The 288,358-nt window shown below is 42.8% G+C and overlaps 1 protein-coding gene and 2 pseudogenes across 3 annotated transcripts; 2 read left to right on the top strand and 1 right to left on the bottom strand.

The window, feature by feature from the left end:
• The first annotated feature begins 30,972 nt into the window (after positions 1-30,972).
• Positions 30,973-239,561, top strand: TGFBR3 (transforming growth factor beta receptor 3). 2 transcript variants are annotated; one of them, XM_033199805.1, is made up of 17 exons: positions 30,973-31,246; positions 57,006-57,176; positions 120,502-120,686; positions 160,483-160,620; positions 184,717-184,900; positions 189,679-189,847; positions 191,700-191,847; positions 198,247-198,436; positions 200,149-200,486; positions 200,909-201,061; positions 203,336-203,476; positions 203,647-203,805; positions 207,320-207,619; positions 211,142-211,262; positions 220,471-220,512; positions 223,515-223,622; positions 236,098-239,561. In XM_033199805.1, the coding sequence occupies exons 2-17, from the start codon at positions 57,089-57,091 to the stop codon at positions 236,214-236,216; spliced, it is 2,583 nt and encodes an 860-aa protein (XP_033055696.1). In that variant the 5' UTR covers positions 30,973-31,246; positions 57,006-57,088; the 3' UTR covers positions 236,217-239,561. The 2 variants fall into 2 exon arrangements, with proteins under 2 accessions (XP_033055696.1, XP_033055697.1); XM_033199806.1 differs by having other exon boundaries at positions 200,152-200,486.
• On the top strand, positions 158,423-158,572 carry LOC117076907 (annotated as a pseudogene).
• A 32,368-nt stretch (positions 239,562-271,929) lies between the features above and the next one.
• On the bottom strand, positions 271,930-273,400 carry LOC117075387 (annotated as a pseudogene). Its single transcript, XR_004433978.1, has one exon. The product of XR_004433978.1 is annotated as an endoplasmin-like (transcript).
• Positions 273,401-288,358: the final 14,958 nt, after the last annotated feature.

Raw genomic sequence — 288,358 nt, forward strand, 5'->3', positions numbered from 1 at the left:
AGCCACCATGCCTAGTCCCAAATACTTGTTTCCGTTTGTTGACTGATGCCTGGCCTTCTGTAATTAGAGATTCATTCCTTCAGATATTCAAACATAAACACTCTTTGGGAGAAGTCATTCCTATGCTTTTTCTTTATATGTTTGTTAGAATTTGTTTATCAGACACTTTCCTTAGAGCAGGTTATGATGCAGTGGGTGATAGAGTGTGAAAGAATAAAAGTTAGGCAGGCTGAATAGAAAAAGGCAATCAAGGCCGGGCGCGGTGGCTCAAGCCTGTAATCCCAGCACTTTGGGAGGCCGAGAGGGGCGGATCACGAGGTCAGGAGACCGAGACCATCCTGGCTAACACGGTGAAACCCCGTCTCTACTAAAAATACAAAAAACTAGCCGGGCGAGGTGGCGGGCCCCTGTAGTCCCAGCTACTCGGGAGGCTGAGGCAGGAGAATGGCGTGAACCCGGGAGGCGGAGCTTGCAGTGAGCTGAGATCCGGCCACTGCACTCCAGCCCGACAGAGCCAGACTCCGTCTCAACAAAAAAAAAAAAAAAAAAAGAAAAGAAAAAGGCAATCAAGAGAACTTGGAACCCCTAAAGCCTGACCGTCTTTGCTTTACAGCTTTGCATGGGAGGGAAGTGGCTGCCTAGAGAAAGATCCTCACCACTATGCCATTGCCTGAAAACTTTTTTTTTTTTTTTTTTTTGAGACAAGGTCTGGCTCTGTCACCCAGGTTGGAGTGCAGTGGCGCGATCTCAGCTCACTACAACCTCTGCCTCCCGGGTTCAAGTGACTCTCATGCCTCAGCCTCCTGAGTAGCTGGGATTACAGGCACACGCCACCACACCCGGTGAATTTTTGTATTTTTAGTAGAGATGGGTTTTCGCCGTGTTGCCCAAGCTCGTTTCAAATTCCTGGCCTCAAGCGATCCACACGTCTCGGCCTCCCAAAGTGCTGGGATTACAGGCGTGAGCCACCGCACCCAACCTGAAAACTCATTTATCCATTTTTTTTCGCATAGATGGAATCTGAGCCGACACACCCTTCTCCAGAATGAGAAGAACCGTGAAAGAAACACCCTGACACACAGTGGACGTCTTTACAGTATTAAGAGAGGAAATCTACTGCATGGACTTCACAGCATTTTGTCAAGGGCTGTTCTGCGGTTTCTGCATTCTCCAATGTGATGGTTACTTTTACTGGCCTGTCTATGTTATCTCCTCTTGTCTCCATGGCTGATACCATTAGCCTAGCACCAGCCTATTGTGACTCTCCGGAACTACTACAGCAGCCCCCTACATCTGGCCAGATCCCCGGCAACCCTCCACCTACCCCCAACCTTCCTGCTAGCTCTTCCAGAGAGGGAGCGTTTTCAAGACGCAAATATGCTTCCCATTCTTCAGTGCTCCTTGGACAAAAAAACTATAAAGCTTTGTTGATCTAACTATTGCCCTATATTTCCAGCTTTATCTCTCCCCTCCCTGGCCCATCCCAACACCCATGGGGACTTGGCTCTCTGAGATCCAGCTGCACTGACATTCATTCAGTCTTTCCAGCTCCACAAACCCTGGTTCAATCTGGAATGGATCCCCCACCTCTTCATTAGGAAAGCAGTCCTGACCTCTTTCCCTCCCCAGCTGCATCAAGTCCCCCTATTTTGAGCTTTCTGGCACCATGTACCTTTTCTGCCTGATTCTTATGAGAGTTGTAATTGTATGTATATATTTTTTAGTGGGATTATTTTATTAATGTCTCTTCTCTACCAGATTTTAATCTTCATGACAGCAGGTATCTTGTTCTTAGTGGCATCCCTCACATCCAGCCACCCTGGGCCAGTTACAGGATCTCATTGTATGTTGGCTGGATAGATGAAGTAAATGAACATATTTTGCCACTAATTATTAAGTTACTAGATGAATTGTAAGAGTTCCCAGGATAGCTCACTTCTATGTGGCTCTTTAGGGTTTAAAAGTGGTTCATAATAATATTGAGTCTGATTTTCTCCCTACTGGGGAGATTCCAACTCTGAGTAAAAGGAGATAAGTTCTTACAGGCCCCAGGAGAAATGGTATCTCTTTTGTGATAGCAACCAGCAGGAAGGGTTTCTCTTATGAATGAAGGGAAAACTGAATGAAGGACAATGTCCACCTTGACATAGAGAGCCACTCCCTCACCCCCACATACACACTTTTACAATGTGCTCTGGTTATTTGGAAATGTGTTTGGCCTCCCTGAAAGAAGAAGATAACTAAACTCAATCACTTTAAATAGAAAGGAAGACACAGGGGCGATGCTTGATAAAATTACCAAAAAACATTCATTTAAGAAAAAAGTCAGTAACATGCCTCACATGTAGTTCAAATTTTTTTTTTTTCAAATATTAAGTCTCCAAAACACGGCTCTAGTCTTCAGAGTGAGGAAAATATGGTGTACATCTGCACATTTGCTTTTTCATGGCTTGTGTTTAATTATCCACAAAGAAAAAAATTCACAAGATGTTTCATGTTCTTCTCTTTTAACTGCCAAAGCAGGAACTTCTGAGGCTTTGATAGAATTGGTTGCAATCCCTTTGAAAGTTTTTATTAACGTAGACAGAGTATGTTTTTAATCTTTTGTATTTTGAACACCCAAATTTATGTTCTGTGATTTGTTCATGCTTGATTCTATCATATTTCAAGTAAACAAGGAGGCAGCAGCTTTTACCCAGCAAAATATATTGGGATTTTAAAAAAATATAGTGCAATGATGATTAATGAACACACCAAGTATGAAATCAGAGGCTTCTTCATTGGGACAGAAAGGAAGTCTTGAGATCCTGTGAGAGATTGATATCTACATTGATTTTAATGTAAACATTAGAGACATTCCACTGTGAACACATTTCTTCCCAGATACTTTCTCTCTGGGAAGAGATGTGTTCTGGAAAGAGGGAGAAAAGCATAATTACAAAGAAAAGCACAATTTTCTAGGACGATGCATACCAATTTAACCATAAGGTAATCATTTATATGATAAACATTAAATGAGATTTCATACCTTTTGTGTTGTTGTTGAGACGGAGTCTCACTGTGTTGCCCAGGCTGGAGTGCGATGGTGCCATCTCAGCTCACTGCAACCTCTACTTCCTGGGTTCATGAGGTTCTCCTGCCTCAGCCTCCCAACTATCTGAGACTATAGGCACCTGGCTAAAGAGATTTCACACTCTCTGAAATCCAGAAAAATAATGCATGTGGTACAGTATTTCCTTCTAGGTGTTCTTGAATTCAATCTGTGATGACAATCTAGAGATTAATTTTTTTTTTTTTCTGAGACGGAGTCTCGCTTTGTCACCAGGCTGGAATGCAGTGCTACAATCTCAGCTCACTGCAACCTCTGCCTCCCAGGTTCAAGCCATGTCTCCTGCCTCCGCCTCCCGAGTAGCTGGGACTACAGGTGCGCACCACCATGCCCAGCTAATTTTTGTATTTTTAGTAGAGACGGGGTTTCACCATGTTGGCCAGGATGGTCTCGATCTCTTGACCTCGTGATCTACCCGCCTTGGCCTCCCAAAGTGTTGGGATTACAGGTGTGAGCCACCATGCCCAGCCTATTTTAATGTTTTAATGGCATGTGATCTACTTTTCAAATAAGAAAACATGTAGTGAAATGTTAATTAAGCATTTTACTTCTGTATTCCAGAATAGAAGCTCTCTGAGGCTGAGAATTTTTTTTTTTTTTGAGATAGGGTCTCAGTCTGTTACCCAGGCTGGAGTGCAGTGGCACGATCATGGTTCACTGCAGCCTCTGCCTCCTGTGCTCAAGTGATCCTTCCACCTTAGCCTCTCGAGTAGCTGTAGTTCCAGCTACTCAGGAGACTGAGGCAGGATGATTGCTTGAATCCAGGAGTTCGAGGCCACAGTGCCCTATGATCACATCTGTGAATAGCCACTGTACTCCAGCCTGGGCAACATACCTAGGTGTGATGCTTTATTCCTATAATCCCTGCACATTGGGAGGCCAAGGAAGGAGGATCACTTGAAGCCAGGAGTTCAAGAACAGGCTGGGAAATAAAGGGAGACTCCACTTTTACAAAGAAATAAAAAATTAGCCAGTCGTGGTGGCACACACCTGTAGTCCCAGCTACTCAGAAGGCTACAATGGGAGAATCGCTTGAGCCGGAGAAGAGGCTGCAGCGATCCATGATTGCACCACTGCACTCCAGCCTGGGTGACAGAGTGAGACCCTGTCTCAAAAATAAATAATGGCCGGGCACGGTGGCGCACGCCTGTAATCCCAGCACTTTGGGAGGTCGAGGCAGGTGGATCACGAGGTCAGGAGTTCCAGACCAGCCTGACCAACATGGTGAAACCCCGTCTCTACTAAAAACACAAAAATTAGCTGGGCATGGTGGCATGCACCTGTGATCCCAGCTCAGGAGGCTGAGGCAGGAGAATTGCTTGAATCCAGGAGGCGGAGGTTGCAGTGAGCCAAGATGGCACCATTGCACTCCAGCCTGGGCGACAAAGGGAGACTGTCTAAAAAAATAAATAAAATAAATAAATAAATAAATATCTTAATTATATTGACTGAATAAATTGCCCAGTCTGACTTTCATCTTTGGTTGTGTAGATATCATCCCTAAAAGGTACCTTATAAATGAGATGCAACATTTATACTCTAATTAGTTATATTGGGATGGCATAGGTAAAAAACATGATAGAACTTAGTAAATATTTTGAGAATATTAAAGGCTGGGCAAGGTGGCTCACGCCTGTAATCCCAGCACTTTGGGAGGCCGAGGCAGGCGGATCACGAGGTCAGGAGATTGAGACTATCCTGGCTAACACGGTGAAACTCTGTCTCTACTAAAAATACAAAAAATGAGCTGGGCGTGGTGGTGGGTGCCTGTAGTCCCAGCTACTCAGAGGCTGAGGCAGGAGAATGGCGTGAACCAGGGAGGCGGAGCTTGCAGTGAGCCGAGATCGCGCCACTGCTCTCCAGCCTGGGCGACTGAGCGAGACTTGGTCTCAAAAAAAAAAAAAAAGAATATTAGAGAAAAAACTGATTCTCATAAATTGATTCTACTTAATTACCACTTACAGTAGGTCACTCAAAGTCCATTCTCCTTGAAAAGGACTCTGGAAGTACACCAAAAGATGTTCAACCCACTAGTCCACTAGTTGCAAAAGCTTCCATCACTGCAATATATCATTTCCAGGGATGCTTTATTTTATATATATATATATTTTTTTTTCTCTCTCTCTTTTTCTTTCTTTTTTGAGATGGACTTTTGCTCTGTTGCCTAGGCTAGAGTGCAGTGGCGTGATCTGGGCTCACTGCAACCTCTGCCTCCCAGGTTCAAGATATTCTTGTGCTTCAGCCTCCCGAGTAGCTGGCATTACAGGTATGCACCACCATGCCCAACTAATTTTTTATTTTTAGTAGAGATGGGGTTTTGTCATGTGGCCAAGGCTGCTCTTGAACTCCTGGCCTCAAGTAATCCACTCACCTTGGTCTCCCAAAGTACTAGGATTACAGGCCTGAGACACCATACCCGGCCAGTTTATTATATATTAATTAGTTAACATTTGAATTTGATGCCTTCCAGATGAGATTTTTATGCAATATCTTAGTGATTTAGGAAGACACCCTAGCGTTATTAGTTATAAGGTTTCAAATTTTGGGTGTGTCCACTCTAGGGAAGATATCTTCATATGGCTCATCTCATTCTTTTTGGTGTTTTCATTGCAAAGGGTGACTTCTTTTTTCTCACTTCTTCACCATATTCTATGATTATGCCCTGTTTGGATTGTGTACTCCCATAGGGAATACACAAACACACACACACGTATGTATATGTATTATGTATACATCTTCTTTTCATCATGGATTTTTTTGTTTTGAGATGGAGTTTCACTCTTGTTGCCCAGGCTGGACTGCAATGGCTCGATCTTGACTCACCACAACCTCTGCCTCCCGGGTTCAAGCTATTCTCCTGCCTCAGCCTTCTGAGTAGCTGCATTACAGGCATGCGCCACCATGCCCAGCTAATTTTGTATATTTAGTAGAGACGGGGTTTCTCCATGTTGGTCAGGCTGGTCTTGAACTCCCAACTTCAGGTGATCTGCCTGCCTCGGCCTCCCAAAGTGCCGGGATTAGAGGCGTGAGCCACCACACCTGGCTTCACCACAGATTTCTACTGGAGTTTTATTTTATTTTATTTTTTTGAGACGGAGTCTCGCTCTGCCGCCCAGGCTAGAGTGCCGTGGCCGGATCTCGGCTCACTGCAAGCTCCGCCTCCCGGGTTTACGCCATTCTCCTGCCTCAGTCTCCCGAGTAGCTGGGACTACAGGTGCCCGCCACCTCGCCCGGCTAGTTTTTTGTATTTTTTTAGTAGAGACGGAGTTTCACCTTGTTAGCCAGGATGGTCTCGATCTCCTGACCTCGTGATCCGCCCATCTCGGCCTCCCAAAGTGCTGGGATTACAGGCTTGAGCCACCGTGCCCGGCCTCTATTGGAGTTTTAAAAAGTTGTATTGGGCTGGGCGCAGTGGCTCACACCTGTAATCCCAGCACTTTGGGAGTCCAAGGCAGGCGGATCACCTGAGGTTGGGAGTTCGAGACCAGCCTGACCAACAAGGAGAAACCCAGTCTCTACGAAAAATACAAAATTAGTCAAGTGTGGTGGCGCATCCCTGTAATCTCTGCTACTCAGGAGGCTGAGGCAGGAGAATCGTTTGAACCTGGGAGATGGAGGTTGCAGTGAGCCAAGATCGTGCCATTGCACTCTAGCCTGGGCAACGAGAATGAAACTGTCTCAAAAAAAAAAAAAAAAAAAAAAAAAAAAAAAAAAAAAAAAAAAAAAGAAAGTTGTGTATTACGGGGCTTTTGTAAATATTTCCTTTTTTTCTTCCCTGATCATATACTTGCCCTCACTCCTAGATTTGGAACATAACCAAGCTGAAAGATGAGATCATATTGGTGGAGTCCAGTGAAATCTCAGAATCTTCTAATTTGAGAGGCATCAGTATTCTACTCACTTATATGCTAAAATGTTGAAGAATAAAATCAGGAGTTAAAAAAGTCATTTTCAGCATTGGGATTAAACAAAGAACACTGAATTTTTCCTTTTCATATTTTTAAAATATTTATAATAACTTATTTTTTCTCGCAAGCATGATGCTGTTTCACTTAGAAAAATCGACTCAGCCAACAAGAGTGATTTGCAAATGCAAATAATGCCAATGTCTTCCTTTTTTTTTCCCTCAGTATTGTGGAAATTATTTCTATAATGTTAACTTTTGTTTTTATTTTGAAGTTGGAAAATTTTTATATTTATTTACTTATTTTCTGAGATAGGGTCTCGCTCTGTCACCCAGGCTGGAGTGCAGTGGCTCAATTTCAGCTCACTGCAACCTCTGCCTCCTAGGTTCAAGCGATTCAGCTGCCTCAGCCTCCCAAGGAGCTGGGATTACAGGCATCCACCACTGTGCCCAGTTAGTTTTGGTATTTTTAATAGAGACGAAGTTTCATCATATTGGCCAGGTTGGTCTCGAACTCCTGACCTCAAGTGATCTGCCCGCTTCTGCCTCTCAAAGTACGGGGATTATAGGCATAAGCCACCACGCTGGGCCAAAATTGGCAAAATTTTATGAAGAACTCTTAGACTACTATTTATTAATTTCCTGATTTGCTCCTTTAATATGAAGAAACATTTTTCCTTTGTTACTTTTTCATGTAATTGTATATGATTATTATTTATTAGTGGTCTGATTTGCTTTTTCTTTCTTTTTTTTTTTTTTTGGAGAGCGGAGTCTCGCTGTGTCGCCCAGGCTGGAGTGCAGTGGCGCGATCTTGGCTCACTGCAAGCTCCGCCTCCCGGGTTCCCGCCATTCTCCCGCCTCAGCCTCCGAGTAGCTGGGACTACAGGCGCCCGCCACCGCGCCCGGCTAGTTTTTTTTTGTATTTTTAGTAGAGACGGGGTTTCACCGTGTTAGCCAAGAGGGTCTCGATCTCCTGACCTCGTGATCCACCCGCCTCGGCCTCCCAAAGTGCTGGGATTACAGGCTTGAGCCACCGCGCCCGGCTGATTTGCTTTTTCAATATGGAAAGATAATTTTCCCTTTTTTCATGTTATTATGCACACCCTTTATTGCTTAGGATGCAGAACATATGAGGATAACTTTTTTTTTGGCAGATGTTTACCATATGTGGAGCTTAGTTAGCCTACAGAATACTCATGAGTCAAGAATGGCCACCCCAACGCCTCTTTGACACATTTGTATGTGGTTTCATGAAATAAATTTTTGTTTTTTGGAGAGGTAGTTTTGCTCTTATTGCCCAGGCTGGAGTGCAATGGTGCGATCTTGGCTCACCGCAACCTCCACCTCCCAGGTTGAAGAGATTCTCCTGCCTCAGCCTCCCAAGTAGCTGGGATTACAGGCATGTACCGCCATGCTCGACTAATTTTGTATTTTTAGTAGAGATGGGGGTTTCACCCTGTTGGCCAGGCTGGTCTCGAACTCCCAACCTCAGGTGATCCACCTGCCTCGGCCTCCCAAAGTGCTGGGATTACAGGTGTGAGCCACCGTGCCTGGCATAAATGCATATTTTAATAGATGTCAAGATGACCATGCTGAAGTCTTTGTTTTCGGGTCATCCAACCCAAACTATCTGCTGCAAGCATCTTTTTTTATTTTTATTTTTATTTTTTTTGAGACGGAGTCTCGCTCTGTCGCCCAGGCTGGAGTGCAATGGCGTGATCTAGGCTCACTGCAACCTCCACCTCCTGGGTTCAAGCGTTTCTCCAGCCTCACTCTCCTGAGTAGCTGGGACTACAGGCATGCGCCACCACACCAGGCTAATTTTGTATTTTTACTAGAGATGGGGTTTCACCATGTTGGTCACGCTGGTCTCAAACTCCCGTCCTCAGGTGATCTGCCGACCTCAGCCTTCCAAAGTGCTGGGATTGCAGGTGTGAACCACTATGCCCAGCCGGGCATCTTTTGTTTTTTCTGCTCACTCTACCATACCTGTTAAAAAATTTTAAAAAAATTTTATTGTTTGTGGGTACATAGTAGGTATATATATTTATGTGGTACATGAGATATTTTGATACAGGCATGTAGTGTGTAATTATCATGTCATGGTAAATGTATCCATTGCCTCAAGCATTTATCCTTTGTGTTACAAACAATCTAATTATACTCTGTCTTTTTTTAAAAAAATGTACAATGAAATTATTATTGACTTTAGTTACCCTGTTGTGCTATTAGATTTAGATATTATTTGTTCTAACTAGAATAATATATATTTTTAAATAGTAAAGAATGTGATATAAAAGTGAAAGAGAAAGGTACTGTACTCCTGGGTAAATATCTGCTTTACAGATCTCAAAGTCGGGAAGCGGAATACACGCTCCCTTTGCTTTCCCTGTTTCATTGACAGCCATGCACACTTACGTTTATATTCCTCATTATTTGATAATCTTCCCCATTAGAGAAATAGGAATAAGGCTCTAGAACACACGAACACAATTATACAGCCTTTGTGATATCCAAATTTATCCATTTTATGCCAAAAAAAAAAAAAGTACTTTAGTGCTTACCTATATCTTTCAAAAGGTACATCGCTCTGGGCGCACATAAAAATTAACACGATTCCCTATACAAAAGGGACTGCTCAGAGCTTATAACAGCTAAAGAAGAGAGGACACCAAATGCAGGCACAGGCACATCTCTCCAAACCCTCCCCTAAAACAAATGAAGGACAGAAGAAAACAGAAAACTGGTTAATTCAATTAGTACTCCGCGGAAACTTAGGGATGGTGCAAATAAAGCTCCGAAACTAAACTTTACTGAGTCCCGCCTCTTGGGCATCCCGTCCGCGACCCCCCAGAAACCTCAGGGCCACCCTCTTAGCCACCCCGCCCCGCCAACCTCACAGGGATGAACCTCCCTACCATTTCCTTGAACCCACCCACCATTCCTTTTCGTCAGGAATCAGCTCTTGATTTCCTTTTGGGGAATCGCCCCTCCCCTGGCCATGTGGTTCTCGCGAGATGACCACAGTGCCCCACCTACTCTGAACTAAGAATCTTCTGTTTTTTTGAGACGGAGCCTCGCTCTGTTGCCCAGGCTGGAGTGCAGTGTCGCGATCCCAACCTCCGCCTCCTGGGTTCAAGGGATTCTCCTGCCTCAGCCTCCTGAGTAGTTGGGCCTACAGGTGCACGCCACCACGCCAGGCTAATTTTTCTAATTTTATTATTATTATTATTTTTTAGTAGAGACGGGGTTTCACCATGTTGGCCAGGACAGTCTCGATCTCCTGACCTCGTGATCCACCCGCCTCGGCCCCCCAAAGTGTTGAGATTACAGGCGTGAACCACCACGCCTGGCCAGAATCATCTTTAAAATTTATTTATCTGAGATTTGTAGCTACTAAGAAAGAAAGGAGCTTTTTTTCCTTGGGCCTTCAAGCTGAAAGAACTGCATGAGCCTGAAGCTGCGCATGGTCCTAACATCAGGCTGTTCAGGAAGAAGCCATCTGCAGATGGATGCCAGCACACAGAAGGAAGCAGAGCTCTGGCAACGCTGAGGTCAATACATTCCTTTTTGCTTAAGCTAATATTAATTGAATGTCGATCATTTGCAACCAAAAGTGCTTTGATACTGCTTTTCATCTAGGAGTGAGAATGCTCAACTTGGTGCAAGCAAAAGTAACTGGTCGGCCAGGCAGGTGGCTCATGCCTGCAATCCCAGTACTTTGGGAGGCCGAGGAGGGTGGATCACTTGAGGTCAGGAAGAGTTTGAGACCATCCTGGCCAACCTGGCGAAACCCCGTCTCTACTAAAAATACAAAAAATTAGCTGGGCGTGCTGGTGGGTGCCTGTAATCCCAGCCACTTGGGAGGCTGAGGCAGGAGAATCGCTTGAACCTGGGAGGTGCACGTTGCAGTGAGCCGAGATGGTGCCACTGCACACCAGCCTGGGCAACAGAGTGAGACTCTATCTCAAAAAAAAAAAAAAAAAAGTAACTGGTCAATGGTTCTGAGTAATAGAAAACCTTGTCACAATCTCTTTTGGATAACTGGTAAGTTTTTATTGGTTTGGCATGCTAAATTTAGAAAGCTCAAATAACTATCATTTTAATGTACCCTAGAGACAAGTGTTAAATAAGCCAACTGATCCTAAGGATTATTAAAAGATGTAATTCCAGGTTATGTCAGAGTGTCAGTGTGGATTCAACTTAATCACCTACATTTCCAACATTAATAGGACTATTCTGTAGAAACTGATGCCAAGAGAAATGATCTTGAGTTCTGTACTAATAATAGCTACAACATATTGGCACATTCTTTGTGCCAAGAAGTGTGCTAAGCCTATCATTATTTATATTTAAGTCACCCAGAAATGCTAAAAGGTAGGTATGATTGTTCCTTTTTTTACACGTAAAGAATCTGGCCAGGCGCAGTGGTTCGTGCCTGTAATCCCAGCATTTTTGGAGGCCGAAGCAGGCAGATAACGAGGTTAGGAGTTCAAGACCAGCCTGGCCAACATGGTCAAATTCAATCTCTATTAAAAATACAAAAATTAGGCCGGGCGCGGTGGCTCACGCCTGTAGTCCCACCACTTTGGGAGGCCAAGGTGGGCAGATCACCTGAGGTCAGGAATTTGAGACCTGCCTGGCCAAAATGGCGAAATCCCGTCTCTACTAAAAAGTACAAATATTAGCCGGGCATGGCGGCGGGGGTCTGTAATCCCAGCTACTCAGGAGGCTGAGGCAGGAGAATTGCTTGAACTTGGGAGACGGAGGCTGACTCCATCTCAAAAAAAAAAAAAAAAAAAAAAAATTAGCTGCTCCTGGTGGCGCGCGTCTGTAATCCCAGCTACCTGGGAGGCTGAGGCAAGAGAATCGCTGGAACCTGGGAGGCGGAGGTTGCAGTGAGCTGAGATCGCGCCATTGCACACCAGCCTGGGTGACACAGCAAGAAAAAAAAAAAAAAGAATATCAGGATTAGCAATATGCTCAAGCATGGACTTTGAAATTAGAAAGACAACTGACAAGTAGTAGAACCCAAATTTAAGCCCTCAGGTTGATATTTCTTTCTTTTTTTTTTTTTTTTTGAGAGGGAGTCTCGCTCTGTCGCCCAGGCTGGCGTGCAGGGGCGCCATCTTGGCTCACTGCAAGCTCCGCCTTCCGGGTTCACGCCATTCTCCTGCCTCAGCCTCCGGAGTAGCTGGGACTGCAGGCGCCCGCCACCACGCCGGCTAATTTTTTGTATTTTTAGTAGAGACGGGGTTTCACTGTGTTAGCAAGGATGGTCTTGATCTCCTGACCTTGTCATCTGCCCGCCTCAGCCTCCCAAAGTGCTGGGATTACAGGCGTGAGCCACCGCTCCCGGCCTCATGTTGATATTTCCAAAAAAAAAAAAAAAAAGTCCAAGGCCTGATCTTTCTAATTTCAAACCCATACTTTTAACCACTGTGCTCTCCATAAATTTCCAAAGTAAGTTTTTGAGTTAGCAGGGGTTTTCTATAGTTTTTTGAGACAGTCTTGCTCTGTTGCCTAGGTTGGAGTGCAGTGGCACAATCTCGGCTCACTGCACCCTCTGCCTCCCGGGTTCAAGCCATTCTTGTGCCTCAGCTTCTCGAGTAGCTGGGATTACAGATTACAGGCACGCGCCACCATGCCTGGCTAATTTGTTTGTATTTTTAGTAGAGATGGGGTTTCACCATGTTGCCCAGGCTGGTCTCGAACTCCTGAACTCAGGCAATCTGCCTGCCTAGGCCTCCCAGAGTGCTAGGATTACAGGCGTGAACCACCATGCCCGGCCAGTTTTACTAAGTTTTAATGTTAGATGCCTTAGATTGATTCTTTAAATTTGCCAACCATATGTAACTAGCAGTTCATAAGTATTCATTCAAATATTATTTTTTCAACATATTTTGAATATATATGTAGCTTATTCCTGCTATCAGCCAGGAATAAGAATGTCTAATTGACATGGAGATCTTATTTCAAAACTCTTTTTTTTTTTCAGACAGGCTGACTGCAGCCTCGAACTCCTAAGCTCAAATGATCCTCTTACCTCAGCCTCCCAAGTACCTGCAGAGACTACCATGCCCGGCTAATTTTTAAATTTTTTTTAAAGAGAAGGGGGTCTCACTATGTTGCGTGGGCTGGTCTTGAACTTCTGGGCTCAAGCAGTCCTCCCACTTTGACTTCCCAAAGTTCTGAGACTATAGGTGTGAGCCAATGCACCTAGCCTGTCAAAATTCTTACAGATAATCAGAATTTGCCATCAACAATCATTATATGAATGATAAATTATTTCTCTTATGAGACAGAGGTCCAGATTGGCAATTTTTTTTTTTTTTCTGAGGCAGAGTCTCACTCTGTCACCCAGGCTGGAGTGCAGTGGTGTGATCTCGGTTCACTGCAACCTCTGCCTCCCAGGTTCAAACGATTCTCATGCCTCAGCCTCCTGAGTAGCTGGGACTACAGGCACGCACTACCACGCCTGGCTAATTTTTGTATTTTTAGTAGCGACAGGGTTTCGCCATGTTGGTCAGGCTGGTCTCAAACTCCTAACCTCAGGTGATCACCCCTGCCACCATCACCTCGACCTCCCAAACTGCTGAAATTACACGCTTGAGCCACTGTGCTGGGCTGCATTTTTTTTTTTTTTTTTAAGTGAGGTGCTAGAAGACTGTTAACAGCACTTGGGAGTCACTCCTTTTTCAAAAAATTCACAAAACCCAGTGGTTTTGGAAGATCTAGAGGGCATCTCTACCCATCTCATGAGATCCTCAGCATAGCAGGCTGGGAAAAGGGGTAGAGAGTCTGGCACTGCCTTTATCCACAGCTGTCTCCTTTCCTAAGCTAAGTCTCTGATGCGAACTCTACTCCTGACCTCCATCATCTCTGTGTGTGACAATGCCTTGTTTTCATGTTGACTTTTCAGTGCTGGGTGCTGAATTGGCATCCTGTGTTTGTTTTAGCTTTTTATACAGGGACCAAGTCTGGAATGTAATTAATTGAGCCCTTATTTGAAATAAATGTGTCCTGGGTGTTCAGAGACCTAAAAAGATGTGAGAAAAAAAAAAAAAAGAAACTACACTTGGTTGGGTGTGGTGGCTCATGCCTATAATCCCAGCACTTTGGTAGGCCGAGGCAGGAAGATCACTTGAGCCCAGAAGTTTGAGACCAGCCTGGGCAAGATGGCAAGACCCTGTCTCTACAAAAAGTAAAAAAAATTAGCCAGGTGTGTTGGCATGCGTCTGTCATCTCAGCTACTAGAGAGACTGAGGTGGGAGGATTGCTTGAGTCTGAGAGTTTGAGGCTGCAGTGAGCTATGATCATGCCACCATACTCCAGCCTGAGTGACAGAGTGAGACCCTGTCACGCACACACACACACACAAAAGAAAAGAAACCGCACTTCTTCAAAGAGAACTATGTTCTCTAATGGAGGAGTGAAAAGAAGTAGGGATTTGGAAAGAGATCACCTAACTTTGAATTTCAGCTAACCATTTATTAAATATATGTCTTTGGGCAGATGTTTGTACCTCAGTTTTTCAATAATATTTAACTTATAAGGATGTAGGGGCAATTAAATTCTGTGTATGCTAGTATTATGTAAGTTTTAAAACACAAAAATTACTATAAATTAATGGAGCCTACTGATTTTGATAGGAAAATCTATAAATTTCTTGAGTATCAGTGAACACACACCTTTTTTTTTCTTCTGGTGGGGTGGGGGAGGGGCAGGGCCTTGCTTTGTTGCTCTGTTGCCCAGGCTGGAGTGGTGCAATGGCGTGTTCATAGCTCACTGCAGCCTCAAACTCCTGGACTCAAGTGATCCTCCCACCTCAGCCTCTGGAGTAGCTGCGACTAGAGGTGTATGCTACCATGTCTGGCTAATTTTTACTTTTTTTTTTTTTTTTAGCCACCAGGTCTTGCCATGTTGCCCAGGCTGGTCTCTAACCCAGGCCTCAAGCTATCCTCCCACCTGTCTCCCAAAGTGCTGGGATTACAGGCATGAGCCTGGCTCACAACATTTATTCTAATGTTTATTTCCATAAAATTTCAAGAACAGTTGAAAAAGTTAGTTCAGTGTCTTTAAACATGTTATAATATATAATAGTATACAATAACATTTATGAGAATGTACAATGCTATTATTTAAACAAAAAGCTGAATAAAAACAGATATAACTCCTTGTCAGCTTAATCCCATAAATAATCAGCTTATTGCATATAGATTGCCTTGTTTCACTATAATCTTTGGATGTAGTTTCCATTAATTGCATATTTTCAGATATTAGTTCTGACCTTTTCTTCCATGCTGGAGAAGCTACTTACTTTTCTTTGGATATTATTTGTATGTGTTCCAACTAACCAAATATTTGGATTGATGAAGAGTTGTTATATATTTGTCAGAGAATGAGACCCAATAAAAATACACCTAATAAAAAGTATATATGATTATTTTTAAAACAAACAAACAAAACCCACAGAAAATAACAAGTGTTGGTGAGGACGAGGACATGGAGGCACACTGGAACTCTTGTAAAGTGTTAGTGGGAAGGTAAAATGGTGCAGCTGCCATGGAAAATGGCATACAGAGTTCTTAAAAAATTTAAAATAGAATTACCATATGAGAAGCCACATTCAGTGGTGCATGCCTGTAGTTCCAGCTATTCCAGAGGCTGAGGCAGAAGGATCATCTGAGCCCAGAAGTTTGAGGCCAGCCTGAGCAACATGACAAGACCCTATCTCAAATAAAACCAAACCAAACCCAATAACTTTCTTTCATGTTTCCTGAATTTGCTTTTTCAAGATAGGCACCACTGGGGAAATATCCAGAGAGTGCGGCAATCGCAGTTTTACTATTTGATACTTTGAGACACTGTAACGTGATATGATGATTCAGCTTTGCTCTCATCCCAACTATTTTCCAGAGAGCATTAATGTTGGACCACCTTTTGGATTATGCAAGAGTGTCAGTGTTGCCTTTGGCACTAACAGAAAAGAGTGAGTCAAGAATATATATTGCAAGGTAGAAATGGTCAAGATGTGGAGTTTCTTGTATGTGATACTTTTCTATTTTGTTTTGTAAGAAAAAACTAGCTATTTCATTGGGAAATTACAGTTTGCATATTTAGAATTTTCATTAATAGTGATTTTAAATGTTACTGTTGTTAGAATGGTGAGTTTGTTAGTTTACAAATGGTTCATCTAACAGCTAACAACTTAGATTTAAATAATTAAGTTTGGCTGGGCGTGGTGATTCACACCTGTAATCCCAGCACTTTGGGAGGTCGAGGGGAGCAGATCACCTGAGGTCTAGAGTTTGAGACCAGCCTGGCCAACACAGTGAAACCCTGTCTGGACTAAAAATACAAAAATTAGCCAGATGGGTGGTGCACACCTGTAGTCCCAGGTACTCGGGAGGCTGAGGTGGGAGAATCTCTAAACCTGGGAGGTGGAGGTTGCCATGAGCTGAGATTGCACCACTGCACTCCAACCTGGGCAACAGAGTGAGACTCCATCTCAAAATAAAATAAAATGATGTAAAATAAGTAAGTTTAATATGAATGGAAAGGGATATCTAGGAGTATATTTCAGAATCTCTTTTTTAACTACTCCAAATATCTATGCACAAAATTCAAGTCAACTGTGCAAGAAAAGTCAAAGAAGTTTCTTTTTGTTTTGTTTAGTTTTTAGAGACAGGTCTCACTATGTTGCCCAGGCTGGAGTGCAGTGGTTATTCACAGGTACCATCATAGCACTATATATATAGTCTTCAACTCCTGGGCTAAAGTGGTTCTCCTGCCTCAGCCTCCTGAGTAGCTGGGACTACAAGTGCCCACTGTGCCCAGCCAAAGCAGTTTCTTGATATTTCAAGAGTTCTTGCATACATGTTAATTTCCAGCCGAAAACTCAAAGTTGCTGCGACTGTACTCAATTAATGTTCTTTGTTTTATTTGTAGTCAAAGCAAGGACACAGCATCAGAGGGACGGCAGAGAATCCTTGTATGTAGATCTTTGGTGGTGAGTACCTGGGAAAAGTCACCTAAGTCAAGATGTCAGCATTAGAAGTATCTTATTTTGAGCCTGAAAAGTGGAATGAGCCATCTATCTAAGTGCTTACATGGGATAATGTGATTAGTAGAAAGGTTTTTTTGTGACTCCCTTACTCTGTTGCCCAGGCTGGAGTGCAGTGGTGCAATAACAGATCACAGCAGCCTCGACCTCCTGGGCTCAGGTGATCCTCCCACGTCAACCTCCTGAGTAGGTGGGACTACCAGTGCATGCCACCACACTTGGCTAATTTTTAAATTTTTTGTAGAGACAGGATCTCACTGTGTTGCCGAACTCCTGGGCTCAAGTGATCTTCCTGCCTAAGCTTTCCAAAGTGCAGGGGTTATAGGCATAAACCATGGCACCCAGCTGACATTTTGATAGATGTATACATTGTGGAATAATTAAATCAAGCTAATTAATGTATGTGTCACTTCACATACTTACTTTGGGGGTAAGAACATTTGAAATTTACTCTTGGCTGGGCACGGTGGCTCACGCCTGTAATCCCAGCACTTTGGGAGGCCAAGGATCACGAAGTCAGGAATTCGAGACCATCCTGGCTAACATGGTGAAACCCCGTCTCTACTAAAAATACAAAAAATTAGCTGGGCATGGTGGCGGGTGCCTGTAGTCCCAGCTACTTGGGAGGCTGAGGCAGGAGAATGGCGTGAACCCAGGAGGCGGAGCTTGCAGTGATCCGAGATCGTGCCACTGCCCTCCAGCCTGGGTGACAGAGAGAGACTCCGTCTCAAAAAAAAAAAAAAAAAAAGATCATACTATTGAATGAAAAGCAAGTTATAGATTATGTACTGCTTATGTAACATTTTTATTTATTTATTTTGTTTTTCTCCTCTGTGGGCACTGGAAGATGGAACATTTTTAAATGGACACATACATTCATACTAATAGCATCTTCATGTTCTCTCTTTTTAAATGCACACACACAGACACACACATACGTGGAAGAAAACACACTGGAAGGATATACTCTACATTCCTGAAAGTTGTTACCTCTGAAGAGACTGGGAGGGTAATTGATTTGGACTGGGATTGAGGGGAATGCAAGGGGGCTTCAATTGTATTTGTAATTTTTTTTTCTGTACCTTCTAAGAGTGACTAATGTAATGTTTTCTTTCTTTTTTTAATCGAAAACATTTTTTTTTTTTTTTTTTTGAGACGGAGTCTTGCTCTGTCGCCCAGGCTGGAGTACAGTGGCCGGATCTCAGCTCACTGCAAGCTCCGCCTCCCGGGTTCACGCCATTCTCCTGCCTCAGCCTCCCGAGTAGCTGGGACTACAGGCGCCAGCCACCTCGCCCAGCTAGTTTTTTTTGTATTTTTTTTTTAGTAGAGACGGGGTTTCACCATGTTAGCCAGGATGGTCTCGATCTCCTGACCTCGTGATCCGCCCGTCTCGGCCTCCCAAAGTGCTGGGATTACAGGCTTGAGCCACTGCGCCCGGCCCGAAAACATTTTTTAATAGAGACTGAGTTCTTGCTATATTGCCCAGGCTGGTCTTGAATTCCTGGGCTCAAGCAATCTTCCTGCCTCGGGCTCCCAAAGTCCTAGGATTACAAGCATGAGCCATGATGCTCGGCTGTATAATTTTATTTCTTATAGGAAAGGCAAAAAATTTGTCAAAATGTTAACAATGATCAGTTCTGGATGTTGACTCATGGGTGTGTGTTATATTTTTTGCATTTTTCTGTCTTTTGAAGATTTCTTATAAATAAGATTTGTTCTCTCCTGTGAAGATTAATCTTCTACTTTGTGCCTGGATTTGGTAACTTGTGCACATTTCGGCCCACACAGTAGTAATAAATGAGTCTTGGAACAAAACGTAAGCAATCCTCTGCAAGCCTGCAATACACATTCTAAGCCAGCCTAAAAATAACAGAAGAATAAAATTATTATTAGACAGAGGGACCCTCATTTGACCTTTCGGCCATTTGGATTGTCCATTCAGTTAATCTTGTCACAATCATGCAATTATGAGGTTGGTTTGAGCTTAATGAACCAATATATACAAGGAAAATATGCTGTCACCAGAATTGTGCCACATAAAGCCCTTGGGACATAATACTTTTCTAGTGTTTGTACATGAGATTTCCCAAAGATAACAAAACCTTTTACCAAATATGCTTTTCAGGCCTATTACCCTTTCCAACGAATATTCCACTTCCCCACATCAAGTTGGCATCCCCCAAAATATGTCAATGTTGCACCTCTGCCACATAAATACCCGAATGCTTCCTGATACCCCCGCAGGCTATACTTGACAGTACAATACCTGCAAAAAGGCAGCGGAGCTGCAGAGTGCTATTGAAATAACCTCCTCTGAAAGAGAGTCTCATAAGCTGAAATGCCAGTTAGTAAAACATATAGGAAAGAGAAAAACAACGAGGCAAGTATGTAAGTGTACTCAGCAGCACTCAAAATTCCAGCTGAGTTGAACTTGGAGGTATTTAAGAAAAGTTGAATGTCTGGAGAACTAGTTAGGGAACCTTAGTCTATCTTTTTTAATTAAAAAATAAATAAAAAAGATATATACACTTCACTTCCTAAAAAAGAAAAAAAGAAAAGAAAAAGTGAGTAGGAAGGAGGGGATGTGTACATTAATGAGGGCTCCCTTCCTTTCTCTCACTTGGGGAGTAGTCAAAGACCCTTTAAGACTCGTTTCCTTTTCCTTCTCTAGAAGGAGATAGCCAGCATGTTCCAGCAATGATAATAGCAGTATGGACATCATTTAAAAAAACTCCAGCAGTATACTAATATAAGACCAAAATAAGAGCAATATGGTAAAGCATTATACATTATTTCTACTCCTGTGTCTGACTCTTTCTCTTTCAGCTAGCTTTAGTCAGCAGGCTTATTTGCTCCAGCCTAGGGGGTTTGATTTATCTACTCTATGTGAACAGGTCTGACCATGGAAACCCCTTCCTCATGTCAGAACCTTTGGCTTCCAGGTGGAGATTCATTCATGCCGTTTATACCACATACTTGCTCCCTGCCTGTACTAATTGGTCCCAATTCCCTCAGGTCAGATGTATTCTGATGACTCCCAAGTCCTGAGCTGCATAACACTCAAAGCCTTTGCATCAGTCTCTGTTGAGCCCTAGAGGTGCATCTCTCTTTATGGTTGTTGCAAAACATCACTAATTGCCTCAACCTCTTAACTGTGGGTACCCATCTCTAGAATGAAACCATCCCTTAATTTAATGTTTATTGAATACCTGTTAGATGCTGCCATTCTGCTAGGAGCTATGAATATAGTGCTGATTAAGATAGCCACGGCCCCTGCCTTCATGGTGCTTATAGTGTACTATGGAGCATACACAGGGAGCCTGCTTTAAGGTGGGATCAGGTTTCTTCACTAATGAGACCTGTGCATAGCTGGTACTGAATGAGTGTGTGTGTTATGTGTTTGTTAGTGGGTGGGAAGCAAGACAGGAAGCAAGGAAACCAGAACTATCAACATTGTTTAGGTTAGAGATGATGGTATTTCGACCAGGGTTGTAGCAGCAATGGAAACAGTGAGAAGTGATCATTTGAGGGTAAACAGGACTGACTGGCAGACTGGTTGTGGGGTTAGAGAGACAGAGATAAATCAATGATGACTCACATGTGTTTGACCAGAGCCACTGGGTGAACAGTAGGGCTATTTACGGAGATGAAGACAGAGAATGGGTGTGCAAGAATCAGGAGTTTTTTTCATTGTTACATTTAATTTTCCAGTTGAAAAATCAGGTGGCGATATTGAGAAGTCACAAATACATGACTTTGAAGTTCAAGGTTAGAGATAAAATTTTGAGAATCATCAATGTGTAATCCATTTAAAGAAATGGGTCTTGTATTAGTCCATTCTGGACTGGCCAGGTGTGGTGGCTCATGCTTTAATCCCAGCACTTTGGGAGACTGGCCATGTGTGGTGGCTCACACTTTAATCTTAGCACTTTGGGAGGTCAAGATGGGAGGATTCACTCAAGGCCAGGAGTTTGAGACTAGCCTGGTCAATGTAATGAGACTCCATCTCTCTTAAAAAAAAAAAAAGAAATACCTGAGACTGGATAATTTATAAGAAAAGAAGTTTAATTGGCTCACGGTTCTGTAGGCTGTATAGGAAGCATAAAGCCGGCATCTACTTCTCAGGGAGGAAGCTGCCAATCATGGCAGAAGGTAAAGGAGAAGCAGGTGTTTCACATGGTGGAAGCAGGAGGAAGAGAGTGAGGGGAGAGATGCTGCACACTTTTAGATGATCAGATCTCGTAAGAACTATCTCGAGGACAATACCAAGGGTATGATACTAAACCATTCATGAGAAATTTGCCCTCATGATCCAATCACCTCCCACTAGGCTCCACTTCCAACACTGGGGATTACAATTGAACATGAGATTTGGATGAGGATGCAGATTCAAGCTAGATCAGTCTGGGTAATAACACCTTGAGAGAGAGTGTCTCAGCTGGGCATGGTGGCTCACGCCTGTAATCCCAGCACTTTGGGAGGCTAAGGTAGGCGGATCACAAGGTCAGGAGATCAAGACCATCCTGGCTAACACGGTGAAACCCCATCTCTACTTAAAAAACAAAAAATTAGCCAGGTGTGGTGGTATGCGCCTGTAGTCCCAGCTACTGAGGAGGCTGAGGCAGGAGAATCTCTTGAACCCAGGAGGCGGAGGTTGCAGTGAGCCGAGATTGCGCCACTGCACTCCAGCCTGGGTGACAGAACGAGACTCCATCTCAAAAAAAAAAAAAAAAAAAAAAGAGAGAGAGTCTCAATAGAGAAGAGGACCAAGGACACTGCCTTGGGACAAGCCAACATTCAGATCGTGGGAGCAGAAAGAAAAGCCAGCAGAGGTGACTTACAAGGAACAGCTAGTGCGATGGGAGGGAAACCATTAGTGCATCTTATCCCTGCAGCCAAATGCAATGTCTCAAAGAGGGTGAAGTAATCTCTTGCATAAACTAAGAGCAGTTAGGTAAGATGAAAACTGAGTATTAGTCACTGGTCTTGCCACAAGGTGACCTTGACAAGTGATCTGATTGGATCTGATTGAGGAGGAGCTGCGGGTAAAGGAGCATGGGTGACAAAGGAAGACATCTCTTTTGAGGAGTTTTACTGCAAGGGGAGTAGAAGAATAGGGGTTAGGTAGGTAGATGGGGTCAAGTAAGATTTTTAAAGACAAGACATATTCTAGTATGTTTGTAAGTTGATGAGAATGATCCAGGAAAGAGAGAAATCTGAGACTGCAATTGCAAGAGGCAATTACTACAGGACGAAAGTCCTTGAGTCATTGAAGGAATGACTCCAGGGCACACACGGAGGAAGCAAGGCCAGTTCATCCAGAGTAACGAGAAAGCAGATCAGAGAAGAGGCATAGATAAATCAGCAGATGTGGTGGGAAGAGAAAGATACTTTCTTCTGAGGGCTCTGATGTTCTCAGTAAAATAAGAAACAAGGTCATCTGCGGAGTTCAAAGAGGGAGAAGAAGGTATTGAAGACTTGAGAAGAGAAGAAATAAAATCAGCCTCTTGTAGAGCGGCAGAGTGAGCTAATAAGGAAATTTTAGCAGGATTGCTAAGCAGCACTGACGGCCCATTGAGGATTATGGTCATCAATTTAAAGTGTAGATGGTGAAAAAGTAGTAAGGTCAATGAATTGGAGATCCTAGTGGGTCAAATTACTCTTGGAACCAAGATATTAGAGGCAATGAGTTGGAAAGATCAAGATTGGTAGTGAGAGAGAAATGCTCGTGATGGAGATTGTGGAGGTGGAACAGTTATTACTGATGAACATGATCTGGACATGGTTGTGGTACTAGGAGGTGACAAGGTGGAGGCACTGAGAGGTCAGGGTTTTCCAAAGGTGGAAGATACAAGATATTTTACTGCTGTTTTGCCATAAATTCCAGAGGGCAAACTGGAACGATTTGGAAAGTTGAGGAGGGAAGATTCAATCAAGTTAGGTGATGATCAGTGGCATATGGTGATAAGAATCCAGGTGACTAATATGACTTGGAGGGCTTGGATTTCTATTTTATTTTATTTATTTTTTTGAGACCAAGTCTTGCTCTTTTGCCTAGGTTGGAGTGCAATGGTGTGGTCTCGGCTCACTGCAACCTCTGCCTCCCAGGTTCAAGTGATTCTCCTGCCTCAGCCTTCTGAGTAGCTGGGACTACAGGCATGTGCCACCACACCCAGCTAATTTTTGTCTTTTTAGTAGAGATGGGATTTCGCCATGTTGGCCAGGCTAGGCTGGTCTCAAACTCCTGACCTTGTGATCCGCCCGCCTCGGCCTCCCAAAGTGCTGGGATTACAGGTGTGAGTCATTGCGCCCAGCTGGAAGGCTTGAATTTCTTAGGGAGACTGACGTAAACAGGATTGTGATGGCCTTGTTATCTCATAGGGGGAGGTGAAGAATTCATTCTATTCTAGCTTCCTTCTTAGGACTAGTCTCTCAGGCACTCCTGCTGTAGAGACACAACATCCCTTGAAGGTTGTTCAGAATATTCTTTTCATTCTCTACATCCTCTGAATCCTAAGCACTTTTTACCTTGCTCTGATCCTTTCAAGCCCAGGCACATCTCAGTTCCTCTAGCATTTATAGTCTCATTCAACAGATGAGACTATTTAACAAATAATGCCTTCCTGTTCTTTAGATATCTTTTTAATTATAATCCTGTTACCCTCATATGCACTTTTTTTTTTTTTTTGCCCTGCACCCAGGCTGGAGTGCAGTTGCAGGATCTCGGCTCACTGCAATCTCTGCCTCCTAGGTTCAAGAAATTCTTCTGCCTCAGCCTCCTGAGTAGCTGGGATTACAGATGCCCGCCACCATGCTCAGCTAATTTTTTTTGTATTTTTTTTAGAGACGGGGTTTCACCATGTTGGCCAGGGTGGTCTCAAACTCCTGACCTCAAGTGATCCACCCACCTCAGCCTCCCAAAGTGCTGGGATTATAGGCATGAGCGACCATGCCCAGCCCTTATGTGTACTGTCACCTCTTAATATGGCTTAGCACATTTCAGTGAATATTAGTTTTTAGAACATGGAAGAAACTAACATCTTCCAGAAAGTAGCACAAATTATATGAGTAAACAGGAAATTTTAAAGGAAGTTTTTTTGTTTTTGTTTTTGGAGACAGTCTCGCTCTGCCACCTAGGCTGGAGTGCAGTGGTATAATCTTGGCTGACTGCAACCTCTGCCTCCCGGGTTCAACCATTCTCCTGTCTCAGCCTCCTGAGTAGCTGGGACTACAGGCATGCCACCACTCCAGCTAATTTTTGTATTTTTAGTAGAGACAGGGCTTCACCATGTTGGCCAGGCTGATTTCGAACTCTTGACTTCAGGTGATCCACCCACTTCAGCCTCCCAAAGTGCTGGGATTACAGGCGTGAGGCACTGCGCCTGGACAAAGGAAGTTTTAATTAAAAATTTTATATCATTTTTCTCAAATGTTAACACTGAATTGTAAACCAAAAATAAAATTTTAAATCCCCCAAGTGACTGAACCCTTTTTGAAGAGAAACATTCTTAGAAACCTTTGGGAAAACATTTCCTACTTTGAAAAACATGGACTATAAGCAAATAATGTCTTTTATTATGGGAAAGTCTTTTGGTTCTTAATTATCCTCGTCAGAAAAAAAAAAACAACACACAGGATAAAAGATTGCTTTTTAAGATTATCACTAAAATACAAAATAAAAACATATTTCTGTTTAACTCATTCCTGAATCTGAAAGAATGTATTACAAGTTGGGCCGGGCACAGTGGCTCACACCTGTAATCCCAGCACTTTGAGGCTGAGATGGGTAGATCACTTGAAGTCAGGAGTTCAAGACCAGCCTGGACAACATGGTGAAACCCTGCTCTACAGAAAATACAACAATTAACTGGGCATGGTGGTGTGTGCTGTAATCCCAGCTACTTCAGAGCTAAGGCACAAGAATTGCTTGAACCCGGGAGGTAGAGGTTGCAGTGAGCCAAGATCACACCACTACACTGTAGCCTGGCGACAGAGCAAGACTCTGTCTCAAAAAAAAAAAGTTACAAGTTAAGAAACTCTTCCTTCTCCTTAGACAACATGTTAAAAGAAACTCAAGAAATGTTACAGCAGGTAATTTTATGACAAATATGTGGATATGTCCATTTTCAAAATATGTTAGAAAATACATTTTATAAAGCCAAACTTACAACATGGCCTTCCACAGAGTAAGTGCTCAATAAAGGATAATAACAACAGAGAGCCAATAATAACAAAAATAGTTTTAAAATTTAGATATTTTTAGAGCTAGACTTTCAGCATTTCTTCTACTTGTTGTAATGAAGTCAATGAGGTTGTTTGCTTTAGTGTGTTAACTGAATATCAAGGGGCACTAGGAAGGAAATGATTGATCAATTGGCTTTAGGAATACAGCATTTTCCTGAAGCTACCTTGGTTAGTATTTGCAAGTATTGTGAACTTTTTGCATGAAATACCACACAGATGCAACTCAAAATGAATAGTAATGCACATATATAGTTCTTTCAGCTCTAAACTGGTATTACTTTCTTTTTTTTTTTTTTTTTTTTTTTTTTTTTTTTTTTTTTTTTTGTTGAGACGGAGTCTCGCTGTGTCGCCCAGGCTGGAGTGCAGTGGCCGATCTCAGCTCACTGCAAGCTCCGCCTCCCGGGTTTTACGCCATTCTCTCGCCTCAGCCTCCCGAGTAGCTGGGACTACAGGCGCCCGCCATCTCGCCCGGCTAATTTTTTGTATTTTTTTAGTAGAGACGGGGTTTCACCGTGTTAGCCAGGATGGTCTCGATCTCCTGACCTCGTGATCCGCCCGTCTCGGCCTCCCAAAGTGCTGGATTACAGGCTGAGCCACCGCGCCCGGCCTAAACTGGTATTACTTTCAAGTAAACTCTGAAATCACCGGAATAACCATCTCATGGCTCTTAGTAAAAATGATACATGTTCATTACGAAACAGTCAAGCACAGATAAGATGATGATCCAAGGATGAAGTGGTGCCCTCACTCATTTCTGTTCAATGCTCAAGATATAACCCTGAACAGAGAGGGTTCAGGGAGACCCTCAGTTGATTAAGGGACTCACAATGCAACTTCAGTTCAGTTTTAGAAAATAAGAAAGTTATGTTTCTGGCACACTTTAGTTTTGGGCTGAGATTCAAAACATTTACAGACATTAATATATGTCCCGGGTACGCCTTGTCTTTTTTTGTCCCCCTGAGCACAAAATAACGTTACATAATTCATGATTCCTTTTTTCTCTTCTCTAGATCAAAACCCAGTAAACAGAAAACAGATAAACAAAAGAGGTGGGGCTAGTTCTCTGTAGAGTGTTGTGGAGGTGGGGCTGAGGATGGACTTTTCCTTCTGGAATCCCAGCCTTGCTGCTGGGAGAGCAAGGTCCTGCCACATCCCCTATGGAGCTAAGACCACAGGGATCTCGGGGGGGGGGGTTTTGCTGTCACTTTGAAATGGTATGAGGTTTCCTGCTTCGTCAGAATCCCTGCTGGGGGGGAAATTGAAGGTGTATTGTGGAAACCTCCATTGGGGGCTCCTGCACAGTCTCAGGAAATGGTGAGTTTGCAGGAACTTGTGGTTACTGTGAGAAAATTAGCTTTGGATTTTTATGTCCAAAATCTCTGTGGAATTCCCCAGGTCTGAAGCCAGTGCCTGCTTTGGACTCTGCTCTGCATACAGGTTCATCTGATTGTATTTTTTTTCTCATTAATTGAAATTTGCCAGCTGCAATTTTATCAACGAAAACCAAATTCTAATCTTGTAGATAGATACAGAAAATGTGGCTTTAAATTATGGCCTTAGGTTAGGTTATGATGAAATAAAACACCAATGAGTATGAACTGGGTCTTTATGAGCGAATTTGAAAAATAAAGTAGTAAATCTGTCTATGATAATAGGTTAACAGAGCAGAAAATAAGGGCAGATGCTGTAGTTTGTAGATCAGCATCCTGTCACAACAATTTTGGAACATTTGGTTCATGTTCTGTCACACATTCTTAAGAGTAGTTGTGCAATTGCCTTCAAGCTGTTGGCTGTATTAGACAAACTTTAAATTAGTGAAAGGAATCTATTTTTATGTGGTGGTGGTGGGGTAGTAGTTCTTCTAAACAAACTTTCATTTTTATATTTTGAAAGTTTTAAAGAATCGAGTTTTTTTTTTTTTTTTTTCCTTTGAGACAGATCTTGGTTCTGTTGCCCAGGCTGGAGTACAGTGGCACGATCACGGCTCATTGCAGCTTCGACCTACTGGGCTGAAGTGATCCTCCCACCTCAGCCTCCCAAGTAGCTGGGACTACAGGCACATACTACCACACCTGCCTAATTTTTGTAGAGACTGGGTTTCACCACATTGCCTGGGCTGGTCTCGAACTCCTGGGCTCAAGTGATTCACCTCAGCCTCCCAAGTACTGGGATTACAGGCATGAGCCACTGTACTTGGCCTTGAAGTGAACTTAAAAAAAAAAAGAGACCAGGCTTAGTGACTCACACCTTGTAATCCCAGCACTTTGGGAGGCCGAGGCAGGCGGATCACAGAGCTCAAGACCAGCCTGGTCTCTTTTTTTTTGAGTTCACTTCAAAGGCCAAGTACGGTCTCTACAAAAATTAGCCAGGCGTGGTAGTATGTGCCTGTAGTCCCAGCTACTTGGGAGGCTGAGGTGGGAGGATCACTTGAGCCCTTTTATTTTGCCAGTCTATAAAGCTTCTGATGACAGGTAGAAGAACCTGGTGGTTAAGGACTTAGGTTTTGAGGTCAGTGGATGTGGGATCGAATCGTGGATAAGATCTTAGTTTGTATAGAGATGTGCATATAGGCCTCATTTATACATATTCTTAGAGGGCTGTAAGAAGTAAATGTGTTTATATGTATAGAACTTAGTACCCATGGCCAGGCGTGGTGGCTCACGCCTGTAATCTCAGCACTTTGGGAGGCCAAGGCGGGTGGATCACTTGAGGTCAGGAGTTGAGAGCAGCCTAGCCAACATGATATGAAACCCTGTTTCTACTAAAAATACAAAAGTTAGCCAGGCATGGTGGTGGGTGCCTGTCATCCCAGCTACTCGGGAGGCTGAGGCAGGAGAATCGCTTGAACCTGGGAGGCAGAGGTTGCAGTGAGCTGAGACCGCGCCACTGCACTCCAGCCTGGGCAGCAGGCTCTTTTTTGAGACTGTCTCAAAACAACAAACAAACAAACAAAAAAGAATTTAGTACCCAGGCTGGCTCAGATGTTGATGGCTACTGTTGTGAATCTGGCTCTACGAGGAACATTGCTTCATCACTCTTAAAAGACAAGACATTCCTAAATTACCTACCATGCCGTTTTATTTAGAAAGCCTCAACATGATTGATACATTTAATTTAATTTTTTTGAGACAGAGTGTTGCTCTTGTCCAGGCTGCAGCACAATGGCACCATCTTAGCTCACTGCAACCTCTGTCTCCTTGGTTCAAGCAATTCTTTTGCCTTAGCCTCCCAAGTAGCTGGGATTACAGGTGCCCACCACCATGCCCAGCTAATTTTTGTATTTTAGTTGAGATGGGGTTTCACCATGTTGGTCAGGCTGGTCTGGAACTCCTAACCTCAAGTGATCCACCTACCTCGGCTTCCCAAATTACTGAGATTATAGGCATGAGCCACCTCGCCTGGCCAATACATTTAAATGTGGGATTAAATATTCACATCTAGTTCAAGTGTTCACATCTGTACTTGAAACTAAAACTTGATAACAAGGCATAAATACTGTATTAGTCTGTTTTCATGCTGCTGATAAAGACATACCCGAGACTGGGCAATTTACGAAAGAAAGAGGTTTATTGGACTTACAGTTCCACATGGCTGGGGAGGCCTCACAATCATGGCAGAAGGTAAGGAGGAGCAAGTCACATATTACATGGATGGCAGCAGGCAAAGGGAGAGCTGGTACACGGAGATTCCTGTTTTTAAAGCCATCAGATCTCGTGAGACTTATTCAATATCATGAGAACAGCACAGGAAAAACTCATCCTCATGATTCAATTACCTCCCACTGGGTTCCTCCTGGGACACATGGGGATTGTGGGACTTAATTCAAGATGAGATTTGGGTGGGGACACAGCCAAACCATATCAAATACTGTTTAATTTGAGTCTAGGAGAAATCTTAAGGCCTTAAACTTAGAGAGACTTTATAAAAGCAGAGGCTAGCTCCATCTGGATTGTTTATTCCTTCAGAATATTATGCCTACTTGTATTCCCAATGCCTGACTCAGGGCTCTCCCACAGTCAGTGCTCAATGAATACTGGTAAGGAAAAAAATGGTTCATTGAGGAGATTTTTGCAGTAATTCAGGTGACTGATGACATTTGACCTTTGTGAATGAATCTCCAATTCTGCAATTGGGTGGATTCTCTACCTATAGGTAAAACAGGAAGAGGATGACAAATATTTCCTGTTCTCTCAATAACTTTCCAAATAACATGTCATAAGAAGCTTCCTCATTCTACTCTCCAACATATTAAAAGCCTAGGACTGAGCCAGGTGCAGCGGCTAACGCCTCTAATTCCAGCACTTTGGGAGGCCAAGGCAGGGCAATCTCTTGAGTTCAGGAGTTTGAGACCAGCCTGGGCAACAAAGTGAGACCTCCCCCCGCCCCCCTCCGCCCTGCCAACCCCCTCCATCTCTACAAAAAATACAAAAAATTAGCTGGATGTGGTGGCATTTGTCAGTAATCCCAGCTACTCAGCAGGCTGAGGTGGGAGAATCGCTTGAGCCTGGGAGGCAGTGGTTGCAGTGAGCTGAGATTGAGATTGTGCCACTGCACTCCAGCCTGGGCAATACCGTCTCAAAAAAATTAATTAATAAAAAAAAAAAAAGGCATAGGTCCATAGCCCTTTAGAACTGGGAGAACTAGGCCAAGCCCATCATTTGAACTGAGCCTTGACAAGTATTAGCCATTAGCCATTTGTGGAAAGTCGCACAGTACTCAAGACTGGAAGTCTGGTCTTTGAAACCTGTCAGTCCACGGTCATTTAACCTGCCTGTTTGTAAAACAATGTCCTGTTACTTAAGTATACTTTTTAATAGGAAAAACTGGGCGTAAGCAAGAGTATCAAAGTGGGGTTCTGATGCCTGCATTCAGCTTCTGCAGCGTGTACTTCACAGGCACAGGTGCTTAGGACGTTGCCCCGCCGAGACTGTAGTTCATATCCCGCCTACCACTGGGTAACGCCGGTAATGCTGACCTAGCTTCATTATTCGTATTCATTTATTTAGCTAGCGGGGGAACGACTGGGTAATACAGTCTTAGCTGCTAGAGAGGAAGAGGCAAGACTCCGCCGGCGCCCAGCATCAGAGCGTGACAACAAGCAGGACCGGAGGTTGGGAAAAAACACAGGCACAGAATGAATGTGTGCATGGGGGAGCTGTGCTGGGGAGAGGGCAAGAGGCTGCGATCAGATTATCTGAGGTTTCATAACTTTTATATAAAGACCAAGGAACCAAATGAAAACCCAACTCTTGCAGGAAGTCCTGGAAAGTTCGAAGGACCTCGTTTGAGGGAGCGAGTCCCCGCAGCTCGCGTCCGCGTGTCCCCCGCGGTTCCCCTAGGACAGGGGCCGCCCCAACCCGGGCGCGCTGAGCCCGGCCGCGCCCCTAGCCCCTTCTCTCTCTGCCTCCTCGGCCCGAAGGGAAACAGGCTCGAGCAGCACTCGGGGCTCATCCATCAGCCGCGGAGGCAAAGTGGGAGGAGAAAGGAGGCAGGAGGCGGGAGGAGGAGTTTCTGGGCGGCCGAGAGCCCCCGGTGGGGCCGGCGGAGGAGCGCCCTTCCCCCCGCGCGCTGATTGCTGTGGCGTCCTGCCCGTCCCCGCCCGCGTGTGTGCTAGGGAGGGCGAGTGCGCCGGGTCGGCCTGATGGGGGTAATCGAGGGTTTCGGGGACGCCGAGCGGCACTTTCCTCTTCCCAGTGAGTGAAGGAGGCCAGTCGGCGGCTCTCGCGCCCCAGCCACTTTCCCTGCGCGATTCCCGGAGCTCCCTGCAGGCGGTGAGAGTCCTCAGCGGGTCCGGATGGCGTAGTTGTGCCGCGGCGCAGCAGCTGCCCGAGCTCGCCGCCGCCGAGCGCTGGGCGGGGAAACTTTCCGCCGCTTGCCTCCAACTTGCCGCGGGTGGATCTCCGCTGGACACACCGCCTCCGAGGTACGTGCCAGCCCAGCCCCACGGCGCTGCAGCCCGCCCGGGCTGTGGGCTCTGCAGGCTGCGCGGTGCCCGTCCGCGCGGCGCGGGCTGCCAGTGCCTACTTTCCGGCCAGGGTCGCTCCAGCAGCTGGGACCTCCGCACTTGGGAGGGCGGCGCTGGTGGGGGAGTGTTTACGCTCCGGGGAGCGGGCACCGGTGGCCAGCGGTGCTTGGGGAGCGGCCGCACGGGCAGGCAGTGCCCCGGACGATGCGCAGTGCTGGGGAGGAATTCTCCACGCCCGCCCTCACTCTTCCTCTCCGCGGGTCCTTCTGACTCCTGCGGGGCGCGGCAGCCACTTCCCTCCGGACGCGTGACAGCGTCGGTGGGAATGGTTTGTTGTGGGTTCGCAGTTAATTGCCGTGGCCCAGGCTGTGGCTCTCGGACTAGTGCACGGACGCGGTTTGCGTTCGCCGCGGACCGCGCCCTCAGGGTGCCTTGCGGGCTGCGCCGCAAGCTGCAGCTCGGCCCCCCCACGCAGAGAACGCGCCCCGGTTTATTTTGAAGGCTCTCTTCTGTATTCATTTGGTTAGGACAAACTTGGAAATCTTGGACTGTCGCTAGAAGAATCTGCTTGCAGACTTGATCTTATTAGGGCATTTGCCCCGCTTTGCAGAATCGCATAGTGTCAGGAGTGGACGTGTCAAGCATGAATTACCTTGGCAAAGTAGAACTTAGTGGATTTGGTGTCCTCACAAAAAGCTGGAAGAAGAAAACCGTTCAATTTCCCTAGCTGTGAAGTGGGGATAGTAGTAGTACTTGCCCCGTAAAGTTGCTGTGAGCATCGAATGATTTAATGTGTGTAAGGTGCTACAACAGTGCCTGGCACAGAGTAAGCACCGCACGGAGGTTAGCGCTGCTTGCCGTTAGCCCTGCGGTGGCAGGATAGGAGCGGCGAGGGCAGAGGATAGTAGGAGTGACAGGCTGTGCTGGGGAACCGGGCGTATTCTGAGTTTTACGTCCTTCCCAAGAAGTGAGCGGTTTGGGAGAAGTCTCCACAGGTAGTAAAAACACGTCAAGACCATTTCTTCTTCCTGAATGGTACTCAGACTGCAAACAGTTATTTCAGTGTGAACTCAGTTGTTTCTTTTGGATGATAATGACAGCTAACGTTTACTAAGCCCATACTGTGTGCACTTAATCCTCACAGCATCTCTGTGGGAAAAGCACTATTAATAACCTTATTTTACAGATAAGACACTAGAGGTTAAGTTACTTGTGCAAGATCATACACAATTTTCTGTTAGTTCTGACTCCAAAACTAGCTTCCTCCCTCAGCGGAGAGCGGCAAGTGCAGGCCGATTTGTGTGTACCTAGATTTGTGTGCATAGCCCATGCATCTTCTCCCATCTTTCAGCTTTCTATTTGAGCTGAACGCATATTTATTGAAACACACATAAGGTATCTGCGATGAATTTAGGTGATTTTACATACTTATGAGGGTGCCGAATTAAAATTCCTCTAACACTGGCCCCAAATAATTATAAATAGAACTCTGGATTTTGTGTGTGTGTGTGTGACAGAGTCTCGCTCTGTCCCCAGGCTGCAGTGCAGTGGTGCGATCTCGGCTTACTGCAACCTCCACCTCCCGGGTTCAAGAGATTTTTCTGGCTCTGCCTCTCGAGTAGCTGGGACTGCAGGCGCGCACTACCACGTCGGCTAACTTTGGTATTTTTAGTAGAGATGGCGTCTCACCATGTTGGCCAGGATGGTCTCGATCTCTTGACCTCGTGATCCACCCACCTCGGCCTCCCAAAGTGCTGGGATTACAAGCGTCAGCCACCACGCCTGGCCAACATGGATTTTTATTCTTAATTTCTTTTATTAATTCTCCAGACATTGTTGATCACCATTACTTGGCTTCCTTAGGAAACAGCTTGGGGTTGGCACAGGAGGCAGGGAAATAATTCTTACCCCCTTAAGGGCTATTAACATGAAATTGATTTCATGCCATTGTGTCAGTTAAAGGATGTTGCTCTGTTTCTTGCTGTTCTTTGCTTTTGGCTTTATTTCTGCATTGTTTAGTGTTTCAAGGCTTGAGCATTTTTTTTTTGGCCCTTCGGTTTGTCATTTGTCAACTTTAATTTTTCCTGTTTTGATGGAATCTGACCGTTACATGGCAGCTTTGCCTAACAACTGTTGATTCAGCTCATGTTTTTAAATATAAAAATCACCAACATACTTTTGAACCCCAGCACTTCAAAGGAAACCCCTGGAGAGTTCATTGTTATTTTGAATATTAGTCAATAGGGGGAGCATAACACACTGTTGATATCTATAAGGCGCATAAACCCGTTTTTAGAGTATTAAACATATATTTTGAAAGGGGACAGCAAAATATCTAGCAAAATAACCAAGTTGCTTTTGGAGTTTATAATGGAGGACTAGATTTAATTTGAACTGATTAAGAATGACCTTGAGGACAGGGCATGTGTGTTGAATATATATCAAGAACTCCATGGTGGCTGGACAGATAATAAACACACATACAGTTTTTTTTTTTTTTTTTTTTTTTTTTTTTTTTTGAGACGGAGTCTGGCTCTGTCGCCCAGGCTGGAGTGCGGTGGCCGGATCTCAGCTCACTGCAAGCTCCGCCTCCCAGGTTCACGCCATTCTCCTGCCTCAGCCTCCCGAGTAGCTGGGACTACAGGCGCCCGCCTCGTCGCCCGGCTAGTTTTTTGTATTCTTTAGTAGAGACGGGGTTTCACCGTATTAGCCAGGATGGTCTCGATCTCCTGACCTTGTGATCCGCCCGTCTCGGCCTCCCAAAGTGCTGGGATTACAGGCTTGAGCCACCGCGCCCGGCCCAGTTTTTTTTTCAATTTGTTTCCGTAAGTGGTGTTTAGGCCAGGCACAGTGGCTCACAACCTGTAATTCCAACACTTCGGGAGGCTGAGGTAGGAGGATCACTTGAGCCAAGGAGTTCGAGACCAGCCTGGGCAATATAGTGAGACCCCATCTTTTTAAAAAGTGAAGTTTGAATGTAAACTAATTTTGTGTAGTTTGAATAATATTTCTTTTTTTTGAGACGGAGTCTCGCTCTGTCGCCCAGGCTGGAGTGCAGTGGCAGGATCTCAGCTCACTGCAAGCTCCGCCTCCCGGGTTTTTTACGCCATTCTCCTGCCTCAGCCTCCCGAGTAGCTGGGACTACAGGCGGCCACCACCTCGCCCGGCTAGTTTTTTGTATTTTTTAGTAGAGACGGGGTTTCACCATGTTAGCCAGGATGGTCTCGATCTCCTGACCTTGTGATCCGCCCGTCTTGGCCTCCCAAAGTGCTGGGATTACAGGCTTGAGCCACCTCGCCCGGCCGTATAATATTTCAGCTTATCTAGGAGAACCGGAAATCCAGAGGAATTTGTTGTGAATGCTTTGTAATGATCCTCATTTGTCTTTTGTAGAAAACTGAATATAATGAATTTGTTCTCAGGGAGGTTGGTGTGTTCACAATCCTGTCATCATCTTTCATTAACATCTTCTAAGTGCAAGACAATAGGGGATCAGTAATCCTAAATAACAGCAGTTCTATTGCTGTGCATTCCTCAGAGGCTTATGTTAATATTCAAGTATAGTAATAGTTCAGATGTATCATATTTGATACTAGTATAGGTGTGATGTGTCTATGAATACTTATACCTGTAAATATAAACAATAAGAATAAATATGCCTGGAAAATCAAACTTGACTTTTAAAAAAAGTTTTTTTTTTTTTTTTTTTTTTTTTGAGATGGAGTCTCGCTCTGTCACCCAGGCTGGAGTGCAGTGGCGCGATCTCCGCTCACTGCAAGCTCCGCCTCCCGGGTTTATGCCATTCTCCTGCCTCAGCCTCCCGAGTAGCTGGGACTACAGGCGCCCGCCATCTCGCCCGGCTAATTTTTTTGTATTTTTTTAGTAGAGACGGGGTTTCACCGTGTTAGCCAGGATGGTCTCGATCTCCTGACCTCGTGATCCACCCGTCTCGGCCTCCCAAAGTGCTGGGATTACAGGCTTGAGCCACCGCGCCCAGCCTAAAAAAAGTTTTTGGCTGAGTGCGGTGACTCATGCCTGTAATCCCAGCATGTTGGGAGGCCGAGGCAGGTGGATCACTTGAGGTCAGGAGTTTGAGACCAGCCTGGCCAACATGGCGAAACCCAGTATCTACAGAAAATACAAAATTTGCCGAGTGTGGTGGTGCACACCTGTAATCCCAGCTACTCCAGAGGCTGAGGTGGGAGAATCCCTTGAGCCCAGGAGGTGGAGGTTTCAGTGAGCTGAGATCATGCCACTGTATTCCAGCCTGGGAGACAGCGAGGCTCTGTCTCAAAAAAAAAAAAAGGTTTTTGATTTTTGTCTGTAGTTTTGTAGGCCAGTTTCCTTTCTTGTTTCTTGCGTATTATGTAGGTTTTTTTTTTTTTTTTTGAGACAAGAGTCTCACTCTGTCACCCAGGCTGGAGTGCAATGGAGCAATCTTGGCTCACTGCAACCTCTGCCCCCTGGGTTCACACCATTCTCCTGCCTCAGCCTCTCGAGTAGCTGGGACTACAGGCACCCACCACCACGCCCAGCTCATTTTTTGTATTTTTAGTAGAGATGGGGTTTCACCATGTTAGCCAGGATGGTCTTGATTTCCTGACCTCATGATCCACCCGCCCCAGCCTCCCAAAGTGCTGGGATTATAGGTGTGAGCCACTGTGCCAGGCCCCGTATTATGTAGTGTTGATTTACCTTTATTACATTTACCACGTTAGGGTCCCATGGATCCTAGTTTAAAATAACTTTCAAATTAGTCTAGTCCCTTCTTTTTTTTTGAGGCGGAGTCTCGCTCTGTCGCCCGGACTGGAGTGCAGTGGCCGGATCTCAGCTCACTGCAAGCTCCGCCTCCCGGGTTTACGCCATTCTCCTGCCTCAGCCTCCGGAGTAGCTGGGACTACAGGCGTCCGCCACCTCGCCCGGCTAGTTTTTGTATTTTTTTTTAGTAGAGACGGGGTTTCACCGTGTTAGCCAGGATGGTCTCGATCTCCTGACCTCGTGATCCGCCCGTCTCGGCCTCCCAAAGTGCTGGGATTACAGGCTTGAGCCACCGCGCCCGGCCTAGTCCCTTCTTTTTAAATCTAAGCATTGCACTTATGCTACAGAGTAGCATTTATTTAGGATCTCATTTAGTCTTCTATGCTTTGCTCTAGTTTACTCAAGTAATTCAACAAACACTTAAAACCTCCTACTCCCTACTAGGCTTATGGTTCCTGGTCTTGGAGCTTGGCAAATTAATTGTCCTTATTCAGTGCTCTGACAGCGGGGGGCCAAAATGCCTTCAGGTTGCTTAGGGGTTTCTTTCAGAAAGCCTTTCGTTTGCTTGAAGGAAAGTGTTGCTCCATTCTTTTTAAGACTCAGAGGAATTAATTTTTCTCTCTTGCATGCAAACTTGGTTGTGACTTGTAAAAGTCAGGTGAGTGCTTGTTTTTCTGAGGGCAGAATCGGAGCCTAAGAGCCCAGGGAACTGAACTGTCCTTTGAGTTTTAAGAAGGTGATCACTGCTGACTTCTTTAGTATATAAGTGATGACCAATTTCCTGGGTTCAAAAATCTGTGAAAGGACCTGACTTTACATTTTAAGTTTAACAGACAGAACAGTTAGAGCTTAGACAGTGGCTGTGTATGTAGTAACTTTGCTGTAATATTTTGCCTGGATCATTCTGCTCTGTGGTCATTTTGAATTACCCCGTTCTTGATAATTCATTTTGAAATGTATTTTTTGTGGTGCTTTCATTGCTGTTGGTTGAAAATTGTAACTGTCAGATTTATTTTTTATTTTTATTTATATACTTATTCATATAAAATATATATAAATATATGTAAAATCTTACATATATAAAATCTAATATATAATCTAAAAATATGTATAATATATTTTTTATATATATATTTTGAGACAGAGTCTCACTATGTTGCCCAGGCTGGTCTCGAACTCCTGGGCTCAAGTAATCCTCCTGCCTCATCTTCTCAAATTGTTGGGATTACAGGCATGAGCCACTGCTCCTGGCTATCAGATTTATTAGCTACTAAAGGACAGTCTTCTTTTTCAGTCTTAACAGTTATTTAAAAGTGATTTTATTGCCATTTCCATCAGTCTACTGGAGCATTTTTCTTATATTTTTAAACTTATTTAAAACAATTGTAAATTTTAAAAATGTTTACTTTTTTGAAATTTGCGTAACTTGAGTTAGATAAATGTTTTTAGGGACCTTTAAGGTAAAAGCAATCTTGTATTGCCACTAGAAATATAAACAATTTGGAATTTAATAGTGAATCTAGGTTATATGAAAAGCTAACCTTTAGGCCGGGCGCTGTGGCTCAAGCCTGTAATCCCAGCACTTTGGGAGGCCGAGACGGGCGGATCACGAGGTCAGGAGATCGAGACCATCCTGGCTAACACGGTGAAACCCCGTCTCTACTAAAAATACAAAAAACTAGCCAGGCGAGGTGGCGGGCACCTGTAGTCCCAGCTACTCGGGAGGCAGAGGCAGGAGAATGGCATGAACCCGGGAGGCGGAGCTTGCAGTGAGCTGAGATCCGGCCACCGCACTCCAGCCTGGGTGACAGAGCAAGACTCCTTCTCAAAAAAAAAAAGAAAAGCTAACCTTTAACACATAACAGTGAGCCTTCAGCAGATTGAGTGAGGGCATTTCTGTAGGAAGAAAATTAAGTGTACCAAGAGCCATAGCAGTAATTTCTGTGGTTCTACATCTTCAGAGTAACACTTGGAATGATAGCATTGTTTCTTTGCAGCATTTCATAAAACACAAGCTGTTGCTAATTTGTTCAGTTTCTAGTCAAGCTGAAATAAATCAACACAGCTTGGAAGGGCCTTACAAGAAGGATCTGGGTTCATTTCCTGGGCTCTGTCCATTTCTAGATTTCTTATTTTATATCTTTTGAAATAGTACATTTGTTTGTTAACTGACATTGAGCTTTTTCTCTGCTTGCAAAGTCCTTTCTTAAGAATCAGCACAAATTTCCAAGCATTCTTCCTCCCCTGTTGAATAATGATTTTGATTGCTTGCTCTCTCAACCAAAATGTGTTTTTGAAACAACATTAATATAAATTCTGCATGAGGCTACTCTCATTTGGAACTTATTCTTCATTTTTTATTCTTCAGTTTTTCAGGCCAAAGATGAAGACTTAATAGGCTGACAACTGCTTATGAGGGATAGAGACCATATTTAAAACAGAAGGTCTGGAACAAGAGCCCCAGAACCATGCCTTCAGGCCATCCTAATGTGCCCTGCTGAAGATAATTTTTTGGTGTGGAGGAGGGCAGGACAGGGAGCTTAATGTCTGGTTTTTGTGCTGGTGTTTCTGTTATGTTGAAATCATCTTCCAGCCTGGGAAGAGGATTTAGTTATATGCAGAGCCTGGCAAAGTTGATTTTTAGACTTAGATTTTAATGGTTTTTTGTTTTTTTTTTTTGACAGAGTCTTGCTCTGTCACTTAGGCTGGAGCGCAGTGGTGTGATCTTGGCTCACTGCAAGCTCTGCCTCCTGTGTTCAGGCGATTATTGTGCCTCAGCCTCCCAAGTAACTGGGATTACAGGCGGGGGCCACCCCTCTGGCTAATTTTTGTAGTTTTAGTAGAGACAGGGTTTTGCCATGTTGTCCAGGCTGGTCTCAAACTTCTGGCCTCAAGTGATCTGCCCTGCCTCAACCTCCCAAAGTGCAGAGTTTACAGGTGTGAGCCACCACGCCCACAAGCCGACTTTAATGTTAAACTGTTGCCAAGGTAATAATTTAGAATTAAGTCTGAAATGTTAGCTCTATCTTTACTTAAAAAAATGATTATAAAGAAGCGTATACTCTCTGGACATTGGACTCCTAGTGAAAGGGGCCTTTGGAGTTGGGTGCTATTTGCAGGAGGACGAAACACCTGCTTTTCTGTCCTTCCAGGCACATAATTCATTTCTCTGGTATATTGCCGAAGGTCAGTTTTTTTGTGTAAAATTGCTGATGGATCATTTGTAAAAACACATTTAAGTTGATTAGTCCTCGAAAAATGATCTTTAAAAAACAATCTTTACAGATACTAGTCCTTGAGCTTTCCTGTGGATCCGATTGCCTTGGGCGAAGGTCTGCAGTTTCACAGGCATGACTCACTACCTTTTATAGGTGAGAACATCACATGGGCCAGGTGGAGGGTCTAGTAGAACTCTGGATTTCTTTTTAAATTTGTATCATACTATTTTGCTAATGGAAACTTGATGAATACTTAAATCCATCTGGCAAGTGAAAAGGGTCCCTTCTGGGAGTATTCGTTTTGTTAGCATTTTTAGTGATTTATTGTTTTGACAGTGTGATATTGGTCCTTGGATGCAAAAATACTCTGGAGACTATTTGGAAATTTCATTTTATAATTAACTAACTGTGTGATAATTGCTGGAGCATAATGTGGCTTTTTTTTCCCCTTTTCATTCTTGGAAGGTTATTTGAGGTGAAAAACTTAGATTCTAATCACAAAGCCTCGTGTTCATGTGGTACCCTGAGTACTTTTGTAAGATACTCACTGTGTTGCTGTGAGTTATCTCTTTTATGGTTTTTTCTTTAAAACAAAACTCTTCTGACTCCCCATAAAGAATAAGTATCTCATTTTGTTATATTAGATTTTGTGCAGTTGGCTGGCAAATTAAATTTAACTTTGAGGGAAAGCACCGTTGACTCATTACATACATTTTGCATCATTGCAGTATAAGGTCTTCCCTATGTGTGTGGGAGAAGTTTCTGATCTAAATGGGCATGTTTCCTATTGCTGGTCTATCTTTTTGCCAAAGCCTTTCTGAATAGACATTCCTTTTTTTTTTTTTTTTTTTTTTGAGACGGAGTCTTGCTCTGCCGCCCAGGCTGGAGTGCAGTGGCCGGATCTCAGCTCACTGCAAGCTCTGCCTCCCGGTTCACGCCATTCTCCTGTCTCAGCCTCCCGAGTAGCTGGGACTACAGGCGCCCGCCTCGTCGCCCGGCTAGTTTTTTGTATTTTTTAGTAGAGACGGGGTTTCACCGTATTAGCCAGGATGGTCTCGATCTCCTGACCTCGTGATCCGCCCGTCTCGGCCTCCCAAAGTGCTGGGATTACAGGCTTGAGCCACCGCGCCCGGCCTCTGAATAGACATTCCTATTCATTTTCTTATTTTCGAGACTTTAGAGAGATTGTTACTTGTTATGTATTCGTGATAAATCATCTGAATCCTGAAAAAAATACTTAAGCCAACAACCCATTTTGTAAAGACACTTGTCTTTGAGCTTTTAAGCTGTCATACTCATTCTTCGTTACAATAGCTGTACAGCCATTGGATGTATCATGTTTTTGACACAGGAGCTAGGGGAAGGATGACCTACTAGTTGCATTTCACATTTTTCCATATTTATATCTTTTTTCAATTTGTGGCATCTTTATTTCATTGTTAGAGTGGTGGTTCTCTAAGATGTTCCAGGTTTTAATTTCATTCACTGTGTGGGCTAAATAAGGAGCTTTCCTGTAGAACCAATTCTACTAAATTCCTGAAAATGTCAATTAAAAATTAGCCAGGCGTGGTGGTGTGTGCTTGTAGCTTCTCAGAAGGCTGAGGCAGGAGGATTGCTTGAACCAGGAGGTCGAGGCTGCAGTGAGTCATGATCATACCACTGCACTCCAGCCTGGGTGACACAGTGAGACCTTGTCCCTGTCCCCACCAAAAAAAAAAAAAAAAAAAAAAGAAAATATGAAGAAAAAAGAAAATGCTTCCAAAAGGTATCCCATCTAGATACCATGCTGGTGAGGGCTTTTGGTCATGTTTAAATGGGAGATAGCTGAACACAGAGCAGGATTTCAATGGGTAGGGAGGCTAGGAAAAGGAGGGGAGTGTCTAATTTGTTGGGAGAAAATCCACTTTTGCATAATAATAGGGGATTTAAGTGTTTTCTTTGGAGTTAATATATATTTCAAGTAGGTAGATAGGTAAGATGTTTGCAAAAGAAATTTTGCTAAGGTTGAGGTTCTGTAGTTGGCAACTCTTGTAACCCTGAAGATCCTGTTCTCTAAAGCCAGGAAAAAGTAGTCTGTTTCCAATTATGTATCACAAAAAATAGTGAAATTAAGCCAAGAAAAATGATCATTTGGGAGTTGGATTGCTTTTTTTGCAGAGGGTAAAGGAGAAAGGACTGTAGACACACATTTTAAAGAATCTGCTAGTTTTTCTGGTGGCTTTCAGATTTTTCTCAAATGCTCTATATTGGAAATTAAGAATAATTTTAGGATTAAAGGCTTTTTCCTCCTTCGGCTTCTTTTTGTTTCTCATAGAGCAAACAGAAGAACATTTAGGCAGTTTTTGCTGACATGAAGGCGTTTGGGTCCAGTGTTTCGGGACCCAGCTTGTGTTTTTGGTAAAGCCTTTTCCTGCCTAAATGGTCCCAGGTTATGGGCCCACAGCATCAAACCTGGTAGTGGTGCTGTGGTTTTTGTTATGTGAATTTTTTTTACCATGCTTTGAACTGAAATGTAGTCCCTGCTGCCCAGCATTATTTTGCTGGAGGAGAAAATTAGGGATATTAGTGCGGGAAAGGTATGGAGGTGCGAAGCCTAGCATTTGGATGATGTGTGGGTGGATATATTGTCCTCAGCACTTGTCAGAAGCCAACTAGCCTTTCCGGATGCCTACTGCTAGTTTCAGGATTAGTGGTCCTGTGAGACCTAGGTGTTAACTAAGAAATCTCCTTTCCACCGCCAGAAGATCACCGCCGGCAGGTCTTAGTTCCTGTTTCTCATACCTTAAACCTCCACAGAGTGTTGAATAAGACTTTCCTGATGTTACATAATCTTTGATAACTCTTGTCACTGAGGCTTGTCACTGAGGCTAATGTGTTTTAGCTCTTGGTGCTTTTCTTCTCACCTCCCGTTTACTCTCCTGCCTGCTGCTGGCTTCCACGCCCACCACACCCCCATGAGGTGCTAGAAGAGGTGCGAAGTGCCGAGTGAAGTGCGGAGTGCAAAGTTGCATTTGCTGCTTTACTTTCCTTTTTCCCCCATTTTTTTTTCTTGGTTTCCCTGAAATGAGTTCTCCTGGTTTTCCTCTTATGTTCCAGATGTCTCTTCAGTCTTCCATTTCGTTCCTTTTCTTTCTTTTTTTTTTTTTTTTTGAGATGGAGTCTCACTCTGTTGCCCAGGCTGGAGTGCATTGGCACGACCTTGGCTCACTGCAATCTCTGCCTCATGGGTTCAAGCAATTCTCCTGCCTTAGCTGCATACTCCCATCCGCCGAGTAGCTGGGATTACAGGCGTGCACCACCACGCCCAGCTACTTTTTGTATTTTTAGTAGAGACAAGGTTTCGCCATGTTGGCCAGGCTGGTCTTGAACTCCTGACCTCAGGTGCTCTACCTGCCTCAGCCTCCCAAAATGCTGGGATTACAGACGTGAGCCACAGTGCCTGGCCCAGTCTTCCTTTTGAATGCTTGATCCCTATGGGTTGACATTTTCCTAGGTTCCATTTTCCTTTCCTCCCCTCTCCTTCCCTCCCTTCCTCTTTTCTTTTTCTTGTCTTTTCAGTCTACATCAAGTTGGCTCATATTTCCCTGCTTCAATATCAACGGCTCCCAGGTTTTTCACACCCATATTTCCAACAGCCTCTCAGACAGTGCCATCTGGTTTTTCTGTAGGTTTTTCTATTACAGTCCAAAATCCACCATATTACTTCTCTGTGGTCCATAGTCTCCACAGTGTCACCTTCTGTATTTCCCATGTCCCTTCTTCTCTGTGGGGGTTCTTGCTTACTCTTCCAGGCTCTCACTGCTGCCAGCTCCTCTGGTGGGGCTTTATGTGGCTCCTCCTGGCAGGTGCTTCTCTTGCTGACTCATGAGAATGTTTTTTCTTCCTTCGGCAGATTCCCCAGAGCAGGATCGAGTCTTACCATCTTGGTATCCTAGGTGTGTAGCATGGGCCTGGTTTATAGATATATTGAAAAATGGAATTCTTCATTTCAGCCCACTTCAATGATGACTTTGGGGAAAGATCAGGCTTACAGTTGATATAAATTATAGCGATAGAAAAGACATAGGAAATCAACTCAGAATCATAGAGTTTAGGGTTAGAGTGGGGTTTAGAATAATCTTCCTTAAGTTTCTCTAAAGATGAGAACAACCAGAGAACAGTGTTCCCCTCCTTGCCCTTCTGCAGCCTGGTTCCCACCCAATAGTCGGAATGTTTGTGATAAACCCTAAGTCAGATTCCTTCATTCCCTTGCTTAAAACCCTCTAGGCTGGGAGCAGTGGCGCACGCCTGTAATCCCAGCACTTTGGGAGGCTGAGGCAGGTGGATTACAAAGTCACGAGTTTGAGACCAGCCTGGCCAGCATGGTGAAACCCCATCTCTACTAAAAATACAAAAAATTAGCCTGGCATGGTGGCACGTGCCTGTAATCCCAGCTACTCAGGAGGCTGAGGCAGGAAAATCTCTTTTTTTTTTTTTTTTTTTTTTTTTGAGGTGGAGTCTCGCTCTGTCGCCCAGGCTGGAGTGCAGTGGCGCAATCTCGGCTCACTGCAAGCTCCGCCTCCCGGGTTCACGCCATTCTCCTGCCTCAGCCTCCCAAGTAGCTGGGACTACAGGCGCCCGCCACCTCGCCCGGCTAGTTTTTTGTATTTTTAGTAGAGACGGGGTTTCACCATGTTAGCCAGGATGGTCTCGATCTCCTGACCTCGTGATCCGCCCGTCTCGGCCTCCCAAAGTGCTGGGATTACAGGCTTGAGCCACCGCGCCCGGCCAGGAGAATCTCTTGAACCCAGAAGGTGGAGGTTGCAGAGAGCCGAGATTGCACCTGCACTCCAGCCTGGTGACAGAGCCAGACTCTGTCTCAAAACAAAACAAAACAAAAAACACTCTACTGTTTATTCTTGTTTTTCTCAGAATAAAAGCCAAAATTCTCACAGTGATCTGTAAAGCCCTGTACAACGAGCCCACCACACTCATGCTGGTGACCCAGTTGACTTCCCTCTTGTGCTCTCTAGGCTGCTTACTCTGCTCCAGCGGCCGCACCTGATTGTTGGCCCCTGAGCATGCCAGATAACGCTCTGTCTCAGGGCCTTTGCACATGCTGTTTCCTTTACTTGGAATGTTTTTCCCCAAATAAGTACAGAATTCGCTTTTGTTAGGTCCTTACTCAAAACAGACAAACCAAACCAAAACCTCACACACATACTTTGTCTCTCCCTTTTCTGCTTTGTTTTCTTAGCATTGGTCTCTATATAATATATAATTATGTATCTTGTTTATAGTCTGTCTCCTCTAGCTAGAATGAAAGCTCCATCAGGGCAGGGATTTTTATGTTTTGTTTTCTGTTGAATACTCACACCTGAAACAGTCCTGGCATGAAGCAGGCACTTGATAAACATTATTAAATTAATAAATGAACGAGAAGCATCATTTTATGACCTTTTTTTTTTTTTTGTGGCAGAGTCTAACTCTGTCACCCAGGCTGGAGTGCAGTGGCACAATCTTGGCTCATTACAACCTCTGCCTCTTGGGTTCAAGCCATTCTCCTGTCTCAGCCTCCCAAGTAGCTGGGATTACAGGCACATGCCACCATGCCCAGCTAAATTTTTTTTGTATTTTTGGTAGAGACGGAGTTTCACCATGTTGGCCAGGCTGGTCTTGAACTCCTGATCTCAAGTGATCCACCTGCCTTGGTCTCCCAAAGTGCTAGGATTACAGGCGCGAGCCACAGCACCCAGTCCATTTTATGGATTTCTTATAGCCCCAGTTATAGGTGCACTCAGGGCATTAAAAAGGGAAAATTGGGCCAGGCATGGTGGCTCAGGCCTGTAATCCCAACACTTTTGGAGACTGAGGACAGGAGTTCGAGACCAGCCTGGCCAACATGGTAAAACCCTGTCTTTACTAAAAAACCCCAAAAATTGGCTGGGCTTGGTGGCAGGCACCTGTAATCCCAGCTACTTGGGAGGCAGAGGCAGGATAACTGCTTGAACCTGGGAGGCAGAGGTTGCAGTGATCTGAGATAGCGCCACTGCACTACAGCCTGGGAAGCAGAGCGAGACTGTGTCTCAAAAATAAAAAAAAATAAAAAAAAGGAAGGGAAAATTGGCCAGGTGTGATGGCTTACCCCTATAATCCCAGTGCTTTAGGAGGCTGAGGCAGGAGGATTATATGAGGCTAAGAATTCATGATTAGCCTGGATAACATAGTGAGACCCCATCTCCATAAAAAAATCTTAAAAAGTCAGCCTGGTGTGGTGGGGCACACCTGTAGTCCCTGCTTACAGACTGTAGTTGAGGTGAGAGAATAGCTTGAGCCAAGGAGTTCGAGGCTGCAGTGAGCTATGATCATGCCACTGCACACCAGCCTGAGTGACAGAGTGAAACCCTATCCCCCTCTCCCACCACCCCCTCAAAAAAAGGGAAAACCATCAGATCTTGGGGAAGGAGAATCTGATTTTTAAAAAGCCTCATTTAAGACTCGTTGGACTAGAACACTGACCTCTTTTTCATTGTCTGACTTGAAGCAGCACCCGTGGGTCCCCCCATCCTTACAAGTGGTTTGGGAAGACTCCCAAACCACTTTTATGTCTAACAGGCATGGGCTTGCTGAGGTTTCTCTCTGCCTGTGGTTTGTCCTTTAACCTAGCAGGCTACAAAGATGAAAAGCAAACACAACATTAAAGAAAAGAGCTAGGGAAGAGGGCAGGGGGAAACAGGGCAGAATTTCCTTGCAGCCCTGACATCTTGCCTTGTTTCTGTGCCCATCCCCTTGTCTGGTCACACAGTCCCTTCCAGAGCTGCCTTGCTTGGGGGCTATGCTCAAGAGTCTTGAGACTTTTAGGCCAGATGACTCTTGAGGAGTTTTGCTTTGATGTTCTAATTTCTTTGAAAATAAATCTTAATTTTAGGCAAAAAGGACATTGGAGAATGGATTATTTAGAATTAAGTTACCATCTTTTGAAGTGAAGTTTTAACCCTTCTCAAGATAAGGGGTTGTCACTGAAATTTCTGCTTGCTTCTGCTGGTGGTGCTAGTGGGAAGTCAGGATTGGCAGGACCCCGTCTTGTGAAACCAATACCTTAAATCCACGGGGCAATAAATTCAGCTCTGAAGAAGTGTCAGACTCTTGTGGGTAGGGATTATGTGGAATGAAGTACATAATTTGTATTAGTGTAATAGTAAAGTTAGAGGAATTTGCCTCCTGCTCTTATTGAGATAACATCGTCATGGTTCCTACAGGGATAGGAAGCCCAGCCAAGAAAGTCAAAGGCTTAGGAGGAAGCTATTGGCCACGTACAAAGCCTGCAGTGTCATTCACCCTGGGATTCAAAGCTATCACATTGAAAATAAATTGTCTGGAATGGAGCTGAGTTATCAGTGAGTAGTTAAAAATAATCATAGCTACCATTTCCTGAATTCTAACAACATACTAGGGAGTAACTGCTTTATTTATTAATTTAATCATCATAACAACCCCATGAAGGAGATAGAATCATTTTCTCTACTTTACAGATCAGGCGTGGAACTTTAAGTAAGTTACCCAAAATTATATTGCTTAGAAAAGTCAGGTGGGGGATTTGAACTCAGGTAGGCTGTGGGGGCCCCACACTTTCCACTATGCTATACTGTAGTCTGCTTCTAGGACAAACCAAGCATGCTCTTACCTCAGGACCTTTGCATTCGCTATTCCCACTGCCTGGGAGGTTTTTCCTATAGATTTTGTTATAGCTTTGTCTCTTACCTCTGTGCTTAAATATTACCTTGTCTGGGAGGCCCTCTTTGACCACCCCTGTCTAAAATGGCATCCCTCCTGTCATCACTCTCTCTCCTTAACCTGCTTTATTTTCCTTTCCTAGGTCTTATCATGCCTTGACATATTATTTATTTGTTGTCTGTCTGTCCCCACCTTTAGAAGGTAAACTATGTGAAAACAGGGGTGTGTTTAATTTGCTGCTATGTGCCCACCTCCCTGAACAGTGCCCAAGACAGGGTGGGTGCTAATAAATGTTTGTTGAGTGAATGAATGAAATCAACTAAAACTGCTGATCAAGGCCTGCCACCCTGGTTTCAGAACAAAATAATTTGTCCCTTGTGTCAGATCTCGTCAGACTACCCACCACCAGAAAGTGAGAGTCCATGCAGGGCCTGGTTGATGTCTACAGTGGCTTGGTAATAGGCACAGTCCCTATCTTTTTTTTTAAGTCAGCTGTTTCTGGAGGATTCCCTGTTTGTAGCGGTTAAGAGCATGGGCGTGGAATTACACAGACCTGGACTTAAGTCCTGGTGCCAGGATTTATAAGCTGGTGACTTCGGGTTGCTTAGCATGTTTTTTTTTTTTTTTTTTTTTTGTGACAGAGCAGAGTCCCACTCTCTGTGTTGCCTAGGCTGGAGTGCAATGGTGCCATTGTAGCTCCCTTGTAGCCTTAAACTTCTGGGCTCAAGTGATCCCCCTGCCTCAGCCTTCCAGGTAGCTAGGGATATAAGCATGCGCCACCATGCCTGGCTAATATTTGTGATTGTATTTATTTGTATTTTTTTTTTTTTTTGAGAAACTCCTGATATTCAAATTATTTTTATTTTTTCTATGTTTCCCAGGCTGGTTGTGAACTCCTGGCTTCAAGTTAGCCTTTGGCCTCTGCCTCCCAAAGTGCTGGGATTATAGGTGTGAGCCCCTGTACCCAGCCTTGCTTAGCATCTTGAAGCCTCACTTTTCTCACTACAAAATGGAGTAAAGGGCATCTTTCTCCTTGGGTTGTTGACAGGATTAAATGAGAAATTGTGATATACATGATAGGTGTTCAATAGGTGATAGCTGAGACATTATATGGGTTCAGAAGAAAGCAGAGATGTCAGCTTCTGACAGGAAGGGGAATAAAGTATAGACACTTGATCAACCACAGAATAATTACAAAGCAGCATGTGGACAAGTCTTGGCTTTGCAACTAAGTAGCTGTGTAAAGCTGGGCCAGTCGTTGAGCCTTTCTAATTTTTGGTTTGCTAATCTGTTAAATTAAAGGGTCGGAGTAGATACTACCTATTTCTAGCATTCCAAGTTGGCTCTGACTAGAAGATAATGTGGAACGAATTATACACAAAATGTTAAGTGACAGAATGTTCACAGTAGGGTGGGATTAATCAGAAGTCCCTTTTAGAATGAGGTGAGGACCATCAGTAGAGTTCGTGGACTTTCAGAAATAGCATAAAAATGGCAGATTGTGATAAAATGGGCAGATCTGACAAAATTCAGGTTTTATGTGTGCTTACATTGTTGGGAAGATACTGCATTTAAATAATTTTTGTTTACATAAGTTATATATTAAAATAGCTAATGTAGTATTAATATTCTATTTATTCTTATGTTGTCAAGTTGAATATTTTTCTTGGTTAACACTTTCCTGTTTTGTGAAGTTACTCCTGCTAGCCTTTACATAATTATGCATTTCAGATTTCTACAAGTGTGTTTGAAGTCTCATTTTCTAGAAGGGATTCAGGATTATTAGTCCATGTAATGACAATTGTAGTATGATATAGAATAGAAGATTTTCTTGTTTAATTTCTTCATATTAGAGATGAAGGAAGTAGGACCTAGAAGGTCTGAGCTGGTAAAACATGCTGATGGGCCGCACTCCTGCCTCCTTTTCCTTTGAGGATGCCTGAGGTTCTTATATACAACTCTTATTTGTTATCGAGAAATGTTCTAATAACTTATCCTGCTGTACTATTTTTTCTGTTTTCTTTGTTTTTGAGACAGAGTCTCGCTCTGTTGCCCAGGCTGGAATGCAGTGGCGTGATCTCAGCTCACTGTAACCTCTACCTGCCGAGTTTAAGTGGTTCTCCTGCTTCAGCCTCCCAAGTAGCTGAGATTACAGGCATATGCCACTACACCTAGCTAATTTTTGCATTTCTTGTAGAGATGTGATTTCACCATGTTGGTCAGGTTGGTCTGGAACTCCTGACCTCAAGTTATCTGCCCACCTTGGCCTAGCCGAGTACTGGGATTGCAGGTGTGAGCTACAACTCCTGGCCTGTATTATTTTTATTGTAGTATGCACAGTAGTATTTTATACCTGTAGTCCACTGTGGTACCTTCATTAGATGCCCACTGTCAGCCAAGTGTAGGTAGACTGTGATCCGCCTTGCTGGAATTAAGACAGTGGGAAAGCATACCTGGAAGGAAATAACTACATAATAATTACAACCTGAAGGGTTGGAGGGTTGGATTGTACTGCGTTCTAGGTGTCCAAGTTTAACTTGGTCCAAGGGAATCAGAGGAGGCTTTCTTAAAGAAGTAAGGCTTATGCTGAGACCTGAAGATGTTAGAAAGTGACCATCCTAGGGACCATGGAGGGATGTTGAGTTCTGATATAGTGAACATCACTTTTGGAAGGTGAGGACTTGGCCGTTTTGTGGGACTGAATTGACGCTAGTGTGGCTGGAGTGTGCAGAAGATGAGCTTGGACTAACTAGACAATGGTTGGTGGCCATGTGAAATTTTGCTGTTTATCTCGACAGCAGTGGGCAACCATTGAAGAGTTTTAATTCTTAGTGTTTCACATGCCTGGGCCGTAAACCACCAGACCCGGCGCACTTTTAAATTTTTTGTAGAGACAGCGTTTCACTATGTTGTCCAGGCTATCGAAAGCTTTTTTCAGTGGCCACGTGTTTGCTGGGGCCTGAGGGAGGATGACTGTTGTCCTGAGAATATTCTGATATGCTGAATTTTGCTTGAATAATTACAGCTTTATGATTTAAACCTTTTTGAGGACAGCTGATTCCTCCCTCTAGGTAGCTTGGCTGGTTTGGTGGCAGTGCCAGATTGAGTTCCATAGCCCCCAGCCAAACCCCTGCGGCTAACTGGGAATCATCAGATAGAATCAAGAAGGACCCTGCAGCCTGATCCCTGTAACTTATACCGGAAATGTTGAGGCAATGGCTTCACCCCCATTTGAACAGTTTGCTACATTTTGAGTATCTTTAGAACCCGTACCTTGTAGGGAATTTGGAATCATTATTTTTTGGTGATGGAGGGAATTTCTGAAATTCTAGATGATAAAGTCTAATCTCCAAAATAATACAAAATTTGCTATAAACAACTTTCTGTTGCCTTGCTACTAGTAGTTTGCTTATTTTCTTTTTGAAAGTCTAGGTATATTTTAACCATAAAAATACCAATGACTATTATTTATTTAAAATAGACTGTGTGGGGCCAGGCGCAGTGGCTCACACCTGTAATCCTAGCACATTGGGAAGCTGAGGTAGGTGGGTCACCTGAGGTCGGGAGTTCGAGACCAGCCTGGCCAACTTGGTGAAACCCTGTCTCTACTAAAAATACAAAAATTAGCCAGGCATGGTGGTGCATGCCTGTAATCTCAGCTACTTGGGAGGCTGAGGCAAGAGAATTGCTTGAACCCAAAGGCAGAGGTTGCAGTGAGCTGAGATTGCGCCGTTGCACTCCAGCCTGGGCGACCGCATGAGACTCCATCTCAAAAAAAAAAAAATAATAATAATAAATAAAATAAAATAAAATAGACTGTGTGGGCCATGTATTGTTTTAGGTACCGTGCCTAATATTCTGTTCTATATATTATAATCAAAATATTGCTACCATTTTACAGATGAGGGAGTGGTAGGGGCTAAATGACTTGTCCAGTGTAACAGCTGGGTAAGCCAGGGTTTGAACCCCCAAATATAGTTCTTTATTAATTGTAGCTTAAAAGCAGACACCCTTATAAATGAAAAGCTACAGAAACCTTTGGATGCAAAAATCTTAAATGTGAAGAGGTGGTTCTTAGAGTGTTGCAAGGGTGGGTGAAAAAGCCATCCTGGTTTGTGAGTTTGAATAAAACATGGTCTTTTCCAATTCTGTGAAACGTATCAACACCCACCCTCCCTTTTTCCTGTATTTTGCTTGGGAGTGAGGTGTGTTGTGCTCGGGATAGATGGAAGGGCTTTTAAGGACGGACTGAAGTTCAGCCCCAAGGAAACCAAGGCTGCTGGGGCCAGATTTGTTGGTCATGCTCCCAGCCAGGAATGAGGGTGGGCCTGCTCTGGACGGACAGCCCACCTTGCCTCTGAAGGCAGCCGGCACAGAACAGGCAGAGTGGAGTCAGGCTTCTCTGCTTTCCTCGTACCCTCTGCGCCTACTGCCTCCCCTGTGCCTACCAGTACGGGTAGTTCCAGAGTAATCTTCCTCCTTTCTTTTCCTGCCACTGGCAGCCACAGAATGTTGGGACTTTAATCTGACACCTCAGGATAATAAATGTCTTTGGTAGAAACAGCTTGCTAATGATAAATGATAGTTTTAATACTGTACATGCACAATCTCATTTGATTCTTGCAACAACCCTGTGACGTAGGTAAATTTCGTCTGTTTCAATCTTTACGAAGGAGGAAACTAAGGCTCCATTCTGATCTAAACCTCCATCCTTTCTTGTCTGACATGCTGTGAGAATCTCAACTGATTGTCCAGGCACTCTGGCCTCACTTCAGTCTGTTCTCTGTACAGTGTGAGGGAAATCTTTAATAATCCCATCTGATCACGCCATTCCCTGTTTAAACCCCTCCTTGAACTTACTCCTCTTCTCTTTCCCTTTTTGCTCTGCAACTCTCCTCCCTCCTGTAATGCTTCCTCTGCCTGCAATATCATTCCTCACCTGACTTTTTAAATCTTTGCTTATCCTCAGGTTGCGGATACTTTTCCTTTAGAGCTCTGATTATATCGTGTAATTATATATTTGTGATTATTGTCTGTTTATCTCACCAGCTTTTAAGCCCACAAGGGCAAAAAACATGTCTCTTTGGCCGTTGCTTAGCAGAGTGAGCAGTAAAGATTTGTTGAAAGGAGAAACTCAGGAAATTAAATGTCTTGCGTGAAGTAGTAAATGATATTTTTACTAGGATATAAGCTCCCTGAGGGCAGGATTTTTGGTGTCTTTTTTCATTGGTATATCCCTGGCATCTTGAACAGTGCCTGGCATATAGTAGTAATATTTATTGAATATCGATTGTGCTTGGATATGATTCCAAAGATTTCTTATCCAAATCTAGGACTTTTTCTCTCTTTGTGCCAAATCTGTTTGAAGATGGGGATTAGTTTAGTTCCGATTCTGAATCATCTCATGGATGTAGCCAGGCCATGTTAGCCATCTAAGGGGAAGCTACTAATTTTTTTTTACTGGCTCTTAGCCTATTGCCAGACATCCATTTTGCCACAGTTTTTCTCTTAGATGCAGCAAGATTTCTCTCCTCACCTTCGGGAATATTGTACCCAACTAGATCCTTTTGAATATCGGTTTAGAACATGATGGTTTTTGTTTTTTTTTTTTTTTTTGAGACGGAGTCTCGCTCTGTCTCCCAGGCTGGAGTGCAGTGGCCGGATCTCAGCTCACTGTAAGCTCCGCCTCCCGGGTTCACTCCATTCTCCTGCCTCAGCCTCCCGAGTAGCTGGGACTACAGGCGCCCGCCACCTCGCCCGGCTAGTTTTTTGTATTTTTTAGTAGAGACGGGTTTTCACAGTGTTAGCCAGGATGGTCTCGATCTCCTGACCTCGTGATCCACCCGTCTCGGCCTCCCAAAGTGCTGGGATTACAGGCTTGAGCCACCGCGCCCGGCCAAGAACATGATGGTTTTAAGGATTCATTTGGATGGGATTTTTTCAGCAAATCCTGGTCTCTGCCTGTGCACTCTTTTGGGTCATGAGGGCATGTGGGGCAGTACGCTTAATGGACTCAGAAATAAACCCAGGGGATCTGTGAAATTAGCAGCGCATTTATTTGTTTTTTTAATTTATTTTTTATTTTCTTAAAAAAACCCATTAAGTCTCCGAATTTTCTTATGTTATTGGTGAATACTAAGTGTTCATCAATTCATCAAAGTTCATCTACCTTTTAAATGGAACATGTTGCTTTGAAATGTGGGCAAAATGACTATTATTCCAAATTGCTCTTTCACGATCTCAGAGTACCCTACTTTTTTTTTTTTTTAATACTTTAAGTTCAAGGGTACATGTACACAATGTGCAGGTTTGTTACATAGGTATACATGTGCCATGTTGGTTTGCTGAACCCATTAACTCATCGTTTACATTAGGTATTTCTACTTTTTTTTTTTTTAAGTGAAAGCAAGTTTATTAAGAATGTAAAGGAATAAAGGAATGGCTACTCCATAGACAGAATCTATATTTCTTTCTTTCTTTCTTTCTTTTTTTTTTAGATGGAGTCTCACTTTGTTGCCCAGGCTGTAGTGCAGTGGCATGATCTCGGCTCACTGCAACCTCCATCTCCTGGGTTCAAGTGATTCTCCTGCCTCAGCCTCCCAAGTAGCTGGGATTACAGGTACGCACCACCGTGCCTGGCTAACTTTTGTATTTTTAGTTGAGCCAGAGTTTTGCTAGGTTGGCCAGGCTGGTCTCGAACTCCTGACCTCAGGTGATCTGCCTAGCTTGGCCTCCCAAAGTGCTGGGATTACAGGCATGAGCCACTGCGCCCGGCCAGAACCCATATTTCTAAAGAAAGCATTTAGTTCATAAAGTCCAGAGATTCTTTGAGGTCAAAAAGTCAGGATTGGGAGTCCCTGGTATTTGCAGTCAGTGCGGTAGAACCTCACAGAAGAAAAGAGGAGTTTATATTTCCTTAGTTTTATCAAAGCTACAACTTTTCGGAAGCCTTCAGTCCATCCAGCATTCTAATTAGGGAACTGATTCCTAAGTCGGGTGTTAAGGCACTGAGGTGTACAAGTTGTGGCCAAAACTGGAGTTCAGCTGAATGAGAATGACACGCTTCCCTTTTGCTTCCCTTCTGCCTTGGGAGCCTTTCACCACACTGGGGAGATTAGACAAAAACCTTCTGCAGTTTATTTTCTTTTTGAACAAGTTACATTATGGAGAGAATTTTAAGCTAAAAGAAGAAAAGCTCCCTTTTTGTTACAAACAGCAGTGTGCAGTTTCAACTTGTCCAGGACTTCCTCAGAGATGTTTTAAGATCCGGTGTAAACTTGCTGTGGTTTGCCTTTGGGCATCAAACTGTTTAGCTTGGCTCTATTATATCCGTAATTGCTGCATTTTAATAATTGCCCAATATTCTTGTCAGCAATTTGCAGCCTATATTTTTAATGGAACCATTTGCCTTTCTTTTCCACAGGTTCGTTCAGACCTAGTTTAAGCCCCTGGATTAACGCAGCACAGACCCTCCGACCCACTGCAGCTGTGGGCAGGGTGACGCAAGCTCATTAAATATTCCCACAAGCCTCGTGCCGCTTACAGTTTATGTGCTTCGTAAAATCCTCTGGGAAGTCATCTTCTTCTGAGATCTCCTTACAGGGTTTTGCTTTATAAAAGTTGTCTTTAACATTTGCTGAAATAGCATATTATTCCAGAGAGGTTTTTCCTTATCAAAATTATTACATAGGCAGGAGGCACTATAGTTCTTGTAAACCAATTCACTAATTTAGAGAATCTAATATTTTGAAGGGAAAAAAATAGACACAGATACTCTTTGTGGTGGTTGAATTTTTAAGTTAACAGAGAAGATTTCCATGTGATCAGAGTTGATGTGGAATTATGGTGACAGAAATGTTGGACTTTGAGGGATAATTAAGTCAGTTTAATGGCTCTCAAATTATCTCTATAATTTAGTCAGCTTTTGAGACAAGCTGTGTCATTGATGACTTATGATTCAACTTGACTGGTAATTTTGTTCTTTTAGTGAGTCCACTCTTCAGCTTATCTCCTTTTGTCTGTTGTAATGTTTATTTTTCACTAAACAAAAGTTTGAACTGGATTTACAGTAGCTAAGACTTACATAAATAACTATACCTTAATTTCTCCACTTTATTGGTATAAATACCTCAAAGAGAATGGACTAGTAGTGATACAGTACAGTAATCGTAGCTAACATTTATTTGGTTGGTTTTTATGTGCTAGGGATTGTTCTAAGCATTGTGTATGTATATTAACTAACTGAACCCTCACAACAGCCTGCCATACATTTCCTACCACAGGGTATGTTCATTCATGAAGAGTAAGTTGCTTAACATTACCGTTGGGGCAGAGTGGATTCACACCCAGGCAGATTTTTTATCTTTATCATAATCCATATGCTATTCATACTAGGATTTTAATCACTATCATATATCAAGATTGAACCATAGTGTCTCCTGCCTATATAATAATTTAGTTTTAAGACATATCTAAGAAATTCTTTTTGAAATTGGAACTTTACTGTTACTATTTCTGGATAGGTAATACTTGCAGATGTTATTAATACAAAACCCAGAAGAGAATTCAGTGAAAAGGCTTCTGCTCCCTCCTACCCCTGTCCTGCAGTCACCCTATTCATAGGCAGTGTCACAGTGGCAAAGAGCCATTTTAAATATCTTTCTCTTTGACAATTGATGCAATAGACTAAGACCATTTAATTACAAACGCATTAAAAAATTTTTTTTTGTACTGTGTCTTCACGCACCCACATTGGCTTTGTGTGAAGGTAGCGGGCAGCTCCTATTGGGTGATATTTCCTGAGTGAGGATAACAAGGCCATAACCCCCAGGTGTGTGAGATGGCTCCTGGAAACTCCACCATTCTGCCTTTTCCAGGACCTGGATCAGGGAAAGTCTTTGCACTTTTACGCGTAACTTTTATTCTTGATGAGAAGGAACCATGCCTGGAGCATAGTAAATGCTCAGTAAATGTTTGTTAATTGAACTTCTGTGAGTTGTGCCAGGCTCAGGGATAGAGGGCTGGAAAAATATACTTGGAGTGTCTAAATCAGTAACCATTAGGGCCATGTGAGGAATATTCAAGTTAGGCAAACCACCACAAAACTCTCATTCAAGACTCTGGATAGGAAAAGATTAGAAAGAACCTTCTAGATCCTCGAGTCCAGTAACCAGATAGTCTCAGATGGGCTGAGAGACAGGGAAGACTTTTCTCCTGTTAAAATGTTGGTGAACAGTTGAAATAAGGACCTTGCCTTTTTACGTTTCTTTATTTTTTTCAGATTGCTTCTCAGTGCAACTTAATTTGATCCTTGTGATAACTCTGTTATTAAAACATTAGATTGAGTCTCTAATCAGAGCTGGTTTTGTTTTCTTGTTGGCACTAGGGTTGCATGTATCAAGTGTCATTGATAACTTTGGTACCACAACTTAACTGGTGATGTTGTATTTCAGGTGCACCTTGATTTTCTTCTGTAGTCCTGAAAATTCTCTATAAAACCAAAGATTTAAAATATCAAAACAGGGCCAGGCGCGGTGGGGCTCACGCCTGTAATCCCAGCAGTTTGGGAGGCCAAGGCGGGCGGATCACAACATCAGGAGTTCAAGACCAGCCTGGCCAACATGGTGAAACCCCATCTCTACTAAAAATACAAAAATTAACCGGGTGTAGCGGCTCATGTCTGTAATCCCAGCTACTTGGGAGGCTGAGGCAGGGAAATCGCTTGAACCCAGGAGACGGAGGTTGCGGTGAGCCAAGACCGTGCCACTGCACTCCAGCCTGGGCAACAGAGCAAGACTCCATCTCAAAAAGAAAACAAAAGTCAGAAACAAATACGTCATTTGCAAAACTATTTGCTATAAAAATCTTTATTAGGTAGTCACTACCCTCAGTCTAGTTTGCTTGAGTGCTATTTGGCATCTTTTAAGATAAATTTCTTATATTATGCTTTTCAGAAATTCTCCATTTAACTTTAGTGTCTGTTTGTGAAGTTTCTTCATTAAGTTTGCTTATTGAAATTTGTTTTACAGGCAGTTTGAAAATTGCAAGGAGGGACTTTTAAGACTACTTCTGATTTGCGGAGATTGTGCTCTGAGCAGGCTGAAGTGACTGGATGAGACACACTGTTGGAGAAATAAAAATGACTTCCCATTATGTGATCGCCGTCTTTGCCCTGATGAGTTCCTGTTTAGCCACTGCAGGTAAGTTGCATAATATAAATTGCATGTTTGTTATATTTTTGGATACATTTTGTTCCAGTCTCTTTAGTTGAGAAGAATTTAGCCCATGTGGTGTTCTTGCAGAACTTGAATATTTATGTTCTTTCGGGAAATAAAATATTTGACTACTATGTAGGTACATAATACATTGGTCTGTGCTATATTTTACTAGGTTGGTTTTGGCATTGTCATGTTAGTGATGCAGATACCTAGCTAACCTTGGTGGAGGAAGGAAGAGAACAAATACGCTGATGAATAATCCCACTTAATTTTGTTACATGCATAGATTGTTTATATGTATATATTTTGAGATGAAGTCTCACTCTGTTACCCAGGCTGGAGTGCAGAGGCATAATCATGGCTTACTGTAGGCTTGACCTCCTGGGCTTAAGCGATCCTCCCACCTCAGCCTCCTAACTAGTTGGGACTACAGGTGTGTGCCACCATGCCCAGCTAATGTTTTATTTTTGTCTCCCTATGTTGCTCAGGCTAGTTTCAAACTCCTGAGCTCAAGTGATCCTCTCTTCTTGACCTCCTAGCGTGCTGGCATTACAGATGTGTGCCTGACCTGTATTTACATTTTTGTCCCTGAATAAGGATTTCAAGAAAGCATTTTTGTCCTTTTCTTTATTAGCAAATGAATAGATCTTCTAGATTGAGGTGACACTCTTGACGTAGGCTGCTTGGGAGGTATTTAGTTTTGCCTATTTCACGTATTTCAATATGTAACTTTTTTTTTTTTTTTTTTTTGAGACAGAGTCTTGCTCTGTCGCCCAGGCTGGAGTGCAGTGGCCGGATCTCAGCTCACTGCAACCTCCTCCTCTTGGGTTCAAGCAGTTCTCGTGCCTCAGCCTCCCAAGTAGCTGGGACTGCAGATGCCCACCACCTCTGCCTCCGGGGTTCAAGCGATTCTCCTGCCTCAGCCTCCCGAGTAGCTGGGACTACAGGCGTGCGCCACCTCGCCTGGCTAATTTTTTGTATTTTTAGTAGAGACGAGGTTTCACCATGTTAGTCAGGCTGGTCTCAATCTCCTGACCTCATGATCTGCCTACCTCAGCCTCCCAAAGTGCTGAGATTACAGGTGTGAGCCACCTCCCCCGGCCATAAATATCTTGAAAGAAAGTTGCTAGGCCTTTTTTGTTGTCATTGTTTTTTGAATGCCAGTTTATGAATTTGAACTGCCCATTCTCTATATTTGTCTATCAGCAGTTTCATTTTGTCTCATTATTGAAGTGCTATTTGCCTTTTAGCCTTTGTATGACAATGGAATTGACTTAAAATCTCATTGAGAAGTAGTGGAAATGTCCCCCCGCCAAAAAAAAAAAAAAAAATGACAGAGAGAGAAAGAGGGAGAGAAGCAGCTTGATGGAAAATATGCTGTTTTGATGACAAGATACCTAGTCTCACCTTGTGGGTTTTAGGCTGGGCTTTCTGCCTTCATTGATGCCTGGGTTAGACTGAAAAACACAACTGAAGAAAGCACTTTATGGGAAAGGAGTGAGTTCAATGGCCCTCTCCAGCCTTAATGAATTTGATAGTGAATCAGTTTTGCTTCAGATCTTCCTTTCCTATTTCAAGCCTTTGGGAAAATATACACACAAGTATATATATATTTGAGTTGAATACACACTCAAAGCTTTGCCGAGGTGGAAGGGACAGTAGACTTACAGATTTTTTTTTTTTGGATACAGAGTCTCACTCTGTCTGTCACCCAGGCTGGAGTGCAGTGGTGACATCTAGACTCACTGCAACCTCTGCCTCCTTGTTTAAGAGATTCTCCTGCCTCAGCCTCCTGAGTAGCTGGGATTATAGGCGTGAGCCACCACCCCTGGCTGAATTAGAGATTTTATAATAGCATGAGGCAACTGATAAATAGTACAGAGGTACGGATGCCTTTTTGGTGTTGAAGTTTTTTGGTTGTTTCCCTTTTGCAAAATATAGTAGATCAAATGAATGAAGAAGAAGAAGGGAAATTTTGTTTTTTTTGAGACAGAGTCTCACTCTGTCACCCAGGCTACGGTGCAGTGGCACAATCTTGGCTCACTGCAACCTCCGTCTCCTGGGTTCAAGCAATTCTCCTGCCTCAACCTCCCGAGTAGCTGGGACTACAGGCGCATGCTGCCACGCCCAGCTAATTTTTTGTGTTTTAGTAGAGATGGGGTTTCATCGTGTTCCCCAGGCTGGTCGTGAACTCCTGAGCTCAGGCAATCTGCCCGCCTCGGCCTCCCAAAGTGCTGGGATTACAGGTGTGAGCCACTGCGCTTGGGCGAAAAAAAATTTTTTTATGTGCTATTATCTGATATTTTTCTCTGTAGGCCCAGCATACTTTATAAAATGATTTTTTGGGCATTCTGGATGAGCTGAATTTAGCTCATCTGGGTAGTTATAACAATGATGAATATTTCAAATAATTACCGTGTGTCAGGCCCCAAAGTTCTTTACATGTATTATCTTATTTCATCCTCATAAATACTGTAAGAAGTATAGATACTTTGATTATCCATAGTGTTTAAGTGAGGAAATGGAAGCACAGAGAGGTCAAATAACTTTCTTTTTTTTTTTTTTTTTTGAGACGGAGTCTCGCTCTGTCGCCCGGGCTGGAGTGCAGTGGCCAGTTCTCAGCTCACTGCAAGCTCCGCCTCCCGGATTTATGCCATTCTCCTGCCTCAGCCTCCGAGTAGCTGGGACTACAGGCGCCCGCCACTTCGCCCGGCTAGTTCTTTGTATTTTTTAGTAGAGACGGGGTTTCACCGTGTTAGCCAGGATGGTCTCGATCTCCTGACCTCGTGATCCGCCCGTCTCGGCCTCCCAAAGTGCTGGGATTACAGGCTTGAGCCACCGCGCCCGGCCGATAACTTTCTTAAGGTCACACAGCTAACAAATGGCAGGTGGAACTATAAACCTACTTATACCAGGTCTGGAGATTGAGCCTTTAGGCCTCTATACTGTGAGGAAGGATTGATTTGAAGGGCTTTTGTTTGGAAAGAATGGTAATAGGTTTGTTTTGAGCCATTTATGTCCTCCTGAAATATTAAGTAAATCATTTATTCACTGATCCCTGCTAAGTACAAAGCACAGTAATAGTCACTTAGGGATATGCATGCAAAGAAATGTAAGATTCATTCCCACCCCACTTTTTTTATTTTTGGAGAGATGGGGTCTTGCTCTGTTGTCCAGGTTGGCCTTGAACTCCTGACCTCAAGTGATCCTCCCACGTCGGCCTCTCAAAGCACTGGGATTAAAGGTGTGAGCCACCGTGCCCAGCCATATTAATCCCTTCTTTTGAGTTGCTCGTACTTTAGTTAGGCTTATAAAATATAACCATATGACCAAATAATGAATGTATGGTGAAAGCCAAGTAAAACCCAAAGACCTCAGAGGGGTCATGAGGGGAAGCGCTGTAGGTCAGAGCAGCCAGGGAGGGCTTTGTGGAAGCTCTAGATCTTGAGCTCTGTCTTGAAGACTGGGCAGAATATAGGAAGAAGAAGGCGCTGAGTTGACCAGATGGGAAAACCTGGCCTAGTACAGAATGTGGCATTTAGGTGCTTATTTTATTTTATTTTTTTAATGATGACATGGAGAGCTGGTATGGAAATGTAGCAGGAGGTCTATTTGGAAAGAAGGATGGAGTAGATTATGAAAGATCTTAAATATCATAATGAGGCTTGTGGATTTTATTCTGTGGTTTGGATGCTCTCTTCTTCCATCCCTCAGAGCCAAAGGCATGCACTATTTAATCTTGGAATTCAAACGGTGGCCTCAAACAGTGAGGCTGAGTATGTAGCCTCATTAGCTTCAGACCCAGCAGTGCTCGGCTCACAGGCTGTCATTTATCAAGGGCTTGATCTCTGCCAGCTAATTTATTTTGTCTTTAGAAGACAACTCTATGAGATAGGTATTCTTATTATCATCACCTCCATTTTACAAACAAGGAAATTGAGACTCAGTTTGGTTAACAATTTGTACAAAGTCCTAGAACTAATAAGTGGCAGAGTTAAGACTTGAACCTGACAGTTTGGCTATAGAATCCAGCCCATCAACCACTAGATCCTCCTCTAGGGAGGAGACCCTCTGTGTGGGATGAATAAACCTCTTCTTGATTGATTAAATACCAGGTGAGTAGCTACCAGTGTGACATCCTGGAATCAGATTCAGCCCCTTTGGCCTCAGAAGAGACAGACGTAGGTCGTCAGAGCAGAAGGATCCTCAAGTAGTGGGCCTTCTTTATTTGTATTCTCACTTAACCAAAGTGGCCTTAAAGCTGTAAATTGGTGGGAAGGTGTGGAGGTCTGGTAGCAGAGGGGTGAAGGTTGTCAAAGGCCTCCTTTTGGTTATATGGCCAGAAGAGGGGCAGAGCACAAGGGAGTACATAAATTGAGCCCAAGTTAGAATCATAGGAGCCTGCTTGTTCCAGCTCAATGGGTTTGTCTGAGCCTTCGGTGAAAACCTTTCTTTCCTTCTCTGCCTGTGGTAGAGAGTGAATGAAGGAGGTTGGGGCTGGGTAGGTGAGGGGAGCAAGCCATATCCCAGTGTTAGTGGTGTTTGTCAAAACTCATGCTTTTTGGCTGGGCGCGGTGGCTCACGCCTGTAATCCCAGCACTTTGGGAGGCCGAGGCAGGTGGATCATGAGGTCAGGAGATGGAGACCATCCTGGCTAACACGGTGAAACCCCATCTCTACTAAAAATACTAAAACAAAATTATCTGGGTGTGGTGGCGCATGCCTGTAGTCCCAGCTACTCGGGAGGCTGAGGCAGGAGAATGGTGTGAACCCAGGAGGAGGAGCTTGTAGCAAGCCGAGATAGCGCCACTGCACTCCAGCCTGGGTGACAGAGCGAGACTCCTCTCAAAAAAAAAAAAAAAAAAAAAAAAACCTCATGCTTTCCCTCCACTCCCTTGTTCCTTTGTTATCATATAGCACTGTTGAAGGTGGGGGGTGGACTGTGCTCTTGGTGAATATGAGCTGTGTAAGGACCATAATGCCTCCTGATTGGAAATTAGCTTAGGTGATTTACTTGGGTAAAAAAAAAAAAAAAGAGAGAGAAAATAAATACAAGAGATTTATTGGGGTTAAAAACAAAAAAGAAAAAGAAAAGAAATTATCTTAGGTTATTTATTGGCCTCTTATCTTAGATTCTGTAATCTACCTAATGTAAGAAAAGTGGGAAGTTTAAAAAATAAGTGCTTGATACTGTGGGCTTAGACAAAACTTAAAGTCTAAGTTTTGCTTTAAAAACTCTTTTATACTTGTGTTATAACATTAATATTATTGAAAATATCTGCTTTCCAGGCTGAAGTGATTCATTTATTATTCTAGTTCTGCTTTGCTTTCCTCCTTTGTAATTTGTGATAACTGCTTTTCTTTTTAATGCAAAAAAATGGATAAAAATAAAAACTTGAAAAGGCAAAAAAAAAAAACAAAACCTTCCAACTGTTCTACACATCTTTAAAAGATACTAACTGCTGCCTCTGAGGCTTGCCAGCATTAGGCAGGGCTATGTTTCCAGGAGTTTTAATAATGAGAAAAAGAGGCACGCACGGAGAATTCAGGGAAATCGGTTTGATTGGAAGGGCTGGACTTATCACTGGCCCCTTGTGCCAGGTCAGAGGGGTGCTGCTGAGGTGAGCTCTGGAGCAGTGCTGCTGGCGTTGATGCCAGTGGGCTACTGGTGGAACGGCTAACTTCTTCATTCCACTGTCTCAATTCAGCGCCCAGATGTATCCTTTTGGAAACTTGCCTGCAACCTGCACACAGATTTCTACTGAGAAACATTTCTTTCCCTCCCTACTGGATGCACCTGGAATTCCAGGTAGAGTGCACAGGAAAATCGAGATGCTTTTAGTCTGAGCTATTTTCCTGCTAAGAAAGCTCTGAACTCTTTGTGTCTATGGGAAGCAAGCTGAGATACCAGCTGGTTAATACTTGGTCTAGAATGGGACAAGCTGGCAGCCTTTGGTAGAGTCTAAACTAATAATATCATACTGTATTTGTAATCTTAAAAATGTTTTTATAACAAGTATTTCATTTGATCCTCACAGCACCCTCTGGGGGTAGGCAGGCACTATTTTCTTCACTTCCAGAATGAGAATAATAGGGCTTAGAGAATGTAAGTGATTTAGAAAGACAATTCAGGTGTTGGTTGGACCAGAACTTAAACATGCTTTTGCAGACAAACTGCACCAACAAATCTTACGGTCTTTTTGGTATAGTGCATCCTTAGCACCTCTTGACAAATAAAAATTGTACATATTTATGGTGTACACCATGATGTTTTTATACACATATACATTGTGGTGAGTAAATCAAGCTTTGTAACATATGCATAACCTCATATACTTAACATTTTTTGTGGTGAGAACACTTAAAATACACTCTCAACAATTTTCATGTGTAAAATGTATTATTTTTTTCACATTTTTATAGGGGGCTGTAGGGAGGGGGCCTCCTCACTGTCAAGTGAGGTGGTCACAGTTTCTTTGGCAGCTCCAAGCTGGACACTGGGGGTCCTGGAGGTGGCTCTGCATGTCGGCATGTTCCTACCGCCTTGGAGGGGCCCTAGATAGTTGCAGGGCATCGCCTGGTTGGTCATGATGTTGTCCTTGGTAGAGACTGAGTATTGGCCCCCATGGTGAAGGACATGACTGGCACCAGCTTCATAGCCCAGGCATTTTTGAGGAAGGCATGAGTCCTAGAGGGGTAGGTGAGGGGGCGGATCACCTCTGCAGGAGTCATGGTCATCTTGGGCTCAGTGGTGGCAGTGTCTACTATAATACCTTGTTATTAACTCTAGTCACCGTGATGTACAGTCAATCTCTTGAACTTATTCCTCCTGCATAATTGAGATTTTGTATATTTGACCAACATGTCCTCAGTCCTTCCACCCCAACTCCCCAATCTCTGGTAACCACCATTTTACTGTTTCTATGAGTTTGACTTTTTTTTTTTTGCCGGGGGGATGGAGTCTCACTCTGTCACCCAGGCTGGAGTGCCATGGCGTGATCTCAGCTCACTGCAACCTCTGCCTCCCAGGTTCAAGTGATTCTCCTGCCTTAGCCTTCCGAATGGGACTATAGGTGCGTGCTGCCACACCCAGCTAATTTTTGTATTTTTAGCAGAGATGGGGTTTCACCATCTTGGCCAGGCTGGTCTCGAACTCCTGACCTTGTGATCCACCTGCCTCGGCCCCCAAAAGTACTGGGATTACAGGCATGAGCCACCACGCCCGGCCATGAGTTTGGCTTTTTAAGATTCCGCATATAAGTTTGATCATATATGATATTTGTCGCTCTGTGCCTGGCTTATTTCTCTGAGCATAATGTCCTCCATGTTCATCCGTGTTATTGCAAATGACAGGATTTCCTTCTTTTTTAAGGCTGTATAGTATTCCACTGTGTATATATACATTTTCGTTATTCATTGTATTCATTTATCCTGTACTTGAAAGAGAAATCTTGAATTTGAGTTAATGGCCTGTGAACCTCAGAGGTGGTTCTGCCATAGTTATCTCCTGTCTGCCAATCAAGTGATTGAAGCCTGTAAACTCATAAGGGTGGGAAGGCTGGAGGGTGCCGGCAGGGGGCTGCCACCAGGGAATGTAAGGATAGAAGATGGATAGGCTCAAAGGTTCAAAGCAAACTGAAAAAAAGCGCCCCCGCCCCCTCGACTTTTTTCTTTTTTTTTTTTTTGTGCCAAACCTTAGGTCTTAGAACATAGCTAATTGATTTGGTCTGTGATTATTATTGTTTTTAGCTGATTATTTTATCTTATTTTTATTTTATTTTTTTTGAGACAGGATCTCACTCTGTTGCCTGGGCTGGAGTGCAGTGGCACGATCATGGCTCACTGCAGCCTTGATCTCCCAGGTTCAAGCCATTCTCCCTCCACAGCCCCCCAAGTAGCTGGGACTACCGATGCACGCCACCATGTCTGGCTAATTTTTGTGTTTTTTTCTGTAGAGATGGGGTTCCACCATGTTGCCCAGGCTGGTTTGGAACTCTTGAGCTCAAGTGGTCCACCTGTGTTGGCCTCCCAAAGTGCTAGGATTACAGGTGTGAGCCACCATGCCCGGCCTTTAGCTGGTTATTTTAACCAGTTTTGTGTTTAATTCTGCTTCTTGATGCACAAGGAAAGGACACATTGTCAAATGTGATCCCAGTTGTCACCAGAGTGCCAAACTTTATTTTAAAGAGCAAAGAACTGCTATTAAAAGACCTAGAGTGGCTTGGTGGTGACTGCCTGTAATCCCAGCAACTGGAGAGGCTGAGGCAGGAAAATCGCTTGAACCTGGGAGGCGGAGGTTGTGGTGAGCCGAGATGGCACCACTGCACTCCAGCCTGGGCAACAAGAGCAAAACTCCGTCTCAAAGATAAAAGACCCAGAGTGGATAGGGTAGCCTGCATTTTAGAGTGTATTCCCTTTGAGGATATTGTGCATAGCCAAGTGTGATGAAGCACCTCCCTGTCTACCTTCTCCATTAGATTTTTCTGCAGAAACTGCATGTGCATGCATGCGCGTGCACACACAACACACATGCGCACGTGTGCGCACACACACACACACACACGGGAGTTGAGGCAGTAGTTGAGAGAAAGGTGAGTTCATGTCTCAAAGATTCCCTTGCCCTGTATGGACCTGTGTGTGTGTGTGGAGGTGGGGTGGATAGCCTAATGCAAGGCCTTTTACTTTTTTTTTTTTCTGAGACAGGGTCTCACTGTTGCCCAGGCTGGAGTGCAGTGGCACAATATCTCAGCTCACTACAGCCTTGACCTCCCGGGCTCAAACGATTGTCCCACCTAAGCCTCTTGAGTAGCTGGAACTACAGGCATACGCCACCACACCTGGCTAAGTTTCATATTTTTAGTAGAGATGAGGTTTCGCCGTGTTTTCCAGGCTGGTCTCAAACTCCTGAGCTTAAGCAATCCACCCGCCTTGGCTTCCCGAAGTGCTGGGATTACAGGCTTGTAAGCCACCACGCCTGGCCCTTTCTATCATTTTTCAAGGAGAGTTTACTAATAGCTAGTTGGGCAACTGAATGTGCATACAGTGGAGGGGAGGATGTTTACCAAGAATGGATAAGATTATTCCTAGATTTGATGTTAGCCAAGTTAAGAGAATCCAGGTTTCTCTTTGCTTTGCATCTTTATCGTAGACTGTATAACTGCCACCCAGCTTTCTGGATTTCTGATTGATTTGGATTATTTTAGGACAGCAGTGATGGTGTGTTTTATAGTGATCAACACTTCCATCAAGACGCAGCCTTATCTATATGTGCCTACACAGCTGTTTAATTGCTAAAAGCTTATCCTTGCGTACGGTTGTGTATATAGGAAATTAGACTTTCTCAGCTTGTTTGCTTTGGTAATGAATCCAACTCTGGGGGTGTCTTTATCACCGCATGGAGCTCTGAGCTCTGAGCACGCTGATTTTGGAAGTGTAGGAGCAGGGAGTGTTCTGGGAAGTGTTCCGGGAAGTGTGCCAGCAAGAGGCCTTCCTTCAGGACTGACCCTGCTCGGCACCGAGGCGCATGATTGGCCCATCGCGCACCACATCCATGGGAGCCACTGACTTTCATTTTCTTTAAAACGATCTCTGCCAGAATGGCCTAAAAACCATCTATCCTGAACTTCAAAGTCATATTTTTGTTTTCTGAGAGGGCACTGTCAATCAGGTGGAATTCTAGGGGCTGAAAAATGCCCTAGCTCTTGGAATGTTCCTTCCAAGGAGTAGGCAGCAGGTGTTCTGGGGACTGAAGCCCAGCTATTCCCCTGCCCTCCCTTGCCAGCTCTTAAAAATCTTTAAAAAAAATCTACAGTGTAATGTGGAAAATTTTACTACCTTCAAAGGAAAATGTTGATTTAAAAAATTATTTTTAAGTTACTCTCCTCTTTGGCAATGAGGGGAACCATATATGGCAAAAGGAAACAGTCTTGATAAAATTGCTCTGTATTCTTTGTTTTGCTTCCTTTTGTCCTCATATGCCTGAGTAACTGCGTCCTAGTCCAGAATATTGACTAGGGCCATCTGAGTAACACCTCCCTTCCTTCCTACTCTCCTACCCACCCACAAGGATATAGGATACACAGGTAGCATAGGCCTCAAGGGAGGGCAGAGGTTCAGCCTCTGGAGTCAGCCCCTGCTCTGCTTTTTTTTTTTTTTTTTTTGAGACGGAGTCTTGCTCTGTCACCCAGGCTGGAGTGCAGTGGCGCGATCTCCACTCACTGCAAGCTCCACCTCCCAGGTTCACGCCATTCTCCTGCCTCAGCCTCCCGAGTAGCTGGGACTACAGACGCCCGCCACCGTGTCCGGCTAATTTTTGTATTTTTAGTAGAGACGGGGTTTTACCGTGTTAGCCAGGATGATCTCGATCTCCTGACCTCGTGATCCGCCTGTCTCGGCCTCCCAAAGTGCTGGGATTACAGGCGTGAGCCACCGCGCCCAGCCCTGCTTTTTAAATTAATTAATTAATTAATTAATTAATTTTTTAGACAGAGTCTTGCTTTGTCACCCAGGCTGAAGTGCAGTAGTACAGTCTTGGCTCACTGCAGCCTCAACCTCCTGGGTTCAAGAGATCTTCCTGCCTCAGCCTCCTATGTAGGTGGGACTACAGGCACGTGGCACCACACCTGGCTAATTTTGTGATCTTTTATAGAGATGACATCTCACTGTGTTGCCTAGGCTGGTCTCAAACTCCTGGCCTCCAGTGATCTGCCCACCTTAGCCTCCCAAAATGCCAGGATTACAGGCATGAGCCACCGTGCCTGGCCTCCCTGCTGTGTTGTTTTCATTATTGACCCCACTGGACTGCTACAGCATTTTCCTGTGACAAACTTTTCCAGTTGGATGCACCTGTGCATGACAATTATGTTGTTAAATTGCTGAAAGTTAAAGTTATAATACTACATGTTGAAGCAAAATGCTGTATAGCTCCTGCCCACCCTTATCTTTTCCTTTTGAGTTAGAGGACAGAACCACTTATCATTTTGCCTTTTCTTTAAACTTTGAAATAACTACTATGTTTTAGATGAAGACTTGTAGTCTGGTCAACTTTGAGTACCTCCTAAGATTCAGGTACTTTGCTAGCTTCTGAGGCACAGAAAGGGGAGAGATTTTGGAGTTAGTGCAAAGAATGAGTTTTTTTCATCTTTTTCTAATACGGTTAAGTTTCTCAAAGTGTTAACTGATTGATTGATTTAACAAGGATTTACTGAGTACCTATTGTATTTCAGACACTATTCCAAGTGTTGGAAAGATAGCAATAAACAAAACAGATAAAAATCCTTGTCCTCATGAAGCATGTCTCTAGTGGAGAGAGACCAGATACAAACAAACAGAATGCATATTTCAGCAGGTTCCATGAATAAAAAGCAAAGGGGTTAGGGATTGTTAGCAGGGATTGCAATTTGAAGTAAGGTGATTAGGAAGGGCCTCACTAGGAAAATGACATTTGAGCAAAGATTTGGAGGAGGTGAGCTAAGTGGATATCTGGGGAAAGAGCATTCCAGGCAGCAGGAAAAGCAAGTGCAGAGGCTCTGTGGTGGAAGTTTGCTTGAAGTGCTCAGGCGATAGCAGGTGGGCCACGTGGCTGCTGGAATGGGAAGTCAGAGAGTTAACTGAGGGGTGAGAGAGGGTGCGGGTGTGTATAGCCCAGGGCATTGTAGGCCATCATAAGGTTCTCACTCTGAATGACACTGAGCCATTGGAGAGTTTGAGCAGAGGAATGATATGATCCGAAGGATGTCTTAACAGGACCACTCTGGCTGCTGGGTTGAGAATAGACTGTTGGGCAAAGGTGGATTTGGAGATACTGGCAAGAGATAATGGTGACCAGAACTGCTTATTAGAAGGAAGGACCCTTGGGAGTCATATGCTTAAGAAATTCAGAATGATGCTTTTGTAATTTTTTCCCCAACCTATTCCTTTTGAGGAGGAAAGTGGATAAAGATGTATTTGTCATATCAGTGGAATACTGTGCTGTAACCTAATATTAAAGATAATTACATCTATAGAACTGCAAAAGCTGAATCTTAAAACACAAAACAATCCCCCAAACCATCTAAAGAAAATCTCTCTTTTTTTTTTTTTTGAGATGGAGTCTCGCTGTGTCGCCTGGGCTGGAGTGCAGTGGCCAGATCTCAGCTCACTGCAAGCTCCGCTGCCTCCCAGGTTCACACCATTCTCTCGCCTCAGCCTCCCAAGTAGCTGGGACTACAGGCGCCCGCCACCTCGCCCGGCTAGTTTTTTTTGTATTTTTTAGTAGAGACGGAGTTTCACCATGTTAGCCAGGATGGTCTCGATCTCCTGACCTTGTGATCCACCCGTCTCGGCCTCCCAAAGTGCTGGGATTACAGGCTTGAGCCACCACGCCCGGCCAGGAAAATCTTTGTGTTGTGAATGAATGTCCTCGAAAAATCGTCGTCTTCATAGCCTGAACCCTCTTTTCCTTGCTTGCTTACCCTCCTGATTTCCAAGTCTTGCTCTTTTCATTTCTCAAGGGGCCTGTTTTTCAGGATCATGAGTTTTGAGGGTCTCACCACCTTTTGCAGAAGTGCTTCTTACAGTGTCGTAAATTACAGTTTCAAAGAAATACAGTTGCATCCAGCTTTACATAGTAAATGTTTCTGAGTTGTGTGTCAACCTATTTTTATAAGTTAAACTACATATTAAATGTGAGCAAGAAGCATGATACAGCAGATTTTTTTCTATAAAGAAAATCACTTTAAAATACATTTTATAAGAAGGATATTCATAGGGGTTTTGTCAGAGGTGGAATATACCATCTTGTTTATGGAATAGGAAGTTTTGCTTTTGGAGTTTGAAGTTATAAACAAATATTAGGCTAGTGCTTTCTTAAACTTAATATGCATGAGAATCCAGACCCAGGGATCTTGTTAAATACAGGTTCTGTTTTAGTAGGCCTTGATGGGTCAAAGACTGTAGATTTTTAACAGGCTCATAAGATGCTGATGCCGCTAGTCTGAGGACCACAGTTGACAGCATAGATCATCTGTTTTCTCAGTGCACAAATTGTAACACAGAAACTGCAAACACCTAGGCAATTTCTTAGTGCCATGAAAGGGGGCTTGATTCTAGCATGCCTTTACAACAGCTACCTTGAACACCTTTGGTAAACTTGCTTGGGTCAGAGGTATCCATGTGCTGGAGAGGAAATTGGTTTGAGGCATTGAGTTCCACAGATGCCTTTAGCTCTCTGGCTGTAAGTGTGGTGCACCTGCAGAAACCAGGTGCATCTTCATTAACTGGGGCTACACATTGACATAATCCTAACAGTTGTTAAAGAAGAAATTCTCTCCCCCGCCCCCATTTCTTCCTTTTGTGTGCCTCTTTTGCCTTGTCACGTTTCTTGCCTTGTGACTTAGTAGACCAAGGTAGGAGATTCGTGTTGGGTCACTGAGGGTGGGGACATTGGTCCAGAAAGCCGTGGCCAAGGGACTCTTAGGTAATGAGAGTTAGCGACTGAAAGTTAAAAGTTGAATATACCTCATTTCAGTTAGAAGGGTTCTAATTTTCTAGTTCAGTTTTCCCCCATTGACTTCCTACTTTATTCTTTTTTTTTTTTTGAGATGGAGTTATGCTCTTGTTGCCCAAGCTGGAGTGCAATGGCACGATCTTGGCTCACTGCGACCTCTGCCTCCTGGGTTCAAGTGATTCTCCTGCCTCAGCCTCCCGAGTAGCTGGGATTACAGGCATGCATCACGACGCCTGGCTAATTTTGTATTTTTAGTAGGAATGGGGTTTCTCCATGTTGGTCAGGTTCGTCTTGAACTCCCAACCTCAGGTGATATGCCCGTCTCGGCCTCCCAAAGTGCTGGGATTACAGGCACAAGCCACTGCGCCCGGCCCTAATTTATTCTTATAATCAGACTCCAGGCTAGAGCTTTTAAAAAATTAACATTTTTTAGAAGGGAAAAATTTCTGTAAGTTGTAATCCATGTTTAGTAAGCACCCTGACACCGTATTTATTATAAGTGGGGTTAAGACTGAGAATATTTAAGCTCTGTGCCTGAAAAGTTGTGTTTTAAAATAACTTTTATTTATTTACATTGCCATTGAGTAGTTTATAAGGTTTTCTGATTTGCTTTCTCCGGCCTCATCACTGTTGTTGCAGGGCAGCGTACAATCTACATATAGCTCTGGAGCTTGCCGCAAGTCTCAGGTGGTGGTCATTCTGCTTTTGAAATAGAACCAGAAAAGTCCTGAGGAATGTAACAATGTTTTTTCTTTTTGCCCCCCTGCTAGCTTTTTTCTAGTCCTCCCAAAAATGTGTTTATCTTGCTGTCCATGCATGTGGAGCAGTCTGGAATTCTATGTGGCATTAGATAGTGAAAAAAATAGATTTCCCACATGACTGAAGTTATGGGAGTGAGAAATCTTGGATTATGCAAGGACTGTTTGATTGGAAGAAGGACAGTTTGAGATGAGGTTTATTTTAAGATATAGTAAAAAAAAAAACTAAGTATACAACTTTTTGTTTTTTTCTAAACAAGTCCTTTTTGGGGGTGACAGGATGGGGTGTGGACTAGAAGCAATACCAAACTTTTAAGTGTCACATCTTCATTGGAAGAAAAAAATGTCTTCAGGGTGAAAGAACAGCTTGAATGCGAAAAGCCTGCTAGTTACATAATTTGAGAGTAGGGTCTGGCATATTATAGAGGACCCCGAGAGCCTGATCCAAGCAGCCTGCCATTTTCATCACCTCAGGATTATCTGTAAGGACAACTTTACTGTCTGTCACCCGCCAGGTCTCAGCCTGGCCCTTGTGAGTGCCAGGAAGTTTGTGTCCTCTGTTTTGCCAAGCTTAATTAGCTGTAGAAATACCCTCTCAAAGGCTGTCTGGCAGTGTTCCATTAATGGTATGGGGTGAATTCAAAAGCACTAATTAATTGTTAGATTATTTGCAAAGCCCATACTGAAAAACCTAATGCCTGCAGGAGAAAGTTGGCAGAGAGACGGTATAGAGATTAGCCTGGACCTTACCCGGCTCAATTGCCTTTTTGGAGTTTGGCCAAGAGGGGAGTTGCTTTTCTTTTTGGAGAAGTGCTTGTGGCCATATTGTTTTCTAAATTGCCAGTGTACTGCCCTAGGCTGTCAGTGAGGGAGCTCATAGGGACCCTTGCAGACCTAGAGAGCCCAAAGAGCATCTTCAAGAGGTTTGTTTATTTTTGTTTTGTGAGAGAGACACAATTGTTTAACATTCATTAACTAAATAAATATTTCCCAGAGGCCTCTTCTTAAATAGAGGAAAAGGAGCTCTAGTTTGTTGTGAAACAATTCAGGTTTTAAGTGTTAAATGTTCAAAGGAGCCAGGATCAGGGCCTTAAATAGTTTTTTCTTCTTAAAATAAAACAAGTCAGGTTTCTCATTTCTTCTGTTTAGGTGGCCCAGGTCAGCAAAAAGTGAATTTAGCAGTTGGAAGATGCTATTTAAAAAAATCTCAATTTGAAGTCAGGGTATACTGACAATTTAAGGTCAGGGTATACTATATGCAGGAAGGGAAGAAGCAGGTAAACAGGTTTGCATTATTTTGCTACATTTGACATATAGAATGCTAACACCTAGAATTAGCTCAGCTTGACAAATTGTGGACAAATAATAGAAGTCCCTATCCCTTATAGATGAGAGAAATTTGAGGCTTTTGGAGCCAAGTGCCAGTTTCTGTTGACTCTGAGGGCAAGGGAGACAGCAGAAGATGAAAGTATGGAAGGATATTTCAGACTTATCTAAAAGCCAATTGAGTGTTATATAAGGGAGCTGTGTGTAGCTCTGTTTGAAAACATCCATCCACAAATCTTCCAGTTCCTGGGCCTGGCCCTGCCTCCTGTTGACAGGCCTCAGCGTCTTTTTCTTGTCCTTTTGTGCTTGAGCAACATGAGAGTAAGTACTTATGTACAAATCCCAGACCAAATCTTACTTTATTAACATGATTCAGAAGAAAAGAATTCTAATGAAAAATTTCAGAGGACTGTGCCGAAACATTTCGTGATATTGTCAGATCTCCCTGAACTCAGGAAAGGCCCCCAAAAATCTATTATTTCTGTTTATTACTCACTTGGAAAAAGCTTACAAGAATGCCTCAGGAGAGTATGCACTGGTTGAGGAATTTATTCCTGAGTGTACAGCATCCCCTACGTTTACTCTGTGTGAGGCTGGCTGTCCTGAAACCCTGGGCAACCTGCCTCCTCCTCAGCCAGCAGGCCTAGAGTAGCAGCTTAGTATTTTTAACCCTTTCTGTCAGATGATTCCCAGCCAACTTTGTGAGTTGATAGAAACACAGATCTAAGAGCTGTGAGGAATTATGAAAGCCTTTGAACTGACGGAAGACACAGATTTTTCTTTATTGCTTTATTATGTTTAAAAGGTCTCATTATGCTTTTATTTTGGAGAGGTAATTCTGTATAACAATGTCAAGACCTACTTGTATATCCCAGTTAGGTTGTGAGATACCATGAATAATGTTACAACTAATAGTTAAATTGAAGACTTTAAATGATTTTCCTCAAAAAGATAAAACAAAATTCTAGATTATTCTAAAATAACTATGGTTATTTGTGTTTAAAAATATTTCAAAGGGAGAAAGAGGGGTTAGGATTACAAGTGATAGAATGAAAAGTGCTCATAATTTGTTGCCTGTGGTATCTGTTCTGCTATTCATGAACATGGTACACCCATTCATTTATTTAGATTTTCCTTAATTTCTTTCAGCACTGCTTTTGTAGTTTTCACTAGTTTATTTTGAAGACTCTAGTGTGTCCAAATGTGAACAAGATTCATCATGTCTGTTTTATTAAATTGTGTTTGAGAACCTCTGTTTTAGAGCTGTAATTCTATCCTCTTCAATCTACTCTTCATTAATAATGATGAAAACTGATACTCCCTTTGACTTTCCTGGAGGGTGAGCTCAGGGATGTGTAACTAAGGCCACTTGCTAAAGTGAGTTACTGGCCTGGCTACCTTTGCTCTAAGTTGTAGGAACTGAAAGCTCAGTGTGTACTGTAAGAAATATGTTCTTTAAGGCTTAAGGCTAGTGTTGCTGAGCAAGAGATGTAGTAAAATGAATATCCTTGTTCCTTTGGACTAAATGTCAGAGTTAGAGGCAGTTTTGGAACCCAAAGATAGTATGTTGTACCTTTTCATCAGGCCCTTGGGCTTTCCCAGCAGAGTTTCACTAGAACAGAGTCACTCCAGTGAACTTTCATTTTGGACTTGTAACAAAAGGATTTTGTAGAGATTTTACTCTCTCAATGTGGGTAATACCTGAGGGCTTTGTGAAGATGAACAGTAACTTTGTTGGGTTTCTGCACTTTCATTTAGGGAAAGTAATTCTCCACTGCAATGTCAAGAGTGGTCTTGACAGAGACGCATGAAAAGTCAGATCGTGCAGTAGTTGTGACCTTGGGTTTTGGATTCAGGCACACAGGTTCAGGTCCAGATCATAAGCTGTGTGTCCACAGACTCAGTGTCCTCATTTGTAAAACTGAAGTATCAGTAGTTCCTATCTCAGTTGCGTTCTTGTGAGGATTATAGATGAGATAATGCATATAAACCAGAGTTCTCTGGAGTCTCTTTTAAGACACTCATACCATTCATGAGAGTGCTGTCCTTATGACCTAATTGCTCCACCTGTTAGCATGTCCCATCTCCTAATACTATCACACTGGGGTTAGGATTTTAACGTACAAATTTTAGGAGGATACACATTCAGTCGGTAACACATGGTGAACATATTTAATCAGTCTTTTAAGTTGCAGTTCTATTATTCAGGCATATTTTTGGTACAAAAATTAGATCTGATCCTGAAATATAATGTTGCTGTTAAACAGACTTTATTGATACCCAGTTTCTTTATTTTCCATATATTTTACTTAGAGCAGTATAGTAGGAATACCACAGTGGTACAATGGGAATGATGAAGTTAGGAGAGGGTGTGAATAAAAAGCACTCTTCCCCCCAACTTTTTTTTTTTTTTTTGGAGATTTGAGTCCCAGTTTTGTGGTTTGCAGAGCTTTTGTTGCCTTATCTATACAATACTGCGAATTATACCTATTCCTTTGATTTGATGAGGATAAAATACATGTAAAGCAGCCAGAAGATTATGGCACGTAGTAATAGGTCTTCAAAAAATTAATGTTTATTTAGAGAATCTATATATTTAGGAAAAGAGGGGGAGAGAGCTAGAACAACCTTATGATGGGCAGAATGCAATTGCTGTTTAGCTTTGTGCTCCCAGTGGAGAAAAGGCAGGTTGGGGAATTTCCTTGGGAGATGGCGGAGGAGCTGTTGGCTGAGCCAGGTGGATTTGAACTGGGCACCTGGATGGAAAAGACCTTGTTTTATTTTGAGATAGTGACTTGGTCTTTAACTGGAAGTTATGGGGTAAAGATGAATCCTCAAGAACGGTGGCAGTGCCGAGGATCAGGACCAGTTGGGGACAGGAGAACCTGTGCAGCGGATTGAGGCTGTGTATTGGTAGTTTTCCTCATCTGTATGGTACCTCTAGGCTCAGTCCCAGTCTAACCACCCTATTTAAAATTGTAATCCCTCTCTAACCACAGAAACTCCTATTCCTTCTTATCTTACTCTGTTTTTCCTCGTAGCACTTCTCACCTCGAAAGCTGTTTGTAATTTACTTATGTTTATTATTTATCTTCCTCCACTAAAATGTAAGCTCCGTGAGAGTCAAGTTAGTTTTGCTTTTGCTCTGGTGCAGCTTTTTCTTTTTTCTTTTCTTTTCTTTCTTCCTTCCTTTCCTCCCTTCCCTTCCCTTCCCTCCCCTCCCCTCCCCTTCCCGTTTTTTTTTTTTTTTTTTGACAGAGTCTTGCTCTGTCACCCAGGCGGGAGTGTAGGGGCACATTCTTGGCTCCCTGCAACCTTCGGCTCCCAGTCTCAAGTGACCTCTCACCTTAGCCTGTTGAGTAGCTGGGGCCACAGGGGCATGCCACCATGCTCAGCTAATTTTTTGTATTTTTTGATAGAGATGGGGTTTCGCTGTGTTGCCCAGGCTGATTTTGGACTCCTGAGCTCAAGCAATCCACCTGTCTCCCAAAGCATTGTGATTACAGGTGTGAGCCACCCCACCCGGCCTAAAACTAATTTATTTTTTTGTTTTTTGTTTTTTTTTGAGATGGAGTCTTGCTTCATAGCCCAGGCTGGAGTGCAGTGGTGTGATCTCAGCTCACAGCAACCTTCGCCTCCCAGGTTCAAGTGACTCTCCTGTCTCAACCTCCTGAGTACCTGGGATTATAGGCCCACACCACCATGCCTGGCTAATTTTTGTGTTTTTAGTAGAGATGGGGTTTCACCATGTTGATCAGGCTGGTCTCGAACTCCTGACCTCGTGATCTGCCCACCTCGGCCTCCCAAAGTGCTGGGATTACAGGTGTGAGCCACTGCACCTGGCCAATTGTTTTTATAATAATTCCAAGATTGAGTTAACACTGCTCTAATTGTATAAGGGTGATATTGGATAAAACTGCTGGTGACTTAGCAGGAATCAAGGCAGTACTTCACTGGCACACACTTGCAGTAAAATATCTGCCAGTTTCCTTTAAGATACGTGTCTTTTCCTTATTCTATATGGTAAAATGGGAGGTATGTATGTCGCATTTCTACATTCGAAAGTACGATGATTTTCTTGAGGAAAAGCACTGTGCAGTTGTTTGAGTTGTGAGCTGATCTGGTCTGTTTTTCATGAAACACCATTTTACGTGAAATAATGACTGACAGACAATTGATGGTTATCCGGACTTCAGTATTGGCAGACATTTTTGAAAATGAACAAAGTGAGCTGGGTGCGGGGCCTCACCCCTGTAATCCCAGCACTTTGGGAGGCCAAGGCGGGCAGATACCTGAGGTCAGGAGTTCAAGACTAGCCTGGCCAACATGGTGAAACCCCATCTCTACTAAAAATACAAAATTAGCTGGGTGTGGTGGTACATGCCTGTAGTCTCAGCTACTCGGGAGGCTGAGGCAGGAGAATTGCTTGAACCCAGGAGGTGGAGGTTGCAGTGAACTGAGATGGTGCCATGGCACTCTAGCCTGGGCAACAAGAGTGAAACTCCATCTCAAAAAAAAAAAAGAAAAAGAAAAAGGAAGTGAACAAAGTGAACCTGTTAGTTCAAGGAAAACAAGAGTATTTGTTGCCAATAATAAAATTTCATTTTTTACACAAGTTAAAATTTTGGAAAACTTATATCCGTCACCATGATTGTGATAGTTTCTCAAATACGTTTCTGATTAGATCAATGGAGATATTAACAAATGTGATTTTTAAAATATTACATAATGAAATATGTCTTATTTGGCAGTAAACCATTATTTTCCAGATGACCAATGCATGATGTTACAAAATCATGCATGATATTACAAAATCATGCATGATATTACAAAATCATGCATTGGTAAAATATTCCACATCTTGAGAATACAAGATAGAACAATTTTTTTTTTTTTTTTTTTGATGGAGTCTTTTTCTGTTGCCCAGGCTGGAATGCAGTGTCATGATCTTGGCTTACTGCAAACTCTGCCTCCTAGGCTCAAGTGATTCTCCTGCCTCAGGCTCCCAAGAAGCTGGGACTTCAGGTGCATGCCACCATACCCAGTTAATTTTTTTTTTTAAAGTAGAGATGGGGTTTCATCATGTTGGCCAGGCTGGTCTGGAATTCCTGACCTCAGGTGATCCACCTGCCTGAGCCTCCCAAAGTGCTGGGATTATAGGCGTGAGCCACTGTGCCTGGCCAGAGCAAGTGATTTTTAAAAACTTTTTATTTTGACATAATTTTTGACTGACAGAAAGGTTGCATAAGTAGTACAGAGTTTCTTTAGACTTATCACTCAGCCTTACCTTATGAGGACATCTTACATAACCAAAGTACAATTTTCAAAATGAGAAATTAATCTTGTTATAATATTATTAACTAAAGTATAATATTTATTAGGGTTTCACCAGTTTTTTTATAAATGTTCTTTTTCTGGTCCAGGATCCAACCCAGGATCTCACACTGCATTTAGTCACCTTGTCTTCTTAGCCTCCTCCAGGCTGACAGTTTCCTGGTCTTTCAGTGACCTTGACACTTTGGGAACTACTGGAGAATGTCCCTCAATTAATTTTTTTCCTGACATTCTCTCAGGATTACATGGAGGTTATGTGTCATTTGGAAAAATACCACAGAGGTGATGTCCTCTTTTCAGGGCATCAAATCGGGGATATAGTATGTTGATAGGAATTATTACTAGTGATGTTAACCTTGATCACTTGGCTAGAGTGGTGTCTGCCAGAATTCTGTGGTGTAAAGGTACTATTTTTCACTTTGAAATTACTCGGTATTTTGGGGAAAGCAATGGATTTTAACGTCACGGAGTATGAAAAATTTATTATGTAATTCAGATGCTACATTGCAGCTAAACTTAAGAAATGATTATTTGTTGAGTTTAGGTGTAATAGCAAAGAAGAAATAACCACAAATATGTAAAAAGACTTAAGATTTGGCCGGGCGTCATGGCTCACACCTGTAATTCCAGTACTTTCACAGGGTAAGGTGGGAAGATTGCTTGAACCCAGGAGTTTGAGACCAGGCTGGTCAACACAGTGAGACCGTGTCTCTACGAAAAATTCAAAAATTAGCCAGGCATGGTGGTGTATGCCTGTGGTCCCAGCTACTCAGGAGGCTGAGGCGGGAGGATCTCTTGGGCCCGGGAGGTTGGGACTGCAGTGAGCCATGTTCACACCACTGCACTCTAGCCTGGGTGACAGAGTGAGACCCTGTCTCAAAACAAAAAACAAAAACAAAACAAAACAAAAGAAAAAACAACTTAAGATTTGAAACTTCCAACTGAATATACTGTATCTGTGTGAGGCCAGATTTCTTCATATCCTTCAACCAGAACAATGTATTGCAAAAAATTGAATGCAAAAGTAGATGGGAAAACCCAGTGGTCTTGTATTAAGCCAGACATTAAAGAGATTTGCTGTGCATGCGTCTTGAAATTTAACAAGAAAAGAGATTTGCAAAAATATAAAACAATGCTGCTCATCTCACTTTACATTTTGTTTCAGAAAATAGTTACTTTTCGTGAAAGATACTGTTTATGTTACAGTTTATTATGGTTGGTTTTTAGTGAATTCATACATGTTTAAAAATTTTCTCAGTTTTAATTTCTATTGCAGAAAATGTTAATAGACTTATATTAACAAAATCTCTTTGGAGTCCTCAGTTATTTTAAAGCATAGAGGGATCCTAACACCAAAAAGTTTCAGAATTGCTTTTTTTTTGAATAATACAGAAGAGATACCTTAGTAGGGGAATCTTTTCTTCTGAATCAAATAAAGATTTAATGAAGAACTCCACCAACGACTCTTGGCTCTTGCAGGAAGTCACTCAATTATCAGTGTACTCAGCTGGCAGATGAGGGGGATTGCCTTGTACTATCTCCAAGTTTCTTTCAACCCCAAACTATATGATTTCAAATCACTATCGTTGTCAGCATGGGCATTATGCAGCAGTCTCCTAAGTATGCTATTTGCTAGGTTAAAGATGAAGGTTATATGTAAGGATATAATGCAGTAGTATTTGTGAAGCAGGGATTCTAGGGACTTTTCTTTTCGGGCCTGTAAAATTATTTCTTTCGCTGCTCCTTTAAAAGAATAGAAGTTTTCATGATTATTAGATTTTACTGTAATGAGCAAGGGAAAGATTTTTAATTATTGCTGAATATTTTTGTCAGTTTATGTATATCACAAATTTAAAAATGCATGATTTCTGAGAATTTTTCTTCTCTAATGTGTGTGTGTGAACTTATGTGAATATTTGTAAGTATTTACATAAATCATTTAAATTTGTTAATGGGTTCTAAATATACCACTGATGTCTCTGTTGAAGTTGACTCAGGTTGCATATCCATTATATCCTTACTTACTGGCCAGGCACGGTGGCTCATGCCTGTAATCCCAGCACTTTGGAAGGCTGAGGTGGATCATGAGGTCAGGAGTTTGAGACCAGCCTGGCCAACATGGTGAAACCCCGTCTCTACTAAAAATACAAAAATTAACCGGGAGTGGTGGTGCATGCCTATAATCCCAGCTACTTGGGAGGTTGAGGCAGGAGAATTGCTTGAACCCACGAGGTGGAGGCTGCAGTGAGCTGAGATCGCGCAACTACACTCCAGCCTGGGTGACAGAGCAAGACTCTGTCTTGGAAAATTGAATAAATAAATAAATAAAATCCTTACTTATAGTCTTCATGAAATTAATTAGTTATTTTGGTTCTTTGGTTTTAAACAAAATTATTACGTCTGTATTTACAAATATAGACTTAAAAATGTACCAGCTAGAATCTATTAAGAATCCCCAACTTTAGGCCGGGCGTGGTGGCTCACGCCTGTAATCCCAGCACTTTGGGAGGCCGAGGCGGGCGGATCACGAGGTCAGGAGATAGAGACCATCCTGGCGAACACGGTGAAACCCCGTCTCTACTAAAAATACAAAAAAATTAGCCGGGCGAGGTGGCTGGCACCTGTAGTCCCAGCTGCTCGGGAGGCTGAGGCAGGAGAATGGCGTGAGCCCGGGAGGCGGAGGTTGCAGTGAGCCAAGATCGCCCACTGCACTCCAGACTGGGCGACAGAGCGAGACTTTGTCTCAAAAAAAAAGAATCCCCAACTTTGGAACTAACATTTTTCTTTTTTAGTTTAAATGAAAGGAGATTTGATGGCTTAGTTTTTTAAAATGGGGAAACAAAAGGGAGGGGAAGCCAGTAGTATCTTGTCATGTTAAGTATCAGTCTAAATCAAATGTTAAACAGGATCCTGCATTCTTGTAAAGTGAATTTTGTAATGGAAACTGCCACAGTGGAGGGCCAGCTCTGTCATCATCACCAACTTGAGCATCTCTGATATTTAGCAGAAATATAAATATCTAATGCAGCGTGTGTGTTATACTGTCATAGCAAAATGTTGTAGCTGATTTTGAGCCAGATCCTTCCAGTGTTTTGAAGCTACTGCTTGGAAATAAGATTTGGAAGCTGAATTAACTTTGTGAGAGCTTCTACAATTTAGTAAACTATAGTAAAGTTAACTTAGCATGTATTATAAATACAATAGAAATATATAATTATATATAAAAAAGTTTCATCAAATTTCAAAGGTTTCTTTAAGTACTATTTTAGGATATTCATAGAACCCAATCTAAGAGGAAAATGCTCCTCACTGCCAGCAGGAGAGCTTAATGGAGCGCAGCGTTTTAGAGCATAGACATGACAGCCAGCTGCCTGGGTGCATATCCCACGGCTGCCACTGAGTAGCTATGTAACCTCTGTTTGCTTCAGTGTCCTCTGTAAAATGGAGATAATATCCATCTCCCTGGATTGTTTTGAAGATCTAATGAGATACTATGCTTCAAGTGCTCTGTTGTTCCATTACTGTTTAGTTAGCAATTGTTACGTTTTAGGGTATTTCTTCATGACATCTGAATTTTTTTTATTTTTTTTTTCCTTGAGACGGAGTTTCGCTCTTGTTGCCTGGGCTGGAGTGCAATGGTATGATCTCGGCTCGCTGCAACTTCCACCTCCTGGGTTCAAGCGATTCGCCTGCCTCAGCCTTCCGAGTAGCTAGGATTACAGGTGCCCGCCACCATGCCTGGATCATTTTTTGTATTTTTAGTAGAGACGGAGTTTCACTATGTTGGCCAGGCCGGTCTCAAACTCCTGACCTTGTGGTCCACCCGCCTTGGCCTCCCGAAGTGCTGGGATTACAGGCTACTGTGCCCGGCTTTTTTACTTTTTTTGAGACAGATTCTCGCTCTGTGGCCCAGGGTGGAGTGCAATGGTGTGATCTTGGCTCACTGCAACTTCCACCTCCAGGGTTCAAGTGATTCTCCTGCATCAGTCTCCTGAGTAGCTGGAATTATAGGCATGCACCACCACGCCTGGGTAATTTTTGTATTTTTAATAGAGACAGGGTTTCGCCATGTTGGCCAGGCTGGTGTTGAACTCCTGGTCTCATGTGATCCACCTGTCTCGGCCTCCCAGAGTGCTGGGATTACAGGTGTGAGCCACCATGCCTGACCTCGACTCAGAGTTTTCTCTGAGAAGAAACTCCCTTCGTTTTGGAACCCAGGAGGCTGGCCTGCCTTCTAATCTAGGTTCTACCTTTCCCCTGCTGTCTGGCTTGGCTTACTCACTTGATTCAATAACTTTATGACTTTGAGTGAGTTACTTAATATCACTCTACCTTAGTTCTTTCCTCTCTAAAGTGGGGCCAATAATAGTGTATCTCAAGGTTGTTGTGAGGAATAAACATGTTAATACATGTCAAATGCTTAGAAGAGACTCTTGCACAATAGTAAACACGCCATAGATAATAGTGTTATTGTTAGCCATATGTGGTTATTTTGAGGGTCATATAATGGGAAAATAGATAAAAGAACTTTGCAAATTTAAAATTCCTATACAAATTCAAAAGAATATTGATTGTCTCTGTATATCAAAGGTGACCTTAGTATTTGCCAAGTTCTCTCTCATTTAGGGCCACTAACTGTTCTTCCATTTACACTTCCCTATACAGGATATGGAGTTAATTTCTAGGAAATTAGTCATTAATTACCCACTAATGATGAACTAGGAATGCTCTCAGGAGAGCTGACTAGTTAGAACATGAAATAACTTTGAGTTATCTAAGCTTTACCTTTACTTGGAATTTTAACTTTGTTGAATTTTTAAGTAAAGGGATAAAAAAGCTACTCTGCTCTATTACTAGATTCACTGTGTTCATAAGGCAACATGGAAAAAAATAGATAATACAGAAAGAAAAATGACAATTTTAAGGAGAAAAGTTTTTAAAAATAATTTTCTGGCTGGGCGCGGTGGCTCAAGCCTGTAATCCCAGCACTTTGGGAGGCCGAGACGGGCGGATCACGAGGTCAGGAGATCAAGACCATCCTGGCTAACACGGTGAAACCCCGTCTCTACTAAAAATACAAAAACTAGCCGGGCGAGGTGGCGGCGCCTGTAGTCCCAGCTACTCGGGAGGCTGAGGCAGGAGAATGGCGGGAACCCGGGGGGCGGAGCTTGCAGTGAGCTGAGATCCGGCCACTGCACTCCAGTCCGGGCGACAGAGCGAGACTCCGCCTCAAAAAAAAAAAAAAAAAAAAAAAAATTTCTGTTAATTAAATTCCATGGATGTTTTCTTATTACTTTGTCTCTACAGAGAATGCAGCAGATTTTGAGCATGCTTTTTTCCCCTCTGCTTAAAATGTGTTGGCTATTATATTTCACAGGACTTAACTTCGTTTTCAAAAATAGAGGTAATTAATTGTTACGTGTTTTGATGTTCAGCAGGCAAAGGAAACACATTACTTTGTGTAAACAGAGGTTAATATGGAGTCTTTGAAGTCTAAATTACTGAACTATTTGCCTAAGGACAAACTTCTTAACTGTTTAGGTTTCCTTTGGCCTGTAATAAACTACAGTGGTGGGAATAACACAGAAAAGTCCTGTGTATAAAACATTTAGGTCCTGGTTGCAAGCATGTTTGACCCACATCTGCAGGTTTACCTTTGAGTTACACTGCGAATCAGGGACCTTGCGTTTCCATTTTCCTCTCCTTGTAGTGGTTTAGTTGGTTCGTGGTTGATAAAGACAGAAGCATATGTTTCTGGGAATGGTAAACCTTAATTTTGCTTAAGTTTTAAATGATCGCTTATTTCTGGAACTGGCACTGGGGCCGAAGAATGTTTATTATTCCATGTTAACATGGGAATGAGTCTAAAGACTAAGTGACGTTTATGCTCATTTCTATTTTACAGCTTCCTTGGGCTCTAGCCAAGGTGACTTGGTTTTGCAAGAGTGAGGAGGACCTGCCTTATAGTGCAGTTTTTTTTTTTTTTTAATTGTTTTTGTCTGAAATGATCTACCTTGAGGACAGAAGCTGCACTTTGCAGAGTAAAAGACAAACTATTTCTGGTTTTACCAAGTGAACAATCCAGGCAGATGGGCATGGTGCAGGTTGTGCCCCAGCTTGTGAGGTCTAACAGATCTTGTGGCCTTTGGACAAGCTTGCCTTGGGGAGGTGGAAACACAACAGTGATGATTTCTAACTTGAAGAGACCTTTGGGACTCCAGTCCAGAAATTTTTCCCTGTGTGTGCTGGGTGGGAGATGTGTTCAGCTTCCTGCTATGGGGGTGGTGAGAGCTGTTTCCCACCTAAGTGGGACAGGGAGAAGGCATCTGATTGGCACACAGGGTGCAGAAGCAGCACTGGCCCAACTCCACACTCACTTTTCCATAATCATTCCTTTTGCCCCAAGCTCTGACCGTGCGCCCTCTCACTGCTCTGGGGACTGTAGAAACCACAGGGAGGAAGTTGCTACTCCTTATGCCCTTCACTCTTCCTGTGCCCCAGACCGAAATCTGTCAGGGGTGGGGTCTTGGACCCCACCTGAAATCGCTTGTGTATCTGGCAGCTTTCTTGGGAGTTTCTCCTCAGGGGGCAGACTCCCATATAAAGTACTGGCTGGTATGGCTGCAGCTACTGTTGACCCACTCACTGTTCACAGAAGCCTAGGGACAGACTGTAGAACCCAGAGAAAGCTCTGGATGACCTCTGTTATTTAGCAGCTGCTCACAGAACCAGTCACTGTGGCAACTGGGCTTTGTTTATGAAAATGAATGAGGACCTCAAGCCTGGGGCAGCCATACCGTGGACAGAGCTCCCCCTGGAAATATACTGCGTGCCAGATTGCCAGGGCTAAACCAAAACAAAGACATACCAAACACAAGTAGCCAGGAAGTATTCTGCCCTTGGGGACGAGCACCAAGTCCCAATTGCCTGTATCCCTCCTCACCAAGCATACCCCTGCCAGAGTGAGCCGATCTCGGTTATGCCGGAGACAGACAGAGGCAAAGAACATGGTACTAGTATTGGCAGTTTTGGGAACACAGCCTTGCATTGCTCAGGTCTGGCCTCTGGTTCTGGTTTTAGATGGAAATAGTGTTTAGTACCAAAGATCTTGCTTTTTGAAAATTTTATTTCAGACCCTGCCTTTGTGTAAACTGTAATGATCATTTGGGTCTGTACTCAAGAGGCAGGAGAATCACTTGAGGCCAGGAGTTCTGGGCTGTTGTAGTGCCCTATGCCAATCAGGTGTCTGCACTAAGTTCAGCATCAGTGTGGTGACTTCCCGGGGGACTCCCAGGGGACTGCCAGATTGCCTAAGGAGAGATGAACTGGCCCAGGTCAGAAATGGAGCAAGTCAAAACTCCCATCCCGATCAGTAGTGGGATTGTGCCTATGAACAGACACTGTACTCCAGCCTGGGCAATATAGCAAGATCCTGTCTCAAAACAAAACAAAACCCTTGTCTGAAACAACTGAGTTTGGAGTTTGTTGTCCCCTTAGAGTCCTTGCTTTCATAGTGATTGTTTTCTTTGTGTCCAGGGCATCCTTGGTAGTTTTAACTCTCCATGGGAATTGGTGAGCCATGGACATCATCTTGGAGCACACTTTGAATCTCAGAGCTTCCTTTTAGGGGACTGCTGTGTTCTGGGTGCTTTTGGTATTCACAGGTTTTATGATTCTATGGCTGGACACTTGTAGCATATGTGCCCTTTGGTGTCACTTTGTCAGAACCACAGCCAGTGCATGGGTCTTTGATGCCATCCTGTGGCTTTCTTCCCCACACCATGCCTCCTCCTCCTCTTTTTTTTTTTTTTTTTTTAAAGACCTTTGAGTCTCGCTCTGTTGCCCAGGCTAGAGTGCAGTGGGGCAATCTCAGCTCACTTGCAACCTCTGCCTCCTGGGTTCAAGTGATTCTTGTGCCTCAGCCTTATGAATAGCTGGGATTACAGGTGCATGCCACCACACCCAGCTAATGTTTGTATTTTTAGTAGAGACAGGGTTTTACCATGCTGTCCAGGCTGGTCTTGAACTCCTGACCTCAAGTGATCTGCCCACCTCACCCTCCCACAGTGCTGGGCTTACAGGTGTGAGCCACTGTGCCCAGCCACACTGTGCCTTGTTACTACATGTCTGCTTGGGTCATGGCCCATGTGTCGTGGTAGAGGGGGCGGGGTTGGGAGGTAGAGAGTGCTGGCATTGGTGATTTGGCAGCAGGACACATGCCCAGGAAGATGGCCAGAAAAAGAGGGACTCCTTCACATACATATAAGTCAGCCTTAGCTTTAAAGCTTAAAACACCCACTCACTGCATTGAGGAATCCTTGAGGTCCCTCACCTGTTCTTCCTGGTCTGACTAGATGCCAGGGAATTAGGAGAGAGGGACCTGTGGTGGGAGGGTCCTAGAACTGCAGTGACAGTAATACGGGCTTAAACTAGAATTCCTTCCTGGGAGAATTTTGGTCTTCCTCTACCCCAGCAGCCTTTCAGTCCTTAACTTTAGTAGTGTGCCTTGGGGCTTGAGCAGCTGCTGCTCCTGTGGAGGTGACCATCCAGAGGGATCCTTTCATGGCTGAGTTCACTTGCACCTCCGCTTCTACTTAAGGCAACTACAGTTACGGGGATGGCTGCCCCTGTGTGCTCGGTAATTCCTTATGAACTCTCCTGTTGATAAGCTGAACTGGATCAGCTTTAGTTTCCCTTTAACTAAGGATTTGAGTTAAAGCATAACCACAAGTGTCCTGTTGGTTTTCCTTCATTTCAGTGCTGAACATTTATACACTGGGCCATGGATTTAATGTTTCCTTCCTGTCTTGGCTGAGGTACCTGTGTGAAATGTGAGTTTGCCATTTGGCAAACTCTTTTTTCCTTTGACTAGTTAATGAAGCCAAAATATTGACCGGGGTGTGGAGTTAGGGGAAGAGGAGGTGTGAATGGTTATATTTGAAAGTTCTTCATGGTGCGGGAGAATCCAGTACTTCACCCTGAGTAATTGTAATTAGGGTAGTAAGTAAACCCTTTCAGGTTTATTCTATAGCGATCATGATGAGTTATCTTGGGGAAGGGATAAAGAAGACTGTGAGAGGTTGTACTGTTCTGATGCTATCAGGCTTTGAGAAGCAGCCCTCGGCTTTGAGAAGCAGCCCTCAGTGTGATCTGAAGAGCCAGTACCCTGGAGTAGATGCTTAACCAAGATGATGTTCCAGACAGTCTGTAGCTGAACTGAACTGGTGTCTGCATCCATTCACAGTTACCCCGTGTGGTTAATAACAAGTCCGTTGGGAGTTATGCCCGAACTGGCCATAACTACCTTGTATTCTGGATGGGGGTCAGAGAAACTGAATGGATCGATTCATTCGCTGAGCAGTAAGTGACTGCAGCCTTACTGAAGCCAGCTCCTTTCCAGCTCTTTGATGACATGCACTATTATTGTTGTTAACAGGTTGGCTAAAAAAGTGAACCTGGGAGAGTCGAGGCTTTGTTCCTCTGTCCAGCACTCAGATATTTCCTGTAGTCGTTCAGTAAACATTTATCAAGTGCTTACTGTGTGCCAGGGACTTGTTATCATAACCAGTAACTTATTCTTCATTAATGAATTATCTCATGTGGCAAAAGAAGCTTCAAAGAAGCCTTAAGAAGGGGAGTTTATTGGGGGCCTTTCTGTCTCTGCCTGCTCATCCTTTGGTGCCGTCACATCATGGAAAGGAAGTAACAGTCAACTTAAATCAGTTTACTTTGGTAATAGCAGTTTTTGAAAAGGTTTGGAGCAGGAAATTGAAACTCCTGAGAAACAGGAGGTTTGGGGATTACTGCTAGATTTTTCTTATTCCTGCTATCCCAAGGACTTGATCCCAGTTACCACTGATAATGGGCCCCTTTTATGTTTAACTGTCTTGTCAGTAAGTCAGTGACACATGCTGAGAATAGAAACCAGTACCATTCCATGTCATAACTGCCAGCCCGTACATGCCCCGCTGGTTCTGTTGTTGTGATCGTTGCTACAGCGCTTAACATCAAATGCCAGCCTCATGCCTGGCACTTTACATCACACGTACGGCATCCCCACCCCAGGAGCTTACCTTCCCTAGAAGTCCAGGACATTTTCTATGTTGGCACCACAGGAATAGGTGGAGGGAAAGGGACAGAAAGTTTTCCTCAGTAAAATGTGGTCTTTGCTTGAATCAATAAAGGCAACTATGTTAATCTGTTTTAATAGGAAAGACCTGTAGGTACTTTTTTTCCTCCACTAAATTCTGCTTTTAAAAATGTTTAGGGTTGAGTATAACAAGAACAGGTTGATAACTGTCTGTTCATCGCTTTTTTGTTCTTGCAAAATATGTGACTTGCAGTGGTTGACTAAGCGGTAGCCTCTGAGGGGAGGAAATGAGAGCCGTGGAACTCCTGGTCACCTACCCTGTAGGTGCCTCCAGACCGGTGAGGGGAGACAGGCATCAGGCAGCATGGCCAGGCCTTTTTTTAGGTCATTTTGTCTATCTGCTTTACTGGCCATAGGGTCATCTTCAGCTGAAGAAGGAGTGCTGGCGCTTAGGAATGGCTGTCAGGAGCCATCGGCGTGCTCCTTCAAACAGGAAGGGCAGTGCTGGCTTCAGCTAAGAGCGAGAGAGCTTCTTTCCCCAGACACCCAGTATGTCTCTCTTTGCAATCACTGGCTGAATTGACTCAGCTTTTCCCCACCTCCCCACCCTTGAATCAGTCCCTGGTAGAGTAATGGAGTTACAGTGACTGGCTTAGGACAGTCAGCTGGAGACTCAGTCACACCGCTCACCACAGGGTCCTCCTACTAAATATAAATGTGGGCGGGACTTAAAATAGAAGAAATGCACATCTAATAGGACCATGACTTAGGGTTAAGGTACTGGACAAGGTAATGGAGAGGCAATCATGGCCCTTGTCTGTGTTTCCGCAGTTCCCTTGGCAGCCTTCTAGGGGACCCTCTAATGTGCTATCTCACTGTGTACCTGTCTCTGTCTCCCGACTCCGGGAGTATAGCTGCTTAAAGCCAAGGCACTCTGTCTTACTATTTGTGGCCACTGTAGCTGGCACATAGCAGGGACTTAATATGGGTTTCAGCAAATTGAACGAAAAGGGATACTTCATATCCTTTGTGTTTAACTTCTATCAAACATTGCTTGAAGCAAGTGTTTTTTTTTTTTTTTTTTTTTTTGAGGCAGGGTCTCATTCTCACCTAGGATAGAGTGCAGTGGCACTATCTGGGCTCACTGTAACCTCCACCTCTGGGTTCAAGCGATTATTCTGCCTCAGCCTCTTGAGTAGCTGGGACTACAAGCACCCGCCACCATGCCCTGCTAATTTTTATATTTCTAGTAGAGATGAGGTTTCACCATGTTGGCCAGGCTGGTTTTGAACTCCTGACCTCATGTGATCCACCCGCCTTGGCCTCCCAAAGTGCTGGGATTACAGGCGTGAGTCACTCAGCCCGACCACAAGTGGACTATTGATAGTGTCATTCATTGCACATTTTATAACAACTTTATTGAGCTATAATACATATACCATACAATTCACATCTTTAAAGTGTACAATTCAATCATTTTAAATATGTTATCAGAGTCATGCAGTTGCTACCACAGTCAATTTTAGAACATTTTAATCATCCTCCAAAAAACCTCTCTATCCATTGGCAATCTCTCCCTATTCTCCCCTTTCCTCAGGCCCCTACTAACTACTAATCTATTTTCTGTTTCCATAGATTTGCCTATTCTGGACATTCCATAGAAGTGGAATCATGCCATATGTGGCCTCCTGTGACCAATTTCTTTCACTTAACATGTTTTCAAGGTTCATCCATGTTGCAGCATGTATTTAGCATTTAATTCCTTTTTATGGACAAGTAATATTTTGTTGTACGTATATACTGCATTAAAAAAATTTGTCATCAGTTAATGAACATTTGCATTGTTTCCAGTCTGGGGATATTAGGAATAATGTTGTTAAGGGCATTCATATACATACAAGTTTTTGTGTGGGTTTATGTTTTTTTCCTTTTTTCTGGGAAGTATGGCTTTGGCCAAGGCCACAGAGTCAAGCACATTCTTATGTTTTTATTTCTCTTGGATTTATATGTATCTGAGAGTAGAATCAGTGGGTCATACAGTTACTCTGTATTTAAACCTTTGAGGAACTGCCAAACTCTTTTTCAAAGTGTTTGCATTATTATTGTTATTTTTTGAGACAGAGTCTTGCTCTGTTACCCAGGCAGGAGTGCAGTGGTGCGATCTTGGCTCACTGCAGACTCCACCTCCCAGGTTCAAGCGATTCTCCTACCTCAGCCTCCCAAGTAGCTGGGATTACAGGTGACTGCTACCGTGCTCGGCTAATATTTGTGGTTTTAGTAGAGACAGGGTCTCACCATCTTGGCCAGGCTGGTCTCGAACTCGTGACCTTGTGGTCCATCCACCTCGGCCTCTCAAAGTGCTGGGATTACAGGTGTGAGCCACCACGCCTGGCCTGTTGCATTATTTTATACTCCCAGCAACGATATATGAGGGTTCTAGTTTCTCCACATGCTTGCCAACCTTATTATCTGTCATTTTGACTTAGTCATCCTAGTGGGTATATAATAGTGTCTCAATGGATGTTCATCAATGAAAATAAACATTTGAATGGCCACCCACGGCATGTCAGATGCTCTTTCCTAGGTATGGGGGCATAGAGATTTGCAACCTTAGGCTCTCTCTGCCTCTCTGGCCTCATCTGTTTTCACATCTTTCCTCTTGATTTATGTTCCTCAAACACCAAACTGTTTGTAGTCCTCATGCTATTGTGTCATTTCTTACTTCTAGGGCTTTGCCTATAATATAAATATTAATGCAGTGTGAATATTAATGCTATTACTAGTTAACTCTTAAACAGCCAGTAAATTATAGAGCTGGCAGTCTGGCTCCAAAGTCTGTGTTCTGTATTACAGACTCTTTTTTTCTTTTACAATCAACTTTATATTGAAATATAACTTATATAGATTAAAATGTACACTTCATTTATTTATTTTTGAGACAGGGTGTTGCTCTGTTACCCAGGCTGCAGTGCAGTGGTACAGTCTTGGCTCACTGCACCCTCGACCTCTCAGGCTCAGGTGCTCCTCCTACCTCAGCCTCCTGAGTCACTGGTACTACAGGTGTGCACCACAATTAGTGCACCTGTGCACTAATTCTTGTATTTTTTGTAGAGACAGGGTCTTGCTATGTTGCTTAGGCTGGCCTCAAGCTCCTGGGTTTAAGCAGCCCTCCTACCTTGGCCTCCCAAAGTTTTGGGATTACAGGCGTGAGCCGCTGTGCCCAGCAAAATGCACACATTTAAAGGTACATTTTGATGAGTATTAATGAATACATATACCTGTGCAATCACCACTGCAATCAAGATGCAGGGAATTTTTCTATTATTCGTCTCCACCCCTTTCATTCTCTTCAGCCTCCCTCTAGTCCGTATCCCCAGTCCCTCTAGTCCGTATCCCCAGTCCCAGGCAATTACTAATCTGCTTTCTGTTGCTATAGATTAGTTTTGCCTGTTCTAGAATTTCATGTGCTCTTTTGTGTCTGACTCCTATTTGCTCGGCAAAATGTTTTTGAAAATCAATAGCCAGGTTTTGCATGTATTAACGATCTGTTCCTTTTTGATGCTGAATATTTTCTGCGGTATGGATATACCCCAGTTTGTTTATTCATTCACCTGTTGATGGATGTTTGGGTTGTTTCCTTTGAGTATTATGCAGTTAATTAGCTATGAACCTCTATAAACATGTCTTTTTGCCGACATATGTTCTCAGTTTTCTTGAGTAAATACCTAGGACTGTAATTGCTGGGTTGTATGTAACTTTATAAGAAACTGCCACCCAGTTCTTCAAAGTATGTGTACCTATGTTGGTTTTAATACAGATTTGTCATTTCCTATCCTTGTTGCTTGGGTAGATTATATTAATTCTTAAGAATCACCTCAGATATCACCTGCCCTAGGAAGCCTTTTTTTGACCCTTCTCATCTTCTCCTTCTTTGAGGTGAATTAGGGAGGCTTCCCCTCCATGCTCCCATAACACCTTGATGATTGAATGTTCACTGGCCTGTCTTTCCCATTAGACCATGAGCTCGTTGAAGAAGGAAAATGTGTTATTATTTCTGTATCCCCAGGACCTTATATGATATTTACCATCTAGATAGGTGCTCAATAAGTGCTTGTGAATGGGTGACTAAATAGGACATTATTCGTCTTTATTTTTATTTTATTTTATTTTTGAGACAGGGTCTATCTAGCTCTGTTGCCCAGACTGGAGTGCAGTGGTGTGATCTTGGCTCACTGCAACCTCCGGCTCCTGGGCTGAAGCAATCCTCCAACCTCAGCCTCCCAAGTAGCTGGGACTACAGGCACGTGCCACCACGCTGGCCAATTTTTGTATTTTTTTGTAGAGATGGGGTTTTGCCATGTTCCCAGACTGGTCTCGAACTCCTAGACTCAAGTGATTCTCTTGCTTTGGTCTCTCAAAGTGCTAAGATTACAGGCGTGTACCACCATCCCCGGCCCTTACTCAGCTTGATAAGGGAGTTTATGGCCCTGTAAGGGAGATAAAATAGACATGCAAATAACTAATGTAAAGCAGAAATTGATAGAGTTGAAGAACAAAGTCTGTGAGAAGTGAAAGAGAGTGATAGCTTTTAGTGAGGAGAATTTGGGAAGGCTAATAAAGGAGACAGGGTTTCAACTGAGTCCCCAAAATAGATTAGATGTGCAGAGATATTATTACCCATTGATTCTAAAGGGATTTGATCTTCTGTTCTAAAAGATTGGTGAGGCTAGAAAATGAAGTTTGTGTTTGGGAAGGTCACACTAAGATTCATATATATATATTTTTTAATGCTTTGCTCTTCTCAGCCTATAGCAGGCACTAGGAGATACTGGAATTGTTTTCTGTTTGGCAGTAGAAGAATATAAATGTGGCTATCATCTCTCCAGATTCTAAAGTCTTCTAGGTGGGATTGAAAAGACTTCTCGTATCCTCTTTGCCTCTTACCCCGTAATATGGTAACACGTCACATAAGTCACACTGTTGCCAAAGCTCTGCATAGCCATTTGTCTGGTCTCTTTGGTCTCAGCCACCTGGCTTCACTATTTAGCACATATTTGTCCATTGTCTTCTATAGCACATGTTCATAGACTATTGGAGCTGGGAACTTTTAAAATAATCAAATGATAGGCCCTCTTTTTACAGAGGAGAATTGATACTGAAATCTAGAGACTGGCCTGGTTAATAATAGTAATGATAAAAGCTGCCATTTATTGACCATTTAATATGTATCATATATTTGCATGCATTATGTATACATCTACACAAAGTGTAGATGTCTTCATTTTACAAATGAGAAAACTAAGGCAAAGTTTCAGATGGTATAGACACAACCAGGATTCAAAGCCAGGTCTTTTCTCTACAGCATCCTACTCAGCTCAGACAAGGCCCCAGGTCTGCAGAGTTGCTGACCACAGAGGAGGAAGAAGTTGGGCCACAGCTCTCAGGTCCATGAGAGGGCATTGTCACTGAAGTGGAGGAAACCAGGGTTCTCTGCTTCCTAGAGAGACACTGAGATTGTTCCTTTAAACCACATATGATTTTAAAAATAAGATATGTAGAGCAGAAGCCAATCAGCTAGCATTGGCTTTGATCAGAATTATTTTTATGATAAAGTAGAGCATATTTTTACATTTTTAATTAAGTAATATTCAAAAACAGATTTGCACAGTAAAAGCATTAAGAATGTATTAGGTTGGTGCAAAAGTAATTGTGTTTTTTGCCATTACTTTTTTTTTTTTTTTTTTGAGACAGTCTTACTTCTGTCACCCAGGCTGGAGTGCAGTGGCGTGATCTCAGCTCACTGTCTCCCAGGTTCAAGCGATTCTCATGCCTCAGCCTCCCGAGTAGCTGGGATTACAGGCGTGTGCCACCGTACCCGGCTAATTTTTGTATATTTAGTAGAGATGGGATTTCACCATGTTGGCCAGGTTGCTCTTGAACCCCTGACCTCGGGTGATCTGCCTGCCTTAGTCTCTCAAAGTGCTGGGATTACAGGCATGAGCCACCGTGCCTGGCCATTACTATTATTTTTAATGGCAAAAGCTGCAATTACTTTTGCATCAACCTCATAGAAGGATGGAGAGCAAAGTCAGAGTTCCTCTCATGTCTCCAGCCTGTCTCTAGCATCACTCCTACCTTAGGTAAGAACCATTTATAGTTAGAGTTATCCATTCAATCCTTTTTCTATGCATGTATGTGCATGCGTATGGACAAATACACATAGTTTTAGAAGGTTAATAAATTGTATCATTCTTTACATGTTCTTCTGCAATTAAAAAAGAACATGTTATTAAGATATTTCTGTCTGTACAAATAGCACTGTTTTAAATGCAGCATATATATTTCGTGGTATAAATATACCCTTTTTGATGAACATTTAGGTTATTATTATTTTAGATGGAGTCTCGCTGTATCTTCCAGACTGGAGTGCAGTGGTGCCATCTCGGCTCACTGCAAGTATCCGCCTCCTGGGTTCACGCCATTCTCCTGCCTCAGCCTGCCGAGTAGCTGGGACTACAGGCACCCGCCACCACGCTCAGCTAATTTATTTTGTATTTATTTGGTAGAGACGGAGTTTCACCGTGTTAGCCAGGATGGTCTCGATCTCCTGACCTTGTGATCCACCCACCTCAGCCTCCCAAAGTGCTGGGATTACAGGCATGAGCCACCGTGCCTGGCCGGTTTTTAAAAAAATATTTGTTTATTATAAATACCATGGCAGTTAACACCTATGCCTGTAATACTGTATAATACCATAACAGTGATGTTGTAAAGTTATGGTGTTGTACAGTTGGTGTATTTACACTGATATCAGTTACAGCCTGGTGTAATTACAGTTACGATGTAATGCCTTTAGAGAGAAGTTGGACAGTCCAGTTGCTGTCCAAACCTGGCTGAGAAGATTACAAAAGACTTAAAATATTTCTACTGGTCTTTATTATTGAATGACTACACCCTCTGAAAAGTATGAATTGAGCATTATGATTGCTCCTAGGTGAAAGGTTAGCAAGCATTTAATATGTGCTAGGTATTTTCTTGCGTATTCTCTCATTTGAGTCTTGTAATAATCTCCTGAAGAATGTGCTGCTCTTCACTGTTTATCTGGAACTAAGACTGAGAAAGATTGTGGCTTGCATAAAGTGACACAGCTTCTAAGAAGTCAGTTCAAGATTTGAACCCTCATCTTCTGTGATCAATTTGTTTTTTCTTTCCCCATTTTCTGAAGCTGGTCCATTCTCTTAAGAACTGTAAGGAGAAAAATGATAGAAGGCAGAAGATCTTTGAACTAATGAAATCATAGCGTAAGCAAAGTGGGCATCCTGTGGATTTAGGGGAGAGAGGGGGTGGTAAAGCCTCTGAACCTGTCACTGTGCTTGGAGGTGTGATTCATGACTTCAGGATAGTGGCTATGCTGAGAGACCTTGGTGTCTGACAGCAACGTCCTGCTATTGTAAGCTATGGATTTACTGTCATGCTAAGAAATAAATCATGACTAGGAAAGGCTGTATGTTTAGATGCTGCTGACGCCTGTAGGCCCTCTCCAAACAGGAGAATGGCTCTCAGTGGATGAATTGTCTCGACTTCCTCTGAGTTTTAATTTCTATGTGGGTCAAAGGGTTAGTTTTAGCCTGTGGGATCCCTAGTTCTTTGAGGAGTGGCCTCGCTTACAAGGTCAGTGGAGTGGGATGATGGTCAGGATTTTTTTTTTTTCCCTAGATGTAGTCTTGCTCTGTCACCCAGGCTGGAGTATAGTGGCGCGATCTTGGCTCACTGCAATCTCTGCCTCCCGGGTTCAAGCGATTCTCCTGCCTCAACCTCGTGAGTATCTGGGATTATAGACACATGCCACACCACGCCTGGGTAATTTTTGTATTCTTAGTAGAGACAGGGTTTCGCCATGTTGGCCAGGCTGGTCTTGAACTCTTAACCTCATGATCCGCCTGCCTTGGCCTCCCAAAGTGTTGGAATTACAGGCATGAGCCACTGCACCCGGCGATGGTCAGGATTTAAGGGCTGTTTCTCAGCTCTTCCTGGACCCTGTGTTTTAGGTCCTCCAAAGAGGGTGTGAACAGCCTTTTGGAATCTGTTTTACTCTGGCAAAATGATCTATGTCCATAGATTGTAGGAGGATGCTGTTGGTGGTATAATAATACTCTCACATTTAAAAATAAGTCATCAGGGCCGGATGCGGTGGCTCAAGCCTGTAATCCCAGCACTTTGGGAGGCCGAGGTGGGAGGATCACAAGGTCAGGAGATCGAGACCATCCTGGCCAACGTGGGGAAACCCCATCTCTACTAAAAATACAAAAAATAAGCTGGGCGTGGTGGTGGGCGCCTGTAGTCCCAGCTACTTGGGAGGCTGAGGCAGGAGAATGGCATGAATCCGGGAGGTGGAACTTGCTGTGAGCTGAGATCGCGCCACTGCACTCCAGCCTGGGTGACAGAGTGAGACTCTGTCTCAAAAAAAAAAAAAAAAAAAGTAGTCAAATGTATTTGAGGAAGAAAACTAAGAAAATCTGGAAAAAGGCCGGGCGCGGTGGCTCAAGCCTGTAATCCCAGCACTTTGGGAGGCCGAGACGGGCGGATCACGAGGTCAGGAGATCGAGACCATCCTGGCTAACACGGTGAAACCCCGTCTCTATTAAAAATACAAAAAACTAGCCGGGCGACGAGGCGGGCGCCTGTAGTCCCAGCTACTCCGGAGGCTGAGGCAGGAGAATGGCGTAAAACCCGGGAGGCGGAGCTTGCAGTGAGCTGAGATCCGGCCACTGCACTCCAGCCCGGGCGAAAGAGCAACTCCGTCTCAAAAAAAAAAAAAAAAAAAAAAAGAAAATCTGGAAAAAGCCCCACCGTCAACAAAAAACACACAAAACTCTAAAACTCATAATAGGATACATGATGTTCTTATAATGAATGTGTCAGCATTTTAACACGTGTGTACTCAAGTGTGTGGTGATACAGGATGTGTATAACAGAAAGCACAAACGTGGTCAGTATTTACATTAAATCTCCCACCTCCAAGACACACACAGAAAAGGTCCCACTTGAGTATGTGTAATTACATCTCTGAATACTCCCTTGATCCTATTTTTTTCCTTTTCCCTAAACACATATTTTGGTTACTTCTACAAAGACACAGGATATATATTAGCCTCACTCAGAACCACAGGGAACATACTCAATTGAATCACACCTCTCTGAGTAGTGTATAAAGTGTAACATTTTAAAACACCAGGGACCAGGGCTGGCAAGGTCCGTGGGGAATCCTGAAGGCTGGTTTCCAGCCACAACTGTGCTGGAATGAAAATACAAAACAATGAGGCATGTGCAGAGTCAGCTTTTCTTTGTGTCACAGCTCAGCAGTTTTCCTGCTGTCCTAAAGTTTCCTTAAAAAAAAAAAAAAAAAAAAAAGGCTGAGGCTAAGGGGAAATGATGCAGTTGCAGTTGAAATTTTTTTTAATAGTAAAGACTGAAAATATAAACTAGCAGCTGGTGCTGTGGGAACATGTGAAATGAAGTGTGAGTTAATGGTGAGAAATCTCACTGCTCTTTGCTTGGCTGTGAGGACACATGTGTGCACACGCAATCACAGAGCACACCTCACCACACACATAATACAGATGGAGCCCTGGATTTTCACTGTGGTGTGGTACAAGCTGTGCTGCTGTGGTCATCGCAAAGCATGGGCTTTATTTTTTGCTTCTGCTGCTCACTTACTGTGGAACCTTGGAAATATTACTTTATTCATTAATCAAATAATTTCACTTAACAAATATTTATTGAATGCTTAGCATGTGCAAAGCCAAGGTAGGTGCTATGGAGGATTAAGAAGAAAACACATTCCCTTAGATGCTAAGGGCATAGTTAAGACAGTGCTCAGCTTTGGCTGGGTGTGGTGGCTCACGCCTGTAATCCTAACACTTTGGGAGGCTGAGGTGGGAGGATCACTTGAGGTCAGGAGTTTGAAACCAGCCTGGCCAACATGGTGAAACCCCATCTCTACCAAAAATGTAAAAAAATTAGCCGGGCATGGTGGCAGGCACCTGTAATCCCAGCTACTTGGGAGGCTGAGACAGGAGAGTTGCTTGAACTGGGAAGGTGGAGGTTGCAGTGAGCCAAGATCACACCCTTGCACTCCAGCCTGGGCAACAGAGCGAGACTGTGTCTCAAAAAAAAAAAAGATAATGCTCAGCTTTGCAGCTATGTTGCTGTGAGAAGAACCAGCCTGCTGCCGGAATTCACAGGAAAGAGCAAGGCGGTGCTCACGGAGGTGGTGAAGACCACTGAGCATGGTAGAGAGGGGGAGTGAAGATTGGGAACCCACAGGTGGAGCTGGGGAAGCATGAGGCCTTTCTGGAGGCCTTTCTGGATGGCCTTTCTGGATGGCCTTTCTGGATGGCCAGGCTCCAGAAGGAGATGGGGGCCCCTGTAGTGGTAGTTGCTGACTGCCAAGCTAAACTGTCCCTTAATTTCTCTGGGCCTCGCTCTCCTCATCTGAAGAAAAGACAGTGAGATTTTTTTGTTTCAGTGTGCGAAAGAAAGAAAGAGAGTATTATGTTTGTAATATAGGCATACAGGTTGCCGCTAAGTGGTGCGCCTTAGTGCTTGAGAACAATTAGGTTTTTAGCCCTTTATGAAAAGTAGACGCCAAAAGCTTTCTCTTTTTTTCCTTTCTTATTTTTTATTTTTAAGCACCATTATCACTAGGAAACTGTTTGCTGTAGGAAGGACTTGTGGAAACTTGTTTTGTAAAATAGAAAAAAAAAGGAAAAGAAAAAGCTAAGTAACCGTCAAGCCTCTTTCAGGAGTGGGGAAAAAATCGAAATTTACATACTCTAAACTTAAAGCTTTATTAATGATCATTATTTTAAACGTCTGTAAATGCATCTGTAAAAAACTCCAGCCAAGACAGAGGGAGATGTGAATTATCATGTATATTGACATTTTTTTTTTTTTTTTCTGTTATCAGTAGCATCCTTTAGAAAGTTCTGATTAAAAAGGAAGGCCATTCCCAGTTCTTGGTTTATTTGCCTCATAGTGCACCAAGTCAAGGTTGAGCTGGGGCCTTGTTCCAGAAAGCACAGGCTTCCTTTCTGATTGGAAATAATATGTATTTTGTTTGACCTTCAGGATACTCATGGCTTTACTGGAATACATGGGCGAGCATTTGTCCTGGCAAGGCCAGGGCAGTTTAAGCTTGGTGTCCACAGGGATTGCTTTATAGAGCAATTAAAAGCAGTGGGAGGGAGGTGACTGTAGAAATTCAGACATTTGCATCCTTTCTGGCCTAAAAATCAAGTGAGTAGTTCCAAAAAGCAGTATTTGAAAACAAACAAACAAGCACTTCTAGAAGTTTCTGTCTGAACACTTAAGAATTTTGCCAAGGTCATAGTGTTCTTTATTTTTTCTTTTTCCTTACATGTTACTTTCTGAAATACGATCATAGTGTTCTTTTGCAACTGCTCTTGGTATGAAGAGGAGGTTACACAGTGCTAATATCTGTAATATTAACATTTTTTTGAAAGATTGTCAAATATGGACCGGGGAAAACAGTTTCCACGCCATCTGAACGTTATTTTCTTTATGATGCTTTGTTTGTAAAAATATTATTAGATAGCTAGGGATGTTTACTACTGCCAGCTGGAGTTAGGCCTCATGGTAACTTTTTAAAGTCAGGCTGGAGGTGAGTTCAAAACCTAACACAGAGTTTAAAGTTATTGTTATTATTTGAAGTAAATGCATAATTGGAGACTGTATTCTGATTTCTTGAATTCTTAGCTACGCCAGTAATTCTTGTTTCTTAGGGCCATAGTTTGGTTCTGTCAAATGTGTAGTTGTAGAGATGATAAATGATAAAGTACTCAGAGATTAGATGAATTCATATATGGTGACATTAAGATGTTTTCTTTAATAAGAATACCTATTATATGGGAGTAAGTGAAAATAATCATGTCTTAATGTAGTTGAAATCCTGTATTCATTTAGGGGGGAAAAAAGTAAGTACTTTGTATTCTGCTTATGTAAAGGGATATAAAGAATGTATATAATTAAATTTCTTAATGCTTCATTTTGCTTTTGATGTGCAAAATATAACTTTACTGCTAGGTAAAATTATACTTGAATATTAACTGTTACTGCATGAGTTTAGAATTTCAGTTGAGCCTAATATATGGGAACCACACAGTTTCTAGTGATTTTCAAAATATAGTCCCTTAAAGATGAAAGAGACTGCATAGCTGAAATAGGTGGTACACTTGATTGAAGTGAACATTTGCTAACCCAGGGAGAATCAGGAGCCATTCCAACACTGTAGCCGAGTACCAGCCCATTTTGCTGCCTGTTAGTTGCACGTATGTTTGATGCTCTCTCATAATTAGGAAAGTATCTAATTAAAAAAAAAGATAGATATAAAATAACATGTTCTCCAACTTAGTGTGTATTTGCTTACTGCAGTCAAGAATGCAGGAGTGGTCAGTGAAGTGTAGGGATTAGGGAAAATAATTGAGAAAAATGAGGAGAAAGAAGGAAAAATAGATGTTTTGATAATGTTTGTCAAATGTTTTCTCAGATTTAAAGTCTTATGCAGATGTAGTCTTTGGCCTCTGGTGGCTTTCTGATAGGAATTCAGCCTTGAGTTGAACTTTGAGATGGGTTGTTTTCTTTTCGTTTTTTTCTTTTTTAATTACTAAGTGACCAATCTGTTGTAGTTTGTTGATCTATTTTTTCCTCTTGCCATCCTTCTGTTGCTTTCTCCATGAGCTACTGTTTATTCTGGAATGTTGAGCATCCACATTTAGAATTAGGATTTGTGTGGCTCTATCTTAACCAGGAATGGAAAAAATCCAACCCAGTATTTCAATTCATGGGTTTAAGTGGATTCAGAGTGGTTCTGATCCACAGTGACAGGTTCAGAATTCCCATTTCTAAAGCCCCCGTTTCATTAGGTAATGAATGTACAAGCTGAGCCCTTCCAGGTTCACACTGTGGATGCTTCTCCACTCCTCTGTTTTGGTTGGCTTTCTTCCTTCAGGTGTTTGGGAAGAGTCTGATTACAACCAACTTCTTTCCTTGTCAGTCGATTTTATAACACAAACCATTAAAGTTCAAACTTTTTGTTCAGCAGGTCGATTTCATTTGTCTCTTCTATAGGGATCTCACTTTAGAGTTTATAGAATTCTTTTTTTTTTTTTTTTTTTATTATACTTTAAGTTCTAGGGTACATGTGCATGACGTTTATATCATGTATAACTCCCCAATGCAATCCCTCCCTCCTCCCCCCTCCCCATGATAGGCCCCAGTGTGTGATGTTCCCCTTCCCGAGTCCAAGTGATCTCATTGTTCAGTTCCCACCTATGAGTGAGAACATGCGGTGTTTGGTTTTCTCTTCTTGTGATAGTTTGCTAAGAATGATGGTTTCCAGCTGCATCCATGTCCCTACAAAGGATGCAAACTCATCCTTTTTTATGGCTGCATAGTATTCCATGGTGTATATGTGCCACATTTTCTTAATCCAGTCTGTCACAGATGGACATTTGGGTTGATTCCAAGTCTTTGCTATTGTGAATAGTGCCGCAGTAAACATACGTGTGCATGTGTCTTTGTAGTAGAATAATTTATAATCCTTTGGGTATATACCCAGTAGTGGGATGGCTGGGTCATATGGTACATCTAGTTCTAGATCCTTGAGGAATCGCCATACTGTTTTCCATAATGGTTGAACTAGTTTACAATCCCACCAACAGTGTAAAAGTGTTCCTATTTCTCCACATCCTCTCCAACACCTGTTGTTTCCTGACTTCTTAATGATTGCCATTCTAACTGGTGTGAGATGGTATCTCATTGTAGTTTTGATTTGCATTTCTCTGATGGCGAGTGATGATGAGCATTTTTTCATGTGTCTGTTGGCTGTATGGATGTCTTCTTTTGAGAAATGTCTGTTCATATCCTTTCCCCACTTTTTGATGGGGTTGTTTGTTTTTTTCTTGTATATTTGTTTGAGTTCTTTGTAGATTCTGGATATTAGCCCTTTGTCAGATGAGTAGGTTGCAAAAATTTTTTCCCATTCTGTAGGTTGCCTGTTCACTCTGATGGTAGTTTCTTTAGCTGTGCGTTTATAGAATTCTTTGCTATCCTTTACTTTAATTCATTTTGGCAAGGTATGTAGTATTAATTCCAGGTGAGGCAACCAAGAGAGGGGCCCTAAGTCAAGGAGCTTGTTAATGGCAGAGATGAGCCTGGAACCCAGGCTTTCTCGATTCAAATGTAGTGTTCTTTCCTCTGTGCTCCCAAGGTTCTCATTGTATGCTGTGGGCTTCTTTTTGTAAAGTAAAAGGGGGTAGTGAGGAGAAAGGAGGTTCTTTTCTATTGATTTTTCATATACTTATTGGTGTTATCTTTATATTTTTATAGAACTTCCTGATTTAATTAAAAACTTCTCAAATGCCATGATCTCATTTGTTTTCATGATGACCCTGAGGACAGGATTATCCCTATGTTATGTTATGTTATGTTATGTTATGTTATGTTATATTATGTTACTTTTAGATGGAGTCTCGCTCTGTCATCCAGGCTGGAGTGCTGTGGTGCGATCCCAGGTCACCACAACCTCCGCCTCCCAGGTTCAAGTAATTCTTCCGCCTCAGCCTCCCAAGTAGCTGGGATTACAGGCCCCCACCATCATGTTCAGCTCATTTTTGTATTTTTAGTAGAGTCGTGGTTTCATCACGTTGACCAGGCTGGTCTCAAACTCCTGGCCTCGAGTGATCCACTTGCCTTGGCCTCCCAAAGTGTTGGGATTACAGGCGTGAGCCACCGTGCCTGGCCTCAAAAATGCCTGCTTTTAAATTGCTCGTAGCGTAGTAGAGGCTTTTACAGTTTTGAGGGTGTTGGAGGTTAACTTTTTGAAGGAAATAATTTCTCTAATGTGGAGGAGGTGGTAATTTAGAAGACTATGTTGTAGAACTGCAGCTGGGTATATGTTTACTTTTGTGAGTGCCTGTTTTATTTGCCCGTTTATTCATACCTATGCATTTGGATAGAAAAATAAATGTAGTTCTGTTTTGGCTCCCTGAAATAGTTTTTATATTTTCTGGAATTTCCTCACTTATTGTCTTTAATATTGCAAAGTTTTATTATGACTCATTTTGGTCATACAATAATAGAAGAAGTAGGTGTCGGCCTTTTTGAAGGGGTTTATTAAGTAATTTGGAGAAGTATATTTTTGAAGCCTATAAATATTAATTTTTTCCTGGTGTCGAGATTTGTCTTGTGGTTATCAATTGTGCATATTCTTATATGTTTTGGATAGGGGAGGGTAAAAAGGGGTTGAGCATAGTTTATTTTTTTCTTTGGCTCAAATATGTAGTTTTACCATAAACCACTGAAAGTTTCCTGTTCTTGTTTGATTAAAAAAAAGTACACTTCCATTCATTGTTTCCATGTAACTTCCTATACTTTTTACTAAAAAAGGTTGAAATCTAGGATAAATTATGAGTTATCTCTCGGGCAAAGAAACAATTTCATTTCAGGAAGGAGCTTAGGAAGTGAACCTTCTTGAGTATGAGAAACAGTAATAGCCCTTGGCATGTATGTGTGCATGTGTATATGTACATACATATGCATATACGTATGCCTTTCCTTACATAATAATGGTTTGCAAAGAGTGAATTTGGACCCCGACTTCAAATTAACATGGAAAGGCAGGGAAGATTCCATGTCATGGTTGGATTTTAGAAAACTGCAAATGGTATTGTTGTACCATAGACCTGAGGTCCCCCAACCCCCAGGCCACGGACCTGTTAGGAACGGGGGACACACAGCAGGAGGTGAGCAGCCAGTGGGCGAGTGAGCATTACTGCCTAAGCTCCATCTCCTGTCAGATCAGCAGTGGCATTAGATTTTTATAGGAACGTGAACCCTATTGTGAACTACGCATACGAAGGGTCTAGGTTGCCTGCTCCTTATGAGAATCTCACGAATGCCCGATGACCTGAGGTGGAATAGTTTCATCCCAAAACCATCCCCTCCTCCCTGGTCTGTGGAAAAACTGTCTTCCATGAAACCAGTCTCTGGTGCCAAAAAGGTTGAGGACTGTTGCCATAGAGGGGCCTTTGAGTGGCCCTGTTAATGTGTTTTCTTTGTTAGGTGGTGCTTTCCAGCCTGCCCTGGACTCTGTGGTTCGTGGTAGATCATTTGTACTGACCTGGACCAGGGAGCACTGGTAGGAGTATCTGATTTCTATGAACAGTGCTTGCTGGCACTGACTCAAGAATGAAGATAGGAAGGAACGGTGAACACAACTTCCATTGAGAAATTAGAGTGGAAAAATGTGCAGATTATGCTAAAATTGTAATTAATCTGGACTGTACAGGTTAAATATCTCTTCATCCTGAAAGAAAAGGGGAGGTCACCATGAGAAAATGGGATTGAGGGACCATAAGAACTTTGTTATACCTAGTTATATATTTGTTTTTTTTCTCTTAGAACTTCTGAAATGCTTGAAGCCCCAGAAGTAATAGGAGAGTAGAGCTTTTAGTATGGTTTTGGTGTGCACTAAACTCCCAACAGTTCACCTTTAGTGCATAAGCTTCACTTTCTTTGATGGTTTGCCATTCAAACTAGATTACTATGGGCAGTGTCCCTAATATTGTCAGTAACATCAGTTTTACAGCAGGTTTGTGCATCATGAAGGAAGCCAGAACTTCCTTCATTTTAGTGAGTTACAAGTGTTTTAGTGAGTTACAAGGAAAATAGCCGTCAAAAGTCCATATAGGTTACTCTATGGATGGAATGGGGAGCCACCTTCTGGTCTTCATTCAGACTTGGTTGACTTAAAATTGAGTGTGTAAGAGTGTAAAAGATAGTAAGTGATAGGCTTAAGGCAGAGACACAGGCCTGCAGCCAGAACTGGGAAAGAAACCCCACAAGTATAAAAAGTGTAGGCAAAACTATAAAGCAGCCAGGTGTGGTAGCTCAAGCCTGTAATCCCAGCATTTTGGGAAGCAGAGATGAGCAAATCTCCTGAGGTCAGGAGTTCAAGAGCAGCCTGGTCAACACGGTGAAATCCCATGTCTACTAAAACTACAAAAATTAGCCGGGCGTGGTGGTGAGTACCTGTAATCTCAGCTACTCAGGAGGTTGAGGTAGGAAGAATTGCTTGGACCTGGGAAGCAGAGGTTGCAGTGAGCTAGTGCCATTGCACTCCAGCCTGGACAACAGAGCGAGACTCCATCTCAAAAACAAAAAAACTATAAAGCACAGCAATATGGGACTATTTGGTAGATATGGTAACTGAAATCATATCAAGCTTTAATAAACTAATTAGTATTCATAATGGCAGCCCTACATCTTCAAGAAAAAAATACAATAAGCGAGTTTCAGGATGCTCAAAACATTTAAGATGGCCAGGAAGAAATTGTGCATGTAGTACATTTTAGGCAGATTTCCCTTAAAAATGACTAAAGACACTTTCTTTTCTGAAACAAGAAAAGACTTAGTTATTTGGAAAATTTGGTTATGTGGAATATCTCATTGCCAGTCAATGTTGAATAAGTGAGGCATTGATTGTGTGGTGGAAAGATGGTTCTTTGGGCCAGTTGAAGTAAGGTGGGAAGAAAGGAGTATAGTACGAAATACTGAGAGAAGGAATTACTACTTTAAATAATAGATGTAGCTTTGGTATGTTTTTCTGTGCAAATCTCGAGACAAAGCCCTTTTTGTTGGAGGAAATGGTGTGCAAAGGATTTTATTTTCAGTTTGACCATTTGCAAGTATTAGAGCTGTCTCCGTGGGAGAAAAGGTGAGTTCCCTCTGGCAGTGTGGTTTACGAAGGTTCGCTTGGGAGGAAAAGAGAGGAGCTAGTTGATCCAGAGTGGAAAAACACCAAAGCAAAGTTTTCTCCAAAATAACACCACAGATTTCAGAAAAACAGAAGTTGCTTTCACTGAATGTGACAAACTTCAAAAAAAAAAAAAAATTCCATTTTGAAACATCATATGGCACATCTGTTTTGAAAGGTTGCCTTGTCAGATACAGATGTATGTTTTATGGTACGTTACAAGGTGAAGTTTCGTCGTGAGCATGCTCAATAGATGTTTTTCTGAACAGGTATCTCATTTATCCCAGTTTTAAATTTTTGGGGGAGAGTTTATTAAACAATAGTACAGTAATTTATCTTATTTTTAGGTTAAATATAATTTGATTGAATTATACCCTTCTCTCTTAGCCTTTTATTGAACTGATATCTCTGCTTAGATTTAATTGTTTCAGAAATTGCTTGTTGACCCAATACAGCGAAATCCAAACTGTATCATGCCAAGATCACAAACTCCCCCACATGCTTTTAGCAAATAAATGCCAGTTTGCTTCTTGCTTTCATACCTACATTAATGCAGACTATTGGTTTAAAAAGTTAAAAATCACCGATCTTTATTATAGGCCTCTTAAATTGAGACCTTGGAAAAGTATTTTCTTGCAAGAGCTGATGTTTCCCATTATTATTTATTCATTCATTTATTTATTTATTTTTCAAGACAAGGTCCCACTGTGTCACCTAGACTGGAGTGCACTGGCACTATCTTGGCTCATTGCAGTCTTAACCTCCCTGGGCTCAAGGGAGTCTCCCACCTCAGCCTCCTGAGTAGGTGGGACTACAGGTGTGCAGCACCATGGCCTGACTAATATTTAAATTTTTTTTGTAGAGATGAGGTCTCACTCTCTTGCCCAGGCTGGTCTCAGACTTACGGGCTCAAGCAATCCTCCCACCATGGCCTCCCAAAGCGCTGGGATTACAGGTGTGAGCCACTGCACCCACCTATGATTTGTTTGCTTTTTATGATATCTATGTGTGCATCGTATTTTCTCTTTATCCTGCCTGCTAGAAAGCGCAGAGCTAGGTTTGGCACTCAAATGATGTAGTTTCCTTTAGCTTAGTGTTTTGATAAAGTTTCTGTTTTGCGTTTTTTTTTTTCCAGAACACATCTCATAGTTGAAGAGCTGGTAATAATTATAGTAATACAATAATAAAAATGAGTTGATCCTAAGAACAGCCTTATGGGGCAGATCCTGTTAGTTATCCCCATTGTATAGATAAAGAAACAGAGGCAGGGAATGGCTAAATAACTGCCCCAGGTTAGAAGGCTAAAATGTGGCTGCGCTGGGATAAACCTAGGAGACTGGCTCCATAGTCCTTAGAGAATTAGCAGCTTGGGAGTTTGGTTGTTTGGCACATGAATTCATCACTCAACAAATGTTTATGAACACGTGCCGTATGCCAGGCACTGTGTCAAGCACTGGGAGAGAGGAAGTGAAAGAAGCATAGTTCTTGTCCTCATGGAATTTCTGATAAGTAGAGGACACACAAACATATGCCCAAATAAATGAAGCAATAGATTTAAGAAAGCTTCTATTTGCTATAAAGGGAAAGTATAATATTAAACAGGAGTAACAGTTTAAGGAACCTCTGAATTTTATCAGGTATAATACAAAAGTGTAGTTCTGGGCCAGGCTCGGTGGCTCATGCCTGTAATCTCAGCACTTTGGGAGGCCGAGGCAGGTGGATTGCTTGAGTTCATGAGTTTGAGACCAGCCTGGGCAACGTGACAAAACCCCGTCTCTACAAAAAATACAACACATAAACTGGTGTGGTGGCACCCACCTGTAGTCTCAGCTATTCGGGAGGCTGAGGTGGGAGGATGGCTTGAGCCCGGAAGGTAGAGGTTGCAGTGAGCCCAGATCGTACCATGGTACTCCAGCCTGGGCAACAAAGCCAGACCTTGTCCCCCTCCATCTATCCCCCAAAAAACTGTGGTCCTGAACCACAGCAACTGAGCTGAGCGCAATCCTTCTGTCTCTCTAAGACCCGGTCTACACTGAGTAGTTCTGTTGATGGCGCTGCTTGATGAGCCCGTAACTGCTACGAGCTCTGGAAAAACCAGGTCCACAGCTTCTCACAGGCTTTTAGTTTCACTGTGAAAGGAGCAAGAGCACACCAGTGACCAGGTGTTCATAGATTTCTCTGCAAACTGTCTGCTCTCAGTTTCCCTCCTAACAGAAGCACCTGAAGCAGCAGGCTAGCTAGCCTGAAGAGGAAGGAATAGAGTTTAGTCTTATAATTGGGACCTATATGTTAAGCCGAATAATTTGGCATTCAGTGTTAAGCATTTGACTCATTTCTGTAACCAATTGTGAGTGCCCTGATGATGTATAAACTCCTTAAAGTAAATGTGTTTTAGTTCATGGCGCAGTACGTACACATGGCTGTAATTAATAATATTTTGCACAGCCAAACCAAAAGTTTGCAGATTTTCCCTTTTTAATCTATGGTCTCCTATCTGCAATCAGGACCAGTGGTTACAGGCGATGATTCAACTCCCTAGCAGTTGTGGTTTCCCCCTTCTGCCCTTCCTGACCCTCTTCCAGTTTCTCATCTTGCTACTTCTCTCTGCTTCAGACACTGCACCCCAGACCCTGGCCACAGCCCTAACAGAACGCTCACCAGGCCCGGAGCATGCCACATGCAATGTGTGTTATTCCCCCATACTTTTGCACACATTCTTACCTCTCTTCCTCCCATCTTTTTCTTTCTTGCTAGACACCAGTTTGCCAAAGGTAAAGAGAAAATTAGTGATCATCTTAGGTACAGATCAAGGTCTGAGAGAGAAACAGATTTGGTAATGTCATCCCTCAGGGTTAATGAGGAGTAGCTTTGTAGCTCTGCGAGTCTTACTTTGCTATTAGATACTGCATTAGTAGGAATTAAGTTGTAATTTTTTTATGTGATAAAGTTCAGTGTAATATTTTGAATCTAAGTTGATAAAGAATTTGCATTTTAATAAAGAAGTGTACTATCCTTCAGTTATTTTGTATCTGCCAAATTCATAGGGTAGGAGAAAAAAGGTCCTATTTTCTCCCATCCTTCAAATCTTCAGATTTGTTCTTGGTCTCTGTGCTGAGCCAATTAGGCAGTAATATCCCATAAATTCTTACCCCTCAAAAATGAATGCTGTAGCCAGTGTCTCCTGTCTAAGCTTCCTTTTTGTCAGAAGAATAGGGACAGGTGCACTATATTATAGGTCAAAAGTAAATCAGGGCTTGGTGTGGTGCCTCACTTCCAGCACTCTGGGAGGCCGAGGCAGAGGCAGCTAAATCACCTGAGGCCAGGGGTTTGAGACCAGCCTGGCCAACATGGTGAAACCCTGTCTCTACTAAAAATACAAAAATTAGCTGGGTGTCGTGGTGCACGCCTGTAATTTCAGCTACTTGGGAGGCCAAGGGAGGAGAATCACTCGAACCCAGGAGGCGGCGTTTGCAGTGAGCTGAGATTGTGCCACTGCACTCCAGCCTGGGCGACAGAGTGAGACTGTCTACAAAAACAAAACAAAACAAAATACCCAACAAAGTAAATCAGAAGGACTGTTGGCCAAGATGGTGCCAAATGACTGTCTTTACGGATTGCTGGAGTTCCCTGGAGGCAGAAACATGGACTGTTCTTGCCTTTGGGAGTTGTACTTCCAGAATGTGCTAAGAGAACAGGAATTTTTACTCTAGTACTGTGCATAGTTTAATTTAATTAAAACATTTTTTAAAAAAGAAATGGGAATCTGGTTATTTTGCCCAGGCTGGTCTTGAACTCCTGGCTTCAAGCGATCCTCCTGCTTTGGCCTCCTGTAGTGCTGGGATTACAGGCATGATTACAGGGAGTACATGCCCAGCTGTAGTTTTACGTCTTTCCAGTGCAATTCATAGAAATAATTTCTGGAGAGTAATGCTAGGGAGTAGTATAAGAACATCTTATCTTAGATATTTTATTAATCATTCTAAAAGTTTTTTGATTGGAGAAAATGTTCTCGTTCATTTATTTCTCTTCCCCTCAAGGGACTTTATGTCTCTAATAGTGTTTGAAGTTTGTAAAGCATTTTCACGTGGAGTGCCTCATTTGATCTGTAAGTCAAGCCTGTCATAGAATAAGAGATCATGGAATGCTTAAAACCCAGCTCCCGTATCTCCTGGTTCACTATTTCTCAGTGCTCCTTGCTGTGTCCAGTGGTGACTTCTGAGATGCCCCTGCTTCACTTCAAGTCATAAAAACCATAAAGCATAACAGCACCACTTCCTCACAAGGCTGCAGAAATCCCCTTCTGTTGGCATGTCCAGGTTGTATAATGGTATCTTGCTTAGATGGAAGAGTACGTCTCTTTTATAGCTTGGCACTTCCCAACACTTTGAGAATTTGGATTCCTGAAGAACCTGTACCCTTTGTTTCCTTTTGAACTTTGAAAACACAATTGAACACAGGAAATTCTCCAACATGGTTGCGCCATGATTTCAACACAACAATACACAAATATGCACTGGCTTTTGGCCCAACAAGTTGGTGGTTGACTTCTTGGAAGAGGGTTAGTTTGTTAGGAGGAGGGTCTGGATGTAGATTTTGCTTGGAGGGTGAAAGAAACCAAGATAAGATATGCCTAAGAGTTGTGCTGTAGAAAATTCTAGTTTTTTTTACCCCTGAGAAATCCAAATTACAAGTTTTAGTACTTGTCTACCTTTTTCCTACTAGGGATAAGCTTCAGCCTGAAGCCAGGTTTTATTGTTGAAAACCCCAGGTGGGAGCTGTGGTAGAAGGGCCCACTTTGGAGTTTAATGGTGGTACATTCCACCGCTCCATCCCCAAGGGGCTGTAGTTTCAGTGAATTGTAATTTGAGATGGTACAAACATGAGCATATGTTATATACGCGCCAGGCGTGTTTGGGAGCTCAGGGCCTTCCAGGTGTTTTTTTCTTGGAGCTTTGTTTTTGCATCATATCCTGGTTTTGGTAACATTCCTTCTCATGAAGCTCGATTAAAGTGAGGCGGTGCTATTGGCTGAGAAATCATCCTGGGTGCCCTTTCTTACAGATTCTTGCATCCCATGAGGGTAGAAAGGATTTTTAGCCCAAGGGCAGAATAGATCCTGTAGTACCCAGTCCCACAGTCTGTGGGAGTTTGTCCCTCTTTGCAGCTGACAGCATTTCAGAATTCCCTGTGGGACAATAACAAAATCCTTATTAGCCAATGGTGTCGTTAGAATAAAATCTCTCCACTGCGATGTCTTGGTCCCAGGCTATAATGTTACCTCTTAATTCCCTCTGCATCTTTACCACTTTTATTACAGCTGAACACACGCTCCTCATTAGTACCCTGGGTGATATGGGGAATCAAGAGTGCTGAAAATTATGTGGAATAGGTACCAGATGTTTGTGTCAACTTGGTATGCATTGATATTTGGAATACTCGAGGATCACATTTATTAAATGTGAAAATTACTTACTGTGTCTTCTCCAAAACATTACCCCCCTCCGCCAGTATTTTTGTCCATGTTGCATGAGGTGTGATATTAGTAATTTCTTTTGGCACAGATTAAATTTAAAGTGTGTGCCTCAAATGCATCTGTTCCCAAATGCTTTGTCTGCATTCTGTCAAGTTTTGGAGCTGGCCTACCGCCAGCAGGGATGTGGGGGTTCTGTAACTGAGATTGGAATGCTGTGTTGCAGCTAAAGGACATAATGAAAGGGTGAGTCCATTTGATTTTTTTCTTTAAGTGGAACTGGGAATTTAGACATTGATGTTATAGCGAGATCTTAGGAACGTTTCCCATGTGTCCAGATAAGCAAGCATTAGTGAAAAGGACAGAGGAGGGCATTTGGTAAAATGAGAAAGGAGTTTCATTAAGTTTAGGAAGTCTTTTAAGTCCACCAAAGGTGATAAGTGTGAACCAAGCAGTTTATTTTATTTTAGTAGACATGAATGAATGTTTACATTTGGTCTATACTTCTGTTCACCCAGTACTGAGGAGAGGAACTGGAAAGTGCAAGGCAGAGGCAGGTGGCGCTCTGCCAGGGGAAGAGCCTGGAGCTGGAGTCTCAGAGACCCAGGTTCAAATCCCTCACTGCCACTTCCTGCTGATGTGTTTCTTAGCCTCTCTTGAGCTCCAGTTTCCCATGACTCTAAAATGACAACATTAACACTGTCTTCACAGTGGCATGGTGAGGATCAGAAACATGTACAAGATGTGTGGCCCCTAGTGGTGTGGTAACCATACATATGAAGAGTTAACCCCCAGCTTTTCATACCAGGCGGCGGCCCAGGGAGCTACCACGTGCTTCGCAGTGTGGCCTCAGGTGGCCCAGCTGCTGAGTAGCCGGCCGTGAGGGCCTGCTTTGTGAAGGAGGCTGGTTTGGCAGTGGCCTTGGCAGTGTGGCCGTGGTCTGGGCCACCTAGGAAGTTTCTCACTGCAGAGTTGATTTGAATTTGTGCTGTCTTCAGGTCAGTAAATGTTTTTGTCAGTAGAAGCAGCATCTTGTGGGTGAAGGGGGCTGTGCCTCTGTGCTGGTGGCCGAGGAGAGGGTACCAAACAGAAGAGCAGAGCCTGACTTCAGTTCAAACAAGACACAACACCCAGCAAGATTTGGAGGAGATCAGATTTCTTGAGTAAGCCAGCAGAGGAGGATTACATTCAGCTCACACTTGGAGTATGGGGAGAAGTTAGATTTCTTTGGGAGTTTCCCTTAAGGAGTCCTGGATTCGGCACATACCAGATGCCCACAATGAACTGAAATATCCAGATTAGGAGGCACCAGTGAGGATTGTCTCTGGAGGTGAATCCATATGTACATTACTGCCAGGAAGCACTTTTCTGAAATACACATCCTACCTCTGTGTGGCTAACAATAGTTTACTTATAGTGGGTTACAGAGTGTCTGTGAGGCTTCGGAGGAAGTATCTACAACATGCCTTTTCGTGATAGAGTATGGTGTGAAGTGAGCAGACGTGTGTGCTTATGAGCATTGTTGCTTTCAGGCATGTTCTTTCCTCGTCGTCCATGCCCTGGTTGATCCTTATGTGGTAACAGCTTTCGCTGTGCTGATAAGGAGCATCATCAGAACATGTTGCTCACTCGGCTCTTGACTGCAGGAAAGAGATTGCGTAGGGAAGACGGGATGTGGGTTTTCAGCCCTGGCCACAGGAGACACTCCCAGCCTTTTGAGGCTGCCGGTGAGGGCCGACAGTAGCAGCTCCAGAGCTCACAGGTCACCACAAAAGTGAGCAGATGAGTCAGATAGGGTTTCGGAGCATGTTTTCCTGGTTTCCAAGCCTTTGTGGCTGGGAGGTGCTGTATCGGGCCCCATGGTGGTCAAGTGAGAATCTGAGCCACCGTGTTAACTCAGGCACGTGTGCTGAGCCTGTGGGGTGGATCATGCTGTTCCCAGGTGGAAGCCTTCCTGAATGGAGCTGGCCCTGGCATTGTGCAGACAGATTGCGGAAGGAACCACTATGAGGCCAAGCGGGAAGGATGGGAGACAAGTTCAAGAGCTGGCTGTGGCAGAGGGAAAGGGACAGGAAGGCTAGGGCCTGACCCAGAAGTGGCAGGATGAGGCTGGGGGTGTGGTGTGCCAACAGAGAGATAGAGGATTGTTCTGCCACTTGGGGAGAGGGGCTTGGCCAGAAGAGTGTTCGGGAAGAGAAGACAAAAACAGATTTGTGTTTCCTGCGTTCTGTGACAGTTGAAGGTGGGGAAGCCCCAACTGGAACTTGATTCTTAGCAACCAGAATCTTAGCAACCAGAAATGCCACCTCCCTCATTTCATGGCTGGTGTTTTTTTTTCTCCCCCTTTTAGTATAAGAATGAGGCTTTGGCTCTCAGGTAAAGAGTGAAAGCAGGAAGTCTGAGACAGACAGTCTCTTATTGTCATGAAACCCATGCAGCATGCATCAACCCCATGGCTCTTTCCCATTTCTCAGCGATAATTGAGTGCCTACTGTGTGCCAGATACTGTGCCAGGGTGAGGCAGGCAGCAGCACATAGAATGGTTGGGTTCTGTTCTTTTGTGGTGTTTGCAGTCTTTGGGAGCATGTAGATGTGAAACCAATAATTGCACAAATAATTATGTACATCTAATCACAGGAGGTGCTGTGGAGAGAAACGGAGAGTACCACGAGAGTATGAAAAAATATAGATCTAACACAGCGAGGGAGGTTTGGGGAGCTTCCTTGAGAGATCAGTAGAATGAGCAGGAGTTTGTCATGCCATGGTGGCGGGAAGGAACAGACGCAGCGGGGAACGTGTTCCTGGAGGAAACCTTGCTATTCAGAGGCTCCTTTGGGACAAAGTTTGGCACTTGTGATGAAATAAAAGAAGGCAAGTACAGTAATTAGGGTAGGTTAAGCTACAAATGTCAGAAAACCCAAAATAACATTGGCTTAAATAAGAAAAAAGTTTACATTTATTTCCTATTTTTAAAAAAGCAGTTCAGAGCTGATCCCATGGCTCCATGTTCATCGAGTACCCAGGTGGCTTCTCAGTTGCTGTGCCCTCTTTAGCATGCTACTGCTGTCTCATGGCCACAAAGTCTTGCTCTAGTGCTGCCCATTACATCCATGTTCCAACCAGCAGTCAGAAGGAAATGGCAGAAGGACTGACCTCCTTCACTTCATACAGGAAGCTGCCAGCTGCTAGCGAGATTGGGAAACGTGGCCTTCGTTCTGGGTGGCTGTGTGACCAGCTGGCACTTGGAGAAGGGAGAACCATGGCTATAGGGAGACAACAAGCACTTCTGTGCTTCATCAGAATGGCCAGAACACGGGGAGCAAGTGCCTGGGGAATGAGAGATGGGGCCATAGTAGGAAGTAGGGCCAGATCTTGGAGGGCCTTGTAAGTCATGTTGAGGTTTTGGGGCGTCATCTGGACAGCAGAGATAGAGTGGTAAGTCTTTTAAAGCAGAGAGAAGCAGGATCAGACTTGAGTTTTTCAGATCAATTTGGCTGCTCTGTAGAAGACATTTTGGTGGAGATAAGAATTAAGAGCATCTTGCAGTAATCAGGGAACGAGAGATGATGGTGCCCATGGAGATGGAGGGGGTGTCGGAGTTGAGTGGCCAAGGAGAGAATCCACTGGGTGAGGAGAGGGAAGGGGTGATGTTGGGGCACTTCCCTCAGGTTGGTGCCAGGTGTACGTAGATGGAGGCTGGTACCATTTACTTAGGGAGGGAATGAAGGAGGAACAACAGGCACGAGGGGTAAAGATCCTGAGTTCTGCATGTTGAGATTGGGTGTCCATGAGACAAAAGTAGATGGTGAAGGAGCTGTTGAATATTCAGGCCTGGAGCTTAGAAAAAGAAGTATGGGCCGGGTGTGGTGGCTTACGCCTGTAATCCCTGCACTTCAGGAGGCCAAGACAGGTAGATCACATGAGGCTAGGAGTTCAAGACCAGCCTGGCCAATATGATGAAACCCCATCTCTACTAAAAATACAAAAATTAGCTGGGTGTGGTGGTGGGTGCCTGTAATCCTAGCTACCTGGGAGGCTGAGGCACGAGATTCACTTGAACCTGGGGAGTGGTGGTTGCAGTGAGCTGAGATCGTGCCGCTGCACTCCTGCCTGGACAACAAAGTGAGACTGTCTCAAAAAAAAAAAAAAGGAAAAAATAAGTAAGTCTCAGATGGCCTGGAGTTGTTTCTGTAAAGAGATGGGAGTTGAACCCATGGATGTGTTTGAGAAAATCTATGGAAAAAGGATAGTGCACTCCAGGAAGGCCTGGCAGGCATTTTACCTGGAAGGTGGGGATGGAACAGCTGGCAGCAGAAGGGCATCTCTCCAAGATATTCAAAGGAAAACTTCATACAATCACACTGCCTCTTTCCTTTCCTTTCTTGGCCGGAGAGGCTTTCTTTTTCCCCAAAGGAAACGCTCTCTCCTGACTCCTACACTGCGTCTGTTCTCTTAGGAGAGGACTATTCTATACCATACTTAAGAGTTTAACCTATATCCTCTAGCCTGGACATTTTCACAGGGACTTTTTGTCCCCGCCCTTAAGTCTTAATTTTTTTCAGTTGTACATTCTGTACCCTTTGCAAACTTATCCAGTTATGTCTTTCAGGATAAAATCCTAGCGGGAAGTTGCTGGGTCAAAGGATATGTACCTTTTGTGCGGCCTTGGATACCACTGAAAAATTATACCAATTTGCTCTCTCAGCAGCAGTATGATGCTGGCATACTTTTTGAGGAATCTTTCTTAAGGCATTTCTGGGCTTAATTTTTTTTATAAGCATTGCCTCTCTCTCCCAACTTTTCTTTAATGAAAATTTTCAGCATGTAGAGATGTTGAAACCATTGTACAGGGAACATTTAGATTCCACAATTAGCATTTTGCAATAGAAGCTTTATCAAATATCTCTCCATCTTATTTTTTGGGAGGTATTTCAAAGTAAGTTACAAAACAGTAGATCTCACCCCTAAATCTATGACCACTTTTTTATTTTCACAGAAAGTGTTGGCACAGTAGCCCAGGCCTTGGGCTGGATGTTCACTGTACAATGGGTGGTCACCCCTTCCCTCTCCTCACCTAGTGGATTCTCTTCTGGCCACTCAACTCTGTCCCCTTCTCTCCATCTCCACGGACACCATCATCTCTCTTGCCCTGATTACTGCAAGGCCAGGCACTTCAGGACCCTGCCTCCTGAGAGAGAGAGCCAAGGAGGGCCAAGTCTGAGGCTTTGGGTAACTGGGGAAACGTTGAAACCGTTACTTAAGCACATTGAGCTTACTTTGCTTTCTTTAAAATGGGGTTAGTGCCGCTTCCTTGCGATGTGTCAGAAGGATGTGCAGCACCTAGCATTGCGTAGTGGGCACTTAATAAATGGGAGCAGTCTCTCTCTTTCTCTCTCTCTTTTTTTTTTTTGGATACAGAGTTTAGCTCTTGTCACCCAGGCTGGAGTGCAATGGTGCAATCTTGGCTCACTGCAACCTCCACCTCCTGGGTTCAAGCGATTCTCCTGCCTCAGCCTCCTGAGTAGCTAGGATTATAGGCACACGCCACCAAGCCCAGCTAATTTTTGTATTTTTAGTAGACACGGGGTTTGCCATGTTGGCTAGGCTGGTCTTGAACTCCTGACCTTGGGTAATCCACCCTCTTCGGCCTCCCAAAGTGCTGGGGTTACCGACATGAGCCACCGCACAGGGCCGAGCAGTGTCTCTTATTACGTTGTATGCTGAACTGTTAAATATACCATTTCTTATATGCCCCTCGGGATTGTGGTAGATAATTCCTGATTTTTTTTTTTTTTTGGTCTTTTTTTTGGTGTAAGGATAGTTTGATCATATGTTGTAGCTTTTTTTCTTTTTCAATCTTGGAGGGAAAAAAATTCTATGAGGAACTTCGAAAACCAACTACTACTCTATTGTGTCAGATGGTCAGGAACACACTATTGAATATATTTAAACATCGAGCCAAGTAGGTCTCTGCATTTTTATTTTTATTTTCTGAGACAGGGTCTCCCTCTGTCACCCAGGCTGGAGTACAGTAGTGTGATCATGGCTCGGCTCACTGCAGCCTGGACTTCCCTGGGCTTAGGTGATTCTCCCACCTTAGCATCCTGAGTAGGTGGGACTACAGGTGTGCACCACCACAACTGCTAATATCTGTATCTATATCTATATCTGCATATTTGTATATATATGCGTGTGTGTGTGTGTGTATATATATATATATATATATTTTTTTTTTTTTTGTAGAGACGGGGTTTCATCATATTGCCCAGTTTGGTTTTGAACTCCTGGGCTCAAGCAATACGCCTGCCTTGGCCTTCCTAAGTGTTGGTGTTACAGGCGTGAGCCATTGCGCCTGGCCTCCTGTGGGTCTCTGTAAAGAGTTGCTGTCCTGGCATTTGATCAGGGTGTGCCCCATGCATTGCTTTCTCTTTTCTTTGACCTTGGACTGACTCATATAACCCATAGCTAGAGCTCCAGCCCTTAAAGAGGGTATTTGCCCTGTTCTGGACTGTGGCAAAACAGAGAGTGTAGACTCTAAGGCCAGTAGCGCTCATCCTCAGCACTGAAGGCTTCCCGGCACCGATTCCCTCTCTCTTTGGGAATACCTGATTATTTGATTTGTTTCCATTGAGTTTTCGCCCCTGCCCTAGTGTGGAGGTGAGCAGTGCGGTGATTTAAGGAGATCTTAATGGGTGATGGTGGCATCATGAGGAGGAGGGCAGATCAAATAGATTGCAGGCCTTTTTGCAGACGTGTTTTCAGCCTGTTCAGAGCTTTGCACACATACGAGAATGGAACTGAAAAGCATTTTATTTATGCTTAATTTGTGATAATTGTAAATTCGTGGCAGGAGGCTCTGCAACCAGTTCAGAAGGGTTTCCCAGTGTGGGTAGCTGTAGCCAGTGAGTGTCCCCAGAATTGAGTAGGAATAGGATAATTTCTTAAAACACTGGGTGTGAAGTGTACCAGACATCCCACTGCAGCTGGGAAAGCCAGAGGCCAGGAGGGCAGGATGAGGGCAGCAGGGGGAGTGCCTGCCCATACGGTTTCCCTGCACCCCGCCAGGGGTTCCAGGGAATGTACAGTCAGTACCTCCTGTTACTGCTCTTGGGACATCTTCCTTCACCACCTTATGGTTTCTCAGAAAGCGGCTGGCCACAGTCCAGCTATACAGAGAGTGGCAGTGACTATTTGAGAAGGCACATACTTCATTTCAGACCCGATAGCTATTATCAGCCTAGATAATTTCTGTGAGTCCTGAAATAGACTTGGCCCACCAGGCAGGGTGTCTGCTTCTGGGTGCAGACTGGCTGGTTCTGAACTATGTTTGCAACCCTGGAGAGTACCTTTATTATTTAGAAGTCAGGAGGAACAAACTGGAGTACATTCAGGCCTTTCACCTGGGTTCCATCTGGGACGTTGTGGTGTAGTGGGCACTGTATGTTTCAGCCCAGTTTCTTGGGTGATTGAATGGAGACAATAGCACCAAGCTCACAGAAGTGTGTGAGGAGTAAGCATCCAGTTCCTTCTTCCCCTGGATGTGTGTCTATCAATCCAGCCAATGTGAAAGGAGGCTGCAGTGATTTCAGGGCTGTAGCAGCCTATTTCCCATATTCCCTACAGCCAAATCCAAGTCCCTGGAATGGTGCCCTACTCACTGATCTGAGAAGGGGCATTTTTTTTTAAAGCTCAATGATTCATTTATTCATTTAACAAACATTTTTTGAGCATCTCATATATGCCAGGCACTGCAGATGAATGCTGAGGATACAAAGATGAGCACGCACAGCCCTCAGAGAGGTCACATTTGACCAGTACAGATGGATATGTACACCAGTGGCTATCATGTAAATGCAGTAGTGGAGACAGGCAGATAAATCGTGGGAGGGTAGAGAAAGAGAGCCTTCCTCAGCTTGGGACGTTTGTTGTGGGAGCAGAGTGAGAGTGGAAGAGGAATTTGGGTAAAGGAAGCAGGCTTGAATGAGGACATGGAGTTGGGAAACATCCTGGTGTGTCTGGAGACCTTTAAGTAAGTTGATGTGGACTGGGGAGGGATGAGACAGAGGAAGGGGCTAGATCAAGAAGGGCCTCCTGTGCTCTGTGATGGAGCTTAGGCTTTATTCAGTAGGGAAGCTGTTCTGAAGGGACAGGAACTGCCCACAGAGATGGCAGCAGCAGGCATTTGCTTTGGGAACACCCGTAACATTGAGTGCCTCTAGGTTAGGTGGACAGTGCCTGTGTGGAAGGTGGCATGCAGAGCTTGAGTCCTCAGACTCTGTTCAGGAAGGTTTGTAATTGTCTAGGGTCGGTAAAGAAGTAGAGATGGAGAGGAGTGAATGGATTTAGGATTTAAGGCTTGATTGATTAGAGGAAGAGGGAATGAAGAAGCAGGAACCAAATATGACCAGGGTTCTACTTTTTCTATCTGAGGCTCTGCTCAGATTCTACTTCTTTTGGGAGGATTTTTCTGACCTCTGGCCCAAATATTGCTGTACAACTCTGGCCCTGATCACCTCTACATGTTACATCTTGCTCTGTATTGTTCTTAAGTTTGTTTTGCTTTCCCTAATAAAGGGAAGCTCTGAAAAGATAGGATCTGTATCTTATACTTTTGTTAAGTGCAATTTTAGGTATTTAATATTATTTATGTATAGTATTATTGGGACTTTAAGCAATTTATTTTATTTATCTCTGATTTTCTACCAAGAGGGAAGAAGGAATTGCACACAAATGTTAAATGGAAAGTGTCCTCTACCCAGAGGAATGTATTCATGATTTGTGAGTCCAAAAGGGAATTTAAAAAATCAAATACACACCAAATTATCCAAAAGAAATGTAAGAGATTGGGATTTTAGAAGATAGGCTAGCTTTTTGGCCACTTAGTCTTGGAACAGTTTACCTGGAAAGGCATCTCTGGTGGGTTGGCAGTGGCTTGATCACCCTTGCCCGTTTGAGGCAGAATTAATTGCTGTTTCTGAGTGGCTTGTGTTTGTGATTCCCTTGGCAGGTCCAGAGCCTGGTGCACTGTGTGAATTGTCACCTGTCAGTGCCTCCCATCCTGTCCAGGCCTTGATGGAGAGCTTCACCGTTTTGTCAGGCTGTGCCAGCAGAGGCACGACTGGGCTGCCGCAGGAGGTGCATGTCCTGAATCTCCGCGCCGCGGACCAGGGGCCTGGCCAACTGCAGAGAGAGGTAGGTGCAGGTGTCAGCTGTCAGCCCACTGCCACTGAGTCTGCAGAGACGATTTTCTGGACAGAAGTCCTTTTCTCTTCTGGGGTTCAACAAAGAAGCTCGTGTATAAACATAAGAGAGCAGCTTTAAAATACCAACTGCTCTCTGGATTGGGCAACTTTAGGATTTCTCTGTCTAGAGATTGGTTGGCTCTCCCCCTTTCCTGGCCTTCCATATTGGAAAAAAACGTTCATAAGAATTTCAGCTTTTAGGCCAGGCATGGTGGTGGTGCACACCTGTAATCCCAGCACTTTGAGAGGCCAAGGTGGGAAGATCGCATGAGCTCAGGAGTTCAAGACCAGCCTGGAAAACATAGCAAGACCTTATCTCTACTAAAAATAAAATTAAAAAGAAAATTAGCAGGATGTGTTGGTGAGCACCTGTAATCCCAGCTACTTGGGAGGCTGAGGCAAGAGGATTGCTTGAGCCTGGGAGATGGAGGCTGGAGTGAGCCATGATTGCCACTGCACTCCAGCCTGGGAGATAGAGCAGGATCCTGTTTCAAAAAATAATAATAATTTCATCTTTTAAACATGATTGTGAGAAACCAAATAAGGTACCATTTCTCTGTTGTTGTGAAATGTCTTTCCCATTTCCTCCTGTGTCCTCTCTTTCTTCTTTCTTTACTTTGTCATATGAACTTATTACTTCTGCAGGATGAATGAGGGGAAATGGGAACACTCTGGAATAAAGATGGCAGTCCTTTGTACTTGCCTGAAAATCCCTGAGCATAGCTCCTTATCACTATCTAGGCAGCTTCCCAAAGGTGGCAGTGACATTAGCGGAGATGGTGATGATAAAGATATATGCTCATAGTTACTCAGCATTTACTCTGCCCAGCAGTGTTCGAAGCACTCATACACTAACTCCATGAATTCTACAATTATACTCATTTTACAGGTGACAAAACAGGTGCAGAAAACTTATTTGCGCAAGGTCATCATCTTCAGAGAGAAATGGCCTCCTCTTTCCTGTGGCTCAAAAGTGTCCTAGATTGTGGGTGAATGGTCATCATTTAAGAGGACAGATTTCCCAGTGAGATAGCACAGAGTGCTTTCCTTCTGTTTTTAAGCTTCTGTGTGTCAGAAATGTTATCACTCAGGTATTCTCTCTCCAGGGAGAAAGAAACCACAAAAAAAATCCGATCATAGTGAAGTATAGGAAAAGTAATGCAGAATGGAATTTATCTTTGAGCTTTCTTCTGGTCAAGCAAGTTAATTTCCAGAGCCACTTGTTTATGTGCCTCAGTCACCCCATCTTTTTGGGGTGGTAGGAAGAGGAGAAGCACGAGATGTTAAGAAGGAAAAGCAAGCTGATTTTAATCTTATGAAAGTGTGCAGAGTTGGCTCATTTCAAAGACAGATCATCTAACCTTTCCAGCAGCATTGGAAATTATTGTTAATACTCTTGGTTGCTTGCCATTGTTGCTGCAACTCGTATTTCAGGTCAGATTTCTTTATCCCAGTAATGTGTCTTTAATTCTGAACTGATGGGGGAGAGTTTGTGGTGAGAGGGAAAGGAGGAGAGGAGGAAATGCAGCTCCTATGAAGCATTGCTGACTCCAGCAATTCTTTAGCAGCGATAATTACTCATTTTATATATGCTTCTCTCAGAGGAACTCAGAGGGAAAAGAAAGTGCAAGCTGTTACAGAAGTAGCAACAGCAGAAAATTCTTGATGTTAAATTGTGCAGTACTGTTGTTGACTCTGAAAAAAAATTCGAATAAGACTACTGAAACAAAAGAAAAAAACCTCAAGGAGTGACAGCAGAGCCCTCCTGCACCTGGTTACTATGTTATTCAAAATGGGATTCATTTTAGGACCTGGCAGTACTGAGGATACATAACATTAGCTGGCCTCAGGGACGCAGTGTGTTCAGTAAGGAAGAAAAGAAAGAGGGCCTACAAAGAGTAGTCTCAAACTTGTTTAAAAACCTGAACATTATTCTCCTTCAATATTTGTATAGTGTCTGTATGATTTGGGGCCAGTGATTTGAAGATGTTTTTGAGACTAGACAACAGAGAGACCTTTAAGAATTAGATGGTTGTAGTTCAATACTGTTTGAACACAAGATCTCGGGATAACTGATTTTTGGAGATTCCATCTGGCTCTGCCTTGCTCACATATGGCAGACCTCAGAGTAGTTTGCATATACACAGTGAGCGTAGAGGATGACATCAGAATGAGGGTCAGTACGACGAAAGAATGAAAGACTGTGGATGGTAAGATGGGTGTGGATAAGGATTAAATATCGCTCACTCTCTCGACATATGACTGTGGAGAACATTACCACAGCTGTGCAAACAGTTTTTAAAAATCATTTGAACTACATGACCCAGCAATTCCACTCTTAGGTATATACCCGAGAGAAATGAAAACACATGTCCACACTAAGACTTGTCTGTGACTGTTCATGGCAGCATTAGTCCAAAAGTGGAAAAACCCAAATGTTCATTTTCTGATGAATGGGTAAATAAAATGTGGTATATCCATACAATGGAATGTTATCGAGCAATAAAAAGGATGGCATACTGATATGTGCTACAGCTTGGATGAACCTTGAAAATCTGCTAAATGAAAGAAGACAGACATAAAGACCACATATCATATGATTCCTTGTATGTGAAATTCAGAATACAGAAATTTATAGAGACAAAGTAAATTAGTCATTGCTTAGGGCTAGAGGGGAAAGAAGGAAATGGAGGTTGACTGCTAATGGGTACAGGTTTTTTTAAAATAGTGGAGGCTGGGCGAGGTGGCTCACGCCTGTAATCCCAACACTTTGGGAGGCTGAGGCAGGTGGATCACCTGAGGTCAGGAGTTTGAGACTAGCCTAGCCAACATGGTGAAACCCCTTCTCTACTAAAAATACAAAAATTAGCTGGCATGGTGGCGAGTGCCTGTAGTCCTAGCTACTTGGGAGTCTGAGGCAGGAATATGACTTGAACCCAGGAGGTGGAGGTTGCAGTGAGCCAAGATTGTGCCGCTGCACTCCAGCCTGGGCAACAAAGCAAGACTCCATCTCAATAAAAAAAGAACAAAAGTGGAGGAGATGACAAAAATGTTCTAAAATTTTAATGGTTGCACAATTCTGTGAATATACTAAAATCTGTTGAATTGTAATTTAAGTGGGTGAATTTTATGGTATGGGAATTGTATCTCAGTAAAACTATTTAAATAAACCATTTGACCTGCTGGCATGCTAATTAGTCTATAAAGTTTACCTTGGCTCAATTCACTTTATCAGGATTGCTTACTCCTTCAACTTAAACTCACCTAATGCTTTTTGTTATTTTCAATGGATAACTTGGTTTTTGTAGATACGCCATGATATAGTCTATGCTAAAAATAACAGCTGATCTGTTTTGAAGCTAATAGTAGGAGGGCCAGAGGCAGCCTTTGTGCAGTCTCTATCAAATTTTTTTTTTTTTTTTTTTGAGACAGAGTCTCGCTCTGTCACCCAGGCTGGAGTGCAGTTGTGTGATCTCGGCTCACTGCAACCTCCACGTCCTGGGTTCAAGCAATTCTCATGCCTCAGCCACCTGAGTAGCTGGGATTACAGGCATGTGCCACCGTGCCTGGTTAATTTTTTATATTTTTAGTAGAAATTAAATTTCATCGTGTTGGCCAGTCTGGTCTCAAACTCCTCAAGTGATCCGTCTGCCTCGGCCTCCCAAAGTGCTGGGATTACAGGTGTGAGCCACCACGCCTGGCCTCTACCAAATATTAAAGGCAAATATTTTTCAAAATGAAATGGTAAGTGCTGTTACTTACAAATTAGCAAAACAATGACCGTGCTGGCTCCAAGCCGTAATTGACTATGACTCTGAAGGCTGCAGTGGTTGGTTTTCATGATGTCATCCTTAAATGTGAGGGAATTACTAAATCAGCCCCGTTTCCCCTTGGCTTGTTATTGGTTCCGGATCAGTAGCAAGATCTATTATAAATCACCCTATCTCCCAGATTTTACTGTTAATAAATTCCTACCTCCCAGGTTCTTCAGCTGGGGAGAGATTTTTAATTTTCCTGTGTAGAGGCGGTGACAGAGCCTACACCTGAAAGTGGTGGCTGCAGCAGGTTGACAAGATTTAGGCAGACAGTTACGTTTAAGTTGGATGAACAGTTTTATAGGCCAGCAGAGAATTTGTATCAGAAACACACTTGTTACAACAGTACATAAAAAGCCCTCTGTACCAAAGCACTGTTTTGTCATTGGCCTCCCTGCTGGGTTCTTCTCGGGTCAGAGTAGACCTGTTGTATTTTTCATCTGAGAACACACCTCTCATTTGTAATCATTGGTTTCAGAAACAACAGCCTTGGAAGCGAACAGGAAACTGGAAAATGACTTTCTGGCAACAGAGGACAGCAGAAGAGCATAAACAATGCTGAGAGATCAGATTTATCTTTTAGAGCAAGTGAGGACCGGTGTCATGGTTTCCATCCCCATGAAAACCGGCTCCTAGTTTGAAGCCCTCAGACTTTGAAGTAAAATGCAGCCTCCCCCTTATGTCAGAATCCCAAGTTTAATTGCTCAGGGCGTTTCCTGATTCCTGAGAAGGGTTACAGCACCATCACAGGCTTGTTTACAGTAACATACTTTCATTAGTTGCTGGAATGGCAACAATTTTGTTTCCTATCATCTAATTTTTACTTGTGACTTGCTTTTATGTGGTGGTGTGTCTTTTCTATTTCCGACCTATCTAATTGCTTGCTTATTATGAAAAGCTGCTGAGGATAAGTCCCTAGTTAGCCATTACATATGTGTAGAAAAGATATGGACATTTAAATTTATGTATTTGTTTTGACATTAAAGGAGCAATGGGCGTGCCAGTGCCTGGCTGTAGGGGTGGAGTGGGGATCGGGAGGCTGCATTACCACGGGAAAGGGGCCAGGTTTAATAACTTCACCCGTCAAAAAGCTCAGAACCCTATGAGCTTCTCTGCCTCATTCCAAAAGAGGATTTGGGATGAGCTTCCAGCAACAGGCATACCAACAATGTAAGCAGAAATACAGAATGAGGACCAAGGGAAAGAGGAGAGTGCAGTTTGTGAGCCATATGGGTTAATGTGGTTGGTATGATTGTGTTTGAAATTTGGCTCCAGACTTTTTGGCAGGCAAGCCAAGTGGGATGTGTGGTTAATCACACATATGGCTCCAAATCACTTTTACTTTGTACCTTCTCTGAGGATTGGCATAAAGCTGTCCCGTTTTTGGTTCTTTTTGAGGGCAGGAAAGACCACAGTGGGGAGAAAGAGAAGGAAGTAAACACTGTCAAGTGCTAACTGCTCGACTTGCCTCTTAACAGCTCTCACATCCCCCAAATGACCCTACTAGCAGCCATAGTGGTGGAGACTGTGTGTCTCCTGCGGGCCAGCCACTTGCCAGGCACTTGTTTGGTTCTGCCAGTCTTCTTGTCAGCCTGAAACAGAGGCTTGGTGGTCACTGTTTTTGCAGAAGAGAATACTTGGGCTTAGGGAGGTTATTCAACCAGATGGTGAGTTGCGGAGCCAGCCCCCGAGTTGTGTCTGTTGGATTCTGCAGTGCAAGCTGCAAAGCTTTTCCCATACTCCAGACAGTCGTCCTTTTTCTATTAGCTCTTACTTGGTTCTGGGCTACAGAACCTGCTAGTCTGCTTTGTTAGACAGCCAGCAAGTAGGTCTGTTAGTGAGGGTTTGGGTTCTGTGCATAGGTTGGTAATAACTCTTTCCAGTGCTTGGAGTCCTTTTTGATTCCCTTCCTTGCAGTTTTGGGGCAGTATCAAGTTGGTCTGTGTGTGGCAGTGTCCCTTTTTTCCCTTTCATGGTTTAGGATTATCACACCACATGTCAGTAATTATAAAATGTAGGGCTGAGCTCAGGAGCCATTGTGCTCTATGTGGCTGCTAATCCCCATGCTAAATGGCACCACCAAGGGGCCTTTTATGTTCTTGTCTGTTTTCATAGTTAAACATTCCCGCCACCCCCAGGCCTTCAGCTGCCTTCACACAAGTAGCTCACCTGTCCTCTGCTTATAATTTACTACGTCTTATATCCAAACTTGTTTTAACTGTGTGGTGGGAGAGAACTAGCACATTAACTGACTCTTCTTGCTAAGAATGAAATGCAAGAGCTTCAGTATTCAGACTTTGCCATCTGCTTTGACATCTTTTTGCTTACATTGAGGAATTTGTCAATTCAAAGATTGACCATTTTGGAGATCTTTACCTACCTACCTATCTATATGTAATCCTTCCCCTTTTCCGTAATATTAATATATGAACACCTTTTCTCTTTTTCCCCCTCAATTATCAAGATTCAGATAAAACAGTTTTTGGGGAGGAATGGGTGTGCCTTGCCCAACACCACTAAAAGAACTGATATAAAATCTCAAGGCTGGGTTTTGGGAGAGTACAGATGTGAGAGCAAAAACTTTAAACTAGCTACATTCTTTTTTCTATGTGGGGCATTTTTTACCCTGCTGCTATTCATAAATGACTTCCTAATGCTAGTCCTGTGCATATGCAGAAAAAAACAAAAAACCCAGGGCTATTTATGTTTGAGATATCTTTTATGTGGTATGTACTAAGCAAGTGTCAAAGTAAACCCCTCACACACAGACATGGTATATCGGTGAAATTTGGTTTCTAAACAAATACATTCTGCATATAAGCACTGCCTGGTGTTTGTTTAAAAGGCGGCTGTTCTGGAAATCACCTCAGTCTGACAGGGAAGATTACCTCTGAAATGGTCATTTAGTTTCCCACCAGACCTATAACAGATAGTATCATGCATTGCTTCATGACAGAGACACGTTCAGAGAAATGTGTCGTTAGGGGATTGTGTTGTGCAAATGTCATAGTGTAGTTACACAAACCTAGATGGTATGTCCTACTATGCACTTAGGCCATATGGTATATATAGCCCATGGCTCCCAGGCTACAAATGTGCACAGCATGTTACTATGCTGAATGTTGTAGGCAATTGTAACACAATGGTAAGAATTTGTGTACCTAAACATACCTAAACATCGAAAGGGTACAGGAAAATTACAGTATTATAATCTTATGAGACCACTGTCGTATATGTGGTCCCTTGTTGGTTGAAGCATTGTTATGTGGCCCATGCCTGTATTATTTCTCTGTCTCTCTCTTTTTTTTCTGTCTCTCCCTGCCTGCCCACTGCCTCTCTCCTTTCTTCCCTTCCCCATTTATTTGAGTATTACTATAGAAATCATTTCATTACCTACAAAGGCAACTGAATCTGTCTGTTCACATAGGATTGGAGGGCCTGAATGAATAGGACACTCATATCGTTTAAAAAGAGTTACTCCTTTACTTGAAGACACTCAATGCAGTTTAAACAACAACACCCTGCTAGGCGTGTGAAGGTGCCAATCCAGGCCTGGAAAGGGGAGCAGGGTCAGGGACAGCAAGGCAATGCATCTGCTAGCTGTCACAACAGACAGTGCAAGCGAGAGTTGGCACTGGTCACACTGTCAAGGATGATGGCTAACACTTTGGGGCAAGATGTTCAATCTAAAATTCCAGCTAACTCTCAAATAGGAACTCTCCAAAAATGCAGTCTTGGACTTTTAGAAAAAGTAAAAGCAGAAATCAGAGAGGTAATAGTAAACACGAGGGTTTAGGAAACAAACCAGGACACAAGGCTAAGAAGTTAAAACATTCCTACCAAGATGCAGGCTGGTCATGTCACTTAAATCCTGTCATTCGTCATAGTGATATCCAGATGCTGTAACGTTGCCCCAGGAAAGCACAGCCCCTGCCCCAGCAGAGGGACTGAGCCTGGTTGGACTCCGCCTTTTTAGAATGAGGTAATGCTGATTTATATTCTATGCTGGCTGGACAGACTGTAAAAACCTCTCATTATTGCCTCTTCCCCAGATACAGAAGAGACTGCCTTGACACCCCCCCCCCTTTTTTTTTTGAGACGAGTCTCACTCTGTCGCCCAGGCTGGAGTACTGTGGCACGATCTCAGCTCACTGCAACCCCTGCCTCTTGGGTTCAAGAGATTCTCCTGCCACAGCCTCCTGAGTAGCTGGGACTACAGGTGTGCACCACCACACCCAGCTAATTTTTGTATTTTTAGTAGAGTTTTAGTAGAGACGGGGTTTCACCATGTCGGCCAGGATGGCCTCAATCTCTTGACCTTGTGATCCGTCAGCCTTGGCCTCCCAAAGTGCTGGGATTACAGGCATGAGCCACTGTGCCCGGCCGAACTCTTTTAAAATTTGTCCAGCAGCAGCGTTTTCCAACCAGTATGGTGTTTTGTCTTTATGGAGGTTAGGGTTAGAACCCTGACCCGTACTACTGTTGCCATGGTAACTGCCCTTGACTTAAAAAAATTATATAATTTCCTGAAAGTGTTGTTAGACAATGTTTTTACAAGAGCACGCTCTGATTTAAAAATGTGACATTTTGCTCTTAGAACTTTTGGGAGAGTATTAAAAAAAAAAGCAGTAGACCCAAGTCAGGAGCAGGTCTGCAAATCTGAGACGCAGATGTGCGGACTGGGCAAAGGCCCAGTGCATGCGTGTGCAGTGTCTCCAGTTTTCCAGCTTGAGCCTTCTCCTTGCCATTGCTTACCTGCTTCTTGACATGCTGTTGGAGAGTAAAAGGAAACTTAACTGCTAATAGCTGATTTAAATACTTAAATTCTGCAGAAGTGTTTATTGTATTGCCTTCAATCACTCCTTCCATGGTGTTTTCTAAATATTTCTGTGTAAATTTAGACACATGTTTAATTGTTCCACTTTTCTCTCCTCCACAATGAAGAGGCCATGTGTGACTTGGCCCCTCTGATGCCTCAGGTCAGCTTATTTCTCTTTTCCTTCCCCTGCTCCACTGGAACGAGGGATCATCTGTACGTCCTTCTTTCCCTTCTTCCCTCTCTGCAGCCTGAGCTCATCTCTGGGGAGACCCTGATGATGCCCCTTTGAACAACTCAAGGGCTGCTAGGACTAGAGGGTCCCTGGAGTCCACCTAGCCCTAACGCCTTAGGGGGATCAGGCCAGAGGGTGTAGTGGTGACATGTTCACTATTAACCAAGAACTTGGTGCCAGCACTGGACTAGCCCCTTGGGACACCAACTTCTGTTGCAGAGCTGCTTCTACACATCTCCCTGCCCCACGCTTTCTCCTCCCCAGCTGATGAAGCCTCCAGTGCTGTCAAGCACTCCCTTTCTGGCACTTCCCTCTTGGTTTCCTGGTTCTCATTCTACCATTCCATCTGCTTTTCTGTTTCTTTCTCAGCTGCTCACTCTTTCTTCTTAGGGTTGTTTTTTTTTTTTTCTTTTTTTCTTTTTTCCATGAGACAGGGTCTGGCTCTGTCTCCCAGGCTGGAGTGTAGTGGTGTGATCTCAGCTCACTGCAACCTCAAGCGATTCTCCCACCTCAACCTCTTGAGTAGCTGGGACTATAGGCGCACACCACCACGCCCGGCTAATTTTTATATTTTTTGTAGAGACGGGGTTTCACCGTGTTCCCCAGGCTGGTCTCAAACTCCTGAGCTCAAGTGATCTGCCCGCCTTGGACTCCCAAAGTGCTGAGCTTACAGGCATGAGCAAGTGTGCCTGACCTCGGGGGTTCTTGACTGAGGCACAGCCCTTGGCTTTCTGTTTCCCTCTGCCTCCTCTTCCTGAGGTGACTTGTCTGTTCTTAGGATTTTGCTTATCACTTCCTTGCTTACACCTCCGAAAACTGTGCCTGGGCTTCTCCAGTGGAGCTCCAGTCAGATGGCTGAAGCACCCGGGCTCTTGGGTCCCACCTTGAGCTGCCAGGTGCCTAAGATATGGACTGGAGGAGTGACTGTCACTGTGGTTCGCTCCCATGTTAGATACAGGGCTAGTCTCAGTTCTGCCACTCCCCATGTGTGACCTTGGGTGAGTTACTTAATTCCCTAAGCCCTGTTTCCTCATCTGTAAAATGGAGATGATAGTAGCACTCTCTTTTTTTTTTTTAATTATTACTTTTTTTGAGACGGAGTCTCGCTCTGTCACCAGGCTGGAGTGCCGTGGCATGATCTCAACTCACTGCAACCTCCGCCTCCTGGGTTCAAGCGATTCTCTTGTCTCAGCCTCCTGAGTAGCTGGGACTACAGGCATGTGCCACCACGCCCAGCTAATTTTTGTATTTTTAGTAGAGATGGAGTTTCACCATGTTGGCCAGGATGGTCTCAATCTCTTGACCTCATGATCTGCCTGTCTCAGCCTCCCAAAGTGCAGGGATTACAGATGTGAGCCACTGTGCCCAGCTAGTAGCACTTCTTTAGAGGGTTCACTGACCATTGAGAAATGTCTCTGTGGCACTTAGGGCCGGTGTAGGTACAGTCAACTGCTAGCTAACAGTCATTTTTGTTCTCTCTAAAATAGAATTTAAGAACCCTCCCAGGCCAGTTCTCCTGACCCTAGTGCTGGCTTTTCAGTCTGGCTTCCCTGTCCCATCAATGTCAATGTCACCAGTACCCTCCATCTTGGAACTTTTGAACCATCTTGTATTTACACATCCTCTGTTTTTTTTTTTGTTGTTTTTTTTTGAGACGGAGTCTTGCTCTGTCACCCAGGCTGGAGTGCACTGGCACGATCTTGGTTGACTGTAACCTCTACCTCCCAAGTTCAAGCAATTCTCCTGTCTCAGCCTCCCAAGTAGCTGGGATTACAGGTACCTGCCACTACACCCAGCTAATTTTTGTGTTTTTAGTAGAGATGGGGTTTCACCATGTTGGCCAGGCTGGTCTTGAACTCCTGGCCTCCAGTGATCCACCCGCCTCAGCCTCCCAAAGTGCTGGGATTACAGGTGAAAGCCACCGCACGTGGCCTGCCTGTTCTCTTTAAACCCTATATTTGGCCAATCACCACGTTTTATTGACATTTCCTCTGCAATTGCCCTTGAATTTCTGTTTTTCTCCACTTACCCTGCAGCCTCCTTAACTGGTCTCCTGTGACTGGCCTCTTCAGCTTTAGACCCTGATTCTTTCTGTCTAGCTTGTGAACTTCTTCATAAAACCAAACTTCTCTGAATAATGCTCTCATAATGAATTTGTTTATTCATTCACAGGCCTGTTCAATGAATCACTATTAAGAACTCACTGTGTGCTAGGTAGGTGCTCTGCCAGATTCTTACTCATTTTTATGTCTTTAGCACCTATTAGAGTTGAGAAAGAATGAATTTAATGAAACATGACAAATAATGTGACTAATATAATTTAAAAATTTGTAGAAGGCCAGCTGTGATGGCTCATGCCTATAATCTTAGCACTTTGGGAGGCTGAGGCGGGCAGATCGCTTGAGCTCAGGAGTTCAAGACCAGGCTGGACAATATGGCAAAACCCTGTTTCTATCAAAAATGCAAACAGCCAGGCATGGTAGTGTGCACCTGTGGTCCCAGCTACTTGGGAGGCTGAGGCAGGAGGATCGCCTGAACCCGGAAGGTTGAGGCTGCAGTGAACCATGATTGCGCCACTGCACTGCAGCCTGGGAGACAGAGCGAGATGCTATCTTAAAAAAATAAAAAAGTACAGAAGCCCAGCAAAGGGTGTGTTCATTCTATCTGGAGGTGAGGGAAGGATTCCCAGAAGAAAGAACATTTGATGGAGGGCTTAAAAGTCAAATCGACGCTGTTGGGCCAAGAGATGGGAGGACTCAATATACACAGAGGGAAGAGTGGACACCAGGCAAAGGTCTTCACCTACACGGTGTGGTTGGTGGACAGATCAGGGGTGCCAGGCAGGACTGAATTCTACCTGCTGCCTGTTTTTGTTTTTAAAATAGCTTTAATGGGATAATTTACGTACCATAAAGTTTACCTGTTTAAAGTATACAAGTCAGTGGTTTTTAGTATATTTATAGAAATGTGCAACCAGTGGCCCGTAATCTAATTTTACGACATTTCCATCACCCTAAGAAGAAACCTTGTATCTATTAACAGTCACTCTCCCATTCCCTGTGTGTACCCCCCACAACCCAGCACCAGCCCAAGATAGCCACTAATCTACTTTCTAGATTTATCTATTCTGCACATTCATGTGAATGGGATCATGCAATATGTGATCTTTTGTGTCTAGCTTCTTTCACTTAGCATTAAGCACTTGAGGTTCATCGATGTTGTAGCATGTATCAGTTGTTTCATTCCTTTTTATTCCTGGGTAGTTTTCATTGTGTGGCTATACCACGTTTTGTTTATGCATTTATCAGTCCGATGCCTGTTTTTAAAGTTTATTAGGACACCCATTTGATAATATGTTGTCTATGGCTGCCTTCTCACTACTGTGGCAAAGTTGAGTATTGTGTCAGAGACCTGCATGACCTGCAAATATTTAAATAGTTACTATTCGGCCCTTTACAAGAAGAGCTTGGCAGTTCCTGGATTAGAGGATGGAGACAATGAGGGGGGTGGGCTGGGACTGAGTGGAAGATGAGACTGGAAAGGCCATGTAAGGATTTGGACCTAATCTTGTGTATCAGTGCTTCTCAAAGTGTGTGTGGTATGTGAAGCCCCTGCATCAGATCCCTTGGTGTATAGATTCCTGAGGCTCACTCTGGGCTTACCAGCTAAAACCCTTGCCGCACACCTTTATTCTTAATTCCACCTGGACTTCTTTCTTCAGTCTCTCAATTCTTGCCACGTTGGAAGCCCATGTTTAGGTCTTAGCTCTTTACCAAACTCTTACCTGATTCCTTTACCCTCCTCCACTTCTTTCTTTTCTGAACATGGCTCTGAATCTTCTTCATCCCCCTACCACAACCTGTGCCTTCCCACAGTATGGAATTATATGTTTTATTGTATTACTTGCTGCTGAATCGTGTGTGTTAATTCTGCACACTCAGCTGGTGAGTGGACTGCTTTAGGGCAGGAAGTAGGTCTTGGGTCTTTTTTGCATTATGCAGATTGGGTTATTGCACGGCACCAAGGATGTTATTTAAAGTATAACTGAAAGTCTTCTTAAATGACTTGACTTTTGCACAGTGCATCTTTATTTGATTTGCATAGTGCATCTTTATTTGATTTGCTATTAGTGGACTCCGTGTTTGGTCCCCAAGCCCCTCAACACTGGAGCTAAGCAGGTGTCCTCCATTTTGTATGACCGCTTTGTTTTATTTTTTTAATTAAATCTCTTTTAATTAATCCTATTTTTTACTCTCAACTCTTCAGTCTTTCCCTAGCCCATTTCTAAATCTTTGTTACATTCTTCTTTACTCTGAGGGGTTTTAGTCATCTGCTAGTAAACTAGTTAGTCCTTTCCGTCAGCTGAGTAAAAAGCTATAAATGGTTTTCAATTCTGTGCAGCTCCCTTGGGTAGCTCATTTGATCTGAGCCAGGTTTGAAGTTGGGCCATTGAGAATGATCTGTCCTCCTGATGTAGGGGGTGACTCCAGCCAATTCTTAATATTGCTGGAATTAATTAACTTTGATTCCTCTAACTGAAAGAGGGCATTTTACTCTACCATGTATTATTAAATACCTTATAACTTGATTTCTTTGATTTTGTTTTCTTGCTCAGTGAGTACTTAAAATATCCCTGCCGATATAGTAATTTGTTCCCTGTTTAATATGGCTTTTTCCTTTGTTTACTCTGGACTCAAGTCTTTGTAGCTTGTTTTCTAAGTCAGCTCAAAAGTTGCTGGTCATTGGATTTGGCAGCCTTTTCAAGCTTTACCCACCAGAATCCTACAGGAAGTTGTGTGTCGGCCAGAAGAGTCTGTTTATTTAGAGCGTGGTGTCCAGCAGAAGCAATCCATTTATGAGGGTCTGCTCTTAAAGACACAGGCATCTGAGTCTGTATTTGGAAGACCTGCTGCTTTGGCTTCCATTGCAGCTGTGCTCTCTGTGCTTTCCTGTCTAGCCCGCCGGGGCACCTCCGTAGTACTGCTGGCTAATTGAAGGAGTCCTTGTCCCTGAGCTCCTTGGCCTTGTCTAAAAGGCTAAAATGTCCAGGCCTAGATATTAGACAGATAGGGTTCTAGTCCAAAGCACTCTACAATAATGCTTTGTATTTATGGCTTTTTTTCACCTGAACAACAGAGTCCTTCAGCTGAACCTGAAATGTGTACATCTCTTGGAGGAAGAGGGGCGAATTACAGGTATGACTTGGATACTTTTGAAGATAAGAGAGATAATGAGATGAGGTGTTACTGGTTCTCACTGTGAGGCAAGGACAGAGCCCAGCTTTAGGATCCAAGGTTGCCGCCATAGCCTAACTCTTGCCCGGAGCTGGAGCGTCCCCGTGTGCCCATTATAGCTTAACTATTTGTTGATACATATGTACACACATCTGATCCATTTTGAATTTGCTCCAGCAAGTCGGTGACGTGGCTGTTGGTTCTCTGTGCCTAACGCGGAGCTTGCCACAGGTTAGGGACTCCATGGCTGTGGACCCATGTACATGGAAGCGGTATCGATGCCTTCTTAAAAGGTGAGTGCCCCTCACAGTGAGGTGTGGCCTCACTACCAGTGATGTGAGCACATACTGAGGTGCCTTGGGGGAGAGGAGCAAAGAGGTATAGCAACTGCTGACAGGCCTGAGCAACAAAAGGTCGAAAGTGAGCTATCATACCTCTCAGCCCTCGCCATGCCCCTGGGGTCTTTTAATGACCTATGGTTGGATTTTATCGTGAGGTGGAAGTTGTATCGAAATTTCTGCCTCAGAATAGTTCCTGAAGAGCATTGACTTTCTGGGAGTCCTAGGTAAATTTAACACTTACTGAAGGTAAAAACAATCCTTTCCACATTCCTCTGCTCCTCCTCTCAACCTCAGGTCAGTTGATGTGTAAGCAGTGCTTTCCTTGGGAGGCAGCAGTTTCTGAAGGTAAAGGAGAAAGCCCTGGTCCTTTCTTCGGTCCAAGGGAGCCGAAGGTCCGTTGGAAAACTCATGATTCTGTGTTGGGCTTGTGGGCATGTAGGTGTCTCCTAGCCTTGCCAAGATGTCTTAAATTCAGATGTCTTCCAAAATCAAAGGCAACTGAAGAGCTTAATTTCCAATGATGATACATTTTGCCTCAGTCATCTGGCCCCAAAAGACTTCTGGGGGCCGATCACCCTCCCATCTATTCTGAACGTCCCCCTCCCCCAGATTGTCACTTGGTGCTTTTGGCCAGGGGGCTCTGCCTCTTCCTTGCTGGAGTTCTTCCTGCAGAGCCTAGCATCTCTGTGAGGGCTTTCACACAGACCCTTGATTGCTCTCAGTATGTTGTCAGCCCATGTGTTAGCTGTTTATTTTTGATTCCTGCTTTCATAAGGTTTGAAGATTCCACTTGTTTTTCCACTGGTTATTAAGATAGTGAGAATCTAAATGAAATGGTAATATTACCATTGTGAACAATTATTTTTCTAAAAGAATCTTTCTTGTTCATTTTTAATGCTGTTAAGATCTAATTCCCAGTATTTTAGTTGGAAGCTGTTCAAATTTCCCAAATCATAAAATCTTTCAAAGCCTACTCCAAGTTACTTTTTCTTGATTCAGCTCTCCTCCTATTTGCATTAAAAAAAAAAAAGGCCAGCCTATTTCCAAATATGGAAATGATCTGTGTTTATTCGAGATCAACAAAGTGATATGGGCCCTTGACTTGCTGTGAGCTTATTTTTTTTTAATATGTTTTGGAGCAATGTACAAGGGCAATTTTTCGTCCTGTTTTGTCATGTGTTCTTAAATACATTTCCTAAACACTTTCTCTGGCTCGGTGCTATTACCGTGTATACGTCCCACATATGTTTCCTATTTTTTATGACTCATACTTACGGTACTCATAAAGATTTATCCTTTATCTTGGCTCTGAGTAATGAGCCCACTTGCACATTTCCAGCAGAATTGTGGGTTAGGGATTTTGCATTTCATTCTGCTGGAGAGGCCTCTGGAAGGCACAGCACAGGCAGCGCAGCGTGTTCCTCGTAGGCAGTGCTCACGTCTCCCTGAGGGAACAGTTAGCTCAGTTTTTGTGAATTTACTCATTTTTGTTCTCTAGCTTTTCCTTTCCCTTTGCCCTTTTTAGCCATTTTACTGTTTAAGTGAGGCCACACAAGAGCATGAACAGAGAAACAAATGCTCTACTCCTTTTTGCTGCTGGTAACTGGTGGAGGAAGAAATGGAAGTAATGAACTGGAACGATATTATTACATGTGGCAGCAAACTCAGGCAAGGAGTCTTCTTGGGTCCAAATAAATACTCAGACCTATGAGACTATCATAGGCCATAGGTGGCTTCATTCTATTAAAAGGATATAGGACAAGGACCATAGCTTACGGCATGGCAGCAAGGCGTTCCTCCTTGTTATGTGCCTTGTGACTGTCCACACATCAGTTCATCAGTTCACGTAGCCATCCGGAGCTCTCCAGCTGATGGCTCAAATGCCAGGAGATGAGATCTGTGTGTATGTGTGTGTGTGTGTGTGTGTGTGTGTGTGTGTGTGTGTAGTTCTCTAGTTTAAAAGCCTTAGGCAGGCCGGGTGTGGTGGCTCACACCTGTAATCCCAGCACTTTGGGAGGCTGAGGCGGGTGGGTCACCTGAGGTTAGGAGTTTGAGAGCAGCCGAACCAACATGATGAAACCTGTCTCTACTAAAAATACAAAATTAGCCAGGTGTGGTGACGCATGCCTGTTATTCCCAGCTATTTGGGAGGCTGAGGCAGGAGAATCGCCTGAGCCCGGGAGGCGGAGGTTGCAGTGAGCCAAGATCATGCCATTGCTTTCCAGTCTGGGCAACAAGAGTGAACTTCTATGTCAAAAAAAAAAAAAAAAAAAAAGCCTTAGACCCTTATAGGAGCTAGTAGGCAACTATGTAGAAATAGTTTTCTTGGTACTTTCTCTCGTAAATATGCCCAGTTTACAAGAATCACTGCTCTCAGGGAAGCCCCCAGATGTCAGTTCTTATCAGATGTCTTAACATTTTCCAGTCCCAATAGCAAGTTGCCTTGTATTATAATTGACATATTGTCTTACCAGATTACCAGGGTTACAGAATTGAGAGAGTTAACAGAAGATCACATTCTCATGTAAAAGAGGGGAAAGCTTTGCTCACTGTTTTTCCACACCTGTATGTTTTATTGTTTTTATTCGTGGTATTCCTGACTGTGATAGCCCAAATAATAGGCCAAATAATGGTCCCCAAAGATATGCCCATGTTCTAACCCCCTAAACCTGGGAATGTTGCCTTATATAGAAAAAGCCTTAGGATATGTGATTAAATCAAGAATTGTGAGATGGAGGATTATCCTGGATTATCTGGTGGCCCCTAAATGCAGTCACATGTATCCTTATAAGACAGGGATTTGATGACACAGACAAAAGGGAAGACAGTGTGACCATGCAGGCAGAGATTGGTGGTCTGGAACCACAGGCCAAAGAATGCCAGCAGCCACAAGAACCTGAAAGAGGCTGGGAACAGGTTCTCTTCTGAAGCCTCTGGAGGGAGTGTGGCTCTGCTGACACCTTGGTTTTGGCCTAGCAATACTGATTTTGGACTTCTGGCCTCCAGAACTGTGAGAGAATAGCCGTCTGTTGTTCTAAACCACCCGGTTTATGGTAATTTGTTACAGCAGCATGGGAAATGAGCACACTCTCACATTAGTTTGAGTTCCATGCTGCCTCCTGTCTCCAGTTTGTTTACTCCTGTGTTCCCCAGCTCTGGAAAGGACACTGCCACACAGTTGCCAGGGCCACAGTCCTTGGCATTATTATCCATGACTTCCTGTGTTTGCTCAGATGTCATATCCAATCCTATTTGTTCTACCCTAAGACCATATTCTGAATCTGCCCACTTCTGACCGCCATCTTCGGTCTGAGCCACCACCACATTTTTACTTGAGATGCAGTGGGCCTCTGGCCCATCCTCTTAGGAGTGCAAGATCTGGGGTAGAGTGCCAGTGTTGGAAGCCTGGCTCCACTGCTTGTGAGCTGTGAGGCTTTGGGCAAGTCAGTTAACTTCTTTATGCCTCATTTTCCTCATGTGGGCATAATCATAGTATCTACTTCATAGAGGTGCTGTGACTATTAAATAATTAAAGAATGACTGGTGCTTAGAACAGTGCGTGGAATATCATCAGCACTCCATAAATGTCAGCTGCTATCTTGTTAGCCAATAAGATATATTCTCCAAGTGGCAGCCAGCATGATCTTTTGAAAGGCTTCAGTCCAGTCACAAAGTTCATTTCAGCTTCCTGCCATGGTTTCCCCTTACATTTAAACGAAAATCTCCAATCCCCACCAGAGCCCTGAATGATCTTTTCTCCCTACTCCCAGCACTCTCACCAATGCTCGCTGTGCTGCCGTGGGCCCTGACATCTTGCCTCCTGTCCTTTGCATGGGCTCTTTGTTTTGCCGGAAGCACTTCTCCCGGTTATTCATGTGGCTGCCTTCACCCAGTCCCTGCTTTGCCATTACCTCCAGAGAGATGCCTTCATTGGCCACCTCATTTAAAATAGTCATAGCACCCCCCTCCCACACACACACATACACACACGCTTTTACTGTTTTACTTTAAAAAATATATTACCACCTGATATTCACTTATTTTTAAATATGTTCACTGTCTATCTCTTCTGCTAGTATATCCATCAGGATAGATGTTTTATTTTGTTAGTTGGTATTGCCAGGAATTAGAACAGGGCCAACTACATAGTAAGCACTCAAGAAATATTTGTGAAATAAACATTTGCATGAACAAATGAGTATGTTGATGTAACAGTTTAGCTTTAGCAAATAGGTTAAGTCTAGAAATTCTGTATATGGAAGTTTCTCATTAATTATATTTTTTGAAGAGATCCAGTTATTGATGTTGGTATGTATGGCTTGGGCATAAAGTAATGTTTCTTAAACCAAGGCTTCAAGGTATAGAAGAGAGCACTGGATTGTGAGTCTTAATAAAAGACTTGGTCTTCCCTCTGTTGTGATCTTTTTTGTTTAAACCTGAGGGCAAGTGTGTAGACCCATTTGGATCTCAGTTTTTTTTCTTTTTTGTCAATATAAAGACATTGAGAAAATTAATATTTCAAAATGCCAATTGAAAATTAGAGTCAAAAGCATTTCTGGAGTTGTTAAACTACAAAATCCCCTTAAAGAAACCCTCAGCATCCAGTGAGTAAGAAACCACCTAAGAGCTGAAATGTCAACTAAGGGTGTCTCATGTCTTCTTATTTTATTTTATTTTATTTTTAACCTAGATTAAGTAGGATTTACAGATCTGGGGGCAGATCTGGCCTCTGAATACTTGGGAAAATGCTTTTGAGTTTCATTGCTTATGTCTTACTGCTTTGCACAGCAAAAATTTCATGATTTTCCAAAGAGCTCTACTGTTCGTCAGGACAGAGTACACGTGAATCTTTCTCCATCTTTCTTGTATTTATTGAAATACGAAAGATTAGAAAAACGAATTATTTCAGTTTGTTGAGCGGAGACCTCTCTCCACATAAATTAGAACCAGGCAGTTGGGCAGTCAGCTGCAGCTGCTTTTGTGAACTGGGCACCCGTGCAAAGCATTGCGGGAGTGAGGAAAAAGGCAGTCCTCGGAGCTCACGGTCACGCACTGTGCATCGAGGGACAAAGAGCAACACCTGTAGCAGAAAGTACGGAGACGTAGAAACATCTCATTGCCCTAAATACATGAGATAGAAACGTAACCAAATAGATTTAATCAGCTACAGCTGGGCTGAGATAAACACGTAAGTGCTAAGTAATCAGGCATGTTAGAGGGATGTGGGGCTGAGGCTAGGGCTGGGGCTGGGGGAAAGCGTTGCTGGAGTAATTGGAGCCAGGTGTGCTTGCCTGGCGCTGCTTTTTGGAGGTGAGAATTTGGAAAGGTTTGAAATAGGGATGTGGTTTGGCAGAGGGCTGAAAGGAGAATTTTCCAAGACTAGGGGAGAAGACTGGTAAATAAAATAGAGCCGAGTTGAGTATGAACTATGTTGAGGACAGCAAGTACCTTGGCAGCTGTGAAAGCTTCATCTGATGGTTTTGCCTGTTGGTATTGGTGCTGGGAGAATGGTCTTCAGCTGAGCACCACAGGTCTTCAAAGCCAGGTGAATTTTGACAGCCTGTGACACTTGAAGGGGCAGTGTAGACCGGCCTCTGAAGATAAATGTTTGTCCCCAGATTTCCCCACTACAGATTGGGAGAAACCTCTAGCTTGCCCTCACAGTCCGGTGATGTCAGCTGCCTTGGAAGCAGTTCCTTGCTTTGCCACTTCCTATGTTCCTAATTTTTTGGAGGGCACCTGCCAGCGAGGAAAGGCAGCGAGCACAGGTGATTGAGTTTTTGTTCAGAGATTTGGGGTAACCTCAGAGTAGACGTGGTGTTGGGGTCAGGTGTGGAATGAATGTGGTCTTCCCAGGACCTTTGTTTGTTAGGTTCAGAAGTCTCCAGAGCTTCCGTGAGATTTGGGGAGCAAGACCTGAGCTTGTCCAGGTTAGTGGTGCCTGAACAGGAACAACCAGCACAGATGAAGACGTCTGCGCTACTTTTCAGCCCTCGTCTTTAATGAGCTCCAGATCCCAAAGGTGAAGGAAAAGCAGACAAATGGCAGAATAACCCATTAGTTCCTCATGAGGAAGTCAAGTGTTTGGAGGGTCATGTATGCAGCTGTCACCAGTTGGTCACCCTGCTTGAAAATCCATGGACCTGTAGGCAGGAGGTAATGGCACTACGCTGATCAGAGCCTAAGTCAGACACTGGTAGGCTTCTTTCCAGATAATTATAAAACCTGGCATTTTATTTGTGTTTTTCAACACTCCTGGAAGGGAGATTCTGTTAGCTCTGTTTTACAGGTATGGAAGTTGAGGCTAAGACAGGTTAAGTATTCTACCCAAGGTCATGAACTGGGAAGTAATTGATAGAACCTAACCTTGAATTCACAACACACTTCCTATAGATGGAGTTGACATGCACTGTGAGTGGCTCTGGGCAAGGTGGGCTTTCCCAAGGCTTAGGCATTTATTCAATAATGAAATCATTATTTACTAAGCACCTGTTTGTAATGTGTCAGGCACAGTGCCAGGCGCTGGCAGTCCTGACCCCCTACCCTTGAGAATTTGCCAAAGGTAACAGAGATACAGTGGATAGTGAGTTTTCCCTTGCTCCTGCTCCCATTTAGATGATCTCAAGCTCTTCGCTTTGCTTAAATGTGGGCTTAGATGTTGCGCCCAGTGTTGCGTGTTGACTTAATCATATGCAGCTAAGTCTTTGAGCTGCAGTAGAACAGCCATCTGGTAAGAATTAAATGTGAATAGCTGGGCCGTCGTCTATAGGTGAAGAGCTTAGAAAGAGGGGCAGGTTGGGGTGCCCTGTTATTAACACCAGCTCTGTTCTGTACAAACAATTCTCTTAGTGGATTACCTGTGCCAAAATATTGCTGAATAGCTTGGAAACAGGTTAGTGTTTTGCCCTTTAGAAAAAAAAAAAAAAAACCATGGAGTTGAATTTGGAAAGGAATCTTGGAAAATGAATGTTTCAGTACAACAATATATCATTCACATGCCCAGAAATTCAGCACTGCAGGGCTTCTGCTGGCAGAATCAGGTGAACTCTGGGATGCATTCTGATTTGGTCTTGAATTCTTACATGTCTTGAGTAGGTTGAAAGTTGGTTATTTTTTTGTTGTTGGCAGTGACCTTTACTTAGAAGTGCCCAGGAGATATTCTTGGGATAGATGCCAACAGGTTTTCTGTCTTTTGCCTTCAATTTTATAAAAATGTAAATGAAAGGATTTCCCAGCACCGAGTTGTGGAGCTACCTGGGTATTCAAGTGACAGGAAGAGTTGGTTGTTAGGGTGGTTGGGAAGGACTTCTTAGAGGAAGTGTACTTGAACAGAGACCTGAGTGATGAAAAGGGGTGATCTGGGTGAAAAAGAGGCCAAATAAAGGATCTGCTGGTGTCCAGGCCCTCAGCTTGGAAGCAGCTTGTTGGAGATGAGAGAGGGGCCAGTGTGGCTGGAGTGGAGTTAGCAAGGGGGAGAGTGGTGGCAGGTGCGGTTGGTCCTTGTGGGGTTGGATCTTGTGGGGCCCTGCCGAGTGGGAAGTTATTTCTTGGCATTTCTTTACATTTCTCTGTTCTTATCCAGTGATTAAAAGAGCTGACCCTGAATTCTGAAGACTTGGGGAGTCCCTGTTTCCTAACAACAGAGAATTGGTTCTATAAGGAGAAATGTGAATCGTTCCACTGGCAAGAGAAGTAGAAACTAGATTACCAGAGTGGATATTTGGGCTCTAGTCCCAACCATGCCATAACCACCTGCAGAACTTGGGCAACCCGTGACCTCTTTGGGCTTCCATTTCCTTATCTATAACAAACATTTGGAGTAGAATGTCTCTAAAATCTCCTTTCTCACTAAAAGTCAGTTATTTTATTATATATAGATTTCGTTTTTGGTTTTATCCTTTTGTTTCTTTCAGACTTTTATCAGTGATCTTACACTAAACCAAGTCCACTCACTAGTTCTGATTTCATTCTTTTCTCTATTCCTTTGCTTCTGGAGTAGCCAGTGAAGTATTTGGAGAAAAATGTCAGGAGGAAAAGAGAGAATTTCGTAACTTTGCACAGTGTCCTCAACAGTGCCCGTTTAACACATTGCCTGTTGCCCTGAAAGAATTCCCAGTCACCACGTGAGTCGACTGTGATAACCGAGACTTGTTCTCAGGCTAGTGATGTACGGTTTAACGAAAAACTGCCATTGTCCTTACTGAGGAGGTTTTATCCCATCAAAACGGCGTTTGAGAACCGGACAGTGGGATACTGTTGTTTGCATTTACTCTTTTTTTTAAATCATATTTTGATTTATTGGAAGCTTATATTTCAATAAAAAAAACTGCCCATCTTCCTGAAATTCAGTATCAGTTATACAACTCTCTCATTGAAAAGTATATCTAGGCCGGGTGCGGTGGCTCACACCTGTAATTCCAGCACTTTGGGAGGCTGAGGTGGGTGAATCACTTGAGGCCAGGAGTTTGGGACCAGGTTGGCCAACATGGTGAAACCCCATCTCTACTAAAAATACAAAAATTAGCCTGGCTGGTGGCGCGTGTCTGTACTCCCAGCTATTTGGGAGGTTGAGGCGGGAGAATCTCTTGAATTTGGGAAGCAGAGGTTGCAGTAAGCCGAGATCGTGCCACTTAATTCCAGCTTGGGTGACAGAGTGAGACTCTCAAATAAAAGAAAAGTATGTCTAAAAGAAATTAGCAAGACCAAGTATATTAACTTGTTTTTAGACTATTACCATGTCAACACTTCCTATTTTAAAATGCACTGTAAATCATGATTTACCCTTAGGATTAGCTTTGAGTATTTCATTATTTGTTTTGCTTCTGCCAAATGTAAAAGACTAAGCGGGCACACACTTATCCAAAATTAAAGTTAAGGAAAGCAAATAAACTCTCTAAAACAAACATTATTTAATATTTCAAACCAGCATTTCAAGACATTTTCACTTGTTGAAAGAAGAAAGCACTTCTATTTTGTTCTCTAGTATTCACTCTGGCAGGCTAAACTAAACATTTAAAAATTACTCCTTTTAATTGAGTACACAAATCATTTTAGTGTGACATGGCATTTGTGAAATTGATAATTCAGTCACATCAATTCATTTATTGAGATACATTCATTTCTAGAGATCTTTTGTTTTTGAGACAGTCTTGCTCTGTTGCCCAGGCTGGAGTGCAGTGGCGCAATCTTGGCTCACCACAACCTCTGCCTCTTACATTCATGCAATTCTCCTGCCTCAGCCTCCCGAGTAGCTGGGATTACAGGCACCTGTCACCACGTCCAGCCAATTTTTGTATTTTTTAGTAGAGACAGGGTTTCACCATATTGGCCAGGCTGGTCTTGAACTCCTGACCTCAGGTGATCTGCCCACCTCGGCATCCCAAAGTGCTGGGATTACACACATGAGCCACCGTGCCTGGCCTAGAGATCTATCTTGAAGGGTTTTACTGACTCTATTAGTCACTGGAAGAGCCATTGGCTCTAGAGTTGTAGGTGGCCATAGAGATAGAGTCTAACCTTTTCATTTATGGGGAGACTGAAGCCCAAAGTAAGATACTTCAGCAAAAAAATCATTTATTTGTTTATTTTTATTATTTTTAGAGACAAAGTTTCACTGTGTTGGTCAGGCTGCTCTCAAACTCCTGTCCTCAAGTGATCTGCCCACCTCAACCTCCCAAAGTGCTGGGATTACAAGCCTAAGCCACTGTGCGTGACCCCCTTTTTAAAATGAATGATATGTCAGGATCTTACATTAGGAGCAAGGCAAATAGGGAGCACCAGGGTTTGTGGTTTATAGTGAAAGTTAATTTCCTCTGTTTCTCAGGCAAGGACAGTTAACTTTTTTTTTTCCTTGAGGACAAACAACAAATGATTATTTTGTAGAAATCAGACAATCCTGTTTTTCTTCTAAAATTTCATGCCAACAGTTTACTTACTTCTTTGAAAAGAATGAGAGAGATTCTGACCTAAAATGGTCTCAGATGTGTACTGAAGATGCTAATATTGTATTGGTATGTCATGCCAAGATTTAAGAGGGCATCTCAGGAAGACATTGTACACTACTCTATGATGGTGACTTGTTTTCACCTTAGGGATGATAAAGTAGAGGGATAGATAAGAGGCTTAATTCAGCTCATTTCTTACACAGTAGAGAATTATGGATAGGACTTACAGACTTTTGCATAAAATAATATAACCAGGACCAGAATTACCAGGCCCTGTAAGTTATTCCTTATAGAAATGCTCAAGGCTCCTAGCTCACTATTTGTTGATAGTTTATGGTTATACCCCAAACTCAACAAGTGCTTATTGAGGGACTACGACCTGGGAACAAACTCCTCAAGTCTAGGAGATTTAGGGTTGAGGGCTAAAGCTTGATTTTTCTCACCATGCAAGATATTCCTTGGTAATTCAGCAACAATCTAAAGGTACCCTGTAGAAGACTTGGAATGGGATCCTAAACAAAAATGGGATTTAAAATTGTTATTAGATTTATGAATGATATGTATTCTTTTGGGCAAGTAAGTCAGGTAACGGAAGTTCTTTTAGTGAATCAGTGCAGTAATGTGGTTAACTAAGTGACACTTACTAAGCCAGAAGTTAGTGTACTCATTATCTATCAGGAAGCAAATCATGGTCCATGTCTTCGAAAAGGAAATGGTCGCTTTCATTAACTGGTTAAGCTTGGCTTTCAAGGCTCATTGTGATCTGGCTCCAGTACCCTTTCAACGACATTTTTCTTTATTCTTTTTTATATTTCCTTAGCTCCATCTGAATTAAGTATTCCTCAGACCCACTCATGCTGCCTCCACTGCCCTCCTCCTTGCTTGGACCCCTTAGATCCACCTTTCCCCATTGACCCTCCGGCTCAGCTGAAGTGCCCCCTTACTGCTGCGCACAGATGTGTTTGTATCTGCCTGTCCCTCTGCCCCCATCACACTGTGAACTTCTTTTTTTTTTTTTTTTGAGACGGAGTCTCGCTCTGTCTCCCAGGCTGGAGTACATTGGCCAGATCTCAGCTCACTGCAAGCTCCGCCTCCCGGGTTTACGCCATTCTCCTGCCTCAGCCTCCCGAGTAGCTGGGACTACAGGCGCCGGCCACCTCGCCCGGCTAGTTTTTTTTTTTTTTTTTTGTATTTTTTCTTAGTAGAGACGGGGGTTTCACCGTGTTAGCCAGGATGGTCTCAAACTCCTGACCTCGTGATCCGCCCGTCTTGGCCTCCCAAAGTGCTGGGATTACAGGCTTGAGCCACCGCGCCCGGCCCACACTGTGAACTTCTTGAGGGCAGGTATTGTGTCTGACTCACATTTGGAGCCCTTTCATGACCTAGTGGTGCTTCCCAAATATAAGTTTATATGTGCTGTTAGTCGTCACAGTTTGTGTAGTATTCATATATTATTTGCATTATTTATCTAGTTTTTTTTTTTTTTGAGACAGAGTCTTGCTCTGTCGCCCAGGCTAGGGTGCAGTGGCGCGATCTCGGCTCACTGCAAGCTCCGCCTCTCGGGTTCACGCCATTCTCCTGCCTCAGCCTCCCTAGTAGCTGGGACTACAGGTGCCCACCACCACGCCCGGCTAACTTTTTTGTATTTTTTAGTAGAGACGGGGTTTCACCGTGTTATCCAAGATGGTCTCGACCTCCTGACCTCGTGATCCACCCGCCTTGGCCTCCCAAAATGCTGGGATTACAGGCATGAGCCACCGCGCCCGGCCCCTAATATTTTTCTTAAATCTACTCACTTAAAAAATGACTTTAGCCAGGCGCGGTGGCTCACGTCTGTAATCCCAGCACTTTGGGAGGCCGAGGTGGACGGATCACGAGGTCAGGAGATCGAGACCATCCTGGCTAACACAGTGAAACCCTATGTCTACTAAAAATACAAAAAAATTAGCCGGGCGTAGCGGCGGGCGCCTGTAGTCCCAGCTACTAGGGAGGCTGAGGCAGGAGAATGGCGTGAACCCGGGAGGCGGAGCTTGCAGCGAGCCGAGATTGCGCCACTGCACTCCAGCCTGGGGGCAGAGCGAGACTCCATCTCAAAAAAAAAAAAAAATGACTTTAGCTTTATCCTCAACTTCCTAAACATGAAATCATGTTTTTAATTCCTGTAAAAATATATACATAAAGTATATCTTAAAACATTCTTAGTATCTCCACACGATTGACTGAGTCAAGTGCTTTACACATTTATTAGCCATTCAGTTTCTGAGGAATGAATAGTACATGCGCAAAACGTAACATGAGAACCTCTTTTCCCTGTTTGCTTAGTAACTTCACGCTTATTAACCTAGAGATAAAATGAGGAGGGTGCGGCTAGAAAAGACTGAGCAAGCCTGTAAGCCAAGCCATTCATTCCTGTCTGTGAAGCATTTAGGTGTTAGATATTACTAATTACCTCTTATGCATTGCAAACTGCTGGGCTCGAGGGGCCTATGGAACAATAAATTCTGTTGATAGCAGAGTCCCTGCTGACTTACTGAGCATCTGCTGAAACTCCAGAAATTGTATAAGTGGGCCCCTTCCCCACAAAAGATTCAGAAAGCAGCACACTATACATGGGACACATCCTAGAGAAAACGGATGTGATAAGTATGTGTACATATCACATGGTTGTAGTTGTATTTTCTCAGTGTTCGTGTTTGGGGCAGTTTAAGTTACAGAATTCTCACTATCACTAAGTGTTTTCTAGGACTGCATTGTGTACTGCCAACATAACAGAGGTCTGAGGGATTTTTCTATAAATTTGCTAATTGGAACTATATATTTTTTAACCTAATTTTTGAGGATATTGTAAGACTACTCAGGTAGACCAATTTGAGTTTCTTTAAAAAGAACAAGTTCTATATATTCAAGCTGTAGTTAACATAGTTAATAATTAAATTAATCATACTAATAAATATTGAAGGCTTTTATAAATCCATGAAGAGATTTTTGTTTTAATTACTATACTCTATAGTTGCTGCTTGTATATAGTGTAGAAATAGTGTGCTGTAGTTTCTTATTTATTGTGTAAACTGTAGTATAGATTTAGGGTAGTAGATCAGAGACTACAACAGGTGATTCTTTTCATTTAGTGTTTAATAAAGTTTAGAGAATTTTTTTTCTTAAATCTGTAGGAATCAGTCTATGTAAGTTGAGCATGGGATAAAGTCTATTTAGGGTTTTGTGAGAAAAAATCACCTACTCTTTTTTTTTTTTTTTAGTCCAGGGTTGGGATCAACAGTTGTTCTAGCATGGGCAGAGTAACTTGATATAATGGCATACATTTTTACCCTGGTCTGCTCTTAGAGCAAATTTGAAATGGTTGTTTTGGAAAATGTGCTATGAATTTCTCTCCAGACCTTTGCACCAGGGCAGGCAGTCCAGCCTAGCAAATCCTTGGCACTTGATGCGCATCTTTCATAACAGAACTTTGATGCTGAGACTCAGTGTCTTGAAATCAGCACAACAAAATGGTGCCTGAGGAGCAGTGTTTACTTTGATCATTCTTCAACTTCTGTGCCCCAGCCTTTCACGGAGCACAAATTGCTTTACCAGAGTTATGGTGCTGAAGGCCACAACTGTTTTTGTAGTCTGGTTGCTGTGGTGATCCTTAGCCTTCCATGAAACTCCCACCTCTAGGGAAATAGAAACCTTTGCAGCTGTCTCAGCCTTTTGGTTTTGTATCTGGTGGAGGTCTTCACCGAGCTCGTTCAAGCCTGACAGTGATCAGTTTGGGTCAGAGTAAAATACACACATGGAAACAGGGCATCCCCTTCAGGATGTGTTGTATTAAAAAAAGAAAACAAACGAAAAAAAAAAAAACAGCTCCCTTATTCTTCTCTCCAATTGTATGGGGACTTTGAAGTATCTCCAAGTCTGACTAGAGTGAAGTGAGCCTTGGAGATGTTGTTGGTCATGATAGTGCTATGAGTAAACTTTGGGAGCGTGACTCAGGAAGTGGGGTTGCCAGGTGGGGAAGAAAGAGAGTGGGGGCAAAGGGGAAGCTTAATAGGGCCTGTGTGTGCCCAGAGAGAAGTTGGTTTAAGAGGATGTGAGTCGAACCCGAGGATGCCAGCAGCTTGATGTTTAGAGGACTATGAGGAAACCCATTTTGACTTGAAGCCTCAGTGGAGGATGGAATAGACAAGAGCTTCTTCCCATAGGAACCAAGGGAATGGAGAATAGCAGCTGTGGTTTTAGTGGGCAGAAGTAATAATAGCTAACACTTAGAGAGTGCTTCCCAGATGCCAGTCACTGTTCTAAGTGCTTTCGACAGATGACAGATTTAACATCTGATGAAATAAATACAATTATTATCCCCATGTTACAATTGATGAAACTGATGCGAGTAGAGTCTTAATATCCTCAGGGCCCTAGGGTGGGTAGGTGGAGAGCTGAGATTCCAAACTAATACCTGACTCTGAGTCACTGTTCTTAACCACCAGGTCAAACTGCCTGTAATTTAGAAAGGAAGGCAGAGTGACCCAAAGGATTGGGTTACCGGAGATGTGGCCAACTTAGAAGAAAATGTAGATCTTGGAAGACATTGAATTATGCTTTAAAATGTGTGTGTTAATTCATGTATTAGTCCATTCTCACATTGCCATAAAGAAATACCCAGACTGGGTAATTTATAAAGAAAAGAGGTTTAATTGACTCATGGTTCTGCAGGCAATACAGGAAACATAGCAGCTTCTGGGGAGGCCTCAGGAAATTTTCAGTCATGGCAGAGGTGAAGGGGAAGCAGGCACGTCTTACATGGATGGAGCAGGAGGAAGAGATAGTGAAGGGCAAGGTGCTAAACGTTTTTAAACAGCCAGATCTGGTGAGAACTCTGTCATAAGAAAGCACTAGGGGAATGGTGCTAAACCATTTGTGAGAAACCACCGCCATAATCCAGTCACCTCCCACCAGGCCCCACCTCCAACATTGGGGATTATAGTTTGACATGAGATTTGGATGGGGACACAGATCCAAAACATATTGGTTCCTTCCTTCATTCATTCATTCATCACCAAATATCACTGTAATTCCTGTAAGTGCCAGATATTGGAGTAGGTTGTAAGGTGATAAAAATACAAGTCCCACCCCATCCTCTGAGATAGTTTGTGTGTACAAAGTTAATACAAGGATCAGATTCTGGATGCTCTAAGAGATGGGTCAACAGGATATAGGTCAGTAACATCCTCTGGACACAAAGTCTGCCTTCCTTCCTCCCTTCCTCCCTTCCTCCCTCCCTCCCTCCCTCCCTCCCTCCCTCCCTCCCTTCCTTCCTTCCTTCCGTTTCGCTCTTGTTGCCCAGGCTGGAAATGCAATGGCACAATCTCAGCTCCACGCAACTTCTGCCTCCTGGGTTCAAGGGATTCTCCTGCCTCAGCCTCCCGAGTACCTGGGATTATAGGCATGTGCCACCACACTCAGCTCATTTTGCATTTTTAAGAGAGACAGGGTTTACTCCATGTTGGCCAGGCTAGTCTTGAACTCCTGACCTCAGGTGGTCCTCCTGCCTTGGCCTCCCAAAGTGTTGGGATTATAGGCGTGAGCCACTGTGCCCGACCAACACAAAGTCTTCTTTTTTTTTTTTTGAGACGGAGTCTCGCTCTGTCGCCCGGGCTGGAGTGCAGTGGCCAGATCTCAGCTCACTGCAAGCTCCACCTCCCGGGTTCACGCCATTCTCCTGCCTCAGCCTCCCGAGTAGCTGGGACTACAGGCGCCCGCCACCTCGCCCGGCTAGTTTTTTGTATTTTTTAGTAGAGACGGGGTTTCACCATATTAGCCAGGATGGTCTCGATCTCCTGACCTCGTGATCCACCCGTCTCGGCCTCCCAAAGTGCTGGGATTACAGGCTTGAGCCACCGCGCCCGGCCCAAAGTCTTCTTAAAAAGCATGGCATTTTTTTTTTTTTCTGTGATCCAATGTGAAAATACAAAACAGTAAATAATGCATTTCTCCCTGCTTCCAGAAAGAATTGAGAAGTTTACTTTGCTGAGTTTGTATATATTTTCCAGCAATAAAATAGTTCCTGCTCTTACTACTATAGAGCAGCTTCCCATTCTCCTCTATGCCCCAAGGCTGACACCCAAGATTAAAGATGGGGTTGGGTAGGTAGGGGGAGAGAGAGACAGACAGGTAGAGACATTCATTCTACTTCCAGCACTGTCATTTTCTAGCCTTCTGACTTTGGCAAGAACACCAATTTCTTTACCTTTAAGATAGGATTAATTAGATAACTATGCAGAGCACTTCATTTTGATGAGAGCAGCACATCTCAACAGGAGCCATGGATCTACCTGTTGTCTTTCCTTAGGAGATGATGATGATGATGATGATGATGATGGTGGTGGTTTTCACTACTGCTGCCACCACTGTTTTTAACAATAATCCAAGTGTGGTGTTTTTGAATGTTCATATCTTAGTAATTACTTCTCTCTAGATTTCTGATTTCTGCTAGCAAGGTAACACTGTACTCCTAAAGAATTCCTTACCAGCTTCAGGTTAATGTACTTTCTAAGATTGTACTTTAGCCCAGGGGAATCCAAATGCCATCCTTGGATGCTGAGAGCATCTTAAATCGCTACCTGAATCAACTGCATTTTGTGGGGTTTTTTGTTTGTTTTTGCTGTTACAAATTAACTAACTTTAAGATGCTGCTTAAACAGAAATCCTTATTGAGCTCTTACCACCATAATAGTCCATTGCCCAATGTGCGTGGCAAGTCAATACGCTGAGACACCAGATTGCAGCAGAGAAAGAGGTTTAATTGTACAGCTGCTGAACTGGGGGAAAACTCAAATCCATCTCCCACAGGAGTTTGGGGTTGGAGTTTTTAAGGGTTTTGGAGTGGGCTGAAGTATGGAGAATGTTGATGGGTCGAAGAGTGCAGGGTAAAGTCATGGGACAGGGAGATAAAGAAACGGTGTTCTCATGCTGATTTGGTGGTTCCTTTGTGGGGGTCTTTAAACTGGTTGGTGTCAGCTGTCCCGTTGGAATTCAGGATCTGCTCCCGCAGTTCTCTAACACAACCCTTAGGATTCTAACATCGGACATCCTACCTATCTATAGGAGCAATGGGGATGCAAATGGTGAGAATCTAGTGCACGTGACTTTTGGTTACAAGAAAGTAGGTCAAAGAGCATCATGTTAATGCTTAATTATAACTCTATTTTCTGTCCAGAATTCTTGTTAACCCAGTGAGGACAGCTTCATCTATGACTGCATGTAGCAGATGGAATGATTACTCCAGTACCCAGATTTTGTGGGAATTGAGTTCCTGCTATGCTTATTTTGTAAATCAGCTTCTAATGATCACTCCAGTGATTCTCTTTATTATGAAGTTTGATACACCACGGTACTGACACACAGGCCATTCTAACATTCGGGTGTTGGTAAAGACATATACATATCAGAATACTGGTTTACTAAACAGGTAAATAGCAAAGCTAATTTGAAGCCCATTATAAAAGGTAGAAATTAGGCCAGGTACTGTGTGGCTCACACCTGTAATCCCAGCATTTTGAGAGGCTGAGGTGGGAGGATTGCTTGGGACCAGGATTTGAGATCAGCTTGGGCAACATAGCAAGACCCTGTCTCTACCAAAAAGAAAAAAAAATTAGCCGGGCATGGTGGTTTATGCCTGTGGTTATAGCTACTTGGGAGGCCAAGACAGGAGATCGCTTGAGGAGTTGAAGGTTACGGTGAGCTCTAATTGTGCAACTGCACTCCAGCCTGGGTGACAGAGTGAGATCTTGTCTCCAAAAAGGAGAACTTGAGAGGAAATACATTTGTATAGTAAATGGTTATGTGGGGCTTTGGTTACATATTATTGTTAAAAACAAAAATAAAGTGATCTGAATGGATGTATTTATTAAATGTGATGGGGAATATATATATATAAATCAAACTTTCCCTCCATTTTAATCAATGTGCAAATATTGAGTTTCTTCAGTTTGCCTAGAATTTTAATTTCTAACCGTTCTAACACACTTAATTGCCTACATGAAAACCCATGTAAATTTCTGTGCCTCTAAAAGATAGTGGAACTTTTGCTCAGAATATTTTACCTTTGTTATCTATCCCTAAAGAAGAAAACATGCTCCAAAGGTTTTTTACATTTTACATGTTTTTATTTGCGTAACTGTTTAAGATAACAAATATTTTCTATTTTCTTTTCTTTGCCTTGTGTGGTTCCCATGGATGGCCCGAGTGCCATTATACGCTGTCTTACACACAGAGAGGATGACGATTAGGGTGGCTTGTCCCACAAAATCTGGGTGTGGCCTTGATGTCCTGTCCAGCATACCTTCCAGGAAGCATCCCCGTTGTTTGTTTCAGTAGCTGGAATCTGCTTTTCTTGACTATGTGTTAATGTTCTGTTTACTATGTATACCCCAACCCCCTTTTTCTGGTCAGAAAAACAGGACAATATGACTCTGTAATTATTATTCTAGTCACATTTCATTAATAACTTTTGTTTGTTCCTTATTTTATTCCTTCTTTCAGAGAACTTGTTGACTGCCTACTAAATGTCTGGCCCTGTGCTAGGCCTAAGGATACAGAAATGAGTGTGACTTAGTTTCTACCCCTGGAGAATGACCTGAGGAATTTACACAGTGACAGGGGAGACAAACATCCAAACCAGGGCGTCCGATCTTTCGGCTTCCCTGGGCCACATTGGAAGAATTGTCTCGGCCCACACATAAAGTACACGAACAGTAATGATAACTCATGAATGAAAAAGAAAAAAATCACAAAAGAAATCTCATAATGTTTTGAGAAAGTTTACAAATTTGTGTTGGGCCTCATTCAAAGCCATCCTGGGCAGCATGTGGCCATGGGTTGGATAAGCTTGATCTAAACAGATCATTATAGTGCCAGGCAGAGGTAGAAACACCAGTGCTGTCTGAGGGAGCTCCAGCTTTGTCTGAGGGAGGGGGAAAGATTTTACTGGAGATGGCTACAAGTCCATCTGGAGCACCGTGGTGCACTTTAGGCCAGAATCCTGCAAGGCTGCAGTGTGTTAGTGATGTATACAGTACACTGTTCACACAACCTATCTTAATGCCAAAGAATGATAGAAAAGTGCCTGTCTGTGTCCTCAGACTTGCATCAGTAGTGGCCTGCTGAGGGCACTAGCAGCGTTCCTCCACCGGAACCACCCACACATCAGGGTCTCTACTCTGCCTGCCTCTCTTCCCTGCAGCCGGGGGAGCTGTGGCTGCTCTGGGAAGGAAGGGCCTGGGTCTCTGGAATCTCCTTGCAACGGCTCCCAGGACCCCTTTAGAAGGTCATGACCTGTAGTTTCATAAATACTCCTCTGTTTATATGAGCTCTTGCCCCTCAACCCCCAACCCAAATTTAGTTCCCAGTATTTTTCCAGGGCATACAAAATATGGAGTGGAGCTTATTTCTGCATCCCACTTCAGACTTTCATTTTAGTTTTTTTTTTTTTTTTTTTTTTTTGGTCTCTTTTGTGGTTATATTAGATTATTTTCAGAGGCTCTCAGGGAATCCTGAATCATGTCCTTTTTGGGGGGAGGGGCGATGAATCCTGAAATGAACTGACAGTGTCCCTCTCAGCACATTAAGTGGTTTTAAGACAAAACCATTGGGAAAGAGCTTGATATCATTTGACCAAGGAGAATGGTCAGTTGAGTGCCCCAGGTCAGGATGGGGACCCTGGGTGTGTGTGTGGGGGAATGTGTGTATGTCAAGATTTCTTGAATTCAGCACCAACTGATTAATATTCCTCTAGAAATTCAGATAAATATAAAGAAAAAAAAAAGGAAACATTTAAAAGCTCCAAACCCAGTTCTCTAAAAATATTTTGAGGGAATCTTTTTATACCAATTCCCAAATGGTGAAGGACAAGCAATGGTGAATAAAATATCAGCTGTAGGGGTTCTGTAGACCAGAATATACTAAATACTGCAGCAGCAACTAAGTAAATACTGTTCCCACCCCTAGCAGTCAGTTGCACATTTTAGATCCATCTGGGGTCAGGTTTGAGTTCCTAAAAGTCATATTGCCCAAATGTCAGTGAAATTTGAGTTCAGTGGTAGGACCTAGTGTCCTGAAATAGGTTTATGCCTTTCCATTTGTGCGTGCAAAGTGTGGGTGCTGGGAGACCCAGATTCAGGATGTTTTCAGTTACTACTAACATTGTTGCCAAGTGGATATCTCCTTACCCCTGAAGAGGGGACAGATGATGGCTATATACAGACCAGCATGTGATTTTATGGGTCTTGGTTGTAGGCACGCTGTTGGGGTTCTTATCTTAGTGTAAACTGATTATTGAATCATCCATTTCAGAGAATTATTTGGTCTGGTTTTAGATAGTAAGAGTTTCCCTGGTAGTGTTTTGGATGACTTCATTGCTTCACAGATCCACAGGGGCTGTTCTAAGAATTAGAAATGTTGAAATGGACCTCACTGACACGTTAGCAAAATTGGACAGCTGTTAGCAAAATTGGACAGCAAGTTGCCTTGCTCACTTTGCTTTTTCGTTTGTTTTAATGAACCCCTGAAGTAGGGGGTCTAACAATACATATTCTGAAATCTCTATGGTAGAAATGCCTTGTGTCTGTATTATGAATCTTGGGAAATTCAAAACAATTTTCATAAGGAATCTTTCCATAAAGTAAGTAGGGTTTCCCCCTCTTCCTGTAATTAATTTTCATAAAGTAATTTACAGAGTTTGAGACAATAGATAGTTTTTGCTTATCAAAGATAATCTTTAGAGAACCGAGAATCCTTCACTATAACAAGGTCCAGAAAAGATTGTCCTTGTTATTTTCTGCTGATAATGTGAGCAAGGATGTGCTTCCCAAGTGGGAGATAGGGAGGTGGTCTTTCTACTACTCAAAGGCTTTGTGCTCCTTAGAGTTGTCCTTGACTTTGGTCAAAGTTGTGTTCAGATTCCCCAGAAAAACACCCAGAAGGTCTGCTTTGAATTTCTTTATAAAATTATATGTTCGTTGCATTGCACAGATAACCGCAGAGAACCTAGTATGAATAGATGTTGTAGAACAGGTTAGACCAATGAGCTCTTTTCCATTTAGAGGAAGAATCAACAATGTATGAGGGATGGTGTTACATAAGGGATGTGGCAGATCAGATTTGCTTGCATTTTCTCACACTATCAGGAATACCGAATATCCAGCACTGTTTGAGACCAGCATGGTTAGAACAGGAACTCTTGGATTAGGCTTCATGGACCAGTTGTGGTCAAAGTATGGGTTCCACCAGAAACTACATGTTAAAGGTTTTTTAGTTTTGAGTCTCCATCTATTAGTTCTTCTCCTGAAAGGATGACGTCTTAAGACCAGAGGTGTAATTTGTAGTTTAATTAGATGGAGCCATTTTGTTACCATTGTTGCTGTTAGAATTTTCTTACTCTTTTACAATGGGGTTCTTAACCTGGGTTGATGGGTGCTTAACCTGGAGTTCATGGGCCCTGCAATGAATGTAATTCCCTGACATTGTCTGCAAAAGTTTATGTGATGTGGATGTTTTTTGTTTGGTTTGGTTTGATAAAAAGAGGGTTCATACATGCATTAAGTTCTCAAATGCTCCATGACTCCCAAAGATTTACAAAGAAGCCAGTGGTTTCGAGACTGGTCATTGCTGCTTCCTTTGAGCTGCATCCCCTTTAGCTTACCAGCCTTCACAGCTCGCATGGTCCCAGTGTTCGATTCATTATTACTTATGAACCCATAGACAAAGCTGTTAACCTGTATTTTTATGTGTAAATTTGACTTAGGATTGATGGTCAACTCTTTAAACTACTGTTTGGATTTCCAAGCTGGAGATTGCTGGATACTCTTTGTATCATTTCTTCACGGGGATATTTATTTGCTGTAGTCTGTCTCAGCCGGGCCTTTAGACCATGAGCACTGGAGAGTGTAACCACAAAAGCTTCAGGATGTTCTTATATTTGTAACTGTAGTCTACCCTGAGCTATAATTGATCCGAAGGAGGATTTTTTCTTTTCTTTTCTTTTCTCCAACCTGGGAGAAATTGGACAACTTAGCCAGGAATTCTTTGAGATACTGCAATGTGTTCTCTCTGGAAGCTTTTATACGATTGTTCTTTTGTTAGTTGTTTTGATTGTCCTTTATCTTCCCTTCAGCAAGATTTACTCAAGCAGGGGAAGCCTAGAAAAGACAGGTTGCTGAGGGATTAGGTGAGCGGGTGCTTGCAGGACTCATTGTCCCTGCCAAATGATCTTTTAAAGGAACTATTGGGTATTTTTCTTTGAATTTCCCAATTGTAGTGTGAATTCTTCTTTGCCAAACGGCTTTTGGGGCTCTGCCTGGACCCCGTGTGCCAGAGTCAGAGATTCATCTTGGCCAGACACTGCCACATATTGAAGAGGGAGCTGTTTCCAGGAAAGCTGAGAGGGCTGTGGCTCCTAGAAATCTTTCCTTGATTGTATGAGCCAGGCCTCAGCACTTTTGACCATCTGGAAAATTTTGGACCTGAGCACCAATATCTGTCTCATAGATCTTTTTCTTCTCATTTCATGAGCTTTTATAAAAAATTCTTGTTCATTTGAGACACATACTTATTAGTATTTTGTAGTATATATTTGACCAAAACTTCTGCTTATCTATGAGCTCTAAGAATTGTATGCCTGAGTACTGCAAAGAAAATCTTCAGAAGAAGGGTTGATGCAGCCCCTGCAGATATACATTACTATTCTTTGTGCCATTATGGTACTCAGTAAATAGTCTTGGAATAAATAGAGAAACCTTTTACTGATGCATGCTATTAGTGAAAGTCAGAGTGTTGCTTTGCAGTTTTCAGGTACTCTGGAACAAACGATTTCATCCCTCCTTCATTCTCCATAATGTGTGTGTCTCTTTGTTCAGTACAGTTTGAATCTTTGCTTCTGCTGTTTCTATAGCATCTCTTCTTCTTCTCAGTGGCTATCAGTCTGTTTATTTCGAGATGCGGACAGCATCTCCAAAGTGTGCTGTGAGGTAGAGTCTTTACAACCAAGGAGCATATTACTTTGCTGTAGCTGTACTTGACGTGACTGTTCATCTAGTATTTTGATTTAGCACTGTGCTTATGCCAAATATAAAAATGATCCTAGCTGTGTGCAGAAGTAGCTCATGACAGTTGGAGTGTTGCTTATTTTTTAAATTTATTTTTATTTTTATTTTTGCAAATTATCCAGCTAAATTCCTTTGAACCTTTTTTCTCCTTTAGGTAACATATAAATACATGAATTTGCTGTGATAAATCAAATATTATTGCATATGCTTACTTCCCAGCCTTTTGGCTAAGATCAAGTGTATTATCGTGTATATGTTAAGCACAGTTTTTTGTTTTTGTTTTTGAAACAGAGTCTCACTCTGTAGCCCAGGCTGGAGTGCATTGACACGATCTGGGCTCACTGCAACCTCCACTTCCTGGGTTCAAGCGATTCTTGTGTCTCAGCCACCTGAGTATCAGGTGCCTACTACCACGCCCGGCTAATTTATTTTTGTATTTTTAGTAGAGATGGGTTTTTTTCCAGGCTGGCCAGGTTGGTCTCAAACTCCTGGCCTATAGTCCATTTTGGAAATTAAGACATGCATACTCAAGTTAGTGAACAAGATGATGCAAGTTATTCTTAGAATATTTTTGTGGCATTGAAAAGCGGAGAATTAAAATATTATTTTGACATTTACTGAGTGCCTACCATGTGCAAAAACCTGGGTTTTGAAAGATAATGAAAGGGCCGGGCGCGGTGGCTCAAGCCTGTAATCCCAGCACTTTGGGAGGCCGAGACGGGCGGATCACGAGGTCAGGAGATCGAGACCATCCTGGCGAACACAGTGAAACCCCGTCTCTACTAAAAATACAAAAAAACTAGCCGGGCGAGGTGGCGGGCGCCTGTAGTCCCAGCTACTCGGGAGGCTGAGGCAGGAGAATGGCGTAAACCCGGGAGGCGGAGCTTGCAGTGAGCTGAGATCCGGCCACTGCACTCCAGCCTGGGCGACAGAGCAAGACTCCGTCTCAACAAAAAAAAAAAAAAAAAAAAAAAAAAAAAAAAAAAAAAAAAAGAAAGATAATGAAAGTTTAGTGTCTTATTTATCAATGACCTGAGAGTATACTATGATAAGTGACATTGGTCATAAGTGGTCCCTACAAAAAAAGGTAGAAGTATGTTGAGATCACAGTGGGCTGACAGCCACTGGGAAAATGTGAAGTAGTCCAGCGTTTAGTACCTGATGGTTGTATAGACTCAGATTGTGGATCTAGACCATGTCATCCTCATGAAAATTCTGGCTGAGATGTACTATTATTCCCAGTGCATCACTCAGTCTGTGTCTTTCTAGCCTAAGTCCTTTTTTGGCCTGTCCCTCCCTTATTACTTTATGGTTATCTTTGATGAGTTCACTCTGTTTAAATATGTGATGCTTGGGTCTTGCCTCCCCGCTGTGTATGGAAAGCCAGTATGGACAGACTGTATGAAAGTATCTAGTCAATATTTCCTTATATATCCTTTTGTTCTCCTATGTTCATGTTGCCCTGGGCTCATGTGTGCCAAGAGGACTTTGTTGAGTCCATGGCTTGCAGCTCCATTCACAGGTGCTTTTTGGTGATGTTAATGACAACAGTGGTGACCTGCAGTAGTCCTTGATCTGCTGTCAAAATTGGCTACAGTTTTTGTATCCATCCCATGGTTTTCTTCCTTTTTTTTTGACAGTGGTTGTATACAATCACTCTTTATTCTGTGTGTCCTCTGTGCTTCATTTCTTTGGAAAAGCCCTTCAAGCTAAAAGCTGAGACAGCGAAAGCCCTGGCAGCCTCCCTTGGCAGCCCCTTTCTCTCAGCTTTTGGCACTTTTCTTTGGCAGAACCCATTTCACTTTATGGAGGTTGGAGCTTACCTGGAGGAGAAGAAAGTCATTTCTCTGGAGATCCAGAGGGATGACCCCACCCCCAGGGGATTTGTTTTCCAGTTTTCACCTTAGTCATTTGACCTACAGCTTAAAGCAGGCCTAAGGGAAGGTAACTTTTATTCCACCTTTGCTGACTTTTTGAAAGAAAAAAATGTGTTCTGTTTATTTGTTCTTTGACGGGGAGCTAATTCATGCTTTTGTTGAGATTAGTGTGGTTGACCCATATGAAGTAGCCATTTTGTAGTAAAAAATGGTCAAATATTGGCAATGTCATCTGGTTCAACTTAATGTATCTTATTCATAGGATCTGAGCTGGATTATAGCTTGTTTCTGTTGATAGTGAGTTGCAAAAAAGTATTCCAGAGGCTGCTCTGAGTGATTTTCATGGAAAGCCAGGGCTAAGATTTCTACCCTCTTTCTGTTGCTTCCTAGGTCACACTTCACCTGAATCCCATCTCCTCAGTCCACATCCACCACAAGCCTGTCGTGTTCCTGCTCAACTCCCCACACCCCCTGGTGTGGCATCTGAAGACAGAGAGACTTGCCACTGGGGTCTCCAGACTGTTTTTGGTAAGTGCTTAAACCTCCCCCAAACTGATCCTTAGCACAAGGGTATAATAATCCTTAAACTTTGCCAAACTTTTAATAATGGCTTACTTTCATTGAAATAATGCCAGAGTCCAAAGAGTGTTAAATTTGGAGGATGCGCTTAATGATATTTGGATGACATAGATAAGCATTCACAGAAAGCAGACACACCTGCCCATCTTCTGTGGGCAGAGCCAGGGGTCTAGTGCGCACATTAGAGCAGGACCTGTCGTCATACTCTATGTGGCCTGAGCTTTGGTTTCAGCTCTGAAACCCCGCTTGTGGCATCAGGAGCACTGTAAATATTGTAACTGGCTACCGGGTGTGTGGTCCCTGACCACAGAATAAATATGCATGAACCCATACTATTTGTATATAACACAGGCCTGATTCCTGATATGAGGATCTGTTTGTTGAGAAAGTGACACAGTGAGCTCCAAAATGAAGTCATTTGTATTTTATTAAAAAAACAAGCTGGAACCCAGCTCTTGTGGAAAGATCCAAATATTACCTACTATTTGTAAATCATGTCCCTTTGAGTTTGCCAGAACATTCAAGTTTGCTAGTTGTGGAGAAATAGATGGGTTGTTTGGATGGAATTTTTTTGGTATGATATCATGTCTGATGATGAGCAATACTGCAACTTGGTAGTGGTAACTCACATTTGTCTATTGCAAGAGCTGCAGGCTAATGTCCTAACTGCAGCGCCTGAGGCCTTAAACCTCTCTTGCCCACAAGCATCCAAAACAAGTGGAGTCCCCAGTTAATAGTTTTCCTCTTGCCTCATGAATAAACTTTGCCCAGTTAATGACTCCCAATCCAGATCTGTAGTTTCTTTCCCCTGTGTTTGAAGAGTACTTCTAAAAACTCAAAGGTTCTTGTTGGATAATGTAAGAATCCATAGTCAATACAATTATTATAATAAGTACATAAATGAGTAAAAGGGAGAAAAGAAAAAGCTCATCTTTGTAGTAAAATGCCAGCTAGTAAATATAGAAGGAGCAAAGGAGTTAGAAAATGATCATTTTGCAACCATCATAATAAAAGTTGACCAGGCAAGAATTATTAACAGATGCTAAATCTAGCAGAGATGGAGGGAATTCAGGAAATAGTATATTTAGATATTCTTAAAATATCTTTTGTACAAATTGCTTATTAATTACACATAAAAAATAGTGACTATATACATTGGGGATATCCCATGATACCTTAACCAAGTGATTAAAATTCATATCAGCAATGTGAGGCAAATGGACGTTGTGTGCCTATAAATGAGAGAGAACACAGCATCACTTTTGTAGTATTTTTGCCAGAAATGCATATAACCCGAATCTAATCATGAAGAAGTGCTGACAAAACCAAATTGAATAACATTCTTTAAGATAACTGGCCTGTAATCTCCAAAAGTGTCAGTCATGAAAGACAGAGAAAGGCTGGGGAGCCATTCCAGATTAAAGGAGACAAAAAGACAAGACACATGTGATCCTGAGCTAGATCCTGTTGGGTAGGGAGTGGGGCAGCTGCTATAAAAGACGTTAGGGGGACAGTGGGTGAAATTATAATTGAGCCTATAGATTAAAATATTGTATCAATGTTATAATCCTTGCTTTGATAATTGTTATTTTTCTGTAAGAGAATATCCTTAGGAAACATACTCAATACTCTTTAAGGTTAAGGGCTAAAAGGGTCAGATCATTCAGGAAAAAAACATGTTATATAGAGAAGAATAAAGCAAATGTGGCAAGGTTTTAAAAACAGATGAATCTAGTTAAAGGGTTTACTAGCGTCCTTTGTACTAGCAACTTTGCTGTAAATTTAAATTAATTTCAGAATAAAACATTTAAGCTCAAAAGGTACATTTACAAGGTGGGTATTACAATAACTTTATTGTAGCCTTTTCTGGGAATTGCAACTCTTATTACTTCTATATTAAAAAGGCCCAAAACCAGTAATTATTTAGTTGTTATTACTGGCACATTTATTGAGCACTTAGGATATTTCAGGTCACTAAATTCTCTAATACTTTATCTAATTCTGACAATAACCTTCTACAGTACGGTAGTATAGATCCCTTCTTATAGATGAAGAACTAAGATTTAGAGAGGTTAAGTAGTGGCCCAAACCACATGGCTAGTTACTTGCAGAGTTGGTACTCAAACCTAGATAGGACCTATTCTGCAAGCTGTTATGCTAAACTGTCTGCCTTCGTACTCATAATCACTGCCAGTCTCCTCTAATTAAAGTTACTTGTGATAGTAATACTAATGGCTCTGATCATAAAGTCATATGCACATTTAGCCCTCGTACTGTGCTTTCCTGTTCAATACTGTAGGAAATAGCTGTGCGTGGCTACTTAAATTACAGTTCTTCAGTCCTGCTTAGCCACATTTCAGGTGCTCCGTAGCTACGTGAGGCTAGTGGCTACCACGGTGGGCAGGTTATGGAGACATTATGAGCAAAGGCAGTGCATGTCCTGGTTTGGATCCAAGCAGCGACCTTGGGCAAATTAATTTCTCTAAGCTGGATTTTTCTCAGGCCCTCCATCATAGGGCTGTTATCTTGAGTAAGCGAGATCACATACACAATGTTTGTAGACATTACCTGCCGTTGCTGCTCTTATTTATTTCTAGCCACAGTGAAGAGCATGTGGGATGGGTGTTGAATTTGCATCTGTAATTATGAAATATCTAGCTTGGCTGGCCTCAGATCGAAAGGGATTCTATTTCTCTGGGCTATAGGTCCAGATGAAAATGTGGGCCATGTATGTCATAGTTGTACTTATCACTGCCTGGATTCTTTCTTCAGTCTGCCAGTCCATGGGTTTTGAGGGAAAAAGTCTTACTCTTAGTTATTAATTTGCTTTAATTTTGCTTAAAACCTGTAAAAACTGCTTCTTGGCCATCAGTGTGGACACTAACAATGAAAGAAGGCAGCAGCTTTAGTAAACAATTCATCAACCCCATTTGGATCAATCACATGTTAGGAGATTGCAGATCAAATAATGAGCCTAAAATTACCAACACGTGGGAGGCAGCGTCAGGCAAAGTCAAGGATTTAAATTCCAGGACACCTGAACTCTGCTTTGTTGTCCAGCAGGCTTCCTTTAGGGAAAATGTTTTTTTCCCCGTCTGTACATTTCTTCATGGCCTGGAAGAGACAATGGAACATCTGTTGTTCATTCACATTCTCACATCGGCAGACAACGAGTGATGCAAGTCCTTGCACAAGCTGGGCCACTCTCCGTGGGCAGACTTTTTCCCTTCCTCTCTGTGGCCTGAAATGAATTTTAGTGTCTGCTCATCTCTTTGACAGCCTTTGCCAAAGAGGGTCTGGTGATCAATAGAAATCCAGTAGTGTATTCTCTTTATCCATTTATATAGTTAAGAGTTAAAGTTTGGGGATAAGATAACTAAATTATGTTCCATAAAGTGTTCATCAAACACTTCAGAGGGCCCGTGGGATCTCTGGAAACTGAGGCTTGGCCATTTTCATCACTGTCTTCTCTGAGGTTATGCAGGGAGCTTAGAGGAGCTGTGGAAAGCGAATGGGTCTCCTGACTCTCAGTCCAAGACGCAGGTATCCTTGCCTGCTTCCTGATATGCTGCTGGAGGGTTTGCATTTCTGTCTCAGAGCTGTCTACTGTGTATGTAGAGTTACAATACTTTTAACTGTTATTTTTTTTTAATATGGTGATGAGAAAAGTTTCAAGTAACAGCATCTACTGATTTATCAGGGTGACCTTTTTATTTAAATGGACATGTCTGTGTTGTTATGACTGCCCAAATTAAAAAAGGAAAACTTTCATAATTAGTTAGGAGGGCCGTATGTTACCCAGAAATCGCAGCCACCCATGAGGGTGACTAAAAACATACTTTAATACTGGTAATAAAGGCATCTGTCTTTTTCTGTCAAATCATTTCAGTCCTTCTCACCCCCTCACAAGAAGGGAGGCAAGAAGGGAGCATGTCAGGCAGGGAGAAAGTGGGAATTTAGTTTTCTCTGCAGGTGCAGCTCCTTTATCTGGTTATTCTGGTTACCTAGGAAATATGAGTGGGATGAAGAGTGACGCTTTCGGGCTGAGTTTCAAGTAGCGAATCTTTGAGTGTGAGTCACACACATGCACACACATGATGAAGTTGTCATAATCTTGTAGTTTTCCTTTTGCAGGGTGTATGGGTGGCCGAGAGAACAATCAGAAATAAAAATCATCTTACCCTCTCAGTGTGCCATGTTGAAACTACAAATAATCTCTTAGAAGGATTACATAAGCCCGTTTTTATTTATGCATTCATTTCTACACTGAAAAAAAAGTAAGATAACTTAACTGGGTGATAATGCCTGAACCTTCAACCTGAGTTTGCTAAAAAAGATTGAGGAGAGCCACAATCTGAAAGTGTCTTTAAGGACATACTACAATTTAAATACACAGTTTCTAGAGAAAAGACACAAATGGCCACAAAACACATGAAAAGATGCTCAGTATCATGAGTCATTAGGGACATGCTAATGAAAACCAGTGAGATGCCACTTCACACTAGGGTGGCTATAATAAAAAAGGTGATAACAAGGGTTGTGAAAGCTGTAGGGAAATTGGAACACGCATACATTGCTGGTGGGAATGTAAAATGGTTCTGTGGAAAACAGTTGAACAAAACATATGTCCACAAGAACGTGTCCACAAATATCCAAAGCATCATTATTCACAGTCGCCAAAAAGTGGAAACAACCCAAATGTCCATCAACAGATGAATGGATGAAAAAAGTGCTATATCCATACAATGGAATATTATTTAGCCATAAAAAGGATTGAAGTTCTGATACATACCACAACATAGATGGGTCTTGAAAACATTATACTAAGTGAAAGAAGCCAGACACTAATGGTCACAAATTGTATGATTCCAATTTACATAAAATGTCCAGAATGGGCAAATCTATAGAAACAGAAAGTAGATTAGTAATTGCCAGGGGCTGATGAGAGGGGAAAATGGGGAATGATTGCTAATGATACGAGATTTCTTTTGGGAGGTGATAAAAATGTTCTGGAATTACATAGTGGTGAATATACCACACCTTGTGAATATACACAGAAACACTGAATTGTTTAAAAGGCTGAATATTATGGGATGTGAACTATATTTCGTAAAACTAGCAAGAAAACCTTGCTGCAGCACTTTTTTTGTTTTTGTTTTTGAGGACAAGGTCTCACTCCATCGCTCAGGCTGGAGTGCAGTAGTGCAAACATGCCTCACTGTAGCCTCAGCCTTCTGGGCTCAAGGGATCCTCCTGCCTCAGCCTCCTGAGTAACTGGGACTACAGGTGCGTGCCAGCATGACCAGCTGATTTCTTGGGGGTATTTTTTGTAGGGATAGGGTTTTGCCGTGTTGTCCAGGTGAATCTCCTGGTCTCAAGTGATGCACTCGCTTTGGCCTCGCAAGGTGCTGGGATTATAGGCATGACCCACAGTGCTGGGCATGAACTAGATTTTAAAGTGTATATCTTTTTACTTTATTCCATATACCTGATTTTTTTTTTTTTTTTTTTTTTCTTGAGACAGGATTTTTTTTTTTTTTCTGGCTCTGTAGCCCAAGCTAGAGTTCAGTGGCATGATCTCAGCTCACTGCAACCTCTGCTGCCTGGGCTCAAACTATCCTCCCACCTCAGCCTCCCGAGTAGCTGGGACTACAGGCATGCACCGCCACACCCAGCTAATTTTGACTTTTTTTTTTTTTTTTTTTTTATAGAGATGGGGTTTCACTTTTTTGCCCAGGCTGGTCTCAAACTCTTGGGCTGAAGTCGTCCACCTGCCTTGGCCTCCCAAAGTACTGGGATTACAGGTGTGAACCACTATGCCCGGCCTCTAATTTTTTTTTTAATCTTGCTTTATTTGTATTCCAAATTTGAGCATTCTCTCCTGCAAGGTCTGTAGACTTGCAGCCCTAGGACAAGCAGACGTTTTCAAGATGAGACCCTGGCTTTTAATAACCTAAAGTGCCTAGTCCAGAGGCCATGGCCAGCCTACTTATGTCAGGCTTATTCACTTTGCATGCTCATAAGGAAAAAAGGGTATCTAAGATTAGAAGTTTCAGGAAATAAGCAGCTTCTTCCAACCTCATTCACTCTCGATATTACTGTGCTGTGATCTATTTTTTTCTCTAACCATTTATCATTAAAATCAGAGAGCAAATGTATGTGAATGTGTGTATGTTTGAGTGGAGGACGGGGCATGGAAGGGGATTTTGGTCTTTGAGGTACCATTGCCGGAGCTGGCATATAAAAATAGAGGATGCCCAGTTAAAGTTGAATTTCAGATAAACAACAAATAATTTTGTCAGTGTGCCCATGCAGTATTTGGGACATAACATGTGCTAAAAAAGTATTCATTGTTTACCTGAAATTCAGCTTTAACTGGGTGTCCTATATTTTATTGGGCAGCTCTACTCGGAGGTAATTCAGGTTTTTGTTTCCAGTTAACACCCTGGTCTGGATGTTAGGACGCCTGAGTACTAGTCTTGGCTCTGCCACTAACTAGTTATACATTATTGAGAAAAAAAAATCACTTAACTACTCAGGCCTTGGTTTCCTCATTTTTTTTTTTTTTTTTTTTTGAGACGGAGTCTCGCTCTGTCGCCCAGGCTGGAGCGCAGTGGCCGGATCTCAGCTTACTGCAAGCTCCGCCTCCCGGGTTCACGCCATTCTCCTGCCTCAGCCTCCAGAGTAGCTGGGACTACAGGCGCCCGCCACCTCGCCCGGCTAGTTTTTGTATTTTTTTAGTAGAGACGGGGTTTCACTGTGTTAGCCAGGCTGGTCTCGATCTCCTGACCTCGTGATCCGCCCGTCTCGGCCTCCCAAAGTGCTGGGATTACAGGCTTGAGCCACCGCGCCCGGCCTTTTTTTTTTTTTTGAGACGGAGTCTTGCTCTGTCGCCCAGGCTGGAGTGCAGTGGCCGGATCTCAGCTCACTGCAAGCTCCGCCTCCCAGGTTTACGCCATTCTCCTGCCTCAGCCTCCGGAGTAGCTGGGACTACAGGCGTCCATCACCTCGCCCGGCTAGTTTTTTGCACTTTTTAGTAGAGACGGGGTTTCACCGTGTTAGCCAGGATGGTCTCGATCTCCTGACCTCGTGATCCGCCCGTCTCGGCCTCCCAAAGTGCTGGGATTACAGGCTTGAGCCACCGCGCCCGGCCGGTTTCCTCATTTCTAAAATGAGGGGATTGTACTCGCTCATGTCTAAAGTTCCTCCCAGCTTTTAAACTCTGTGGTTCTTTGATAGCACGACTGCTAGATATTATATCCCAATTTAATTTGGAACAGAAACTAGCAAATTGAGCATTGCCTCCTCAGCAAATCCAAGTAAATATCAAGGCAGGGCAGCTGAAATAAATGACAGAAACCAAACTCTATGCTATTAGCTTTGGATTAAAAACAAATCAAAACTTAATCCTAATGAAAAATGTAAATTAATACATTTAAAACCAGTTTTGTATTTTCAAGAAGCAGGGAGGGATGGGTGAAGAAGCTGGAGCTGCCAATATCTAGTTTATTCCTTTTACTTAAATTAGAGGCATTAAAAAAAAAAAGGTCCAAATATTTTGGACCTCTGCCACCAAACCACAGGCAGCACTGGAGTTTGGATGACTGACAAGACTCAGTGAAAAACAAGTGCTATTTGTTTTCCTGTGCCTAGTATTTAACTGGAAATCAAAAGGCTAAATTTCCAATCAATTGCTAAATAGCCCCAGATGTGTGCTCAGTGCGGCACTAGGAAGGGACATGCACAGCCCATACCACCGCGCATGTTCAGCTGTTACCTTTTCATGAAGCCAAGTGATGTGTAACTGAGGGTTGTAGTGTCTGTCCAAAAAACGCCCTAAGAATAACTCAGACATTCAAGATTGCTTGTGGAGAAGGGAACTTATTTTTAAAAAAATTCTGTATTCTATTGTGTTGCATTAAAAAAATCTGGAAATAATTTTTTTCTTTGCTAATTTCCTTCTTTCCCTTATTTGGCAGTTCTCCCACCCCCACGTTCAGAAAAAAACACAGAATTAGCATACCTGGTATGATGGTTTATGTATCTACTTGTTCATTCATCCAACACCCAGTTTTTAGTGCCTAACTGTGAACTGTGCTAGCTGTGGAGGATCTAGGGAAAACTGGGGTAAATTGCCTGTCCTTAGCTTCCCATTATGTGTGAGAGCCGGTTGAAAAATTAGGAATTGCATTTTAGTGTGCTAAGTACTTATACACTAAATAATAGTGAAAATTGGAGAAGATGAGAATAGTAGAAATTGGAGAAAATGAGAATTCTCTTCTTCCAAATGCAATCAAGGCAGCTTCCTGCATGAGGCTGGCTCTGGAGAACAGCATGTGGCAAACGGGTCAGGGCTGCAGACACAAACACAGCTCTTGGCTCAGCCAGAAACATTACCCCTGTATTCCAGGGACCTGGATATACCAGTTTGTGTTTTGCAGTGAGATCTTTCCCCAGATAAATTCTCTCTTGAAGGCAGATTAAATAACTAAATGTTTCAAGATTGGTGGTGGTTCTTCTTTTTTTAAATGTCTCTTGTAGAATGACTCATTGTGTCCTGTGGGATATTCCAAGTGGTTGTGTACCATGCATTTTTATTCCGGAGTCTGCTCATCTCTTGGTTTTGTGGCTTGTCCTTAAGAGCCTTAATTATATGGGTCTTGATCCTCTTATGAGCTAGGGTCAGTCAACTACCCTAGTTCAAACAACTCATTCCTGTTTCCTAAGGAATGAGTTTTTGGCCCTATTGTGGCCATTGAGCTCTTCCTAAATGTCACTATGGCAATTAGAACATTGGAAAGAGCCCAGTTTCAACTGGTAAAGCTGGTCCAGAAGGGGTTTCTGAAAGACTCCCTGGGATTGATTCTAACTTGCTGGGTTAAGGCTGGTGAATGTTGTGAGTGAATGGCCCGTGGCTCCTGGGAGATTCGCCTGGGTGTATTTTTCCTGAGGAAGACATCGTGTCCAGGAGGGTTCACGCAAGTGTAGACTTTTCCTGGCTCTGGCTGGACTTGTGTCATGTCTGTGTGCAGGCATGGGTCGCAGCCCTGTGAAGACTTTGCTTTCATTCAACAAATTGAGGTCAAATAAACTCACTTTCACTGAGGAGGCAAGGTTGGTGTTTCTTCATGTGGAGTCCCATGACGTCTTTTAAGGCTTTATTGCCTAAGGCTAATCTGGTAATCAGATGCATCTGCCCTTCCCAAGTGTTGGGCTTTGTATCAAATGTCACATCTCTGGTGCCCTTTGTTGACGTGGTGGCCAGCCTCCAGAGAGCTGTTTGGTAGAAAAAGTGACTGTTTTGTTAAAGGAGGTTACAGAATATTCTATTTCCATGTAATAGGAAGGGGAAAAAAACCCCAGCTGTCTACCAGGAGACTCTGGGAGGCTGACTTGAAGGCTGTGGCTATGCCTTGTTCCTCATAAATTATAGACAATGATGCCCTTGGTAAGGGTTCTCCACAGGTGGCCCACACTCCCCATCTCAGAAAGCAGCTCCAGGATGGTCCAACTCCTTCCTGGGCACAGGTTGTTGGGCTTATTTGAGGCAAATTGGTTCTTGCACCTCAAGTCCACATTATCTAACTCTAGCTTGGAAGCTACTTCTGATTTCTGCAGGGGAGGAAGGAGTCCTTTAGCCTTTCTGATATCTGTGTCTAGGATAGAATTTGTTTCTCAAGATCTGCTTTTGCCTTTGGTTCCTAACACTCTATCCTTAGATGGCCTGTGGTCTTTGTTGCAACTGTGGGTCCTTAATGCCGCTGTGCTAGGGAGTCATCATTGCTTTGCCTCTGCCTTGTCCCACTGAGGTGGTGAATGACACAGTATATACCTGGAAGTCAGGGGGTCATCCATCTACCTCCAGCAAAAGTCTCACAGTCCATCTGATCTCTGGCCTTTCCATCTTTATCATGGAGAGCCTGTTCTTGAGGTTCTGTTGGTTCTGGGTGATACAGATGGCAGGGTGATGTTCAGAGCTGCTGTTTGGAGCCACGCCCCAATCCATTAAAACAGGGTTTTTATATCCTTTTCTAGTAGTTTATATAAGAAAGCTATGGTCCTGCCATAGTGAGGAATGACTCGTGGCCTGTCAACCTCAGCATCTGTCAGACAAATCTCATGGCCTGATGTGAGGATACATACACACATGTGTATGTTTAACAAGCACTTCCAGTGTGTGCCATGTGTGAGGTACTCTTCTTAGTACTTACATGTATGACTTTAGTCTTCATAATAAGCCTGTGAAGTAGGTACTTTTGTTGTCTTTGTTTTAAGATGAGGAAACCGAGACGAAGAAGTTAACATGTACCTGGTCCCATAGCTAGTAAGTGGGGGCTCTAACCCATGGACCGTACTTAGTAAGTATTCAGTAAATGTTAGTAATAATAATAATAATAATAATAATAATAATACTTTCCAGAATGGTAAATGGGGACCTCATTGGGAATAGTCACACTGCTGACTCGAGGGCATGACTATGATTTTATCTGTAACTCTGGCCTCCAGTCTGGAGTCACTCATGACTGTCCCAAGAACAGGGCTTCAGAATTGAACCCGTAGAGCTAAATCAGGGCATCGCATCAGGTGAGTAAAGTTCTTGTTTCAGTGAAGTATGTTGTGCATGACTTATTTCAGTACTGGAATCTAGATCATATCAGTATTTCACTTGGATAAGGATTTTAAAACTGTTTCTTGATCCCTTTCCTAAGAGCACTTTCTCTCTGTGGTCCCAGTTGGAGCATTTCCGGATCAGCTCCACCCGGATGCCTTAATATCTGCATCTTTCGTTAACCCTTTGGGGACCGTTTGTTCATTGATGCTAAATATGTTCAGTTCAACCTTCTTGGCTTTGACCTAGGAGACCACCTTGATCGTCTTCAGAGACTTTTCAATGTAGACTGGAAAATGGGTGTGGCCTGCTTAAGAGGGCTTTGCCTTTGCTTCAGAGCTAATTTTAGGAAGCTCAAAGGAGGCTCCAGCCACAGTTGTTTTGGGCTAGAGGCCTCACCTCCATTCTTGCCCTCCAAGGAAATGCCCTTTAGAACTTTTTGTTCCCCAAACTGTTGTTAGGTCTGTGGTTCCTGGGCCAGAATATGCAGCTCTGTTTCTCCTGGGGCTTGCACCAGCCATTCCCAGGAGCTGTCAGTCAGCGTTTATCTAGAGAAACAGAACCAGTCAGGGATATATATGAAGAGATTTATTACAAAGAATTGGCTTATGCCATTGTGGGGACAGCAGGGCAATCAAAGTCCATAGGGAGGCCTTTCAGGAAGGGTAGCTCAGGCATGAGCAGAAGCTGCTGTCCACAGGTAGAATTTTTTTCTTCCTTAGGGAAGCCTTGGGTGTACTCTTAATGGCTTCCAATTAAGAGCCCACCCAGATTATCTGATATAATCTCCCTTCCTTAGTGCCAAACTGGGGAAGATGGCCTAGACACGTTGATGTATAAAACTGACCGTCACAGAAATTTTTAAGATCCTTGAGCAATTTGTTGTTGTTTACTCTAACTTTACTTCTAGCCAAGTAATTATTTCATTTCTTTAGCAGTCATTCCTTTTTCTGTCTGTCCCTTCCATTCCGTTCCCCTCCACTCTGACCAGCACAGCTCCTGAGATTGCTGGGGAAGTGGGGACAGAGGGGGAAACAACCTACCAGGAGAATCTCTGCAAGCGGTGGCGAAAGGTGGGAGTCCCCTGCTTTGCCCCACTGCTTTTCCTTTTCACTCTCCTCAAAGCCTGGAGAATGTTCATTTGTATTTGCCTACCCAGCTTTGGTAGAAAGCTTGCCCTAAGACACTCAGGTCTTTGCTGACCTGTGAGCCAGTCAGTTCCCTCACGAACGGGAAATGGCCTTTCCAGGTAGAGTGTCCACCTTCCCACAGTGGAAAGAGCATCATTTTTGGAGTCCAGCAGACAGTTTGAATCTGCACTCATTTCTTGCTAAAGGTGTGTAATCTGGCACTTTGTCTGATTGCTCAGAGCCCCAGTTTTTTCCACGGTCAGATATGAGGATTCAGAATCCATGTGACATGCACTTAGGAAGTGTGCAGCATGAGCTTTTGTGATTAATATCATATTTCCTAGTGTTTTATTAACATGAGGCTGAGGGAAATGCATGTCTACCCTACACTACTGATTTCTAAGCTTGGTGGCTGATTCTTCCACAGCGATGGAATAGAAAAAACTCTACAGTGAGAAACCAGGTCTTTAGTTCTATTGTCAACCCTATTGTCTGCCAGCTATGTGCCGTGGGTAGATCCTTTAGCTTCTGTGAGCCTTGATTTCCTTCTCTGTAAAATGGAATTGAGATTATCAGCCGTAATGAAGAAGAACTCTATAAAGAGAATTCTAGGAACGTATTTGGAGCCAGGCATTTGTAAAATTCAGTTTGTGCTCTTGAACTTGACTTGGCAGATTGCATGTAACTTAAAAAAAAAAGAGAAAGTCTTCCCTCCGGTGGGGTTCTTCAGGAGCACATTTGGAGGGCAAAATTAGAGGAATATGGCAAGTAATAATAATGATACCAACATTTTATTTTTTTCCCTGAAAAACATCATTTAGATTGAAATGCATTTTGAATTTGGGGGTAAGCTCTTCCCTCAGGCTAACATTGGCAGATGAAGAAGGGTAAAGTTAGGAGTCAAGAATTTTTTGTAAAGCTGGACAGGATTCCTATGTGGCCTGGAGCTCTGCTTTGGAAAACTATATTAGAAAGCAGCTTGTGCTTCATCAGTTTGGTAACTTGTAGGGACTTAGTTTGTTTTTTAGATGGAATGACATCTTTTGCTTCTCTTTGTATATATACACACTCACATGTACTGTTGTTCTGATAACGTTTCCGTGAGAGATGAGAGTATTGCTTTTGTACTGGCTCATGTTCAAGTTTGTGCATGTTTGTGTTTGGAGGGCAGCATCTCAGAGCTTTCCTCTTGGATGTGTGTAAACATGCAGGGTGTTAAGAACATGGAGCGGTTTCAATCCTTTAGGTTTTTTTTTATATTTCAGCAAAACTTAAGAACAGGATGATTATCATGAATGTTTTGAGAGAAAGTAATAGTCAAATACGTTTTAAGTCATTTTATTGGAAGAAAGTAATCTGGTTTGGGGTACTAAATGAAATCACCCAAGAATTTTTAAATGGCTGCATGGATTTGTGTTTCATGAATGCATGATTGACAGATACCGTTATCACATGGTTCATGAATATGTAGCTTTGCAAATTATGAACGTAGGTTCACAGGCATGGAAGTTACTATTTCTCTGAAATGAACCTTTTTTAAAAAGCATTGAGTCATGATATATGTTAATAGAAAACATGTTTCAGATTATATTTCACATCACATGGCTTCAGAGGAAATAGGCAAGTAGGGTCCTCCCAGGAATTGGGTAGGGAGAACGTGTGATTTTCCTCTTTTAGAATGCAGGGTTCCGTCTTCATTTGGAAGGTAAATATTTCAATACTGTTCCAATATGTTTGTTTTTGCTGGACTTTGTGTGTCCAAAATACATAAAAGCATAATCTTTGTAATGCCTTTCTGTGTGAGGGCTGTGATTAGTTCTAGGGCCAATCTGAAGATCCTACTTAAACCTAAACTGCGATTCTGGAGGAATAGCTCTTCTCCTTCACCATGTGTCTTTTCCCTCTGGAATTGAGCCAGCAAGTTCTTGGCATGGCAGGTGTTTCTGAAATATCAGTATGTTTTTCTTTGCTTTATTTGTTTTCCTTGTTTTGCTCTTTCTATTTTCCTAAGCAGGCAACTCCAAAAAGAGATTTGTTTATGCAAGAGTCAGGAAAAGGGAAGAGGAATACTGAAAGTTGGGAGTAGAGCAGGACAGAAGAGGGGAGGAGTCGATTTTCATTGTGTAAGGGTTGAACTTCCACCAATGCCAAAGTCACGGACATTGTGCGGTTGGATGTGTGAGTTAGAACAGCCCCAAGGGCCTGTCACCTGAACAGCAGGCACTCACCCAGCTGATCACTCAAGTTCCAAACGGACCACAGCTGAGTTGTAGGGGATGTGTTTGTGTGTGTGTGTGTGTACGCGTGTGCTTGAGATTCCTGGAACAGATTTCCTCTGAGATCTCAATAGGCTTTTTCATTATCATGGGGGAGCTATGGTTTCTCTTATTTCATAAGGCCCATTTCTTCCTTTTGAGATGTGCAAGGAGCTGACTCCATCCATGACTTGGCTTTCCGCTCTCCCTCTTGGCTTTTTATCATCAGTGCAGAGGAGAGATTCTTGCCTGTTCTTCAAACAATCTCATTAGAGCTTTATAAAGATTATTAGAGTTTAAATAATATTCATATCTATGGCCTAGAACAATGTTCCTCAAGTATGCATAAGAATCATGAGTGGTGGAGGGAGGATTATAATGTAGTTTCCTACTTTCCCACCTCCCACCACCCTGGAGTCTGCGTTTTAATGTACTTCTGTCTGAGGATCACACTTTGGGAAGCACTGGGCTTGAGATGTTTTCTTGACATTGATTTATGTTGAGACCAGACCAAGAAGCAGATGGATGGATGGACATGATCAGTTCATAAACATGTTCCTTTCTTAGGGTCATATTGGAGGAGGCTCTAGAGCAGCACTGTCCAATAGAAATATAATGCAAACAATATATGTAATTTTAAGTCTTCTATTGGTGCATTTAAAAAGTAAAAGAAGGCTGGGTGTGGTGCCTCATGCCTGTAATCCCAGCACTTTGGGAGGCCGAGGTGGGCAGATCACCTGAGGTCAGGAGTTCAAGACCAGCCTGCCCAATATGGTGATACCCCATCTCTACTAAAAATACAAAAAATTAGCCGGGCATGGTGGCAGGTGCCTGTAATCCCAGCTACTTGGGAGGCTGAGACAGGAGAATCGCTTGAACCCAGGCGGCAGAGGTTGCAGTGAGCTGAGATAGCGCCACTGCACTCCAGCCTGGGTGACAAGAGCAAAACTCTGTCTCAAAAAAAAAAAGTAAGTAAAATTAATATTAATGACACTTTGTTTAACCCAGTAGATCCAAAATAATATCACGTATAAACATGTAATCAGTCAATAAAAATTAATGAGATAGTTCACTTTTCTTCTTGTGCTAAGTAGTATGCATTTTATGTTTGTAACACGGATCAATTTAACGAGCAATATTTCAGGTGCTTGATGGTGCCATATGGCCAGTGGGCACTACATTGGATGACACAGCTGTAGAGCAATGATGCCTTCGCTAACCCCCTGGCAGACGCATGGTTGCTCATGGCACTTGTTCCCATTTCTCCGCTACTCCTGAATATAACCTCAGAATCCTTCTCGGCACAGAACCTTAGGCAGGCATTGCCAGTTAATTGGACATCAAGATTCATTTTATTTATCAAACAAATACTTAACAAGTATCTTTTTTATACCCAACTCTTGGGATATCCCCATGGACAATGCACACTAAGATCCTAGCCTCTGAAGGAACTTTCTAGTGGAAGGAGTTGGGCAATAAGCATATTATATGGCATTTTAGAAGGTGACAAGTACTCTAGAAATAAAATGTGAAGTGAGTTTGGGAGAATCAGAATTCCTAGAGTGGAGCTGGGCAGTGGGGTTGTAATTTAAATGGGCCCATTGAAAAGGTAGCATTTGAATAGACTTGAAGGAGGTTGAGGTGAAACTTAAGATGAGACTTAATATCCACTTTTGATCTAGGGTGGCCTGAAGTTTCCTCAAGACTTCATCTGGGAGCATTCTTTTTGGGGTAGGGGTCAAGGAGGTAGGAAGATGGGGACAGGGCAGTGTGGCACTATCCACAGCAAGCTCCTGTCCTCACCACTGAAGACTAAACCAATGTGGGGGAGGCCCAGAGAGAGGCTACGATGCAACCTGCCAGGCGGTGAGTCAGCTGATGTGCTCAGTGCTAAAGCAAAGCAGCTCAGTGCCAGGAAAATGGTGTCTGTGCCCATTAGCTGGGGCTTGTGCACTTTACTCAGGCTTGGAGATCAGCCCTGAGGCTTCCATGGGTCCGCTGAGGACTTGAAGAGTTAAAGCTTAAAGACAGGTGTGGAAACAAAGGGCTGGTTGCCTCTTTGACTTTTTTCATGTACTTTTGGATGAGGTTGTTGAACCTGATCCAGAAAAAATAATACACTTGGCTGTGGTTGCCTAGCCGTAAGTTCTTGTAATAAAACTCCCAGCAATTGGCAGATAGAGTAATGTTCTGCTCTTTAAAATAAAGTCTGGTAGCATAACCTGAATTTCAAATACAAATGTTGTGCATGGTTCAAGTAGAGAGAAGCATTCAGGAGAGTCCAGGGTGCATCTCAGCATCCCAGGATTTGTTAGACTGTAAAGTGCTTCACGGTTGCCCCTTCAACAGACCTTTACTAGGAATTGGGACCCTTGGAGCCCAGGACTCTGTTCATTCCCACAGGAAGACATTTGTCATGTCAGGGAATGTTAGAGGATTGAATTTTAATTAGCAAGCAGGAGGAAAGTTCATTGAGTTGTGGGGAGACATGGAATTACTAAATATGCTTTAATAATTGGTTTTTAGGTGGAGTTATTAGGTGAAAAATCAAATCATTAGCTTTAAAGCTTGGCCAAAAGCTCATTTCCTGGGCAGTAAGGGAAGCAATGAGTTTGGGTAATAGGAATGAATAAATTATGGTATATACTTTCCTATAGGTAACAACATTGAGCTTTCATTCGACAAGCAATTATTTGGTCCTTGCTTCGTGCCCAGCACTATGCCAGGCCCAAGGGATTCAGAATGAACAAGGCTTTTCCTTGGCCCTCGAGGTGTTGCTGTTTGTCAAGTGAGGGTGGTAGGTATGCTGATAAACAGTTGCAGTCCATGCGAGAGAGGGATGGACTAAAGGTCTGTAGAAGACACATGTGGGCAGCTCATTGTGAGGAGAGCAGGGAGCCTGGGAGGCTTCACATAGCAGGTGATACTCCTGGGAGGACATGGAATGGTTTGTCCTGGGAACAAGGTAGGATAAAGGGATTCAGGCAGGGTGCAGGGTGTAAAAAGACCCAGGAGTGTGTGGCAGCATGACGTGTTCTACAGCTGTGAGTAGTTCTTGGGTATGTGGGAGGGTGGCGTGAGATGAGGGTGGGCAGAGGCACTCTTTAGTCATGCGCCGTATTAAGATGTTTAGGTGCCGTTCTGCTTTATCATGTGTTTACTTTTTAGAAGGATTACCCAGGTGACAGTGTGGAGGAGGGGTAGAAGGAACAGGAATGGCGGCTGGGAAGGTAGGAAGTTACTGTAATAGTTTGGTTGAGCTTATAAGGACCCGAAATGGGACAGTATTGTGGCAAGCATCCAGGGATAAGGTGGAAGATGGGGCATGGAATAAATTGTCTCCTCCTCTGGCACATAGTTCCTCCAACCCTCATAATCTCTGAAGTGCTAAGTACCTTTTTGTATGCTAGTGAGATAACTGGTGGCTGGGGCTCCTGGATAGCCTGTGGATGGGGGGCTGGTTGCCAAGGGAACCAACCATGTGATTAGAGGTTGGAACTTTCAGTCCACCCCTGAAAGGAGGGGAGAAGGGCTGGAGATTGACTTAATCATCAATGGCCAATGGTTTTATCAGTCATGCCTATGGAATGAAGGCTCCCTAGAAATCCCTGATCTGCGGGGTAGGGTTTGGAGAGCTGCTGGTTGGTGAGCATGTGGAGGTGCCGGGGCTTTGGGGAGTGGCGCTTGCCTAGAGGGCACAGAAGCTCCTCACTCCTTCCCCATACCTTGGCCTATGCATCTCTTCTATCTGGCTACTGTTCCTGAGTTGTATCCTTTATCATAAATGAATAAACTTAAAGTGTTTCCTTGCGTTCTGTGAGCCATTCTAGAAAATAATTGAACCTCGGGGTCATGGGAACCTATGATTTATAGCTCCTCTATCAGAAGCATCTGAAGAGGGGCAGTCTCATGGGACTGAGCCTGAGCCCTTGATCTGTGTGGTCTGACCTATCTCCAGGTAGATGGTATCAGAACTACATCGAAATACACAGCATCAATTGGTGTCCTGAGTTGGAGAATTGGTTGGTGTGGGAAAAACACCCAGACATCCGATGTCAGAAGTAAACTATTGAGAGTGGTGTTAGCATAGAGAAAAATAGGTTGTTTTTCTCCTATACACTCTTGCAGTTATTTTCCTTGCAATGATGATTGCAACCCTTTCTCCTATTAGACAAAATTATTTTCCCTACATTTCTTATGTGTTTTGCTATTCTCTTTCTATCCTGCATTCTTCTACAAGCCAGACTCTGATAAGGGTACTACGCCATGAAAATTAATGCAGTGTCTGGAGCATGGACTGATAGACTAGAGGAATGACCTGGAAATATCTTGCCTTCATTTCAGCAAATGATATGATTTGGATCTATGTCCCTGCCCAACTCTCATGTTAAATAGTAATCCCACGGACGGGCACGGTGGCTCAGGCGTGTAATCCCAGCACTTTGGAAGGCTGAGGCAGGTGGATCACCTGAGGTCAGGAGTTCGAGACCAGCCTGGCCAACCTGGTGAAACCCTGTCTCTATTAAAAATACAAAAATTAGCTGGGCCTGGTGGTGGACACCTGTAATCTCAGCTACTCGGGAGGCTGAGGCAGAAGAATCACTTGAACCCTTGAGGAGGAGGTTGCAGTGAGCCAAGATCGTGCCATTGCACTCCAGGCTGGGCAACAGAACAAGACTTCTTCTAAAAAAAAAAAAAAAAAAAAATTGTAATCCCAGCGGGGTGTGGTGGCTCAGGCCTGTAATCCCAGCACTTTGGGAGGTCGTGGTAGGTGGATCACCTGAGGTCAGGAGTTTGAGACCACCCTTGCCAACATGGTGAAACCCTGTCTTTACTAATAATACAAAAATTTAGCTGGACATGGTGGCACATGCCTATAATTCCAGCTACTTGGGAGACTGAGGCAGGAGAATCTCTTGAACCTGAGAGGTGGAGGTTGCAGTGAGCCAAGATTGCACCGTTGCACTTCAGCCTAGGTGACAAGAGCAAGACTTCATCTCAAAAAAGAATAAATAAGATAAAACAAATTGTAATCCCCAGTGTTGGAGGTGGGGCCTGGCAGGAGGTGATTAGATCATGGGGGTGGGAGGATTTCCTCTTTTTTGCTGTTCTCGTGATAGTGAGTTATCACAAGATCTGGTTATTTAAAAGCATGTAGCACCTACCCACTCCCTCTCTTCCTCCTGCTCCTGCCATATAAGTCATGCCTGCTTCCTCGTCACCTTCCACCATGATTGTAAGTTTCCTGAGGCCTCCCCAGCCTGCTTCCTGTACAGCCTGTGGAATCATGAGCCAATTAAACCTCTTTTCTTTGTAAATTAACCAGTCCCAGGTATTTTTTTATAGCAGTGTGAGAATGGACTAATACAGCAGGGTTCTTGGCAGGTTGTAGCATGATGCCCTTACAAAGATGAGGAAGGTTCTGTGAGGTCCCTTCGTAGTTGGTTGAACAACCTGGAACCCCAGCAAGGACTGCTAATGTGCTTAGGTTAGTGTAGGGGTGTACCTGTGACTCACAAACCTCAGTCTTGGTCAACTTCTTGGAGAGTTAGATGAAAGTGCAGAAAGTGTGCTATAAAATTTAGTTATATATAGCTAATAAAATAAGGATTTTTACATGGTCTCTTCAGACTTGAAATATGGGTCTAAAGAATAATTGTAAGACTTTGCACTTATTTTGGGAGAATTATGGGTGTGAGGATAGGATAGAAAAGCCTTGTACTAGTGAAAAGACCTGGGGAGTTAGGTACCATCTTCTCTACGATCCTTCCTGGTGTGAGTGACCATTGTTCCTCACCTGGATTATTCTTGAAGTCTACTAATGATCTCCTGCTTTAGTCTCTCTTTAGACTCAACATAGCAGCCAGATCCATCCTGTTAAAACATTTGGTAGATGTTTCAAAAGTCCTTACAATGGTCTACAAGGTCCTGTTGAGCCTACTGGTCTTCTCTGGGACCTGTGCCCTACGAACCTCCCCTCAGCCCTGTGTCCAGCCACACTGACCTCCTTGGTCTTCCTTTACCGTGTCAGACATTACACCTGCTGTATCTCAACTGTGAACGCTCCTTGCCCTAATGGTTCGTGGTTCTTTCATCTCCTTTAGGTCTTTAACTTCTCTGTGACCTTATTTTGCTCCTCTGGCTGCCTTATTAGACTTTAATCTCCATAAGGGCAGGGGATTTTGTCTGTCATGTTCCCCTCTGTGTCTCCAGCATGGAGAACAATGGAGTAGGCAGGCACTCCATAAATCTTTGTTGGCTGTATGTTTAAAGCATAGTTTAGTGTATTAGGCTGTTCTTGCATTGCTAAAAAGAAATACTTGAGACTGGGCAATTTATAAGAAAAGAGGTTTAATTGGCTCATGGTTCTGCAGGCCGTACAGGAAGCATAGCACCAACATCTGCTTCTGGGGAGACTTCAGGATGCTCTTACTTAGGGAGGAAGATGAAGCAGGATCAGGCACTCACACATGGCAAAAGCAGGAGCAAGAGAAAGAACGTGTGTTAGGGGAGGTGCCACCCACTTTTAAACGAGCAGATCTCATGTGAATTCAAAACGAGAGTTCGCTTGTTACCAAGGGGATGACCCAAGCCATTCATGAGGGATCTGCCCCTGTGATCCAAACACCTCCCACCAGGACCCATGTGAAACGTTAGGGATTGCCATTCAGCATGAGATTTAGGTGGGGACAAATATGCAAACTATATCAATTAGTAAATATGGGATCATAGCAGGGTTCAGCTGATGCCAAAGCTAATGCAGATGCTTCATGCAGCGTTCACATAGATAGAGAAAGGGATTTATTATAGGAATTGGATCATGCAATTATGGAGGCTAACAAGTCCAAAATCTGCAGAGCCAATGCCCCAGTTCCAGTTCGAAGGCCTGCAGGCTGCCGTAGCACTGGGAAGAGCTGATGTTCCAGTTTGAAAGCCATCAGGTAGAATTCTTACTTGGGAGAGGGTCAGCTTTTTGTTCTATTCAGGCCTTCAACTGATTGGATGAGCCCACACACGTCAGGGAGAGAAATCTGCCCTACTCAGTGTACTAACATTTAAATCTCATCCAAATGCATCCTCACCAGAATACCCAGAATCATGTCTGGCCAAATATCTGGGCACCTGTGGCTCAGTCAAGTTGACACGTAAAATGAACCATCACAATATGCTTCTCAGACCACACCTGGAGACCTTGAATCTTGTCCCGACACCGTCTTTCGGAGACTATCCTGTTGATGCTCTGACAAGCAGGGTGTCTGGGGCAGAGTTGAAGAAGCTGGGGGTGTTGCCCTGAAAAAGCAAACATGTGATTGAGGTCAGGTGACACCTTTGAACACCTGAAGTCTTGTCTCATGGAAGAAAGACAAAGGAATTATTTGTTCTGGTAGGCATGGCTCAGACTAGTGTATAAAAAGTGAATCTAACAGAACAGAAATCTGCTGTCTTGGGATCTAGTGAGATCTTCTTTCTGGAAGGGTGCAAGCAGAGGCCAGCTGTGACCAGGAGTCAGAAGTCTTAGGTTCTGGTCTGGGCCTGGTGCTGACTCTCTGGCCTTGGGTAGGCCATTAGCCTCTCTGAGGTTTCCGCTTTTCTGCTGTAGAGGTCATGGTAGCCTGCCTCACAGTTCCGCACATCAGGTGGAAATAACATCTGAACAATACCTTCTAAAACAACACCTTCTAAAACTCAGCTCTAGCCTTGTCAGGGTCAGGAGAACTGGCAGTCAGGAGGAGAGTGCTGGCTCACTCCTTGCTGAAGCTGAAAATTTCCACTGACCTGCAGTCGGGGACACCTCACTGCAGCTTTGCTTTCTTCTTATTGGAATGTGCCTGAGGAGTGGCTGTTAACTCCAGTTCCAAATTCCTCAGCCCTGAGTGTGTGAAGCTTATTGCTGCTGGCCCGTGAGGAGGAGGATGCCTGGAGGGAGCAGAGGGACTTGTTCCTCCTCCACGAAGCAGCCCCATCACCAGCTTCATCATGGCATCACTCTTCAATTACTTCAGGACACAATTCGGAGTTGCCGTTGGTATCTTCTGTGTTTGTGCTGTTTTGCTTTCTTGCCTCTGGAACGCACCAGTGTGACATCCTGCTTTCCACTCTGAAAAAAATGTACTCTATGTATAACGTATTTAAAGCCCATTTGCTGTAGTTTACGGCCACAGCATGAATGAGAAACAAGAAGCAGAACATCCAGGGTTTCTCGTCTAAACATTCAGAACTGTGCTGGCAGTGGGACAAAGGCCTCTGGACTGTTGTGGGTTTTTGGTGACAGCCTTGATAAAAATGCCTTTTTACTACAAGTGAAAAGAAAATTTTACTACAGTGCAAAAGTCAAAAAATTAGATAAACATTGTTGGAAGTTCAGTGTTGATGAGTAGCTAAGCCTCTGAGAGTTACACTTAGGTGGGCTTGGTTATTTTTTGGCAGGAAAATGACGTAGGATTTTTTCCTTATTCAGGCGATGTCAAAACAAGGTCAGAGCTATATGTTCCACACTGGTTTTGTTTATAACTGGCATCAGGACATTCAGAAATGATCATGACTACACTTGACAGCACTGATACATACTAAGTGTGCAGTCAGTGGTAGCTGTTGTGAGTAGCTGTCGTTTACACCCAGTTTATTAGTAATTCATTCAGGGCTTCCACAGACCCTGTGTAATTCTACACAGCTACCACCGACTGCACACTTACTACCTATCAGTGCTGTCAAGTGTAGTCACAATCACTTCTGAATGTCCTGATGCCAGTTATAAACAAAACTAGTATGGAACATGTAGCTCTGTACTATCTGTGTGGCCTGGGCATCAGGATATCTAGAAACTCTTCGGGTGATTCTAGTTTTCAGCTTGCAACATTAGTAGGTCATGGAATCAATTAAGTGCAGTACTTTTTTTGCCAGCATTTTTAGAAGATACGTTTATATAATTGTATAGAAAATATTAATGCCTAGCACAGTAGCTGGGTAAATATAATTTTGTGTGTGTTAAAAACACTGCTGTGGTAGAACGACTAATAAAATCCCTGCCCGCGACTTGCTTCTTAGTCTTACTTCAGAAACTGCTTGCTTTTCGTTATGAATAAACGGTTCATGTGAAATTTAATACAAGACATTTATAGTTCTATGACTTGGGAATTTGTGAGCGTTCTTGCCCACATTTTTTCACTGTGACATTGAAAAAATCAGTTATTTTATAAATGCTAGCCAATAAAAATGGCATGCGTATTTCACCAGCAACTCAATTTGATTATAGCACAGCAACAAAATGATGATTTTCCTCCTTTGGATGTGTTAATTACACGTATACCTTGATATGCTAGGTCAGCAGTGGTCTAAATACATCCAGCAAGAATGAGGTACTTGCATAAATCATCCTGAAAGTTTTATTAGATCAGTTTAACAGCCTCTTGACTTCATTATCTGTGGGAGTTTGGGGGTCTTACAAAATAAACTGTTACAAACATTCATCTCACTGCTATGAAATAGAGCAATGTGATAGAAAGGCTGGCAACCTTTGGCCATTTTTGTCTCTGTGCTGAGGAGAACATAAACCAAGATGACTCTCGCTGTGTCCCTATTGTGATGACTCTGTCAGCAGATGCCGCAGCTGTGGAAGACCTGGAAGTTGCTAGCAGGACTTTGGGATCACTTGTCTTGATCCTGAGGCTTTTTAGAAGCCCATGAGAACAGTCATCAAGGCTTGCCACTTGACTTGAAATACATTCATTGTAAGATCGGTCTTCAATTTAGATTTCTTGGAAATAGCAGTGATAATTCTTATGATTACTCGATGTGCAGTGCAGTCCGTCATCACAAGGTTCTTTCAGAGTTCAGAGGGACATCCTGCACCGGTAGTTTTGCCATTGTCTGGGAGGACTAGGCTTGGGATTATTTCTTGAATCAGCTGCTTAAAAACGCTGATCTGCCTGTATAACAAAGGGAAGAGGTTCGATTTGCAAATACCCATTAGTTGTCTGAGAAGGGCTTTCTCTAATTATGATTCAGCTCCAGTGACTGCACCATGTTAAATATGCAATTCCGTTTCCTCTAGGTGTCTGAGGGTTCCGTGGTCCAGTTTTCATCAGGAAACTTCTCCTTGACAGCAGAAACAAAAGTAAAGAACTTCCCCCATGGAAATGAACATCTGTTAAACTGGGCCCGAAAGGAGTATGGAGCAGTTACTTCATTCACCGAACTCAAGATAGCAAGAAACATTTATATTAAAGTGGGGGAAGGTAAATTTTATGTGGCTTTGGTTAATGACTGATTTATGACAGGCAATTGTTTTCCTTTTCTGAAACCAGGTGGTTAGGGCAAGGAATCACAGAATTACAGAATGTTGGAACTGGCAGGGACCTGAGGGTTCATTTGGCCCCAGGCCTCTCTGCCGCCCCCCATATTCCCTCCCTTCTTTTTTCCTCTTGGGGAAGCAGGCCTGGTTATGGCCAAGTGAAAAATAGGGAGGAGCATGGGGAGAGAGGAGGAGGTTGTTGTGTGGGATTTAGAAGACACCCATGTACGGAAGTCAAGAAAAGTAAGTGGAGGCGAGAAGCTGAGGGTATGGGAAGGAGGTGATGACTGATGGAGTATAAGAGTTGGCAGAATGGGTCAGCAGGTGGCTTCCTCTTACCTGTCTTCGGCAAACATCTGAAGCCTGTGTCAGTTTGTTGTGCTGAGACATAGGTTACATTTTGGACAATAGCAGAGGAAAAGTATTTAAATGTATTTTTAGTACAAGTGACTATTACAAGAACAAATTATTGAAGAAAAGAAGTGTATTGTCTTGATAAGAGATTGCCTATGTAAATTTCCTTGCATTACAGAGGGATAGAAATATCCAGAAACCCAGTTTTGAAAGCCTTTAAAAAAAAAAAGAGAGAGAAACCTTCTCTTTCTTCCTCCGTCACTCCCTCCTTCCCTCCCTCTCTCCCTTCCTTCCTCAGGGTCTCGCTGTGTCGCCCAGGCTGGAGTGCAGTGGTGCAATCAGTGCTCACTGCAGCCTGAACCTCCAGGGCTCAAGTGATTCTCCTGCCTCAGTTTCCTGAGAAGCTGGGACTACAGGCATATGCCATCACACCTGGCTAATTTTTACATTTTTTTTGTAGACACAGGTCTTGCTGTGTTGCCCAGGCTGGTTTCGAACTGCTGGCTAAGAGATCCTCCTCCCTTGTTCTCTCAAAGTGCTGGGATTACAGGCTTGAGCCACTGCACCTGGCCAGACCTTTCTTTTTTAAATCAGTATTTTCAGTTAAGTATATTTGGAGCCCCCATAAGTTACTAGGAAATAGCAGCTCCTGTGAATGGGTCCTTGTTATAGCCAGCTGATTGCGTGAACACTGTGTTTCAGGTCTTCAGCATCCAGCATTCAGCATCCAGCTGCTTTCTGTTACATTCTGCAGCAACTGTCACCTCCTCACAGACAGGACAGGGAAGGGTGGGTTAGTGAACACTTGATCCCAGCTCTTGTTTGGATCTGGGCTGCTTTAAAGTGTGTGAGAGACAGAGGCAGGAACAGTGGACACAGACGTCAAAGAGGATGCTACATGCAGAAGCCATTTCAGGGGCCTTCACATGCACCCCACTTAACCCCACAGTAATCCCAGGAGGAAGACGTCATTTCCACCGTTTTACAGAGGGCTTAGTGAAGGGCTAAGTGAACCTGCTCACATCCAAGTTACTAACAAGTGGCAAAGCCAGAACCCAAACCCACACTTCCTGACTCTTGAGTTTAACGCTTGTTGCCTGAGCTGTACTTCAAGTCCTAGCCAAATAAGCATAACTCAAAAAGGAAAGTGGTCCACCTGGATGAACATCCTTGTTTAGTTGAGGCAGAGAGGAGGGGGTTTAGTTGAAGGTTAGGCTCAAAAAGTCTAAGTTTGTTTCTGTGCTCTCACGATAGGTAGCTAATAACAGAAGTCAAATCCCATTGAGACAAAATGAAAAATCTCTTTTAATAAAGACTCTCAGCCCTGGCCAGTGGGCCGCGTTTCTGAAGCAGAATTCTAATAGCATGAAAGAATGTTGATTACCCCTTGGAATTTGTTAGAATAAGAAAATTTGTTATAATAACATTTAGAATGTTGGACTGTGTTCTCTCGGCAGTGCATGAGCTTCTTTCTAAGCACAGCAGTCACTTGCCCTGAGAGCCACGGGTTGTCACTTAATTGGTTAAGCCTGTGCACACTAGGCAGGGGAAGCCAACTTAAAGGATCTGCTGTCGGTGCAGTAAAAACTGGTTAACTCCTTGGTAACACCTTCGGAACCCCTGAAACTTGACTCCAGCCACCAGTTGAGTATAAGTCACTGGGCCACGCCGTGGAGAGAGAAGCAGTAGGGAAAGGAGGTTCCTTGGTAAGGTCAGTGGACCATAAAGTGATCATGTTTATCACCACGGCTCAGACTCTACTGTGCAAGCCTTATCCCCCACTTCCCAGAATTCAACCTGGCTCTACCTTTCTTGTACCCAGGGATCGCAGGCCATGAGGCCTGGTTGCTGTAACCTGAGCAGTTCTCAGAGTGTGATTTCTGTCCCAGCAGCATCCACATCACTTGGGGACTTGATAGAAATGCCAGTTCTCAGGCCCAACCCAGACCAACTGAATCAGAAACTCTGGGGGTGGGACCTGGCAGTCAGTGTTTCATTCAGCCCTCCAGGAGATCTGATGCTTGCTGACATTTAGGAACTGCTCTCATCTGTATACCCAGAATGGAAGAATTGAAGAGTTTTGCTCTTATCCCAGTTGGTCTTGCTGCGAGGCTTCAAGCAACACTGACTTGCCACCAGAGCCTCAGTTTCCGCAGAGGAAAATGAGATGTTTGCATTACCCCCCAGGTTCATTCCTGCTCTCAGAGTATATCCTTCTGTGTCTCAAAGTCATCTGTCAATCTTTTCCTAAAATACAAATAAGCATGTGACTCCCCCCGCCCCCAAACTTGCCAGGCTTCTACCCGGGAATTCCCCTTTGTGGTTTCCTTTCTACTTGGCACTCGGTGTAAGTTTTGATGCCAGGCATTCGTAAAGTCATTGGGGAGCGGGGGAGAAACCACACACAACAAAAGTGGTCAGCTTATTCAACTTAGTGACAATGGCATCTGGGACTAGAGCCCTTAATAACATCAACTTTTGAACAATTAGACCTTTCCTAGTAGCTTCACATGAGTGAATATTTTGTTATTTGTCTCAAATCTCACATCATTGTTTGTTAATTCAGGAAACCTATACCATATGCCCGCTATGTGCCAGATACAAACCAGGCGCACCTATGAACTGGATATGCCGGCCACAATCCCAGGAGGGCCCTAGTCTCTTGAGTTCCAGACTGGCCTGTCCCTAGCCCATAGACACTCTTTCTTAATTAAATTTCAACCTTGCCATTCCAGTATCATTTTCCATCCTGTGATGTGGGGGAGGCATCCGCAGGGCTGCAGCTGCACGGTGTGCATACCTCATCTGCTCATCTGGCAAAACCCTCAGCAGATGTGGAAGGAGGCTGCTCTAACGGCAGTCAGTGGAGCCTTGAGCTTTTCTCTCTGAGGGGGAGGGGAATTAGAGGAGACTGCAGAGGGCAAACCCAATTCTCTCTTGCAATGAGCCCACAAGCAGAGGTTTTGGTCCCCTTTGTTCTGGGGTGGTGCTGGGGGTGCTGTGGTGACCAGAGCCATGATGCCCCAGTGTGTGCTGCAGACCTGAGCACAAGGGAGATTGCACAAGTTGGGAGGGGGAGGGACAGTATCAACCCAGTCTTGGGACCCCCTGGTTTGATTCCTTACTCCAAAGTGAGACTTCCATGTGGATTTGAACCCTGGCATCCTGTCCTCAAAATGGAAAAGGCAGAAGTCTGTTTTATAATAGTGCCAGGCCTCTGATTAATTATCCCTTCTGAAAAAAGCATGCTACACCTAGAACTTCCTTGACACTGGTCCCAGCTGTCACACTGCCAGCAGTTTCTTTCAAGTTCTGTTGAAACATTTAAGCCCGTGGATGGAAATCCCATCAGCCGCCGTGCTGTGTAAATGGCATGTGCCGTTGGGGGAGTGTCTTCGGATTCTGGTGCTTGCATCACTTTCCCGGGTAGAGGTGGTGAGCAACTCTCAGCACAGTGAGATAATGTTTGCGAAAGCACTTTGTAAACTGTAAAGTGCCATATAAACTTGAGTGGTCTGTGTTCAGATGGTGAGAAAGAGTGAAAGTCTGCCTTCTTTGTTTCCCCCAAACTCCTACCTTTCATCTTCAGAGTATAAAGTGCTGTGAGGAATATATATGAGGGAAAGATTAATTCTATATGGGGCGTCGGAGGATTAATTAGGTGGTTGCCTGTCCTGATAATTGATATAACAAATAATCCAAGGAGGAGTGTATTTGGGGATAGAATGGATTGAATGTTAAATATGCTGACCATGAAATACCTAAGTATTGGATTTTTAGGTAGGAGATGCTTGGTAGACAGATGACAGTATAAGTTGACTGCTCAGAAAAGGAGTCATGATCCAGGTACAGGTTGAAACCATGGGAGTGATTGAGATCACCTAGGAAAAGAATGAGATAGAAAGGGGATGGAGGAAGGAGCTGAGAAGTTCTTAGCCTTGGTTTATATTGGAATCAACTACAGAGCTTTTCAAAAAAGAAAGCTGCCTAGGCCCCCCGGGTGTTCTGAATCAGATTCTCTGGGATGGGGTCTAAACAGATTCTGAACAGAGGAGGAACCAGTGGAAGAGATGGGAAAGATAGGTCAGAGGAAATGGACAAGGACAGGAAGTATCACAGAGAACAAGCGAGGAGAGGATTTAGCCAAAAGAGGCCCCTAGTTGGGGGCTAGTCAATAGGAGGTCACTGGTGACCATAACAGGATGCATTTCAGGGCGGTGGTTGAGGAGTTCACAGACAAAGGCCCATCCTTTGAGCTCGTGGTTCCCTGTGTCCGCCATTTGCTCAGTTTTACTGTCACCCTCCTGCCTTTGAATCTGGTTACCAAGTAGCTCAGTGGTTTGACAGATTGTCCTGTGCCTCTTTCAGATCAAGTGTTCCCTCCGAAGTGCAACATAGGGAAGAATTTTCTCTCACTCAATTACCTTGCTGAGTACCTTCAGCCCAAAGCTGCAGAAGGGTGTGTGATGTCCAGCCAGCCCCAGAATGAGGAAGTACACATCATCGAGCTAATCACCCCCAACTCTAACCCCTACAGGTAAGCGAGTCTAAGTGCGTGAGTGTGAGAAGAGATGAAAGTCAAGATCTTCCTTGACTTGAGGCAGGGAGAGGTGCAGCCCATCCTACACAGGAGGGAAGGGAGCCATGGATGCTTCACGCAGGAGGGAAGGGAGCCATGGATGCTTCAGGTGTGTTTCGTCAGATGTGTTTCACAGAAGCTTTGAAGAAGAGAGTAAAAGCACCGGTGGTATATTTTATATTCTGCATCTGTCCCTAGATCCCAGATATTTCAGATGAATTCCTGAAACCTGTTCTGAACTTCTGGGTGTTAATTACAGGACACAGTCACTCTTGCTCCGTCTTTATCACCTCTGACTAAGGTTATCCCTGATAGAAAAATTATAAAATATACCCTGTTAATATAATTATCATCTTAGTAACCTTTGTTTTTAATAAAGCTCTGTTTATGGTGTCCTCAGAGCACTTAGGCACTCAGAGCTGTTTGCTTTAAATCTCTGTGTGTGTGTGTGCACACACGTGTGTGCTGGAGTGGCCCTCCATGGTGACATAGCAAAGAGCCATTCGATAGAGCTTGCCTCTCCCTTGTGTGCTTGGTGTGTGTGTGTGTGTGTGTGTGTGTGTGTGTGTGTGTGTGTGTGCTGGAGTGGCCCTTCATAGGGACATACCAAAGAGCCATTTGATAGAACCTGCCTCTCTTGTGCGCTTGTTCTCCCTCTCAGCTTCCTACCACTGGACTGGAGATTCGACCCTCCCTATCAAGAATAATTAGGGAATTTAAAAAAAAGAAAAAGGAGAAAAGTAGGTTCTTTTCCCACGTTAGCCTGCATTTCACCCTCCTTCCTTTGAATCTGGACTAGTGACTTAAAAATTTAAATGTATATTGTAGAGGGATTTCGAGGTTAAAATTCTAATCAGTGTTTGACTTTAAAAGTGTGTAAGCTACAGATCAGTTTTGGTAAGATTCCACTCTGTCCACTTGAAGAATTTTGTGGAAAGTGAAAAGGGAATGGGAGTAGGAGCAGTCTGGTGAATGTGCTTCAATGTCAGGCCTGAGGCTTCATTGGAGTATACTATCCTTTTTATGATTTACAAGTGTATAAAGCTGAGATGGAAAGAAAGACTGTTCCCTTAAATTCAGAACGACAGGGATGTTATTGTTTAGTAAAAAATTCTCTTTTATATGAATTCTTAGAAGTTTGGGTTGTGTTCATCAATTTTCCAGTAATCACTTGGTTGACCATCTGTTTTCTTTATTTTAATAACCTTATATCCAGAAGTTTGGGAAAGTAAATGCAGATATGATTCTGTAGCAATTGTTAATGACTTAAGCAACCCTTATATAAATCAAGAAATTCTTTAGCCTTTTGTCTTTTATTTTACTCTCAAGTTTCCTAATTTTTTTTTTTTACCACCATGCTTCCCTTCTACCCACACCACCCTCCCACAACTCACCAAACTGCCACCTACTTCGGTTTTGAAGGAATTTGAGCATATAGCCAAATGGGAATCCTGTACATCCAAGGTGTTAAAGGTTGAAAAAGCAACAATACTGCTTCAAAAGTAAACTCCTCTGGTTCGTTCAAGTCCATTTCAAACAGTGGCTGCATTAAGTAACCACCTCTTTTCCACCAAAGATGAGAAAAACTTTAGTGACTAATTATCAGCAAGCATATGTTTCTATTGTTATGTAAAATAATTTTGTTATGTGTGCAATAACAATCTGTTTTGCACATGTCATTGGCCTGGGATCAACTCCAGCTTTTTAATCAACTGGCCAGACACTAGAAACATGAAGACTTGGAAGAGGGGAGATAGTTGCAACTTTCTGGCTTGTAGGTCTTAACTTTGCCTTTGTTTTCCATTCACAGTGCTTTCCAGGTGGATATAACAATTGATATAAGACCTTCTCAAGAGGATCTTGAGGTGGTCAAAAATCTCATCCTGATCTTGAAGTGCAAAAAGTCTGTCAACTGGGTGATCAAATCTTTTGATGTTAAGGGAAGCCTGAAAATTATTGTAAGTTGGTTGAGTATGTCTTTTGTTTTGTTTAGATGAATGACAGCAATTTAAGCTGTGCTTATATGTGTTATTTTTAGAGTTTCTGCCTCTTTGGACTCTCTAAGCTTTGTCAATTATTTTTCACTTTGCAAAATAGGATGCTCCTATAAAATAGGTGTGGTCGTTAAAACATGGCCTCAGATTAAGACAGACCCAGGTCTGAGTCCAGGTAATCCCACTGTGACCTTTGGCAAGTCCCCTAACCTCTCTGAACCCCAGCTCCCTCATTTGTGAAATTCCTGAAAAACATTAGTATGCATTCCACTACTAGTAAGTGTTAGGTAATGAACACGATTAAGCCTTCGTAATGAGCATCCCACAAGGACCTCAGTGTCACAGTTCCGAATATCAGCTTTTATTATGGAGTTAGGTACTTAGAGAAAGTATGGAAAATTAGACTGACCCCAGCTCACATCGTTGACTTTTCTTTTTGAGTCAAATACAAAATATTGGCATGTCTTTTTGCTTGCTTCCAACTCCTAAGTGTGAAACACTGATAGAAGAATCACAGTAACTGCGAAGTCAGTGAAATCATGCTGGACAAGTCTACTCCAGCTAGTTCCCAAGGCCCTCTATTTAATAGAGATGTACGCACAAGGCTTAGCCCATCGGCATGATGGGCAAACAGCAGCTGGTTTCCTCAAAAGTTGAATGTTGAAACTTGGTAAAGTAAATCTTATCTCAAATATACTTAGGCAATAACTATTTGACTGAATTATTGAAAGTTAAAGAAAAATCCTCCTCCCTATTTTTTAGGAAGATAATTATCTCTAGTATCTCTTTTGTGGGCTCAAATTTTTATGCATCGTCTTTAAATTTTTTTGGCCAATTTCTCTTTTAGTACCTGCACTGAATAAGTTGAAGTGGGTTTTATGTTTTCAGTATTTTGGGAGAGGGATGCCCTTGGTTTTGGTATTATTCATTCATTCATGGCACCTTCCATGTGATACCACAGTAAGCAAAGCCAGCAGTTCCCTTGGCAACGTCATGTAAAAGCACTCACCAGAGGCAGCAGGCAAAACCACTAGCACACATATTTTAATTTTAAAGTAATCGTTTCTGGTTCTCGCGGGTTTTTTTTTTTTAAACTTTGCTAGGATCCCATTGAGCCATCATATGTAATGGTGATACATTAATTTGTTGTCAAGCCCAAAGCCTAGCCATGATCTGAAGTCAGAGATGTTTTGATTGCCTTCTCTGGCCTGGCATGAGAGGTGTTGGTGACCTGGGATGTCTGCTGCTTTTGCTGCCTGGCACACCGGCCAAATGTTTTTAATTTCAGAATAACAAAAACAGGAAAGGGAATCATGCTTTGAAAGGCAAAAACATACGGTACATTTTAATTCCCTGCTGGAGTTCTTGTGTAAATATTCTTTCAGCCTTGACCCTTCAATGGCTCTTTCTCTCCCTGAGTATGTGTGCGTGGCCCATGGCAGTCCTGAAGTTCACTCTGAATGTCCCCATCTCTCATATGAATCAGAAAGGCTAGAAATGAGATTGCTCATCCCAGTGCAAGATCTGTTTATGTTCCTCTCCTTGGCTGTACTCTTGTTCCAGGCCAATTTTGGACAATGCATGACAACATTACTAAACAATTAGGTAATGTTTCATGATGTTCTTTTTTATTCTCCCAACCAGTTGATGCTTTGTGATTTTCTAATTCTCTGTTTCAGATGTGAATTCTGACTGTGCTGTGAGGGAAAGGCAATCTCACTGTGACCTCCTACAAAAGTTTAAATTAGTGTTTAGAAAGGGGGCAGTGGTTTATAGAAACCTTGTTTCTAGTTGTTTCCTTTAGAGACAGCATAGTGGAATGGAAAGAATCTTGACTTCATGCCAGACAGGGCTAGATTTAAATCCCATCTCCAACGATTACTACTCCTAGTAGATATTGTGCAGTCTAACTGATGAACACTGAGTCTGTTTGGTCATCTGTGAAATGGGTATGATGATAGTACTCACCTTGAGTTTGTGGTTCATTAGCTGAGTTCGTTTGTTCATTTATTCGCCAAGTACTTGTTAAGGGCCTGTAGGGTATTTCAACTAAAGCACTGGACACAGGGCCTGCACATGTAAGTTCTCAGCTACATGTGTTGCTTCTGTGAGTCTTAGGTTCTCCTTCTCTAACAGGAATGGTAATGCCTGTCTCCTTATATTATGGAAGAGAAATAAAATAATACATGCCTAGCAGAGTGCCTGCCATAAAAAGGGGGTTCATCTTCCTTCCATAAATAACTCTTTCAGGTGTCTATAGGAACAATTAAGGTGCTTCTCTAAACGAGGTGAAAAGAAAGAAAAAAGTCTACTCAGGGAGTTGTAAGGAGCCTGATGGAGTAATTTAAAGAAGAGCACCATTAAACATGGATATCTTATGCCTGTGTGTGTTGAGGGTGGGGCATAGGCAGAATGTGCCCTCCAGATGACGAAATGGTCAAAAGAGGTGCAAAGAGCCAGGCAGTGGACAAGAATGGGAACACTGGAGGTGTCTACATTGCCTTGTCCAGCTCTGGCTCTTTTCTCAGGTCCCCTGTGGACTATGCATAACCACTTTTATGGTAGGAAGAACCTCTAAAACATAAAAGAATAGATGGAGGAAACGTGTTAGAGGTTTCCTCTTATGTTATTTCATGTGGCCTCAGGACTTCAGGGTTGATGATTGGCAGCTTGTTCTTAGAGAAGACATTTTTTAAAATCCCAGTGGGCATATGCACTACCCTCTCTGGCCATTCCCTTCCCTAGTCCTCCCTCCCTTATGCCATCAGTTCAGATGCAAACATGGGGGTGTGTGGAGGCACTTAGACTCAACTCCTCATCTTTCATGAAGATATGGCTGGAAAAGATGGTGGTGGTTTTTGGAGCCCCCCTTGTACACCTGCATTTGGAGTAGCTCCACTAAAGCTGGAAAAAGCCTAGGGACTTCCAGAGGTACAATGTGAGAATTTGCTCAAAGCTGGGAACCACCAGCTTGTCTGCCATTGTCCCAAGCCTTGCTGCTTTACAAATGTGTAGATAGATGTCGAGTCTTTTAAGTTCCCAGACGTAATCAAAATGACATGTATTGACAGCTCCTAGATTTAATGTGGAAAGGTACAAACAGCTCGTTCCACATTGGTGCAAAAGGACAGGTGGCAGTTACGATGATAGTGTTCTGGAAATATGATACTTTCTCAGTTGTCCAACAACATGAAAGACTAGGGCAGATGAGAGCAGGCAATATTGTTTAGGCCAATTGTGATTGCAGCCAATCACAATGACATGTAGTTCTGAAAGGCTGGAAGAAGCTGTACCTAAAAAACTACTGTTGACTAAATGAATAAAAACTTTAAGAATAAATTGGATCTTTCATTATCTTATTTTAGCCTCCTTGCTTCCCTCCCTCCCTCCCTCCCTCCCTCCCTCCCTCCCTCCCTCCCTCCCTCCCTCCCTCCCTCCCTTCCTTCCTTCCTTCCTTCCTTCCTTCCTTCCTTCCTTCCTTCCTTTTTTGTTTCTTTCCTCCCTAGCCCTTCTTTACCCTAAGGAGATTTTTTCTGAATTGGAGTAAGAGCTAAAATATTCTGAATCTATTAAACTGAATTTACAAATGACTGTAGAAGTTGGTTAAAGTTCTGTCTGATTCCTTTGCATGTAGTATTTGTGACTGGTGAGTCTGGCAGTATTCCCACACATAAGCACTTTAGGTAATAGAAAAATATACTGAATGAGATCCTTTAAGCTTTGAGTTGAAATATATGTGGCTTCAGCCAATATCCCACAACCACATAGGCCAAGAGAACTTAGAGCCTGTGAATCTTTTAGGGTTTTACAGTGGGAAAGGATTAATATTTAGTCATGTTAGGGGCAAACAGAATGGGAAACAAATGAGGAATTTAGGAAAAATGCTGCATGCATGCAGGAGAAAAATCACTGGGCATGGAAATTAAAGTGATTTTTATACAGCATGAAAATGGTGTAATCTGCATGCTAGAAGGGCTTTCCAGCCCTGTTGGTGCAGTTGTTGAAAATATGGTGCCTTTCCTTTGGGGTCCCCTCTGCAGCATTCAGCTCTCTCACCCTCTGATGAGAGCACTGCCACAGGAGTCAGCAGTTGATGTATAAATGTACCTTCCATGTCCTTGTTGAATAACCTGGTTGAGTAGAGTCCATTTATATCCTTTCCCAAAAATATTTCTATCATTTTTATTTTGTAATTGATTATCCAGTGAAAGCTAATCTTGTTTTTTTTTTTTTTTAAGGCAGGGTCTCACTGTGTCACCCAGGCTAGAGTGCAGTGGCATGACCATAGCTCACTGCAACCTGTTACTCATGGGCTCAGGTGATCCTCCCACCTCAGCCTCCTGAGTAGCTGGGACTGCAGGAAAATGCCACCATGCCTGGCTAATTTTAAAATTTTTGTAGAGATGGGATCTTACTGTGTTATGCAGGTTGGTCTCAAACTCATGGGCTCAAGCAATCCTTCCTCCTCAGCTTCCCCAAATGCTAGGATTATAGGTGTGAGCTATTGCACCCATCTCTGAAAGCTAATCTTGAGACCTACTTGTATTACTGGATAAAATAGTAATACTTAAGGGGAGAGTAACCTAAATTAATATTTAGAATAGAAGATGTAAGTATATTTGTTTCATAGAATTGGCAAATGAATACAATTATAGAATTGTTCATTGATCATACATTTTAGATGAAATATAAACATTGGTTGTTTTACCATGTGGAATTTAATAGTTTATATAGATGGGATAGTCTCCACACTGAAGTACAGTGTTGAGCATATAATATGTTTCAGTCAGTGAGGGACCACATATACGACAGTGGTCTTATCAGATTGTAATACCATATTTTTACTGTACCTTTTCTATGTTTAGATGCACAAATACCAACCATTGTGTTACTACTGCCTGCAGTATTCAGTGCAGTAACATGCTGTGCAGGTTTGTAGCCTAGGAGCAATAGGCTGTACCATATAGCCTAGGTGGGTAGTAGGCTGTACCATGTAGCCTAGGTGGGTAGTAGGCTGTACCATATAGCCTAGGTGGGTAGTAGGCTGTACCATGTAGCCTAGGTGGGTAGTAGGCTGTACCATGTAGCCTAGGTGGGTAGTAGGCTGTACCATGTAGCCTAGGTGGGTAGTAGGCTGTACCATGTAGCTAGGTGGGTAGTAGGCTGTACCATGTAGCCTAGGTGGGTAGTAGGCTGTACCATGTAGCCTAGGTGGGTAGTAGGCTGTACCATGTAGCCTAGGTGGGTAGTAGGCTGTACCATGTGGCCTAGGTGGGTAGTAGGCTGTACCATGTAGCCTAGGTGGGTAGTAGGCTGTACCATGTAGCCTAGGGGGTAGTAGGCTGTACCATGTAGCCTAGGTGGGTAGTAGGCTGTACCATATAGCCTAGGTGGGTAGTAGGCTGTACCATATAGCCTAGGTGGGTAGTAGGCTGTACCATGTAGCCTAGGTGGGTAGTAGGCTGTACCATGTAGCCTAGGTGGGTAGTAGGCTGTACCATGTAGCCTAGGTGGGTAGTAGGCTGTACCATGTAGCCTAGGTGGGTAGTAGGCTGTACCATGTAGCCTAGGTGGGTAGTAGGCTGTACCATGTAGCCTAGGTGGGTAGTAGGCTGTACCATGTAGCCTAGGTGGGTAGTAGGCTGTACCATGTAGCCTAGGTGGGTAGTAGGCTGTACCATGTAGCCTAGGTGGGTAGTAGGCTGTACCATGTGGCCTAGGTGGGTAGTAGGCTGTACCATGTAGCCTAGGTGGGTAGTAGGCTGTACCATGTAGCCTAGGTGGGTAGTAGGCTGTACCATGTAGGTTTGTGTAAGTGCACTCTATGATGTTCACACAATGACTAAATCACCTAATGATGCATTTCTCAGAACATATCTCCATTGTTAAGTGGGTGTAACTGACTGTGCCTTCATTGAAATCTAGGGGAATAGGAAGTAGAAGCATGGCAATTTGAGGGCGATATAACATGTCTGTCTGTATACTTCATATGTCATTTTAAGTAAAAAGGGAAAGTTTATTATACATATTTACTGTGTGTGTTAATCATTTAAACATTAGACTAACTGTATAGTTATAGCTAGGTATACTTACTATGTAACTACTTACATGTCATTGGATGATTTTTTTATCAGCATAGGCAATACAAATAGTATGATCAAGCAGCATGCGTAGATGTCTTTTAATCTGCTATTAAAAATTTTTCACATCATCATTCTTAGCCCAAGGAAAATAGGGGTCAAAAAAATAAATAATTCACTCATACACAATATAGAATCTACTTATTTCAGATATTTAATTTTTATTATCTAAAGTACTGTTTAATTTTAGACTCATGAGTGAATTTTTTTGCTATATCTTCAGGCTCCTAACAGTATTGGCTTTGGAAAAGAGAGTGAAAGATCTATGACAATGACCAAATCAATAAGAGATGACATTCCTTCAACCCAAGGGAATCTGGTGAAGTGGGCTTTGGACAATGGCTATAGTCCAATAACTTCATACACAATGGCTCCTGTGGCTAATAGATTTCATCTTCGGCTTGAAAATAATGGTAAGTTAGAATTTTTTAAGTTATATAAAAAATATCCTCCAAATGAAGCTTTTCCAGTGAGGAACTGTCATTTCAGCTTATATGTTGCTGTTTTTCTCTTGCACGTTTTAATAATTTGACTACTTTTTATCGGAAGGCTTAAAATTACCTAGAAAGAGATTTTGAGGAAACTGTAATACAGATTTTCAGTGACATAGAGTTGAATGCATATTCAGAGAACTTTGTTATAGGTTATCTTCAGTGTGACTACATTAGGTTCTTCTCTCTGAGGCACCTAATGGCCACTTATGGCTAAGAATACAGAAGAGTTAAGACTGCAGGAAAGAAGTTCATGGTCAAAGGCTGTATCTTTTAGGAAAATAGTCACGAGGACTCATACTTGGGCATTCATACCCAGAGGGAAGGCAGGAGTTACTACCCCAGTTGGATGGGGTGGAAAGCCAAGGCTCAACAAATTCTTGAGGTTTTCCAGAGTCTTACAGCTAGCATGACTTGAAAGCCTAGTTTTCTGATCCCTCGACCTGTTCCTCAGGTCATGGTACCGCCACTGAGTGAAATGCCAATAGAATAAAGATTAGGAGTTCAGGTTCAAGCGCCAGCCCTACCATGTAGTCACTGTTTGGGGAGAAGTCGCTTCACCTCTGAGCCACAGATTTTTCTTCAGTAATAAGGGGAAAACAATAGGACTGACCTTACAGGGTTGTGTGAAGGTTTTTGTGAAAGTACAGATTAAAAACCCTACAAAGCTATGACTTATTTTGGACCCTTACAGCTCTAGCGTCCTTTCCAAAGAATACTATTAAAGGAGAGATCATGTCCAACTGTCATCTTCACTTGCAGCTTCCACTGAGATGGATTCGACCTCAAGTATACATCAGTTGGCCTTAGATAGTAGATATAAAGAAAACTGGGGAAATTATTATTTTAATTGTTAGAAATATGAAAAAATATTGAGTATTGATTATATGGAAATACATCTCTCCCTTTGAAGGAATGAATGTGTCTACGCAGCTCTTTCTTATCTTTCAAGGGAATACATTCTAAAAGGCCAAGGTGCCCAGATACCTGTTAAAATTTGGCTGTCAAAAAGAAGGTGGCGAAGTAATTTTCACATACCAATATTGTTTCAAGACATCCTTACAGAAACTATTAAAAAGATTCCCTTGATTCAAGGAAAGCATTTTAGTGGCATTTGAGTGGAATAATATTGCCCCATGTAACTTACTCAAATCACAGATTTTTCTAGCTTGGACAGCCTTAGAAACTGTCTCCTCCATTGGCTCTCATCCTTAGGTGCACATTGCAGTTACACATGGGGAGCTTAAAACATATCAGTGATTAGGTACCACCCCAGAGAGTCTGAGTTTAAATTGTTTGGGGTACAACCTGGGCATAGGAATATTTTTTAAAGCTCCCAAGTGATTTTCATATGTAGCCAAAGTTAAGAACTTTCCAACCGCTTAATTTAAAAAATTGGAAAAGCAAATTTGAGGCACAGAGAAGCAAGCCGCTTGCCCAAAGCCACTGAGGTAGTTAGAGAGAACACCAGGATTAGAATTCAGGCTTCTAGACTTCTAATGACTTTTATACATTGCTTATTAAAAGTCATTTTACACCTGCCCATTCTGTGCTAATTCCTCCTGTTCTGCCTGTAATGATGTTGGTTGTGGCCTGGCATCAAACACTGATGATGTTTCGCCTTCTGTCACCAGCAGAGGAGATGGGAGATGAGGAAGTCCACACTATTCCTCCTGAGCTACGGATCCTGCTGGACCCTGGTGCCCTGCCTGCCCTGCAGAACCCACCCATCCAGGGAGGGGGAGGCCAAAATGGAGGCCTTCCCTTTCCTTTCCCAGATATTTCCAGGAGAGTCTGGAATGAAGAGGGAGAAGATGGGCTCCCTAGGCCAAAGGACGCTGTCATTCCCAGCATACAGTTGTTTCCTGGTCTCAGAGAGCCAGAAGAGGTGCAAGGGAGTGTGGATATTGCCCTGTCTGTCAAATGTGACAATGAGAAGATGATCGTGGCTGTAGAAAAAGATTCTTTTCAGGTCAGTGCAGTTGCTTACAGGAGGGAAGAGAGGCCACCTCCTTTCTCATCTGGTCCCAGTCTGCATCTGTAATTTCTCCCTATCTCTTTCATTTTTGAACTCCAGAGGCTTGATACTGTTTTCTCAGTTGGATGGGCCTACTTCCCCTTGGCTGCGATTCTCACCCGGTTCCTGTTGTTCTCAGTGACGGGGGGGTTCCAGATCCACGTGTGTCAATATTTTGCTATTGAATTGCCAAGGCCAACAGATATTACCCTTGGGCCGTTGAGAGGTGGGCAGCTGGGAAGAGATATGTGGGGAAGGGAACGATGCAGGCCTCTTGTCGCCTGTCCTTGGAAGACCAGGCAGTTGTCAATTGTGTCAGTTATGCAACAGAACTGCCTGTGGGCCTCTGACTATGTCTTCGGTGGTTGTTGTTTTAGGCCAGTGGCTACTCGGGGATGGACGTCACCCTGCTGGATCCTACCTGCAAGGCCAAGATGAATGGCACACACTTTGTTTTGGAGTCTCCCCTGAATGGCTGTGGTACGCGGCCCCGGTGGTCAGCCCTCGATGGTGTGGTCTACTATAACTCTGTGAGTGTTTTCCAGAACAAAGCTTTGCCCTTTGCCAGAGCCTGGCTGTGTGCTCCCTGAAAATTAGACAACGTTTCTTTGAAGATGAAGAAGGTTTTTACCCCAGGCCTGAACAAAGCCAAGTGTCAGTTCTCAACAAAATGGATGTACTTTGACCCTGAACTCGTTTCAAAAGAACTTTAAAGTGCTGATTTTGCATTTTGGGTTTTACTTTTAATGGTAAAAATAAGGCTCAGAGATCCCTGTGTCCACCTTTGACACAGGGTGGGTTCGGGTGGGGAGGTGGTGTCTTCTGAGTGCCATATCCAGCTTTGACATGGGGTGGCTGAGCTGTGGCTGCTAGTTTGACCCAATCCAGAGAAGAGAGGCTAGCAATCAGGTGCTCTGGTCAGCGCAGTTCCTGTGAGAAATGGCTCTCCCATGAGCCCAAGTATATTGCTCCTCAGAGAATCTTAGATTGTTGGAGCTGCAAAGAACCTAAGATGAGCTTATTCAGCTTCGTTTCACCAGGTGAGGAAACTGAACTCCAAGAAGTTAAAAAGACTTGCTTTTTTAAACTCCAGGGATGGGCTCATGGCAGAGCCAGGATGACTGAATCCAACTTCCTGACCTCGCGTCTACTAATCTTTCCTAGACACCAGACTAGGCCCTGCTAACCTCCTTTTGTTACTCAAATCATTATTTTATTAACCTTTGACCTCCTGATAATTACAGCATGAATTTTCTTTCAATTATTCAGTGTCTACAGATATAATGAATGTCATATAATACTGAAATACTTGATTATGGCATTTTAAAACTGTGGTCCAAGTTAACACCAATGAGTGGCTACAGTAATAGGTCCGTTAAGTTTAAAAAAAAAAAAAGTGCCTGTTGCTTCAGGAGAGAAAGGCATGTAATGATCCCTTAAAGTTCCTTTTTTTCTCACATATTTTTCTTTTCTTTATTATGATCTTCGAGTTTAGCAATATCCTAGATGCTTCCTTTAATTGGCATCAGTACTTTCTTTTTTTTTTTTTTTTTGAGATGGAGTCTCGCTGTGTCTCCCAGGCTGGAGTGCAATGGCACAATCTCGGCTCACCGCAAGCTCCACCTCCCGGGTTCACGCCATTCTCCTGCCTCAGCCTCCCAAGTAGCTGGGACTACAGGCGCCCGCCACCTTGCCCGGCTAATTGTTTGTATTTTTAGTAGAGACGGGGTTTCACCGTGTTAGCCAGGATGGTCTCGATCTCCTGACCTCGTGATCCACCCGCCTCGGCCTCCCAAAGTGCTGGGATTACAGGCGTGAGCCACCGCGCCCGGCGGCATCAGTACTTTCTGTGGAGGACCTGGTACAGAGAGAAAGGCAGTTTTTTGGTTTTTTTCTTCCCATCCTACTCTCGTCGGGGACTATTTTAGCTGTTCTCACCAATTGTAATTGTAGTAATTTTCAGACTTACTATATATTTCTATTCTGTAGCATGTTCAGAATCCAAGCATGTGAAGCAAGAGAAATTAGGATTTCATTTATGGAGTAACAACCCTTGGGTGAATTTTCTCATCCTATTTAGAAATAATCCAGGAATCATACTTTCAACCTATGTCAAGATAGATTCCTGGAATATATCTGCAGGTGGATAGTGAAAAAGTCGGAAAAAAAAGATTCCTGGAATAAAACATATTATTTTCCACATCCATACACCATAGAGAAGGATTTCTTCGGAAAGAAATGAGCAAAAGTTAGAGGGGTACAAGAGCACAGCAATGAAGAGAAGATGTGCTCCATAGTAAACACTAGGTCCTTCGCTGCTGACTTCAACCACACTTTCTACAACTCTTAAAGGATGTATATAACGAAGCTCCTTGTATTAATCAACTTAGTACGTCTTAGAGTTTTTAATATAAAGACTCTTAAGGGGAAGCCCCTTGTCACGGTATAGGCAAGCCTCTTGACAACTCCATTCAACTCCATTCTAGTATCTGGTGTTCTCCCATCATTTGAAGTCATTTGTCATTATTCAGTGTGGTTACAACATAAATATTTATTTTTCACAAGACAATACAAATATTAGTTTAGCTTTTAACTTGAACCTGCATTGGGCTTCTCCTTATTCTTCATCGCTTTGAAGATAAAATTCGAAAAAGCTTGGAGGTTATTTTATTTTATTTTTTTTGTCTTAAAGTCAGATTTTCAATTTGCATCAGAATCATTACATGAGTGTTTGTGTGAGGCAGAACCAAATGCACATGGTTTGGTGTTTTTATAACACTGGCTGTGCTTTCTTTGCCGTTTAGATTGTGATACAGGTTCCAGCCCTTGGGGACAGTAGTGGTTGGCCGGATGGTTATGAAGATCTGGAGTCAGGTGATCATGGATTTCCGGGGGATGTGGATGAAGGAGATGCTTCCCTGTTCACCCGACCTGAAATTGTGGTGGTGCGTGTTTGTTATCAGCGGGGGGTTTGTGGAAAATGCTGTCTATTTTGTTTTTAGTTAGGGACTATCTGAAAATAAAACCAGATGTTAAAGGCTAAAGCTCATGAAGCTACAGGGCCTTCATCCTTCATGCGACTGTTATTAATCTTCCTGTGGGTTGTTTTTTCCAGTTTAACTGCAGCCTGCAGCAAGTGAGGAACCCCAACAGCTTCCAGGAACAGCCCCATGGAAACATCACCTTCAACATGGAGCTTTACAACACTGACCTCTTTTTGGTGCCCTCCCAGGGGGTCTTCTCTGTGGCAGAGAATGGACACGTTTATGTTGAGGTGAGACCTGAAAGTTAGCCTTGAGCTTTTAGGTTAGCGCTGAGCTGTAGTTCCTTAGTCATCAGCTAAAATACCCTGTACAGACCTTTTCCTATCCTGCCTCACAGACCTTCACCAGGTCTGATGAGGACTTGGCTCGGAGAACACTTCCAGGTTGACTTCTGACCAAAGCAGGAAATTTCAAGATGTAATACATTATGCTAAGTGAAGACAGTGTTTTGTAGACGAATGTTAAAAAAAAAAAGAAAAATTGGCAAGTATGAATTCTAGTGGTAAAGCCCGGTCCTTTGCTTTTGGAACAGTCGTTCAGTAGTTGCAGTGTTAGAGTTAACCATGGAATATTTCAAAACCACCTCATATGTTATCTTTTATTTCTTTTTTTTTCCCTGCATAGTCCCCTTGGCTCCCAGCATGACAGCCAAATCCCTGTGGGTCCCTGCCGCCACTGAAACTGACTTGTTATCTTTTAAATTGCACTCACTTTTAAGTGAAATGCTATGTGCTATTATAACTCATGAAAAATTTTTTTCTAGATCATGATCTAAGTATCTGTATACACTTATTAAAACTATTTCCTATATATAATGTTAATAATCATTTGCAGCCTAAATCTGGAATCTGGAGTGACTACAGAATATTAGGCAGTCGTGGTAATAATGAAATAACAACATCTAACATTTGCTACAGATTTATTATGTGCCAAACATAGTTGTAAGTTGTAAGTATTGCAGCGGTTACTTACTCTTTAGAGCCATCCTATGAGGGAGGCTAATAATATCTTCATTTTATGGATGAGAAAATTGAGGCACAAATTTGTCTTGAGGCCACACAGCTGGTACTAGGGGAGTTCAGATTCAGTGCTCATAGGCCGCCTGGCTCCAGAGCTCTGACGGTTCTTCGCTGGATACGACTATCATTTATCTCCAAAGTGCCATTTGAAAGGGGAGAAAACATAACGTCTTATCAGTGCAAACATCCAGGTTCAGAGATTGGATTCTAGAAAAGATAAATGTCCTTATGGCACCAGGATGTCTATTGTTTCTTGTGCCCTGGGTACAAACTTTCATGTTTCAACCTTAGTGTTTCCAGTGGGCATATCATCTGTTGGTCTTATGGGAAGGTCCTCATCTAATGAGCTGGTTTTGGTGCTGAGCTGTAAGGTCAGCTTCATAGTGGGAGGGGTGAGAAGCTTAAAGGGTCAAATTGGGATACTTCCGCATGTTAAAAGTGACTTTGGTGCACGTGTTTCTGTTTTGGAAAGACATATAACTCTCACATTTGCACTGACTCTGGGACAGAGCCTGCTGGTGCTAGATGTTGTTTTCCTTGATCATATGGATTCGGCCCCTCCCCCATTCTGAGTTCTCTTTCTTTGAGCACATCTTCTTTCTCCATTGGGGAAAATATACTGCCTTCTACATGCTTTTCCTAAGCCAAGATGGCTGTTTTTCTCTTGCTTTTCTGGCTGTATAGTTCACATGGGCAGTTGGTCAACAGCTCTCTTGTGCTGTGGATTTCAGGGGTGCTGCATAACTGCAGATTGTTCTTTTCCAAATCTATGCCTGGCTTTGCTCATTTATGCTAATCAGTGGTCAGTCTTCCTCCTGTACCTTACCCTGGATATTTTGAGTTTTTCCCCCATCCCTCAAATGTGGCTTACTTGAAGAGTGTTATTGGTAGGTTTTTTTTTTTCCCCATTCTTGTTTTCCCATTTATGCCTTTTCATATATCACCTATATTTCTCATAGTTTATCCTCTATTCCCTCTACTAATAGGTCCCTTGGCTCCCAGCATGGCAGCATTTATTGATGCTCTGGTAGCTGTGTTGTTTGCATGTAACCTTTACTTTACTAATTTTCACAATTATGATATCTCATGGGTATTCATGTTCTCGTTCTGTAAGTGAGGAAACTGAGTCTCAGTGCCCAGCACGTGAGCAGGAGAGCATGTGGTTTTTATGAGCTCGTCTCACTGCAAAGCCTGTAGTCCTTCTCTTGCTCACTTCTGGTCTAAAAGTGAAATATTTTTTAGTAAAAGGTTTGCTGATAATTTATATATATAAATTATATATGTAAAAATATATTTTAAAATAATATATATTTTTTCCCTCTGCTACAAAGGTATCTCTTTTTGGGATACCTTAGACCTTCTGCCACTACATACTTTCCTTTGAGATTAGAGAAAAGATTTGCGGTCCCTGTTTTACACATTTTGGCATGTGGGTTCTGAGTTCATGTTAAAGGGCAGTTTTTAGTAATAGCACATATGTAATTTGCCACCTTTCCAAGATAGAGTATCTTGTTTTTCAGAAGTATTGCAAAAATACTGAAGTGTTAGTATTTACACTTCCTCTTAGCATCCTCTTCATTAGCATCTTCATTGTTGAGTGTCCTGCAGTTCACCGCCACGTAGGAACCTTTCACAGCAGTGCTGTGGATTCAAAGCTCCATGTGATGTCAGGGGTTTCCCCCTGGGTATCTCAGCGCGGAATGTCTGTATCTATCTCTGCTTTTGAAATGATTCTGGGGCTGCTGGTCTATGGGTAAGGACTTAGCTGTTTCTACAAGTGTTACAGTTTATTTTGATCCTAAATTTAGTCAAAGAATGAGGCATAGCAGGGAGGGGCAGTTCATGCAGTGATCCACGTGTCACCAAATGGAGAATCTAGTCTGGTCTGGGGATTTTAGCTAAGTTTAGGATAGTTGAGGTTTGAATTCTGTTTACACTTGGCTAAACATTACTTCCTGTTTCTAAAGAAAAGAACCTTAACAAAATCTGGACGTAGCCCATACAAATGTTTTCAAAGGGGGAAGTATAAATGAGTCGGAAACGTTTCCAGATTAGATTTCCCCTAAACTACTCCTGGGCTTGTGGAGTGAAGGGGGAGTACTTGGCAAGGCTGATTTGGATCTGCCAGCAGCTGGGACACTTTACCAGGCCCATGATGGCCTCCAGGTTGCACTGTCACTGACACCCGGCACCAGAGCCAGCCAGTGAAGCAGGACTCTCATCAGGCTTACTCTGACTTTTTGCAGTTTAGAAGCTCAGTCTTCCTGCCTAGGTTAAGTTTGCCACTGAATTCTATTTTTTGGTCAATTTTAAAAAAGAGCTTAGCTTATAAGTGTTGTACTATTAAAACATTAGGGACTCTGCCTATTGGTGTTTTATTTACTTTGGAAAATCCACTTTAAATGCAAAATACGCTTTTATTTGTAGCTCCCAGAGGACTTACTGGGAGGTGGAAGAGACTTATTCATCTTGTATTTGAATCTAACGGACTAACATTTGAACGAAATAATTCACTGTCACCATCCATATCAAATTGAAATAGAAAATATCTTTTTCTTTCAACGTTTGTGTGTGTTACTTTTGTAATGAGAAAGAAGGCCATAAATATGGTATGAAGATAAAGCAGCGTGTCATCTGAAGGGCTGTGTTGGCATATGGTCCTTGTGCCTAAAGTGGAAGTGAGATGCTAACTCATTTCCTAATTCATCTTTCTGTCCTTTTGTAGGTATCTGTTACTAAGGCTGAACAAGAACTGGGATTTGCCATCCAAACGTGCTTTATCTCTCCGTATTCGAACCCTGATAGGATGTCTCATTACACCATTATTGAGAATATTTGTCCTAAAGATGAATCTGTGAAATTCTACAGTCCCAAGAGAGTGCACTTTCCTATCCTGCAAGCCGACATGGATAAGAAGCGATTCAGCTTTGTCTTCAAGCCCGTCTTCAACACCTCACTGCTCTTTCTACAGTGTGAGCTGACACTGTGTACCAAGACAGAGAAGCACCCCCAGAAGTTGCCTAAGGTTTGTGGCCCTTCATCCATGCAGATGGTTATTTTGGCATTTTTAGGTGAGGCAGAAAAGTTTAATCCCAAGGTCTTGCAGGTGGAGGTTTTTTGTTTTGGAACTGCCCAACTGAAGTATTAAAGTCAGTATTAGCAGGGAACTGTGAGTTTCATGGAGTCGTAGATAATAAATCCTGACAGCATGATTTTCTTTTTTCCATGCGAGCTACTTAGTAGTACCTTACGAGTAATAAATCAAGACTGTTTTTCATGGAGGGAGAGGTCTGGCTTTATCTTTGCTTTTCAGATAGTTTGCAGTGCCAAAAATACAGCAAGCCGAAAGGACAAGTTCATTGTGAGAACTAATTTTTCCAAGTCCTGCTGAGACTGGCATTGTAATTGTTTTTTAACCTTTTCTGTGTGAATTATAAGGTTGACTTGTCTCAGGGAGACTTCTAAGGGAAACTAACAAATATTTTAGCTTTTCTCAGTTTCATACCAGTTCATCATATTTGCCTCCTGTCACTCTCCAGATTGAATGGTCTGTTGCCATTACAAAAAGCAGAACCATTTGACCTTGGTGGAATGCCTGTGATAGGGGAGATGTGCAAGATGAATGTCGATGCGCAGTAGGTTGGCCTTGTATATGAAAGGTATCTTCTGCTATAGTTTTGTTTCTGTGATCTGCCATAATTATGTATAATTTCATATATGCATTTATTCTGTGGCTATCAGTTTACTGTGGAATCAGTAAACTGATTTCCAATTCTTTCATAGTCATATATCAATGTCTAAAAGGCTAAGAATCAAGCAGTATTATTAATAACGTATGTATGGAATTTTTCTCATTTAACTCACAAATTGTCTTAGATATGGAGGTGGGAGGAAAAACTATCATTTCCAAATAGATTACAATTGATCTGAATTCCTTGCATCATTATATTTCCCCTGGGCATCCTTTTCTCTGATAATACCCAAGAGAATTTTGTTTGCATATGAAAATAGAGCAGATGCGATCATAATCATTGAGGAGCACATATACAGTGATTTAGACTGTATTCCTCAGTTTGCTTTTGCGGCAGTGATGCCTTAGCCTTGTGGGCATTCGCCAGCAGGGTTGGGGCTTAGTGGACAGTGGTAGAGAGCCATGGGGAGCTTCATGTATGGCTACAGGACCAGCTGCTTCCTGTGGGCAGAAGGGTAGCATTTAAGGGTTAGAGGTCTTGGAGGGGAGAGCTAGCCGTTACCAGGGATCTTTACTGTGGCTTTGGCTGTTACTTCTCTCTGACCTGGCCTGAAACAGCCCAGCTTCATGTGTGTTAATCTGGGAAAATTAATCCTAAAATTTTCTTCCAGAACACTCTTAAGGAGAGTTCTAAACCCCAGGGGATGACATCAGGGGATGTAACCCTAAACCTGAAGTCGCCCTTGACCCCCAATATAAGATAGCATGGAAAGAGCCTGGGATTGAGAAGGAGGGTCTGCTGCCACCAGTGGGACTTAAAGTCAGCCCCTGGGCCCCTCGGAGTCTATTTCCTCATTTATAAAACTGTTATAATCATACCTGGCTTCTCTCCTCGGTAGAGGAGCAAATAGGACAGTAGGTACAATTACAGTCCACCCTTTATCCATCAGAGGCTTGGATGAGCTGTTACCACTGTCTTCCTGTTTGCTGCTTATAGGTAATATTTTCACATTTCTATTATTTTCTGAGTGCTTTCTGTGACAATAGAGAGAGCCAAAGCATCTTCTAGGAAGAGGTCTCAGAGATTGTTGAGACCAGCCCTGCCCTTTGCTGATGAAACTGAGACCCAGAGAGTAGAGTGTCTTGCCCAGGGTCACAGACCACTGAGTTAAATGTAGAATCATAGACTCTTGCTCAACTGAAGAGCTCAGTAGGAAAGTAACAGTAAACTGAAACAGGAAAGCAAAATGCAAATCTTGTCAATCATCATGCCTCTCCACAGAAAATGTGTTGTTTTTCTTTACAAGAGGGCTCTTGTTAAAGGCTTTTCTCTTTTTGAGGGGGTGGGGGTGGGGCAGTGAGTGTTGTCTTATAAGAAGTGTCTGACTAGCATATTGCTCAGAGCAGCCATGACAGCAAGGCGTAAAGTCTTTGCTCTTTTGTGTTTGGAAAAGATGGAACTCAATTAGCTTTTTGGGATGCCTGCTATAGATGTTTAAAATGATGGATGTATTAATATGTCTTCTTGCCATAGAAGCTGTCATTTACTTTAGAGTTATACCTATTAGGTTGGGCGTGGGCTCATGCCTGTCATCCCAGCACTTTGGGAGGCTGAGGTGGGCAGATCACTGGGAGTTCGAGACCAGCCTGGTCAACGTAGCGAGACCCTTGTCACTACTATATATATATTAGCTGGGTATAGTGGTGCACACCTGTAGTCCCAGCTACTGGGGAGGCTGAGGCAGGAGTATGACTTGAGCCTATGATGCCAAGGCTGCAGTGACCCATGATTGTACCACTGCACTCCAGCCTAGGTAACACAGCAAAGCCCTGTCTCAAGAAAAATAAAAAAGAATTATACCTATTGATAAGTGTAGATAAGAAACCAAAGTTATTTTAAAGAAAAAGTGGGGAGTGTGATCATATCTTTTCAAAACAGATGTAGTGGGCCTGGGCATGCTCATTAATAGGTCTGAGGCCTTGAAATAGAATAGAAGCAGCTGACCTCACGGCTTCCACAACCTGGACACAGCTTCCCATAATCTGCATTTTGAAACATTAAAAGCAGATGACCCTAGAAAGTTTAGTCTTACATAAACCTACACCAGGATTAAAAATGAAACAAACTCAACAACATAATTATCTTTTTGGACAAAAATATAAAATCTGTCACCTTCATAATGCCATATAGACAGTCCCCATACAACCATTCTGTTTTTCACTCTAAGTAAAGTATTCAATAAATTATGTGAGCTGGTCAACACTTCGTTATGAAATAAGCTTTGTGTTACGTGATTTATCCAACTGTAGGGTAATCTGAGTGTTCTGAGCATGTTTAAAGCAGGCTGGACTAAGCTATGTTGTTCGTACTTTAGGTGTATTAAATGCATTTTCAACTTAGTGATATTTTCAGTTTACAACGGGCTTGTCAAGATGTAACCTCATCATTAGTTGAGGAGCACCTTTACAGGAAATTTCCCACAATCACCAATCACAAACATGAACCGTGTATATGAAGCCAGCTTGGTGAGGACCAACACTAGGCATATAGTTTTTCTATTTTTCAAACTAACACAAAAATGTTTAGTTTTGTGGGAAGAGGGGGAGGGGGAGGACAATATTGAGAAGCTATCCAGTGATATTTGCATCTTCAGGTACAACCAAAAATCCACTGGGCCTGCTGTGATATCTCCCAGGTTATTTGGTATTCTCTGAAAAACACCCACCTTCTTGCTTTTCTGTAGTGAACGACTGTGTGCTGTCTGATAAACGGCCACAGGACAGCTGTGCAGGTAGAGCTGGTGAAGGCACTTTTGAGCAGCCCCTGATTCTGTGCTTTGCTCTGCCTCTCTGCAGTGCGTGCCTCCTGACGAAGCCTGCACCTCGCTGGACGCCTCGATAATCTGGGCTATGATGCAGAATAAGAAGACGTTCACCAAGCCCCTTGCTGTGATCCACCATGAAGTAGAATCTAAAGGTGTGCTTCGGGAGGCACGATCAGAGCATGGGGCCTGAGCGCTGCTCGTTAAGAAGACCCAATACTGTAAATCAAAGTCCAGTTTTATTCACAAGATAACTAAAGGGCCAGTTAGTTATTTTAGAAGACCATTCTTTGCCCGAAGAGTCCTTTCTTTAGCTGGTTCTCTTACAGCCATTACGGCTTAGTTGTAAGTAATCTATTTGAAAATGATTTCCTTTGTAAAAGATATCAGGTCTAGGTTGTTCCTGTCACAAGGTCACTCTCCCTTGCATTCAAATATGCTTCCTTGAGTATGCAAAAAAGGGTTCTAGTTAGTCCCATGTCCTGGGAATTGCACACAATCCACAGTTCATCTTCCTGTGATCTACTACTAAAGGTTATGCTGGCTATAACCTATTGTATTGCTCTATCAAAATTGCAGATGCCTTTGAGAATATGTGAACATTATTCATCTTAGGTGTAACAGATGAGAACCAGTGCCCAAATGCATCTTATAATTCAGTTTTCAGAATTTTGTACAACCACATTTGTTGCTGGACACCAAGCGTGCCCCTTTCTCCACAAGCAGGAACATTCAGCAAGCTGTATCTCCTGTGAGAAAAGGAAGGATGTGCCCTAAGGGGTGTGGCATCAGTACCTAAGAGGACAGGCAGGGCAGAGCCAGACCTGGCATGGGCCTGGCCCCCCAGAGCAGCAGAGAGGCAGAGCTGGGCCCTAACAAATGTTAGGAGTGGATATATGAGGCCCTGTGGGCGGTGAGAAGAGCATCTGATAAGGACCTGCATCATAGCTCCAAGGGGTATAAACAAGCAAGAACACACCAGGCAGCTGGCAGTGTCTGAGGGGTGGAACCAAATGTCACATGGGATATCTAGGCAATCACAGTTGTCAGCATCTAGAAACATTGATATCTAAGGGTGTCAAACCGAGAGAAGGCTGGGAGAGTGAAAGAAGGCTGGGAAACCGAGAGAAGGCTGGGAAACTGAGAGAAGGCTGGGAGAGTGAAAGAAGGCTGGGAGAGTGAAAGAAGGCTGGGAAAGCGAGAGAAGGCTGGGAGAGTGAAAGGAGATTCCAAACAGGATTACATATTTCAGGGTTAGAGCTACAGGCTGCCTCTTGCCATTCTGAGGGGCACAGAGGAACCTGGGCACCGAGGGCCTTGACAAAAGCCAGCACGCTGTCTGGCTCCAGTTGCTGGGCATTAGCTGGAAGATCTGCTGGGTGGGGCTGACACCAGATCTAGGGTTTGGGGTGGCCCTGGCATGGCATTCCATTCCGGATCTGAGCGTGTTGGATTGGGATTTGGCAACACTAGGCATCAGGGGTGACCCTGGACAGTGGGCAGGACCTACCAGAACAGAGGCATGGGGGTACTGTCTAGTGTCTTATTTGGTTGACTAACCTTTGTGAAAACAGCTGTGCCATTCCAATTGTGATACCTGGTGGTGGCATCTGCCCCCTTCCTATGAATGTATGTGCTCCCTCAAAATGGCAGAAGAGTATAGGTGGCAGGCACACTGGATTGGAGCTGGGAGCCTAAGGCACGGCTTTTAGCTTTCTCTGCTAACTGGCTGTGGGACCTTGGAGAACGCCCCCTACCAACCACCTCTTTGGGTTTCATTTTCTTTATCTGGAAAGGAGAGGTTTGGACTGGGTGACTTCCAAAAGGTCCTTTCAGTTGTAATACTCAACTATTCTGTTTGAAGAAGCAAAATAATCTTTAATTCATTTTCCTGGCTGTCCTAAAGTTGGTGTGAAATGTACATGAGATGTTCTCGGCAACATTTTTTTTGTTGTTGTTGTTTTACTTTTATGGATTGGTTTTCAACCATTTGAAAGTTATAACAGACCCAGTCTTTATATAAATGGATGATCCAAATAGTTCCTTTTTATGGGGTTCAGGAGAAATAAATTGTGTTGCAGAGTAATCACAATTCGGCAGCAGCTGGCTCTGTTTTGTACTATGGAAGTGGTTTCCTTTACCAGAAAGGGGTCCCAATTCAGACCCCAAGAGAGGGTTCTTAGATTTCACCCAAGAAAGAATTTGGGGGCGAGTCCACAGAGTCAAGTGAAAGCAGGTTTGTTAGAGACGTAAAGAAACAAAAGAATGGCTACTCCATAGACAAAGCGGCTCCGGAGGCTGCTGCTTGCTATTTTCATGGTTATTTCTTGATCATGTGCTAAACAAGGGGTGGATAATTCATGAGTTGTCCTGGAAAGGGGCAGGCAATTCCTGGACCTAGGGTTCCTCCCCTTTTTAGGCCATATAGGGTAACCTCTAGGCTTTGCTATGACATTTGTAAACTGTCATGGTGCTGGTGGGAGTGTCTTTTAGCTTGGTAATGTATTATAATTAGTGTATAATGAGCAGTGAGGACAACCAGAGGTCACTGTCATTGCCATCTTGGTTTTGGGGCTTTTCGGCCAGCTTCTTTACTGCATCCTGCTTTATCAGCAGAGTCTTTATGACCTGTATCTTGTGACCTCCTCTCTCATCCTGTGACTGAGAATGCCTGACCTCCTGGGAATGCAGCCCAGAAGGCCTCGGCCTCATTTTACCCAGCCCTATTCAAGGTAGAGTCACTCTGGTTCAAACGTTTCTGACAATTTAACAATAAGAGCAGCTACCTCGGATTCCATCTGTTACTCGTAACTATTTTGAGAGAGGTAATTCTGCTAGTAATTGAAGGCAGCAGCTTGCTTTTTCCCATGCCAGACGATAATTAGGCATTAATATTGCAGCAGTATAACTTCCAGCAATTCATCCATTCTTCTTTTGAGCCTGGTGGTGTTTTCTAAGTAATTTCTTTTGCAAATTAGGTAATTACTTTTATTTAAACTTAGTATAATTGTACTGAGAGTTCAGTGTTTTCTTATGATAGTTCAAGAGGAAAGTTTTATCAAATATCAAAGCAATTTTATGAGATTTGCTAATTGAGACTAGATTTTAGTTGAGAAGCATGTGGGTGAAGAAAGTGTATTACTTAGGTTTGTTAAATAAATTGAGGAGGTTAAACTGTAGGCCAGCCTTATTCCAGATGGAGGTTGTTTCTAGTTTTTACTGAAAACTAGAATCATATGCATCTATGTCTTCACATCCCTCTCCCTGCCCCACTTCTCCCTTTTCTTGCTTTCTTTTTTTATTTTATTTTATTTATTTATTTATTTTTTTGAGACAAAGTCTCACTCTGTCGCCCAGACTGGAGTGCAGCGGCACAATCTCGGCTCACTGCAACCTCCACCTCCTGGATTCAAGCGCTGCTTCTGCCTCAGCCTCCTGAGTAGCTAAGATCACAGGCACCCACCACCACACCTGGCTAATTGTTGCATTTTTAGTAGAGACTGGGTTTCACCATGTTGCCCAGGCTGGTCTCAAACTCCTGACCTCAGGTGATTTTCCACCCACCTCAGCCTCCCAAAGTGCTGGGATTATAGGCGTGAGCCACTGTACCCGGCCCGCTTCTCCCTTTTCACACCATATCACATTAGTATTCAAGGTAACACCCCAGATACCCTAATAATTATGAACTAAAAGGAAGATGAAAGATTTTAGGAAAAATGTCTGTTCACCCAAAGGGTTAAAATGTTGGGAAATGTGTAACCTGGTTAGCAGAGTATTAAAGTTCAGGAGAAGTTCCATGATTTTCAATAGTAACTCACAGAAAAAGCCCAGAAGACATAAATAGTTTATGCATATTATGGTTTATGACAAAACATTTAAAATAGTTGAGGGAGTGCCGTCCTACCCTATTTTCTGAAATTTTGAAGTATAGGCATATTAGTGCTGTATGCCTTGGATTCTGTGACCACTTTGTACAGCATTTGAGAACACTTGGGCTTATACAGTAAAAATGGTTATACCACATCGGTGATGATTTTTTTTAAATGGTGAATGGGAGGAGTAACCATTTCTCTGAAACAGTGCACATACACAGAAGAGTGTCAATGTGGACGTCAGGAGCAAAAAATATCATTCCAAAATTTGCCATGATTTATATACCTATAGATGCATTTAATTCTTAGCAAGTTAAATATTTGAAATACTGAATTTTCTCCATAATTTTACCACCTAACTTTAAAAAATAAAAATGCCTGCGTATCTTGGATACTCAGTAAATGTTAATTTCCTCTCCTTCCTCTCAACCTCTCAGCAAACTAGAGGTTTTTTGGGAAGGGAAAGTTGTGAACGTCAGTTGGAAGTTGATCCAAGAGAGGCATTACTTTTTGGAACATATTTGATCTTTCCAGAATAAAGATACTCTAAAGGACCAGCCAGGTTTTGTCCTCAAGCTGAGGTCGAGGTGAGGGGAAACTGAGTGGAAAAATGGTAGAAATGCTTAATTGACAGACCAGGGCATGCAGTCTCAATCCAAGAAGGGAAGGAGGAATATCATAGCGATTTTGTTTAACATCCTGTATTTTACATTATTTATTTATTTGTTTTTGAGACGGAGTTTCACTCTGTCACCCAGGCTAGAGTGCAGTGGTGCAATCTCGGCTCATTGCAACCTCCACCTCCCAGGTTCAAGTGATTCTCCTGCCTCAGCCTCCCAAGTAGCTGGGATTATAGGCGCCTGCCACCATGCCCAGCAAATTTTTGTATTTTTAATAGATACAGGGTTTCACCATGTTGGCCAGGCTTATCTCGAAGTCCTGACCTCAGGTGATCCACCCGCGTTGGCCTCCCGAAGTGCTGGGATTACAGGCGTGAGCCACTGCTCCTGGCCAGTATTTTACATTTTAAAAACTTTTTATCTTAAAAATTTCAAATATATACAAAAATAGAATAAGTCTCAACAATTACCAATTTATGGTGAATCTTGTTTTATCACTTTCTGCCATCCACTGGATTGTTTTGAAGGAAACCCAGACATTTAATTTCATCCTTACATATTCCAGTATGTACCTCTAAGTTAAGAACCATCAGAAGATCTCAAGCAGGAAACTGATGATTAGGTCATTTAGGAAGGCTACTCTGAAAATGGTGTGAAGGTTGCATTGCTGGGGAAATACCCAAGAGTAAAATATACATGATATTTGTGGTTATTTATTTTTTTAAAAAAGTTTATTGAGTACCTAAGATATGGTTGGTATATAGTGGACAAATTATCTTGTCTTTAAGGCCTTTACAGCCTAGTACAAAGTTTCTCAATCTCAGTTCAATCAGTGTTTGGGCTGGAATACCCTTTGTAGTTGGGGGGCTGCCTGTGTGTTTCAGGATGTTAAGCAGCATCCCTGGTCTCTACCCACTACATGCTAGTAACAACACCCTCCCACCACCAGCCCAGTTCTAACCATTCAAAATGTCTAGACGTTTCCAAATGTCCCCTGGAATAAAAATCACCCACCACGTGAAACACACTGGTCTAGTGGCAGGATACAGATAAGTGAACAGGCAGTTGCAATGAATATCATAAATATTGAAAGAATCCAGAGAAAGGGTTCAGTTACTGTGACGTCAAGTTAGTAAAAACTCTATCTTAAATGGGGCCTGTACAAAGACCTCCTGAGTCTCCAGGAGGAATCTTCCTCTCCCCATTTTTCCCTTTGCCAAATGCCAATAGATGTGGGTACCAGTTGGATGCCTTGCTTCACTGTGGGCCCACTCCATCCTGTGGTGCCTAGTACCAAATTGAACACTAAAGGCCAAAAGCTGTGGTCAGTTACTCATGTATAACCCCAGAAATATCCCATTTATGAAAACCATGCCGAACAATCTGAGGAGGGGAATTTTGGTTCTAGAGGTAGACCAAAATTTGCTCCGAGTATATGAAAAGATTTAATTCAGAACATTGGTTATAGTTTGTCCTTTCTGTAAAGAAATCTTTATTGTTACAATTCTCTTTACAGCAATAGCTAAGATTCCTTTCATACAATCTTATCCTTAAACCAAAAGTAAATATTGTTACGTCCACTCTTTTCCTCTCAGCATGCCAACTCGATGATAGGGTTCCGGTGGAGATCAAGCCATTTTAGTTATACTCGGGGGTTCTTAGGGATTCAGGAAGAGAAAAGTTCAAGGAGAGAGTCCTTTAACCTCAGTTCTGCAGCCTGTGCTTGTTACTGTTTGTGCACAGAAATCACGAAGGGACTTCACCCAGGGGAAGTGAACAACAACTGTTTCTGTTTAGCTCTGTGAGAAGGCCCCTATTTGGGGTGGGGGTAAAGGATTAGATCATAACAGAAATCCATTAAGAATTTTAAAACAGTGCCATCCATCACACAGGCCTAAAAACCTAAACTCTTACATGTGAGGTCTCCTTAGGAGAGAGTCATAATTTTTCAACTGCTTGGGGATTCTGAGTGAGAAAGTTGAACCATGGGTGGTTGATTGGATGGAATTATTCCCAGAAGTGTGTATATTTCTTACATGATGCATACTGTAGCAACCTTTAAATGCCTTTGGACTTAGTTCAGGGAATCAAATACTACTTCTTGAAAGTAGGAGAAGTTTGTGGCTAGATACCCTTCCTTCATAGAGTTCTTGGGAGTTTAAAAGGAGACAATGTAAGTGAAGGCTGAAGGCTTTGTGTCTATTGCAAAACACCATACAGATGTACAAATGTAAGGCATCATTGTTGTTATTGGTGCCAATGAGGCTGATGGGACCCAGCTCCCAGGGTGGTGCCTTCTGTAGTTAGCATAATTAGTGTGTGTTCTGCATACTGTTAGATTTTCTTAAAAACATACAATCATTTTTATTTTCTTAGTGATTGTATTTAAGTATAACTTTTGCATATGTCCTCATTCGAGGGCCACTATGTTGCACAACTCCAGGGGGCACCATTCCGTTGTGGTGGCTCTGATTCATCCAGTAGCATTCCTTCCCCTAGAGCCAGACATTGATAACTCATGTGGCCAGAATGTTGACCCACCCATCGGAGATGGTTAATCCTGAGAATTTACAATTCTGTTTACTTTTACCCTGTCTAGTTTCTTTATTTTTGTAGACATCAATTCAGATGTTGCTTGTTTGGGTCAAATGTTCCCAAATTCTTTTTGCTTCACTGTGAATTCAGACACAAGGTGTGTGTTCCTTCTGTAGTGAATGAAAATGGAGATGAAAAGAGAAGTGCTAAGCATGTATCACTTTTAAACTCCAAAGAGTAAGGTCAAGGTCTGTAGCAGGACTCAGCACACTTTTTCTTTAAGGGACCAGATAGTGATTATTTTTTATTTGTGGCTCATGCAATCCCTGTCTCAATGACTCAACGCCGCTGTTACAGCATGAAGGCAGCCATAGACAGTATGTAAATGAGCATAGCTGTCCAGGTACAGCTTCATTTATGGAGTCAATTTGAATTTCATATAATTTTCACATGTCATGAAATAACCTTTTTTGATTTTTAAAAAATCATTTCAAAATATAAAATCCATTCTTAGCTCACGGGCCATACAAAAATAGGTGGTGGACCATAATGTCCCAACTGCTGGTCTCACCCTCACTGCTGAAGATAATGAGTAACTGTGCACAAATAGTTGCTTCATCAGTGCTTCCCCAGCTAGGGACAGAGCTACGCTCACCAGTCATTTAGCCTACTAGGCAGAACTCTGGAATTCTGATTCAACTTCTGCCCTGATGCTTTCCAGCTGTGACCTTGGGCTCTAGTCACACGATATCAGAGTCTCAGGCTGCTTATTTCCAAAACAGTGATACAGAATTTTTTTCTGCCTTCCTCGTGACACTGGTGTGAACCGCATGTGAACATCTTCATAGTCTGATTGCTGGTTTCCTCTGTGACCTCCATTTGCAAAAAGTACATTCACATTTTAATCATCCTTCACCAAACATTTCTGGAAGACCTATTCTATGCCAGTCTGAGCCCTTGGGGATATACAGATGACTGGGAACCAGACCTTGCCCTCACAGCAAAAAAAAAAAAAAAAAAAAAAAGAGAGAGATTGAAAGCAAGGGAAAGAGAGAGAGAAAAAAAACTAGGAGGTATTGTGGCCCAAGTGTAACAGAGGAGGGATGGAATGAGCAAGGGTGAGAGAGACTAGCTCTGCTGGGATGGAGATGGAACAGTGGGAGACTTAGCAAAGATCCCCCAGAGAAAATGCCAACAAAGCAGATCTGGGGAGGAGGGTATCTCAGGATAACTTGCAAAGCATGATGACACGGAGCAGCATAGAGAATTTGGGGAGCTTAAATTACTAAGAATGGGGAGCCCACCATGGGTGAAGGACTCCATCAGGAAAGGAGGCTGGAGAGAGAGGATAGAGAAGGAAGAGAGAACTTTGTGTGCCATGTTAAAGAGTTTGGATTTTTTTTCCCTATAAAGGAAGGAGAGTTATCAAGGGATTTAGTCAGGGTTATAACATGATCAGCTCTGGGCTCTGGAATATTCACTCTGGTGACAAATGTGGAGGAGGAAATAATTGGGGGGAGGGTAGTGGTGGAGACAAGAGGGCCTCTGTGATAATCGTGATGAGCAATGAAGGGGAGTTAAACTATAGGATAATAGCATTAAGGATAGAAGAACAAAGTGCTTTTACAAAATGTGTATATTAAATTAAAAGAATATTTTGAAAGCTGAGCACAGTGGCTCACGCCTATAATCCCTTGGCCTTTGGGAGTCGAGGCAGGTAGATTGCTTGATCCTAGGAGTTAGAGACCAGCCAGGGCAACGTGGTGAAATCCTGTCTTTACAAGAAATATAAAAATTAGCTGGTGTGGTGGCACACGCTTGTAGTTCCAGCTACTTGGGAGGCTAAAGTGGAAGGATTGCCTGGGAGGCAGAGGCTGCACTGAGCTGAGGGCGCCACTGCCCTCCAGCCTGAGCAACAAAGTGAGACCCTCAAAAAAATATATATAAATGTATTTTGAAAGCAGAATAATATTATAGACTACACTGGAAAGGCATGGTATTTAAAGGTATTGAATTTTTTCGTAAGTAAATAAAAAGATATACACAGACACACACACACACAAATTGTCAGACCCAAATTCCCTAAGTTTAGGTGTTTGCCTTCAAATTTTCTTCAAATTGGAGAGCCTATACAATTGATTGTTGACAAAGTACAATGCTTAAAATTTCTGGGTAACTCGTTATAGTTTTGATATCTAAAGAGGATCATTGACAGAGCTTTCTCAAAGTATTTATTAACAAATGGATAAGTGTCCATTTCTGCTGAGACTTTGATGACCCTTTGCTTAAATTTTGGTTCTCCATAGAATACATTGTGATTTGTGTTTTTGTTTCAGAAAAACGTCCAAGCATGAAGGAACCAAATCCAGTTTCTCCACGTAAGTCTTTATGCAACTATTTCGAAATAAAACCTCCTGGGCTTTCCTAAGAATGAGTTGGTTAGTGAACATTTGCCAAACTTTGTGTTTTGATAAGGAGACTTCTGCTCTCATTCTCCCTTCCCCCTTCCCCTTTCCCCTTTCTCCTTTTTGCTCATATTTTTTCCTTTCCTCTGTCCTTTGTTTATCCCTGCCTTCTTTTTCCCTTTCCACCTTTACCACTTTAAAATATTAATTTGTTGATCCATTGGCATGTATGGCTTGAGTGGGAAGGTAGTAACTTATTTAGAGAGATAAGTTAATGACTTGCATGCTTATGTCTGTTCTGACCTGAAAGTATTCACATACAGCCATGGAAGTGGTTTGCTTTAAGTCTTATCAACAATGTTTATCTGCTCAGAGAAGTAATGCTAAGGGAACTCATTGCTATACTTTCAAGACAATCCGTAGTGCAAGGGCTGGGGGCGCCAGGAAGAGCATGTACGAATGAAAGAGAAAGCAACACTAATTGTTACAGAATGAGGACTTGGAAATTCTCTAGGCCAATTTCGTTGTTTTATGCAGAAGAAAATGCTGACCCGGAAATATTCCTGCCTCATTGGCATTGAGGCAGGACTTGAACCTGGACTTCCCAGCTGTCCACCCACAGCTCTTCTAGATAATGTTGTCTCCTGAGGAGAATTTGTGAATCTGTGCTTTTTTTTCCTTTCCTAAGACTCCCAGGATTAGTCTCCATGGCTGACTCTTCACTACATGTAACAATCAGTCTGGAAAGTTCCTTTCACAAAGCGCTTCATAAACCGTTATCTTAAGTGGATTATTATTATTACTTTTTAATTATGGAACAATATGAACTCAAAGAGAGGCACATATGGACACATATCCGTCTTTGGAAATTTAGAATAGTTTCACTAAAAACTTGTAATCATGCTCAATTTTTGCCTCTGTGGGTATGAAAAGGCAAATCATCTTCTAATATCAGTTGTAATGACTAGATTAAATAGGCTGAAGGCTTGGTTCAACCTCACCTCCAGGGAGTTCTTCCCACCTCTTCCTCCATCTAGTGGATCTTCATCCGTTTTACAAACTCAGGTGTTGACCTTCTGACTTCAGCAGGTGACCAAAGCTATCTGCATTTTTCAGAAGTTAAATGAACACACCAAAGAGCACAGGTCTAAAAGAGTGGGGACCAGAACTTGGGAGTTTGGATCCTTCCAGACTCGTTCCACCATGGCATACTTTCCCCGAGCCTTTGGAGTGCTGGGCTGCTCAAAGGTCACAGGAGTGTATGGCAATCTTCAATGTAAAAAAATAGCTTTCTTTACACTGCAGTGAGTTGAAAGGCAAAGGGATTTAATTTATATAGAGATCATCGGAGTTGCTTCTGACTGGAGCAGAGAGTAGAAATGGTATGATAATAGTGGGGAGATCCTGTATTTCCCACTTAACATTCAAAACCCAGAGAGCTTAGAAATTGTGTTCTGCCGGGCGCGGTGGCTCAAGCCTGTAATCCCAGCACTTTGGGAGGCCGAGACGGGCGGATCACGAGGTCGGGAGATCGAGACCATCCTGGCTAACACGGTGAAACCCCGTCTCTACTAAAAAAAAACTACAAAAAACTAGCCGGGCGAGGTGGCGGCGCCTGTAGTCCCAGCTACTCGGGAGGCTGAGGCAGGAGAATGGCGTAAACCCGGGAGGCGGAGCTTGCAGTGAGCTGAGATCCGGCCACAGCACTCCAGCCTGGGTGACAGAGCGAGACTCCGTCTCAAAAAAAAAAAAAAAAAGAAATTGTGTTCTACCAAAAACTCCTCTCCCTTGGAAACCAATTTTAACTTTTTATAAGTGACTCAAAGAAGGTAGTTCTCTTAAATGAAAGGAAATGTTCTATTTCTGGGGCCTGGAATTAATTTCAAATATAAAAACCTTTGCCAAATGGAGAAACAATTGGTTCTATTTATATGTTTTGCTGATCATAAAACTGACATCACTCCCCACTGGGAGGTATTTCCGTTCCCCTCATAGAAAGATCACGGTTGGAAAAGTGTTAAAAAGTAGGTTGTTTTAAATGACACAATATGAAGCTGTTAAGATTAAGAGTTTAATATGAGGAGATCGGTGAAATGTTATAATCCACAGGAACAGTTTATTTTTACTTTATATTCTCCTTTCTTTCTGTTATCTTCCATACTTGTAAATGTTCACAAAAATATGTGTATAAAGTATTCTAAGGTGTATGTTTTCTGTGCAGTGTGTCATTTTTGGAGGTGTTCAGTGAATAAGCAGCAATAAGGCAGATTTTGATCATGGAAGTTCACTTTATTTTCCAAAGCATCTTAACTGAATTTTCAAGCCACCCTCCATTCAAATAGGAGGTCCTCAGAGTGAGACAATGAGATGACAGACTTAAGATTTTACAGAGTTTGCAAATCTGATTTTTTTTTTTTTTTTTTTTTTTTGAGACGGAGTCTGGCTCTGTCGCCCAGGCTGGAGTGCAGTGGCCGGATCTCAGCTCACTGCAAGCTCCGCCTCCCGGGTTTACGCCATTCTCCTGCCTCAGCCTCCCAAGTAGCTGGGACTACAGGCACCCGCCACCTCGCCTGGCTAGTTTTTTGTATTTTTTAGTAGAGACAGGGTTTCACCATGTTAGCCAGGATGGTCTCGATCTCCTGACCTCGTGATCCGCCCGTCTCGGCCTCCCAAAGTGCTGGGATTACAGGCTTGAGCCACTGCGCCCGGCCAACAAATCTGACTTTTTAGTTAGTTTGTTGATCAAAATAAATTGCGAACTGAGAATACCTTGAAAACCTGATTGTTTCATTTCTCCTTTGAAAAAAAAAATTTCAAGTTACAAAATACAGTGTATTTTATTGGAATCTTCATTGCATTCTCAGATTTTATTAGTGCTCAACCTTTATGACGGTGCTTGTGAAACAAATATAAAATTGCAGTGTATGATGCAGACTAACCGAAAAGTTGTGTGTATCGGTTTCTCTCCTTTATAGCAATTTTCCATGGTCTGGACACCCTAACCGTGATGGGCATTGCGTTTGCAGCCTTTGTGATCGGAGCACTCCTGACAGGGGCCTTGTGGTACATCTATTCTCACACAGGTTAGTGTGACTGTTGACTGAGTTGGTGAAGAGCTTGTGTTCCTGCCACGCAATAGACACTCAGTATTTTGTTGGACGAAATAACGAATGAAAGAGAAAGTTCATTCCTACTGTTTTTACATTTACATATTTGGCCTAAATTGGGTTTTACAAAAGTATAATTTGCCATAAACAGTGGAAAGAAAAGGAATGTTTAAACTGTTTGTGCTAATTGCAATTGTGATGTTGGTAAAATTTAGCTGCTAATAAAGCTGCTTTGTTGTTAGAGTTTAAAGTTAATGCAGACAACGTACAGAAATACAAACCATTCCGTCAAAACCAAAGATTTAAGGATAGGCATATAAATTAGAGGAAGTGAAAAAGAAAGCCAAGATTTTATTACCACACCTGCCAAGGTATTGAGCACTGTCCATCAGAGTCCTTAATCAATGACTTAAACCAGATTTTCTCAACCTTTTTTTAACCCGTGCTGTATCTTCTTTGATAAAACATAAAATTGTCATGTTTTTCTTAAAGTTAAATTTTCTAAATAGATTTCCATGAACTGAAAAAATAAAATAAAAGTGATGAAACAGAGCACTTCATCTTCAAGCTGTTATCCCTCAATCTTCAAAATTCAGATGTGCCCCTCCCTACCAGTCCCAAGGTTGAAACAGAGTAGCCTGATGAGAGAACCTGTTCTGACCCCAACACAGAAAGCAGGCCAGCAAAGGGAGTCTTCAGTGCAATGGAGAAAGAACAAACAGATTGCCCTGCCATTGCTTCTTTCCTAGTTTCCTTACAACTATGGGAAGGAGTGACATGCATTTTGAGGCACTCTAGAGAACTAGTTGGTCTTGTTCTTGTTTGTTCTTGGATCCTTGTGGTTTTACACTGTGAACCTAGGTAAACTGTGCTAGATTGATCTGTCAGAGGCAAGTGGCAGGCCCAGCTTCTCTGTTTAGAATTTCATTAATTGTCCATTAAACCAATGACTGCCATGATCTTTGGCTTCCCCTTGGGCCAAGCTGAAAGGATGGCTGATTTAAAGGGGAAGGAAGTACCAAAGGATATTTTGGAGAGTCATATCTTTACCCTCTTGATTGCTAGACAAAACCTCAAGTTGTTGAGAATAAAAGCATGACACAGTGATCCTCTGGTAGTTAAAAGTGTCAGATTCTTTTTCATCAGAATTTTCACTTTAAATACCACATCTCCTGACTGAGGTATTTTAGATTATGCCAGAAGGAGAGGAATGGACTCTTTCATGCCTAGCATGGGACATTCACCTAAAAGTCAACCTCTTGGCAAAAACGTAGAAGACTTTCTAATGGAGGGGCTTTGAGTCCTCAAATGTTTGTTTCTAGTGGGGATACTTTGAGTGAAGTATGTTTATGTGAAAGATTAAAAAATGACTCCTCATAATCCTAGCATTTTGGGAGGCCGGGACGGGAGGATCGCTTGAGCCCAGGAGTTCAACACCAGCCTGGGCAACATAGTGAAACCCTGTCTCTATGAAAAAACACAAAAACTAGCATGGCGTGGTAATGTGCATCTCTTGTCCCAGCTGCCTGAGGTGGGAGGATCACTTGAATCTGGGAGGTTGAGGCTGAAGTGAGCTGTGATGACGCCACTGCACTCCAGCCTGGGCAACAGAAAGAGAAGTTGTCTCAAAATAAATAAGACTCCAGCGTCATGATTCTGAGTATTATATAACCATCTGTGAATCAGTTTAGGAGCATTCTTCCTCATGAACAGTTTATAAACGGACCAGAAAGATAGAATTTAGCAGAGCGGCACTTTAAAGTAAGAATTTTGTCACAGGAATACTGACATGTTCAGATCTCAAGCTAACAGTTCTTTGCAACTTTTCCAACCTCCTGCCTGGCTGAGAGGTGTTAGGGCAGTTGGCAGCATATGTTGTCTGTTGGGAATGAGTTTGAAAGTACTCCAAGAAGACTGGGTCACCCACAGATGTTTACCATGTGCCTGCTCAGCCACTGACTGGCCTTGGTCACACAGCCGCACTCTCAAAGCTAATCTTTGGCCAGGAAGCCAGGTCCAGGCAGAATATAGGGCAACCAAATGACACTCACTACTGGAACACGCCCCACTGAAATCCCCCCGGTAATCCAGACTGTTACCCACAGGCAAGCACACAAACCTGACAAAAAGCAAAGCTTGGTTGTATGGCATGTGTTCATGCTCATTGAATTTGGAAGTCTGTTGTTACTGATCCTTTTTCCCCCAAGCCAGAGACTTCAGGAGGGCCTTAAAAGTACTATTAATGTAGAAATAGGTTTGTAAGTAAATTTAAGAAAAATGAAACCAAAGACCTCCCTCCTATGATGCTTTCCAGCAAAATGAATTACACTGATTCAGAAGGTAAAAGATTTATAGACACTGTCATTTGGGCTTAAAATCCTTTCGCATGACTTATGAGACAGCTTCAAAATTACTTTTTATTAAAAACTGTAGCCTCTGGTTCATTTTATAGATTGCTCTTGAGGAATACGAGCATAACACAAGCAGGAAGAAGACTCACTTCAGGACCGCATGATAGTTCTTTTCTGGAACCCCTTCAGTTTTTTACCTGGGTCACTAGCAGCAATTTAGATTAATAAGGAAGATTATAATGCAGTGGGCAATGGGGAGAGCTACGATACGAATACACTACCTCAGTCCGTTCAATTTCAACAATAATTGAAGCTGTGGAACTCACAGATCGTATATGCTGTATTTGGGGGTTCAGATAGCATCTGCCTCTGTGTGAAAAACAATCCTTAATTTGAATGACTTTCCCTTTGTTTACGCTTTCCATTCCATGTGCAGCGCAGAGCACAAAACCAAGTCACAAATTTGGATTGTGGATATCTACTTACATACCTGGAATGTGTGTTAGCCTACAAAGGTGGGGTGCCCGCTTTATCATAGGACAACTCTGGGCACAATAAGAGATATTCCCTTAAGGCTGGATTAATTCTGTTTGGAAAACTCCATTCTTAAAACTTACATTCTCTCCTAAGATGCTGTAGAGAGGAGGGGTGCTTGGGGGCTGAAATGGTGCTGGAACCATAGAATCTTCATGCTCCTAGGGACCCTACCTAGTTCACGGGTCCCTAACTTCTAGTCCATGAAGTCCCTAAAATCACATGCAAAATCATATCTGGTTTTTTCTTGAAGGGAGGAACAAATGCTTTTATTTTTCTTTTCTAGTAAAACATTTTAGCTATATTAGAGTAGTACATGCAAGTAGCTTAAAGGTTGAAATAATCCTACAAGACTTGTTATGAAAAAAATCAAACCCCTACTGCCCCACCTTCTTAACTCACTCCCCGGAGCATTATTTTTGACACTTAGCTCATCCTTTTGCACATTAATCCATACTTCTAAATACCACGAGTATATTGCTGCTTTTTGACTTTGCAGGTTTAGACCTTTTTTGTAGACCCCCTGTTACGGAAAATGTCTCCTTCCCCCGCCATCCTCTTAATAGAAATATGCTGACATTTTGGTTAGATCCGCATTTATTGTTTACATTATTATGACTACCTAAATGCTAATCACAGTTAACTCATGTATAATATCCTGCATGACTTTTAATTTTCCCTAGAATTATTATCTTTCCCCACCCTACCCCATTAGCTTAATTTTCTTTTCTTTTCTTTTCTTTTCTTTTCTTTTTTTTGAGATGGAGTCTTACTCTGTCACCCAGGCTGGAGTGCAGTAGTGCAATCTTGGCTCACTGCAAGCTCCGCCTCCCGGGTTCACGCCATTCTCCTGCCTCAGTCATTAGCTTAATTTTCTATGTATTTATCATTATTTCTTCTGCTGACCCTGCCAGCTGTCTCAATCTCCTTTTAATACATTGAGACATATGGAATGTTCTACTGATTCCTTTTCTTCAGCTCTTTCCTGGAGCCTCTGACTTGCTCCTGTCTGAACCCGTTCCCTCCATTTCTGGACGCTGCTGTCTTCCTCTGATCTTCACTACCATTCTGTGCATTCGGTTCACTTCTCCTTTGAGTTGTGGATGTCCTGTGTCATATATCTCCTGCCTTTCTTGTTCCTGGTTTAAAGTGTACATAGGAGGCAAATGTTTTTCACACCTTGCATGTCTGAAAATATCCTCGTTTAACAGAAACACCCGGTAGATAGTTTGGCAGGGTATAGAATGTTAGATTATAGACACTTTTTCCTTTGGACTTTTGAAAGCCCTCCTCATTGTCTTCTAGCTCTGAGGATTGCTGTTGAGAAGTTCAGAGCTGTGCAGATTCCTGATGCCTTTTGCATATGACCTGTTTTTCTTTCTGGAAGAAATTTTACAGTGATATCTCTTGAGTTAGATGTATCTTTATACGTTGTGCTGGTCAATAATTGGGCCCTTTCAGTTTAGAGACTCCTGTCTTTCAGTACTAAGAGTTTTAAAAATGATTTATTTTTTTTCTCACCCCCTTTTTTCTGTTTTCTCTCATTTTAGAAATCATTTTGGCCGGGCACGGTGGCTCAAGCCTGTAATCCCAGCACTTTGGGAGGCCGAGACGGGCGGATCACGAGGTCAGGAGATCGAGACCATCCTGGCTAACACGGTGAAACCCCGTCTCTACTAAAAATACAAAAACTAGCCGGGCGAGGTCGCGCCTGTAGTCCCAGCTACTTGGGAGGCTGAGGCAGGAGAATGGCGTAAACCCGGGAGGCGGAGCTTGCAGTGAGCTGAGATCCGGCCACTGCACTCCAGTCCGGGCGACAGAGCGAGACTCCGCCTCAGAAAAAAAAAAAAAAAGAGATCATTTTATTTATTTGAAAGTTGAACCTCTTGTCCTTTAATTTTCCTTTCTTTCCTGTTTTCCATCTTTCTGCTTTCTTTATTTTCTGGGAGTTTTTCTCATCTTTATCTTTCAGTTATCTACTGAGTTTTTAATACTGGCTTCAAATTTTTTAATTCCAATAACTTTTTTCCTATGAATTTCTTTTCCTTTAAAAAAAAGGTTCTATTCTTGTTTCATGGGTACAGTATCATCTGAGAATATTAATATAGGATTATTTAAGAATGAGGAAATGCTAAGCTGTGGGTGGTACGTATTGATTGTGAACTTCCTTCGGGTGATCTGACTGGGCCATTTTATTGATGAACCCCTGATATCTCATCATCAGATCTTTCCTCTTTAGCTCATCAGGCTTCCATAAAATATGTTTTTCTGTTTCCTGCTTGAAAGGTATAGGACTGGCTGTTGAAAGACCTTTATAATGGGCATTGATTAAAATAGACTGACATGGCAACAAATTATATTTGGCAAATAGACACCAGAAAGCAAATACCCAGACTTCCCGCCCAGGGTATAGTCCTGGCACTTTTCCGGAATGCAAATAATCAAGCGCATAGCAACTTCTGCAGGAGACAAATTTGTTACATAGTTACAGTCAGGACAGGAACCCTACTTTCTTGATTCAGAGTTTCACTGTTGCTAGATGAGGCAAGGCCATCTTGCTTTATCTCTTTTTAGGCTGAGCAAAAGAAACCCAGGTGAGCCAAAATATGTATTAATATATATTTGCTGAGTCCCCCCCTTTTGAATGTGGTACTGTTGCCCTCAAGTGTGCCTGGTGTTGATCATTCCTGGAACCTTTGGTTTCCTCCTCTTAAGAGAGTAAACTTCCCCTCTTCTTCCTGGATTAGGAAGGGCAGATCTCAGCCCAGTGGAGTGAGGGAGGAAATGTAGAGAACTATTCTGCTTCTCATATAGTTCAGCCAACCTCTCTTGCTTATAGCCATATATTCAAGAGAGTTTTCCAGAGGTGCCTGATGCCACCATTCCCTTAGTTTTTTAAGGGTTCAGTGACATAAATTGGTTGTTTCTCAGTTTTTCCCACTGTTGGCTTAGGTTTCCGCTCTCTTGAGTCTGCCAAGTCAGTTGCCACTCACCCATTTCCTCACCAGCTTCCAATATTTTATTGTTGTTATCTTTACTTTTGTTATCTTTGTTGTCATGTGTTTATGCCTTTAAAAATCCATTTACTGTCATTGTGGTAAGATTTGGGACAGGAATGCAAGTCAGTGCCTTTAAATGCACTATCTCTATGCAAAGTCGTACCCTTGCTTTTTGTTTGTTTGTTTGTTTTTTGTTTTAAATCAGTTTCTTAAAGTTTCTATATTCCTGCCGTGTGGCCAACCTGTTTGTAGACGGACTTTGGTTTTCTGTGGTATCTTCCTTGCCTATGTGGCAAGGAAGTCCTTGGAAAATTACTAGTCTGCATCAACATTTCCTTTTTACATAGCGAGAAAACTGAGTCCAGAGAACTGATGTGACCAGCTCAGAGTTACACAGGCACAGCAGTCAGGACTGGAAACTTGCTTTCTTGATTCAGAGTTCACTCTTCTCGTCTCTTCCTATTGTGTTATTACAAATTCAAAGGTCATGTAGCCATAATCTTTTTATCTTCCTTCTGCTTATCAGGTAATAAACATTAATTAGCAAGTATTTTGGTTTTTCTTTTTGCCTCTGTTTAGTATCAGCTAAATTTTTTTGGTTTGTTCACTCATTTATTCGTTCTTTCACTCACTTATTCAAAGGATTTTTTAAGCTGTTGTTAAATGCCAACACTGTTCTAGGCACTGGTAAAATAGCCATGAGCAACACAAAGTCCTTGCTGTCATGGAGTCCCCATATATTCAGAGGAAGAGAATAACCAAACAGACTGATTATAAGCAGATTGGCTCGGGCAGAAACCCAGCTACAGGCACACATGCCAACCTTTAGGAAAGCAATGACCTGATGAACTCTGTCAGAAAAATGGAGAACTGACAAGGGAAGTCTCACTGGAGAAGGAAGAAGTGTTTCTAATCTGAAGAATTAAGTTTTCTATTAACCTCTCATGGAAACTGAGGGGAGGGTGAGAAGAAGGGGAAAGGGTATGAATGGCCAGATGCTCTGGGAGGTGCTTTGTTTTTTGAGAGAAAAAGACACGCCAATAGACACCAGGAAAGCAGAAGGCATTCATCTTAACCTCTGTGTTTAATGGTTTTATAAAATAATGATGTGAGCATTTGAGTGAAAAGAGAGTGGAGCCTGCCTTCTTTATAGTCACATTGGGATTTCCATCTGTTCCAGCTGCATCTGTCTGATCCCTAGGACTTGGTCTCTTGCCTCCTGCCTTATCACACCTTAGCCTGTCTTCTTGCTATTTCTCTTTTCATCGGGCTATGCTTGGGAACCTGGAGAAACCGCAGGCCTCTGAACACACTGGCACCTCTAGAGCTGCTCCTAATGAAAACCTCTTACCTGACTCGGGTGGACTTTTGGGTATGCGCTTGACTTTTGCTTTAAGAACACATGGTGTGTTCCATGGAGGGCTGTTGAAAACTGCCCGATGAGTTGGGACGGGCACACCTAATTCAAAACCTCAGCATTTTATTATGCTCTGTGAAACAGTGTTCCTTACACTCTTAGATTTTTTTTTTCTGCTTACACATCAGAGCAGCCTTAAAGTTGAAAAAGCTTTTATTGCGCATTTCTTGCTGTTAGTACGCTCACCCCAATAACCCTGTGAAGCAGCGATGATCTCTTTGTTGACTAAAGGGAAACACAGCTAATGCACCTGCTGAGGCAGCAAGTCTAGCCGTTGAACAAACCACAGCTTCAAGTCCAGTTTCTGACGCGGGGTTGTAGTGATAGCTGTGGGAGACAGCCTTCCTCCTCCACCTGGCTTTTCTTCTTCTTCTTAGTTATTATCAGACTTTGCATCCTATTCAGGGGCCACAGAGGCAAGGAAGATACCACAGAAAACCAAAGTCCGTCTACAAACAGGTTGGCCACACGGCAGGAATATAGAAAGAAAGTAGTAGGCAGGACATTGTGAAAAACTTTAATTCTTGATATAGTCTTTTCCCCGTGACTTCTAACAACATCTAACTCACCCCTCCTGGAGAATTTTGCTGCAAAAGAAGAGTCTTTTGCTTGGAGACTGGGGAGGAATGAAATTTGAAAATGATAAAAAGTGATTGAAGCCTTCTCTTAAATTAAAGGTAGTATCGTTCACTCTGCTTAAAGAGTGAGCTTGGGAATTAATTACAGTTAGGATAGCAAGAAACTGAGACCTTAATTAATACAAAATTGCATGCAACACATAGACCTAGAAGAAAATATCTTTGCTTTCTTTCTAGCATCAAGGAATATTAAATCTAAAGTACCCGCAGGTATATGGTTTTCCATCCTATGCTTAAATATCTCCTGAGAAGGAGATTCCATAAGTTCCCTCTATAACTAACCAGTCCTCATAATCAGCAAGTTCTTTTCTGACCTAAATCCCTATCCTGCCATTTAAACTCATTTCCTCATGTTCTGCCCTCCAGGGAGATCAAGAACAGCTGTCTGCTCCTTTTTGTAATAATCCTCATGGACAATATTTGCAATAGTCTCCTTTGGCCTACATACCAAGCTTTCCCTCACCTTTCTTTTGAACTCTTCTGTTGTCTCCCCCCAGAGTCCTCCAGTGCTGTTCACATCTTTCCTGAATAGTTTCTTCCCCAGGATCTGCCGTGGTGAAAGACTTAGAAATAAGAATCCAGTTGTACTATAGATGCCAAAGAGGTAGCAGGAAGTCAGATCTGGACAACTCCATGCCATGCTAAAGAAATAAAATATTCTCCATTAAGAAATTTTTTTTTTTTTTTTGGTGTGGTTTTTTTTTTTTTTGCTTCTATTTTTCTATTTTTCTTTTTTTCCCCCTGTAGAGACAGGGTCTCTCTGTGTTGCCCAGGTTGGAGTGCAGAGGCTCTTCACAGGCGAGATCATAGCTCACTGCAGTCTCTAACTGCTGGCCTCAGGAGCTCCTCCCCCTTCAGCCTGCTGAGTAGCTGGCACTGTAAGTGACTGCACCTGGCTTTTTCTATTTCTTAAGGCGTCTCTGGCAGTATTTAGGCCCAGCCACAGCTAACTGTGAGGTGGGTGGAATGAAGGCTTAGTGTCCTTATCCTCAGTGTACCCTCCTCCTCGAGAGTATGCCAGACACCAAATTCCTCTCTCCCCTACTCACTCTCCCTCCTCTCAAATCTCTGTTCCCTCAATGTGGTTTGAGATTTTAGGAGGAAAGCATGAAGACTGAATACATTTTCTCTGCTGACCAAGTTTGATATTTATTTACGAGCAAGGCGCCCTCCTTGATTTTCTTAGATGTGTTCGTTGGGCCTAGTCTGCTTAGCCACGAGGTCCTCCCTGCCCATTTCCTTTAGGAGCAGCCTGGTTATATTCGTCACCCAAGGGATGTTTTAGAGAAAGTTAGTGCTCCACAAAATCAGAGACCACTGCAATGGAGAGCAGACAGCCAAAAGACCCATCTCAGAAAACCCAGGGGTCTCTGTTGGCCCATTAAGTAGAAGCACCTGCACATTCAACTTTCTTCCTCATGGTGAATGTTTCTGTAGCATCACTTCCATTTGACAGTGAAAAAACTTTTTCTGAATTCTGTCAAAAGGTAAGAGGTTGTTTTGTTTTGTTTTGTTTTTTTGAGATGGAGTCTCACCCTGTCACCAGGCTGAAGTGCAGTGGCGTGATCTTGGCTCACTGTAAGCTCCGCCTCCTGGGTTCACGCCATTTTCCTGCCTCAGCCTCCCAAGTAGCTGGGACTACAGGTGCCCACCACCACACCCAGCGAAGTTTTTTGTATTTTTAGTGGAGACGGGGTTTCACCGTGGTCTTGATCTCCTGACCTCATGATCCGCCTGCCTCGGCCTCCCAAAGTGCTGGGATTACAGGCGTGAGCCCCACCGCACCCAGCTGGTAAGAGTTATTTTTAAAACATGGTTATATTGAGAAACCTTGCATCTTACATGTGAAAATAGCCACAGAAGTGGAAAGGATGGTCTGAAGAGGGGACTTTCGATATTTCCCAGCAGATTCTCAGACAGAGATTCACCTTGGCCCATTATTAGATCAAAGTCAATATAATATCAGGTTAACTTGACTCATCCAGCTGGTGAGATGTATCCTGCAGTCTCGAGTGCAGAGGCTTGTTTGTTTTGTTTGGGGTTTTGTTCTGAAGTGTTTTGCATCACCAGAACAAGAGTTTCCAAAACTCGGGAAATTTAATAGGCACTGATGAAAATAAACTGACATGGCAACAAATTATATTTGGCAAATAGACATCGGAAAGCAGATATTCAGGCTTCCTGGGCAGGGCATAGTCCTGGCACTTTTCCTGAAAGTGAATGATCAAGCACAGGGCAACTCCTGGAGGAGCGAACTTGCTCCCTGTTGCTAGATGAAGCAAGGCCTTCTTACTTTTTCACCTGTTACTGGGCTGAGCAAAGCCCAGGTGAGCCAAAAAACAAAAAGATGGAGTTGCCTCCTGCTTTTCAGATGTATCCTTATTTAAATAGGAAAATGTAAGTTTAAAACGTGGTTCGTGCATAGCCACATTAGTCCTTCTAACTGATGATGTGAGGATCCAGCCGGGTATGGACCAACATGTGGTTTGTAAGGGAGTCGAATTCATAAAGCCTATCTAGAGTTGCTTGGGTCTCTGGAGGTTTTTTGTTTTTGTTTTGACATCAGGATAGTTAAGAGATTTGATTCCCTTCTAGAAATAAAGCTTCTACTCTGGGGAAAGTGAATTTTTGGCAGGAAGTTATTGCCATGGGGTCAGATTTCCCCACTCTTCGTTATACACACACATGAAGAGTAGAGGGCAGTGCTGGGGAGCGTCTAAAACAGGTTTCCAAAAAAGTCAAAAGCAGTGTTTCAGCCAGGCGCGGTGGCTCACGCCCGTAATCCCAGCACTTTGGGAGGCCGAGGTGGGCAGATCATGAGGTCAGGAGATCGATACCATTCCTGGCTAACACAGTGAAATCCTGTCTCTACTAAAAATACAAAAAATTAGCCAGGCATGGTGGCACGTGCCTGTAGTCCCAGCTACTCGGGAGGCTGAGACAGGAGAATGGCTTGAACCTGGGAGGTGGAGGTTACAGTGAGCCAAGATCACGCCACTGCACTCCAGCCTGGGGGACAGAGCGAGACTCCGTCTCAAAAAAACAAGCAGTGTAAAGCAGTGTTTCTCCGCTTCTCGGGAATATTGACCCCAGTCCCCATCCATCCCGCCAATCCCAGAAGGAAAGATAATTAGAGGAAGTACAACAAGGGCCAAACTTACAGCAAGCGCATAAATCCTTTGAGGTTGGTGCAAAAGTGTGTGTAACTGTGTGGTTCATGGAAGGGGTGACAGGAAAAGCTGTAACCAGACCCAGGGACATGAGCCAGTTCTACATTTTGCAGAACTGCTTTTTTCACAGAGGCTTTTGAGGGGCCCCAGAAAGAGAATGGAAGGAATGGGGCCAAGTTCCTGCACTGGAGGGCAGGGCCTTTCCTTGAGTGTTTTGTTTTAATGAAGCAGCTGGGAGGGTTGCTTATCTCCGGCTGATAGATGTGTATTTCAGCATGACAGGAAAGAGGAGGCTCATTCATAAACAGCCTGGCCCTCTGGGGTTTCCCATATTGAAGGAGGGGATGCTGCTTACAAGAAGTTTATGAAGTTTATGCTCTGACTTTTCAAAGTAAATGCAGTGTTTTTTATTGGAGAGCCCTGATCACTTTTCCCTACCTAGAGCCATTTTTTGAGGGTTGCACTGAGGCCAGTTTTGCCAAAGAGAAAACTAACTCTAGGGCCTTTTGCACTGTTAAATGCAAACCATGTGTGTGACTCGAGGTTTCCTTCCTCTCCAAAGCACTGCACATTTGGCACGATGAATGGCTTTAACTAAAATGCAGTGGGGTGTGTCATGAAAAGTGGGATGCTTAAAGTGTTAGGAGATACTCACACTGCACCCCACAGGGAACCTCAGTGGGGAAGAGAGGCCATTCGCTGGCAACTGCAGTCCCCGTTTGCAAACAGCTAAACCCCTTCCCCAAAAGGTTTTTCCAATAACAGCTATCTCCCACCCCAATTTCTCAGGTAATTTATCTGTTTGGCACACAAGGCTCTCTCTACTGTAGCTAGGACAAAGTCTATATTTCACTCCTGTTTTTAGCAAGTGCATTCAGAACAAGGCTCCCAAACTTCCAAGGTTCTCTTAACTACAATGTAAAGGTCACACCCTCCAAATCCTACAATATCTTAATGAAAGAAGACGGACAGTGTTTCCTGAATACAGGTGCTGGTCAGTTGCCAGTTCACACAGACCAAGTGGTGGTGTTTTCATCAAAGGTTGTAGACCCTGAGATTCAGGGACTTTGTCATCAACTGTCAGAGGTCTTAGCCACTAGAGCTGCCTGTCAGTCAACGGTCTTCTTTTTCCTATTCATGATGTTTTAAAAATAAAACAACAAATAGCAAAACCTTGTTTTAGAAGGTATTCCAGCCATCTAGGACCTAGTCTAGTTGCCTCTGTCCCTGATTGAGAAAAACATCGGTTAAAATGGCAAATGCGGAATAAATGATCTGTTCAGGAATGCACATACATAATATGCGTCTTTCTCTGACTTTGCCTTTTCTTTATTAACTGCAGGGGAGACCGCAGGAAGGCAGCAAGTCCCCACCTCCCCGCCAGCCTCAGAAAACAGCAGTGCTGCCCACAGCATCGGCAGCACGCAGAGCACGCCTTGCTCCAGCAGCAGCACGGCCTAGCCCAGCCCAGCCCAGCCCAGCTCAGCTACTGCCAAGGGCAGGACCAATGACTGAGCCTCATGTCCAGACTCAGAAGGCTGGATTTTGGTTCCCTTGTAAAGACAGAATGAATTTCAGTATAAAGATCACCCATTGTATTCACCCCACACCCAGGGCTAATATAAACATTACCCTGGGCTTCTGTACCACCCTAGAATTCATGTGAGAAAGCTAAAATGGTGGTCTCCTCCACCAGCCCTCACAGGCGTGGGGGTTTTCAATGTGAAACACATGCCAGTTTTTAAAATGCTGCTTTGTCCAGGTGAGAACATATAATTTGGGGCCCTGAGTTTTACCCAGACTCAAGGAGTTGGTAAAGGGTTAATAGCCAGACAGTAGAACCAGTGAGGAGATGCGGCCAAAGATTCTTTATATCTAAACCAAGATGTAAAACAAGAAATGCTTTGAGGCTTTCTAAGCGTTCCTCCTGTCTAATTCGCACCTTCGTCTGGATGCACGCTTCTGACTTTGCTGCCACACCCTGTGGGGTCTGATGTGTCCCTTGATGGATGCTGCCCTCAGGGACTGCACCCTGACAAGTGTCAAGGCAACATTCCTTTCTTATGCCCTGGGCCAAAACCAATGCTGATGACCTTATCTGCTTCCTGTTTCTTCCCGTACTTGCATATACCACTGCAAAATGTCTTAATGCAAATGTTGTATTTCTTACAGGCCTACAGAAATTGAAAATGACCAAAATCAGGAACCACAGATTTGTGCCCATTCCTAATATTTTGTTCTGACAAATTAATGTGTAAATTGAGGTGAAATTCAGTTATAAAATCAAGGAGAAATTTGCACAGTGATATATTTCTATGTGTATGCAAGTAGATATAATATGTCATCTGGCACATTCATTTTCTCAGCTGGAGAAAATTTGAAAATGTCCTTATGCTTTTAGAGTTGCAACTTATTCTTGAGTATATTTGGTAGGGTGAGTGTTTCCACTCAAAACATATCAACTTAAAAAAAATATAGGCCCTTTTATAAAAACCAAACTCTAGCGAGATGCAGATGTATAGCAAATCCTGGTGGTCTCCAGTTGGTTATCTGAATAGTGTCGCCAATTCCACCAAGACAGTGCTGAGATTGGAAAAGGACACTTATTTGGATTGCCTTACTTCTCTTGCCTTAAATATATCCCAAACTCAAAAAGGGCTTGAGGGGAGTTTCATTAAATGGAATAATAAGATGCCACTTTGCAGCTAAAATAAGCTCAGTGATACCTCTATGTTAAAAAAAAAAAAAAAAGAGAGAGCGAGAGAGAGAATGCCAGAGGGAAATTATGCTAAATTATTTTACTGCTGAAGATAGCTTCATTGCAAATTATTCTTTTTCCAGAAATCCCCCAAATAACTTAGAATTCCATAAGTAGAACAAGTTAGATTCTGCCCCCAAAATATTCATAAGCAAATCCCACTGCCCTTAAAATAAGGAAGTTATGCCTGGTTGTCTGTGAATGGAACCTCAGTAGGAAATGCTGATGAAGCTTAAAACCTTAGGGCAATGTCTACATGGGAAACAAGTATGTGGAAATTGACAATCATTTTTACCAAATCGTTGAGTAATAATCTGACTAACCTGATAGATACAGACATTCAATAAGGAAAATTTTAACCAAAACAGATTACTTTAGGGCTGAGATTTCCAGGCTATCTACATTGATCTACTGAAAAGTTTCCGGATTTCCATATACAAAGGAAGAAGACATGAGTTTAGAGAATTTTTTTCCTTTAATTTTTTTTTTTTTTAACAGAAGGGTATCAGAGTGGAGGACCTAGATTACGCTACCTGTGTTTGCAAATAATGCGCTTTGCCTAACCTTCAGTGGAATGTATTGTTTTAGCATATTCTATGTATAAAAAAGTTTAAAGATGTCTTCAAAGAAGACTAGAGTCTTTAAGTCACTTATAGCTATATTTTACTACAAAATCTGTGTATAAAGATATATTTAAGTGTTTTAGATAAATTTAAGTTACTCCATATGAAATGTTTAATTTCAGCTACTGTGAATTCTTTTGATCAGTCCTTTGCTTTTTTAAAAAACCCTTTCCATCTTGTTAAAAAGAAAATTAGCTATCAGGAGATATTAAAACATCGATGTCTTAGAAGGGCAGAGTTAAAACCTTCTGTAATATATTTAAATATATATTTTTAAGAGAGATGCTACATTGCCAATGATTTTATAAATAATTTAAAATTAATTTACAAATTTATAGATGCAAACCAAAAGATTTTTTTAAAAGAGAGAGAGGGGGAAAAAATCACCTTTTATTTGTTTGGGTCTCATTGTCAGAAGTATTCTTCAGATCAAGAAATCTGTGTCAATAAAACCTAATCTCATATTGGAGAGTGAATGTTGTTAAGTATTTCTGAAATGTTTCTAAAAAATGAACATTAAAAAAATAAGGTATTTTCTCCCTAGCTTCTCATTACAGTATTTCTAATTGCTTCACACTTTACAGTTTTAATACAAAGTACAAGCTCTACTTTTATAACATGTTCTACAAGTTTCTTTAAAAGTATTGTTGTATTTCAGCTGAACTCTTCTATCTGCAATCTTTTGTTATTTCTGCAGGCTACACCCTTAATTTGCAGAGGCCATTTTGTTTTGTTTGTTTGATGCTGAAGCTGTTGTTGAAATGCCCTGAACTCCAAGGCAGATTGTCTGTATAACACGCTATAGCTTTTCACCATGTGGTGGTTACCAGCTGTTACTCTGTATTTTAAAAAGCCAGAGATTTCTTCTGTCTAAACTGTTTCTATAGCATTTTCTAAACAAAAAAAAAAGTGTTTTCCTTATCTTGGAATAAGATTGTAAATCCATTTCTTGCGTGTGTTCTTAGTGGGCATGATTGTGTGTGTGTGTGGGGTGCTCACACGCGTGCCAGTCTTTTTGTACTGTAACTACCTCATGGTTTGAATGATTGTACTGCTGGTTGTGTTAACAGAGCACATTTTGTTGGGTGAATCCTATGTGATTTTTTTCATGTTTGTTTTATCTGGGGTTGTTCATGAAACTGACAGATGTTTTTCTGAAAAGGACTATTATCAGTTTCCAAATACAATACTTCTCTCTTCTGGTTTTTCCTGAATGAGCCTGATTTTGTTGCTGGTTTTCATCATCTATGAGGGTAAAAAGAGTACCCTTAAAATCCCTGTGGCCAGTTTGAACACCCCTATTATATTCTTTTCTCTGTTCAGTGTGTCAGCTATTTTGTGAAGATGCTTAGATGTATAGTTTTGATAACCACAGTTTTAAGTCTTTTATCTGTGCATAATAAAAAGATATATATCAATTATTAATATGTGTCTTGTCTTGTCATCATTAAATTCTACCCTCAGGCTGATGTAACTTTTTTCACTGTGACTTTCTCCTGAATGTATCGTCTGCTCCAACTGTGTTGATGAGGAAGCGGGAGGAGAAAGGCTAAGAGGTGCAGAGCAGAGGGAAGGGCGTACGGACTATAAGAAGAGTGCGGCAGGAGCTGTCGCTCTTCTCAAAGAAACGTGGCAGGGGACTTGGAAGTGGGTGTCTAGCCCTGCAAACCATTCCTGGGCCTTCTGTCAATCTCCCAGAGTCAAAGAAAGAAAAATAATACGTGTTTAAGGTCTACTATTTTTAGCCCCTTCAAATACCCCAGTGCTGCTTCCAGCATTCCATATCTCCAGATGGTACCACCGTCTTCCAGTTGTCCAAGCCAGAAACCTGGGAATTTACAGCCTCTTTGGCTCCCCTCTTCCCAAATCAATAAGTCCAAGTGTTATTCTACCTCTAAAATGTCTCTTCAAACCACTGACTTGTTCCTACTTCGGCTGTTGTTACACACTGCTCAAGAGCCACTGTCTCTTGAGTTGAGTCATTGCAGCAGCCTCCTAACTAGTATGCCAACTTTCCGTTTTGCTCCCTTCAATTCTTTCTCCAACCATGCAGCCAAAGTAATCCTAAAAAGACTCCATTTTGAGGCCCTTAAGTAATTCCCCAATTTGCCTTCAGGCTAAAGTGCAGATTCCTAAGCGTGGTTCCAAGGAGGCTAATCTGCCTGCCTTCCCAGCTACTTCTCTCACCTCTCCAGAGCTCAGTTCTATTTGGCATCCTCACCCCCAGACAAATTTGTAATGAAAAAAGTTCTCGTTCAATATCAAATATTACATTACAGCATTGAATATGCATTTACAGACCACACTCCCCTTTTGAGATTTTTAGTGACTTAGATGATTTGGCGTCAAGGCCAGCAGCCCATCCCTCACCTTTTACACAGGTGGGTACCCTCAGAGCAGGAATAGCATTAAGCTGCATTTCACAGCTACGGTGCCCCTGTGCAACCAGCTCCTCTTAGGATATGTGGGAGGAATTGGCAGGTCAATGAATTTTGTTTGCCATCAAACTCTCCTTGTGTCTACTGGAGGAAAAACCTGGGTGATTAATAAATGGGCTTCAGAGAGTCTGTGAAGTGGCCGGAATTGCATGTGGGATTTTATTGCAGATGTGTCTCGGCTGTTGTTTTTGGTGGGAGTCCATAGGCTTTTTGTAAGAAAAAATTATCTTTCTTGTTCAAACAATATATATGTATAAAATGAATGCAAAGAATACGGACATGTAGCAATGAAAAGGCCTCCGTAATCCTCCAACTTGAATATAAGAATACCAATTTAGTATATGTGTTCCCAGATGCTTCCTTAATTCATATCAACATGTCCTTGTCATTAAATAAGATTAGATTATGGCCCAGCGCAGTGACTCATGCCTGTAATCCCAGCGCTTTGGGAGGCCAAGGTGGGCAGATCACTTGAGGTAAGGAGTTCGAGACCAGCCTGGCCAACATAGTGAAACCCTGTCTCTACTAATAATACAAAAATTAGCGGGCTGGGGTGGCATGCATCTGTAATCCCAGCTACTCAGAAGTCTGAGGCAAGAGAATCTTTGAACCCAGGAGGTGGAGGTTGCAGTGAGCTGAGATCGTGCCACCGCACTCCAGCCTGGGTGACAGAGGAAGGCCCTGTCAAAAAAGAAGATTAGATTATAACAGTTGTGACTTGCTTCTCTCTTTCTTTCTTCTTTCTTTCTTTCCTTCCTTCCTTCCTTTCTTTCTTTCTCTCTTTCTTTTCTTTCCTTCCTTCCTCCCTCCGTCCCTCCCTCCCTCCCTCCCTCTCTCTCTCTCTTTCTTTCTTTTCTTTTCTTTTCAGACAGGGTCTCACTCTGTCACCGAAAGCTAATTTTTATATTTTTAGTAGAGATGGGGTTTTACCATGTTGGCCAGGCTGGTCTTGAACTCCTGACTTCAAGTGATCCACCCACCTCCGCCTCCCAAAGTGCTGGGATTACAGGTGTGTGAGTCACCATGCCCAGCCTGTGACTTGCTTTTTTCATATGGCATATCTTTCTCAGGCCTCCTGAGATGAATGCTAATCATCATCATTTTCTTATTAGGCTTACCTTAAATTGCCCAGATAAAAACATGGTTTTCATAGGAAGTGAAATACAAAGATATTTGTTAACACTACCCTTCCTACTCCCTCCAGTCACTTACCTAGAGGAGCTGATGTTAACAGCCTTTTTTCAAACTCAAACATATTGAAACGTGTTCATGAATATAGAAGTTTTTGTTTCGCTTACTAAAAATGGGATCACAATATACATACTCTGCAACTTGCCTTTTTCACTTAACATGGACCTCCTGTAGATTATTAGATATGGAACAAATTTCATGATTTTTGGTGGCTGCATAACATTTTTTACAATGAATTCAGATAATGCACTAGTAATGGACATTTTAGTTTTTTGCCAAGATATTCTGCTGTAGTTAATATCCTTATCTATTATGTTCTCACACTCCAATGCTTTAAAGAGAAAAAAAAAAACTGACAGAATTATAAAGCGGAAAAAGAGGAACTGATAAATTCATCATCACAGTAGGATATTTTAACATATCACTCTCAGAAGTTGACAAGTCAAAAATATTCAGATATGAAAGATTTGAATAATGTAATTAAGCTTGATTTAAGATTCATACATAGCATCCTGTGTCCCCCAATTTGAGAATTTTGTATATACCACTCCTGGAACTATAATGGCATTCTCAGCAAATATCACAAAATGTAATCATACTGATCAGGTTACCTAATCACAATACAAATAGTTTAAAAATGAATACGAAGGCCGGGCGCGGTGGCTCAAGCCTGTAATCCCAGCACTTTGGGAGGCCGAGACGGGCGGATCACGAGGTCAGGAGATCGAGACCATCCTGGCTAATACGGTGAAACCCTGTCTCTACTTAAAAATACAAAAAACTAGCCGGGCGACGAGGCGGGTGCCTGTAGTCCCAGCTACTCGGGAGGCTGAGGCAGGAGAATGGCGTAAACCCGGGAGGCGGAGCTTGCAGTGAGCTGAGATCCGGCCACTGCACTCCAGCCTGGGTGGCAGAGCGAGACTCCGTCTCAAAAAAATAAATAAATAAATAAATAAAAATAAAAATGAATACGAAAGTGATTTTTAAATACTCAATACATTTAGGAATTTAAAAACCTTTATGGCCGGGCGCAGTGGCTCACGCCTGTAATCCCAACACTTTGGGAGGCCAAGGCAGGCAGATGACGAGGTCAGGAGATCGAGACCATCCTGGTCAACATGGTGAAACCCCATCTCTACTAAAATACAAAAAAATTAGCCAGGCGTGGTGGCATGCGTCTGTAGTCCCAGCTACTGGGGAGGCTGAGGCAGGGGAATCGCTTGAACTCAGGAGGCAGAGGTTGCAGTGAGCTGAGATTGTGCCACTGCACTCCAGCCTGGTGACAGAGCACAACTCTGTCTAAAAACAAAACAAAACAAAACAAAACAAAAAAAGCAAAAAAAAAAAAAAAAAACACTTTATATGTTCTGACAATCAGTTAAACGGGGGAAGAAAAAAAAACATTTCTAATTAATTCATGGCTCAAAGAAGAAGTCATAATGAAAATTGGATTCGGAGGCCAAGGCAGGTGGCAGGATCACCCAAGGCCAGGAGTTCAAGACCAGCCAGGCCAACATAGTGAAACCCCATCTCCACCAGAAATAGAAAAATTAGCTGGGGATGGTGGCAGGCGCCTGTAGTCCCAGCTACTCAGGAGGCTGAGGCAGGGGAATCTCTTGAACCCGGGAGGCAGAGGTTGCAGTGAGCCGAGACTGCGCCACTGTGCTCCAGGCTGGGTGATAGAGCAAGACTCCATCTCAAGGGGAAAAAAAAGAAAAAGAAAAAAGAAAATTAAACGGTTAAACTTGAAAAATAGTGAAAATATTACATTCAAACATGCAGCTAAAGCAGGTAACTTATGGAGAAACTTAAATTGCTCTAAGTTGTACATTGGAAAAAAAAGATTGAAAATGTAAGAGTATCCAACATGGCAAGTTAATTATTACTTTAAAAGACTATTGGAGCTAGGCAAAAATTAAGTAAAAGTAAACACTTGCATTAGAAGTTTAAAAAAGACACAACAGGCCGGGCGCGGTGGCTGAAGCCTGTAATCCCAGCACTTTGGGAGGCCGAGACGGGCGGATCACGAGGTCAGGAGATCGAGACCATCCTGGCTAACACGGTGAAACCCCGTCTCTACTAAAAAATACAAAAAACTAGCCGGGCGACGAGGCGGGCGCCTGTAGTTCCAGCTACTCGGGAGGCTGAAGCAGGAGAATGGCGTAAACCCGGGAGGCGGAGCTTGCAGTGAGATGAGATCTGGCCACTGCACTCCAGCCCGGGCGACAGAGCGAGACTCCGTCTCAAAAAAAAAAAAAAAAAAAAAAAAAGACACAACAGATATAGCAGAAATTTTAATCAGGGATCATCATAAACTTTATTTTAATAAATTAGAAAACACAACGTGGGTGATGTGTCAGGGACAGTCACAGTTCTGTTGGGTAAACAAAAACCACTCTATTTCAATAGAAAGAAATGAATGTGAGGACTTGGTGTAGCAGATGTTAAAGAGCTGAAAAGGTGAATAGAGATCGCTGAGGGCCCAGGGCAGGGATTATCAGAGCGGGAAGTTGAGCGTGGCTTGCCTAGTACCCAGTACCAGCATCATCAGGCAGATAGGGAACTAGGAGACAAAAACTTAGTGGATGGCACTGATGACTTCCTAGTAAAAATGTAATTTTGCAAAACTATTTCAAGAAGCAATAAAAATTCAAAATAAATCTTTAATAAATCTTTACATTTAAGAAATGTAAGATCTAGGAGGACAAGAGGCTTATGGGAAAAATAAAATAAAAAGTAAAAACTAAATTAAAATCTACTCACAACAAAATAGAACACAAAATTTAAAACAAACAAACAAAAAACACTGCCAAGCCCAGCTGGTTTTACAGGGAAATTCTACCAAGTAGTCAAAGAACAGATAATGCCAAGATCCTGGTGGTTCTTTTGTTCCTGGGATGGCAGGTCAAAGAGAATGAGTTTTTTATATTAATCTTAATATTTGTTGCCACATTACTTTCTCTAAAGGTTTTTGAAAATCACGCCATCACTACAGGCAATGTATGAGTGCCTATTCCCTGGCTTCCTCATCAACATTGCCTACGTTGAAACAGAAGTTTGGGCTCAATAAGATTTAAATCTTGGTGCTACCATTTGCTAGGTGAACTGTTTTCTTGATATTAAAAAAATTCTACATTTTAGCATTGTTGTGAATATTAAATGGCTAGTCCACATAAAGTTCTTAGCTTATACTTAATAAATATTACCTACTATCATTGTTACCAGTGTTATGTGTTTTAAATTTTGCCAATCTGATGGTTGAAAATTGTATCTCACTTGGATTTGTATTATCTGCAATGACTAAGTTTTAAATTATCAAATCAGTCTTTTCCAAATTCTCCTGTAAATTTCTATCTTCTTTGACCTTTTTTTAAATGAATTGTCTTTTTCTTAATGATTCGTACATTAGTGAAATTCTGTGTCACATGTCATGTACGAGAAATATTTTCCCAGTCTCTCATGGTCTTTCCATTTTGTTTCTAATTGATATTGCCAAGACAAAATGTTTAATTCTTATGTAGTTGAAGATACTTATCTTTTCCTTTTGGCCCCTGGGTTCCCTGTCTTGCTTAGGGTTTCTCTGACTCTAGATATATACTAATACTTTTAAATTTTTACTTTTAAAATGTATGTAGGTCTCATAATTGGAAGTAAAGCACTCCTCAGCAAATGTAAAAGAACAGAAATTATAACAAACTGTCTCTCAGACCACAGTGCAATCAAACTAGAACTCAGGACTAAGAAACTCAATGAAAACCGCTCAACGACATGGAAACTGAACAACCTGCTCCTGAATGACTACTGGGTACATAACGAAATGAAAGCAGAAATAAAGATGTTCTTTGAAACCAATGAGAACAAAGATACAACATACCAGAATCTCTGGGACACATTTAAAGCAGTGTGTAGAGGGAAATTTATAGCACTAAATGCCCACAAGAGAAAGCAGGAAAGATCTAAAATTGACACTCTAACATCACAATTAAAAGAACTAGAGAGGCAAGAGCAAACACATTCAAAAGCTAGCAGAAGGCAAGAAATAACTAAGATCAGAGCAGAACTGAAGGAGATAGAGACACAAAAAACCCTCCAAAAAATCAATGAATCCAGGAGTTGGTTTTTTGAAAAGATCAACAAAATTGACAGACCGCTAGCAAGACTAATAAAGAAGAAAAGAGAGAGGAATCAAATAGACGCAATAAAAAATGATAAAGGGGATATCACCACCGACCCCACAGAAATACAAACAACCATCAGAGAATACTATAAATGCCTCTACGCAAATCAACTAGAAAATCTAGAAGAAATGGATAATTTCCTGGACACTTACACTCTCCCAAGACTAAACCAGGAAGAAGTTGAATCCCTGAATAGACCAATAGCAGGCTCTGAAATTGAGGCAACAATTAATAGCCTACCCACGAAAAAAAGTCCAGGACCAGATGGATTCACAGCTGAATTCTACCAGAGGTACAAGGAGGAGCTGGTACCATTCCTTCTGAAACTATTCCAATCAATAGAAAAAGAGGGAATCCTCCCTAACTCATTTTATGAGTCCAACATCATCCTGATACCAAAGCCTGGCAGAGACACAACAAAAAAAGAGAATTTTAGACCAATATCCCTGATGAACATTGATGCAAAAATTCTCAATAAAATACTGGCAAACCGGATTCAGCAGCACATCAAAAAGCTTATCCACCATGATCAAGTGGGCTTCATCCCTGGGATGCAAGGCTGGTTCAACATTCGCAAATCAATAAACGTAATCCAGCATATAAACAGAACCAAAGACAAGAACCACATGATTATCTCAATAGATGCAGAAAAGGCTTTTGACACAATTCAACAGCCCTTTATGCTAAAAACGCTCAATAAATTCGGTATTGATGGAACGTACCTCAAAATAATAAGAGCTATTTATGACAAACCCACAGCTAATATCATACTGAATGGGCAAAAACTGGAAAAATTCCCTTTGAAAACTGGCACAAGACAGGGATGCCCTCTCTCACCACTCCTATTCAACATAGTGTTGGAAGTTCTGGCTAAGGCAATCAGGCAAGAGAAAGAAATCAAGGGTATCCAGTTAGGAAAAGAAGAAGTCAAATTGTCCCTGTTTGCAGATGACATGATTGTATATTTAGAAAACCCCATCGTCAGAAAAAAAAAAAAAAAAAAAAAAAAAAGAAAACCCCATCGTCTCAGCCCAAAATCTCCTTAAGCTGATAAGCAACTTCAGCAAAGTCTCAGGATACAAAATTAATGTGCAAAAATCACAAGCATTCTTATACACCAGTAACAGACAAGCAGAGAGCCAAATCAGGAATCAACTTCCATTCACAATTGCTTCAAGAGAATAAAATACCTAGGAATCCAGCTTACAAGGGATGTAAAGGACCTCTTCAAGGAGAACTACAAACCACTGCTCAGTGAAATCAAAGAGGACACAAACAAATGGAAGAACATACCATGCTCATGGATAGGAAGAATCAATATCGTGAAAATGGCCATACTGCCCAAGGTTATTTATAGATTCAATGCCATCCCCATCAAGCTACCAATGACTTTCTTCACAGAATTGGAAAAAACTGCTTTAAAGTTCATATGGAACCAAAAAGAGCCCGCATTGCCAAGACAATCCTAAGTCAAAAGGACAAAGCTGGAGGCGTCACGCTACCTGACTTCAAACTATACTACAAGGCTACAGTAACCAAAACAGCATGGTACTGGTACCACAACAGAGAAATAGACCAATGGAACAGAACAGTGTCCTCAGAAATAATACCACACATCTACAGCCATCTGATCTTTGACAAACCTGAGAGAAACAAGAAATGGGGAAAGGATTCCCTATTTAATAAATGGTGCTGGGAAAATTGGCTAGCCATAAGTAGAAAGCTGAAACTGGATCCTTTCCTTACCCCTTATACGAAAATTAATTCAAGATGGATTAGAGACTTAAATGTTAGACCTAATACCATAAAAACCCTAGAAGAAAATCTAGGTAGTACCATTCAGGACATAGGCATGGGCAAGGACATCATGTCTAAAACACCAAAAGCAACGGCAGCAAAAGCCAAAATTGACAAATGGGATCTAATTAAACTAAAGAGCTTTTGCACAGCAAAAGAAACTACCATCAGAGTGAACAGGCAACCTACAGAATGGGAGAAAATTTTTGCAACCTACTCATCTGACAAAGGGCTAATATCCAGAATCTACAAAGAACTCAAACAAATATACAAGAAAAAAACAAACAACCCCATCAAAAAGTGGGCAAAGGATATGAACAGACATTCTCAAAAGAAGACATCCATACAGCCAACAGACACATGAAAAAATGCTCATCATCACTGGCCATCAGAGAAATGCAAATCAAAACCACAATGAGATACCATCTCACACCAGTTAGAATGGCAATCATTAAGAAGTCAGGAAACAACAGATGTTGGAGAGGATGTGGAGAAATAGGAACACTTTTACACTGTTGGTGGGATTGTAAACTAGTTCAACCATTATGGAAAACAGTATGGCGATTCCTCAAGGATCTAGAACTAGATGTACCATATGACCCAGCCATCCCACTACTGGGTATATACCCAAAGGATTATAAATTACTCTACTACAAAGACACATGCACACGTATGTTTATTGCGGCACTATTCACAATAGCAAAGACTTGGAATCAACCCAAATGTCCATCTGTGACAGACTGGATTAAGAAAATGTGGCACATATACACCATGGAATACTATGCAGCCATCAAAAAGGATGAGTTTGCGTCCTTTGTAGGGACATGGATGCAGCTGGAAACCATCATTCTTAGCAAACTATCACAAGAAGAGAAAACCAAACACCGCATGTTCTCACTCATAGGTGGGAACTGAACAATGAGATCACTTGGACTCGGGAAGGGGAACATCACACACTGGGGCCTATCATGGGGAGGGGGGAGGAGGGAGGGATTGCATTGGGGAGTTATACATGATATAAACGTTATGCACATGTACCCTAGAACTTAAAGTATAATAAAAAAATAAAAAAAAATAAAAAATGTAGGTAGGTCTTTATCCGTACATCTGTGTATGATATGAAGGTAGGGGCCTATTTTTGCTTCTTTCCAGATGATTATTCAATTCTATTGGAAGCATTCATTAAAACGTTTATTCACTTCCCATTGAATTAATACTTTTAAAAAGAATGGTGAGATAGTCTGACCTTAGCAGATATAGTATAAAATCATGTAATTAAAATAATATGGTATTAGCTAGGAATAGTTAAATGGATTACTCAAACAGACAAGTAAAACAACCAGAAATTGATCTAATTCATTAGGCCCTTACATATGACAATAAGTCATAGTTTTCATTAGATTCTTATGAGTCTGTGATCCAAAAATGTTATAATTTCATGACCTATATAAGAGTTGTGAGTTGTCTGATTTTTATTATAAAATAAAAGACACAGATGTAATTTCTTTCCCCATTATTTAAAAAAAAAAAAAAAAAAAAACAGAGAGAGAGAGAAAAGGTTGTCTAGTAAATAAAAACAAATCAATGTTAGGTCTATCCCAAACTTTTCATGGTTCCACACAGTATTCTTGATAATTTGCTGCTCTTCCTCCTCTTCCTCCCTCCCCATGTTTATAAAAAAATTAATATTCTCTAATCAAACATTATTTATAAAGTGTTGGTTTCATGTAGCCACTTGTGAATGTTATAATCATTCTGTAAAGTGAAGAAATGTTACCAAATGCCAAATATAGGCATCTTTTTTGTTTCAAAGCAAGCCAAACCTAGAGCATTACTCTTCCCCAATGCAACATGTTTGAAAATGGGCAAATGGCCGGATTAATTTTTATAGATGTCATTGATAATCAAAAGTTTGATTTTTGGCATATTTGCTGCCTTTGTGCTCAGATTTCCATCTCAGCTTTTTCAGAGGAAGTGAACACTGTACTTTATGTAGATTTGATTTCACACTTAAAATAAAGGTCATCATATGACATCACCTCCCCTTCCTCAGAAGGTCACAGCTTGAATTAATTTTTAATGACTTTCTGTGTTTACTGCCTCTGAGAATTCATTAAAAAGAAAAAAAAAAAAACTTTAAATGTAGAACCACATGACTGAAGTGAACTCTACTTTGACTTAAAAAGAAATGAGGGGTGGGAATGTGAGTACACACACACCCCTCAACCATTTTCCTTTCTATTTTATTAACATATTATCAATATTTTCTTTCTGCTCAGAAGCCCCAGAACTGATTATCCTTTTATCAACCAAAGCACACCACCTGTGCAAGAAAAGAGGGAATAGACAAGGAGAACAAGAATTTCTCAGCTTTAAAATCCAACTTGGTTCCTTCCATTTGACCAATCAAAGACTCAAAGCTGAAAGTCTTCATAAGTGATTTGGGTGGAGCAGCTTTTGCTGGTCTGTTACTTGTCCCAGTTCATAAACTGCCTATGACATAGTTTCTGCAAAGAACACAGTGTACTTGACAACAGTGTTGAAATAATGCTGAATTTTTAAAAGGGAAAGTCACATGGATTCTGTATGGTGCAGGGGTGGTGTAGGAAGGGAGAAAACTTTTTTTTTTTTTGTGAGACAGAATCTTGCTCTGTTGCCCAGGCTGGAGTGCAATGGCAGAGTTTTGGCTCATTGCAGCCTTGACTTTCCTGGTGATTCTCCTTCCTCAGCCCCTCAAGTAGCTGGGACCACAGGCACCTGCCACCATGCCCAGCTAATTTTTGTATTTTTAGTAGAGATGGGATTTCACCATGTTGGCCAGGCTGTTCTTGAACTCCTGGCCTCAAGTGATCCACCTGCCTCAGCCTCCCAAAATGCTGGGATTGCAGGCATAAGCCACTGTGCCTGGCCAACTTTTGTTATTTAAACCCAAAACCGTACAGCATACCCCAAAAGTGGAAACTAGAGCTTCAAGAATCTTCATCTGAAACACAAACTTCTTCTGGAGCACCACTTTTTGGTAAGTAAGCAACTGTAGAAGAGACTTTCCATTGAGGATTCCAGTTATCAAATCTTTTCCCTGTGTGGAGAGGTGAGGTGACAATAAGAAGCTTCTTAGCCCGCCAGTTAGCCTTAAAAGTGGAAGCACCTAGGGGAGCATCTAACCTGCACTCCAGGGAAATCCACCACTTTTTACCTTTCCACCCCAGAGAGTGATCCAAGAGAAGGTAATTACATTATTGCACCAGCAAAGGAAAAAGCGACAAATCTTGAACCCGGCCAGCCAGCCAGTCCTCACTTTGGTTGAGTTTTTCACTTTTAGTGTATTTCTCGGAATGCCAATGCATGTGATAGAAACTAGCTATTGCAAGGAAACAGTCACAGGAAGTGTAGGAAGCAGTGAAAAGAGGCATATGGTGGGAAATAGAGGATTTGGTTTCAAGTTGTTTCATGGTCCTGGGGCTGAGCTGAGCTGCCATGGAGAAAAACTGAAGCAGAGAGACCCAACCAGTCCGCAGAGCAGAGCCCCCTCCCCCTGCCTCCTGGCTCTGCCTGCTCCATTCCTTCCTCTCCATCTGCAAGGCCTTCTCATCACCTCCTCAGATCCTAGAGTCCTTCATAGCTCTGCTAACAGGCATCCTTTTCCATAAAACCTTATGAACTGCCCCAGCTGTTATTTTATCAATCTCTGGGGTCTGGTAGCACCATGCCACCTCATGGCTCAAGACACAAAACTGTTATTTTTCTTTCACCTCCCACAGCCAATCCATCAGTGAGTCTTGATGGCTTCCAAACATATCTGCTGCTCTCCCTCTGCACCACCACCACCGGAGTCTACGCCATCCTTACCTCCAACATAAACCAGTCCATCCAGCAGACTCCCTGCGGCCGCCTTGTCTCTCTGTGATTATTCCCCACATGGCTGCTAGAATACAGTCTGTAAAAGACGTTAGATCTTGTCAATCCCCTGTTTAATACTCCACAATGGCTTCCCATCACACTTAGAATAAATTCCAGAAAAACAGAAAAAAAGTATACTTTAAAAAATCCGGCTCCTATTCTTGTGTGTATGTACCCTCCTGTTCCCCTGCAGGTAGCCACTTTCACTAGCTTGTCATGCTTCCTAAAGCAAATGTGAGCAAATAAGAATCTCCTCTCTTTCCCCGTTTATTACACAGTGGAAGCATATTAATACTATACATGTTGTTCTGCACTTTGCTTGTCTCACCTAACATATTTTGTTTCCATACCAGAATATAAAGCAGTATCTCATTTCTTTTCTACAGCCATATAGAATTCTACTTTGGGGATATACCATAATTTATTTAACGTATCCCTTTCTTTTCTTCTTCTTCTTCTATTTATTTATTTATTTATTTTTTGAGACAGAGTCTCACTCTGTTGCCCAGGCTGGAGTGCAGTGGTGAGATCTCTGCTCACTACAACTTCCGCCTCCCAGGTTCAAGCCATTCTCCTGCTGCACCCTCCTGAGTAGCTGGGATTATAGGCAAATGCCACCACGCCTGGCTAATTTTTGTATTTTCAGTAGAGACAGAGTTTCACCATGTTGATCAGGCTGGTCTCAAACTCCTGACCTCATGGTCCACCCGGCTCGGCTTCCCAAAGTGCTGGGATTACAGACATGAGCCACCGCGCCTAGCCTAACCTACCCCTTTCAACGTACACTTGGCTTGTTTCCATCTCTTGCTATTAGAAACCACACTGCAGTTAGTAGCCTCCTATGAAGGTTCTTGGGTTTGTGTGCAGGCGTATCTCAAGGAAAAATTCCCGGAATTAGGATTGCCAGGCCAAAGAGTAAGTGCATTTTTATTCCTAATAGATATTACCAAATTGTATCCCATTGAATTTGCACCATTTTAAACTATCAACAATACCTGTTTTCTCATAGCTGTACCAATTGAGTGCATTATCCAACTTTGGTATTTTTGCCAATTTGATGGATGAAAATATGATATCTCAAAGTAATTTTAATATGCATTTTTTTTACAATGAATGAAGTTGTGCATCTTTTTATATGTATAAGGATTATTTGTTGTTCTCATGCTGTGTGAACTGTTTTATCCTTTGCCTCTTTTTCTATTGGGTTGTTGTCCTTTATTTTCTCAATTTCTAGGAATGCTTTGTATATTACAAAGATTTATCTGTGATTATCTTGGTACTCAAAGACCAAAGGGATCTGATTCCTCCTCAGTTCATACGACTCTCCTGCCTCCCTGTTATGCTCCAACCATCATGTTCTGTGATGTCTTTCTTACCTTAATGCCTTCATATTGACAATTCCTTTGCCTGGAATGCTACTCCCCAGATCATCCCACAGCTGGTTCCTCCTTACTTTTCAGATCTCAACTTAATTATCACATGGGAAAGGCTTTCCCCCATCATCCAGTCTATGGTAGACACCCAGTTTCCCTCCATTACATCATTCAGTTTTAATTCTTTGCGTGGCACTTATTCCTTGATAATATTTTTCTTAATTGTTTTAGTTTGTACATTGCCCATCTCTCCCTACTCAGAATGCAAGCTCCAAAAGAAACAGGGTGTGTGTCATGCTCATCAGTCCATCCCCAGTGCCTGGCACTTAGTAGGTATGTCACACAGATCCATGATTAATGAACCCTTTCATCCTCTCCTTAGATGTTTTCACATGCCTTTACAGTGAGTATTATCAGTCATGTTCCCCAGAAAGAAGATTTAAAATAACATTTTTTTGAGCTGCTAATATGTGCCAAACACTGGGCTTGGTTTTATTACACATCTCAGTCAATTTTTCTGGTCACTCTGTGCTACTTAGCATTATACCTATTTTTGTCAACAAAGAAGCTAAGACTCTAATAAGCCCTTAAAGAAGTTATCCAAGAATACGTGGTTAATACATGTGGATCCAAATAAGTGAAGCTGATTTCAAAGCCCATTCTTTTTGCACCATACCTAGGATATTATCTTGTTTCTTTATTCTGTGCATGGTACGCCTTGTTATTTTCACATTGAATATGTTCCGTAAATTAGAGAACCATAATATGTGAGAGCCTTGGTGATCACCTAGACTTAATTAAGCAATATAGAAAATTAGCAATAGGTCCAGGATGCAAGTCTGCAATCCCTCTTTATCACTATTCTCCTCTCCATTCCTTGTTACCATGGTCATGCCAAACTCATTTCTACCTTAGAGACTTTATACTTGCTATCCCTCATCCTGGAATTATTTTCCTGCAGATTTTCATATGGTTGGCTCTTTATCATCATTGAGGCCTCAAGGTAGATGTCACCTTCTTAGAGAAGCCTTCTCTCACCACACAAACCAAATTTGGCACCTCTCTCACCCCCCAATCATTCTTTATCCCATTTTTTTGTCTTTATTTTCTTCTGAGTACTTCTCCCAATCCAGAACTTATATACATTTGTTTTCTTGCTTACTGCATGCCTTTTGCCCTAGAATGTGAGCTCCATGAAGAGGGGTCATATCCACCTTGTTCATAGCTCTATGTCTAATGCCTAGGATGGTGCCCTCCTTAGCTGGTCTGCAATAAATACTGTGAAATTTAAAAATTAACAAGATGGTTCTAGAAGCAGCATGGAAAAAGCCTAGGCTTGGGAATTAACCTGGCTCAATGATTACCCAGCTGGTTCTTGCCACAAGTCACCGGGCTTTGGTTTTCACATCTCTCAAATGAGGGAATAGATGATCTCCATGGCCACTTACAGTGTGATAATTCTATGAAGTTGTAAATTATTCATAAGCTTCAAGAGTTATTGTCAAAGAGGTGAAATTTATCCCAAGTTTCTATTTATTCTATTTGGGACATAAATCCTTAAAAATATTATATACTTTTCTGCCTTTTAAACAAAATAACCAGAATATCATTTACCTTCTTACTGAATCAGAGTTCTAATTCTGAAAAGAAAATACTGTACTATGTTGCAAGGAAAACATTAGGAGCATTTATTTCTGTTGGCTGATATTTCTTCTCATTATACGTCACTTTTTTCTACTTCTTCAGATGTTTAGTAATATCTTTGATTGGATGCTGGACATTGTCAGTGCTACATTGTTGAATTCTGGATTTTGTTGTCTTCTTTAATTACATTGAGTTTTGTTCTAGTTGGTAGTTAATTTACTTGTGGATCAACTTGGTTTTTACAAGAGTTGTAAAACTCTTTTCTCCTCTCCTTTTCCCTTCCCTTACCCTATCTAAATAAATAAATAAGTAAATAAAATAAGAGCTGTTTTTAAGCCTTATTAGAGTCTTTACTAGAGTAGCCTTTACTATAAGGTTAAATTCACCCTGTCCTAAGATATGGCCTTCCTGGGATCTCTATTGACTGCTTGGAGCGTTCAATGAGATCTCTCCATCTGGCTGGTCAAAACTTTAATGTCTCCTAGGGCTGTGTGAGTTTTAGTGGTTGTTTAGTTCATATCATCCCAGTGGTTGTTTTCTCCCCCTGGCAGTTAGTCTTTGCCTCAACTCATGGAGTCTTGCTCCACACAAGTACAGCTTAATATCAGCTAAAGACTCATGGGGACCTCTATGCAGATGTGTAGAGTTCTTTCTCTGCAAAGTTCCCTTTTCTACAGTGCCTTGCCCACAAGTTCCAACCATCTCAGTAGTGCTAAGCTCTGATGTCTGCCATCTTGGCTAAGCAAGAGGACCATCCACTATCGGAGCACCCCCTCCTTGTACCACAGTGGGCAAAGTGCTCCAGATAAAAAGGGCAATGGACAAGTTCATCTCTTTTGTTTTCCTCCTCTCAGGAATCTCAATCCTGTCTAAAGTCTGAAAACAATTATTTCATACATTTTTTCCAGTTTAAGAGTTGTTTAAAAAGGAAGACTAGTCTGTTGATAGTTATTCCATAATGGCTAGAAATGGAAGTTGCCTTCTTAAGTGTTTTTGAGGTGTATAAAATATATTTGTTCCAAAACTAAATGACCCCAGCATGCTATGTATTTTTATATTTTTCCTTGGATAAATATAATCATTTGTGAAATTCAAAGAAACTCAAAAGATACAACTAAATGGATGTAATAATCAGATAGGCCCCTGGTGTAACTCACTAAGTCACAGAGTATCAGAATTAGATAAAGTAATAGTCAGTAGTGTAGGCCCAGTGATGGGAACGTATGGGTATTTGGTAAATACAGGCTTCTTTCTTTTCTTCTAGGAGAGACACTTGAAGGCAAGTCCTATTTTGAAATGATTTGGTGAACTATTTTGAAATGATTTGGTGAACGATTTTGAAATGATTGATTGGTGAACTATTTTGAAATGATTTGGTGAAAGGATTCCTGTGGTGAATCCTTTTCCAAAGCAAAGGATCCTTCTGTGAAATGGATAAACATCTCCTAAAATCTTTTTGTAAATATATGTTTTTATATATTTGGTTAGCTTATTGTGTTCTGTGAAGATTTGTTTGCTAAAGCTAAGTGCGGGTGTAGATGTAGATATGGATGTGGATTTGTGTTTGGGAAATGGATAAGGAAGAAGGGTTTGGTTGTGTCATGTCATAAACCCTGTTGGTCTGGGTAGAAGCCATGAGGTTTTAGAACTGTATTTTGAATGAGGTGATAAGACAACAACAAATACAGGATGAGAAATCCCTAGACTGAAAAAAAGAGGCAGCCAATATGCCAGTTTCTGCTGTTACCTGCTGCTCTCCGAGCTTTCACAGAACATTTTTCAAAAACCTCACAAGAAACCTGCCAGGCCATGTCTCTGCCATGGCAGTTTACTCACTCATTCACTTATTCTTGCAACAAACACTGATTGAGCACTCAATGTGTGCCAGGTACTGTTCTAGATGCTGGAGACACATCAGTGAACAGCAGACTTGCCTTCATGGAGCTTACATTCTAGGTGGAGAGGCTATCAAACAAACACACAATATGCAGAAAAATAGAGCAGAATAAGAGTGTTAGAGAATGACGGGGTGAGGACAGCATCTGTTTTAAGCTAGGCTGGTAAGAAATGCCTCTTTGATGTAGAGAGAGACACCCAAACAGAGCACCTTGGTGCAGAGACCAAAAGAAAGAGTGTTGCAGGGAGTGATACAAATCTCTATGAAGAAACAAGGACTGCAACGGGCTGTGATAGGAGCAACATTTAGGGAGTACTGAGGACTGGCAATGAGGCCATACTGGTTAGAGTGAAATAAAGAAAGGGTGAGATGTAGGATCAAGAGATGAGAGTAAGAAATGAGGGCAGAGGGGTTAGGGGGTGCCAGATCTGGTAGTCTTGTAGGCCATGGCAAGGACTCTGGATTTTATTCTGGATGAAATAGGAAGCTACTGGAAAGTGTTGAATTGACGAAGGACATGATCTTACATTTCATTTCATTTATTGATTGATTTCTGAGACAGGATCTTGCTCTGTTGCCCAGGCTAGAGTGCAGTGGTATAATCATAGCTCACTGCAACCTCAAACTCTGGGCTCAAGCGATCCTCCTGCCTCTGTCTCTCGAGTGGCTAGGATTACCAGTGTGTGCCACTGTGCCCAGCTGATTTTTAAACTTTCTGTAGAGACAAAGTCTTTCTGTATTACCTAGGCTGGTCTCAAACTCCTGGCCTCAAACAGTCCTCCCACCTTGGCTTCCCAAATGATCTTACAGTTTAAAAGGATCACTCTGGCTGCTATGTAGAGAAGAAATTGAGGAGCGAAGACCAAGGAAGTAGCTCTTGCAATAGTACCGATGGGAGATGACAGTGGTTTAGGCCAGTATGGTTGCAGCAGAGTCGGTACGAAAGGGTCAGATTCAAAGGAAAATCTGACAATGTATGCAAATAGATTGCATATGAGGTGTGAGAGAAAAAGCAATGTCAAGGACAACACCAGGTGGTGGACTGAGCAACTGGAAGAATGACAGTACCATTCTGAGTAGGAATGGAAACTAAGACGGTAGGAATGGGGGTGGTGAGATTTGGCAGAGAAAACCAGGAGTTCTGTTTTGAACTATCAAGTTCATTCTTTGATATCCAAGAAAAGATGCTGAGAAGGCAAATGAATATCCAGGCTGGGAGTTCTGGGGAGCAGAGCAAGCTGAAGATACAAATGTAGAATCATCAGTGCAAACATGGTACTTAAAGTCATAGAGTGGGGTGAGACTCCCTAAGTGAGTGATTCCAGTACTTAGGCTCAGGATGAGGAAGGGGCAGCAAAACAAACAGACAGAGAAGCTGCTTCAGAGAGACTGGCACCCACGTTACTGAATCCCTCTGATGCTCAGACTCTTCACTGGGAAAGCAGAGAGAACAATTTTCAGCTCACGGGTGCTGTGATGGTTAAGTGAGATCATATACTGACCAGGCAGTGTGCAGCCCATTGAGCAGAAGGGAAAGGACCTGTTTCTTTCCCAGTGGCTTCTTCTCCTGTGTTCTCTGCACTGAGCATTGTAAGGCCACATAGGATCATTTCTCAGGCTGCTCTGGGATGGTGAGGATGAGACTGAGGCCCTTGGAGCCTGTTGTTTTGCCAGCTCCTGGGGACAGGACACTCCCAGCCTGATTTTACAGGTCCAATAACCCGTCTTTCTTGAACGTGAGAGAGGCTGGTATCTGGGTGGGGTGGCTGGAGAAGTGTGAGATGGGGTGGAAATAGGTGAAGGAGGACCTCTAGGGAGAATGTAGTGGGTGCTGGATGTGCTCAGGATCTGGGTACTTATCACCCCTCACTGCTGGGAGTGTTGTCGACTGACTGTTCTCAGCTGACTTTCTCTTGGGGAATTTCCCCCAGTGCAGATTTGCCTGCCAAGATCATGCCCCCTTCCCTGCAAGAAGCCTGCCTTCAACAATTTTGGATGATGAGAAGGTTTTAAGTCCCAGCCCCCTTCCCTCAAAGCAGAACAGCCCTGAAGGCCATTTGGGTGCTATGGCAACTTATAGGAGTAGCTGAAACCTTTGTTGTAAGTGCAGTGCAGGTCAATTTCTTCCCCTGCTCAATCCTGCTTCCCATCACTCCTTGAAGATGTTTGTTCCAAGAGTGCACCCCAAAAAACCTCCTGCACGCAAGTCTCAGAATCTTGCCATCTGTTTCTCTGTGTACCTGAGCTATGACAGTTGATACAAGAAGTGGTCTTAGGATGCAGACTCTAAAATGGGATTTTGGGACGGAATTGCTCACCGGCAGGCTGGCTATGAGGACCCCATCACCTCTGGCAAAATGTAGCTGTCAATTGCTAAAACCAATAACTAGGGTCAAGTCACAATATATCACAGCTGGGGAAGTGCCAGACCTGCTAAGAGAAGAAAGGAGCTCCAGACCTGGCCAGTATAAATTGGTCAAACCTGGGACAGTGCATATGGGACTAGATTCTAAGACTGTTTGATCAAAGCAGAGGATGGACAGAATGTAAGTGTATTAGTTATCTATTTCTGTATTGCGGTTCCCCACCAACTTTGTGACTTACAAGAACACACATTTATTTTCTCATAGTTTCTCTGGGTCAGGAGTTCCAGCACAGATTTCCTGGGTCATCTGCAACGCTGCAATCAAGGTGTCAGCCTGAGCTGAGATCTTACCTGAAAGCTCAAGTGAAGAAGGACATACTTCTGAGTTTACACAGTTGTTGGCAGGATTCAGGGCCTTGCAGACTGTCAGACTGAAGGCCTGTTTCTTGCTGGCTGTCTGCCAGAGGCCACCTTCAATGCCTTGCCACATGGCCCTCTCTTTAAGGCAACTCATAACATGGCGTCTTGCTCCTTGGAAGCCAGCAAGAGAGAGTCCTCCTAGCAAGACAAATGTTACTCACATACAAGTAACCACATAGAACTCACCATGTGTCTGGATTGTGCTCTATGGCGGGATTACACAAGAATGTGAACACTAGAAGGTGGAATCATGGAACCAACCTAGAGTCTCCTGCCATGGAGAGTATACTGATATGGGAGTATTATCCTATGATGCAGGATTTAACACCCTCGTATGCACCCGGGGAAATAGCACGTGCTAACTTGCTGCTCAGGGAAAGGGATGGCCCTAATAAAGTGAAGTAGAACTATGAAAACTTCTATGGCAATGGTGGAAGAAGGGATGAAAAGCCTCAGAGTAGTGGGCATGCAAGAGTGGCTACCTCATGTCAGGCTGGGAAACCCAACAGTTCTATTCTGCAGGAGGGCCCAGGGGACATACTATTTGCCTAAGCAATACTTAATACACCGGGGAGAGGGATGCTGAGTATCTGCTATGGAGACTGTGACACGAATCCAGGCACAATGAGACTGTGGCTTGGAGGAGGGAGGTTGCTGTGCAAGTGATGAGAAGTGGATTGATTCCAGAATGACAAGATTTGCTGACAGGTTGAATGTGGGATGTAAGAGAAAGAGGAGTCAGGGATGATGCTAAGGTTTTGGGGCTGAGCAACTAGAAGAGTGGAGGTACATTTACTGAGAGGAGGAGAACTATAAGGAAGGCAGGTTTGTGGGGAAAATCAAGAGTTCTGTTGTTGACAGTGAGCTCTCTGTTAGACATTTGAATAGAGACAGGAATAGGCTATTGGATATATGAGTCTAAAGTTCAGGGGAGTCCAGGAAAGAGATATAAACGTGGGGGTTATTAGCCTATAGATGTGTAGACCATTCAGATGGTTGAAAGACATCACCTAGGGAGTAAGCATGGAAGCGGTCAAAGAAACTGAGCCCCAGAGCATTCCAACCTTTGATGATGGAGGAGATGAGAAAGCCAGAGTCTATCACAGAAATAATGAGTGACAGGGACCCACAAGGAATGAGGGATGAAGGGGTAGGACCAGGCTGTAATAAGGCGGGCTAGTTGGTGTATCATCTGATATGATGGGCTTCAGAGCTGGAGGTGTTACAGCCTCATGAGAAACAGTGCTCTGTGGTAGAATGTGTGGCAGGACCAACAACCCCAGGAGCAGCTGAGTGTCAGGACACAGCCCAGGAGCAGGCAGAACAGAAATGGAGAGAGGTCAGAGAAGAGGTTGGGGATGCAGGCATTTTACTGATAAGAAATAGTGAGATACCTCTTCTCTCCCCCTTTCCTGTACCCCAGACCACCAAAGAGATTTCAATAATTTCCAGATCACTTTTCTCCTACTCCCACCTCCATATTCCCAAGAGAATGTCTCAGTCAGAGTTACTCCTGGATTTTGGGACTTTAGTAAAGACTACTGGGCTCTGAAGTTCTGAAGACACAAGAGACTCAGATCAGATGGTGGGGGGATGAAAAGCATTTAGAAAGGGGTCAAGTCCTAGTGAATAGCCAGGGAGCAAGAAAGGACAAAGGACAGTGTTGGAGGTGGAGTTGGGAATAGGGGCATTGGGTGAGAAGGGGATGGGAAAATTGGTAAAGAAAAATCTAGATTGGTCTAGATTCTTGTGGGGTGGGCAGGAGATTGGGGTAGAGAAGAGAGGATATGAAAAGTCCCACAGGGGTTATAAATTAGACTCCCTTGAATGTCAAAAGACACAAGGAACAAGTGAAAATCCCTTTCGATAATTTCTTTGTTGAATTGTGCTTCCTTGTTTCGGTGGTCCCCTGTGCTCTGGAGCTGGCTTTCGGTATTGACTGGGGTAGGTTTCAGTTAGATAATGACAGCTGGATTCGAGACACTGACAGTCCCCAACTTATGAATTTTCTTTTTTTTTTTTTTTTTTGAGGCGGAGTCTCGCTCTGTCACCCAGGCTGGTGCAAGTCCGCCTCCGGGTTTACGCCATTCTCCTGCCTCAGCCTCCCGAGTAGCTGACTACAGGCGCCCGCCACCTCACCCGGCTAGTTTTTGTATTTTAGTAGAGACGGGGTTTCACCGTGTTAGCCAGCATGGTCTGGATCTCCTGACCTCGTGATCCGCCGTCTCGGCCTCCCAAAGTGCTGGGATTACAGGCTTGAGAACTTATGAATTTTCTACTTTACAATGGTACAAAAGCAATACACATTCAGTAAAAACCATACTTCGAATTTCAAGTTTTGATTCAAAATTATTATAATGTTACTATAAAATAGGCTCTGTGTTAGATGATTTTGCCCAACCGTAGGCTGATGCATGTGTTCTGATTGTGTTTGAGGTAGGCGAGGCTAAGCTATGATGTTCAGTAGATTGGGCGTATTAAACGTATCTTCAATTTATGATATTTTAAAATGTACAATGGGTTTATTGGGACATAACCCCATCATAAGCTCAGGAGCATCTGTACTTGATTGTAGTTAGATAAAGTTTAAGTTTGACAAAGACTGTTGATTCAAGTCAAAGTTCTGGTCTTGGGGAGAGACAAAACATGGGTAGATAATCCTTACAGAATACTGTCATGAGAGGCTTATCCAACTCTGTTCATTAATTCATCCATTCATTCAAGCAACCAATCCTGTAGGAGGAGAGGGGCTCTGTTTCATTTTCTTACTCTTCCAACACCAGATGAGTGCCTATTCATTGTCCCACAAATGAGTGTTGCCTGGTTGACCTGTGCCAGCTGTACTATACTCTACCAGGTACTGCTCTATGCCTGTGAACAGGCAGGAATCTTCCTGAGCTGCTATTATGGCCTTACTCTCTTTCAGAGGAGGCCTAGTCACAAATGAACAAATATGTTTATATTTACAAGATGTGGCTTTGATAAACGCTCTAAAGAAAGTGCACATATTGGTGGGATAAAGAGTAAGGAATGTCTTGAGTTAGACAGGTTCAAGTAGGCCTGTCTGAGAAGGCATCATTTATGCCCAAGTCTGAAGTATGAGACATGGCTGCCCATGGGGTGAGAAAGGACATATTTACTTTTTAAGCAAAGATAACAGCAAGTGTAGAGGACGTCAGAACCAAAAGATATTGGTAGTTTTTGAGGAACTGGAAGAAGGCCCACAGAATTATGTGTTGTTGTAAATTAAGAACTGAAACTGCATCTTACTGACACTTTCCCCAAAAATGCTCCTTTAAAATAGATGTTAATGAATGTTCCATAACAAAATGCAACACCAGCAATATGTTTTCTGTTAACATCGAGAAAGTGTATTAGTACTTATAAGTTTGTTATTTGCCTTGTAGTTTGGTTTATGCTGTTCATCAACATATTGAAAAAATTTTATATAGGTCATATTTATCTAACTTTTCACTAATGGTTTCTGCTTTTGGGGTCATCTATCGAAATCTCCCCTATCTCAGAATTACATAATTACCTAGCTTTTCCTCTAGGACTTTTACAATTTCATATTTTACATTGAAATCTTTAACTCATCTGGATATTTTTAGACGTGCAACTCTTTTGATGTCCTTGTCTCTCATTAAGGCAGAATATCTTCTTCATCTAGGTTCCTCATTTCTTGTTATATTAATTCCCGGGCATTTAAAATTTTGTTGTTGTTGTTGCTACTGTGAAAGGAATTTTTTTCCCATTGTATTTTCTAACTGGTTATTGTAGGCATTTGGGAAGAACTCTGTCTCTCTATGCTTTTTATATGAGAATATGGTGACCAGTCACCGGACTGAGGCCTCAGCCCTAGTGGTCTTCCAGTTGACTCGCTGGTTTTCCAAGAGTTAAAACTGAAAAACAATATTTCTTTCTAGTCCTTTTAATCTGAAAGACACAAAATAGTATCTCGTTGTTTTGATTGCATTTCTTTGATGACTGCTGGGGATGAACATCTTTGCAGACGTTCAACTGGCATTTGTTTTCGTATAGTGAACTGTCCATTCATATACTTGTTAATTCCTCTATTTCATATTTTCATGCTTTTATCAATCTGATAAAATGACTTTAATTCATTTCCACTTGAAAAATATCTACTTACCTATTATTTCTGCTCAGAGAGGAAGAGTCACCGAATATCAGATGCAAATGTGAGCATGGGAGCCGTCTAGAAAGACTAGGGATCACTGCTGGAGACAGTGCAGCCTGTACGTTGACTTTTTGTCCCTTGGTCCTTAAAATCCTATAGGAAGCAGCCAGATGACCAGTAAAACAGGCATCCTGCATGGAGAAGGTGCTATTCCAAATCATGCAGCCCCAGAGCGTCCTTGGCCCCAGGCCTCCCCAAGTTTTCATCTACTGGGCACCCCACCTCCCTTCACACCGGGTGGTCTCCCTGACAGGTTTGAAGGGATTATCCAGGATCAATATTTGAAATAGTTGTATTTTTTTCTAGCTGGAGTTAAGTTTATAAGCTTTTTTTATGTAACCACCAAACACCAGAAATAAAAATCTGGATGAGAGCCAGTTTGACTCAGAGCCAGCACACTTTCCCATAGCCAAGGAGCTCGCCCTTCATCCCAGTTGTTTTTCCCCTAGTTACTGACATTTCCTCCCAAAAGCTGAATCAACTTCTCAAATTCTTCATCTGAGTAATTCAGTCCCCCAGTGATTCCTAGAAATCTTGCCCTCCCAGTCCAGCCCCCACACCCAGCCCAGCCTCTGACACCTGAGCTGCAACAGGGGCCAGAGGAGGCCCAGGCTCCATGCGGTGACCCAAACCACGTGACCTGGGCTCTGGCTCTGAGAAAGTTCCTGGGGGAGTTTTAATTGCCGGCTCTGCAAATGCAAACTGAGGCCGTGGTGGATGGGGGAGATGGGAGCAAGAGCATCTGCAGGCTGGTCCCGTAAAGAAGGGCAGGAAGAGGTCTTGTTCATACTAATTCCTAACTAAGGGCTAGAAGAAGACCAGAGTCCCTGCACAGTTTATCACCCAACACATATGTGTTGAGCACCAGTTGTGTACCAGGAACTCTCCTAGGCACAAGTGAACAAGACCAGCCTCGTCCCTTCACTGGTAACAGTTACTGCCCGGTGGGAAAGACAGATATGGAACAAGTAATTTCACATCACAAGCTCAATAGTCACAAGTGTGAGAATTCTGCTTATACAAGTGGGAACAATTTCATGGCCTTACTTATGAGCTCCTTTCCTTTGAAAGGATTCAGAGGAACCGCAACAAGACTGCCCCAAGGATTTTTGTTGGTGCTCCCTTCTTTTGCCTCCTACATTTCAGGGTGGGCCATCCTGGGAAAACAGTCCTCCCTGGCCTGAGTGAGACCAGAAAGGGACGGCATGGGAGAGGCTAGGCGGTGCTGGAGTCACTGTCTCCTCCCTGCTTGGGAAACTGGTCTTGAGGTTCAGCCTTGCCACTCTCATGACCTTCCACAGTACTTGGGACTGGTCCGAGACTCAGCCAGATCACCCCAGGTTGGCCTTGGAAGTCACCCCTGAGTCAGTTCTCACTAACCAGCACATCCAGGGCTCCTCCCCTCGACTCCCTGCTCTTTTCTGCTCAGAACTCATGTTCCAGATGGACTCAGCTGGCAAGTGTTTGAGACGTGTCTCAGCATCTTGTGATGTGTTACGGAACCTCTGGGCCTTGTGTGGGCTGAGTCACTGGCTCTGACTTGATTCCTGATGCATGTTGGCGCCTTCTCCCTGGGTCCAAAAACCAAAACCCATCTTTGGAATGCAGGCCACAGAGTCCCTGCGACCAGTCCTGGAGGGGACCACTCTCCAGGGAGGGGCAGTCCATTGGACATGTCCTGCAGTTTTTCGGTTCGCCCCCTTTTTCCTCTACACAGATTCTTTCCGGGAATGTGTTTGTCAAGGGAAGGGAATATAAGGACCATCCCAGACACTGGGCCTGTATCCCTCCCAGCTCTCTTCCTCACCTCACTTTTGTTCTACCTGAGCTATGAGACCAAATACAGCTGGGAATCCTGCCTTGACAGGAATATTGTTCTATCAAAAAAGATGAATTTTTTTTCTAGCAACTTGGGGTAGTGGTGAATTGGTGAGATCAGGAAATGGGAGGGGAGGCAGCTTTTCTCTTGTCATGGTTAAGAGCATGGATACCAAAATCAGACTGTCTGGATTCAGACTCCGGCACCATCACTTCCTAGCTAAATCGCCTTGGGTAAGTTTCCTGTGCCTCAGTTTCCTCATCTATAAAATATGAATAAGCACCCAACTCATAAGACTGTTGTAAAGATAAAATGAGTTACTATTGTAATTCTGCACCTATATGTGCAGAATTTTATAAAGTCCCTAAGATATGAGCGTTAGTAGTAGTGCTTCTTGTTGTTGGTATGATAAGCTCTTAGGGAGGTTCTCATTTGTAGCTTTTTGCAGCTTCAGGCTGGTATTTTTACATAAGACTTCCCTTCTCTGCCTTTTCTGGATCAATACTCCATTGTTACTGTGGCATCTTTTCTTCCATTTCTGCCAATCCAGATCAGTAACAACTGGCTGGACCACCTCCTTTGCTCTACCATTTCGGGGAACCAGTTCACCAAGGTTTAGGTGAGGGCTGGACTGGAGAAACTCATTCCTAACTTGAACTCCTCTTGTTTCCTCAAACCTGAGGCCTTGCTCTTCTATGGCAACCTCTCCAAGGGGAGCCTGTTTGAAGCATCCATCCATCTATTCATTGATCCATTTATTCCATTTGTTCTACGGCCACTCTTTTTTTTTTTTTGAGATGGAGTCTTGCTCTGTCCTCCAGGCTGGAGTGCAGTGGTGCAATCTTGGCTCACTGCAAGCTCCACCCCCCAGGTTCACGCCATTCTCCTGCCTCAGCCTCCCAAGTAGCTAGGACTACAGGCGCCCACAATGACACCCAGCTAATTTTTTTGTATTTTTAATAGAGACGGGGTTTCACCGTGTTAGCCAGGATGGTCTCAATCTCCTGACTTCATGATCTGCCTACCTCGGCCTCCCAAAGTGCTGGAATTATAGGCATGAGCCACCGCGCCTGGCCTCTACAGCCACTTTTAAACATCTGTCAAGTACTGTGAGAAGTACTAGCTCTAAAAAGAAAAATGTTCAGTTCTTGTGCTCAAGGAGGTCAAAGTCACAGGCAGTGACAATTCTGGTATATTAAGTGTTGTTATGAATGCAGGTATGGGGTACTTTAAATGCACAAGGGAGGTACCTGACCCAGTGCTGAGTGTGAGGGGTTAATGATGCTCTGTGCTGGGTTCTGGAAGATTAAAAGGTCAGGTGAAATGAAGAAAGGACATTCCAAGCTGTGAAAGCAGCATCTGCGAAGGCCTGGAGAGGAAGAGAGCAGGCTCAGAGCTTGGCAGGGATTCAGTGCCCGCCTCCCCACCCCCAGGAAGGAGAGGGAACATAGCTTGGGGAAGGGGAAGGGGTGATCCAGGGAAGTATGGGGGCTACTCTCTAGCTTTTCCATTGGTGGTCTGGATCTGGCATATTTATTCTACAGTCTCTAACTCTCTAATATTCCATCTCAAGTAGTGTCCATAAAAGGGAGTTCGTTTTAGTAATTTTCACATGACCTATATGAAGCTGGAAGGATTTGTTATGTGTTCCGTGGTGTTATTATATGTTTCCCGACTTCTGGTCAAATAACAGATTGAACACATATGTTTAAGCCAGATACCTTGTAGAAATATCAATAAAATGAGAACAGAAGAGAGAAAACAGGTATATACTCGTAAAGTCAATCATTATAGGAGAGGAGACAATAGCAGATGAGAAATACCAATATATTTTTGGAATATCAAAATGAGATGAAACAACTAGAGACTGAAAGGTGTCTTTGATTCGGTTCCCAGTGAAACAGACCCGGAGATGGAAATCTGATGCTGGAAGTTTACTGGGCAGAGCTCTTGGGCACGACACCTGCAGGGGAGTGAAAGAAGCAGGACCGAACAGAGATAGGTGGAGCTGAGATGGAGTCACAGCACAATCACAGAAGACCTCATAGGAAGCCCTTCAGAGTGGTCCCAAATTGAGGCAAGGGGTTCAGACCCTGGGATAACTTTGGGTGTGGCAGTTCCCATCATCCATAGTCAATTCCTAGGAATGTCATCAGCCAACACCCCTAGCAGCTGGGAAATGAGACCTCCATCAAAAGGGGGCCATCTGAGTGGTACACCCCAACATTCTTAAAAGAGAATTCAAAGGAGAAGCAAGCCCATTCACACCACAGAACACTGGAAAGGCTCAGGAATTGTGGAAGCAGAAGCCTCTAAGGACAAAAGGAGACATGAGTCTGAAACAGGAATATTCAGAGGTACCCATCTCTCCCCAACCCTGCCAAGGGACCGAAGGTTTACTGTGGAGTAAACTTTAACCAGAGAGGTTTCAGACCCAAAACACCGGACGTAGCAAAGAGGTCCAGGGGAGGCAACTGAAAACAGAAAAACAGTGGAAAAAGTCTTCCAAAAACAGGCAATTCCACGTTCTGAATGGGGAGACTTCAGCAGTTTTCCTGATCAGCTCAAAGAACCCAGCAGTCAGGCCTACAGAGCCTGGGCAGAAGTCTGAAGAATCCTTCTCTAAGAAGACTGGCCAGTGGCGTAGAAAAGCCCTAATGATACTGAGATTTGGGTATTCTCAAATGGAAAGACCCAGCCAGCCACTTTATCTCTGTAATGAAGATTAACCAGGCAACAAACCCCACCCATGGTCACATAGCTTTTAATCAGCTTCTCAATACCTCACTCTCAAATATGGTCAGAGGTCAATGATGATACTCATATACTTGAGGAAAAACTCAACGTGAAAGAGTGATCAAAACAGGTAGGTGTCAAAAAGAACTCAGAGGAAACAGACACAAGGCAGGAAGCAAAACAAACAAACAACAACAACAACAAACACCCCACAACAATCTTCAATGTCCTCAAAGAGGTAACAAATGTTGTTACATTATTGAAATAAGAACTGGATGCTATAAAAAGGAACAGAATAGAAAGCTAGCAAATTATTTCTCATTCATTTAAGTCCAATCAGTAGAAAAAGACAGTAAAGTGGGGTAGGACACCACAAAGTTGTTAGGAGCTCCACTGACAAAGACCCTGCCATCTTTAACATGTAGCTTTCAAGAATCATTTCTGCTCACATTTCATTAGCTACAACTGACATAGTCTAGCTTTGTACTCAGGAAGAAGGATCTGTTTTGGTGAACACAGTAGCGTCAACCACAAGAAGGGTTGGAGGATAAAATCAAGGAAATCTTGCAGCAGGCCTAGAAGTCAGCTAGTCAGATTGAAGCAGAAAGATGAAAAGCTTCAGGAGAGAATATCTCTAGGAAAAAAATAAAGGAACTGAAAGAATATCAGACCAAGCATGGTGGCTCACGCCTGTAATCCCAGCACTTTGGGTGGCCCAGGTGGGAGGATTGCTTGAGCCCAGGAGTTTGAGAGCAGCCTGGGTAACATGGCAAGACCCTGTATCTACAAAAAATACAAAAATTAGCCAAGTAGTACCAGCTACTTGGCAGGCTGATCTCTTGAGCCCGGGAGGTAGAGGCTGCGGTGAGCCATGATCGCACCATTGCACTCCAGCCTGGCTGACAGAGTGAGACCCTTTCTAAGGAAAAAAACAAGAATATCAGATGTTTAACTAAAAAAGGAAGCTGATTCAGAGTTTTAAAAGGCTTTTGTGAGCACAAAAAGAAATCATGACAGTCAATAAAAAATGAACAAAGGGAGGAAATTATTACTTACAGAAAGAACAACAGTAATAGAAGAAAATGTAATCACCTAACACTGATGAGACTAAATAACAAGATGAAAACTAAATAGTAATTTAACAAAAAATTGTAAAATATCTATTTTGGAAGGATGAAGTTGGATGCGGGATGGGTAGTGAGAAAATAGCGCTAAATCCTCTTCTTCCATAAAGAAAGTCATGAGGGAACATATGAGAAGTATTGATCTGAGAAATAGCAGGATAGCCCTATTGGTTAGAAATATGGAGATAAACACAATATAAAGTAGCAGAAAACGCTAAAGAGGAAGATAAAAGAGGTGGGAAGGAATAGGCAGGAGGCTTCTGTTGTTGCAGTTTGTAGATGTTGTAATATTATCTGGCTTTTAATACTCTGAATATTGTATTACTTCAAAAATAATGACATAAAACGTCTATGGATAGGACCATCTTCAGACATGACTGGATCCAAGAACTCATATGAAGTCATCAGAACTTGACCCTCTAGGCTTTGCTTTTGCAATATTGTGAAATATATTTTGGCTCATTGTCCTGTTTGCTGACATAAAGCTCTGCAAATCCTTGGAATCTCCTGAGTGATGAGTGTCTTTTGTAAGTTAATGAGATGACTGGGGCTCCCAGGTAGCCTCAGAATGGAGGCTGGTTGCCAGAGAAACCAGCCATGTGATTGGCGGTGGAACTTTCTACCCCACACCTCCAGACCTCTGGGGAGTGGGGAGGGACTGAAAGTTGAGTTGATAAACCAGTGACCGATACTTTAATCACGATTGAATCATTATATGTAATGAAGCTTACATATAAACCCCAAAGGACTGAGTTCTGGGAACCTGCAGATAGCTGAACACATGGAGGTACTTGGAGGGTAAGGCACCCAGAGAAGACATGAAAGCTCCAGGCTCCCTCCCACTTTCCTTGCCCTGTGCATCTCTTCACCTGGCTGTTCATCTGTATCCTTTATAATATCCTTTATAATAATAAATGGCTCAATGTAAGTAAAATGTTTCCCTGAGTTCTGTGAGCCACTTAGCAAATTAACGGGAACCCAAGGAAGGGGTTGGGAAAACCCCAGTTTATAGCTGGTTGGTCAGAAACCCTGGTCACATCCTACGCTTGCAACTGGCATGTGAAGTGGGGGCAGTGTCATGGGACTGAGCCCTCAACTTGTGGGATCTCTTGCTATCTTCAGGAAGACACTGTGAGAATAGTATAGAATTTGATTTGAAGACACTCAGCTTGTCTCCACCAGAGAATCATCTGCAGAATTGCTTGGTGTGTGGGGGAAGACCACCCCCACATCTGTTGTCTGAAGTATAATACTGAGTGACTGTGTAAGAGTAGAGGGTAGGAAAAACACTTTAGTTTGTCCTATATCCCTACAGCTTTCCTTGTATTGGTTTTCTTCTCAATCAGGCCCTCTCATAGCAGCACAGCAGCTCCTGGCCTATGCGTTCTTAAAGCTATTAGTACTAGCAGAAAGGAATGTCACTTTCCTGATCATTCCGATCAAAGTCCAAGGATTGAATTCTACAGTAGTTGACTGGGGTGGTGGGGGCGGGTCCAAGGGTTGAATTCTACAGTAGTTGACCGGGGTGGTGGGGGCGGTGTGGCCCAGCATCCACAAAACAAAAGGCCTGAGAGTCAGGGATGAATGGCTACCTGGGGAGTGCTGACAGTAGAAGAAAAGGACCCAGAAAGCAGGCAGACAAAACTAACTGAGTCCATCACAAAAGTCAATGGGTGGAGCAGGCTGCAAAACATCAGGTCCCCATCCTGCTTAGACCCTGCTGGATTTAGAGGTTTATCTGCATCTCCATGACCTTCCAAGCAAACAAGATTATCTCAACACTCTCCATGTGACTCTTTAATGTGAACTGTTTTTTAAAAATATGTATTGTTGGGATAGGTAGAAAATTATGATTATTAGTAAAAGTGACCTTTGGAAATATTCATTAATTATGTGTATTTTTTCTTATGAATCATCTGTCTATGCTCTTTGCCTATACCATATTATTAATAAATATATTTATCAGGTATCTCAATACATTTAATAACTGTGCAAAGTCTAAAAATATTTCAACATCTAAAAAAAATTTCATAGACTCTTGTACAAGTCTTTGGAGATTATCTAGCAGCGTGATTCTCATTTTACAAAAAATCAAACAAAAGAACCGAGAAGGGAAGTGTCAAGCCAGCTCAACAGATGAAGAAATAGAAAATCCAGTTGGATCCTCCACCAGTTAGATGGTGCTGCTTCTTCAATTACTTCTCAATTTGGTCCCCTCAAAGCCACATTTCCTACTCAATCGCCATATCCAGGAATTACAGAGAGCCACCTTCATTTTCCCACAGTTTGAAGCATTTTTTTTAAAGACTCAGGGTAAATAGTGGAGAGGATTTTAAACTATCTTGAAGGCCCTTGTGATTTCACGCTGTAATTTTTTTTGGTGGGGGGGGATCTTTTTTGTTTTTATACACATGACAAGATTTTACATCAAGAATAGTCAGTTAAATAGTACAAATTTACATACATGAGAAATGTTAAAAAAGTTCAACTAAAAATCCTATGTCTTCCTGTGATCCCTAATCCTACATTTTAGGAGCATCCAAAACAAGTCTCTCCCAAAAGAAATGACTTAAATTTCACATTCCCTCTCCACAAAGGATACAAACAGTGAGAGTATAATATATAATTCATCTTTTTCAGCTGTAGATTCCTTTGCTGTTTCTTGTTCTTCTTCATCTGTTCCTACATCTATTTCTTTGTCTTCATCTTGCTCTGTGTCTTCTGTTGTGTCTTCAGGTTCTTCTTTGGGTTCTTCTTCCAACTTTGCATCAGGGTCAATGTTCAAACTTAGGGAAGCATTCTTTCTATTCTATCTCCATATGTTTTAGTGTCTGGTAAAAGATATCCTGCCTGAAGCATTGCTGTTTCACACAAAACCACAGCAAGATCCAAGACTATTTTATCATCTTCACCTTTCCTTAATTCATCGAAGCATGTCTCTGATCAGCGGGTGTCTAGCATTAATTTCAAATGTTTTCTTCTGACTCCCATAGTAATTTGTAGAGCTGTCCTTGCTCATTTGATATGCTTGTGCTTTCATGATTCTGTCCATGTTGCCAGACAGTCGGTACTGACTGGCCACCAAAGCACACGGAGATTCTGTCAGGTGCTGAGACACCACAGCCTTCTCAATTTTGTCCTTAAGGGCTTTATCTTTCATCCAATTGAGCAGAGGCTCAAATTCTTTCTCAACTGCTTCACAACTCTTCTTAGTTTTCTCACTTTCATGAATCTTCACTCCTTCCTTGACAATATTCTGGAACCTCTTCCCATCAAATTTGGGAAGGGTCTGACTGCAGTATTCATCCACAGGTTCTGTGAGGTAAATAACTTCATAGCCCCTTTTCAGAAGTCGCTAAACAAATAGAGAAGATTCAGCCTCTTTTCTGCTGGACCCAGCCATGAAGTAGATTTTGTCTTGTTTTCTCTTCATTCTTTCCACATACTGGTCTAGGGTAGTAATGTCAGTTGGATGATGAGAAGACTGGAACATAAGAAGTTTAGCAAGACATGTTTGATTTGAGTGGTCTTCAGTCACACTAAGCTTGATGTTGGTACCAAATTCTTTCCAAAAAGTATCATTGTATTTCTCATCAGCAATCTTCTTGATCATGTCCAGAGTTTTACAAACAAGCTTCTTTTAATCACCTTAAGCAGTTTATGTTGCTAAAGAGCCTCAAGAGAAACATTCAAGGGGAGATCATCTGAGTCCACCACACCCTTGACAAAATTAAGGTACTTAGACATCATATCATGGAAGTCATCTGTGATGAATACACAGCGCACATAGAGCTTAATGTAACCACTCTTTTTAGATCCATATTCGTCAAATAGACCACGTGGAGCAGATGTGTGTACAAATAAAACTGATTTGAAGGTAACTTCCCCTTCAGCAGTAAAGTGAATATAAGCCAGGGGGTCATCACTTTCCTTTGAAAACGATTTATAAAAAGCTTTGTATTCATCTTCTATTTCTTTTTTTTTTTTTTTTACTTCTTTTGATGGTCTCTGCCATATTGGTGTGATATCAGTCATAAGTTCCCAGTCCCAGACAGTTTTTTCAACTTTTTAAATCTTTGGTCTCTTTTCTTCTTTTTCTTCCTCTACTGCAGCTTCATCGTCAGATTCTTCTTTGTCTTCTTTTGCTACTTCTTCCTCCACGGGCTCATCAATAGTTTCAGCCTTGCTCCAGCCGCACGGTCTGCCCAACTCAGGCTATAATTTTAATTTCCCCATTAGCACCTTGCAAATCTCCATTCCAGAGAGCACAGTATTCGGCTGCATTTTGCCATTTACATGACACAAGTTATAGCCAAAAAAGGTTAGTGTAGTGTTGTATCCCTGTTAAGAAATAAGAACTAAATGTGGAGACCAAGCTGCAGAATTTTGTAGGAGGGGTAGAAAGGGTGGAGCAACCATTTCAATGTTGGCCTCAGCGCCTCTTTGCTTTGAAATCCTGGATCCTCATAAAGTTTCTGACCACAGAAGAGACTGAAAATACCCTGATTGGGAGGAGGCATTCTGTGCTCCTCCCACCACTGCTACTCAGCATCAGTGATGCAGTGAGGGTTTGGGTCAGTATTAGTCCGTTTTCACGCTGCTGGTAAAGACATACCCAAGACTGGGAAGAAAAAGAGAGTTTTGTCTGTTTGTTTGTTCGTTTCTGAGACAGAGTGTCACTCTGTCACCAGGCTGGAGTGCAGTGGTGTGATCTCGGCTCACTGCATCTTCTGCCTCCTGGGTTCAAGGCAATTCTCCTGCCTCAGCCTCCTGAGTAGTTAGGATTACAGGCACCCACCACCACGCCCAGCTAATTTTTGTATTTTTAGTAGAGACGGGGTTTCACCATGTTGGCCAGAATGGTCTCAATCTCTTGACCTTGTTATCCGCCCACCTCGGCCTCCCAAAGTGCTGGGATTACAGGGGTGAGCTACCGTGCCTGGCTGAAAAAGGGGTTTTATTAGACTTACAGTTCCACATAGCTGAGGAGGCCTCAGAATCATGGCGGGAGGTGAAAGGCACTTCTTACAGGGCAGTGGCAAGAGAAAATGAGGAAGATGCAAGAGCGGAAACCCCTGATAAAACCATCAGATCTCATGAGACTGATTCACTACCAGGAGAACAGTAAGAAGGAAACTGCCCCCATAATTAAAATTATCTCCCACCATGTCCCTCCAACAACACGTGGGAATTATGGGAGTACAATTCAAGATGAGATTTGGGTGGGGACACAGAGCCAAACCATCTCATTGCACCCCTGGCCCCTCCAAATCTCATGATCTCACATTTCAAAACCAATCATGCTTTCCCAACAGTCCCCCAAAGTCTTAACTAATTCAGCATTAACCCAAAAGTCCACAGTCCAAAGTCTCATCTGAGATAAGGCAAGTCCCTTCCGCCTATGAGCCTTTAAAAAAATATGGGAGTACAATTCAAGACGAGATTTGGGTGGGGACACCGAACCAAACCATATCAGGGTCCCAGCAGATGTGATTTGTAGAAGAGTAAGGAGGGTTTAGAGTTTCAAAATGTCAACAGATCTTGAGGGAACGTGATCTTCCCTCACTGAGGAAATCTCTTTGTCCAGAGTAAACTTAAGCAATTGTGTTTCGTTGACTCTAAGTTTCAAGACTAATCAAGTATCTCCTGTAGTGTGGAAGGCTGACTGCTGAACTCTGTATTTTTATCTGTTAACTGAGTGTTTCCTTTTTCCTTGACAGTGTGTACCACTCAAGTGATTACAGGTCAGACAGTTGTCTCAATTAAGCTGCTGGCAAGACAAGAGTAGAATTATTTGAAGTGTCGTCAGTAAAGAGGTTTAGCATTATTGAGAGATGGCTCTAGAGCTTCAATGAACAAAACTTCAATAATAACAGCAGGAGGGCAGTGTTAAAGCTAATAAAAATAGGTAGAGCACTTAGTATGCACCAGACAGTTTACGAAAGCTTTGCAAGCATTATCTCACTTAATTTCCACAACAATCCATGAGGTAGGCACCATTATGCTCACTTCACAGATGAAGAGAATGAGGCTCAGAGTGGTAAAGTTGCTTGCCCAAAGTCATATGGTAAACTTCTTGGGACCAGAGCAAGCAATCTGACTCCAGGATCCTGGGATCCTAAGCTCTCTCTATACAAACGCCATGACTACTCTGGAGGTTGTAGCCTCTGCTTCTGAAATAGTAGCTGCTCAAAAAATATGAGCCAAATGAACGAATAGATGCTCTGTATTAGGCTGTTCTTGCAGTGCCATAAAGAAACACCTGGCTGGGCACGGTGGCTCAGGCCTGTAATCCTAGCACTTTGGGAGGCTGAGGTGGGCAGATCATGAGGTCAAGAGATCAAGATCATCCTGGCCAACATGGTGAAACCCCGTCTCTATTAAAAATACAAAAATTAGCTAGGCACGGTGGCACATGCCTGTAGTCCCAGCTACTCAGGAGGCTGCTGAGGCAGGAGAATCGCTTGAACCAGGGAGTCAGAAGTTGCAGTGAGCCAAGATGGTGCCACTGCACTCCAGCCTGGTGACAGAGTGAGACTCTGTCTCAAACAAACAAACAAACAACAACAACAACAAAACACCTGAGGCTGGATAACTTTCAGAGAAAAGAGGTTTAACTGGCTCACGGCTCTGTATGCCTTACAGGAAGCATGGTGCTGGCATCTGCTCAACTTCTGGGGAGGCCTCTAGAAGGATGCAATCATGGAGGAAGGCGAAGAGGAGGCAGGCACATCACATGGCCAGAGCAGGAGCAAGAGAGTGAGGTGCCACACACTTTTAAACAGCCAGATCTCACGAGAAGTCACTCACTATTTCAAGGACAGCACCAAGGGGCTGGTGCTAAACTATTCATGAGAAATCGACTCCCAGGATCCAATCACCTCCCACCAGGCCCCACCTCCAATACTGGGGATTACAATTCAACGTGATTTGGGTGGAGATAAACATACAAATGCTATCATGCTCCATGGTGCTGAGGCCTGGGTCAGAGTCAGGTGGCTGCGTGCTCTGCAAGCCTGAAGGGAGACCTGAGAGCTACATTAAGATGGCCTTTCAAACTTCTCAGAACTTTGTTTGAATTTAGAACCTTTTGAATAATTGTCACAGTAATGCCTCATCTTTGTTTTAGCAGTATTTAAGAGGCCGAGGCGGGCGGATCACAAGGTCAGGAGTTCGAGAACAGCCTGGCCAATATGGTGAAACCCCATCTCTACTAAAAATACGAAAAAAATTAGCTGGGCATGGTGGTGCACACCTGTAATTCCAGCTACTCAGGAGGCAGAGGCAGGAGAATTGCTTGAACCTGGGAGACAGAGGTTGCAGTGGGCTGAGATCATGCCACTGCACTCCAGCCTGGGTGACAAAGGGAGACTCCGTCTCAAAAAAAATAGTGGTAATTATTATGTTTACCACTGTTACTTTTTAAGAGGGGAAAAATGGTAATTCCTGAATATGCAGTGAAAGGGGTTGGTTAAATAAATTATGAAAAAACATATGACAGAATACTTAGCCATTAAAAATCCAGTTGTATAAGAATACCACAGGACATAAAACACATTTTTGATATATTGTCCAGGGGAAAAGGAAGGTTACAAACAGTATTGCCAGGCGCAGTGGCTCATGCCTGTAATCCCAGCACTTTGGGAGACTGAGATGTGGATCACCTGAGGTTGGGAGTTCGAGACCAGCCTGACCAACATGGAGAAACCACGTCTCTACTGAAAAAATACAAAATTAGCCGGGCGTGGTGGCATATGCCTGTAATCCTAGCTACTTGGAGGCTGAGGCAGGAGAATTGCTTGAACCCGAGAGGCAGATGTTGCAGTGAACTGAGATTGCGCCATTGCACTCCAGCCTGGGCAACAAGAGCGAAACTCCATCTCAAAAAATAAATAAAAATAGAGTATTATCCCAATAATGTACATACATTTATGCATACAAAAATATCTGGAAGAAGATACATTAATACATTAACCATAGTTATTTCCATATGGTAAGAGTGTAGGTAGTTTTAATTTTCTTGTTTGTGATTAAATTTTTTTCAAATTTTCTACAATAACTATATATACATTTTCTAATCAGAAAAAGCACTAATGTGATTTTTCTCTTTCTTTTGAGACAGTTTCACTCTTGTTGCCCAGGCTGGAGTGCAATGGTGCAATTTCGGCTCACCTCAACCTCTGCCTCCCGGGTCAAGTGATTCTCCTGCCTCAGCCTCCCGAGTAGCTGGGATTACAGGCATGCACCACCATGCCTGGGTAATTTTGTGTTTTTAGTGGAGACAGGGTTTCTCCATGTTGGTCAGGCTGGTCTCGAACTCCCGACCTTAGGTGATCTGCCCATCTTGACCTCCCAAAGTGCTGGGATTACAGGTATGAGCCACTGCGCCCGGCCTTATATTGTGATTTTTAAAAGGAGTGATAACCAAATTTTGATCTTCACTTTAAAATTAAGATATGTGTCTAGGGCCGGGCGCGGTGGCTCAAGCCTGTAATCCCAGCACTTGGGGAGGCCGAGGCAGGAGGATCACCTGAGATCAGGAGTTTGAGATCAGCCTGGCCAACATGGTAAAACCCCGTCTGTACTAAAAATACAAAAAACTAGCCGGGCGAGGTGGCGGGCGCCTGTAGTCCCAGCTACTCGGGAGGCTGAGGCAGGAGAATAGCGGGAACCCGGGAGGCGGAGCTTGCAGTGAGCTGAGATCCGGCCACTGCACTCCAGCCTGGGTGGCAGAGCGAGACTCCGTCTCAAAAAAAAAAAAAAAAAAAAAAAAAAAAAAAAAAAAAAAAAAAAGATATGTGTCTAGACACAGTGGCTCATGCCTATAATCCCAGCACTTGGGGAGGCCGAGGCAGGAGGATCACCTGAGATCAGGAGTTTGAGATCAGCCTGGCCAACATGGTAAAACCCCGTCTGTACTAAAAATACAAAAATTAGCTGGGCATGGTGGTGCACGCCTATAATCCCAGCTACTTGGAAGGCTGAGGCAGGTGAATTGCTTAAACCCTGTAGGTGGAGGCTGTTGTGAGCTGAGATCAGGCCACTGCACTCCAGCCTGGGTGATAGAGACTTGGTCTCAAAAAAAAAAAAATAATAATTAATTTAATTAACATACGAAGTTACAACTTAATGAAAGACAGAATATAACTGGTAAAAACATGACTAGCCAAAATATAAAGTTTAAAAAAATTACAATACAGGGAAGAGAGAGTTTTCCTAGCCCAATGCTCAAATCCCTTTCTGTGCTGACCCTTATCATCACTATGTCACCCTAACATAAGCCATCTTATGAATCTTCAGTTTTTACCTTCTTCTCCCTCACTCCTCCTCCCTCAACCTCCTCATACACCTCCCCTCAAGGGCCACTTCACCGCCATCCCCAGGCCTGGCTTTAAGGGCTGACCTCCACACAGAAGAGGCCTGATTCCACAGCAGCCCACACCAGCCCTGACCTCTCAGAACTCTGAGGTCCTGGGAAAGGGAGCCTGACTGCGACCCTCCTTGAGAGAAGGAAGTGGCAGTGAGATGCCCTCACCAGGCCTGCTCCCAGCCTGCCTTATCCCTGGTACAGAGGCTGGGGTTTCCTGCCCGGAAGCACTAGGCCCGAACACAATGGGGGTTATCAGTCACCATCGGGGGATTAGGACCACGGGAGCCCTCCACTTAATGGTCAGGTTTCCAGGCCTTTCCTGCATGAATCTTTACTTCCGTGGAAGCTCTTGTTTTGGTCTTTTCCAAGACGGAAGCCCTTCCCCCCGCTTCTCACCCCTCTTTCACCCTGGGTCAGTACCCTTTCACTTCCCAGCCTTTTCTCCTTTGGGTCTAAGTCAACTTAAATTGATAGTGATAAGAGCCTGGGTAAGGAAAGTGTTTCTGCTCTTTCTAGACCTTTTTTTTTTTCTTTTTAAATTATAGGTAAAATAGATGCATTAATTTAATTGGCTTCTATGATGAGATGAATAATTTCATCACCTGAACAAATTAATAAATGATACCTGAATTGAGATTTAAGTTCTTAATCTAATAGTTGGCTTATTTAGCAGTCCTTAATAGAGGATCTTTCCATATTAAAAAGTAGAGATATTAATAATTGCTTTATAAGAAAAAGTTTTTTAAAAAGCGTAACTTATCACGTTGTAAGCTTTAATAATAAAAACAGCAGAGTTGCTTTTAAAACCTATCTTGGAAAATAAAAACTACCACTTACTGAATGCTTGTATGTATCAAGTAGCTTACTCATATTAGCTCATTCAGCCCGAAGGATCACTTATTTTATGAATGACAAAACTGGCCCCCTGAGAGGTTGAATAACTCATTGAGATCACCGGGTATGTAAATGTCAGGGCTGAGTTTTGAACCCAGCCTGTGTAACCTCAAAGTCTTTAGACCTTACATTATACTACTGCCTCTCAAAGTAGCTGAAACCACTTACATGTACCAACATTCCCCAGTATTAGTGTAGGTATTAGACATGGGTTTACATTTGAAAGCTTGTCTCCCTCCCTCACTATTTCCAAGCACAACTTCTCAAAACTCACCACCGTTACCCAAGGACTTGAGCAGCTGTAAGCTCAGAAAAGATGAAAAGATAATGGTGTTGGTTTTCACGACCCCCATTAATTCAAAAGAAAAACTACACTAAGCCACAAAGAAAGTGTTAACAAGGTAAACAAAGGTATGTATCTGTGTATGTGATGATATATAGGTTATAATACGAGATAGTTTTCAAACAATTTTGAGGGTATCCCTGCCTTCCTGGACCTTAAGCCCATGCTTATCTGCCTATTGGGTAATTGAGTATTGCCAACTCCCACTTCCCGAATTGCATGTGGGAAAAGAGAAAGCAAGGAAAAGGAAAAGAAGGGACCAGGAGTGGTGGCCTATGCCTGTAGTCCTAGCTACTTGGGAGGCTGAGATGGGAGGATCCCTTGAAGCCAGGAGTTCAAGGCTGCAGTGAGCTATGATCACACCACCGTACTCCAGCCTGGGCAACAGAGCAAGACCCAATCTCTATTTAAAAAAAAAAAAAAAAAGAGGGAGAAAGAAGGAAGAAAAGGACATCTACTCAGAAGTAGAAGTGGTGGTGGTAGGGATTAACATTTGTGAACTCCTGCAGGCTTCACACTGACCTTTCCTGCAGGAGGGTGATATCCTGAAGGAAGAGAGCCCCTGATTGAGGGTAAAGGGCATCCAGGGTCTGGGGGCACAGCCCTGCCTCCTAGTGATAGGCCTGCTCTGACTCAGCCTGGGAGGACAGCCAGACCTGCACCTCCCTGTTTCCACTGATTCCACTGGGACCCATTGCAGAATGACTCATATGAGCTCTGCTGCCCTGCGAAGCCTGAGGGATGTCAGTGCCTGCTCTGGGCAAACACCCCAACAGTCAATTTAAGTTATTTAGTTAATTTTTATGACATCCAGTCAGGCTGCCTGAGGGGTGAACCTCTGAGATCATGATGACACATGTGGCTATGGCTCCTGGGATCTCTGCAGTTTCTGTGGTTTCCATGGGTCTTCAGTCCCATGTAGGGCCACTGGATGTGCTTTGAGGAACGCCATCTAGAACGTGGTCCCTGTGAGAACATGTGAGGGAGGATGGCGGGCACTTTTCACGGAAGGATGGAGGCTGTGCAGTCAGAGGAGCCACCTTACCACGCCCCTTGGGTGAGGTGACCTCATGCAGTGGATGCCTCTGTGGTCTCCATATGAAAGACGCAACTGTAGGTTCCTTTGGGGTGCTGGGAGAGCCATTTACCTTGGGGGAGCTTGGAGGTTTTCCAGAAGAATCCAAAAGTATCTACTAAGAGCGCTGAAATTTCCTGGAGGGTTCTGACGTTGGTTGGGGAGTCTTCTTCCCATGCCTTGGATAATCTGTTCAGGGGTTTGTGAAGTTTGCGGCCTAGAAGCCCTGGGGTGATTCTCTGTGTATTGGGAAGGTACTGCTATTCAGTGAGCCCTCAAAGGTCTTATAACCTGGACAAGGGAAAGAACCATGATGAGGAGATTTGGCTTTCTCTGCTGGGACTGCTCCAAGAGCCAGAAGCAGAAAGGTGGGGTGGGATGCTTAATGGTATTCACTCACTCAGGCTTAAGGCCCAAGGGTGACTGGGAAGTGAGATCTGTGGAAGGGGCTTTTTCACAGTTACTGACACCACCAAAACTCATGCTTTCCTCCTTTATTGCAACCAGTCCTGTCTCCTAGCACCCCTTTGGGAGGCAGCCCAACACCAACTTCCCCTACCTGGGGTGAGAGTAGGGCGTATCCTCCCTGGGTCAGCAGGCTCAGTCCAGCCACCATCTCAAAGTTCAACCCATCCATCATTCAATACTAGGCCAAGTTCTTCCTGCTGAGAAGGAAGTCACCTTTGCTGCATCCTATGGCCTCCCTGCTGGAATGTCCACTTGCTCGAGGCAGCAAGTACGGGTTGCTGTTTCTGACAATCAGTTATTGAGTTCTTTGTTTCCTTGTTCCCAGGTCTCAATTCAGTAAGTTTCCAGATGTGACTTACAATACAACAGGAAAAAATGGCTTGGAAGACAAAGGAGGTCCATTCTCTCTTCTCTAGGATAAAAGATGATTTTAAGGACAGGGCCTGGTCTTTCAAGATTCTTTGATTTAAGTAATATGTGCTTTGGGAATTCATAATCTTTTCAAGGGGCTTTTTCATTGCATTGAGGAAAGTACTATAGCTTCATCTGACAAATGAAGGCATTGAAAAACAGAGAGGTGACGTTATTTCACATTCAAATAGGATATAAGGACTGAACTTGAAATTCTTCATAGTTTAAAGTTCTGTCCTACCACGTTCCTCTGGGAGGAAGCCTAGGGAATCTAAGGAGTCTTCAGTCATAAAAACGGGTGGCTTAGATGGATCAGTATCAGGTTGGTGGTAACATGTATCAAAAGCATTGTGATTAGCCAGGTGTGGTGGGGCAAACCTGTAGTCCCAGCTACTTGGGAAGTTGAGGCAGATGGATCACTTGAGCTCATGAGTTCAAGTCTGCTGCAGTGAGCTATGATTATGCCATGGCACTCCAGCCTCAGTGACAGAGTGAAACCCTGTCTCTAAAAAAAATTAAAAATAAAAAAAGCATTATGAACGCTGTTGGATTCAGCATCTGCACTTCTAGATCTCTCCTGGGAAATTAATCAGAGGGCTGCAAAGATATTGTTAAATAAAGTTTATGGGAGACCACTGGTTTGGACTCAGTTCCTGCAGTCAGCTGAATAGACCAGACCAAACCAGAATGGACTCACTTGTGATAGGTGCTTCATAATCAAGCTGTACTTAGAAACAGATCAGTTTTCCAGAAAACTAGAGATCACAGCAACCTATCCAAAAGGGCCTGGTCGGCTGGGCACAGTGGCTCACGCCTGTAATCCCAGCACTTTGGGAGGCTGAGGTGGGTGGATCACTTGAGGCCAGGAGTTAGCAAACATAGCGAAAGCCCATCTTCACTAAAAAGACAAAAAATTAGCCTGGTGTGGTGGCACACGCCTGTCGTCCCAGCTACTTGGGAGGCTGAGGCATGAGAATCGTTTGAATCCAAGAGGTAAAAGTTGCAGTGAGCCATGATCCTGACACTGCATTCCAGCCTGGGCCACAGAGCAAGGCTCTGTCTCAATCAACAATAACAATAACAACAACAAAACCCAAAAAAGCCTAGACAAACTGAATCAGCATAAAGAAGCCCCCTCTCCTTTAGCCATTTAAGGAAAGTAAACCAAAGTAACCCAATGTTAACTAATCCACTTTTTGCACTCTGCTGTTTCCTTGTTCCTGCTCAAGCTACCTTACAAAAACCAACTGTTCCGTCATGCCCAGGAGAACACCTTTCTATTCTGCACATGAAATGCTGCCTGATTCACGAATCACTAATAAAGCCAATTAGATCTTTAAACTCAGTTTGTCGTAATTTTTTCCTTGACAATATATAGGTAATGACACTCATTGATAGTAAGGGAGGAGACCACCCCTCATATTGTCTTATGCCCAATTTCTGCCTCCAAAGAAAGAAGAAGTAAAAACTAAAAGGCAGAAATGAAATCCACAGGCAGGCAGACAGCCCGGTGGCGCACCCTGGGCCTGGTAGTTAAAGATCGACCCTTGACCTAATCGGTTATGTTATCTATAGATTACAGACATTGTATAGAAATGCACTGTGAAAATCCCTATCTTGTTTTGTTCCGATCTCATTACCGGTGCATGCAGCCCCCAGTCAGTACCCCCTGCTTGCTCAATCAATCATGACCCTCTCACACACACCCCCTTAGAGTTGTGAGCCCTCAAGAGGGACAGGAATTGCCCACTCGGGGAGCTCAGCTCTTGAGACAGAAGTCTTGCCCATGCCCCGGGCCGAATAAACCCCTTCCTTCTTTATTTCGGTGTCTGAGGAGTTTTGTTTGTGGCTTGTCCTGCTACAATAGGACAGCTTCTAATGACAAAAACTTATAAATAGCCTAAGCATTGAACAATAGGGAATACATAATTGGGTTCTCCATTATGTACCATTGAAAATGATGTTTTAGAAGAGTATTTATTGTTAAGAAACAATGTATTTTTAAATGAAAAAAGAGGGCTTCAAAACAGTATGTGTAGTATAATCCTATTTTTAATTTAAAAAGTATCCATCTCAGAAAAATACTAGAGTGATATTATTTCTGAATAGTTTTACTTTTTTCTTAATGTTTTATAAATTATCTGCATTGAATATGCATGCCTTTTTAGTAAAAACACACTAATTTTTTTTTAAAACAATACTGAAGAGGGTAACTGAGAGAAAACATTCTCTACAATGCTCAAAAGAAGGCAATGAAGGTTATGAGTATAGGGAGAGAGTGGTAGGAGCATGGGCACTTAGCGATCTTACCCAACAGCCTTAGCAGGGACCTCAGGTTGAAACAGGATATAAGAACTGAACTTGAAGTTCTTATTTCATTCATCTCTGTTTGGACGAACGGAGGCAAGATGGTGCACTTCGGGTTCTTCATCCCCCCCAGCTTTTCCGGCGCGCGCGAAAATGCAGCCGGCGACCCGGGAAGGTGCAGACCAACTAGGCATGCGCCAGGTGATGTCAATCCGAAGAGACCAAGATTTACCTCGTCGCACCTGCGGAACGCCCCCTGACACGCCCGTGGCCCGCCTATTGCCCGCCCACTCCTAGAAAAGCCGCTCCGGAGGGACGCCACGCGGGGCTTTCCTCAGTCCTCCACTCCTGTTGGGATGTCAGGACTGCAGGAACTCCGACCGAGAGCCCCACCGGGGGACTCTGTTGGCCTTCTTTGCCGGAGGCCGACAGACCTCTTCCCCACACCTTAGGTGACCAAAATAAACTTACAGTTTTGCTCCTACACTTGCCTACTCGCTGGTTCTTTTGTGCCCGCTCTGGTGGTCTTAGAAAAACAAATCAATCTCAAGCCTCGATGCTTCTTCAGCTGCCCATCACCCAGCCTTGCAGAGAGGACACAAACTCCTGTTAAGGCTTCTCTCTGGGATTTAATAAGAATAGCTTATGTTAAGTACTACTTACAGGTTCCATACATTACCTTCTATCACTCTCATAACAGGAAGTAGTAATCATAATAATAACAGCTGAAAAGTAGTCACTGGTTTCTGTTTACCAGGTGCTATGCTAAGCATTTAAAATCTATTAACTCATTTTTTTTTTTTTTTTTTTGAGACAAAGTTTCGCACTTCTTGCCCAGGCTGGAATGCAGTGATGTGATCTTGACTCACTGCAACCTCTGCCTCCTGGGTTCAAGTGATTCTCCTGCCTCAGCCTCTCGAGTAGCTGGAATTACAGGCTCTCGCCAGGACTTCCAGCTAATTTTTTGTATTTTCAGTAGGGATGGGGTTTCACCATGTTGGTCAGGCTGGTTTTGAACTCCTGGCCTCAAGCTATCCACCCGTCTTGGCCTCCCAAGTGCTAGGATTACAGGTGTGCCACCGTGCCTGGCCCTATTAATTTATCTTTATTTCTCTTTCATTTAAGTCTCTCTCCCACACTTCCCAATTGATCTGTCCATAAATCCTGTTGGTTTCTCATTCAAAATATATACAGATGCTACTCCTTCCTAATCACCTCCTCCACTAGCACCCTAAGCCACCTTCCTGTCCCACTGAGGCAGTCTCCTATTGGTCTTCCTGATGACGCAGCCCTGCAGTTTGTTTTCAACAGAGCAGTCGTAGGTATTTACATGTAAATCAGATCAATGTGCTAATCTGCTCAAAATCCTTTGGCTCTTCCTGCTCAGAGAAAAAAGTCAGGTTTCTTACAACAATCTATAGTAAGGCTCTACATGATCTGGTCCAGTCTTCCCTTGTACCTCCTCCGACCCCCACTCAACACACCTTACACCCCATCATCTTTTCTCTCCCCTGTCTGTCACTCAGCTGTCACTGACCTGGCTTGTTTACTGTTTCTAGAACACCCAGAGGCAGACTGCTGCCTCAAGGCCTTTTTCTACCAGGAGCGCTTTACCCCCAGATTAACCACAGGACTTGCTCCCTTACTACTTCCCTAAAATGTTACCTTCTCAGTGAAGCCTTTCCCGATCAACTTAAAATGGAATATTCCATCCATCACCCTATTCACCTTCTCCCCATTCCTCATATATATATATATATGTGTGTGTGTGTGTGTGTGTGTGTGTGTGTGTGTATTTGAAATTTACATATATTTGTATATTTTTTTTTCTGTAACACAAATTCTCACCTAACACATGTGTCATTTGATTGTCTCCTCTTACTGGAATGTTAGCGTCACAAGGGCTGGATTATGTTCTTTGCTCTATCCCCTATACCTAGAATAGTGCTTGCACCTAGAGAGCACTCAAATATTTTTGTTGAATAAATGAATGAAGGAATCAATAATTTCTTCATAATAACCTTTTGAAATAAGGCATTATCTGAATTTTACAGTTTAATAAACTAAGAGTCAAGAGGTTAAAAATTAACCATATTATTTTAATTAATTTTGTATCCAACATAAATCCCTGCAATTGCATTTTTAACAGTTTTATTGAGATATAATTCACATACCATACAATTCAATGGTTTTTAGTATATTCACAGTTGTGTAACCGTCACCACAATCTAATTTTATTTTATTTTTATTTTTTATTTATTTATTTTTTTTTTTTTGAGACGGAGTCTCGCTCTGTCGCCCGGGCTGGAGTGCAGTGGCCAGATCTCAGCTCACTGCAAGCTCTGCCTCCCGGGTTTACGCCATTCTCCTGCCTCAGCCTCCCGAGTAGCTGGGACTACAGGGGCCAGCCACCTCGCCCGGCTAGCTTTTTGTATTTTTTAGTAGAGACGGGGTTTCACTGTGTTAGCCAGGATGGTTTCGAACTCCTGACCTCGTGATCCGCCCGTCTCGGCCTCCCAAAGTGCTAGGATTACAGGCTTGAGCCACCGCGCCCAGCCCACAATCTAATTTTAAAACTTCATTATCACCCCCAAAAGAAACCCTGTTCTCATCAGCAGTTGCTCCCCTCCTTCTTCCCAATCCCCCAGCCCTGGTTTAGACACTGAACTACTTTCTGTCTCTATAGATTTGCCTATTCTAGACATTTCATAGAAACAGAATCGTACAATGTGTGTCTTTTGTGACTTCCTTCTTTCACTTAGCATAATGTTCAAGGTTCATTCATGCTGTAGTATATATTAAAACTTCATTTCTTTTCATGGCTGTATGATATTCCATTGTGTGGCTATATGACATTTTATCCATTCATCAGTTTGTAGACATTTGGTTTTGCCTATTATTAATAATGCTTTTATAAGCATTCATGTACAAGTTTTTGCGTGGATGTATGTTTTCACTTCTTTTGGGTATATACCTAGAACTGAAATTGCTTGGTCATATGGCAATTCTGTATTTGATCTTCATGAGGAACTTCTAGAATGTTTTTCAAATTAGCTATACCAGTTTACATTTCCACCAGCAGTGTAGGAGAGTTGATTTGTCTGTGTTCTCACCAACATTTGTTATTACTTTAAAAAAATTTTTTTAGCCATCTTAATGGGCGTAAAGTAATATCTCATTGTAGTTTTTACTTACATTTACCTAGTAACTAATAATATGAAACATCTTTTCATATGCTAATTGGTTGTTTATAGATCTTTGGAGAAAATATTCTGACCTTTTACCCTGTTTTATAATTGTTATTGGATTGTAAGGGTTCTTCATATATTCTGGACTAGAGTTCCTTATCATACATATATTTTGCAAATATATTATCCCATTTGATGGCTTGTTTTTCTACTTTTTTGATAGTATCAGTGGGAAGAAAGTTTTAATTTTCATGGTGTGCAATTTATCTTAGTTTTTTCACTTGTGCTGTTGCTGTTGAATCTAACAAGACTCTTAACCTAAGGTCACAAAGATTTATTTTTATGTTTTTTCCTTTTCTTTTCTTTTTTGAAGCAGGGTCTTGCTCTGTTACCTAAGCTTGGTTGTAGTGGCAATCATGGCTCACCACAACCTCAGACTCCCAGGGTCAAACAATTTATCCTTCCACCTCAGCCTCCAGAGTAGCTGGAACTACAGGCACATGCCACCATACCTGGCTAGTTTTGTTTTGTTTTCTTTTCTTTTTTTTTTTAATTTCTTGTAGCAACAGGGTCTCACTCTGTAGCCTAGGCTGGTCTGAAACATCTGGTCTCAAGCAATCCCCTTGCCCTTGCCTCCCAAAGTGCTGGGATTGCACCTGGCCCTTTTTATTCTAAGTGTTACATAGTATAGGTTTATCTCTTTCACTTAGTTCTATAATCCATTTTGAGCTAATTCTTGTGTATGGTGGAAGGAAGAGATTCATCTTCATTCTTTTGCATGTGGATGTCCAGTTTTCACAGAACCATTTGTGGAAGACTATTTCTTCCCCATTGGAGAAAAAAGTTTTGGCACACTTGTCAAAAATCAATTGATCATAAATATACGGATTTATTTCTCTACCCTCAATTCTATTCCATTAATCTATATGTCTATCTTTATGCCAGTAAAATGCTGTCTTGATTGCTGTAGCTTTGAAGCACTTTGACATCAGAAAATATGAGTCCTCCAACCTTGTTCTTTTTTTTTTTTTTTTTTTTTTGAGACGGAGTCTGGCTCTGTCGCCCAGGCTGGAGTGCAGTGGCCGG

Source organism: Trachypithecus francoisi, unplaced genomic scaffold (assembly GCF_009764315.1).
Source record: "Trachypithecus francoisi isolate TF-2019V2 unplaced genomic scaffold, Tfra_2.0 Lachesis_group5, whole genome shotgun sequence".
Lineage (NCBI taxonomy): Eukaryota > Metazoa > Chordata > Mammalia > Primates > Cercopithecidae > Trachypithecus > Trachypithecus francoisi.

What these genes read in the sequence shown, in the direction of transcription:
- TGFBR3 (XM_033199805.1), top strand. Translation starts at nt 57,089, where the DNA reads ATGAGACACACTGTTGGAGAAATAAAAATGACTTCCCATTATGTGATC. An exon ending in CTGGCCAACTGCAGAGAGAG is followed by an intron (nt 120,687 to 160,482) that starts GTAGGTGCAGGT and finishes GTTGCTTCCTAG; the next exon opens with GTCACACTTCACCTGAATCC. An exon ending in ACCCCCAGAAGTTGCCTAAG is followed by an intron (nt 207,620 to 211,141) that starts GTTTGTGGCCCT and finishes GCCTCTCTGCAG; the next exon opens with TGCGTGCCTCCTGACGAAGC.